Source organism: Xyrauchen texanus, chromosome 32 (genome assembly GCF_025860055.1).
Source record: "Xyrauchen texanus isolate HMW12.3.18 chromosome 32, RBS_HiC_50CHRs, whole genome shotgun sequence".
NCBI classification, from domain to species: domain Eukaryota; kingdom Metazoa; phylum Chordata; class Actinopteri; order Cypriniformes; family Catostomidae; genus Xyrauchen; species Xyrauchen texanus.
Window position 1 is genome coordinate 10,538,181 of NC_068307.1, and position 250,224 is coordinate 10,788,404.

The window sequence follows — 250,224 nt, forward strand, 5'->3', positions numbered from 1 at the left end:
GATAGCTGGGCAAATCAGTACAAGGTCCTCCCCTTCGGTCTCTCCCTGTCCCCTCGAGTCTTCACGAAAGTCGCAGAAGCAGCTCTTGCCCCATTAAGGGAAGTGGGCGTCCGCATAATCAGAGCATCTCTTTTCTCAGCATGGAGTTAGACTCGGTCTCAATGATAGCACCCTCACAAGCTAGCGAAAATAGTTGGTGCTGAACTGCCTGAAGTCATTGAACCAGGTTTTGGTACTTTTGGCAGTGTGGGCAGGTGCCAAGTCCTGCTGGAAAATGAAGTCAGCATCTCCATAAAGCTTGTCTGCTGAAGGAAGCATGAAGTGCTCTAAAATGTCCCGGTAGATGGCTGCGTTGACTCTGGACTTAATAAAGCACAGTGGACCAACACCAGCCGATGACATGGCTCCCCAAACCAACACAGACTGTGGAAACTTCACACTGGACTTCAAGCATCTTGGATTGTGTGCCTCTCCATTCTTCCTCCAGACTCTGGGGCCTTGGTTTCCAAATGAGATGCAAAATTTGCTCTCATCAGAAAAGAGGACTTTGGACCACTGAGCAACAGACCAGTTCTTTTTTTCTTTAGCCCAGGTAAGAAGTTTGACATTTGAAGCCCATGTCCTGGACCCGTCTGTGTGTGGTGGCTCTTGATGCAGTAACTGCAGCCTCAGTCCACTCCTTGTGAAGCTCCCCCACACATTTGAATGGCCTTTTCCTGACAATCCTCTCCAGGCTACGGTCATCCCTGTTGCTTGTGCACCTTTTTCTTCCACACTTTTCCCTTCCACTTAACTTTATATTAATGTGCTTTGATACAGCACTTTGAGAACATCCAACTTCTTTTGCAATTACCTTTTGAGGCTTTCCCTCCTTGTGGAGGGTGTCAATGATGGTTTTCTGCACAACTGTCAGGTCAGCAGTCTTCCCCATGATTGTGAATTCAACTGAACCAGACTGAGAGACCATTTAAAGGCTCAGGAACCCTTTGCAGGTGTTTAGCTGATTAGAGTGTGACACTTTGAGCCTACAATACTGAACCTTTTCACAATATTCTAATTTTCTGAGATTCTGAATTTGGGGTTTTCATAAGCTGTAAGCCATAATCATCCAAATTATATCAAATAAAGGCTTGAAATATCTTACTTTGCTTGTAATGAGTCTATATAATATATTAGTTTCACCTTTTAAGTTGAATTACTGAAATTAATGAACTTTTGCACGATATTCTAATTTTTCGAGTTTCACCTGTATACTCGTATGTCTGGGGGAGTGGCATGCAAATTCCACTCGCCAATTCTCATTGACCTTTTCTCAAAATAATACAGGTGTTCGGGCTCTAAAGAGTGACTCCTAGTGTCACTACATCGACACAACGTATCGTTCCCTCCATCAGGGAATGAAGGTTACAACAGTAACCAAGACATTATCACCCCAAACACACTGTTCACTGCAACAGACTAATGACAATAGGATTGGTTCTGTTCCGCAAACCTAATAGCCTGAGCATCACTAAACAATGTCTCATACTACAGTAGGATTCATTCCCAGCAATTCAAGGGGGGAAAACTTTTTGATAACTTTGGATATAATGGACTGCGATACAAGAACCAAAACACAGGCTTTTCATAGATTGTTTTCTGGAGGATCAAGAAGATGAAAAGTTTGCTTATGAAAATATAAGCAAATAATAAAGCTCAATGTGAAATTAAAAGCATCCAGAAATATAACTATATATATATTTATTTATATAAGAGCTATTTCTAGACAACCAAAGGATTTCTTTTCTTTACCTCTGAGAAGTCTGGGGACTCCTGAATTATGTAAAAGATTAGTCTACATCTAGTCTTAATTAAACACCATAATGGCTTAATACTTGCTTAATACAAGAAGATCAAATTGAAAGTCTCTCACAAGTGTATAATAATTTAAAAAGCAAGAGTGCTGATTTAGGATTAATTTTAGTCTTTCAACATTCTAGTACACAAAGCTACACTAGCACTTATACACACCTCAATAGAAACCAAAGTTTTGTATCTTAGGATAATATAAACAAAAAGGAATGAACATGAGCCACCAAATATTTTTTTTTTTCAACTTTAGGCTCCATCTGATGGACAACATATTTCCATATCAGCATGCATATTAACATGTATTCTATTCATCTAAAAACTGGCTTTCCAGTCAAACTCTTCTTGAGCATCAGCAATCTGTAATGACAACGATGTCCCATGTTGAGGTGACAGTGAATGAACTCTGGAGAAAAACACTGCTTTTCATCTTTGTGCTGCATTTCAGCCAGGCATCTGCCAAGGTTAGAGTGCCCCATCAGATAGTGATAACTTATAGCATAATGAAAACAACCAACTATCTCTCAGTTGGTCAGCGAAACATAATGCTCTCGGAATTAGTTGGCCACCAGCCACAAACAACAGGAGGGGAGCTGTCAGATAGCCATGGCCAAAGTGCAAGGTGGACTGGAGGTGCTGTAATTGAAAGTTGGCATGCTCCAGGAAGCATGACACAAAATCAAGTGGCTTGAACCTTATTTTTCCATTGGATGGATGCTGTAAAGGCAGTAACTCGAAAGATAGAGAGTAGAGAGACACAAAACCCAGGCTCCCTCCACCCTGTGGGCAGCTAGGCAGGCAGTTGAGAGCTAAGCACTAGGGGAAGAGTTGCCTCAATGTTGAGAGGTCTGGGGACCAGAGTGTTAAATCCTGCCTGACATGGCTAATGCTTAAATCTTATTCCTCTTTTCTACAACAACACAGGATCAACAAAGACTCAGCCAAAATCCTTTGAGGCAGTGACACAGAAAATTCCCATCCTGGAGCTTCCACAGGAACAACAAACAGAGGTGGTAAATACAGCTGCATATTTTGGGCCAGATAACGTGCCACAACCCATCCACCCCCTTCCTAACCCAGACCCCTTGTTGCCCCCCAACCCATCACATCCAATTCTCTACCCTAAGACTGGGATCAACACTCTCCAGCAGATCACAGCAACACTTTGACTTTCACTGTCCCGTCCCATGACCCTCCCACACCTCCTCCAATTGCAGAGCTCTCTTGCTGTTCTCCTGTGTGGCCCACGGTCATGAAGCTCTAGAAACCTGATGGAGTCTCTTGGTTTCCGGCATTGTTTTTTTCACATAAATGTGGGTGGTGCGGGGCCTGCAGTCGTGCGACCTACACACTTGGTTCACATACGTGCGGCCATTGTTGCTGGATGGAAACAAGCCTGAGAGAGTGAAACAAGGGCGTGATGTGCCTTTTTTAAGAGAAGAAGAGCATAAGAGAGAACTCTGGAAATGTTTAGGTATGCCTAGCCACCACACTGAGAAAAGAACTGAAAAGTAGGTTTAACAAAACTCATGGTTATTAAAAATATATGGGCTCTATTTTCATAAGCATGCAAAGCGCAGCACTATGTGCTATAACCGTACGCTACGTCTTATCCAGTTTTCGTGAGAGCGCTAATTCTAAGTGCAATTTTAGTGCCAACGCAAAGTGTAAGTGGGCATAGGTGGAGTGTTTGCATATTGAATGTGAAAGAAGTGGGGCAAAACGCAATTTACTATTTTGCTGAGAAATTGGTAATTGCGCTAAGATGTTTCAATACCATGTCTGTTTTCAGTGCAAAATCAAAATTAAGTTCCTACATTTGCAGTTTGGAGATTTCACCAGCAGGTGGTTAAAAGTTAATGTCAAAACTCTGAAAATATGGTTGAACATCAAATTATGTCCCTGACAATAGCCTTTATGAAACAAAAAGTAATTCGGTTTGTGTTAAACTATCTATTTGTTATGGTTTACTTTTTGAATTGTTATTATTATTGTTGTTTATATTTACAAATGTATTTTTGACCTAATTTGTGTAGGTATTTTTTCCTCCTGTTGTCGTAGTGATTTTATGTCACTGCAAAGTGGCCGATGTTTGCAGGGGGGGGGGTGTTTGAAAATGTTTATTTTGATAATATGTTCTTCTCATTTGAAGTGTAATTTAAATGTTTTTGGTTTAATTTTTTTGTTTCAATAAATGAATAAAAAAATGTTTAATCAAAATCAACTGGTAGAAGTGAAGTGCATGTCGATACAATCACTGTTAATAAAAAGTCAGTAGATGAAAGTGATTAATATGCCAAGCCCATTGACTTTGCATTTCTGACTTATGGCATACTGCTAGCGCTCTTAAAATAGGGCCCTATATCTCTTAGGTTATTGATACTTTTACATCAACATCATCACCAGATCTTCACATAATTAATTTATTAATAAAATAAAAAACAAGACATCACAATATTAATTACCCTATTTCAAAAATGAATGACCAACTGTTCACCATCCCCAACTTCAAATTCAATCTTGTTTGTAGCTGCTGCTTGCTGATGGATGAAAAGAAGAGACTAATTGAGATGAGGAAAGCTGAAATAAAGAGGCAAGATGAGAACAGACGAGATGAAGGTAGAAGAGAGAACAGACAAGACTTGTCCAGTCCAGATGAGACAAGACAAGGAACAAGATGAGATGGGACCAAACAAGAAGAGAACAGGTAAGAAGAGAAGTGAGGAGAAGAGAAAACAGAACAGACCACAAAAGTGGAGAGAAGAAGGAAAGAAAAGAGATAACAGACAAGACCAGTCCAGATTAGTAGAGCCAAGAGGAGAAGAGAAGAGAAGAGAAGAATAGAAAGGAGACCAGAAGAGACAAGATGAGAAAAGATGAGAGCAAACAAGAAGAGAACAGATGAGAAGAGAAGTGAGGAGAAGAGAAAACAGAACAGACCAGAAAAGAAGAGAAGAGACAAGAAGAGAAAGCACAGGGAGGAGTGAAATGTCTTGCCTCCACACCACTGTTCATTTAGTCCAGGAAGTTAGTTCTGTAACTTAAGCCCTCCATCTTGAAAAAGAGCACAGGAGAGAACTAATGGAGGCCCTTGTCTAGTGGGTGCAAGTTTTCCACATCTGTCTTCCGCATTTGCCTCTCTCTATAAACAGCCTCCAAACTTGTTATGACTGCATGAGGATTTTTGGGAACATTTTAACACTGATTGCACTTAAGTATTAAATCATCCATATTAAAGTTGAGTGAGAAAACAAATTACTTCACATGATTCTACTTGATTCATTGAACATTTGCCCCCGTGCAAGCAATGGGGATTTGTTTTCCCTCCATAGATTGCACTTTTTTATTCTTTACATTTTGAATGCTGTCTATCATGCTCTCTTTTTCTCCAGGACATTTGACAGGTCACTGTCTTTGTAAACAATTCCACTCGGCTAAAACTGGTACCTCATACCCCCCCCCCCACAGTTACCTGGCAACTAACTGCGAGTTTCTTGCTTTCTTGTGTGAAGTCCAAAACAAACAGGGATGAATATTACCAACAACAAAGTTCCTTTTCAATATTCGCTTGGCTGCTGTCAAAGCAACCCTCAAGCTCCTCCTCTCCCCTCTACAGGCCGACTGTAGTCCTGTCAATTCTTTTATTTGCAAACGACCAGAAGCCAACCCCAGAATGAGCTACACTGAAAAGAATGTGAAGGGGGTGATTGAAGATGGTGGAACCAGGGTTTTTGTTTTTATTGACTTAATTCAAATCATCATAAACTGATCCAATGCAACATCAGCAAAAAACTGTAAGAAAGCTACTGTTCATGTGACTAAGAGAGAAAGGCATGTGTGACTGATGGTCTGTTTGTGGAGTGGCGATGTTGCACCTGTAGTTGTGTGCCTCCAGTGGACAGAGGTGTAAACACTGCTTACAGTCCACACAACCCCTTGGCGGAAAAATGACAAGTCATTGTACACTGCAAGCCAGTGTACAAGTCTGTTGATGTCAGTGAAATGTTTTGCAGATGTCTGCAATAAATGTTGAGTTGGGGAGGCAATTTTCAAAAGTTTTGGAAATTTGATAGTCAAGTTTGAAAGCTCATTGAAAAAAAAATATCTTATTCTAGAATAATATTTAATGAGTCAGATTGGATTTCGCTGACCTGATTAAACAAGGTAAAGTAACTTACAAAAATAGTGAAACTGTCAGATTGATGGATGTGTATCTGTACAGTGCCAAACAAAAGCTGATTAACACATCTGAGCTTGACTTTCAGACAGTGTACTGTAGATTCTTGCTTAAACATAGTACAGTCAGATTATGCAGTGAACCACATTACACATGGCGAGGCCTGCACTGTTTTACTATACCATTCCATTGCATATTGAAATCTCTCATTTAATTCAATTAAAACTTTCAAACATCCTAATTAGGAACAACTGCCTGGAAAAATAGAATTACATAAACAAAGCTATTTCAACAGATTACATCTAATATTAGCCATCTGGCCCTTATTAAGGCCACAATAATAATAACAGTACAACAGGATGGGGAGAGAAAGACTGGGGAACTATTTGGGTTTAATGTCCATTCCTGTTTTAATTTAAGAAAATAAACATGCCTGTGTTTGCAAGTGCACACCTCAACTGCTCTGTGATTCTAAGCTAATATGTCTGAAAATGTTTCACTCTGAGCATTTGGATAGAGAACACATGCTGAGGGACTGTACTAAAGGTGAAGGGGTTATGGAAGCACTTGGTTTCAAGAGTTTTCAAATAGAACAAAGGTAATTCTTTCAATTTTACAACTCCATCGCCGCTGCTGCCCCTTACGAGCTGATGGCAATAGTATTAAATTATTGTAGTCAGCATGTGGAATGTTTATTTTTAGATGAATCTACCTTTGCTTAGAGTTATGAGGTACAGAGCTCATAAATACGTTGAAATGTAAACCTTTGTACTAAATTTCATGACCAAGCTCAAGAGCTCATTGTATATTGCTCAATTTTCTTTCACAGTCACAGTCAATAACTATTGTACAAAACTGCTTCTTTTAAAATTTCACTATAATTCACCCAAAAATGATCATGTCATAATTTACATAATTTTTAAAAAATAATGGATATTCCAGTCTGTCTTTTCAATACGATGGTAGTAGAGAGTGTCTCACTATAAAGCTTAAAAAAGGACTATTATGAAACTATTCCATGCGACTTGTGCATCATATTCCATACCCTCTGATGGCATATGGTTTTGGTGAGAAACAACCCAAAATGCACTTCATTTTTCAGTAAAAACCTTGATGTCTGCTGTGCATTTTATACTTTTGGATGCTTTTTTAAGATTCAAAGTGACTCACTAAACACTGCCATTTTAATGAGAAGGTGGATAGAGATATTTATTATTATTTTCCCTAATTAATTACAAAAAAAAAAAATTCACATACGAAAGAAAGTCAAACGGGTTTGGAACAACACAAGTGTGAGTGAAGTCAGAATCTGCATGAGTAATCGATTAATCAAATTCTCGTTCAGCTTTAAATATTCGACAAGTAAAAACACTTCTTGAATATTGCAATTTGTTTTTCTATTTGGGATGTGCATGAGTAATCGATTAATCAAGTTCTTGTTCAGTTTTAAATATTCGACAAGTAAAAACACTACTCGAATACTACAATTAAATGTTTCTATTCTGGATGTGCATGAGTAATCGATTAATTGAATTCTCGTTCAGCTTTAAATATTCGAGAAGTAAAAACACTACTTGAATATTGCAATTCGATTTTTCTATTCGGGATGTGCATGAGTAATCGATTAATCAAGTTCTTGTTCAGCTTTAAATATTCGACAAGTAAAACCACTACTTGAATATTGCAATTCGATATTTCTATTCGGGATGTGCATGAGTAATCAATTAATCAAGTTATTGTTCAGCTTTATATATTCAACAAATAAAAACACTACTCGAATATTGCAATTAGATTTGCTATGTGCCATTCCCTTTCATGGGCAGCAATGAAACATTTCTTTGTCATTTTATAATATAGACATTATTATGCATCAGTTGAACATAAATTCTACATTTGAAGTAATTGATTACTCATTTTCTTATGTATTAGAGTACTCGACTACAAAATTACGCTAAATGCCCATCCCTGAGTAAATTCAGATAGAATATTTAGTTTCGGGTAAACTATCCTTTTAAATAGGTTGAGAGCAAGAAATCTGAAACCTTCATGCTTCATGCTGAAACCAACATGCTAAATTGTTTAATGGCAGGCTAACTCTGAATGCTGATTGATTACAGTGTTGAATGCTGGGAAAAAGAGATATGCCCATTGCTGAAAAGCAATTAATTTCAGTGTTTGGAGGCAAGCATGTCTTCTAGCCTATTGGGCGGAACTGAAGGAAACCAATTGGAAACTTGAGTCACTCATGACTTTAAATGTCAGACTCAAGGTAGCATTGAGCTGGCTAAGAGAACTGAGAGAGAGTGTAGAGATCGCAGCTGCATGCATCATTACGGAAACACATGAGCTGATTATGAATGTAGATGATCAGTACTCGGGAACCTTCTTTCCTTTTGTAGTGTTTTAGCATCAAACACTAATCTCAGATCAGGCTACATGAGCAGGTCCCCAGTCAAAGTTGGATACTTAGTTTAGAGATACACTATACAATCAGGTCAAAGATGCTGTTTGGAGCACAAAAGTATGCACTGTAAGACTTTTACAGAAGTTAAGCTAGCGCTAACTGAAATGCATGGACATCTTAAAACTGTCAGAATCAATGGACTTGATTGTTTGCGTTTTAACTGTTAATAAAATATATTAATAGAGCAATTCCAAATTAAATACAAAACAGTACATTTAGTGGCCAAAACATTTTATACAAATGTAAAAATCACATCATGTTGTTCCAATACCATATTTCTTTTTGTCTTCTTCTGTGAAACACAAAAGGATTTGTTAAGCAGAATGTTAGCCTCAGTTACCATTCACATTCATTGTATCTTTTCTCTGTACAATGAAAGTAAACCCTGCTGGAAAATCAAGCTTAAGCTGGTTGCTGTGTATTGGAACATGGTAGCTGGTTTAGAGCTGGTCCAGGCTGCTCATTAGCTGGTCCAAGCTGGTCTTTAGCTGGTCCAAGATGAAAGAACATTTTGGACCAGCTACCAGCTGGTCATACCATCTCAAAGTGGTGAATCTGGTGTTTGGAACATGGTAGCTGCTCAACCAGCTCATGACCAACTTGGACCAGCTCAAGATCAGCTTGGACCAACTCATGAGCAGTTTGGACCGGCTCCCATGTTCCAAAATACAGCTATCAACTTAAGATGCTTCCATAGAAGAAAGTCAAATGGGTTTGGTGAGTAAATGCAATTGTATTTTTTGGGTGAAATATCCCTTTAAAATTTAGAGGCCATTTTGCCAAACTGCAGTCAGAATCAATACATAATAACAGGGCAGAGCTGCCTTGTAAAACATGACAGGGACAGACAGGACAAATCTTTCATTTTCGTCTCCTGTCTCTTCATTCAACGCTCTCTAGCCATGGTTTTTAATGCCTACAGGCAACCAAAAACATGGTGTATGAACAACCCCACCCCACTCATACCCCATGTCTGAGTCCATGTCAATCATTGCTTGATCTGAGTTAATCCACAGGTAAGACCAGGGCTTTGAAACTGACAGAACACTGGTGATGTGAATCAGCCTGTCAATTACCCACCAAGGCATCCTGATTGACTTCACTAGGAATTCCATTGCTGTATAAGTGTGCAGAGAGATGCAGGCAAGTTTCTAAATCAGGTAAATATGATACTCGCAGGTTTATCAGGTCAGATTCCTTCATTTACAGACAAAACAAATGTGATCCGCACACTAAGACAACATCCACACTCATTATTTTCGACTGAATAGTCATCATTTCCCAAAGTATGTGGTTTTGGAGAAAATTTTCTAAAGTAGTTTTTGGCTGGTTTACCATTGTGGTGAAGGGTGGTGCTTTAGCATAGCTTAAAGGGATAGCACGCTCAAAAATGAAAATTCTCTCATCATTTACTCACTCTCATGCCATCCCTGATGTGTATGACTTTCTTTCCTCAGCAGAACACAAACAAGAATTTTTAGAAGAATATCTCAGCTTTGTAGGTCCTGTCGTGGAAAATCGCGATGAATCTCTCTAAGTTGTAAGAAAACTCTCGGAGTCTTGAGTTCCAGATGCCAAGTTGTAGTTTATTGAACACCAACAAACATGAGTCCAGCCAGCTGTCTGTCCTGACTTTATCCTGCTAAGTTCTCAGTTATATACCTTTTGTTATCTTTTACCCACTATCTCTGACCAATGGGATTATTGCCCTTGTCTCTTTCCCTCGCCACCAATATGTTTTATATCCTTCATTAATTAAATATTGATGGAAAATCCCCCGCCTATCTATTTAAAAAAAAAAAAAACATACATCAGCTGGTAACTTCACATATTTTGGACATATGTCATAGTTCATGGTAAGAACACATCAACTTAGAAACATTTGTGTAAGAGATAAACAGCCTTGTCCTCACCATATACCTTTTACTTTTCACCTCCATTTCAGCAAACCCTTACAATGAGGCGGCCTTGTTTGTTTCGCGGCCTTGTTTGTTCCTTCAAATTATCATTTGATTAATGAAAGAAAATACAAGCTCCAAAGATATTTAACTCATCAAGGCAAAAAACCATGCCAGAGACATATCATATAAGATATATCTAAGAAATACATCAAGGATATATGTCAGAATACTGCTGATTAACAGAAATACATGCTGTTTTTAAAGAATTTTAAAGGAATACACCTGTTGTTCAAGGATATCAACCATAGTCCTTACAATGCAAGTGAATGGTGAATAGACCTTTGCAGCTCCAAATATCACATAAAGGAAACATAAAAGAATCCATATGACTCCATTGGTTAAATCTATATCTTCAGAAACTATATGATAGATGCGGGTGAGAAACAGATCCAAAAATCTCACATTTTTACATCCGAAAGCCACATGTGGTGCCTGTTTAGATTCACTTCCACTTCTGAAAGTGAAAGTGGAGATTCAGAGTAAAAAAAAGGACTTACATTTAATCAGTTTCTCACCCACACCTATAATATCGCTTCTGAATATATGAATTTAACCACTGGAGTTGTATGGATTACTTTTATGTTACCTTTATGTGATTTTTGATGCTACAAAGGTCTGATCACCATTCACTTGCATTGTAAGGACCTATAGAAAAGTATTATGTAACACCGAAGAAATTAATCATATTTGGGACACATATAAAATCACTTTGAGGCTACTTAATTGGGTCATTTAAAAATAACTTTATTCCATTATATTTACATTATGTGAACACATTATGCTTTCTGACAAAGAATTAATGAACCAAGGAGAAACAATATGTTGATGCAACTTAATTTATTCATCTGGAACTGATGTACATGATTAAATCATGCAAATTCAATGCATTTGTTTTCAGTGTTGTATTGAGATGTTCAGGTGGAACTGTAAATATAACACAATTCCCCTTTTCAGTTCTTCTCCAGTCTTAGTCTCACAGCTCTTCTGTGTGTGTGCACAAGTGGAGTGTAACACACTACATTTTCTCTTTACTTTTTACAGATAAAAAGAATAGCAGTTAAACTACTATTTTTAAATAGTTAAATACTTTTTTTTCTCTGATCGAGAGTACTGTTGACAATTATCAAAGAGAGCAGCAACAATGCTACAAATATATTTACAGGACATGTCCAATAGCTCATTCAACATCTAAACCAAAGCTAACACCATGGAAAAACCGAGGAGATTGCGGTCCTTTGACAACAAAGCCCTCTGCCCCGAGGCAGCCCATGTCAGATTATATAATTCCAAGGAGTGACAATGGCCATACAGTATCTATACATCAGATAGTGACAGAAAACCAGGGGTCCAGGGGGATGCGGTATACCCTTTCCCCATAGCCTCAGGGAGAACTCTGCAAGTGGGGACAAGAAGAGGGGGCTAAACGCATCTTGCAGGAAGCCGGCGGCAGATTTATACGCCGTTGATCAAGTTGCGTGTGAGTTATAGCCGGAGACCCCTCCCTGTCCGCAGGCCCGGTGCTATATCAACTCTTGCCCGACAGGCAGAGTGTCTTATTCTCAAATCAGACATCCATTACAGAATAATAGGGTTGAATAGAAGGGTTCAGTTTCCCTATGGGGGATTAGCCACCCATAATTTACTATCCATAACTTGAATGTGAAGTAATTCATACCCCTTACCCTGAGAGTGCCCTTGTCAATCAATTGCGGGAAGCGATGGGGGGAAACAAATAATGATAAATGAGGTTGTGCTATTCTTTTTGGGGGTGTTGTGGGCTTTGGTTTGGGGATAGGGGGGTGGCAAATTCATTTGCAAGCACTGTGCCTGATTATTGCGGGTCAAAGTTATACATTGACATACTTAACCATGATAATAATTCGACGTGTGCTGGAGGTGGTGGCCTAGTGGTTAAAGTTCTGGGCTTACTGTGGCAGGTTTGATCTTAGGTAAATGTTTGCACCATTTGGACCTTGTCATCATTTACTCACCCTCATGGGACTGACCTAGCAATTACGGCACTATAAAGTCGTGCATAAAAATGTCGGTGTAATGGATGTTAGTCAAAACGTCAAACATGCATTTTATCATTTTGAAGTCAAAATACATTTTACTGACTGTCAGAATGTCAGAGCATTAGACATGTGTTTGTTTAGTCTTTAAGAATGGAAAGTAGCTGCATTTTGTGCTGCTCTGCAAAATAAATACCATTAGGTAGGTTAGCTTAAGCAAAAATATAGTTTAAATGTATGATAAGTCAAACACAATAACGTGAGTCTATAGAGGGCAAAAAATGTATCTGTTAGTCACCTGTCGACAGAAAGACATTATATCATTAGCCTGGATATAAAATCTGTGCTTATTAATTCGGGGAGATTATGGCTATGTGTGTGACCAAATCAACATTAACTATATAAAGCCCAAAATCACATCATGAGGAGACACAGTGGAGAAAACTGCATTGGAGCTATGCAGCCCCTCTTTGTCTCTGGGTTTAAAACCACCCTGATTAAAATACATGAAGAATAACTAATGTTTCATGCCTCAATTGTTTCCACAGTCAAGGACAAAGAGCAGCAGCACAAGCTTAACTGCTTCATAAATCTGCTTTAGAACGGGTGACAGACGCCATTCGACATATGTTTTTGTGTTAAAATTAGGGCAAATAATTGATCAGATCAGTTAACACTTATGCCTTAGTCTATCCAACACATATATACATTCAGAATGGGTTGAAATAAAAAAATAAGTCACACATTTAGGAAGATCATCCAGTAGGTCACTCCAAGTGCAGAAGTATTCTTAGTAAGTGCTATGAGTCAAAGATTTGGGGATAACAGTGACAAAGAAATGATCAAAAACAAGTTTGTCTTGGAAAAAGCGCCTGAATCTGAAGCATCTGAAGAGTAATTTTAGCCTCATTTTTGTTTTTGCCTGTAGGTTGGTCACAAGATCCTGCTGTAGATACAATAATGGTTTTGATCCCTGTGGATATTTGGTCGCTGACAAATAAGATTGTCCGAGATAGTTAAAATATGAAATCTTTTAAATGATGTATTGTAAATCACTTATTCAAAAATAAGGCTGGGCATAGAAATGCATAAATTCTTTGACCACAAACTCTTCAGACATGTTTAGTAAGTTCTGTTCTCTGTTTTGTGTGCAGCTGTGTTGTGTTCTGTTGTCGCTATCACTGTGGCAGATCTGTTTTTAGATAATCAAATCGAGATTTCGCTTGAAATCTCCAGTGTTCTAGGGCTCTGCGTCTCGTGCCCTATCATGAACGTGCACAGATCAATGGCCTATGAAACTTTTCACAAAATAATACATTAGATTTTGGTTTCTTTCTCACCTAACCTTATCGTATGCTTTTATAAAAATCATTAGACTCATGGAATAATTGACTAGACTTCTGAATTATACTTTTGCGTTCTTTTTGAAGCTTGAAGAGGTGGTCAACGTATGACATCACTGAGTACAAAATGTTTTCACAATTTCCTCCTTTGTGTTAAAGAAAGTAATATACACAGGGTTATAACAACACAGGGTTGAGAAAACTATGACTGGTTTTTCATTTTTGGGTGATTTAATCCTTTAAAGTTTGTAGAAATGTAATTATATCGTTCATGCTGGTTTCATAACTTATGAAAAACTTTTCTACAATTGAATTGATGTAATGAATTTAAAAATGTTGATTGGTGCATACATCAAGTAAAAGGTTTTAAAATACTTTTCTTGCACTTTGAATACACATGAGTGTATAAAGCATTTATTTCAAATAACTTTTTAAACATATTAAGCATAAGGTATATGCATGTGTGTGTGTATATATATATATATATATATATATATATATATATATATATATATATATATATATATATCCTTTTATTTCATTTTTTAGGGAACTTTATTAGACCTCAACAAAATGTGACTTTTCAGAAACATTTCTTAATATCAGATTAAAAAAACAAAATTCCCACAGTGACGGTCCTGCATGTTGGTTAATACGCCTGACTTTGGTGGGAAAAAGTTTTTCAAATATTCATGATAATTTAAAACAAAATAGTGTCTCTGTTAAAAACAAACAAATTAAATAAATAATAAAAACATAATTCAAATCTTCTTATGCCAGCATTAATTTTTTCAAGAATTTCAGCTTTTAATAAGAGTTTTTTTTTTTCTACACAATTTAGACATTTTGGACTTTAAAAAAATATCAAATGGCTTTAAATTCAGAATGTATGTTCATAATAGTATAGGTGTATTCAAGTAATTATTTTGTGTGAATTGCATTTTTCGTTCATTTTGGAGGAACTTAATAGATCTGAATGATATTGACCCGTTTAAGGTTTTTTTTTTTTTTTTTTTTTTTTTGTGCACTCACTGGTTAATGGATGAAATTTGATCTATTCACACATCCTTGACTATGGTTTTTCCAGTTACTCTTTTAATGGATTGGAACAATTAAAATTTTATTACTGGGTTTCTATCAAATGCCCTGTAATGCACGTCTGTCAGTAAAACCACATGATCAAATACAAGGCTTCATCAATTCATATTATCATGCAATCAACATCTCCTGAGTTACTGTAAGGGCTTACCATTAATGACAACATGCAACATGTCAGACGATACATGAATCCCACTGTTGTTTAAATGCACGACAAAGACATGTCAAAATCCAAATTGCTCCAAACTGTAGAGCAATTAAATTGCAAATGCAGAAGATGATAGATTTTATATTCAGACATACCAGTGGCACTGTGAAAAATCTGAGGACAACCTCCAACCTTTCCACATTTTATGCTGATGTAGTGTGGGGTACTTACATTTTAAAATATACTTTTGTGTAACTATTTTATTGTAATTCACTTGAAAACAAATTGAGCTTATTTTCAAGAGCATCCAGATGTGAAGTATGATTTTCTTGTCTTTTTTTTTTTACCAAGGGAGACAACGGGCAAAATGTGGCTAAATCGGGCTGAATGTGCCTGGTTTGTGTGTTGGATAAGTGGGTTGCTGGCACTCCAGCTCAGAGGCTCTGAGGAACCTTGATGAACTAGTCTTTATTTTTAGCCCTCAGTTCTGCCAGCATTAACCTGGGGATACCCACAGTTCTTTAGATGCCCAAGAATTGTTAAAAACTGCTCACCAGGGGACAACCATACGATCCCAACTGCTGAGAAATGTTCTGATGAGATTAGAAAGTGAGGAAAATAGGCTGTACATTTATATATAAATGTATAAAGGAACAAATATGACAAAGGCAAAAAAAAGATTCAGGTATTGCACAATGAAAATAGTGGCTACTGCTGAACCCTCTTGGTCACAAGGTTATCCTCTGTTGTAAAGGACACAGAGTGTTTAACATGGCACACTCTGGAGCACTTAACAGGACAAGTAGAAAGCATGGCTCCTGTCCCCTTGCTGATTTATTGATGTGTGCTGGATTAAATGCCAACATCTCTGTTCTAATGTTTCTTAATTTGAGTAGTGTAATGGCCAAAAACAGCTTAAGAAGGAGCAGGTTGGGGTGAAAATGATTTCCAAAGGCTATATATAGGTTTTAGTGCATGGATAGGTTATCCACTTACCTGTAGGCTATTCAATTTTGCACTTAGAATGGGCAACTTGTAATCTTGCGCAACCAGATCTTTGACCAGCCTGAACTCAACAAAATTATTTGACTGTGGCAACATTTTTCTAAAATGATATTACGTGGTTCCTTACACACCGTGGCAGTTCCAAGGTGAAATGTCCACTGTGTGGCGCTAAAATCAATTTACTTTCTCCCCAAACAAATGAGCTTTATAAGGTTAAAGGTTAAAGGTTTAATTAACACAACGTATTAAAACAAAAATTAAAATTACTATATGAACTGATAATATGCTTTCTCGTGATTTGTGTGAAAGGAAATAAAAGTAATTGTTGCTGTTGTGTCTTAATTGTTCATTTCACCAGTAAACTGCCTCAATACGTAAAATGAGCTACGTAAAAATAATGTTTCAAAAATCTAGATATGTAGCATGATTCTGTGAGAACAGGTTTGCTTTGACTAAACGGCATACGTTCTGGTGCTCATTAAAGCGTCTTCTGGACAAGATTTGCCTGACATGAAAAGCGACCAAACACAGTTCAATGGAACTGCTTGATGGAACTAACCTGGCAAATTTGTGCAAATCTATTGATTAGTTCTTCCTCAAAAGTACTCATTATATCAACCAGGTATCTTGTAAACACAACTTTGTTTCCAGGTGCACTAATATCCTTACTCACAGAAGCTTTGTAAAGTAAGCCAATCAGATTAGAGCTTGCCAAATCGACAAAGTGCTTTTCAGTTTTGTGTGCAAAATGCAGCAGACAGTCAGCGAACAGACAGTAGGTGTGCAATCTGAGGTCTAGACCAGCTATTCTGTGACAATGCGAGACACCCTATCTATTGAATTAAGTTATAAAATGTAGCTGACTGTCAAAATATGTGGGTGAATTAATTATTGCAGTATAAAATCCCAAGCCGAACCACACACACTCATTGAGCTAATGGACTATTCCATAATGAGCAAATATCAAAGTGTCAATCTGGTGCCTGCCATGGAAACAAAGTTGACACGGAGAAAGTGAAGGACATTAAACGCTGGATATGTCGGCTAAAATATCATTAGCGCAAGCTGAGAGTCTCTCATTACAGAAAAGTGGTTAACAGAGAACAACAGTAAATGCCACCGCTGAGGCTGATTCTATCGTACCTGCAGGCTATAAGAGCTGAACCTGGTGCTAATCTGATAGGCCTACTCTCTCAATTTGTATGGGTAAGGCTCATATGAGAAGGGCTGTAAGGATGAGTCACTTTAAATTCTACACAACATATGCTCATCCAGCAGTCACTGTGCAAGCTGCAAGCGGGTGAAGAGGAATATCTTTAAGTTTTCCAAAGAGGCACTGTAAATGAACTGGCTTTCAAAGTTTTCTTTTGCAGGTAAATTCTATGCTAGACCAGCAGGTGATCTGACCTTGTTGACCTTCTTTCAATGTCATAGTGTCTCATTGTGAAACTGATGAAAGTGGTGAAACTGCAAACAAAACTCTCTTTCCCCATTTATTACTATACTTCACATTCATCTCTTTCAACAACTCAAAACGTATTCACAAACTTTCTTAGAAGTGGGTCTAAGAATGCAAACTTAAAGTGAGGACAGTGTGTAATATATAGCTCTTTTTTACAAACTACTAATGAACTATTTTCCATATTTATGTTATCTAGATTGTTCCCTCCTACAAATAGCGCCTTGGTCTCTTTCTAAATCCCCTCTCCACTATTCAGAGTCATCAGTGGACCGCTGGGTACCCTCCAGGCTCATTTCCCCCAGGTCTGCTGGCACGATTATCATTGTAACACATCAAAAAAACATTTGAGAAAGTGGAGCCAATCTCAATTTGGATTGAATAAAGTCACTCAGAAAAGTAACTGACAGATGGATGGAAAGACGGATGGATGGATGGATCCTATTCAGTCCTTTCCAGCTGAAACAGTTCAAGTAATAGTTGAAAAAGTAGTGTAAGTAGTAACAGAGGTGGTGTAAGCAATATCCAAAATACTAGTTGTTGCAGTAGTATAAGTATTAGTATTTCTTCTGTTGGAATTTCACTATAAAAATTGTGTTGAAATATAGGCTACTTTATTGTGCCCAAAATAAAATGAGTCTTGGAATCTATGATATCATCATAGAGCAGTGTTAGTGATTTCCCCTATAATTTTTGCAAAAATCATCAACCCTCAAACAATACATTTGAAAACAGTGTTTTAATAGAAATTCTAGAGTTAAATTTGACAAGAGTGTAAATGTATTTTGCTAACATGAGGGGTGCTTCTCATTTCTAAAATTGTGCATCCTCATTTCCTTTCCTTGTTTCCTAGCTCCAACCTCTTAGGAAATGAGGAAAGGATGGAAGGAAAGGAAACGAGGATGGAAGAATCAAATCAAGATAGATCGTAAAAGTACCTCACGCGCTTGCCGTTATGTTATTGAAACTTTATTTATTGATATATTCATAATATTCATAGTATGTATCAATTATGGTTTATCTAAGTGATACATGAATTAAAACTATTGTGTCAGATGTGAAGGGGGAGGAGAATTAATACGTGCGTCAGGTGCTTCACCCAAAAAGTCTTCCGCATAGGATGCTCCTGTGTTTCTTTGCTCAAGCATCCTCAGTAAGCTTCCTATGTCCTTGTCTCCTTGTGGTGCATTTAGAGAATTGATACATCCTCCATGATGGTGGACTTTGATCGGTTTACGAGTCACAGGCTCGAGGACAGAGGAGCGAGGAAACGAGGATGAACAATTTAGGAAATGAGAAGCACCAGAGCACTACAACAGTGAATTTCCAGTCATAATTAGGGTGAAATTGTAAGACTATTCTGTATGCCTGACTCAGTATGCCTGACCTCAACAATACGATTTATACGTTTCAATTTCATAACAATATTCCATCAAACTGAATTGTGTATTTTTTAACAAAATTGTATTAAAACTTATTTTGTTATGGATTACTCAATTCATTTTGATAGAGTGTGTATGCTTTAACTATTAGCAGGTAACAATGAGCAGAGTGTGAAAGATTCTCTTCTCTTCTGTACAGTGTTTGAAATCTCAACATGAAATGCCTGATCACTGTCATCTCTGTGCATCTATGAGCACCTCAAGAATATGCTGTGTACACACCATGCAAAACGCTATACAGAAAAAATGCTAATGTTGGCGATTTCTACCTCTGTTTGCTTTGAAGTATGCCAGTTCCCACAAAATAAACACTCCATTGTGCTGTGTTGGTCTAGTACATGAGCATTTGGGCTCAGGGATCAGTTTGTCAAAACTCCCTGTAGTAGACTGAAAATAAAGATCTCTCTTCCCCCACTTCTTTGTCTTTCTTTTTCTCTCTCACACAATCTCTTTTTCACTCTTCCTTGTGCACTCCTTGGCTCTCCTCCTGGCTTGTCAGCTGCCAGCGTCTGACGTCTCCTTTCATGTTCCATGCCCGGCGAGGGCTTTGAACATTCGTTTGATTCTTTTAAGATAATAGCTGGTTAGCTGTCAGGGAGAGGATGATCAGTTAAAACCTTAATCACTGCCTGTCGAGTTGCATGACAGTTATTTTTTTTTTCTCCTGCCCCGTCCTTCTGCCTCTAAAATTAATCCCAGTAGCAAGGCAACAGCAAACACAATCACACAGTTGTTGGTACTGTAGGAAGGGTAAGCAGGGGTAGTGAGAGCGGGTTGGGTGGGGTGGAATTTTGCTCGAGTTGATCTGAGGGCTCTGTGTTGGTTTAGTTAGTGCAAACCTCATTGACAGTAGTGGGAAAAGTAGTAGGGTCATGATGGATCTACTAGTCCCCCTCTTTTCATGTAACCTGTCACCTTCCCCTTATACCTGCCAACCTGAGAACTGAAAAACAGCCCTGATCTCCCTTACTTGTCAGCATATCATACTCATGTGACATGGTCTGCCAGATGTAGGAGATCTTCTTATAGGCCGTAGAGAGAGAAGGCCTTGATCAGACGTGTTGGAGAGGAGAGCACTGTCAACCAATGATATCCAAAGCCAAAGCAGCAACTTCATTCAGAGAGTATATGGCACAAGAAATGGAATTTAAGAAAAAGTTAAACTTTTTTATACTATGACAAAGAGGGCAAACTCTTTGCCTGTAGCCCATGCCTGTAATTGTTTTGGTGGTGTATTTAGTTTACATTAGACTTGGTACAATCATTATTGTTATTATGGCTGTAAGTACAGGTGCGTGGGGGCCCGTTTATCAGGGTGAGAATGGTGGCATTGTTTGAATGCTGTCAGTAGTAGGGTTGAGAACCGAGAACTGTTTCTTGTTCTTTTTAAAAAAAAATACCGTAATTACTGTAATGAGCTGGTTCTTTTGAATCAACAGTGTAGATTTAAAAGGCGCTAAACTGTCGCAGTGTAAATTGCCCACAAATTGTACGCACACGTACTGTAATTTCCTCCACATTCCACACTTCTTGCACAATCCCAATTTGCTACAAATCCAACATACTGTACATAGTCACATTTTCCTACATATCAATACATGTTAGTGTTAACAAAATACATACACAAACATTAATTTGTGAAAGTTGTACCCCTTCCTTGTCTTTCAGAAAGTAATATCTACATACACTCACTGAGCACTTTATTAGGAACACTATGGTTCAAATAAAGTGCCCGACATGGTCTTCTGCTGTTGTAGACCATTTGCCTAAAGGTTTGAATTGTTGTGCGTTCTGACATGCCATTCTGCTCACAATAATAGTGCATAGTGTTTATCTGAGTTACCGTAAGCCATTCTGTCAGCTCGAGCCAGTCTGGCCATTATCTGTTGACCTCTCTCAGCAACAATTTCCATCCACAGAACTGCTGCTCACTGGGAGTTTTTTTGTTTTTTACACCATTCTGAATAAACTCTAGAGACTGGTGTGCGTGAAAATTCCAGGAAATCAGCAGTTACAGAAATACTCAGACCAGCCCATCTGACACCAACAATCATGCTACGGTTGAAATCACTGAGATCAAATTTTTTTCTCCGTTCTTATGGTTGATGTGAATATTTACTGGAGCTCCTGACCCATATATGAATGATTTTATGCATAGCACTGCTGTCACTCTGTTGGCTGATTAAATAATCACATGAATAAGTAGGTGTACAGGTGTTCCTAATAAAGTGCTCAGTGAGTGTATAGTTAGCATAACATTTTGGATTGCATTTATTCCTTTAAAAACTCTTTTTATATTTGCTCTGATGAAATCTTAAATTATATCATCATTTGGCAACAGGCTGCTGAGGGCAGAGAATGTGATAATAATAATTGCATTTCTTATTTCCAAATAATTATTCCTTATGAGTACTAAAAGGAACCAGAATTGTTCAAATTCCTTATGATTCCCATCCCTGGTCAGCAGGATGTGGCATTCTTTCTCATCATCTCCACATAGAAAGTACTCTGACCTTTTGAGTCAGCATGGAAAAACTTTGCCAAGAGAATCAGAGCAAATACAGTAAAATCATTCGGCACTGGGAGGTCACCAGCAGCCACAAACATGTATAGAGCAGAAACGAGGATAAAGACCATTCTCAGGAACAGAGTATTATGGACAAAAAGTGTAAAAACATTGACAAAGGGAAGGAGTGGAGAAGACTAATGGATCCAAGGCAAGATTCTGTCTTCTGGGGCCATTCTGTATTTGTCACTTGACCATTCATGTCTTCAAAGTGACTGGTGTCTAAATAATTGCAGCTGACATGGCTCAGATTAATATGAGTTGTGTTCTCTTGAAGTCACACAGAGAGTTTCTCCTTGGCTCGTGCTGTAAAGTCACCTCAGAGACATCGGAAACGAGAGTGTGTTGTGACAGAACACTACAAAATATTTAAATACATAATTAGTGACAATGCAACAAGTCAACAGAGGGATGCAAGCATGGGCAAAGTGTCATATAAGCTGCCAGCTTCACTAAAGGCTTCATGCAAGGATCTGTGGAGGGATCTAGAAAGTTGTCAAAGGCAGGTCAGTTAGCAAACGACGGGCCCATGCTGCATGTGTCTTCTCCTTATTCCTCTCTTTCATCAAACGTAGACTTAGAACTGCCAGTGCTTTGCCCAACAAAGGGATTTGTAATATCACCGAGAGAATACGCTTCAGTCCTTATTATTTCACATTATTCTCGCTAATGAATCTTAAAACAAGATATGGTTCCTAAATTGCTAAAGTTGTACAGCGTGGAAGTTCATCCCCATAGCACACACGGAAACCGCTAGAATAGACAGGCAAACAAACACACAAAATAATTAAATAAATATATAACAAACACTGCAGAGGTTGTAAGCTTTTCGTTGTTTGCAGGTTCTGGGGTCGGAAGACTGCAAAAATAAAAAAGGAAAGAAAACAGGATAAATTGGGGTTTACGGCACAAAAGCCCACTAATCCTTGCATTTGGATATTTGAAACAGAAGCTCCGGAGAGAAAGCATCAAAGACAGCTCTAAATTAGCCTGTGAAAAAAAAAACAGAGAAGAGAAGCCAGCCGATTTCCACCAGTGTGAAAAGACAAGGGAGCTGCAATCTCCTAGGGGCCCAGATTAGAAACATATACTCATTATTCTCTCTCAGTGGGTGTCTAAACCCCAAAAATCCTGCTTCCAGGGAGAGCACTGAGACATGTTAACCCCACCGCTGCTCTCCCTTTGTAGCTGTGCATCGTTAGCCGCTCCGCAGTCGCATCTCGAAGGGAAAAACTGACGAACGCTGGCAATTAGAACTCCAAGTATGTGCTTGTTCGGATCCATGAGTGGAACAGTCTTAAATACATTATAGAGGAAACTTATACAAGAAGACACGGGTGCACGTGTCTATATGTGGTAATTGCCGTGTTTTCTTTTTTTACTTGTTCATAATTTCTTTTCCGTTAAAAGTAACATTCAGCTTTCACAGGAAGTGCTTGGCCCTGAAGCTTCCTCTCTTCTCTCCTTTTCAGAACAACACCACTCAAGATTGTAAAGATGAGTATGAATAGGCTTAATTACCATGGGTTATTGGGCACATGTTTACTTGTGACACATGAAAGCCAGGGTGAACACACAAAAAAAAAAAAAAATATATATATATATATATATATATATATATATATATATTTATTTTTTTTATTATTAATTAATTATTATTATTATTTTTTTTTATTTAATTTTTTCAATTGTAACCTGTTTCCCTGTGATGCCAGTTCTACACATGAAGTGAAGAAAAAAGAGTGAGTCATAGTGTCGAGTGCTGTATTCAGTGGAACCTGAATAGAAGTGAGGTGCTGGTACCTTGAGAAAACATAAGAGGAAAGGTGCTCAATAACCCCTCCATTATACCACAGTGACCTTTGATTGGGTTTGTGGAGAAAGGGCAGGTTGTAGTGAAAGAGCATACTGGGTGGTGGGTAAGTATTGGAGGGTCTAGTCCCTCTGTTCTTGAGGAACCATTTCTGACGCCCATTTTTGCTGGAGTGTGCTTGTTGTGTAAATTGGCACACAAATCTGACTAGTTCCTAATCAGTAGATCAAAGCATTCAAAGGAACATATCAGCATCACCTTTAATTAACGTGGAAAACATTACCATACAATATTTTAAATGCACTGCTTTTATTTTCACTCCCTAAAACTTCACTAATGTTTTTCCCCACTTCCTGTGGTAAAAATCTGCATATATACATTTCCAGGCAGTACACACTTGACTCAACTGCACATCCTAGTACAGAAGCTAATTGTTTGGAGCAGTGCATGCTTATTCATTAGACGGGACGCATGTCCTCGGCATAATAAACACAGGAGTAGATTTACTGTATGGAGAATGGAGACTTCACCCGCAAGCATTGAGCCAGGTGTGGGAGAGATAGGGGCAAGCTGCCACACTGTATCTCTTTGCATCGCATGAGTGCTCACTCACTGTCATCTGAACATGCCAACTCAGTGTCAAAAGTGAAACTGCAGGAGACACTCAACGGTAGCCAAAGAAAATAATAGTTTTGAGATTTTAAATTTCAGCAAATCAAACCTCAGCATTCAATTTGGTATATATCTGTATGTGAAATGTCTAATAATGCAGTGACAATGAACACTTAATAAAGTATAAACTGGCAATAAATCTTGATATAAATTGAATCTGCCCATTGGGGATGGTATTATCATTGAAGTCATTTAATGGCATGTATACATATACTTGTATCAAAGATTTATACCTGTAAAAATGTATCTAATTTAACTCTTTCAACAAAAATAAATAAATAAATGAACATTTTAACTAAGTAAATATATTTAGGATTTTATTGAAAGTTTTTTTTTTAATGTACCATGATTAATCATGATTAATTACACAAAACTGTGTGATTAATTAGTTAAGCGTTTTAATCAATTCACAGCCCTAGTTCAAACATACTATTAATAATTTACTTGAGTGAGAATCCAAAACAATAATGCCAGCAAATCCTTTTACCGTTGTCTCAAAGACATGCTTTCTAATATTGTTCTCAGGATTAATCATGGTTCATAGACAGGAACAGTAAATATTTAAGATTTTGCTATTTTGTTCAGATTGAATTAGTGTTTATCTCATTAAAAGCTCATCTGGAACGATGAAGCAACCATGCCATGTGATTTCAGAAGTTTAGTAAATAATCTATCCCCTTGCCTTTGAAGTCTAATGACCTAGAATGGATAATGCTGTTTAGTACACTCTGAAAGTAATGAGAGTTTGATTCAGTGATGTGTCGGTGAGCTGGGAAGACACACACTGAACAAGAGAGAGTTTATCGGATACAACAGCTACAATAATGTTTGCTATATTCCCTGCCAAAACAGGCAAAGAAGTAAGAAAGGAACCCACCATCCTAGTATTTTAGAATCTGAGCTAACATGTGTAAACGACTTCAAATACTTATCCTGTTTTTTAGATTCCCAATACATCAAGCATCGCAAAGCCACAGTTATGTCAGTGGGTCTGTGGACACTAATGACCCTTTCCTACATTTCAGCAGAGAACAAAGACCAGTGACCTTATTGTGTTTCCCCCCTCTCAGACCACAGAATTAAGGTCAACAAGTGGACAGATGTCAGAGGGTCAGTGGGGGAGGATGGAGAGCATTGTTGCCATAGAAAAAAAATGTCCGGCCAAAGAATGGCTAATGCACACATCTAAATCCTCACCCCACCCACAACACCGACACTTCTACCACCTTAGACTTCCTCCATATCTACACCTCCCCATATTTCTCACTCCTTGTTTCCCCCTCCATCTCCTGTGTTTCCCTGCATGGTCCAGGCAGCAGTGGTGCAGCATGCTGTCATGCCTGGTAACAAGCTGATCAGAGCAGGCCAGGCTACCTCGTACAGACAGTAGCAATTATCACAATCAACAGCTCGGTCCAATTATAACTTCCTGCTCATTATGCCCAAGGGGCCCTGTGGTCCAACTTACAAGAAAATTAAGCGGCCGCCTTGCTTTGCATAGCTTAATTTGAAATGACAGGGTGTGACATCAAGGGCTTCTGACCCTGCCAGCAACCGGCCCCATGTGTGGCAACAATTTACACTGCCAAATTGCTCCCAGGCAGCCCTTGGCCGAGAAAAGCAAGAATGAGCCCCCACCAACATGCTGGTACATCCCAGTGCAGGAATCTTATGGCTCTGTGATTATATCCGCTCTTCTCTAGTCTATTGAGGAGGATGCAGAACAGAAATATGGATATCCATTTGAACAAAAGCTAGACTTTTACTAACAGGTACTAAAATAACAGACCTAAATGAAGTATACAGATATGCAAATCACTATACGCGTAGACAAAGTCAGATATGATATGTAATGAAACTATTGTGGTTGGGGAGGATTTGCTCTGTAGCTGTATTCTAAAAATTTATTAAAGTGCTTACAAGGTAGCACTGTATTGAAATACCATTTGCTTACACTTATATTTCTTCTCCACAACTTTCTGCAATTAAGTCAGTTTGAAACACTTAATGCAGTGCTTCCCAACCTTTTTTCTGCGGTGGCACATTTTTTAAAACTAAAAAATTCTACGGCAAACCACTATCCCACATAGGCTAACCATCGTCAATATTTTTCCTTTTCAAGAACTTTTCCATGTTTTCTGTCCGTCTTAGTAGAGTGTTTACTTGTAATATTTGAAATTCGGCAATGCAAAAAAAACACCAAAAAAAACATGTCACATAGGTAGGCTATGCTGTGTGAGGTCACGGGTGGCAAGAACGCTAAATGGGTAATGAAAAACAACAAATTTGCTTCTATTCTAATTAGTAGATTTGTTCTTGCAATACCACAACAAATTACAGGGATGCAAACTCATGAGGGGTGAAAAAGGTAAGACAATCGCAGGTCCATGAAAATTATTTAAAAAAAATAAGTATAAGCTAAAAGAACCATTTCCAGCTATTTTGGTGATTCAAGTTTATAATTGTGCAGAATTAGCAGCAAAATAAAGAGTATTTTGGTGAGGCTTGCTTCTGTTTCACAAATTTGTTACATTTTATTAACTGATTAGTTCAGTGACCCCTTCTGGAAATTTCATTAGGTGGCAACAAATGAGCATCTTATGTGCTATGAGTGAGTCAGTGAATCATCAGTGAATCATTCATGACCGAAATCTACCAAGAGACTTTAGTGTTTAAGCATTAAAAGAACAAAGCAGATCTATAGTCTTCCTTCAGTCTGAGCATTATCTTTCATCCAAAAAGACAACAATAATAGTCTAATAATAGTGAGTTTCAATAACGTCCTTACCTTCTCCTTTATTAAAACTTGCATGACTACAAATCTACTGACTTCAGTATAAGAATTATAAACACAAAGCAATAATAATTTTGAGTTTCAATAATGTTCGTTCGTAATTGTAAAATGCATTTCACATGAGTTGAGTCGAGGCATCAACGCTCCGTTTAATGCCAGCTTCAAGCACTGATTTTCCAGCAATTAATATAATTATAATAGTTTTACCTCAGTCACTTTCACACATACAGCCTTTTCCAGAAAATGAAATGTAATATTCAGTTTAGAGGTCATGTGATAACACAGCCTATTCGAAAATATAGGTACATTTAGCACTGGCCAATGAGAAGTTGTAACATTACCGGAAAAATTAAGTTTTTATGCTATGTGTGAGTTGTAAGATTAACGGTTTGGGCATGAGCTGATGTAAGACGGAGATAATTTAACTATATGTAACTCTGGAGTCAAAAAAAAGTTATCAAATTGGACAGATAGTGAAATTATTCCATTTAGACAGAGGATTTAACAAATATGTAATATTTGGTGGACATTTTCAGGTCTCTCCAGAGATGTTCGATTGGGTTCAAGTCTGGATTCTGGCTAGGCAACTCAAGGACATTCACAGAGTTGTCCATAAGCCAGCATTGTCTTGGCTGTGTGCTTAGGGTCATTGTCCTGTTGGAAGGTGAACCTTCGGCCTTGTCCGAGGTCCTGGGCACTCTGGACAAGGTTTTCATTAAGGATCACTCTGTATTTTGCTACATTCAGCTTTCCTTCAACACTGACCAGTCCCCCAGTCCCTACCGCTGAAAAACACCACCACAGCATGATGCTATCACCACGCTTCACCGTTGGGATGGTACTGCGCTGGCGATGAGCGGTGCGTGGCTTCCTCCAGACATGACGCTAGGAATTGAGGCCAAACAGTTCAAACTTTGTTTCATCAGACTTTTTCACAGTCTCAGAGTCCTTTAGCTGCTTTTTTATGTGTCTTGCACTTTTGTCTGGCAACTCTGCTATAAAGCCCAGATCGGTAGTGTGTTGCAGTGATGGTTGTCCTTCTTCAAGTTTCTCTCATCTCCACATATGATCTCTACAGCTCAACTAGAGTGACCATCGTATTCTAGGTCACCTCTCTTACCAAGGCCCTTCTCCCCCAATTGCTCAGTTTGGCCAGTCATCCAGCTCTAGGAAGACTCCTGGTTGTTCCAAACTTCTTCCATTTAAGAATTATGCAGACAACTGTGCTCTTGAGAACCTTCAATGCATCCACACGATCCTGTCTCTGAGCTCTTCAGGCAGTTCCTTTGACCTCATGGCTTGGTTTTTGCTCTGATATGCATTTTCAGCTGTGAAGCCTTATATAGACTGGTGTGTGCCTTTCCAAATCATGTCCAATCAAAGTGAAGAAAGGTGGACAGGTGGACTCCAATCAAAGTGAAGAAACAACTAACTAAATTTCAAGTGTCATAGCAAAGGGTCTGAATACTTATGTCAATGTGATTTTTCTGTTTTTTCTTTTAAATTAATTTGTAAAGTTATCAAAACTCTAGTTTTTGCTTTGTCATTATGGGGGTATGGAGTGTATATTGCTGAGGGGGAAAAAACATTTAAAGCATTTTAACATAAGGCTGCAACAACAAAATGTGAAAAAAAATTAAGGGGTCTAAATAGTTTATGAATGCACTGTATATATGCTCATTTAGCACTTTATTTGGAACACTATGGTCTTAATAAATTGCCCAACATGGTCTTCTGCTGTTGTAGCCCATCCGCCTCAAGGTTCGACGTGTTGTGCATTCTGAGATGCTATTCTGCTCACTACAATTGTACAAAGTGGTTATCTGAGTTACCGTAGCCTTTCTGTCAGCTTGAATAAGTCTGGCCATTCTCCGTTAACCTCTCTCATCAAAAAGGCATTTCCATCCGCAGAACTGCCTTTCACTGGATGTTTTTTGTTTTTGGCACCCTTCTGAGTAAACAATAGAGACTGTTGTGCATGAAAATCTCTGGAGATCAGCAGTTACAGAAATACACAAACCAGCCAGTCTGGCACCAACAATCATGCCATGGTCTAAATCACCGAAATCAAATTTTTTTCCCCATTCTGATGTTTGAACATTAACTGCTTTAAAAGCTAAGGAAGAAATTAATTTCACATTCAGATTTCACAATATCTTCAACTAACAGGTGAAGATATAACATTATGAAACAGGTTTTTGGAAATCATTGTAAATTTTTGGTAAAAGAGTAAAGAGTCTTGTTTGCTCTTTTGTACTTGTGCTGAATAACGGAGGCACGTTGGTGACAGTAACAATATTCCCTGATTAGAACAAAGTGAAAGAGAAAAAAGTGATATCTCACAACTCCTCCTGGCTCTCTCACGAGGCTCCTTGCTGTTTGGTTTCTTAATTATTATATTTTTTCCTCTATTAGAGAAAAAAGAGGGAAATAGGACATTTTTGTAAGTTTCTTGGTGCAGCATGTTTCATTAATGTGAGGCTGATAAATTGTAGCCGTCGTAATTAAAGTTAACTGATTGAGGACATACGTAGAAATGTTTTGTTAGCAGGCTAAGAGACGGATGAAGGCAGTGAGTAATTGCTTTGGATTAATTATTTGGATTTGGGGTACTTGTGAGTACATCGCTCCTGAGGGGGTTCTGGGATAGCTGAGGGCAAGAAGGGGGGGGGGGGGGGTGTCCTGTATGAGAACATGTCCAGCACGTCTGTCTCACTGTGGGAACAGATATCAGGACAGACCCTCAGTTGTGTCTAAAACCAGGCTAATCTAGTTAAAAGTGTTGAAAAAAACCCTCATAATCACACACTAAACATTACTTGTTTAGAGAGGTTAATCCAGCTGAGGAAAATCATTTGCGATGAGAAAAACTAAATATTTAATATACTGAAGTTATTTAAAAATAAAAAAAAAAAAAAAAGACAATCCGATTGGTTTCTTGTGGTTGCAGGGGGGAACAAAACTTGATTTGTAATTCATTAAATGTAGGTCTACCTAAAATTTCAGTGCTCAATAAAGTGATCGTCACACACAGGTCAAAAGCAGATTAAATGTAACGAGGCTACAGCTTATATCTTTGCTTTAAAAATGTTTTTGTGTCATTGGCTTAGATTGTAGCAAATTGTATGTGTGCGTCTTTAAAGGGACAGTTCTATCATGGAACCTCAAAAGTAGATGTCACCATTCACTTTCTTTTTATGGAAAAAAATATGCAATGAACGTGAATGGTGACTGAGGCTAACATTCAGCCTAAAATCTTCCCTCACATGGAAGAAAGAAAGGCAGATGGGTTTGGAACAACATGAGGGTGAGTAAATGACAATTGCAAAATTTTCATTTTTGGGTGAACTATTCCTTTAACTGCTGCGGCGTACCTGTGTGTAAGCTGCAACTAAACAATAAAATACAGAAACTTCCCTGCTGGCTGAATAACTCTGCCCAAGCATTGAACCATAGCCTACCTTTCACCCACAAAAACAAAAAATAAATCAGGCAAAAAAGAAAGGACAGAGGGAAAAACAGAATGAAAAGAGACTCCAGGAGCAGGTAGAACCATCTGTGCAAAATATCCAACCCAGATGTCAGGGAATCAGCCACCAGACAGGATCACCTTACATAAGTAGTTTACCACGTGAAGAAATAATTTAGCCATATTAATTGACGGTAAACTTTCCCAAGAATCCAGAGCCCTGGTTGCTGCCTCACAGGTGGGTTCTTTCACTCACAGGAACCAAGCGGGTAAGCAGACTCTGATCAAAGGGGAGATTGACATAAATAAAGAGCCTGCAGGAATGCATTGTGCAAACAAAATATGAACAGGGCCTCCAAACATTCCCCATGAGTGTGGAGAGAGTGAGAGGGCAAAGGCTGGGAGTGGGGAGTTAAGAGAGAAGGAGGTGGTAAAAAAAATAAAAATGATATTCTTTCATTTTAGTCTCTCCTTTTACGTTGCAAATATCTTATCTGTACTTTTTTGCTCAAAGGGTGCAACTATTTGACAGTGATGAAGACAGTGAATGACAAGAGCACTTTGAAGTGAGCGGATATCTGTGCATCAGAGCATGGTGTATTGGGTTTCCCTCTTTGGTTGTGGTGTAGTTTTAATTTCTAAACACGAACATGTCATGTTTGAAAAAGAACTGACATCCAAGCCCAGTATTTGATAGGGAAGCTCTGACCCCTGTGTGCCTCCTTAGGTTTACTCAACACAATATGCAATGCTAAAGTGCCTCCCTGATACACAACACTGGTTGTAGCCACTGTTTGTCTCCATGTAAGGCATGAAGTCCATGAAAGAAAACAAAGTGCCAATGCTTGCATATACAATACCATAAGAGGATTTTATGGGTGATGGGGTGAGGTCAGTGAGCCTACTGACAAGCTACTAAAAGTCTAATTTTAGATTTTCCAAAACAGAGTAAAAATTGAAAGAAGCGCCAACACAATAAAAAAAAAAAAAAAATAGGCAAGTATATATGAATACTTGTAAATGAACACCTCTTAGCAAGTTCAAGGTACTGCTGAGAAATCGTCCCCAGGCACTTGAGAATTATTATTTATTTATTTATTTTACTATTCTTTAAAAGTTTTTGAAGATCTCTTAAGATTTTATCTACTTTTTGTGACACTTTCTTAACACTGCACAACTCAGCCCAGAAGTTGGGTGCAATAATGACAGAGTGTGGCTCTAAAAAGTCGATGAAAGGGAATATGGTGACTGCAAACATTAAAATTTCCCAAGACAATCGAGATCAGACGGTCATTGCCGAGAGACTCCAAAGCAAGTGTGGGCTCTATATTCAGGGAGTAGACAGGTTCCCCCTTATAATATATATAGCCCTAGTTTCTATGAAGAGAGGTGCATCAGATCCCCCAGGAAAGGGTGACAGCCCCCTCAGGTGAGTGGGAGAGGTGGATCTGCCTGGTGGCAACCCAGGGGATTTACTCAAGTCAAGTCATTTTTATTTGTATAGTACTTTTCACAACACACATAGTTTCAAAGCAGCTTTAAAGAAAATCATGCATTAACAGAAAATTAATCTATAATGTTTATAAGGACTTAGAGTCATCATTGTGTAGTTTGATTAAATATGATTGTAAAATGTGTATAAAAATAAATAATTAAATACAACCCCAATTCCAAAAAATGCTAATCAAAACCAAAGGAGTGATTTGTAAATTATATTCACCATTTGCTATATTGAAAGCACCATAATGAAACATTATATGATGTTTTACCATGTGAATTACATTGGGTTTATTTATTTTACATTTTTTTGTACATTAATTTTAAATCACATGATTGCAACACGCTCTAAAAAAGTTAAGACGGGGCTATTTAAGACTAATAACAATTTGTCGAGTTAAAATAACAAGGCAATGTGAAACAGGGGATGTTTAACAGGTGAGGCAATCATGTCCTATTATCTAAGGAGCCTCCAAAAACCCCAAATCAGAGGACTTAATGACTACAGACCCGTCACTCTGATGTCTGTGGTCATGAAGTCATTTGAGAGACTGGTGTTGGCCCACCTGAAGGACATCACTTGACCCTTTCTAGATCCCCTTCAATTTGCTTATCAAGCAAACAGGTATTTGGATGATGCAGTCAACATGGCATTGCATCATATCCAACATCTGGACAGACCAGGGATTTATGCAAGGATCCTTTATGTCAAGTCAAGTGATTTGGACTTCAGTTTGGCTTACAACCCCATAATTTCAACCCCATCATCCCAGCTATTCTCCGGACTAAATTACACCAACTCTCTGTTCCCACGTCCATCTATCAGTGGATCACCAGATTTTTGACGGACAAGCAGCAGCTAGTGAGACAGGGGAAATTCACTTCCAGCACAAATGATCAGCACTGGTGCCCCCCCAGGGATGTGTGCTCTCTCCACTTCTCTTCTCCCTGTATACCAATGACTGTACTGCCAATGACTCATCTGACAAGCTCCTGAAGTTTGCAGATGACACTACTGTCATATGCCTCATCCAAGATGACGTTTGAGTCTGTATACAGGAGGGAGGTTGAAGGTTTGGCTCACCGGTACAGTCAAAACAACCGGGAGCTGAACACGCTCAAAAGAGTGGAGATGATAGTGTACTTTAGGAGGAACACCCCAACATTGACCAGCTCACCATTCTAAACATCACTGTGGCATCATTCAAGTTGCTGGGCTCTACAATCTCACAGGACCTGAAGTGGGAGACCCACATTGACTCCATTTTGAAAAAGGCCCAGCAGAGGTTGTACTTCCTTCACCAGTTGAGGAAGTTTAATCTGCCACGGGCACTGCTGATACAGTTCAACTCAGCAGTCATTAACTCTATCTGCACTTCAATAACTGTCTGGTTTGGTTCAGCTACGAAATCGGACACCAGAAGACTACAAAGGACAGTACGGACTGCTGAGAGGATTATTGGATGCTCCCCACCCTCCCTTCAAGAACTGTAAACTTCAAGAGTGAGGAAAAGGGCTGGAAAAATCACTCTGGACCCCCCTCACCCAGCCAACTACCCCTCTCTCTGTCTCTCTCTCTCTCTCTCTCTCTATCTCTCTCTCTCTCTCTCTCTCTCTCTATATATATATATATATATATATATATATATATTAGGGCTGTCAATCGATTAATTAATCGCGATTAATCACATATACAAATATTTGCTGAGAAAGACCATCAATTAACAATAATTCAATATATATTGATGAAATAATTATACATAATTATCTTTAAATATTAAAAGATTATATATATATATATATATATATATATATATATATATATATATATATATATATATATATATATATATATATAAAATAAAAAAAATTCAGATAATTAAAATTCATTACATTCTTGTAGCAGAAGAGTTAATCATTGATAAGACAATACAAAAAGTGGTTTTAGAATACAATGTATTGTTTACTACCATATTATTGATCATAAGTCAATCATTGGCACACAGTTCATAGAAATCCATTTCACAAGTGAATTTGTCAATCAGTTGGAGATTTATTATGAGGGCTTGTTTAAGGACCCGTAAATGTACACCTGCATCAGACTTTTTTTTTTTTTTTAGAAACAAGCCATATGCATTGTACATAGTACACAATACTACAGATATATTTACAATAATGCCAAGACATTATATTCATTATATAGTGTAATGGTTTTCAATGCTTTGGAGTTGTTGGAGGTACAAAGAGTATTTAAATAATATTTCAAGTCTTTACAAAAAAGTGCAAATAGGGGCTTTATAGACATAAATTTACACTTATGTATAAAAACTTGGCAAGAAAAATAAACAAATCAAATTAACTTAAGTTGTCAAAACTGTGAAAACCAAATAAAACGTCTTTACAAAGCAAAGAAAAACGAGTTAAAATAGAGGTACGTACAAACAAACAAAATTTTCTCCAAAATACTACAGCGTGGACACATTCCCAAAACAGGAGAGGGGCAGATTCATCTACAGCATTACAGAAGGATCCACAAAGTGGATCTATTTCAGGGAGCATGTTTCTTAAATAAAGACTGACTGGGTAAAAACGGTGTAACAGTTTAAAGGACACCTCCTTTACCTTGTTGGTAATTAAATATTTCTGAGTTAAAGACCATACAACCTGTGTCAGACATGCTTGTGTCGCGTCTCAGGTGTGTTGCGTCATAAAAGTAAAATGTTTAGGTCACTGTGTCAAGTTAAATATAGTTTAATACTCAATCTTTAAACACATCTTAAGATCCCTTAGTTCGCATTTGCGCTCCAAGTTTTTGAACGCAAGAATGTCACGCACGTTTGTGCTGTGTGTCCACTGACGGGTTGTTGTTTTTTTCACTGTAATAAACTGTAAATATGTGTTGCTCACATAGCCGAAATTTCACTTACTGCCCTCTGGAGTAAACAGGTGGTACTACAAGCTTGAATTTCTCAGGAAAGCATTGCGATTAAATGCGTACATTTTTTTAACGCGTTATTTATTTTTTATTAATCGCAAGTTATTAACGCGTTAAATCAACAGCTCTAATATATATATATATATATATATATATATATATATATATATATATATATATATAAAAATAGAATAAAATAAAAGTGAAAAGAAAATATAAGTATCTATAGAAATACACAATAAGAATATATATATATAGGTCATTACACAATAAGAATATATATATATAGTCATTACACAATAAGAATATATATATATATATATATATATATATATATATATATATATATATATATATATATATGTATATTCTTATATGTATTTCTTTTCACTTTTTATTTTATTCTATTTTTTTTATTATTATCTCTGTATTGTTGTATTGTTTGTGCACTGGAAGCTTCTGTCACCAAGACAAATTCCTTGTATATGTAAGCATACTTGGCAATAAAGCTCATTCTAGTCCTTCAAGAGCAATGATCATTCGAGCCAACAGATGCTTCAGAAAATAATACAGCACATTGAGAACAGTGTTCCCAAAAGACAATTTGGAAGGATTTTGGACATTTCACCCTCTACAGTGCACAATATAGTTAAAAGATTCAAGGAATATGGTCAAATCTAACTTCTGATTGTGCGGGGGAACAGGGAAACAAATCGAATAATATTAGCATATATTCCATTCAATATTTTAAGGAGTTATAGGGCATGATATATGTTTCTGGTTCCGTCAGACCTAACTAAAGCTGCCTAATTGTGAGTTGATGGATACATTTGGTGTATGCCTAGCTAAATAGATGAGTCTTTAGTCTAGACTTAAACTGAGCGAGTGTTTCTGCATCCTGAACAGTGTTAGGAAGACTATTCCATAGTTTAGGAGCCAAATAGGAAAAGGATCTACATCCTGTAGTGGATTTTGATGTTCTAGGGACTATTAACAGGCCAGAATTTTGTGATCGTAATAAACGTGATGGAAAATAATGTGGTAGAGTGTCACTTAAGTACTGCAGAGCTAGACCATTCAAATCTTTGTATGTAGTTAACAATATTTTTCTAAATGTAACAGTTAGTCAATGTAATGACAAAAAAATGGGTCTAATATGATCATATTTTTAGATTCTAGTCAGCACTCTGGCTGCTGCATTTTGAACTAATTGAAGTTTATTTATTGATCTTGCTGGACATTCTCCCAGTAATGCATTGCAATAATCTAGTCTTGAGGTCATGAATCCATGAATTTCTATTTCGGCATCAGCAACAGAGAGCATGTGTCATAACTTAGCAATATTTCTGAGGTGGAAGAATGCTGCTCTACAAACATTGGAAATTAGATTTTCAAATTGACAGAATACGATGTAACAGAACATCCATCGAGAGTCAAATGATATTTTAGCAGCTTATTTTTAGAGATTTTTGTTCCAATAATTTGTAGCTCTGTTTTGTCAGAATTAAGTAGAAGGACATTTCTGGCCATCAAATCTTTGATTTAATTTACTATGGAATGCCTGCATTCTCTTGGCCATACTGGAGCAAATAAAACCACAAAGAAACACCCTATTTATAACTTGAGGATGGCAGAGTATTTTGAAAGAGTAAGTAAAGAAAATAAAAACGAATGGAGAGATGGAGAGAGCGTATCCTAGACGTTACTGAAACTTGTAACTTAAATGCATTTATCTGACTTTAGTTCATAATATTGTAAATATATTTAAAAACTACTGATCTTCTACAGTACAATAAAAGGAACTCAACCCTCAGATGTCTGTCACATTCCCATTAGAGTTCTCTCCTCAGAGATTTCATGGTAAAAACACCCCAAGGTTTACAGTGGTCCATGAAAAAACATATTTTTAAGAAAGAATAAAAAGTAAGGGAGGGGAAAAAAAGAAAAACAGGGCAGGTAAAATCTAATTAGGGAGGCGGCAATGGAACAGCAGTGTTGACGCTGAAACAATAAACAGTGTGTTGCTCAGCATCCCCAGATTAGAGAGGTGATATTGTGAGGCAGGGTAAGTTGATATTTTGTTTGTTTGTGTTGAGAGAATTCTCAGAGGCCCCTCCGAAACTGAGAAATTCCTGCGCAGATGAATGGCAGATTAGTGTATGTCTAATCTAATAATAAAACTCACCATGTCTGTCTAATCAAAGCCACGCATATACAAACAAAAAGCTGCCTGACCATCTCCAGAAAACGTCATGGTTACTGATGTAACCTCTGTTCCCTGATGGAGGGAACGAGACATTGTGTCGATGAGTTGACACTAGGGGTTCACTTTTGGGAGCCCAGACATCACTGATCTTTGATAAAAGGCATGTGGAATTTGCATGCCACTCCACCGAACATACAGGTATAAAAGGAGTGCCACTTGGAAACACACACTCAGGTTTCTCACTGAGGAGCCGAGCTAAAGACCCGCCATTTCAGTGGTTGGTTGAGTGTTATGGCAAGAGTGACACAACGTCTCGTTCCCTCCATCAGGAAAGGGAGGTTACATCAGTAACCGTGACGTTCCCTATCTGTCACACACTCAACGTTGTCTCGATGAGTTGACACTAGGGGTCCCAATGGAAATGCCACAAGAGCTGAACCGAGTTACACAGACTGACGGTGCGAGATGGGCAGAACTCTCTGTGCTTCGTAGCCAGCGCAGCAAGCCGTCACGTAACTACCCCCAACACACTAGCAGGCTCGACGCGATCCCCTACACCTTGGGGAGTGGCTAACTGCTCAGAAGTTTAAGGACTGGCTGGCCCAGCCATAGCCTGCTCTCTATTGTTCTCCCCAAAAAAGGAACCAAATCATTCAGCTGGGGGCCATATAAGGTCCATGTTGTGTGGTGTCCCTCCAATGAGGAGGAATCTGCTGAGACCATACCCAGCCCCATGAAGGTGAGGAGGACTTCTAAGTGGAATACAACACAAGGTCTTACCAGGTCAGAGCGGAAGCATGTCGTGCGGAGTGGCGCCATGGTAGGTCCTACCAAAGGAGGGGAGGAGTTACTACAAACACTGTGACCAAGGACAGAGGGCCCTCTGCCCAAGGAAGACACGTTTTACCAGCGAGGAAACCATATTGCGGAATATACATCACAAGGGGTTACCTCAGTATGGGGGCCTAAGTGACGCACGTACTGGGGCAGCGGCGAGCAACTCCGAAGACTCATCGGCCGCTGGGCTAAGGAGGAAGAATGTCCAGAGTTCACAATTTTTTGCGAACTTACCTGTTTGTGTGACCTGATAACACACGAGATGATACTGGCTCAACCCTGAGGTTATAGAACCTTGCAAAGGTGTTAGGTGTTGCCCAGCCCGCAGCTCTACGGATGTCTGCTAGAGAGCATGGGACAACGCCCAAGAAGCCTCTAAGCCCCTGGTATAATGGGCTCCCAGGCCAGCAGGGCGAAAAACATGCTGGGTTTGGTATGCCATTGTAATGGCATCCATGACCCAGTGAGCGATCCTCTGTTTGGAGCCTCTGTCCACCCAACAGACAAGAGCTGCTAGGAGCTTCTAAAGCTCTGCGTGCAATCCAAGTAGATGTGAAGACACAGCAATGCCAAGGCTGTGTCTGCCTCCTCCTGCAGGCCCCGAAGGACCACGGAGAGGTCCCATGAAGGAACGAGGCCCGGCATAGGGGGGGTTTAACCCCCTCGCGCCTCTCAGGAACCCAAGGAACCCAACCGCATCAGGAAGAAAACCACTTAGCAAACAGATGCCACTTCAGGTCAACAGGCACCTCATTCAGGGGGCCCTGGCTTGAGTGACCTTGTCTACCACTGCGGGTGGTAGGCCACTTAAGTCTTCCACGTCCTATCCAAGGGCCTGACATGGAGATTCCAGAGGTCCGGTCATGGGTGCCAGATGGTGCCAAGTCTCTGAGAAAGAAGGTCCTTCCTCAGGGGAATTCGCCAGACGGGGTCTGTCACGAGGAGCATGAGGTCCGAGAACCAAGTCTGGGGGGGCCAATAAGGGGCCACTAGGAGGATCTGCTCCTTGTCCTCCCTGACTTTGCACAATGTCTGTGCAAGTAGGCTCACTAGGGGAAAACACACACTTGCATAGCACCAGGGGCCAGCTGTTGCTAGTGCATCAGTGCCGAGGGGAGCCTCGGTCAGAGAGTACCAGAGCGGACAGTGGGAGGATTCTGGGGAAACAAACAGGTCAATCTGTGCTTGGCCGAATTGACTCCAGATCAGCTGGACTGCCTGAGGGTGGAGTCTCCACTCTCCCCTGCACGTAACCTGCCATGACAGCATGTCCATTGTGCTGTTAAGGTGGCCCGGCATGTGAGTGGCTCACAGCGACAGGCTAGTTGTGACATTCGGCGAGCGTGTAGGCCGTGTTGGCAGTTGATGTACGCAATCACTGCTGTGTTGTTCATCCGGACCAACACATGCTTGCCCCTGATCAATGGCAATAGCCTCCTAAGGGCAAGTAATACCACCAACAACTCGAGGCAGTTGATATGCCAACGCAGTCACGGGCCGGTCCAAGGGCCAGCAACTGTGTGCACATTGCACATGGCGCCCCAGTGTGCTGGGAGGCATCTGTCATAACCACAACATTCCTGGAGACCTGGTCTAGGAGAACTCCTGCCCATAGGAATGCTAGGTCTTACCAGGGGCTGAACAGACAGCAAAAAGCCTGCATGATGAGAATGCGGTGTGTGCCGTGGCACCATGTTCATCTCTCGACTTGGGTCTGAGGCCAGTGCTGAAATGGTCTCTTATGCAACCCGAGTGGCGTGACCATCACAGAGGATACCATATGCCCCAGGAGCCTCTGAAAGGATTTCAGTGGGACCGTTGTATTCTGTCCTAGTGTACGCAGACAGTTCAGCACTGACTGTGCGAGCTCGTTGGTGAGGTGCGCTGTCATTGAGACCGAGTCTAACGCCATACTGAGTAAAGAGATGCTCTGAACTGGGGAGAGCTTGCTCTTTTCCCATTTGACCCAAAGCCCCAGCCAGCTGCCATCACAGGGTGTTGGGGAGTGCGGCCTCACGACAGGGTGGAGCCTGAGGTGACACTTGTGGCTGTGCTGAGTCTAGAGACATCAAAGCACTTACCTAGCTCCCCAAATAGCCACCAGTGCTAGCCGACCCTTTCTCATACCCGCGGGTAGAAGGACCGAGTCAGGGTGCCGCTGGAGTGACTTTCCCTCTTACGAGAGAAAGCTGTGACCGCAATGTTGCCAAAATCATGCCCTCGCAGTGAGAGCATGTCCCGCCCACAAGCGCTGTCCCCACATGGGCAGTGCCCAACATGAGAGGCAGCAATAGTGGCCATGGGAAGTGGAGAGGTAATAATCGCAATCAGGAAACACACACAAACAAAAAGGCATCTTGAAAAAGACGCTTTCGTTTACGCCACACTTTTACAGGAAAATCTACTCTTTTTATTTGTGTGTGCATATATATATATAAGAAGCTTTGCTCAGCTGTCGAAGCGCCCAGGGATGTTACTCAACAAAACCATTGGGTGTGAGGGTGAGAACTGCTGTAATTCACCGTAGATCCAACAGCTTTTCATAGAGAGAGATGAATGGAACAGCAGGAGGAATTCAGCTCTGTGAATACGTCCGCTCGGCTCCGAAGAAGAAATCTGAGTGTGTTTGCAAGCAGCACTCCTTTTATACCCATATGTCCGGGGGAATGGCATGCAAATTCCACACGCCAATTCTCATTGGCCTTTTCTCAAAGATCAGAGATGTCTGTGCTCCCAAGTGTGAACCCCTAGTGCCAACTCATCGACACTACGTTGAGTGAGTGACAGATAGGGAACCCAGATTTCATTTTAATTTTACATATTAGCTACCTTTTTGATTAATAGAAATGGGACAGGTTGGTTGCTTAGTAGCTCTTGAGCTACAATTGAGCTCAGTTTGAATATATATATAATTAATATATATGTCACATCCCATAATCTTGCCATATACACTCACCTAAAGGATTATTAGGAACACCATACTAATACTGTGTTTGACCCCCTTTCGCCTTCAGAACTGCCTTAATTCTACGTGGCAATGATTCAACAAGGTGCTGAAAGCATTCTTTAGAAATGTTGGCCCATATTGATAGGATAGCATCTTGCAGTTGATGGAGATTTGTGGGATGCACATCCAAGGCACGAAGCTCCCGTTCCACCACATCCCAAAGATGCTCTATTGGGTTGAGATCTGGTGACTGTGGGGGCCATTTTAGTACAGTGAACTCATTGTCATGTTCAAGAAACCAATTTGAAATGATTCGAGCTTTGTGACATGGTGCATTATCCTGCTGGAAGTAGCCATCAGAGGATGGGTACATGGTGGCCATAAAGGGATGGACATGGTCAGAAACAATGCTCAGGTAGGCCGTGGCATTTAAACGATGCCCAATTGGCACTAAGGGGCCTAAAGTGTGCCAAGAAAACATTCCCCACACCATTACACCACCACCACCAGCATGCACAGTGGTAACAAGGCATGATGGATCCATGTTCTCATTCTGTTTACGCCAAATTCTGACTCTACCATCTGAATGTCTCAACAGAAATCGAGACTCATCAGACCAGGCAACATTTTTCCAGTCTTCAACTGTCCAATTTTGGTGAGCTCTTGCAAATTGTAGCCTCTTTTTCCTATTTGTAGTGGAGATGAGTGGTACCCGGTGGGGTCTTCTGTTGTTGTAGCCCATCCGCCTCAAGGTTGTGCGTGTTGTGGCTTCACAAATGCTTTGCTGCATACCTCGGTTGTAACGAGTGGTTATTTCAGGCAAAGTTGCTCTTCTATCAGCTTGAATCAGTCGGCCCATTCTCCTCTGACCTCTAGCATCAACAAGGCATTTTCGCCCACAGGACTGCCGCATACTGGATGTTTTCCCTTTTCACACCATTCTTTGTAAACCCTAGAAATGGTTGTGCGTGAAAATCCCAGTAACTGAGCAGATTGTGAAATACTCAGACCAGCCTGTCTGGCACCAACAACCGTGCCACGCTCAAAATTGCTTAAATCACCTTTCTTTCCCATTCTGACATTCAGTTTGGAGTTCAGGATATTGTCTTGACCAGGACCACACCCCTAAATGCATTGAAGCAACTGCCATGTGATTGGTTGATTAGATAATTGCATTAATGAGAAATTGAACAGGTGTTCCTAATAATCCTTTAGGTGAGTGTATATATATATGGCAAGCTTATATATAGATATATATATATATACAGTATATTTATATATGCTTTTAAGATTTAATATTTAGCTTGAATAAGCACACTATCTATGCTTTATTGTGAAAATACACAACAACGTGCTGCAAACAACAACGCAGAAGATCTTGATTCTGCCATAGTGATAGAATCCGCTACAGGCGGATTGAATAAACAATACCGAGACATGTTGTTGAACAGTGCCATTGACATCAGATATTGGGAGGATTTGCTTTGTTGGTGCTCTGTAAGCTGGAGCCGTTTGCAAACACGTGATGATGATGTTAATGTGGGTAAAGTATCTGCTGTGTCAGTTGAAGTGGAAATGAGTCCCCGCAATAACATAACCTCCTATAATTGTGACGAGAGAGGTCATACCTCTAGAGATTGTACCAAGCCTGTTGCCAGATGCAGAAATTGTAACAGAGAGGGCCACATTGCTAGACATTGTCATAGTGGTAAACAAAAAAATCACAGAAATGAGAAAAAGGAAGGTCCTAAAAATGATGTTTCTGTCAACAGTGATGCTCCAAAGCTTAACTCTCTGACTACAGCTGAGCTCAAAAAGCTGAGGCAGCTGATAGGGGACGAATAGGGGTCAGCGGCCTCCGGTTCATGTAATTATGCAGACACCCGCCCATTCATACGTGCGTTGTTAGGAGGCCGGCAATGCCTTATTTTGATTGACACGGGCGTGACTGTATCAATTACAGAGCTCGATCTTGAGATCACTTCTGAAACTTTGTATATAGAAGGTCTAAATGGCACAAATGTATATCATAAATCTGTTCCTATCCCTCTAACCATTTCTAACTCTGAAAAAGTCTATTGGACTGAATTTGGGGTAGGGAAAAATACTGTAGGGACTCTAATTGGTGTTGACATTCTGAAAGAACTCGAAGCTGATGTTTTGCTTTCTCAAGATAAGCTAGTGCTTGGCTGCAATGAAACAATTCGCTTATCTCAGAGTGGCCCCCACCATGAGCAGAGATGTGCAGTGGCTGAACCTGCTAGTCTAACTGAAACTCGCCCTGAGTGGAATTTTATCATTTCCAAATTTCCTGATGTATGGGCAAAAGATAAATATGATTGTGGTTTAGCCCAGATTCAGCCACTGAGCATCCCAGGTCCTTTGCATGAAGCCAGAAGACAATATCCTTTGAAAAATGAGGCTCGAGAGGGAGCTGACACAGTTGTAGATGAACTATGCAAACAGGGGATTGTGATTCCCTGCTCCTCTCCCATTAACTCTCCCATGTGGCCTGTCAAAAAGCCGGATGGGAGCTGGCGTTTGACCATTGATTACACTTCTCTGAATTCAGTGTCTGAGAAAATGCACCCTCTGGTGGCCAACCCCGCAACTATCCTACACGAGATAGGATCTGAACATTGTCTTTTTACTGCTTTAGACATTTCTAACGTTTTTTGGACTTGTCCCCTAGCCAAGGAGGACCAAGGCAGATTTGCTTTCACCAGCAGGGGTCGCCAATGGACATGGAGTCGTTTGCCACAAGGTTTCTGCAACTCACCCACACTGTTTCATCAGGTACTAGCATCCTTCATCGATCCGGTAAGAAAACAAATTGAATATGACGGATCTGTTGTCCTACAATATGTGGATGACATTTTAATTGCTAGTCCAACCAAGTTCAAACATTTGACTGCTGTACAGACTGTTTTGAATGCCCTCCAAAATGGGGGATTCAAAGTGAACTTGAAGAAAGCACAGCTAGCACTGCCTGAAGTGACTTATTTGGGGCAAATTGTGGGTGTGCATGGCAGACGCATCACTCCTGAACGAGTTAAAGCTATCATTGAACTTCCAAAACCAAACACGGTTACTGGTCTAAGGCAAGTAATGGGTCTTTTGAATTACTGCCACCAGTATGTTTCTGAATACACTGAACTTTCTAAACCACTCACAGAGGCTTGAAAGGAGGAAAACCTGGATCGGAGCTGATCGACTGGACTGAGGAGATGGAGGAGGCGTTTGTGAGTATCAAAGAAACTCTTGCTTCCTCCCCAGCATTACGTCATGCCGATGCCAGCAGGCCGTTCCATCTATGGACATGGGTGGGAACTCGATCCTATTCAGCGGTCCTGGGTCAAAGGGATCCAGGAAGAAACTCCTATGGGATGGTAGGATATTGTTCTGCTCCTATTCCTGTTTCAATGGCAGGACAGCATCCGTGCCTGTTGATATGTGACTGTGCAGGGTGGGCTGTAAAGATTACTGAGGACATTGTGACTCATCAGAAGGTGATACTGCACACTAGACACCAGATTCTGAAATTGTTAACAAACACTCGTTTAGGCTCTATCTCTAATCAAAGACGAGCTAAATGGGAGGCCACTCTCTTGAGTAAAAATGTGGATATAAATATTGACATTGAAACTGCTATCAACCCTGCCTCCTTACTTCCAGAAGAACGAACTGCACACAACTGTGCCCGACTGATCGAGATGGACAGCCAGAGCCCTCTTCAATCTGAACCACTTTCTGATGCCATGAAGTTGTTCGTGGATGGTTCCAGCTTTCATGAACAGGAAAACGCTTCACTGGCTGGGCTGTTGTAAATGAACATGGTGAAACTGTTGACTGTGGTTCTCTTTCAGGAGGAGGGGCTCAAGTGGCCGAGCTGGTCGCATTGACACGAAGCATTGCAGTATGGCCAGGGAAACGAGTCAATGTTTACACTGACAGCCGTTATGCATATGGTGCTGTTCATGACTTCGGCCCTGTGTGGAGACGCAGAGGATTTCTAACCACTGCCCGCCTGCCGATCTCTCATCAACAGCAGGTAAAAGAACTTATGAATGCCTGTGATCTTCCTGCAACAGGAGCAGTTATCAAAGTCACTGGACATGCAACGGACAATTCTCCTGAGGCCACAGGAAACCGAAGCTGCTGACACAGCTGCCAGAGAGGCTGCAACACGGACTGAGACTTGCGTGAGTGTTATGGCTCTTGCTCCTCAGGAGAGTGAGACCCCCAGAGACCTTTTTAAACTCTATGATGAGGATGACCCTGAAGAGATAGAACAATGGACAAAATTAGGAGCTCAGAAAAATGCAGAAGGACTGTGGAAATTTAATGAGCGTTTTGTTTGTCCTGTTTCTGCTAGAACTGAACTAATGTCTTTGTATCATGGTTTGGCACATGCAGGTCCTGAAAAACTACATGCAATGATTTCCAAAACCTGGTGGTGGCCCCGACTGAGGGCTTCTTGCAATGATTTTTGTAAGAGATGTCTAGTATGCCTTAAGGTTAATTCTTCTTCTAAGCTGAAAATTCCCTTAGGACATGCCCCTCGACCTCAAGGGCCGTGGACACACCTCCAAATTGATTTCATAGGTCCACTGCCCCTAGTGGAGGTTTTACATACATTCTAATGATTGTTGATCTGTTTTCCAGATGGGTTGAGGCATTTCCACTGAGAAACTGCACCGCAGATGCAACCGCCAAGATTATGTTAAATGAAGTTTTCCCAAGATGGGGTTTGCCCTTACAAATTGATTCAGATCAGGGTACACATTTTACTGGGAAGGTGATGAAAAATGTCATGAAATTGATGGGGGTGAGGCAACACTTTCACATTCCATTTAGGCCCCAATCTAGCGGATCTATTGAACGCACTAATCGTACGCTTAAAAGGTCATTGAGAAAGAGATTGTTGGAGTGGGGGAAAGGGTGGCATGCGGCTGTCCCAGCAATTTTGTTAAGCATGAGAGCCAGCCCTAACAAGACTACACAGCTCAGCCCTTTTGAGGTAATGACAGGTCGCTACATGCGGCTGCCCTTGGATGCCCCCTTGCAACAAGAGGCACCATCCGGGCCTTTGAAAGACGCTTTACAAAATTATCTGAAAGCTTTGGATGACAGTCTGCGAGACACACGGGTTAGTGTTAGCACACGACAAGCAGATCGAGATAATGTTGAGCAAAAAGACATGCCTGTTTTGCCTGAAATAGGTGACAATGTAATGTTACAGCGGGAGATAGTTTCCCCCTTAGGTCCGAAATTTGATGGGCCTTATCAGGTGGTATTGACCACTAACACCTCTGTTCTACTGGACAGGGGGGTTTTGGGTACCGTATGGAGACATTGGTCACAGGTGAAACCACTTGAAAAGTGTAACAACTTACTACCTCGGGTTCATTAAATGTCTGTCTTGTATGTTAAAATTCTAGAATTCTAGAACAAATGTTTTATCATTACAGATGGCTGAATCCGACGACATACTGAAGCTGCTAATTCTTCAAGAAGAAGTGTGTAGTGAGAGATGACTGAAAGTGAAACGAGCTTTCATCCGATTGGTACTTCCGCTCTCTTTGGTATTTTTAATTCTGATCGCTTTATCATTTTTGATGTGGATTCAAATTTCAATTTGGACAGGGAGATTCCATGCGTTTTCAACTCATTGGGATTGTGAGGAGATCGATAACCGTCCATCATTGGTACAATACCCATGTCTAAATTCAACTGAGGGTCTAAATTTAATTCCGACCATGTACCAAAAGGTAAATGATCGTTGTTATTGTCTGGACGGAAATGAGACAGTGACCTATTGGCTTGGTCACTCCCCAAATTATCCCGATACTACCCTCATTATGCAAAAAGGTCGGTGGATGAGGAGTGGAGGCGTTGACCTGTTTGAAGGAGATTTCAGTTCAATGAGCTGGATCCCTGACCACATAGCTCGTGAAAACATGAGTGCATGCTCTATACTGAATGGATATGGTTAATCGATATTTGTTAAAATCTAGAAAAGGTGAGAGTAGAGCAGAACGAAGGAGGCGTCAGGTAGCAGATGTGAATGACTCCCACATGATTTTAGGTGGAAAAGCAGTGAAACTTCCGTTATACCCAAGTGCTCCTGATCCTCGCCACATCATGTCATACTATCTTCCCAAAGCTAAGAATGAACTTGGTTACAACAAAGTTGTTAAAGATGTAGCCCAAAGCTATATATACAGCAATATTGTGATTAGAGAAGAACCGGGGTCTGATGAGTATCAAACAGCAATAAATGATAAGGATTTGATGAGATGGGGAGTGTTAGTCCCAACTAAATGCCACATGATCCGATGGGACACTAATAGGGCTTACGGTGCAGTCTGTGATAGGTTAGGACGGATAGATAAAACTGACAGGGACAAGTTCGATCTGAATGGCAGTAAAAATGGTTTGCCTGTTATTAATGCTTTGTCCCTCTCTTGGCCCAGGTACACTAGATTCGATGACCCTTGGAAGGAGACTGCACATGTTGAGCGTTGTTTAGGTAAAGAAATTCAACAGTGGTTTGTTAAGATGTTTCCTCCTGGAGATGTTGATAAATGTAGAGAAATTTCTGAGAAGCTCACTGGTGTGAAGATACCCTGGGAGGTGTGTAATGCTTCTTTTGTTAAGTCAGGTTACACTTGGGCTAGTTTTTCTGATGTGTTGCACCAGTATGAGTTTGCTAGGAACCTTGCTAACAAAACTGTTTTCAACATGGATCACTTGCATGATTACCTTGAAGATAAATGTTATAATCCTACATCAATGGCTTATAATGTGACAGCATGGATGCATTTGCAAGTGTTTAAACTGAATATTGAAATGATGTACACTCGAGCAAAGACTAGTCTGGTACCTTTAAAGTATGAGGAGCTGTTGTGGGACAATTATAAATCATTTCAGGTGAGGATGTGGCCTCAGTTGTCCGATGTAGCTATTGGAGATGAGTGGTTTGACAGGGCAAAACAATTTAGACAATTTCTGAGTCCAATTCCTTCAGTACAGGAAATCAGAGATCTAGAGTCTAAGACTCCATCAGAGGACTGTGCTAAACACAGGTTGACACACCCCATGGGTCCTGCATGGCATCCAGTTGATAAGAGTAAGAAAGCTAACGAAGCAGAGCTGTCTCTTTGTGTTGCAGAGTTGAAGCAGAAGACTGAATATTTTCCTCGATTGAAGGCGCAAACAGCTCGGCAGAAATTTATCACTGCATTTCTGGAACAGATAAAAACTAATGATCCATTTGCAGGTTATGAGTATTTGAATTCTGTATGGCTTAAATCTAAGGGCACTCCATGGCATACTGATTCGGAACCTCCGTCTGCTATAGCAGTAGCATTGGTTTTGGCTTTTTCGGTAGGAGCAATATTTACTGACATGACGGAAACAGTGGAGGAATATGTGGAGGAAGCTTGGGAGGAGTTTGTGGCTGCGTCAGAAGATTTGGTCATGGGAGCTGTTAAATATGTGTTATATGCTTTTGGAGCTCTTTTGGGAGTGGGTGTCCTCTGTCTGTGTGTGTGGATGTGTGTTCGTTTCTGTTTTTCTTATGTATGCAGGTCTCCTTGCAGTAACTTGAACCCTTCCGAGGAGGAGAACCGACTGAGAAAACTGACGACACGCTTGAAAGAGAAACTTAAGAAGGATAACATCCATGCCCTGTTGTGATTGGAAGGTGGGAGAGCCTTCGCGTGGGGACTAGGAATTTTTAGTATCCAGCATGTCCACTAATGAGGCTGAAGAGACAAGTGTGACCCATCAGGGAAGCATGCGTTACCACTCCACCTTCCATAGTGACCTCACTTGGTAGACCAGACGTGGCGTATTGGACCCCACATTGGTCTAAAACGGGGACTGAAGGGTGAGGGTCAAAATCCCTTGTCTCTTCAGATATATCAATACATATATATATATATATATATATATATATATATATATATATATATATATATATATATATATATATATATATCCTTTTATATCAATATCTATCTGTATTCTGTTGCTTAACTTCTTTAATAAAGTGATGAATTAACTATATGCATGATCACATAATCAATTCTATTTTCTTATGCATAACTGAAATATACTTTGAATCATATGTGTGTTGAATGCTAACTAGTCTCTTTTAGGAACATTCCAGAGTCTTTCTCTCTGTCCTGCACGTAGGCTGAAGGTCTTTTGGGGATAAGCTTATCTGTGATGCTCTCCAGCCTCTCAGGGGAGAATAATGCGTTAAACATAGGTTCCAGATGTATTCTGTGTTTGATTTTTACCTTTCCATGACTAATTATATGGTTTAAAGTCCTATGTAATAATACCTGAATAGTAGAAGTGTGATTTTCTCTTATTATTTCTTTAGGGAAGAAATGTATGTTATTTCTACCCCTCTCCTCTGCCCGAGGACTGAATATTTTATCTCTCTATTTTGGTTTAAATGGCCTGATAACGTTGTGCTCTGGCTCTCTTGTGCCCAGAGAAGAACTGTCGTTCGTCAGTGTTTTGTGTGTGCGTTTGACCTTCTACCCAGGTTTTGAACCCAGGGATGCACACCAGGCCGACTCAAAGACGCCCCGCGACCATCTGCGAGGTCACTTCAGATGTAAATCTCGGGCTCGGATGACAAGTGCACTGATTAATGTTGATAGGCTGCATAGCTGTCTATATGTTGTGACTTTATGGTCTTTTAGCCAATCAGGAGTAAAATAATGGAATGTACGTCCTTGCAAATGGTATAATTGATGTAAGATTTTGTGTAAGGTACGAGTTGGCTTTCGATCTCCTCGTGAGACTTTGCCGCTGGCTCTACCAATTTCACTGCAGACTATACTTCAGTAAATTTTTGATTCTTTAATTGAACTTCTCGACTCCTGGTCTTCTTTCTCCATATCTGGTCCGGGTCAAAACTGTTATACCCTAACAATATATATATATATATATATATATATATATATATATATATATATATATATATATATATACATGGTCTTCAGCGCAAGGCCAAAACAGCGTCGAGGCATGACTTCACAAGACCCCTGAAGGTGTCCTGGTATCTGGCACAAAGACATTAGTAAGTTGTGAGGTGAAGCCACCATATATCGGATTTGTAGGTTCAGCATGTGCGCAAAAGATGCTGTATAGCAACCATAGAAAAAAACTGTTTTGAGGTTTTAAATTAAGCAAATTATACTTCAACATTCAATTTGTTTTTTTAGCTGTATGCAGGGCTGGATTGGTAATCTGGGAGATCGGGCATTTTCCCGGTGGGTCGATGCACTTTGGGGCCGATCAGGAGTAGACTGGCCATCGGGAAAACAGGGACTACGCTGAAATGAGCCGTTGGGTTATGCCACAAAACAGCGCTTTGATATGCCGAAGGGGGCAGTGCTATGCAGAGGACTTTTTAGACTAGATTAGACAACTGACCGAATGGATCATTTTGAAAATACATTATTTTGCACATCCCTATTCATGACACTAATAAACAATATCAAAACTACTAAAGCATGAACTTTACAGGCTATATGCAATGTTAGAGAATACAAGCAGCTTCAGTGCTTTAAAACGCATGCAGTCCCGTACAGAGGCTGCAAAGGCCTTAAAGAACGAATGAACTATAGTCACTGAGCCAGCCAGAATGCAGCCAAGAACAAAGCCCACACCAATCATCCAGACGTGTGCTGTCCACCTTCAGAGCATCTATAATTCATGATGCCCTAGCTCCAATGACTGATTTTAATTGATGACATGCTACATAATGTGGCATTAGTGAGGTTTAATAAGGAACATGGCTTAATAAATTCCCTGTCATGCTACGTACATATTAATAACTTTGAAAAATGACATTTTCATCTTGCCTCCATTTTTGAACACTTGGACTTAACTTTAGGAATCCTTACTTCTACAAAGAAGCTGATCCACTCTCCTCTAAAAGATCCCTCTTTGGTTTTTCTGTAATGTCAAGGTCAGGATGGTAAGCTTATGGGATGTGAACAATGACATTTTGCCAAATTACAGAAAAAAGAAACACTTTTATGTAGGTTCTTTTATGTATCTTTTCAACCACTACTGATGTTATAAATTTCATTTAATCTATAGGCAAAATAAACACTCACCCATCACCAAATGTAAGCAAAAACAGCCTTTGGTGTGCAATAAACTATACAATATCAACCAAGAGTCTTACTAAGTCTTACTATCTTACTGAGCTGATGTAAGTGCTATAGTGATTTAAAATCAAACCATCTACTAATGAAGACATCCATGACTATTATGACTTGCAGGTCTTCTAACAACTTTTTCTTCAGTGGAAAATGTACCTTCATAAGTTTTATCTTTTTTCACAGAACTTCATGAGGTGAAACATATGTTAAATGTTCCTCACCAAAAATAATTAATCTAAATAAATAAATAAAAAAATAATCATAATTTACTAACCCTCATGTTGTTCCGAGCCTGTATGACTTTCTCTTTTCCATGGAATACAAAAGGAGATGTTAGGCAGAATGTTTGCCACAGTCACCATTCAATTTCATTGCATCTTTTTCCATACAATAAAACGGAATGGTGACTAAAGCTTACATTCAGTCAAAAACTTATTTTGTGTTCCATTGAAGAATAAAAATCATGTTTGTTCTTCATGCTTTTGTGACAGATTGTTTCACTGAGAGACAGAGACTAGCTTTGGACAAAATTATCTGCACTGTTAGTCACATACAGTATATGCAGTTAAATAATTCCTTTGTCAAATCGAAAAGAATAAAAAATATACACTGATCAGCCACAATATAAAAACCACATGTCTATACAGCGCCAATCTGCCACTCGGAATAGCATTCTGAGATGCTGTTCTTCTCACCGCAATTGTAAAGAGCGGTTATCTGAGTTACTGTAGACTTAAACCAGTCTGGCCATTCTCTGTTGACCTCTCTCATCAACAATTTCCATCCACAGAACTGCCACTCACTTTTTGACACCATAAAAGTGAGTAAATTCTAGACTGTTGTGTGTGAAAATCCCAGGAGATCAGCAGTTACTGATATACTCAAACCAGCCCATCTGGCACCAACAACCATCCATGAAATTATCTAATCAGCCAATCGTGTGGCAGCAATGCGTTGCATAAAATCAAGCAGATATGAGTCAGGAGCTTCAGTTAACGTTCACATTAACCATCAGAATGGGGAAAAAAAATGTATCACATTTTCTGTATTCTGTATTTCTGTAACTGCTGACATCCTGGGTTTTTCACACAGAACAGGCTCTAGAATTGACTCAAAATTGTGCCAAAAACAAAAAACATCCAGTGAGCGGCAGTTCTGTGGATGGATTTGCCATGTTGATGAGAGAGGTCAACAGAGAATGGCCAGACTGGTTCGAACTGATGAGTCTATGGTAACTCTGTACAATTGTGATGAGAAGAAAACCATCTCAGAAGCACTGTTTTGGTGGCTCGAGGGGGACCTACACAATATTATGCAGGTGGTTTTACATTATATAAATGCAAAACAATGCTCTTTTTTTTTTTATTCAAACACCATTGGTATAAGTTTATTTGAGACACTGACTGTAGGGGAATTGTGTTTAGAACACATTGCTGACAAATGTTCTTTGCATAAGACGCATGGAGTTTTTTCAGCACTTATCACATAATTGCAAAGTAAGTTAGTGGTCACATTTAGGTTACTTGCAGTGTGTCTGTATGCATGTTTGTATAAGTTAGATGCAGATAGCTCCTCTTAAACACTCCCGGACAGCATGTTGTCGGCGCGCTGCATAAGTGGACAGAGAGCCGCAGACAGCAGCACTCTAACCCAAACACTCCTGAGAGAGGCTTTTACATGTCCCAAGTAAAAACAAACCTCTGTCAGAGGCCTTTGAGGGTTTACAAAAACACACACATACTCATGTGAACACTTTAAAAGGCACTTTTACGAGAGATTACAAGTGGATGAGTCACAGGATGGTGGACTGTCCCAACACCACGGGCCTTGTTGGTACCTAATCATCATGAACAGAGCAAGAGAAAGAGGGAGAATGGCTAGCAAGATGCCGTTGCATTAGTGCATATTTGCAAAGCAATGAGAATGACCATAAAAGGATACAGTTCCCCCCAATAGCTGCTTACTATAAACACATCACTGCAAAAGTAACTGTGGACTCTTTCTAGTCCAGTCCACATACGTAGGAAGATACCCTTCGAATTGTACCTATTTGTAAGCACCAAATGCTAGGAATGTCATAAAATATTTATATATCAATTGGCAAAATATTTTCGATATATTTTTGAGGTATGGATATATTAAAATTAGTCAACATTTAAATTAGAAGCCATATTTGCATGCTTTCCAATTCACTTAGTTAGACTGTTTAACAGTCTGGTGTAATAGCATTGGGAGACCACAAGAGGGTTACATAAAATTTACTGAAGACTGTGGTGGTCACACACACACACAGGATGAGCTGATGCAGCACAGCAGATGGCAGTCCAAAGTTAAAAAGTTTTTTGTACTTCTTAAAAATGAACAAAGTGGCATTGGTGAGTTTGCAGGTTAGTGTATGAAACTGGTGTAACTGCGCAAACTGAACGCTATATGAAACATACATACATACAGTATACACAATATATTATTCAGCAATGTGTCCATCAAAAAAATGTGTCCTTTGATAATGATTTGGGTCGTATTTAATGGAAAACTATGTTTTTGAAAAAAAGTCTATTGTATAATCATCGGGAAAATCTTCAGATTATCGATGCGTGAAAAAGGCATCAATCCTAAGCCTAACAAACACGTATTTTTTCATATGAAACAACTCATTATGAAGGCCAGGCCTCGAAGCTCATTTTTTTTCCCATGTTAATTGTTTAAATTATTTTATACATTCATTTGCATTCCATGAATTTCACTTACTTGCTTAGCTGTGTTCAGAGATCAGAGAGTGTCTTCGGTCCCAGACAATTTACTCCACTCACCGTATGAGACTTCCTGACCTCCAAAATGAAATACCACCAACCTCCACGGGACGGACGAAAACAGAGAGAGAGAGAAAATAGGAAGAACATGGAAAAATAAATACTTAAAGGTCAGGGCTAAAATTGATGAATGGGCCTCAATGGGAGAAAATGCACCCAATCACAACAAACTCCCAAAACCCAAACTCCATCCAGCATAAGAGTGAGAAGGTCCAGAACAAAGAGCTTGCAAATCAGGGGCTCCAGGACCCACCTGTCTACCGGGTTGTTTTAATCACATCTGTAACTACCATAGTAGGACGTGTTAATGACAAACATGTGCTCTGTAAAATGTAGGGCAATCAAGTGTTTCTCTTTCTCTCTGGTCAGGAGGGCTATTACACCAGACCCCCAAAGGCTTAGGCATGGGCTTTGATAGTTTCCCTGACGTGGAGATATTTGCCTGACCATCATAAGGGCCAATAAAGAAAATTCCACAGAAGGATTTTTAGTTTAGGACCAAAATGGCCAAACACCATAAAAATAGCCAATAACACACTGGAAATACTTTATGCTTTTCACTGTTACAGTATACGCCGTGTTTATTGCAAAGTTGAATCAGTCAGGGCAAAATGAAATTCACCTTGGTTGAGCACATGTTATGATCCCTTGTTGTCTGTCCCATGTTTTCTGTTTCTCCCGTCTCTGTTCACATTCCATGTCACGTTTTCCTTGTTGTCCGCCCCGTGTTTCACTGTCTTCGTGTTAAAACTACATTTCCCATGATCCCCAGCACTCATCACTGCCAGCCGTATGTCATTGTGCTCACCTGATTGTAGTTTGTCATCATCTTGTATCCAGTGTATATATACCCTGTTTGTTCTCCATTCCCTTGTCTATCGTTGATGTTTGTGGACACCTGTCTTCGTGCTCTTCCCCGTGTTCATCCTGCCGGTTCTGCCTTTCATGTTTTCCGTGTTTACGTTTTGTTTCCCCATCGCGGGTATTTCCTTTGTTTGTGTTTTTCCCGTATAGTTTTCACTGTTATTAAATAAATCACTGCATTAGGATCCAACCCCTTGTCTGCCTCCTCCTGCATCGTTACAGCATATTAATGGCTGTCAGGTAATTGCTTTTAAGTTTTGATTTTCACGACATTTGGCCAGGAGAGAACAAACACAAATACCATAACCATGCAAAAAAAGAAAGAACATAAACAAGGAGCAAAGCATGAAAAGATCGTTGGCAAGGCTCTGACAAATGAATAGAGTAAACCAATATAAATTAGGGGATGCATCAAAGTGGAGGCTGATGAGACGACAAAGAATGAGGCTGATTTGCGTAACCTCCTCAATGAAATTGACTTTTAAATACAATATTCAATTTGCGAGTGTCTTGTTTTGGATAATAATAACAAAATTATTTTCACCAGACATAAAAGCAAACATCAAAATGGCAAGAGCCCAGCTTAAATAGTGAAGCTTTCCCAAGGTACAAACACTCTTTTTGACGGCCTTGACTAACAAGGGCATATTGAATTAGTTCTGCTCCGGCCTTTCAGGTTTTATAATAATAACAAGGCAAAGCTTTGAATCTCGACAAGGTAGAAGCTTTGAAACATACAAGTACATAAAATCCAAAAACAAGCAGGGGCCTTCATGAAATGTCAGTAAGTGCGCCTGTTTTGTATACCGTCTGTCACAGCTGAATGTCATTAAAGTATACAGGACACGGTCTAAATGTAATCATCCATGGCAATGAGCGAAACGGCAGCTTATTGTTTAAATAACAGTGCCTCTAAGTTTGAAAAATGTAATTACGCCTCCATTTTTCCACACAAACTATATATTTATAATACATGTGTTTATGACCCTAGCGAGCCTGACAGGACCAGGTAGTTGTCTCAAGCATTATTGTTAGGCTGAAACATTAAGCTCTCTATTGAGTGAGAGGGTAATCATTGGTGTTCATACTACAGCAGCAAAAATCAATGTGTCTCTCCGCCAGGCCTCATTAGGGCTAATAGATTGCCTCCTTTGTGATGATGGACCTGTTGCTAGGCCATCACCAATGAAACACAGGTGCGGTGTGGCCAAGCACTGCGAGAAAAGTTAGTACTGTAATCAGAGTGTTTACACCAACTTGTCGGGGAAAGAGCGGGCGCATTCTCTTAGGCACAGGCAAGAAAAACAGCCGGAGATAGAGCAGAGACCAGCACCAGACCCAAAATCACTCTTATTTCTCCCATCAAACAACGACTGAGAATTATACAAAAGTGTGAGACAGGCTAGTCAAACAAAAAGAGGACAAATGAAAGGGGAGGAAGCGCAGTCATAAAATCCAGGAAGGTAGTGACAGATATTAAAACAGCACAGTGATCATGGAAAGGTAATATGGCAAGATTAGTGTGAGAGTAAACCGAGGTTGGAGGGAGAGGTGCGGAGCCAGCAAGTTTAATTCGCCAACCTGTAAGACACTAGTGCTGGTGAGAGCCAGCTATGCAACAAAAAGTCACTGTGTTTCAACAGAAACATAACACTGCGTTTTCTTTTTCAGTGCAGACAGATAGCAATATCTCTACATCTGTCTCTACCACTGATTTATTTAAAGACACATATTAATAGGATAGTTCACCTAAAAATGAATATTATATCTTCATTTACTTACTCTCATTTTGTTCCAAACCTTTATGACTTTCTTTCCTACATGGAAAAATTCACCCAAAAATGAAAATTCTCTCATCATTTACTCACCTTCATGTAATCCCAGATATGTATAACTTCTTTCTTCTGTTGAACACAAACAAAGATTATAAGAAGAATACCTCTGTACTGTAGATGGTAATACAATGCAAGTGAATGGTGACTAGAACTCCAAAAGCTTCCAAAAGGAAATAAAGCCAGCATCCATAATATTCCAGTGTTTTAATCAATGTCTTCTGAAGCAATCCAGCTGGTTTTGGGTGAGAACACACCATAATTTAACTCCTTTTTCACTGTACATTTTTCAATGCAGTCCCTAGGCACGATCATGATTTCAAGCTAGATTATACTTTTTATGATTGCCAAGGAGACTGCTGTCAAGATGTACTGGGAGTTATATTTTGGTCTGTTCATTGGTTTTAAAACGTAAAATTGAAAAGACTTAAAAAAGACTTAAAACTTAAGTCTTATGGATTACTTTTGTGCTGATTTTATGGCCTTTTGGAGTTTTTGGAGGTCTGGTCACCATTCACTTGCATTGCGAAGACCTACAGAGCTGAGATGTTCTACTAAAAATATTTGTTTGTGTTCAGCAGAAGACAGAAAGTCATACACATCTGGGGTGAACTAACCATTTAACATTTTGCCTAACATCTCCTTGTTAGGAAGAAAGTAAATCAAATAGGTTTGGAACAACAGGAGGGTCAGTAAATGACAGAATTTTCATTATGTGTGAAATATCTGTTTAAACAAAGATATGTTATACTGCCTCACGCCAAACAAATAATAGTTAAAATGTATTGCCTCTGAGTCGGTTTCTTTTTCTTTATAGCACTCTTGGACAGATAAAACAGTGACGACTTGAACACTATTCACACAGATTGTTTAAATGTTGGATACTTATTGTTACTATCTGTTGCTCTGGAAGTGTAACTTTTCCGCCATCAGTCTTGTTCTCACTTAGACAAGAGAGGCATTTAATGTCAGACTCAAGCATGCCTCTGCACTCGAGCATTGAGGAAAAGGCTGGAGAAGTCATATTTCAGCTAAGATTTATGGAAGGAACTTCGCCAATTTACCGGTTTTAACATCCCTGAGCTATTGAAATGAACAAACTGTTCTCCGAAGATGTGCTCGTGAACGCTTAGGAGAGGAATTGCTTTATCACTTTCAGTGACAGCAACAAATCAGTTCGCTCCTCGTCGACAGTGTTTCCGCAGCACAGGAACACACACTTGCGGACAGATATGACAGCAGGCAATTTTACAATTTCTACACTTTTAAAAGTGCAATACCATCATAATATAAACAGAAAAACCTGTGTAGTCATACTGATTTGCAAATGTCTTCTGTTTGTCTGACAGAATGAAATGAAATCCCTTGCCCCTCTGAGGCTATCAACACACATATACCTTCAGAATACATTGATCAAAATCACTCATGCTTAATTTGAATATAATGGAGAGCCTCTCTTGGATGAGGGAGGCTTAATTATAGCTCTCTCCTGTGAACTGTTCGTACATTGACAGGCTTAATGTGAGGCTACTCTCACAAGCAATCTTCCCTGTCCAGGTTCTTGCCACCAATCATCCACACACTACAATTTGACTGCCTTAATATACGGCTCCTCACATCAGTGGGAATAAAAAGAACGACTCCCTCCTCAGACGCACATCCACCTTCCTTTGTTTTTTTTTTTCTAATGAAACTGAAGTTTCATCCCAATTTAATGCGACAGATCACGGTGGAGCTTCACAGACAGTTTCGCAGGGTTCAGAATTGTTTGATCACATTGGCAAATTAATTGTTTATAATGCAAGGACAATTTCTGATGTCTGTAATGAGACAAGAATAATACGAATTGATAACTGACAAGCAACCTGTGGCCCATGTTCTGAGTCACATCTGATTCTGTTCCTTTTCTCTCATCCCCTTTTTCTTGACCATAATAATATGATCTCTACACTGCAAAGGTGGCATAGATGCTGCATCTGAAATGGCATTTAGGCAGGGCCTGTTCTGAGCATATGGAGGCCCTAACCAATTCCAGGCCCACTCATGAATGACATTACAGTCAATATTGGAATATATTAATAACACAAAGCAGCAAAAATGTAACAATAAATAAAAAGCTCAAAACTTTTATTAGTAATAAAAAAAATACCTTTGCAGGGCCTCCTGGTGTCTCAGGGGCCCTAATGGGGCTTTTCCACTGCACGGTACTACTCAACTTAACTCGACTCTGATCGCTTTTTTGGGGTTTTCAACTGTAGATAGTACCTGGTACCTGATACTTTTTTTAGTACCACCTCGGTCGAGGTTCCAAGCAAGCTGAGCCTATACTAAATGTGACGTCAAAATCCTGCAGATCACTGATTGGTCAGGTAGAATCGTCACTACCAGCATCACTGGATTTTCGATTTTCAACACTTGATTTAGTTTTAAAGTTAGCAACAGCGATAACAGTATAATTTGTTCACGCGACATTCGAATTGTGCGCAAAACCACGCCGTGGTCAATAAACGAGGTGCAGACGGTCCACTCGTTAGTGATGAGCGAAACGAAAATGTGTCTCAGGAAGTGTCTCAGCTGTTGGCCGCACACGGCTACCACCGGACCTACCAACAGTGTAGGGAAAAGTAAAACATTTTTTAAAAGTGACTACAGAACCATCAAGGAAAAGAGGAAGTGGTTCGACCAAATGGACGCCATCTAAACTGGCGAGCAAAGGGAGGGAGAGTGCCCTGGACTCAGCCACGATGGAGGATGGTACGTTTTATTACATTATCTCTATGCTCTGCTTGAAAGCTTCACTTTATTTAGTTGACCAGCTACTGGAAGCTTGCTTCTAAAACAACCAGGCCAATTTAACTGTTAAACTTGTGTAAAATCAGCATGCAACAACTGTTTTATGCAGCACAATGAGCTAGTAGCTAACAGCTAGTGGATGTGTTATTGTTTGGGTCAGTTTGTGTCATGTTTAAGATGATGTCACGGCAGTAAAGGCGGCCCAACTATGACAATCAGCCTATAATCCCACCCATGCTGATGAGGCACTACACTGCAGTGGAAATAGAGTTGAGGCGAGTCGAACCGTTACGTGCAGTGGAAAAGTGCCATAAGTGGCCGCTTATACTGCTTATAGCTAGAAAGGCCCTGCATTTAGGTATATTTACACAGACTAATGCTTTAATGATGCTCAAAGCAGACATTTATACAGCGATTACAACTGCATAAATAATGTTTTGATATTAATGTTTAAATATCTAATTATGAATATAGAAATATGAAATGAATGAGAATATGAAGTTATACTTTTAAATATGAAACTAAATTATGAAATATGCATGTTAGTGGACATGCTTTATAAACATTGAGCTGTGGTGCTCATGCAAAAGATCCAGGTTTAATTCCCGCCTATGTAATGTCCTGAATTCCCAAAATCGGACCGTGTCGACACAGCTCAAATTGAATCTCAATAACATTTATGCTTTGGAGTTGAAAAATTATCTGTGAAAATACACTAGACTTCTGTCAAACATTTAGCCAAGCAAAACACAGTGTCTATTAATGTAACCTAAAATGTTATTTCACTTGTACATATTGAAAAATGAAAATCCAATGAAATAAAAACAGACATTACATGAGTGCTAGTAAAATTCCACAAATCAGAAGCAGTGTATATTTTATGGTGAAAAACGACTATGCCGGTGGGCATAATAATCTATAACAGTACTGTATGTTCATCCTTCATCATTCACCTAATCAGTATCAGTACAGATTTACACACACTTTTCTTCCTGCCAGTGAGATGATAACTGTTTGTCTTCATTCAACACACAGAGGTGTTTGCACTCATATTTTGTGAGTACAGCTTCATCACCGATTGTTCTAACTGTCACACCAACATTTTCTATTGCTGTAGTTTTCTTTTCATGTCTTTTTCTCAAGAAAGGCAAACATTCTTACAGGATTTTTTTCTGGCCATTCCGCAAAAGGTTTGAAGTGATAGCGAAGATAAAAACAAATGCATTACCGTAAATTCATTTAAGGGGCCCGGCAGTATTTATAAACATAGTGAGATGTTGTTTAAAATATCTGACTTAACAGATTACAGATATAAACTTTTTACAGGGGGAAACGAGTGGCGAAATATGCTATGTTTACACGGGTGGAGGAAAGGTACACACACGTCTCCTCGGAGCCTTGAGTGGCACGTTAAAAAATGAAATAAACATTCATTAAAATAAACAAGGGGTGCTTGTGCACAGTTGGATGACAAAGGGTCTACCTTCTGGGGAGGGAGGGGTGGGGTTGAGGAAGGTGTGCAGGACAGAGTGGAGGGACCTGGACACATAACCTGTTGTCTCCCGCCTTCAAGTGCTGTTGAAAGAACCAGTCCAGGATGAGTTTCAAAGCTGTTCGGAGTCAGGAGAGAGAGATAGGGATAGAGAAGGAGGATGGGAGAAAGAAAGGTATAACGTTACAACACTAATAAGAAATGCCTGAAGGGCACTAAAGGGCCCTGGAACTAAAGGATGCATTCAAAAGCATTTCTTCGGGGTAGGAAGAAGGGAAGAACACGAATCACGTTCAATTAAGGTGATGTTATAGTTAGGATGGTGAGAGAGGGAACAAATATTGCCTAAGCTCAGTGAGTATGTGTTTGTATTTGTCTGGCATGTTTGTTGTTTTTGTTCTCTAGAGGAGAGCGCCGTGAAGCCGTTGCTTTGGGCAAATGGACTTCCTGATCACCACTTACACGCATAATGGCTGCCTCTATACTAAAAATGACAGTCCATGCCAAAACCACATGCCGAGCAGCAGTATGCGGTCACAAATCTAATCTCAGCGAATTATAATGGCCCCTAATCAAACGCAACCAGTTGTAATCACTACAAACATAAAATGTACAGATTTCACACCAATAGTGCAGCAAGATAAGGTTTAAGTGGGTGGGCCAAGATAAATTATCGATTGCATGAGATCTGTAAACTTTTTTTATATGTTATAGCTAAATGTTTGTAGGGCGTATTTAGGACATTTAGCTACTTAAGCTATTTAGTTACTTTTTTGTTTTATTTTACATGCGTAGCATATGGAACATTACGGGGCCTTGCATATTACATGGCTGAGAACAGATATTTATTATTATATGGGGATTTTGTGGATTTAAATTAGACATTTTTTACATTTTAAAAACCGAATGGATATTTTAACAATAGAATAGACACATTTTGGTAATTTTTTGCACAGCACAATTTGCTGCCATATCTAGATAAAAATTACATTAATGGGCATTGTTGATATGTCTCTGCTAAGGTTTACAGTCAATAAAAATAACTTTTTTTTTCTCTGATCGTGTCACTGCCTCGCAACTCTACTCTCATTTATGTTGGGGAGAGATGACATTGCAATAATGTGGTAAGAGAGAAAAAGCATAAAGGAATCGGGGTCCAAATAGCATTTGGAACTGTCTACGCATGTAACTGTTTCTATGACATACAAAGTTCATTACTATACATTCATGCATATGATATTTGAAAATAACCTTTGTATTTTAGTCATACAGATGAGAAAAATACTGAGAAAATATTTTAAGAAAATCTTTTATCATCAAAAATAAATTATTTTAGAGTACATTATTTATACCTTCAGGAGCTGCTTTTATGCAATGAATAAAAAATAAAGAATAAAATAAGTTTAAAGAATAAAATTCATAATCAATTCATACATATGATATTTGTAATTAATAGTGCTGACAATCGATTAAAATATTACATGGTATGTCGATTAATTAATCGAATATTGTTAATTTAAATTATAAATAAAATATAAATAAAAAATGCATTAATACATATTATTAAAATGCATTACGTTATATTGGCACACAAGTAAAGCATTACAAAAAATACAAAAAGTGGCTTTAGACGACAATATATTGTCCATATTATTGAAAATAATCCTATCATTGACCTACAGTTCATAGCAATCCATTTTGCAACTGAATTCATCAATCAGTCCGAGATTTATTATAAGGTCTTGTTTAAGGAGGCGTCAATGCACACCTGCATCAGAGTCTCGGTTGCGTTGCATCATAAACATACCATTTTTAGGTCACTGTGTCAAGTTAAAAGAAGTTTGAAACTTAGAAAAACACGATTTGTGCTCCATCAAGCTGTGTTTGAACGCAAGAACGTGTTTTAATCTTGTGTTGTCTGCACTTGGAAAGTTTTGTTTGTTCTCTGTCTGTATAAGCTATGCGTTGCCTATACAGTGAGTTTCACTTACTGCTCCCTGTATAAAACTGGCGGTACTCCAATATTAAATTACAGTCGTGGACATAATCAGTTGCGTTAAATATTTTAACGGATTATTCATTTACCAAATTGATGTGTAAAATCAACTGCCCTAGTAGTGGATGGAGTTCCAATTTTTAGGTTTAGAAATTATGTAAATATTTAGCCTAATACAATTCATGACAATCAATTCACATATATGATACATACACATACAAATATTTTATTATTTGGGGGAAATAAAGTGGTTGGAGCTGCTGCATGATACGGGATGCCCGTCAACTGAACGTGTGTCTGATCGTTGCATTGGGTGTTCCATGTAAATAGATTCATTATAATGAAAGTTATCTAGTTTTGTTTTTTGACCTGCTGATATTTTGATAGCTTTGATCCTGACATTATCCAGCCCAACAACCTCTGCACAAGCTTTTGGCTGTTGGTGGAATAGGGGCTAAAAGACAATGATTGGGTGGGTGAATGCACCGGTCCACCCAGGCCCACCCGTGGTTACGCCAGTGTTTCACATTAACCACGAATCACAGCTGGCAAAGGCAGAGCACAAAAACTTGGTCAAAAAAGCCAAGTACATTGATTTTTTAATTTTGGCTTTATGCATCTTTATGCAAGGGTAGTTGACATGAAATACTTCAGGGAAGCTGGCCTGTTCTGCAATGTGGCATGCTATCTAGGCTTGCACAATTAATAAAAAAAAATTATAGAGATTATAGTTATGTCTGCCGCAATTAAAGTCTAGGTTACTATTGTAACCTCCGTTCCCTGATGGAGGGAACGAGACGTTGTGTCGAAGAAGTGACACTAGGAGCCCTAGTGTTGCTTTTCTTTTTCTTTTTTTTTTTCTGTGCTGATTTAGTTGGAAAATTGAACTGTAAAATGGATTTAAACATGGTAAAATGTGTTAAACTGAGGCCACGTCCACAATAATAAGTTTCATGTTTTTCTCTATGTTTTGGCCTACCATCCACACTGAAACTGCGTTTTTGACAGCGAAAACTGAGCTTTTTGAAAACGCCCTCCCAAGTGGATACATTTGAAAACACAGGCTCTCGTTGGTGTGTGGACAAGGAAAACAGAGATATCTGAAACAATGTATTTGTTGTGACGAAGTCATGTTATCCATTCAACCCGAAACAATCAAGATGGCGGCCTATGTTGTAGCGTTATTGTTGTGCCTGTTATTTACTTTGATAGCATTGTTAAAGATACATATTGCTTTGCTATAACCTTCACAATGCATTCCCTCAAAGGCGTCGGAAGTTGCTGTCCGGCGACAGAACACGAGGACAATTGCGTTTCAGACAGTACATTTTTCACATGCGCAGTAAGGTTTCTGCGCCGATTCGAGAGTTTTCATAGGATTCAGCGTGGGCAAACAACTTTTAGAAAATGCTTGAAAATAGCAGTGTGGATGGAGAGCGTTTCAAAAATGAAAACGCTGTTTTCAAATGTATCAGGAGTAATATAGATGTAGCCTGAGTTGAGTACTAGTCTTACGGCTGCTGAAATTACATTCAAATTAATATTTAAAAAATGAATCTTAAATTAAAAAAATAATAAAAGACAGAAGAGGCAGGGAATATGTTGATTTTTTAATGACACGTGTCCCTGTTTTCTGTGAAATTCTGAGCGCAGAGATTCCGTACAGCTAAGTCCCAAAGAGTGAGTTCAGTTTGATGCATATTTTATGTCCATGTGAACACAGTTCTCACTTATTTTGGATGTGAAGCCTAAATAAAGAATATGGCATGCAGTTGCCAAAATCTTTTTTATGTCAATTCTATTAATTAATAATCACAATTACCATATCAAGAGAAATAATTGACAAAATGTTTTTTTTAAATCCCGCAGTCTTAACTCCACCAATTAGTCACAACGCATGACCATTCAAAATGAATTAATATAGGCAAAAAGGTTATGAAAAATTAGTTTATTTTAGGGTTTTTCCTAGTTCAATATACATCTTACCTTCCCATAAATTAATAGAAATTTAAACATAAAATCTTGATGTTGATAATGTAGCAGAAATGGTTCTATTTACCACCTACAGTATATTCATCATTATTCAAGTAAATATATAAGTACATAGAGCAAAGTTGTTTGAAAGACTAATATTAATATTAGGCAGCATTATTTATTCATCATAGCACTCATCTTTAGCAGTCATGGAGAAGCAGCCTGGAAAATGACCAAGACATACTGAACATAGTGCGTCAGGCAGAGGGAAAGACGGAGAGATGATGAGTGAAGTTGGAAAAGAATAGGTTGGAAAACAGACAGGTGTTGCTCTGAAAGCACACCCAGCTTTTCACTGTTTAATGTCTCCCTGACATTTCTGCTGCAAGCAAACCAGGTCCCCAATCCCTTCTTTTTTTCATCCTCTCCAACCAGCCCATTGGGGACATACTGAACAGGAAAGAGAGAAAGAGACAGCAGCAGGAGAGCAAAAAAAGTCAGATGAGGTCTAGAACGAGGCATGATTCTGTTCCGTCTATAACTCAAGCAAGGTTAGATGACCCAGACAAGCCAGAGGTCAGGGTTCAGCAGGGGGGCAGGGAAACATGAAGCCGTAGCTGTGGCTGGATTAGATTTCACTGCAGCCTGGATTCTTTCTTTCATTCTTTGAAGGTTACAGTCGGCTGTTTGTAAAGTGCCTTGGAGAGCGCCTCCATCCTTGTGTTGCATGCTTGACAGATAGCCCCGAAAATACTCAACAGATACAGAATAATGGTATCAGGCATTCGAAACCTTAAAGTCCTTAAAGTGCAACAACAATAGTAGAAAAACTCAAATTCATGCACCCACACCTGTACAACTAGGCAAACTTGTTCTCATGACTCTTGTCAATGCAACAGCTTTCGAAAAGGTATTCTCCAACAACACAAACCGTAATAATGAAAAGGTTTTCATGACAACAATCAAACGCTAATTAGGAAATAAAATCACCCTCTTATAACAAGCCTCGTATTGTGTTATTCTGGTGTTCAGGTGTATAAGACAAAATTAACTTGCAGTTCAGCTGTTTTTAGGAAACAACCCAAAGCAAACAGCAGACATTTTGAATCTGGCTGCTTTACTTTATTTTCCCAGCATGTGTCTACCTTGCTCAAGCTGTTTACATATCTGTCACAAGCTGTACCTGGTGCTGCCAATGGTCCACACAGCCCTACACACACACACTTTACCCTTACTCTTTCTTTCCTGACATACATGCACACACATACGCAGCCCATCTCTCCCTCCCCTTAGACCTTTTCAGGGCTGCAAACATTTTAAATAACTCGATCAGCTCTAAAACAAATAGAGGTGGAATTGCTACCCCATGTCACATCTGTGTTCTGTTACTGGTGACAGGAAAACGAAGAGGAAAAGGCGACTGCTTTTGAAAGGCTGCCACTTTACAGAGACGTTTTCAAAAACACCATTGACCAGGCACGCAATTAGAGCCAATATGCAATGTCAGCAATGCCATTTTCCCCATAAATAAAAACATTTTGGTTAGGTCCTTCTGGCCTGGAAATGCACCAGACTGCATTGAATGTTGCCCAGGACATTTCTGTTTTCACAATTGAAGCTTTAGCATTCATAGCTTATTGAAATGAACGCACAAAACATTACATGTGGGACTTTGTTGAGGAGATAGCAGGCAATAAACTTGTTTTGCCCGAACTTATTTCATTTTTTTTCTTTCTGGAAACTAGAATGCTGGCTGTGGTTGATCAAACAACTATCATCTGACCACTAGGCAAGAGTGACAGGGTTTGTGCGTGTGAGTATAAAGCATGCCCTCTGACACTATGAATCATTGGCCAGATGTAGTGTTGGGTTACACACCCGGCTGGGACTATAAGGATGAGCGAGGCTTCACCCAGCTGACTCCTCTCTGCTGGACCACGAGTGTTACTGGACAGAAACTCTCTGAGGAGCCTAATTTTAACAAGAAGGAAAAATAAAAATGTTCCCCTTCTGCCCATGCACGCAAAAGTGTGGTGAAAAAGATAACTTTTTTTGGTACTAAAAATGCTTTTTTGGAGCATTTTTTTTTAATGCTCTAGTTGATTTTAGTTGCTTTGGCTGATATGATCAATGGGAACTGTGATGCTTTAATCTCCCAATGTCCACGTTGCATGCTGCACTGACAAGTTCTCTTGAAAACCACCCTTAAACTCAAAAACATAAAATAATAGTTCTTACACAAACATAAAACCCATCTTTGTGAATGCTTCACCTGTGCAAAGAATGACTCCGATACGGCACAGCATCTTTGTCATTGCTACGGAACTTTCATATAGCACCACCTAGTGGCACAGCTGGATTCTCTCACTGAACACATTCAAACCATATCCTGCTACATTTGTGTTTGTAACAACATTAGACATTTAATAATGTGTTTTGTTTTAATATATCTCTAAGCATCCGAAATTGAACAATGAAAGTCTGCTTCTTCCTGGCACAACTCCAGGATTTCTTGCTCCATTCGGAAGCGCTGTCAAAACAGAAGGCCACAACAACTGTTTGTCGTCGCTACAGCCCCTGGGAGCATCACTACTTTCTCCGAACAGGCATCTGGCTATTGTTAACCACATCTGCTTTGCTAACCCTAAACTGTTGACAACTTTTGTAACTCACAATTTGGAAAGATAGCAGGGATTACAGGCTGTTAGAACACAATGTACCTTTGCAACTCTGAGGCCATCTTCCAACAATGCTTTTGTCGCAGGTTGCAAGATGTTTTTTTTTTCTAGGGTTGAAAACCAGCAATCATTATTGATTTATTGGGGTAAAGTTTTATTGATTTTAAAGGTATAAGAAAGCTCTGAGGGGGGCAAAGAGCATATTTTTTTTCCTGTAACCCTTATCGTCTACGACTAGAGGTACTTGCTAGGCTATAGCCACCTGCAAATTACAACTTAGTACTTGAAGAGTTAAGAATGTGTTTCTTTCAGGCTATTGTTGAAGTACGTGGGTCAGGGGGTGGGGCGAACAGATTCTGGTAAGAGCCTTTAATCCACAGGCTGTCAGGCCCAAACCCTGCTTGACGCCCTATTGAAGTGTAACAGAACAAAACATTGGGCCCCTCGCTAAGCTCCTGCCTGGGCCCCATTCACAGTGACAGGAGAGCAAATTCTTCAGCTGCAAAGAGCCCCCTTCTTAAAGGGGAACACACAAACTTCACAACAAGGCAACACAGAAGAGGAACATATAAATGGCCAATCACTGTTGAGAGCGCATTTGGGGGGGGGTGGCTTTTCAAATCACAATTCCACTCTAAACAACATTGAAACAACTGCAATAACACATATGTTAGGATAAAAAAATATATGAAAATATACCATTGCATTTGAAGCATTTAAAAGCTCTACTATTAAAATTACTAATTATTTTAATTTAAAATAGATCTCAGAAATTACACATATTTCACATTTTATACTACTTGAAGTAATCCAAACGAAAAGGTGGAATTTAGAAAATGGACCAAACCTTTCAATATTAGTGTCTCTGTGAATAGGCAAAAAATTAAATAAAATTAAATAAAACATGCAAGCCGTATTGACCTTGTGCCATTTACAATCCTTTTTTCTTTTTTAAAGAAAATTAATACTTTTTGGTCTATATGTTTAATCACACATTTCAGTTGGTGGGCTGGAAAGTTAAATTTTTATAAGGAGACCTTGCATTGAAAATAAATATTTTTGTCCTTTAACTTAAGAGGATTGAATACAGCTGTGAAGGCAGTACATTTCTGTACACTTGCCCTGATTCAGACAATGGGGAAACAGAAATGGAAATACCAAATGTACAACAAAATATGACACGTTTTATTACATTGTGATTAGTAAGGATTATTTTACCCTCTTACGAAGAAAGCAATAATTTGAAGAAAAATTATTTAATACTCAGATTTTTGAACTAATGAAACCCCTCTGGAAATGTTACACTAAACTGTGCTATAAGTAGGCTCTTGTCCTGTTCATTTTTCCCAGTCTGCAAAAATGACTTGAAACTGTCTTAAAAAAAGAGTAATAACTAAATAAATAAAAATTAATAAATGTTATGTATGTGGAAATTATATAGTATTCTTTCCAATGATTTGCATTTAACTTAAAATCTGGTGCACTACACTAAGAACTGCAGTTGATGCAAGGTGGCCTGTAAGAATGCTTCTATGCATATTAGGCAAAACTTGCATTAATCGCATAGAGCCACTGCACAACCACATCTCCAATGCTCTAGGTTAAGAGATGCATATTCATTATACATGTATTCAAATGCACAGACATGACCGACAGACCCAACCCCCTACACAAGAAACTAAACCCCCCTACCGCCTATTACCCCTTTAATTACAACACGGTGCTCCAGTATTAAAGGTTTGTTTAGATAAAGAAGAGCATCTGGTGAGATTAGCACTACATTATTCTTATGAAGGAGAATGAAATATTACACAGAGGACCAACAGGAATATGGTGACATTTAGGTTCCTTCTACACCATAAAAATCTCAAACTAATATCGGCAAAATTTGTGTTGTGGCATGTTGAGCAATAAATCAGATCTGTTTAGCAAATTTTATACACACTTAATATATGTCTTTAACTATACTCATGGCACTTATGGATTTGTTGGGTAAGAATTATGCTGTTTACTATAGAATCAGGCAAGTACAATTACTGATTTATAATAGTACAAATTCACATATTAATACACAATATAATGAATGTATTCACAGTAGGCCTATATATACAAAATGTCTCTATACGGCACCACATTACTCAAAATAGGAGTTCAGATTCACTGAAATGAACAGGGCTATTCAAAATTAATATATTATAGCTGTATATTATTACCTGTATATATTATAAGCCTGAGTAAAATAACGATAAAGAACTTTAATCCTTAATCATATAGACGATTATTCTAAAGTTTAGAATTATTATTAAAAAAAAAAAAATTCATCAGATAAATTTCCCACGCAATCCGACTGAAAAAATAAAAACGAGTTTCCTGATATTTTTATCAGGCTTTTGTATTATGTATTTAACTTCTAATTGGATTTGAAAAGAAAAGATGGACAGCTTCTCTTCTAAACGAACAGATGTACACGTAGAATAAATTACCAGCTTCAAAAGAGCAGTCAAAGAGCATCGTCCATTGTAATGGCGTTCATTATTTTGCTGTACAAAATTACTATTTCAAGATACTTGCAATGCTGTGCGTTTTGAACGTGCATTTTGTAAACAATTAAATAAAAAAACGGAGAATATTTTTTTCTAGTTAACATACAGTCTAAAAGCCGGCAGAGCAAACGTGATTTTTAAAATGTCCTTTGTTTAGGTTTAAGCGTGAACAGTTTTCCCGAAAGCAATCAAATGTTATGTGTGCCTGAGTTTACGGTAAAAGTGGACGAGGCGATGGTTGAGTTGACTGGACCAGAAATGACTGCAAGGTTTGCCAGCATTCTTGTATTATGGCGGCCTCTAGCGGTTAGGTTTCACATCACATCAACATTGCGTTGCCAGTAGGATATTCATCCTCTTTCAATTGGTTCAAATGTTTTAAAAAAAATAAAATAAAAATCATTAAAAGTGATATAATATATATATATATATATATATATATAATGTCCAGTTAGGTCAGTTGTGGTGCTGAAATAACTTTGTGGATTGATCCATACACTTTTATTATATCTGCCCGTATTAGCAGATCCAGTTTAATACTTTTTAATACCCCATAGAAGACCTTCTCAAACAATCACATTCTCTGTTCCTCATTAATAGAAAGTGCTTCCAACAGATACACTCCAGATATCACAAACACAGTTGTTTTTTGTTCCAAACTGCAAATAGACTGTGTTTGATATGTACAGTTTTACTATTAGCTATGTAGCAGAAAGTAAAATTAATCTTTAATTATTTGCATATTGTGTAAAGCATATGAATATAATGTTAATTTCACTATATAGAAGTCTATACTAAAATAATCTGTGTAGTAAAATACTTTATTTTTACATTGTAATTTATGTTCGTATTCATTTAAAAAATTAGTTTATTAAACGTGGGACTTTTAATTTGAAATAAATAAATAAATGTCCAGAAGCACGCACGCGCGCGCACACATCAACGCAGTAAAAGCATAGGACCGCGCTGGTTACAGCTACATACAGAGGTTAAATTGGGCTGGAGCGCACCGGAGCGCAGCTCCGCCTCCTTCAGCACCAAATATTGTTATTCCACTTAAATTATTTTTCATCTCCTGACTCCTGGCAAATACATGGCATATGAGACTGAGTAATTAGCAAGACTACACAGAGACACCCAGGCTACATGGAATTATCAGACGTCATAAATGCATTAATCGCTGGTTCAGCACCCCGCCCACAGCCATCAAGGGAAAACTGTCACAATTCTAAGACAGCGACGTTACCATGGAATCCCGCTAACGGCTAGAGCGATTGAATATAAAAATAGCATGTAGCTAGAACATGTTATATAACTAAAGCATGTTAGTTTACATGTTAAATGAACTACTAAATGAAGAGTAACATCAGCTGCGTGAGCATCTAAAGTAATATATTGATTTTTAACAGTTTGCATATAATGTAGGTGCACGACAGTGACGCCAGACTGCTCCTGTTTGTACTTATATGAGCCCATTATTATCCCATTTGTTACCTAATATTTATACACATATTACACAGAAGGAAAGGCTCTTCATTACCATGGTTAGGTCAGTGTGCTAGTCTTAAATAATAGTAATAATAATAATAAATGAATTTATTTATGAAAAATAAATACTAGCTGAAACACATCTTGAAACTTTAAACTGCCACTGTTGATGTCTATTAAATTTTACCTTTAGATTATTTCATTTGAAACTTAAATATTTTGTCAAAATATAACAGTTAATTTTACTGTAAAATCCTGAAACAAATTTGTAAAAGTGATGTGTGTAATTATTAATATTTTTAACTATTTTGGTAAAGGGGCCACATCGGGTTTTAAGTAGTGCATGGGGGGGGCCACATTGTAATGCTTTTGTGATACAATGTTCTGCATTGATTTGGTTTTTGAAACTTTTAAGGCCAGAAATAGTTGTGTACTCAATTTTCTGAAGTGAATCTGTGACTAATGGGACTATTCTGCAATTGCCTAAAGTATTATATTGCTCTCAAAGATAGATACTTTTCTATCAGGCATTACAAACCTCAATAAAGGTGGAGATTATATATTTTTTTCCAACTCTACTTCCCTGTTAATTTATTATTCAGTTTTACTAATAATAATAAAAAAAAAAACTTTATAGAACGTTTAATGTTTCTCGCAAAGCGGGCGAGTTTACTCTTTTTTTTTTTGTCTTTACACGTTTACATGCTAAAAGTGTCAGGATGCGGGTCTCCTCGATGGTTTTCAACACTCAACAGAATAACACAGGCTGCATGAATATGATAAATAATTACTGCAAGAGTTACATTTACATACAGGTGCGAAGGAACTTCAACGTTTCTAAATTGTACAAATAAAAAATACATTTACATATTCGTCTCTGGCTTGCAATATTTTCAAACATGTTCCGTTGAAATCCGTTGCCTGCCTGTTAACATTCAAGATAAAAAAAATTATAATAAAATAAGTGAATTGTAAAGTATTTGTCTTTGTTTGAATAACTACTCAACCCTACCTTACACATTAATACTGGAAAAAGAGCCCCTTTGGTGTAAAAACCCTAAGTCATTTTACGGCGGGATTTTGAATGATGACCATTCACGGTAAATAAGGGCTCCCCCTCCCTCCAATTTAACCACTGGCTACATATGTACAAATTGTGGCACGATCCAACATTTGAGTCAGATGTAGGTTTTTTTGTAGTCAGCTTTCAAATTATGTCATTTTATCTCGAAATTCAAACAATAAATGCTCTTTTAGAGAGAGAGAGAGAGAGAGAGAGAGAGAGAGAGAGTGTGTGTGTGTGTGTGTGTGTGTGTGTGTGTGTGTGTGTGTGTGTGTGTGTGTGTGTGTGTGTGTGTGTGTGTGTGTGTGTGTGTGCAATTAACATTGATTAACATATTCCTAAAATGAGGTGCAGGTACTGTTCTTGTAACATAAGGAGAACATGCACAAAAAAAATAATCTGTGAGGCTATTGCGTTTTGGGGTAAGAATATGATGATATTGATATGAAAATGATCAATAAATTATTAACAGTTTACTGCTGTTTCCTTGTTAATATGTAATCATGTTATCTATACAAAAAAGTAACTGTCTGATTACGAGTATTTAAAATGTCATTTAATCCAACTACAAGAACCAGATTTTGTAATCTGAATACATAATCTAAATTACATGTAATCTGTTACTATACAGCTCTGAATATTGACAGGTACATTTTCTGAAAGTGTGAATGCATCATTTAAAAATAAATAAATGTGAAAAATCAAACCCTCAAAACCAAAATACAACATGATTATTAAATTAGTCAAATCAGCATTCAAAGATATTTGACATTTATTAAAAATTGCTTTAATATTTAAGGGGTATTATTAAATATTTCTGCTCTCTCTCTCTCTCTCTCTCTCTATATAAACGTCATGTTTAGGGAAAGGACATTAACAAACCGAAAGAACCCAACCAATGGGGTGAAAGCATATTTAACCTGCATTTTATGAATAACCAGCAGATGGAGCCATTTACCATATATACGCATAGCTAGTTAATTATTAACCACTGGTGTAAAAGAGTACAGGGTACAATTATTTGCCTGTTTTATAACAAGATGTTGTTTTACATGTCTACTGACCTATGTGAAACTTTCACCACATATTGTCTTGGACATCTTGAGTGTCTCCTGTGTGTTTGGAAAAAATAAATAATAATAATAATTCTCACATATTAGCACTTGGTGTTTAGAGTACTTTATTTAATCATTTAGCTTTAACCCTCAGAGACCGAGGGGTTAAAGATATCGAGACAGAAGTATCGATATCGGTGTTGTATTTTCTTTTTTCCTACTTGAAAGTGTTTTTAGGAGGCCACTGATTATATATATATATATATATATATATATATATATATATATATATATATATATATATATATATATATATATATATATATATATATATATATATATATATATATATATAAAATCTTGATTTTTAGCATATTTTATTTTGGGGTGAATCTTGTGAATTTAGCAAGATGTGACATTCAATATGCGGTTGTTTCCCACCAAAACTGCTGCTGTGAGACAGTTCAGATTATTGGAAGATTAAACATAAAAAAAGGGTTTACTTTACAAATGATTTTGTTTTACACCCTATAAATTGATCAAATAATGTGAAAGTATAGGCTATAATACGTGTTTAGTTTAGTGTCTGGTACCATGGGGTCATAGTGGACACAATGGCGTCGTTCCTTGTGAAATCGAATTACTCAACTGAATGTGATTTTAACTTTAATTTATTTATTTTTTTTAATTATGAAGGTCACATTAAAACTGACTTCAAAATCTTTTACCATGTCCTTATCATTTGTTATGTTACTTTTCAAATGCCTTTTATGTTGCATTGTTGTAGCCTTTCCCCACACACAGTCCTTCGATATTAAACTATAAAAATGTATTACATGTTTAAAACTGATCATATAAAACAAAGAATAAAATAAACATAGCCATTTTAAAATTACAAGTAGTGGCGTCATTTCCACAATATAACATTTTTCTTTGTTTTCTTCCAGAAATCAGGTTACTTGTTAACCAGGTCGACAAAAGATTCCGTGAAGAGTATGCTAAGGTTAAATATGAGACATTGATGTTGAAGTATGTCATTTTGACTTAAGCAGAATAATTTATTACCTGCCATTTTCAATAAAGCTGTAATTTTGCCAAATTATGCAAAAAGAAAAACATGTTTTTGGTTTATTTAGATATATTAAATGTTAGCTATGAAATAATTATTTGCAAGACAACAGAGTCAGACATTTTGTCTAAAATAATTTAAAAAAACACAAAAATGACATAAATTTCATGTTATGCATGAAAATGCTCTGTTGGATATTGTTAGTAGACACATTAAATAAACTAGTGAGAGTGTGAAAAAGTTTTAACAAGCCTTTAATTTGTAGTAGTTCAAGTACAGATAGTGTGGTACAGATGAGATGGTCTTAAATTCCTATCGGAATAATATCAGCACCCTGTTAATTCTTGTGTGGGGAAAAACACACCTGTTTTTGAGCAACCCCTTTAACACTTAATTGTAAAAACTACCAGTGTAACTGTCAGTGAGCTATACTCTGCACTATACAAAACATATTTAATCAGTTTTGACCTTTTACAGACTTTCCGGTACTCGCCGTGGACAACACTATTCAAAATCATAAATTTCACACAAACAGTGACAAATCTTTTCAGTACCTTTCCTTAAAGTGATTTTTTAACTCTTTTTACAGCTTCAAATACCAGTGAGTGACAATGTATTGAGCAGCCAAACCAACCCCCATACTGTCACACAACTTCTATGAAAGTATTCCTTTTGTAGATTTTCTGATAGTGCTCCATGTTGAGAAGAGAGGGCTACCTGAATGCCATAAGCTTAATGAATCTCTATGTGCATGTTTGGACAAATATGCATGCAAGTAAATTAAATCACTGTAACAGAAATGGGCATCAACATAGACCAAAGCTCAATTGTTCTCTATAAATTCTCTTTGACATTTCTTGATATGTTTACTTTGGCATTTTTACCATTGCTCAATACTGCTTTGATACATACATTATGCAGGTCTATACCACAAGACCAGGCAGCAATTGAACATTAAATATTGATTGTAAAAATTCCTGGTATTTGTTTATTAGTTGAGGTGTGCTTAAGATGACAAATGCTTTGAAAAATGGGCCTCAAATATTAAAAGGTGCTTCTCAAGCAAACAGATTGACATTTCTCAGGGCCCAAAATATGACTAGAGATAAACGAGTTTATTCTCGTGGAACATAACGTGGTTTTGATTTGCTGAAATAACACGCATTTAGCAATTCTAAGAATGTTCCTCATTAACACATTCCCACATCTTCCTTTTGTGGGCAAACATATTTGCTGATTTGAGATTATGGGCATGGACCTTGGACTGATATGGCAGGAATCGGTTGTAATGACATAGCAAATAAATAATTTACCAATATGAAACTTAAACTACAATGCCTTCAGAGAGTAGCCCCTACCCTCAAGCCTCTTGCTTGCTTTTTGTTTTTTTTAGAGAGAGTTATTCTTTCATAATTGATGTTCTGCTGGATACATTGTAGCAGTAATTAAATACCCACTGAAATCAGCTTTGCTGCTTTTAGTCCATATCTATTAACTTTAAGGTCATACTAGCGCACTTCTAAACGTCGACAGAATTAGTTTTCAGATGATATGATCATTTCAAATCTGCAGTCTCTCTCTTCTGCTTCAAAAGACACACGATGCATCCCAAACAGCACTTCTGCACTATTCTACACCATTTTGTAGTTCAAGTAGTGCAAGAAGTAAATTTTCACTGAAAATGCAGCAAAAAGAAGTGTACGAGTACCCGGATGATCTTCAACCATCAAAACTGTAAAAAAATGTGGAATTTTGGACACTTCATGCACTCATCACTCATGGCTTGCCATACATAGTGGAAGGGGTGGAATTTGTGAAAAAAACAACTGTTTAAATATGGTTTCTTTTGTCTTTGCAACACACCAAAGACAGCACAATTGATGGGAATGAATACTTTGCGAAGGCACTGAATATGCATTTTTCTGAACTTGCGAGACAAATCCAACAAAATGTTAAACGCATTGAAGTTTGATGACTCCAGGAAACATATACATGCATATCCACATTAAAAAGTTTAATATCAAGACATTCAGCATACAAAACAACCCAAAGTTCAAAGAATAACATTGTCAGTGCAGATCAAAAGCATACAAACCTTTTTCTCATTCTCACATGGTGCAAATTAAATCATCTCAGTATAAATACAGTATCATGTTTGTTAATAAATACATTCAAAACATAGATAACAATGCAAATAAATTCTCTGTTTATAAGTTAAAATGCAAAACATACTTCATCATCGTTTCATTTTGGTCATAAATGCATACTAAAGATCGCTTCAAGGCATAAAAGGAGCCAACCCCTAAAAAAATGCTTCACCTAAAAGCCATCACAAAAGTGGTTCCTTATTCTTTTTGCTACTGTTTTTACTGAAAATGCAAAACCACCATTACAAAACAGACATTGTTGTGGTAAAACATTTACAGTGGGGAATCATGCCTTTTTTTGTTTTTTTTTAATAATTTCAAATAAACTGGAAAACAATTACACAGTGAAATGGTAAATGGGGTTGTGGAAAAACTGCTACTGAATGACTTGCATGTCTTTATAAAAAATTAAATAAAAGATTATGAGAGATTCAAAATCAGGCAGCTTAGTTATTGTTTGTCCTTTATGTCACAGTTTCATGCAGAAATATTGTCTACAGGAATTAAGTGCAGTTGTTTTTTCTGTTGGTTATTCTCATGATTGCTTTTGTGACAGTCAAATATACTTAGCAATGTACCATAGTATGCCATCAAAAAAGGTTCAATCAACGTTGTTGAAATGTCAATTGCCATTTAGCGGAGACCTAACTACTCTACTTAAAGCTGCCATGTGATCTTCAGCCACATCAAACGTCAAAGCCATGAAAAAAAACAAAGGCTAAATATATAAAATAACTTAATGAAATTTAAGACAGGACTATGCATGGACAGGCCTTGTTTAGACTAAAGTACTTTGATGTATCAGTTTAACAATATGCAGATTGATATTATAATTAGTAACATTCAATTAAAATAGACAAATATGCCTGTAAACCATTAAAACATGGTAAATGTCAGCAATGTTCTTCCTAATCCTTTCTTTCTATCTACTGCATTTATCTATCTATAACCCCAATTCAGAAAAGTGGGGACAGTATAAAAAACGCTAATAAAAACAAAAATTAGTGATTTGTATCACCCTATTTGCTATATTGAAAGCACTACAACTACACATAATATGATGTTTTACCTTGTGAAATATATATATATATATATACACACACAGTAATTTCAAATCAGATGGATTGCAACACACTCCAAAAAAATTTGACACGGGCAATTTAAGACAAATAACAATTTGACTAGTTGAAATAAAGCAATGTGAAACAGATGTTAAACAGGAGATGTTAAACAGGTGAGGCAATATTGCCATAGTACTGTATACTGTATAAGGAGCCCTACAAGAACAAGGATCGTTCAAGACTTGTCAATTTGCAAACAGATACTTCAACAAATAATTCAGCACTTTGAGAACAATGTTCCCCAAAGACAAATTGCAAGGATTTTGGGCATTTCATCCTCTACATTGCACAATATAGTTAAAATATTCAAGGAACCTGGACAAATCTCATCATCTTAGATGGAAAGTAGAACAGTAGAACTGTGTTTTTTGGTCCGAAGAGTTCACATTTAATTCTTTTTTTTTTTAAAAACACAGCCGTCGTGTTTACCGGGCCAAAGAGGAAAAGGACCATCCAAGGCGTCATTAGTGTCAGATCCAAAAGCCAGTGTCTGTATGGGCCAGGGGTGTGTCAGTGTCTATGGCATGGGTAACTCACATGCCTGTGAGAACACCATTAATGCAGACAGATATGTACAACTTTTGGAGCAGCATATACTGCCATCCAGCACCATCTTTTCCAGGGACATCCCAGCATTTCCAGCAGGACAACTTCAAACCACATACTGGCAGAATAAACTGAGAGACTGCAGGTGCTAGATTGGTCTGCCTGCAGTCCTGACCATCTCCAATTGTGAATTTGTGGTGCATTATTAAGCACACCATCCAGTAACGAAGACCCCGTACAATTGTGCATCCACATAATGGATGAATGGGGGAAAATTCCACTTTTTAAACTTAACAAACTTGTGTTTTCAGTGCCCAAATGCTTAAAAAGTGTGTGACGAGGAGGAGGAGGGTGTGGCCGGGCTGTGATGAAGCATGCCTGGCGCCGAGTTGCCTAGTCAGCGGCAGAGAGATAAGGAGAGGCCAGGATGCCATTTGTGTTATGTTCTGTTATTAAAGTACAAGTTGTTGTTCAGCCGGTTCCCGCCGCCGCCTCCTCATGCTGTGAAACTGGTTACAAATTGTTATTAGAAGAAATGGTGATGTTTCAGATTGGTAAATACTACACTGTTCCAACTTTTTTGGATCACGTTGCAATCATCTGATTTGAAATTACTGTACATTAAAAAAAATAAACAATGAAATTCACAGGGTAAAACATCATATAATGTGTAGCTGTAGAGCTTTAAATATAGCAAACAGTGATTATAATTTACAAATCACAAATTTTTGTTTTTATTAGCATTTTTCATACAGTCCCAACTTTTTCCAGAATTGGGGTTCTATCTATCTATAGTCAGAAGTTTACCATACACCATAGCCAAATACATTTAAAATAGTTTTTTTTTTTGTTTTTTTTCAATTCCTGACATTTAATTGAAGAAAACATTCCCTGTCTTAGGTCAGTAAGTATCACTATTTTATTTGAAGAATGTGAAATGTCAGAATAATAGTAGAGAATTTTCACATTCCCAGTGGGTCAGAAGTTTACATACACTTGTTGGCACTCAGTATTTGAAAGCATTGCCTTTAAATGGTTTAACTTGGGTCAAACGTTTGGGTAGCCTTCCACAAATTTCTCACAATAAGTTGTTGGAATTTTGGCCCTTTCCACCAGACATAACTGGAGTAACTGAGTCAGGTTGGTAGGTGTCCTTGCTCGCACACACTTTTTCAGTTCTGCCCACAAACTTTCTATCGGACTGAGATCAGGGCTTTGTGATGGCCACTCCAGTACCTTGACTTTGTTGTCATTAAGCCATTTTGCCACAACATTGAAATTATGCTTGGGGTCATTGTCCATTTGGAAGACCCATTTGTGACTGAGCTTTAATTTCCTGGTTGATGACTAAAGATGTTGCTACAATATAACCACAAAAATGTCTTCCACATGATACCATCTATTTTGTGAAGTGTGCCATCCTGCAGCAAAGCACCCCACAACATGATGCTGCCACCCCCATGCTTCACGGTTGGGATGGTGTTCTTTGGCTTGCAAGTCTCACCCTTTTTCATCCATACAAAACGATGATCATTATGGCCAAACAGTTACATTTTTGTTTCATCAGACCAGAGGAAATTTCTCCAAAAAGTAAGATCTTTGTCCCCATGTGCACCTACAAATTGTATTCTGGCTTTTTATGGTGGTTTTGGAGCAGTGGCTTCTTCCTTGCTGAGCAGCTTTTCAGTTTTTGTTGATATAGCACTGTGGATATAGATACTTGTCAACCCGTTTCCTCCAGCAAAGGTCCTTTGCTGTTGTTCTGGGACTGATTTGCACTTCTGAGCGGTATGACGGCTGCATGGTCCAATGGTGTTTATCATTGCGTACTATTGTTTGTAGAGATGAACGTGGTACCCTCAGGCATTTGGAAATTGCTCTTAAGGATGAACCAGACTGGTGGAGGTCCACAAAAACAATTTTCTGAGGTCTTGGCTGATTTCTTTTGATTTTCCCATGATGTCAAGCAAAGAGGCACTGAGTTTTAAGGTAGGCCTTAAAATACATCCACAGATACACCTCCAATTCAGTACATCTCCAATCAGTAGATAATTGGCTAATTGTCTAAAGTCCTGACATAAGTCTGGAATTTTCCAAGCTGCTTAAAGTCACAGTTAACTTGTGTATGTAAACTTCTGACCCACTGGAATTGTGATATAGTCAATTAAAAGTGAAACAATCTGTCTGTAAACAATTGTTGGAAAAATTACTTGTGTCAAGCACAAGTAATATTTAGGAAAGTAGATTTCCTAAACGACTTGCCAAAACTATAGTTTGCTAATATGAAATTTGTGGAGTGGTTCAAAGTGAGTTGTAATGACTTCAACCTAAGTGTATGTAAACTTCTGACTTCAACTATATCTACATATCTAGTAGCCACTTGGTTTAATTGGAAAATGCATTTGTACCAAAGCACACCTGGATTAACAAAACTGAATTTAAATTGATATGACACGGATGCTAATCTTAATTTGCAGCCTCCAGTTAGTAAAGTTTGTAAAAGGACATCACAGGATAACATCATAAATGTTAAGGGTCCTATAGTCATGTTTTGTGCTACTGCAACCTTAAAGCAAAGACAACGGAAACTTGTTTACTTCTTTGGTAGTGGCACTCTTTCACACAAACTGATCTGTGAGGATGCTGAAATTATGGTTAACTATGAATTTTGAAGGGAAAATCATAAGACTGCAAATTAATAAAGGTGGGATGGTAAACACAGACATTTTTCTTTTGTCTTTTCCCAGTCAGCTAAAGACTAGACAATGTGCTTTAAATTGAGAATTGTGAGAGTGAGACAAGTTCACCACTGTCAAGAGTCTACTTCCTTTGGCCATCTGTTGTTCTATCTGAGGTACTCTTCCTCTGAGAAACTGTCCAGGCTCTCATCATCACTGTCTTCCAGCTCTGGTAGATCCCCCCACAGCAGCAGGTTCTGCCCTATGAAAGAGACAATCTTCTTTCACAGAATGCACCAAATATACAGTACTGTGCAAAGGTCTTAGGCACATTAGAGGTTTTAAAAAAACATTTGTCCTAAGATGGTCATTTTATATCTTGATTTTAATACCCATTTTAAATTTCCAAATATTTCCTTTTGCACATCAAATAGTATAGAAGTGGAACAAGGAGTCCTGCAATGGATGGCATGGCCCCTACAGAGCCTGAATCTCAAAATCCAGTCAGTCTGGGATTACATGAAGAGACAGAAGCAATTGCAACAGCCTAAATACATAGATCTATGGCAAGTTCTCAAAGAACATCCTGCCCACACACACACACACACACACACACACACACACACACACACACACACACACACACACACACACATACACACACCTGTACAAAACAGACATAACAGATGTAACAAACATAACATATTAAAATCAAAAGTACTAAGACCTAAAGGTTTAGTAGAATGAGAATACGTTGATTTCACAAATGTTGACCACCTAGTTGTACTGAGCAGTTATGAGTTATTGGAAATTAATTCAAATTACTAGTAATTCTCACAATAGATGGTAATATAAATTGTAAATTATGTTATACTTAGATAACTTAGATTTCACAGAAATGTTGATTAATAAAAGATGTCTTCACATGTATCACACTGGTTTTGCTGAAGTTAATGTATTTTTTGAAATGTCAAAGAATTTCTCCATTTTATTATTTCTAAAAATAATATAACTTTTATATTTTTCAGTTTATATGTCAAAAATATTCTGTTAATATTATGACTTACAATATAGTTTTTAGCTGAAAACCTTTGGGTTATGAATGATTTATGAATTCCACCAGGTCAAACTTTTACCGAGAAAAGGTGTATGCAGATTCTGAACGCAATAGGAGGGTAAAAGTCATAGGATAGTCACACCAAATATAAATAGTTTTTGTATGTTAGCTGCACTTTGTATGAAGTTAATAAATAAAAAGTATTCGTGGCTTTTTTTTTTCTTCTTTTAAATATACTCACAATACAACATTTCTCACAACTGATTAAAACTACTGCACAGTATTGTATGCTCAAATATATGCTCTTTAAGAGAAATTAAGCTTCATTCTATTTTAATTACAGATGAAAGGGAACATCATTAGAATAATTTTTTTCTACTTGTTCAATTAAATATTTTAGAGAAATCAGAGAAATGTTAATGAATTTTTCCATGATTTATAAAATATATATTAGATATTACTAAATTTCATGCCCTGTGCAGGCCTGGAAAATTACCATTTTAAAATCATTACCACTATTTATTTAAAATTCACACTTGCCTGACTTGGTAATCTAGTGAGTGCGAGTCGACACATGCATCATCACCAAGAGACATTACAAATTTATGTGAAAAGCAAAAACATAGACAGTAGTAAGTCAAATGGATTTGAAACTAAATGAAAGTGATTAAATGATGACAGAATTTTCATTTTTGGGTGAAATATCCATTTAAACAATTCTCTAAAATCATTTTGCGTATATATTTCAATCTCAGTGAATATATGAGCACCCAGTCCTCTGGGATTGCACTCGCTAGCAGACTGAAAAGCTTTTTGAACATAAGCACCTCTGCTTAAACAGAGAGTGACTTTGCAGCAAACGTGGACAGGTGTCTCAAACCTGTTGCATCCAGTCTATTGATGGTGGACACAGCCTCACTGTTGAACATCCAGAAGTGACCATTGTTGCAGGAGAGCAAGCAGGGCTTGCATGGGGCCACCACGTGATATCCCACAACATTTCCACTGAATGTACAGAAAGAGCCAGAGAGACAGACAAAAATACCTGAATCAAAATGCTTTGTGAGACACAATGAAACACAAAACAGCAAATGGCTCAGTAAAAACAATTGACTGAGCATTTAAGCTAACAAGGCAAAATAACACCAATTTGATGTCAACCTGCAAGACTAGATACACAAGTATGCTACCATATGATAACATATTGTCATCCATGTTATTAATAAATATGTATGATTAGAAAAAAAATTGTGGTCTCAAACTCTAAAGTCACATCATGAGTAACTGAGTAACATTCATAATTTCATAATTAAAAAAAATCTATAATAAATTAAACAGTGATCCGTTTACCATTTCAAACAGGCAATGTCCCTTAATTTGCATTTGCAGCTCTCAGTGGAATAGCAGCTTGCCACGAAGTCAACTGTCCTAAAGGGGGAGGGGGGTATGCATTAACCATAAACATAAAAAATATGTGATTTCTGGTGTCATTTACTGATCACGGAAGCCTCACCTGTTTGGGGGTATGTCGGTTGAGAACAACTCAGTTTCCGTATCGGCTAACAGAACAGCTTTCATCCCTCTCATACACAGCAGACTATCACAGTATATACAGTTGACTTGGGTCACACACTTATTCTTGAAGTTTGAAGTAGACATGGTGGCAAGTTGTGATCTCTTGAGTAAAAATCCTCACAAAACGCAGTGTCCTGCTTGAATGAAATACTAATTCAGCCAAAAGAAAATACTAGCTATGTGACAGTTAGATGTTTTATAAACATATGGACTTAACAGTACCTTAAAACCTGCACCTGCTTAACCAGCTATCTCTAGTCTATTATTCACCTGTACAACGTCTGCAATGTCTCCAAATCTGAGTCTTCTGATCACAAAACAAAATTAAACCCCAATTAAAATTAACTATATAAATCTAAATTCGTTTCTAAAACCACTCATGCTTCAATTAGAATACGTAATAGCCAAAGGAACTGTTGCCTTTGCTTGTAAGAAAGCTAGCCAGCTAAAACATGAAGTCTACCAAGCATAGCGTAAAATGATTCTGACCTGTTATCGGATATCAAATCGTTCGAGATCTAGGCTGCAGAAAAACACATTGTACATCTGTCGTTATACACCGGCCGTTTCCGCCGTTGCAACAATGCTTAAGCTTTATCACTACTGACAAGCTTGCTAAGCTACGTTTGTTTACGTCCGCGTCGAAGCGGATATCCACTTCCTGAAACATTTTCAAACCGCCTCGTCTCTAAGTCTGATTGGTTCAAAATTACCATAGCTCACATATGATTGGTCAGTTAAGATTTCCTGTGGTGATTGGTTACAGCGCTTTTCCGCAAACCACAAAGCCACTACAGTAACTTTGTAGCAAAACAATAATACAACTTGTGATTGTAGCAAGCTATAAATGGGGAAAAAACATCAATAAATGTCATTTCCGATTTGGTATTAGTATGCCATATGGCATAAATGATAAATTAAGTGAAATAAAGCATCGCCAAAAAGGAAGGCTGGAAAGGTGGCAGTTGGAATTAGCAGCATGTACTGATTTGAAAAGATAAAACAATGTTAAACCCATGAAAATACGTTCGTTTCGTGTTCGTGTGTTACAACCAATGACAACAGAGGGGGGTTGTTCTTTATCTTCCATGAAAAGAGGCGGGGTTTGAGTTTGGGAATCAGAGCAACAGTCTTTGGGGGAGAATTTTAGTAAATGAAACTCTATTTTAGAAATAGAAGTCACCTCTCAAGGTAAGTGGTGGGTCGATTTAACTGTATTGTATACAAAATAGGCGCATTATGAACAAGACATTTACGTTAATCATATATATATATATATATATATATATATATATATATATATATATATATATATATATATATATATATGATTAACGTAAATGTCTTATTTATATCTATTTTTAAAAGTGTGGATCTTCTCAAGGAAACCCCAGAGCTATGCAGAGTCACTAGGTTTATCCTTAAATGTCTCTGAACTCGTTCGTATGGACACACTCTTTCAGTTCAATAGGGTCTGAATGGAAAGCACTAATAATTTCTAAGTGTAATCATGTACGACTTGCTTGATTTAATCTGAAAGTAGGCTACTCTTCAAAGGCCTGCGTTTTAAAGAACTGAAACGGGGAGAGAGAGAGAGAGAAAAAAAAGCTTTGAGGAAGTTTACTGAAAGGAACTAGTCTTTAGAAACTTAATCCAGTGAACTTTCTGTCTTCCCTGTCTGTGTAGTGATGCTGGAAAGCCCGAGGGTGATGTTAAGAGCGGTTTAGTTCTAATCCATGCCTTCATCGTTGACTGATAAGACTCACACGGATGGTGTGTCGTCGTCTGACCGCTGGAGGAAAGCAGAAACTTTTGAAAGCACTGCGTCTGATAGTGCGGTCGTGTGTGAGTGAGTGAACGATGGAATGAAACTCATCTGTTTTTTTATTTCTCGCATGCTGTCGGAATATTTTGACACATCGCACCTAGGAAGACGACGACAGCAACTCCAACCAATAATGCGGCGAGACTAATCATCGACAGGAGACAATAACCGTTTCCATTCTAACATATTCATCCTTGGATATCTGTAGTGCGGAGAAGAACCTTTTGTTCTACTGTGTTTCTCGCTGTATAACGGGACTTGTTTCATTTAGATCGATATGACGTCTCCGGCTAAATTCCGAAAGGACAAGGAGATAATAGCCGAATATGAAACGCAAGTTAAAGGTAAGTGGAAAGAGGTCTTTAATTGGATGTAAATCATCTATAATGTGCATTCTTACAGTCACTATTGTGCTTCACATTGGTTACACTGTATACATGCGACATCGGTCCTTACGGGATCAACACAATCGCATTAACTTTTTTATTTTATTTATTTTTTTACTTTGTGAGAAACAATTTTAGTGCATCTCCACATGTGGCAATGTGTCTAAAGGGAATGATGGATGTGCGAACGCGCAGTGAGTCGTAGCCGTAGTGACCCAGTGTTATTTCGCCAATGTGTGAAACGGTATTGACAATAGATTAACTAACTCAAAGCTTTTGAGTGCAAAACGGCGTTAATATGTCATTAATGTGACATAAGTGCTGCTTTTGTGTATTGTTTCGGCTCAGTCAACGTGTAGGTTGTACGTATAGACGAAGCAGGGCGTTTTCTTTCCCTGCATGTCTCTATACTACCACTGGTGTGGTGCTGTTTTAAACCTATTGATTTTTGAAAACATGTCATGTTGGCTTTCTGTAACTGACATGGAGGTTTTAAAGTTGGTCGTGGATTAAACAACACGTTGAACACAGTTTAAAACAGTCGTTTCTTAATTTATTATTAATGTTGAGTTTTAACTGACAGAACTGCTTGACTGAACTAAAAGTGTGATTCCTTGTGACCATACGTGTGTGCTTATAATACTTTTAATTAATTGGCTACTATTGGTAGCACTCCTTGAATAAGGTCGATAAACTTCAAACTGTTATCAAGCATTTCATTTTTGACGGGAATGAAAACGAGGCTGTAAGGGTTGTCGAAATAACATTAAAAAACATATTTTTTTTAGGAATATGTATATATATTACATACATACATACACACACACACACACACACACACACACATAAATTAATTGTTAAAATTCGATGTTATCTGGACTCTTAAAATTTTATAGCATGCCATTGAAGAGGGTCCCTCGCAGTCTCGTTTTCATTCCTGTCAAAAATATGGCACTACTCTGAATAATGTCTAGGTCTGTGAGCCTGGATTTTATCTTTTTGGGCACAAACGTAGTATTTCATGAAGGAATTGTAACAATACATCCAGTATCTCTTTACTCAGCCATATATGGAGACCATTTTGTTTAACACGAGGAGTTCTCTTCCACATCTATCTGATGAAATGAAACAAAGTTTTTTTTAAAAAATTTTTTTATTGAAGAAACAAATACAATAATTTCTCTATCATGTTATTTACGCCTCCCCAAAAGTCACGTATGTGTCACTGAATGAGTGTTCTCTTGCGTATTAGCCTGGTCACTGGCCCTTTAAATATGCCTTTGAGTTGCACTGCCTGTTGCTGAGTGTGGGGCAAATCTTTGAGGCAGTGAGTTTATCTTTGAGAGTTTTATTCCAGTAGATCAATGGGACATACAGTATTATTGAACTGCATTTAGGGTCTCTAAATGCAAGTTTTGTAATGGAAATGGGGCCTGGCTCTTGATTTGTATTTTCCATATTGATTTATTTTTCAACATGAGTTGTAGCATTTTTATTAATCATTCTATTTCATCACTGGCCAAGTGTTTCTAATGAAGTTGTCTTCCCATTACAGCTCGAAAATAGTATGATGTAATATTTTTCGCACCATTAGCAGCATTATGGGATTAAATGAGGGATTGATAGTATGTGCTAGGGCCAGTTGCATTCCCACTGTCACTTCCATGGCTTCCTTGTGCCTCTTCAGGGCTTCCTCGGGGCCAACGGCCAAGTTCCTTTGGCCACCCGATTACCCTTTGGGCCAAAGAAGGCCAACTTGGGATTGAGTCAGGTCAGAGAGTCAGCACCAAGATACACATTTCCCAATTTTTCATCTGTAGTTACCAGCTTATCTTAACAGATCAATGGAGAATCATTAGTACTGTTCAGTAGACAAAATCAGGGCTCTAATGAATATTTGAATAAACTGCCAAAACGAAGAAGTATATTGTCACAGAACCTGCCAAGTTGTGTATCCAGTGCACAATGATACAGGTGCAGGAAAATAAAATATAAAATTGCGTGCAAAGCACAAATCAATGTTCATAATGAGGGCTAGCTTGCCTCCAAATTCTGATAGCTTGAGTTTCCCTTTTGATAGTGAAATGATTGGAGTGTGTGACGTTGGCACCAGGGTGGCATATTAAGGGCAGGTTTTAGGGCAACAAGCCCGGTATAGGCCTGATCATGGGAATAAAGATTGATTTTGGTCTCGCAGCTCAAGGTATGAGGCTTTTGGCCCCAGCAGGCCATGTGGTGGAAAAGAGGCTATTGCAATATTGTCAGTATCAATAGTAGTCATACTATTTCCTGGCAAATTTTTACAAGCATTTGTGAAGTTAATATACTTGAATCAAAATTGTTAACTCTCTTTTACAGAGGAACTGCCTTTTAAAGAGGTGTTTATGCTGAATAATAACCTCATTCACATCCTAGGGAAACTTTATGTCCAAAGCATCGTACTGCTCTCTGCCAGTAGAGATTGTGTTTCACCTTATAAAATAAATGTAAATCTATAAACCTGTTATTAATTTTGCACTATTGTTCCTCCTCCAGCTTTACTATGTCTGTGTTCATTATCATACGTTCATTTAGTAAAGTCTTTTCCTTGCCAGTTTTAACACCCAGCTTCCCCCACAATGAAATCCGTGTTACATTTCTCTTGTCTGCCCTGCCTGAGAAAGAGAGTAAAAGGTTGCATATCATTTTGCTCAACAATTTTGAGCTGACAGGCACTGTGAAGAAACCATAATATGCATGATTTCTTCTCTCTGGAATTGCAGTGGCAACACAGTGAAAAATGGCCTAGATTTTGAATGATGCCATGCCATGTGATTTGCCTAAATATTCTGTCATGAATTAGTGGCAGAAAGAGGAAACAGTAATTACAGACTGATCCCTTTCTGTGCAGAGGCAACCAGACGTGAGAGAAAATCTGAAACCCAAGAAGTTATAGAGAAACAGATCAAATATGTGTACAGTTCTTATTGGATTATCATTGATTAACAACAGCTTGATGCAAAACATACTGTTCTTTGTTGCAACTGTGTTCTGCTTTCTCAATGCCCTTCAGTTCCTGGAGTTCTCACATAAGATTGTGAGCTATGATAAAAATCAAAAGTATACATCTGTGCTTTAGGCAAACAAGAATCTCAAGACTCTGACTCAGTGCTGCATGAACCCTACAACAATGTTTTGCAAATATCTATCTGATGGACTGACTTGTAGAGTCATTCCTATTGGCTTTACAGTGGTCCTATTTGTCAAAAAAACCTAAAGTAAACTAATCCATACCAATAATGTACTTCTCCAGGTTCTGATCTAATTATTTACCCATCAAATTGCAGAATGTATTTTGGCTCTATGCTGCAATGTGGGTTCCACACTGTGCCATTTTATTCTATCTTTTATCTGCTGTATGTGATTGCCTTCTTCATGATTATAACACGGAGTCCACCCCCACTAAAAGCAGATGACTGATGAGTGTTCTTCTGAAAATATTGAAAAGTATTAGTGATTATTTTAGGATATATAAATATATGTATATTTATATTTGCTATCCAATTATGTATGATTCCTCAAAACATCTGGTTCTATATTCAGATCTTTAAAAACAGAAGCACAAATGAAACCAATTCATCAAAAACTCATCTGATAGCATAAAGCAGGAGCCTCATACCTGAAAGTGCTAAGAGGGAGATGGAAGACTGGGCTTGACGTCTTGAGGACTGGCAGCAAACACACTGCTGTGTTTTTCAGCACAAATGACTGGAAGGATTGGATAATGTAGCTAAAATCCCCAGACATGGGGAGTGAGCCTGTCAGCAATTGAAAAGTGTCCATGCATATAAGTACTTTTTAAAGCTGAAGGAAACAAAATGATTGACTGCTCTAATTGGCACCAGTAATGCAAAGAAAGGCCTGGAAGATACTTTATCCCTGTTTCATCTATGCTTGATGAGTTTTTTTAACCATAATAAAGGAAACAGAAGGTTCTGTAGAGATTGTTTCAATGAACATTTAAAGATACTATATGTAAGATTGACAACAAGCATTTGAAATGGGTACTGCAGTCCAAATTAAAAAATATTGGAGATTTGTCTGCCCTGCCCCAGACTCGAAGCTCATGTGTGCTGCTAGAATGTTGACATGCAAATTAGCCAACTCAGCATCCGTTTTAAAGGATTTCTGAGCTTTAAGCTGTCTCCATCTTCCAACGGAATCTCCAGTATTTATCCTTGTTTTGCTACGCCTCTGGTCGTGGTTGATTTTAGATGGATGGCAAGGCTTTTTAGGTCGGGTGGAATCTGTTATCTCTGATCCAGTTTGTTTGCTGGCTTCCATGACTGCAGCATGCAGTGTTGTTTGCCTGCAAACTTGTTCAAATCTGTCAACCTGGCGGTGTTGAAATACTATTGGTGATTGGGCAGTGGGTGGGAGGGATCACACAGGCCAGAACATAAACAAAAATTCCGGCCCGGAATGGAAACTTCAAAGTAGCATGCTTCCTAATTCTCTAATGACATATTATGGTAATTTTATGATTTAGTACAGTGAAAATATTACATATAACACCTTTAAAGATAAACATTCATATGACATTAGCTGCTGTAATTTATGGAGAGAATCTGGAAAATTTGGTTGATTAATTGATTTTAATAGTGATTTTGACACCAGTGTATGTAGGTCACTGTTGCATTCTGTTTGAAGTGCTAGTGCAATCGTAGGCTTTGGGGGAGGGTGTGAAAGCCAAGCTCAGATTCACACTAACATTTGCTCTCTTAACATATTTCTGCAGAGCTCCTCGCATTTCCATGTTTGAAAGTAGGTTATCACTGAATTCATCCCGTTTTATTGCACGGAAAGCTAAGCTCTACTAATTGCTTTTGATCAGGTTCTCATAATATTCTGGATGGCATCTGCTGGACTCTCATCTCAGTCATTGGCTGCACATTTCTCATTTTACAACAGCATGTGTCCATCCATCCATCCATCTTCAACCGCTTATCCGAAGTCGGGTCGCGGGGGAAGCTGCTCCAGCAGGGGGCCCCAAACTTCCCTATCCCGAGCCACATTAACCAACTCTGACTGGGGGACCCCGAGGCGTTCCCAGGCCAGTGTGGAGATGTAATCTCTCCACCTAGTCCTGGGTCTTCCCCGAGGCCTCCTCCCAGCTGGACGTGCCTGAAACACCTCCCTCGGGAGGCGGCCAGGGGGCATCCTTACCAGATGCCCAAACCACCTCAACTGACTCCTTTCAACGCAAAGGAGCAGCGGCTCAACTCCGAGCTCCTCACGGATGACTGAGCTCCTCAACCTATCTCTAAGGGAGAAGCCCGCCACCCTTCTGAGGAAGCCCATTTCGGCCGCTTGTACTCGCGACCTAGTTCTTTCGGTCATGACCCAACCTTCATGACCATAGGTGAGGGTAGGAACAAAAATTGACCGGTAGATTGAGAGCTTTGCCTTTCGGCTCAGCTCTCTTTTCGTGACAACGGTGCGATAGAGCGAGTGCAATACCGCCCCCGCTGCCCCGATTCTCCGGCCAACCTCCCGCTCCATTGTCCCCTCACTCGTGAACAAGACCCCGAGGTACTTGAACTCCTTCACTTGGGGCAAAACCTCATTCCCTACCTGGAGTACGCACTCCATCGGTTTCCTGCTGAGAAACCGATGGAGTCGGTTTCTCAGCATGTGTTTTTGCCAAAAAACATGGATGAAATGGTGGTGTCTTCAACCCCCGGACAGTTGTTTGCTTTATCTAGCAAGAAGAGACAGAATGAAAAGCATTCATTTGGTTTCATTAGTAGTGGTTTTGTGTATTCACATGCAGTTTTTTGGATTATGCTTTTAGCAGACAGACAGATTTATTGATTGGTTGAGGAGATGAAAGATGCAGAGGCTGATCTAATGAGAAACCACATGAAAGAGATGTGTGTTAACATTAGTGATAGATGATATATCTGATCGACCAATATTTGGCAATTTTTAGATAGCATTGGCTGTGCTCACCGATTAACAGAAGGGGTGCCTTGTGCAATTACAAACCCTACAGACAGGGTTACCACTTGTTAAATCAGTTTTTTACAGAAGACTTAAACAATTTATACGTACATACCTAAAGGTTCACATACTTAAACAGACTGATCTTACTGTGAATTCGGCAGCAGTAAGTTGAACGTTTTTTTAGCTGAAATCGGTCTGTGCTTTTGGAAAATCCAAACATTGGCACCAGTGGCCGAAGCTGGAAGTGTCGTTAAATATATGGGCTCATATGAGCTCCAGTTTCCAGGTGAAATGTCCACAGAGTGGTGCTTTAAGCAGTTTCTGTGAACGCTATTACTTTGTGGTTTCCACAGGACCAGAACCATTGTCTGAGGCTGCACCGCCATTTGTTTGCATTATCAATCACATCACAGGAAAAGGTAAACACATTTAAATGAGTGCAAAAATGTCCAATGGGAGAGGTCACTTTGTCAGTAACTCGGCAGAATAGAATTAATGACAGGGTACCAGAACATTCTGTGGTAACACGTCGACTTCACATGTGATCGTGTTCACTTACATATGTAAAAAGTGGACTTTAGATACCCACCCTTGTCAAAACTGTCATTTTATTTCAGCAATTTTGTGTACATTAATCAGCCATCAGCCACCCATTTCTCTAAATATTGGCATCGATCATTGAAAACACATTTCAGTTTACCACTAGTTAATTTCCCTTGATTTTGACGGATTTTCTTCTGATGCCAATGTGGTATTGTTTGTTATCAGTGACCACTCCAAGGGTCATGGCTTGGTCACTTTACAAGAAAGTGGTAAAGTGCCTTCCACGTCCCTCCTCCCCCATCCCAATATGTTCAGTTAATCTGTGAGGTTGATAATCATAAAGTAATTTAGTTTTACGGCTCTTCCGCATTAGTCTTTGTTTACCCACGCTGCAGCTGCAACAAATCGTTACACTTCCACTAATACCTTCTTGTCCTTTTTAATACCCTTCCCCATAAAGTTCATGCCTCTATTAGAACAGGCCAGCATTGATCTGTGGCTGCCTCTTTGGCCAGGATTCTCAACTTCAGCCAGGGCATAATGAGTCTGTAGAATGGATTGTGTGTCCCTTGCGGTGCTAGAATACTGTATGTAAATGTTTTTTAAGTGTAAATGCTGACTTGGTCTCAAATAATCTTCCCCAGGAAGGATGTTTGTTTAAGGGGAAGTGGAGAGGAAAACAGGGAGACAGTGCAGAGCACACATGTATTGTCGCTATTGTGTGCCTCTGAATTGAGAACTCACCCCCGATTTTTGGACTTCCTGTCAAGAGACTAGCCCAGAGGGAGTTGACCTGGATCAGGGTGAAGGTCTCTCATTTCACAATAAACAAGAGAGTTGTAATTAGGAAGACACTCTGTTTAATGTGTAGTTTTGTGCTGACTTGAAACACATGGTTTAATTTATTGATTTGGATAACTGGTGGGTTCATATTTGAGGCCTAATTGGGGCCAAAATTACATCAATATGAAAGAAAAGTGACACTCTTGTAGGAACTCTTTGCAGTTTTTCCTGTATTACTGTAGCAGTTTTCCCATTTGCAGAGGGGTGGGGGGTGATGTCTCGGCTCATTAATCAATTGAGCAACTCTGTTTCCAATAATGGTTGTAAACTAAAGGCTTGTTTCTCTTTGAACTGTTGGGGTAATTTCTAGTTCAATCCACCAATGAACAAACACAACCTAATGTTTATGGATACAACATAAAGACCATAATGGGAAACAGATGCCTGAACCCTCTACATGCACATACTCAGACACTCAAACATTTACCTGAAAAGTCTAAGAAGGAAAGAAACCATTCCAAAATCACACCCTCCAAACTCCATTATGGTGTTTTGACCGCATAAGCATAATTTACTGCAGAAAATGAAAATGACTCTATTGACTTTTTGTATCCCCTAATTAGTCTTCCACCCTGCTCCTCAATATCAATTTATTATACCATTTTAGGCAATGAATGCCAGGTGATTTCCAACCCTGAATGTGAAACGGACAGAGCGAGTTATGGAGAAGAAGAGAAAGATCAAGGTGTTTGCGCTGTTTACCCGCTGTCTCCCAGGCTGAACACCACTCTCCCTGCTTCCACTTAAAATCCGCTCAGGGACCAGCCATTTCCAAGCCATCTTCCTACAGTTAATTTTAATTTTTATTAAAGATATTCGCAAGCATCCAAATGGAACACACATGCACATTTTCATGGCTCATATCTTTGATGGGTAACTCTGGGCTGAAAAATTTGATATTGTTGTCAGTTCATGTTGAATGTCCTGCAGTTTTGCTCTCCAGCAGACCCTCAGACAGGCAAGGTAAAGTCATCAAGCACTTTTCTGGCATTCTTCCAGGGAAGGAGTGGGGGAGGTGAGTCGAAAACCTGCAGAGTGGAAACCCCTATAAAGTCTTCCATCTCCTGCTTTTCAGACTGAAATGGGCAATCTTGGTTTAACTGGACAGAGTTCAATTACAAGGCAAGAAAAGTGTGCCAGCCAGTGACATCAAAGCAGACTATGATGTAAACTCCAAGACCCAGAGTATTCGCTATGTATTTAAAATTTATGAATGGGATTGAATGAGAGGTCAGAGATTGCACCAGTGTTGGTACTAAAGTGAACAGGCAAGTCTGTTTCATGAAATGTCGCTTGAACTTCAAACAGTCAATTATCATGTCTAGCTTTACAGTTGTTATTGATAAGAGTTCCGATTGACCCTTAATTGGGCATAAATGAATCTGACTAATTAATATGGCTGTTTTTTGGCTGCAAGGCCAGAAACAGACTCTACGAAAGTACACAAATGCAAACGTGAGCACTTTGCCAAAGCATTGCAAGGGTATGGTTCCGTTGAACGTACTTAAAGGGGCATTCTTGCATTACGGTGATGGTCACAAACCTCAGTTCTCTGGGGGGATAGAGTTACTGTCAAATGTTTTTGCTATTAAACTGGAAGTGTTATTATATTAAACATAGTTGTAAGATCTAACTTGTTCAGTAAAGACCAAACTTTTCACAATAAATCTCAACATCAGCAGTTTTAAGCTTCATGGCATCATCTAGCATTCTGTGCATGTGTCAAGCACTAGGAAGTGTAATCGAGCTTGAAATCATGATCGTGCCTAGAGACTGCTAAGGAAAGATGTCAGGTATCCATCCGATCGGTACATTCCTAATTTCTACTTTATCTAAACAATATTGGTTTAGTTTTGTTAGTGTAAACTAATGTATTGAGGTTGATTGAGTGATTAATATTAAATCATATTTTTGTGTTTACCTGAATACATCTAGTTAATTTATATGTTGCCATATGAAGCAAATTTTTTTAGGTAAGCATTTTTTTCAGTGTAACAAGCTTAGTCCGCTTGAACAGTGACTTGATCTGAATGAATCTCATGGTATTTGTCTTTTATATTTGCATATCACCAACGGACACATTCCACCATTAGTTTGTCCGCTATGCAAACCCGGAATGAAAAGTCTTCACAACAAGCTTTGACAAACATCATCTCTGGCTCTGCCGAGCTTCACTGGGAAAAGAGGCTACTTTTCAAAATGAGGAAGCATTGACATTTGTCTAATCGGTCTTCCCCAAAGGCTGTTTTCAGTTCCTCCTCTCATTTAAGCCCAGCCATTGTGACAACTGAGTCCACGTCTCACACGGCAACAGACCTGAGACCTGTAGGAATGTGCAACATGAGTCAGGATCACAGTCTTTGGAGAGCGCTGGTGTCTTTTCTCTCTCCTTCTCTTTTCTTTCCAAATCTGCTGTGGTTCTGGTCAAACAATAAAAGCATTGTGTAGACCTGCAGGACCAAAGCGGCCTCTGTTCTTCTATTGTTCTCGTCTTCTTGGCCTGCTCACTCCTACTTTTCTCTCGAACCCCTGAAATTATGTAAGTCAGTCAGGATGAAATATGACACATTGGTACTTTTGAGTTTTCTTCTTCTGTTCCCCTCCAAAGGCAGGCTTTTAATAATTGTTAACACATGACATTTTAACACATAGTAGACCACACGTGCATGTTGTTTTTCGGCAAATTTCCATGTGAAATATTTCAATATAGAGACAGTTTCATTAGAGATCACAGGCTATATACACTAATTGTAATATACTTTATGTATACCCACATGTCTTGGCACTATTGCCTGTAAATACTATCAAAAATATAGACAGACTTGCACTAATAGGTTGTTTTTCCACGTTTAAAAATGCACAGGATAAGTCAGGAGCTATATAAAGCCTCATATATAAACAAAAACTTATCCATATCCTTAATTAAAAAGTCAATAAATAAAGAATAAAGGGCAGCAGTTCCTCAAAATAAAACTGGTCTAATTGAAAAACAATTGAAACTGAGGTATTGAATGTCTGAGAAGTCTCTTGGGCCAGGAGAGGAAACAGATTTCTTTGTGTTAAGGCCTTCTTTGTTTCACTGCCTCTCATAGGCACGCTCAGTTGTAGTTACTGACCATTATGTGGTTTTCTGGCCCATTTCCTACTGGTTTAATCCACCTTTGTTCAGAGTAAAAGGAATAGTTCACCCAAAAATGACAATTCTGTCATTATTTACTAGGGATGCACCGAAATGAAAATTCTGGGCCGAAACCGAAAATTCAGGATGCACTTGACCGAAAACCGAAACCGAAATTTTTACCTATTTAAAAAATATATATTTTTGGTGTATAATTGTATTAATTTTATACTTTTTCATTAATTTCATGAATTTAATTAATCTGAATTGAAAAAATACAAACCAATAAAATAAATCACACTTTTATTGAAAGTAACACCAAAATTGGACAAAAAATATATTAAAACTATATTAAATATTATTATTCTTTCAGTTCTGTAAAAATCTAATTTTACAGATTTTATTAACAATTATCCAAATAATGTAAAGTTTTAGAAAACTATTATATGAAAAACAACAGTCAAGTAATGAACTTAGCTAGCATCTTTCAAAAAGTTTAAATATGCAACAGTAATTTTAATTAAAACAAAAGGCAGAACACAGAATGGCAGAGGGCCTCTATTCCACTGATCTATATATAACTATAATATATAATTATATATATAGATCAGTGCTCTATTCTGTTTATGTAAACGTATGTACACTTTAAGTGAAAATGATTGTGCAAAACAGCAGTAATTGAACTAAATCCAACCTCAACTGTAAACGACAGATGTATCCTCAAGTGAAGAACAAGTGTAATGTAAATGCTATACACATCATATTGGACCGCTTTCTATTTAAGTACAAGCGACAGGATTCTCTTCAAGAACAAAAGTTGCAAAATTTTCTGACAGTTTCTCCTGTCAGAAAGCTCATCAAGAACATGAGATGCTGCACTGAACAGACTCTCACTCTCTGTGCTGGTGCTTGGGCAGATTAATACCTGTGCGCAATCCGCGCAAGCAAAGGAAAGTGGTCTTTGTTTATGCGCCAGTAGTCAAGGGGATTGTCGCTTCTGGCGTAGTTCAGCTAGATACGTCTGAAGTTGTGTTGTAGCAGCGCTTGTTGTGGCACTGCTGTGGATCGGGGTGCTTTCCTGTAGAATCTCTTGCTGTACTCTGTGTATATATATCTTGAAAGTTCTGCTGAACAAACACTGCAGATCGCAAATTTGATGTCCTTATCAGAAACTGTGAAGAATTTCCACGCCGCTGACATGATCGGCCTTTGTTGGGTAGCACTGTGATAAGGGCTAGATCGATCCAGATTGAAATCAGAGCACTGAGGGGCGGGGCGAGGAGGTATATATTTTCGGCTCATATTTTCGGCCTTTTTTCTCTTTTGGCCGAAAACCGAAAGTGCCATTTTCGGCGGCCAAAATTTCGGTGCATCCCTATTATTTACTTTTCCCCATGTATTTGGGATCCTGTAGGATGTTCTCTTCCGTGAAACACAAAATGATTTATTGTATTGTTATTAATTGTAGAATTTCTAAGTTGCTTTTTTTCCATTAAATGAAAGTGAATTGTGACCATGGCTGTCAAGCAAGACTTTCAAGGCAAGGTTTTCAGTGAAGAACAACATCAGAGCTTTTGAATTACTACAGAAGAATAAAGCATGAGCCATATGGAGTACTGTACTTTTATTATAATTTTCTTTGTGCTATTTTGCATTTGTCAGCTCCTGGTCCCCATTCGCTTTCATTGTGTCGAAGAGAACAGTTCAGACATCCTGCTTAACCTAACTCCTTTAGTGGTCCAAAGAAAAGAAATATGAAATAATTTTCTTTTTTTATTGAACTATTCCTTTACTGGTTTAGATGAGACCAGTGCTATGGCAAGCTTTGAATGTGAGGCAAGACACAAGTCTAACCATAAGCACTACTAATTACTATAGCTATTGTATTTTGGGCATGTGTGATGTATGATGTAATGTCTTCCATTCTAACCTTAACATTTCAAATGTCTTCTTTTATTCTTGTGCTGTAGACTGGAAAAAAGTATGGCTTCTAACAATAAGACATCTACCTTAAGTTTTCGTAAATTTATGAGAAAAGGAATTATGTTTTAGGTGTATCTCTCTTCAGGATAATTAAATGTTCCCTCCATCTCAATACCACTGAGATGTATTTCCCCAAACCCAAACTTTTATAGTCCTCTATTTTCCCATAAACTCATTTTGTAAGTCTTATAAGCAAAATAGCTTCTCTGCAATATTTTTCATTTATCTTGCCATTCACTGCTTTTTTTCCACAGCCAGGATTTTTATGCTCTTGCTAGCATCACACGGTTTTAGATTTATGTGGTTGTTTATGAACTATTGAATGACTTCTTTTAATTCATTAGAAAACACAAGAATTGAGAGCTTCCTTTTGAAGGGTCGTCAGCTTTATTGATATTACGCTGGATTAATCTCTCAGCTCTGTGAAAAGACCTTCTAAAAATTTATGAACTCACATCACAAACATCCCTTTCTCACTGCAGCTGAATACGGTTGTCACCAAGTCACTTCCGAAATATTCAGGTAGTGACAACTGCATTTTAATTAAACTCACGTAGTGTGTACACTAAACTGAACATTTAGTATTTAATAAAGTGATGCTGCTCACTTTTAGACATAAGGGTGTTTACTTGCCCACAATACGCTGACAACTACCAAAGATAAGCTAGCGGTAATTCAAAAAATCCGACAATGAATTATAACCGCATTTCCATGTTATTTAAAATGATCAAGTTATTCTCTGCTTGTGACGTCAAAACGTAAACGGGCACACGCACAACATTTGTGCACATTGGGTAAACTGGTAAGAACACTGGTAAAGGTGTTTGCATGCAGCGCAAACCTAAGTGTAAACTACATGACTCAAGCTCATCTCCTTTAATGTTTTGAGTATGAGACTGGTCTGCGACGAGAAGTCTCAGATCTTATGACCAACAGTCTTGTAGAATGTGCACTCCTGCGATATGCCCCGACAAGTTGCAGATGCTACAACAGATTTCAAACCAGCTTGATATCTAAACATCCTGATGAGCGAGAGACTGACAATAAGCCACAGCCAATGAAATACAGAAAGAGCGCAAGAGGAGAGCAATGTATTGGGAAGCAGAAGACAAAAAAATATTTGAAGATAAAATAAAACATCACCCACATCTCCCTACCCACTGTCTTTTATTATTTTCAGCTGTTTTTTCTTTGCAAAAATGGACAAGAGCCAATCTTTCAAGTTTGCTGGCATGGTATGAAGAATAAACTGCACGAGTTTGTGAATTAATGTCATTATCTAAATTTTAAGAGGCATTTTGGACCATCCATTTAAAATTGTACGACGCTAAAGTCAGCTGTATCAGCCTTTTTTTTGCCGATTATGTACGGATTTAAAAATGAATAAATTTATGATCTGAAAATTTAAAAAGCAAATGCATGAACATGTACAATAGGGACACCGATATGAGAAGCAGGCACATTAGAAGCTCAGCTAGGTACTGCACTAAAATAACTCTGCTCTAAACGTCATGTTTGTGTATGGTTTTTAGTGCTTTTTCTTCTTGTTTTTACCCTTTACCTTCGTTCAGTAAAACACACCGATGTAATGATTGTGTATGTCCTCCTGAAATCAAAGACTCTCCTCAAAATCCAAACACAAGTGGTCAAAAGAGAACACCAGGTGTGTCTAGCTTGTACACCTGTACATGGATCACCCAAAACACAGGTGTACACATGGTCTCAATCAGGGATGAATGGTCGTGTATTTGATACACCCCATCTACAGTCACCCTTACAAAAAATGTTGAGTTCTGGCAAACTAGTCACAAATTTGTCGGAAATTTTGCCACTCATTATTTTCGCATGCAAATGAGCTTGTGATTTGTTACAAATGTTTGCCAGAAGTTTGCAGCTCATCACCAGTAGTGGTGAACCTGCAACAAACCTTTGGCAACAATGGACAAATTTGCCATGAACTCACAATTTTTGCAAGGGCAGTCGTGTAGCCCTTACCCTGAAAAAGGGAAACTGTTTATGGCGTTTCATGATTTTACACATTGTCGGCTCATTACATTATTTTAGGAAGGTGATGAGATTTTTTTTTTTTTCAATATTTTAGGCAATATATGCATGAACCATGTATGGCTATTGATACATATAAAAATATATATAGCAGGAACAAGACAAAAACTGTACTACATTTTTACGTGTAATAGTTTATTGAACACTCAAATAATTTATCTTTCATTAGTTCACGCATGGGTTTATAATAAACAAATAATTTATCTTTCATTAGTTCACACATGGGTTTACATACAGCATTAAATGTCTAAAAAATATATTCGCTATATGCCTACAAAGGTCCCCAATTCTTTACAGATTCAGGCAAAAGAAGACAAATGCTTTCCACATAGTATTTCAAACTGTTAGTCAAAATCTACAACCATTTTGTTTTTAAAAATGTTCACACATTATTTATATATATATATATATATATATATATATATATATATATATATATATATATATTATTACAGTATATATTTCCTCATAATTGTGTTTATATATTGCTCCTACATATTCTCGTATAAATGTTACTATATGTACAACATATATGTTAAAATATATTTGACACACACTACCATTTGTTATCACAAGCACATCTATGTATTATTGAATATAAATATAAAATGTCATACATTACAGTATATAAGTACATATATTGTCATATATTTCTGAGCCTTGCAGCAGGGATATGGCTTATCTGACTGGGTCACACTTCTAATGCTTTTTTAATGAAGCAATTCATTATTTCTCTTTGTTTTTCCCATAATATATGGTCTAATTATGATTTTTTTTTCTTACCATGCAGGCATACACAGTTGAGTTTTTGTTCCCCTCTTCGTCAACTCTATTTTGCTTTGAACTTCAAGATAATGCTGCACTCTGTGCCAACACTGCCCACAATTACACACATAAACTCTTCAATCAGCATTTAACTTCCCAAGCTCCCAAACAAAGCCTTAGGGAAATAAAATCATTAGCTCTGGATATCTGTCTATGCACATACTGCAGACTTGAGTGTAAACATACAATGGGGTGCATTTTACGTAGCAGTTACACCACTTTTGTACATGGTAGGCTATTTAAGTGCATAAACCTGCATCCTGTTCACTATTCACAGACAATCCGGTTTAACCAGGTGCTAAATATATTAAAATAGCACTGAGCCAGTATTTAAATTAAGTAACTCTCTGTGTCCAAATATGCATACTATAAAGTATGCCAAAAGCAGTATGTGAAATTAGTATAACTAAAGTAATCATAAAACAGTAGGCGAGAAATACCCAGAAAACCTTCTCTATCCTCCGAGACTCTGAAGTGTGCATCCACTGGACACTTTACTACAACATAATGCGACAGGGGATGCAATTTCAGATTCAAAACAATGAATTTAAAAAAAACATCAAAGAATTTGAATAAAGAGATATTTTTGTACACTTGCTATCGATCAAAACAGTTTAACTCCTCAAACGAATGATGGAGAAAAGTATTATTTATAACCAGGCATATATCCAGACATGTTGTGCAGTCGAGCACATTTTCTGCATTTTAAAGAGCTGATTCAGTTGTCTGGATTGCAGTTGTAGTGTGATGCTGTACAGTACCTGTAAATTATGCCAGATTGAGGTAGTCTACTTCATCCTTCACAACCTAGTACTCAGAACTGACCTGCAAGATCAGGAATTTCGCTGTACACATTGCGTTAAATTGTTGACTGAGTTGTGCCGTTACCTGATTTGCATAATTCCTTTAACGAGTTGAGCACTGAAAACAAAGTAGACAGCGCATGCAAAGAAACCAAAACTATCATCGGGTGGATCTCATTCTGAGTGAATTCCCCCTTGTGTGTTTTGGATAACCCACCCTTGACGAGGAGCATTTGGGGGTCCTTTTAAGATGGGGACAGGCTCTCAGCCTGCTGTGGGCTTTCAAGATTCTGGTTATCTTTTACTCAAACCAGATGTCTGCTTACCCTGCACATTAATCCATAATGAGAGCCAAACCTGAGGTGCTCATTCCTTTGCTTCATGCAAGGCTTGTTTTGCACAATATTCCTCCGTACGTAATAATTTAGGGGCCCATTTTAAAGGTGGGAGGCGGTTGACCTCCCTTGAATTTCCCGTACAGTCCCACGGCATGCTTTGTGTGCTGTTACATGTTTGTGCTGTGCCCATATCCACATCAAGGCTTTGATGAATTTCCAATTCAGTTAATGTAGACACAGAGATGATTATTCATATTAGAGGTAGGCTAAATCAGGTATGTCTCTATTAAACTCCAAGGTGCACTGAAAGAAATGTGTATCATTTTGATTATGGCAGAATTGTTTCGCCCTGATCTATAGCGTTTTGCGCAATTGCTCATTCTTTGAATCTTCCTTTGAATACAGAAGTGTAGTTATGAAACACAGCCTGAATTATGATCTACTTTACATGTGGTGTCTCTAATTCCTGTGTATTTAGCACCAACATATGAATAGGCATTTTAAAGGTAAATTACAGCTCATGCAACTACACTAGTTTTTAAAAATCCTGTTTAAATTAAGCACAGAAAAATCATACAGAAAAATCAACCATTCAAATCTATGCAATTGCTAGTTTTTTGTGCTCTTCTGCTGTAGCTAAAGTGGTCTTGCATGTTTACTGAATGTGTTTAAACATGCCGAGAGGTGTAAGACTCCAAAGCTGTTGAACAATCAATAATTTATTGCAGACACCACTGCTACTGACTTTTTGTATTTAAATAAATCAGTCAGCAAAATGATTTAGCAGTAGAGCTGTAGAAATTCCTTGTGATTTCAATGCACTAATCAGCTTTATCGGCATTAAGACATGTCAATTATTTCTGCTTTTGTTTTACAAGATAGAATATTTCACAGTTAAGCAGTCCCTAAGTACAGCAGTTCCAGACTGCAGTACCACTCAGCAGTGTGGAGAGTGATCAAACGTAAATCCATTGTTCCAAGTTCGAAGCCCCTGTTTTTTCTTTGAAAGTTTAGTGAGGGAAAAATGCCTTGGCTTTCAACCTCCCTTCTTTATGTGCACTTTGGTATTTTGAGTGCCAGCTGACATCCTGCATCTACACATTTCACACCTCAACCGAGTGGCAAATGAGGAACTTAAGCCCTCTGCCATACCAGCTCTTTAACTCAGCTCATCTGATCTTCTCCAGATAAGGTGAAATAGGGGTGGCATTTGGGGCCTTGATTTATCTATGTTCATTCCTTATAAGTCCTGATCCTGGAGGTCCCCTAGAATTGCACATTTTGGAGGTAATTTTAGTAATATGAAACACCCAGTACAGTACTGAGGACCTAATGAGCTGGATTGAGAAACTGATGTACATACTCTGAAAAAAAAATAGTACTTTTCCATCATTAGGCCGAACAGTAATGGTTACTGTTACTGGTTATTATGGATAATAAACAATGCATTGACATAATATAAGACTTGTAACAATAAACAAGCACGAAACACATAACACTGTAATTCCTCAACAGTAGATCAGCGATCACGTCATACATTTCCATCAATCCACTATTATTAAAACTTATTTTAACAGGTGAAGTTAGACATGTGCCAATGGAGCACGTTTCCATTTACTTCCAACACTTGATTATCTAATCAAACGAACAAAATACGAACAAAAATTGCATGAAATTGAATATCAAAATATGAATACATATGATAAATTACAAAAGATATATATATATATAGCAAATCCCCACAATGTGTCAGTTGTTGTTTATATTTGTCCTCCAGAGGCTTTGGCCATATTTTGAACCCTCCAATTCTGCCCACGGGAAAAATTCTTTATTTGTGAACTACCGTCGATGATTTTTACCAATAACTGATACTTCCAAAAGCCACTATCACAGCCAATTAATCAGTAAAACTGATTCAAATTTGACTTTTGGACAATCAGATTTGGGCACCCGTTTTATATATTATATGTTAATCGTTATAGTTGTGCTGCCATGACATCATCTTAATTCAACACATACACACAACAAAGGAGCAATTAATGAATGGTGTTCTTGATTCTCAGCATGTGGCTGTTTTTCACAGCAAGACGACAAACTTTGTTTCAAAAGAGGCTGACGGCAGCAAGACAAAATTCAGTAAAAAAAAAACAGGAGAGTTTGGGAAATCATACACCAAAGTGCAGACAAGAACATCACTGTGTTAGCTCAAAGACGACTCATGGGGATAAGCTAACCTGCCATCTAGCTTATAGCAGTAATGCTGGTAGTGACGATTTTCTCTGAACAATCAGTGATCTGCAGTGTTTTGACGTCACATTTAGTATCGGCTCGGCTTGCTTGGAACCTCGACTGAGGTGGTACAAAAAAAAGTACCAGGTACTATCTACAGTGTAAAACCCCCAAAAAGCAAGCCGAGTTGAGTTGAGCTGTACCGTGCATTGTAAAAGCCCCATAAGGGGGTAGTGTTGTTTGACCCCACCCGAAGTTCCATACAGGAATACTTGGGAGTATATAAATCTCTCACTTTATTTCTCTGTCTCTTATATTGCTGCATGATTTAGTAACAAAATAACTGTAATGTATTTCTCAGGAGCTCACTGTACTGTATAAGTTATGGCAGGAAAATATGTCTGCCTCAAGCACAGAGAATCTGAATTCATTCAATGTCATATAATCATGGAAAGGAGCACAGAGCTCTTTTGTTTTACAGATGGATTTATAGCAATAACCATGTTTCATCAAATGCATGATAAGCATGGTTTTATTTCAGCTTTACTGTTGGTAATTCAAGGAATTTTCAGCCAAAATTTGGATTGAATAATAGTTATTAATCAATACATTTTTGATCACTGTCCTCTATATCAAGTACCATCTGATACAATCAAATGTACCCAACATATGTACACCATAGTACTTAATGATTACCTTATTCATGTAGCATGGTATTTACACGGAGCTCCACGTTTTAATTATTTATTTGATTACATCAATATGTGGTGTTATCCTCATTTTTAATCAACATTTATTTTTATGTTAGTGGTTCACATTTGTATTTCTAATTTTTCTGGAAAGACTTTGAAGGGCAGAAAACCCTGTCTGAAAATGTATAAATAATTTTTTATATATATATAGAGCATGTGCTTTGTTACTCCTTGCACTGAAATTGACAATTTATCAATTTAAACTAAAATTGACATGTCCTAGTATGATTTATTATAATGCTAAATGCTGCAATCTGCGTGTGGAAGAGAATGAATGTCTAAATACGACGGCTCATACATTGGAAACTCCACAGACATTGAGAATCATTCATGACAAGTTGTATCAGATGACAAAGCAGAGCACTAATCTACTGTTTGCACATGCAAACTATATATTTATATAATTAAATCACAGCATTTGCACTTTAATCTTTAACTCAACTTTATTTATATAGCATTTAAGTTGACCAAAGTCATTCACAGTAATACAATTTAAAACATAACATTTCAAAATTACCACATAAAAAACACCAATAAACACTCCAAAACAGTGTCCTACATTTCATTTGTCAGACTCAATGGCCAGTGTAAAGCGATGAGATTTCAGACATGACTTAAAAGTCTCCATGCCGCAAACTATTTATCCGGAATGTGAAGCTTCCGGCAAAAAAACAAACAAACAAAATAAAGCGTGTCATAATAAAAGCATGTTTAATTTGAAGAAGCCCTGAAGTTGAAGAAATTGTGACAGAAATAAATGTGTATTGCAACTCTATAGTAAAGTGTAATATTCACTGTAATAATAATTAGGCAATATATCACAAGCAAGATTGCTGTTGAATAAAAGTTAGGAAAAAAAAAGTTGAAAAGTTCTATTTTCCCTTGTTAAAAGTTTTAAGAATAAATTGATTAGACTGCCATTTTGTCTAAGTTTTATTAAATTAAACTAAAACATGGAGTTCTGGAAAATAATAATAATAACAAAAACATGATTTAGTAAAGAGTAACACAGATTTCAGGTGGGTGCTACTTAAAAACACTTAAGCAATGCATCCTTGATTGAAAAACACTTGAAGGAAACATGCATCTCTTTTAATGTATTATTTTACATTTACATTTATGCTTTTGGCATACGCTTTTATCCAAGGCGACTTACAATGCACTTATTACAGGGACAATCCCCCCAGAGCAACCTGGAGTTAAGTGCCTTGCTCAAGGACACAATGGTGGTGGCTGTGGGGATCGAACCAGCGATCTTCTGATTACCAGTTTACCAGTTATGTGGTTTAAACCACTACACCACCACATTAGTATATTTATCCGATTTTATATTTTTGTGCCATTAATAAAACTCAGGAAGGAGAGTGTGAACCATCTTGTGCTGGCTTTTGCTTCACACTTTAGATACATTTGTAGCGTTTGAGCATAGTGACATCAAACAGCTTCCTGGCTGGAAGAGATTACAGCCTCTGTTTACAATATTTTCAGTTAAAATTAAAATTTTAAGAAACAAGTTTTCTTCCTCCCCAGCCAAACATTTTGAAGCAAACCTTTTTTTGTATTTTATTTAGAGGAAACAGCAGACATGTTAAAGTTGATCTGTAGCTTGTATCTTCTGAGGGGTCAATGCGTATGAAGTCATATTACCTAGCAGGCACTGTTTGTTTTCTACATCCCATCTGAAAAAGAGATGAGGCAGCTATATCTCTGAACATTTGTTCATGTATCACACTGCTTGGGGCATCAGATATGTGATTGTGTGTGTCTGTTTTCCATATACTAGCATTTCAACTGGTGGCACAAAGCTGTCAAATGCAATCAAAGCCTTCAAATTCTCTGCAGGTAGAGTAAAACTTTGCCTTTCTTCACAGTCTGTTGTATGTCTCTCAATAAATAATAGATGATCTATCCCTGTTCACACCATGCATTGCTGTTCACACACTAGGTTGCATGTGAACAGCAGCAAGGTGGGATGTATGTGTGTTTTTGTAATTTTTGGAGACATGGTAATTTGAAATAACCATTCATGTCATTATGCAATTAGACTGATGCATCGTTTACTAATCTGTCAGTCAACATGGCTTTCTTTTCCATTGCCTCAAATATGTATAGATCGTTAAGGGTTGGGGTCCCTGGTACTATCAAGATAGAAATGTGGTTAAGCTCATGTACTTAATTAGGAGAACAAGCATGGTTGGACTCCAGTAATGAAGTGCCAATAAGTATCACTTGTGTTGTTGTTGTTATTGTTGGGCATAGTAATACCATACATTTGTCTTTTATTTTTAAAATACCATAGAGGTCCAAAAAGATATGGTACTGGCATGGTAAATATAATATTTACCATGCCAGTATCATACTTTTTTGAACCTCTATGGTAGTATCATAGTATTTTTTGAGTACAATATAAATACCATGGTACACAAGTATAGTAATCATTCAGAATCATGCTATGTTCCATAGCTCCGTAGTATTAACATTTACTATCATGTATCGCTACGATACCACCACAAGACTTCTGTAAGTAAATGGAGTTTCATATAGACGAAATTACTCTGAAATCACACACCATGCAACCACACGTCTGAGTTTTTTTTTAGCAGGAGAAATCAATGGTGGATAATATTTTGATCATAATATAATGTAATAATGTTTGTTAATGTTAATAAAAGTTATTATAAAAGGATATTTATGGTTTCGAGTGAAGAAATATATGGTTCTTTCTGAACTATTGGCAAAACAAGTTTTAACTTGGTTCAGTATGCCTGTATGATTATGTTACGTGTAACAGGTTTCTGAATGCACTTCCTCACATGTTTAACACACTTCTGAAGCCTTAGAAATGTGTCATATAAAAATGAAAACTACCAACAGACGTGCATTTGAAATAATTGGTCCACACACTGTAAATGATAATATTTGACTTCAGTATCACCATATTCAATATTCAAACTTAATAACAGCCATTCTCGATTGAGCAGATCACTTACTGCATTCAAAATGAATTCAAAGACCTAATTTTAGCAGTTTGTCATTATATGTATTAAATTATCCTTAAGGCCCAGGTATACTTTTTTGTGCATTCTAGACGCATATCCACTACAACTTCTTTGTGATAATCTTTTAGTACAGTCAGTAGCAGGCACATGCGTCAGCGACGCGCACAGCCAAGGATCACGTGCGCAGGTCAAGAAAATCTTGGGGTCATGCGGTGAAGCCGCACAGCTGTGCTGATGATGCAATTTGCATCACACATACTGTGCTCGGAGCGATCCGCAACGCAGACACACCAAAGTATGCTTTTGCCTTTACACAAACACGAGTTGCCTCTGCACTGCGATGGTGGATATGCGGTCCCGTTCTTCCCATTAGATCTTTCATAAGTCTTGTTCAAATAAGATTATCGCTAGGTCATATTTGGCTACATATCCATCATAGCGGTTGCACTTAAGAAATTGAAAAATGTTTGCAATCGGAGCTTGTGCGACTCCTTGGTGAAAAGTTCAATTCTACCAACAGCAGCTGTGGGTCAATTTTGTCTAATAGAACAGGCACAATAACAATGACCGTGATCTATGAAATTTCATACATTATATCAAATCATGAGTTTGTCCTGCTCTAACGATCCTGACTGAAATTGAACTAAGTTCAAATATCCAATAATTTGTCAGAAACTGGGTATGTTCAACCTTGGAAACAACACTTTTTGTACATTATCAACTCAATTTGATTGAAGTGGCCATTGAACACCGCTCTTTTCTTTGCTGCCAAAAGAACCTGAAGTGCTGCTGCCTAGCGTTTTTAAACAGTAACTTAATCCATAGTTTTGGTTCAGGCTAGGTATTGCCAAGCACCTCACGACTAGGCTGTGAAGAATAAACTCACAGTCTCTTCCAAATATGGGCCGATTTATTGACAATATCGCGAGAGATGGTTTTGCATTATATCGATATGATTGGATTAGTACACCCCTAGTTTTGGTGTAGTTTCCTCTTTATGAACATTTATCTGTTGTGGTCTGCAGTAATTATCCTATTTTTCGGTTTATTTAGAGGTGTTAAACTGAAATGTGTCTTTTCAATTGGTCAAGAAAGCTCAATTTTGTATGTGTGTTTGTGTTTTATCTCTCTATCTCTGTGGAAGTGCATTCTCTGTCGCCCTTTAGCAGTGTGACAAGTGCATCAATAATTAAGAAGTAGATAAAGAGAAGACAATGTAGGCTGCGAGAGGAACTGAACATCTCCTTTCACTCTCTCCTTTCTCCTCCCTTTTCTCTGGCTAGTATAGAGAAATCCAATCCCAGCGTTTATTAGGTGAGGCTTTGCCTTTAGCTTCAATAATAATAAACAGTGCTGCCTATTCCACAGAGCACTGGAGATTCATGAAAATAGGTGTGAGTGTGTGAGGAGAGAGGCGGTCTCTTAAAAGGAGGCTGGGGAGTTTTATGTTGGAGGATGGAGTGGTTGGCTTTATTTGTGTTGGCCAGCCCCTGTCCTGCACAAGGTCTCTGATAACATGGCCCCTCTACTGCTGGAATATCCGTCATGCGGTTTAATCTTATTTGTTCAGCTATAAGGAGCCCTGCGTTCCAGATCCTTCATCCTCCCCGTGGTCTTCAAGTGACAAGAAGGAAAGGGTGTGGCTGTAAACAGAGGCCAGCCATTGTATTGCAGTATCTTACAGTGGAACAGATATGTATCAGATTGGGGAGGATACTTTGAAACTGTAGCTTGTAAAGCAACAAGCTAATCATAATTTAAAGAACTTCGGCTACACTGTAAAAGGTGGAAGCCTGTAATTGTTACCTTAAAGATAAAGTATGTAATTTCTGCACCACCAAACAGAATTGCACACATAAACTTTGTTCTCTTCCAGTGGTTAAGCAAAGAGCAGGTCGCTCAAAGCAAACAGAGCTATTTATATTTCGCAACAGAAACACAGTGTTTACTGTTTTTGAAAAAATTAAAGCTGAATATGTAATTTCTGCACAACCAGACAGAATTGCAAAAATAAACTTCTGAGCGGATTACTCAAAACAAAGCAATTTTCATAGCACCACAGAAAGACCGTGCTTACAGTTTTTTAGAAAATTAACTTAAAAATTACTTAAAGTTGTCTCTGCATATTAAACTTGGATAGGGGAAAGTATTTTAACACTGAAATAGGTACATACTTTAATGAGCTTTAAGGTGCTTTCTCTACTTGATCTAACCCTTAAAATTAGTTTAAATGGTATAACCTCATAAAGTCAGATTGATTTAGACATATTAAAGTGGACATATTATGCAAAATTCACTTTTACATGGTGTTTGCACAAATGTGTGTTGGCAGTGTGTGTACACAGCCATCCTATAATGATAAAAAATCATTATCTACCCAGTCCTTTTTTTAAAATCCCATTAATCATAAGCACTGTCTCAGAACAAGCCGTTTGCAGAATCTGTACAAAGTGACACCACTTTGTGTGTGTTGTTTCGTTATAGCGCATAGCGAATGTTGTAACAGTATTTGTGTGTGTGTGTGTGTGTGTGTGTGTGTGTGTGTGTGTGTGTGTGTGTGTGTGTGTTGCTCATCCATCCTTGCAAAACTGCAAAAAAAACCTCTCAAAGTTGTTACTTATGACGGAGTCTCTCCCTCATCAGTGTCTGACTCCGGTTCAGACATATAGGACTGAACACCCCTATTTTCACTGTCAGTCATATTGCTTATGATGTCTAGTTATCCAAAACAGAGATGTCAAAACTCCGCCCTATTCTGGATACAGGGCGGGGAGCACCAGCCCATTTGCATTTAAACACAAAAACAGCTTTTATTCCCACCCAAAAATTGGTATTTTCAACATGGTATAATAAATGATCTGTAGGGTATTTTGAGCTGAAACTTCACAGACACATTCTGGGGACACCAAATATTTAAATTACATCTTGTGAAAAGGGGCATAATATGTGCCCTTTAAATAATATTTTTGACTCGAATAAAATCAATGAATTTAGATTTAACCACATGCAACACACTTTTGTGGTTAACTTTTTTTTCTTCAGTTTACAAGTCAAACCTTCCATAAAAAATTTGTTTTAGTACAAGTTAGTGACAGAAAGTTGCCACCAACAATGAAGCCATTTAAGGCTACAAAAACAAAAATAGATTGTACAACTTTATGTATCTGACACCAAAACATCTAAGTTAGAGTGACAGCATTACATTGAGCCTAACTTTACCATTAAAACAAACTGAATTATAAAATTATCTCTATTTTATATTATTTAGTTAAAAACATTATTAACAGCAGCATTTAACTAAATATTTCACTTAATAAATGACCTGGTTAAAATCATGGTTATTATTGTGTTTAATTTCAAAATGTGGCGCAAATGTTATTTCTGTTTTATTTAAAAATGTTCGTGCCAATGTTGTTGTTAGTTTTCACTCTTTGACTTTTAGTTTTAGTTAAGTTTATTTTTTTTGTGTGTTTACTAGTCTCAGTTTAGTTATAGTATTTAATGGCTGCAACAGCATTTACCAATATCATTTAAATATGTTTTACATTGTTACATTTATCAGGGCAGTCTTGTGTTATTGCCACCTATTGGCATTTTATTGTTTATTCAAGGTGGAATGTAAAACATTTAACATTTTTATATTATGCTGTTAATTTTAGGTCATTTTTATTTTATCTTTGTTCATTTTGAAGTCATGCAAAAGTATTTTAGTTTCAGTTTTTTCCAACGATGTTAGTTTATTTTTTATTAATTTAGTTAATGAAACGTTTTCATTTACTTTTCATTTTAGTTTTTGTTAACAATAATGACACTAGTAAAAATTAATCAGTGAATCCTTTATTGGATCTATGAATCCAATGGCCAATGTTTTGAAGAGCACCAATGTTTACACAAGTGAAATCAACCTACACATGTCTTCTAGTTAACACTGCTTAATAAGCTGGGATATGAAAAATTATTTAAATGAAAAAATTACCAGCTTTGCTACTTTTAATTAATTACACCTCAACACTGGTTTGTGTTAGTAACTGTTTTTATAGTAATGCTTTTTTGATTATTGCTGTAGCTGCCAGTGTCAAGAGGCTTCCTGTGCTTATGAAAGCATGGCACTGAATATATACGCAGTGCATCAATGCAGGCCTTTCTCTTGGAGACCCAGACTCATGCTGTGTCCACTTTGCATTGTTTAATGATGCCTGTTGGGGGGAGTCTGGCATCCCGCCATTGACCTCTGTTCTCAGCGGCCCCAAACTAGTCAGTGCTGTTACTATGGCAACAGAAGACACCCAAACACAATGGCTAGAAACGATTTAATGCATTATCTTGCTTTAGAAAAAGAAAGAATGGCACAACAGAGCTCTTGGTGCAGGATGCATATCATCACGCTATTGGTCCATCTAAACAATGTTTGCTTTGGGGGTTCACATGTTGCAGTAGACTGTGAACATGAATGCGATACAGAGATCATAAGGCACCCGGCAGTTCACCTCCCTCCACCAACTTCACAAGCCTGGGCTTGAGCTTTGCCTCATTTGGCAATCTGACTCCATTGCTTTGGAATGAGCTTTTTTGCATTTACTACCAACAGTAAGAAGGCAAGTTAGAAATTACCCATTGCCATATTCTTTTATAAACATATGAGCTGCATTTTTACAAGGACAAAAGTGATGACATATTTAATTAGGTTTAGTCTCAATAGTCCCTTGCATCTGAGAGAAATACTATTTTATGTCTGAAGTTTGAGAGTGTTCAAATGAGTACAAAGGAAAACAAGCTTCAGATTTTTTCCTCAACTGTCCCACCTCGGATGCTCTCGCAGGACCCCTCCTGCAGATCCAATATCCTGCATCTGCAATGCAGTGGTCCTCCATAATCCTGTTCCACCCCTCCCATCTTCCTAAACCACATTAAACCATTTTGCAATGGATGTAAATAGAGTACATTAATGCTATATGGACCTGTTTGTTCTCAGTAGTTTTTTAAGCTATATGGAGGTTAAATAGTATACAGAAACATGCTGATTCTCCAAAGCAAATCTGAGTCTCATACAGTCAATCACAGAGAAGCTCGGCTGAGCAGTTTGCCTTCTAGGCATTGTAGGTAGCAGAGTTTTCCTGAGCCCTTGCAGTGGGAGCTTTGGAAGTTTAACTCATCTCAAGGGATCTTTTAAGCAACCTTACACGCAGCTGAGTAGTTGCCTCTGGAAACATAATGCTACAAACAAATAAATTGTCATTTAGCTCAAGTCTCCAGTTGATTCTGGCTGGCTTTGGCAAAGGTTAACAATGCCAACACTTCATAATATGCCCAAAATGTACCTTCACTTATTAGCATAATGTTTATTCACAAGTAAGCACTTTAGCATTATCATAATTACTATAATCACAGCAGGCTAATCAGGTTTTGTGGTACTCTAAATTGCCTTTTGCCATCATGTGCACAATGTTGAGGAATTTATCGTCTGTAAATCTGATTATTCAAGTTGGTATTATGCAGCAACACTGAAACAGTAGGGGAACAGTCCCAAATGGCTCTTAGGAAAAACCTTGCTTATGTATAATCTGTTTTGTACAGATTCATAAAAGCCTGATAGAAGTTTCTCTGGCTAAGGGAGAGATGATCTTTGATCTGGGCTGAATTCTTACAATCAAAAATCACTAAGTTACATTAGAAAGTGGTCTATGTTTACAGACAGTGCTGCGGTTCTCATCCATTTGAGTTAAAAGGCAGATAAATTCTCGCAGATAAATGCCTTACTTGGCTCACGCTGCAGACACACGTGGCCATTTAGTTTTCTTTAGCACTTTATAGTTTTACCTATCCCTGATTAAACCCAAAAAGAAGATTCATTGCTCCTAATATGTTCCAAATTTCCACACTATTGATTGTGGTTGAACTACCGCTGACACATTAGCCATATTGCATCACTACATGTTGCCCTCCTTCTTTTGTTTCAGTGTAAATTAGATCTCTGCAGTTTGTGCCTGTGTTGTTGCAACATGAAATCTGGCATCTCCATTAAAATGCCATGGTATTAAAGAGCACCTGCAGTCACCTAATGGTGCCATCCAATTCATTAAACAAACAGGTGGTGGAAGAATGTGTCCTGATCACTCCCTCCTGCATTGCAGCTTTCTCTGCTTGAGGCTGCAGAAACTAGAGCATCTCTAGACATTCTCCAGCAAACAAGAAAAAATTAAACCTGCGATGAAATGAATTGCGGTGGATCTAAAAACTTACAAAACTAGTTGCAAAAGATTGCAGAACTTGCATTTCATGCCATAAATTAGCATACATTTTCATACATGATTTAAAAACAGGTCACGTTTTAGCTTCTGGTTTTTATTACTAAGAATTGCATGGAAAAAACATGAAACACATATTTAAATATATATATAAAATCATTTATTTATTTGTATTTTTTTTATTTCGTAAGTGTCCACATTATTGTTTTCTGCGCTAAGAAAGTGCAATGATAAAGCATCAGACACAAGCACCCTGTCTTAATCTGTTGATGCAATGCGATGCAATGGCTTGAAGCTCTCTGCACTGGACCCGTTGACACAGATGTTCTATCCATTTATACAATGTTGTGCAAAAGTCTTAGGCACATAAGGTTTTTCACAAAAACATTTGTCTTAATATGGTTATTTATATCTGCTACTTTTGTGTGTCAATATATGTTTATTATCCCAAACTAAGAATATAAGAACAGGGAGCCCTGCAACAGATGGCATGGCCCTCACAGAGCCTCACATGTTAATGTAACTCTCTCGCTCACTTGAGTACTGAGATTTGTTACTACCATTGCAACGGTAGAAAGGCTATTCATTATATGTTCAGCGGGACAGTGCACTTGCAATGTGTGCTGGCCAAGCATTTGCGTACTTGCGTGATGTAGGATTCTGGCCTAAGGATCCTGCAATCTGTGTGATTTTTATATATGTAATATACAGGACTGTGCAAAAGTTTTAGGCAGTTGTGGAAAATGTTGTACTGTGAGGATGTTTTAAAAAAATAATTCATAGTTTACTATTTATCAATTAGACTAACTTAATACAAAGTGCAGTAAACATTAGGGGTGTAATGATTCAAATTTCTCATGGTTCGGTTTGTATCATGGTTTTAGGATTATGGTTTTGGTACGGTTCAGTATTTGATATTTTCAGAAACAAAATAAAAATAAATTACTGCCAAATCCAAAGTAGAAATTCTCTATTTGGTAACGAACACTTCAACAGGTTTGCCCTTGTGACAAGGTCTCTTGCTTTGTCTTGAAGGAGGAAGCGGGGGCCAGGTAAACGATCCACGTAAATCTTTATTTTACACTCTTTTTTTTCTAACACGCAAAGTATTGCTTTTCAACACCCCAATGAACACACAAACACTTGGCTGCTGCGTGCGTCTCTCTCTCTCCCTCTCTTCCAGCGGTTTGGACTGCCCTTTTATCCCTCCCATCTCTGACTGCAAACACAAACAGCTGTTAGGGATAATTTCCCACATGTGTCAGTCATTCTTCCACTCTAGGCCTCTCTCTCCACAGACGTCGCTCTTCCACGCCCACATCACCACAGTCCTTAATATCAATCATGGTTTTACTACAGTAACCATAGTTTAATCATGGTATTTGTAGTAAAATCATAGTAACCACAAAATCAACATGGTTAATGTCATGGTTACAATACTATAGTAAAATCATGTTTAATTTTCGTTATGGAAAAAGCTTAGTTAATTTTTTTTTTTAGTAAAATCTAAATCAACATTTTAACTTAGTGCCTTCACTATTTTGCGACATGCATCAACATAAAGTGCATTTCAAACTAAACATAACACATAGCCTATTCCACAGTCGGAAGCTGTACATCACTATAAAAGGAACGTTGCTATTAAAATGGATACGAGAAGTGTCTGTGATGTCTGAAAATGAAGGGAATGTGTGCAGTTTCGGCTCACCTGCGGCTCTGTTTGCGCCACACACTTTTTCCCCAGGTGATGTCACCATAAATTATTAATCATATATCGATATATTACCAGAATACGGCACTCGTGTTGAGTGATGTCTGCAAACAGTGCCTGATTTCTAAATATTTTTTGACCATCACTGTTTTTGACTGCAAAAAGAAAATGTTCCCAGACTGGAGACTTGAATAATGCAAGGGGCTCATTGAATAATGCTAGCGGCTCATTTTCTTAAAACGTGTGCAGAACTGTGATGTCATCAAGTAGACCCATGTGAAAAACAGGCGGAGCGTATCCATTTACAGATCCATTCATACACATTAGCAGAGGTTGTTACTGTGTCTGTCTATTTGATGTTTTGTTTTGTTTTTTGCCAAACCTTGTGCTCCAGATGCGTCATTAAACTTGAGGTGAACCACGGTGCCAATGCTTACCAAACCGTGGGTGGTGAACCGTATGGTTTATTTACAGAGAACGTTTACACCCCTAGTATATATATATATATATATATATATATATATATATATATATATATATATATATATATAATATAAATAACCAGGTCTCCTAAGCAACCAAATTGGCCCGGTTGCTTGGGAGGGTAGAATTACATGGGATAACCTCCTCATAGTCGCGATTAGTGGTTCTCACTCTTAATTGGGCACATGGTAAGTGGCGCATGGACGTGGAGAAGAGCATGAGCCTCCACATGCTGTGAGTCTCTGCGGTGTCATGCACAACACGCCATGTGATAAGATGTGTGGATTACAGGTCTCAGAATCTGAGGCAACTGAGACTTGTCCTCCACCACCCAGATTGAGGTGAGTAACCATGTCACCACGGTGACCTACTAAGTAGTGGGAATTAGGCATTCCAAATTTGGAGATAAGAGGATAAAAATAAATGAATAAATATGTGTGTATATATTTGTAAATGATAATGAATTAAGTCATGTTTAGTTTTCTGATTTTTGATTCTTAATTGAATATGAAATGAGCTAATGATCCACAGAATACCACCCTATGCCTTTAAAACAGCACCAATTCTCCTAGGGACACTTGCCCAGTTTAAAAAAATAAATATGTTTTAAGGTTGTTGGCAGGTTGTTTCAAGCATCTTGGAGAACTTGTCACATTTCTATGTCTTAAGGCTGCCTCAGTTGCTTTTGTCTCTTCATGTAATCGCAGACTGACTTGATGATTTTGAGATCTGGGCTCTGTGGGGACCATTCCATCTGTTGCAGGAATATTTGTTCTTTTCTATTCGATTCACAAAAGAAACATTTGGAAATCTAAAGTTTATATTTTCTAAAGCAGAAGATATGACATAATCATCTTAAGATTTCAAGAGATTTGGAGACAAAAATAATCATTCTATTTTACTCACGTTTTCAGATTTTGTACTTTTGAGGTATTTTTCCCTCTACTCTCCACTTTTCTATTCCAAGAGATGCTTTGTTATGCAGCGGTATTATTCAGCATGCCAGAGTACATTTCTGCTAAGGTGTTTAAAGCTTTACTTCCCTGCTCCCATTCAATCTACATTGGCCTACTTTCTGTGTGTTAGTGAGGACAATGGAAGCATCGCCTTGTGCAATGTGGCATAGGCTGACAATTACAAACAAGGAAAAGGTTGTTTAAACCTTGTGGCCATTTTTCAACTCTACAAATTATTAGGACCAATACCGTGGATGCTTTTTTTATGGTTTCTTTGTTTCACTCGCTGATTCTGACAAAGTCTGCACCTATTGCAGTTGCAATGCGCTCGAGCTGTTTGCTCTCCCAGCACCCCATCTCTCCTGATGATTGCAAGCTTTCCTCCAACTCTAAATGGCTTTTGTATTTCACCTTGCATGTGGTGTCACAGCCACCACCCTGCCCTGAAAAACCTGCTGCTCTTCAAGTCATTATAGCGACATGCAGCTGTTTCCAAGTCGAGTGGCTAAATCACTCTCACACTCTGCAGGCTGCTGGAATGAGTTATACCGCCCAAGAGTGAAGGGCGGCAGAGAGAGGAGGCTGCTGGGTGATTAAGAGATTGCAGTCATTGCAACAACTAATTCTGATTCAGCGTTTTCTTTTTTGTCCTCTTCGTTCTCCTTGGGTATGAGAAGGCTGTATAAACCCTGTCGGCTCTACTCTTTTAAAGAGACTGTGGAAGATAACTTAAGTTTACCTCCCTATAAAGGCCACATTTTTTGTTCCAACACCACAAGCTCTTCACATTTGGTTTTCTATGACGATAAAAAAGTAGCACAACTCGAGAGCTTGTAGATTTGAATTTGAGAAATTGTACAATAAATATTTGTTCTTGTAAGTTGAAATTTACACTCTCAGCCCAATGTGAAAATGTAAAAATAAAAAGTTGAATGTTGTAATCAGCACTCGCAGACAATAATTAAAAACCTTTGTTCTGAATTCAAAGTTGCAGTCAAATGGTCATGAATGTGTCAAATTACATTTACATTATATCATCTTAGAAGTACAAATATTTATTTTACAATTCTCAAATTCAAGAGTTCTGGCAAACTTGCCTCAAATTCGCCACTCATTATTTTCACTTGCAAATGTGCGCATTGCCGCCAAAGATTTCCTGCAGGTTCACCACTACCGGTGAAGAGCTGCAAACTTCTGGCAAAGTTTTGCAGCGAATCGCAAGCATGTGAAAATAATGAGCGGTAAATTTGCTGGATGTTTGCAGAACTCTTGATTTTTGTTTTACAACTTGATGATGTAATGCCGTTAAATCTTATAATCTGGTAAATGTGTAATGCCAGAAAATCCCTGATTTTATCACACTAAAACCATGTTAACATGTATAATGTGTATGCCTTCTGCCTATACTTTTGAAACGGTGTGTAATCCATCCATCCATCTTTAACCGCTTATCCGAAGTCGGGTCGCAGGGGCAGCAGCTCCAGCAGGGGGCCCCAAACTTCCTTAACCCGAGCCACATTAACCAGCTCTGACTGGGGGACCCCGAGGCGTTCCCAGGCCAGTGTGGAGATGTAATCTCTCCACCGAATCCTGGGTCTTCCCCGAGGCCTCCTCCCAGCTGGACGTGCCTGAAACAGCTCCCTAGGGAGGCGGCCAGGGGGCATCCTTACCAGATGCCCAAACCACCTCACCTGACTCCTTTTCGACGCAAAGGAGCAACGGCTCTACTCCGAGCTCCTCACCTCCTCATCTCTAAGGGAGAAGCCCACCACCCTTCTGAGGAAGCCCATTTCGGCCGGTTGTACTCGCGACCTAGTTCTTTCGGTCATGACCCAGCCTTCATGACTATAGGTGAAGGTTGGAACAAAAATTGACCGGTAGATCAAGAGCATTGCCTTCCGGCTCAGCTCTCTTTTCGTGACAACGGTGCAATAGAGCGAGTGCAATACCGCCCCCGCTGCCCCGATTCTCCTGCCAACCTCCCGCTCCATTGTCCCCTCACTCATACCATACCATACCAACTTTATTTGTTAAGCACTTTACAACAACCAAAGTTGACCAAAGTGCTGTACAGAAAAATATACATAAACATATGTACAATTAATAACCATACAATAAAAACATTCAAAGTAACAAATACAATCAAGTAAATAAAGTCGACGTCTTACTAGGTGTCAAAAGCCATAGAGAAAAGATGGGTTTTAAGAAGGGTTTTAAAAACAGATAAAGAAGAGGCCTGCTTAACATGCAAAGGCAGATCATTCCATAGTCTAGGGGCAGACACAGCAAAGGCACGGTCCCCTCTGAGATTACGCTTAGTTTTAGGCACAGTCAGGAGCAGCTGATCATCTGACCTGAGAGCGCGGACGGGTTTATAAGAGTGTAGAAGCTCAGAGAGGTATGGCGGGGCAAGACCATTTAATGATTTAAAAGCAAATAACAGAATTTTGAAATGGATCCTAAATTGAATAGGCAGCCAATGTAATGAAAAAATAGGGGAAATGTGCTCATGTTTACGTGTGCCTGTTAAAAGACGTGCTGCTGCATTTTGTATCATCTGGAGACGGGTGATGGAGGACCCACTAACCCCCACATATAGCGAATTACAATAGTCCAGCCGTGTAGTTACAAAGGCGTGGATTGCAGTTTCAAAATGTTGTCTTGACAGGATTGGCTTTATTTTGGCCTGCTGCCTCAAATGAAAGAAGCTTTATTTGACAACAGCTTTGATTTGACTGTCAAATTTAAGCTCAGGGTCCACTTTAACTCCTAGGTTTGTAATGCTAGGTTTAATATAGGGTGCCAAAGAGCCCAGATCTACAGGCGGGGTCCCAGTGGTGCCTCCAAAAACCATCACTTCTGTTTTTTTATCATTCAAATTTAAAAAGTTCAGAGCCATCCAGGCCTTTATGTTGTCGAGACAATTGAGTAGTTGTCCAACAGAGTTATCATTTTTCTTTTTAAGAGGTACATAAATCTGACTGTCATCTGCATAACAGTGGATTGAAATGCCGTACTTTCTAAGTATGGAACCAAGTGGAAGCGAATACAAAGAGAAAAGTAGAGGGCCGAGGACTGAGCCCTGTGGGACCCCACACAAGAGAGGAGCAGAGGAGGATACAGATTCACCTACGCTGACACAAAGTTCGATCCGCTAAATCATGATCAAGACCCCGAGGTACTTGAACTCCTTCACTTGGGGCAATACCTCCTACCCTGCTGGAGTACGCACTCCATCGGTTTCCTGCTGAGAACCATGGCCTCACAGTTTGTAATTGAATGTTAATTCAAGTTAACTGGCCATTCACTTTGTTGAATTCACATTATTAGTGCCTGAAATTACTGAAAACTTCCCAGTTCAAAAAGGTTATTTATTAAATGTGAGTTTCAAAAACATGTTCTGAAATCATTATACATATGTGTAATAAATGGGTGGTCATCAGTGCATATTCAGTGTTCAGAAACTTGGCCTTCCCTGCCACAACCAGGTAATAAGGAGGAAATGTAAATGTAGTTCTATCAGGAAAATTTCAGGATTCATTCTATCAGGCATTTCATCCTATCACAATACAGCCTCCACTTTATCATCCCTCTGTGCTGTCTATCTTTGTTGGCATACTTCCATTGTTTTCACCCCCCCTCCACCCCATCACCACTAGTTGAGGTCCCGTCCTGGGTGGGGGAAGTTCCACTCCCCTGACGTCATCGTTTCTGGCAGGATCTGACAGTTCAAGCAAGTCTCCGTGAATGCTGAACCGTAGGACGGGGTATATGCAAAATTATGTAATTAATCTTACGTTCGTATTAATCCCAATAATCCCAAGGATTTCTGATAGAAGTAGTATAGATAGTAAACACCAAAAGAACTAATGACAATAAAAAGCCAATTTAATTCTAAGGTCAGAAAAAGAAAACCTTGACTAACATTATTAGTGGACCTCAATAAAACAAAATAATAAAAAATGTATGTATGATAAAACCCCTTTAATTAGCAGCACGAAGCAAACACCACTAAACATTTTTAAGATGAGAAATGCTTCATTGAATTAAGGATCTTGAAGTACCTGACCTAAATCTTCACAAGAGAGCACCACAGCTCTTTTATATCCTGTCTAGATTATGATTACTCCGTAGCAAATGTTTTGCTGAGGATTTTGGCAACTCAGTGACTCTAAAGTCCCTGGGTCAGGGAATAGAATTGCAGTTACTGAAAAGGCTCCACATGTTCTTGGCACTTCGGGCACTTCAGAGTGGGCGCTACACTCCAGGGCCGACCTGCTTGCACAATGCAGGTCTGTGTGTGAGGGCAGGAAGGGGTTTGAAGTTTTACAGGAGTTATAATGTCAGCCTTGTCAGAGCTGAGGAAATACAGCAGTTCTGAATGAGTTATGGCATACAGTGCCTGACCTCTAATACGATCCCCAGTCGTTCCAAAGGCAGGGTTTGTGAGCTACTGCCATTACCACTTAAAATTGTATTTGTGTCACACGTCTAAGAATGTTATTACAATTATGTAAGAAATATGAAAATGTTTTTAGCCCCTTTTTTTTTTTTTTTTTTGCATATTGATACACTGTGAGGCGTACTCTCTAAACAGTTGTAGTACTTTGGCATGCAGTATATTTCAGCCCAAAACCTGCATCATATTCACTAACCACCAACATTCCAACTTAACCAGGTGCTAAATGTGCTGATTAGAATTGAGTCATTGTTATTCTTTTCAGCATCAAGCTCTGATAAGGACATCAAAATCTCTATGAAAGCAGCATAAAGGTAGTTCATATGACTTGTGCATTATATTCCAAATCTTCGGATGACACTGGCCAACTTTCAGTGAGGAACATGCTGAAATTTAAGTAATTTAAAATTTAGAAAGCATTTTCATTTTTGGGTGAACTATTAATAATATATTAACATGAAACAATAATAATTTTTTAACTTACTGTACCATTGTTCTATAGAAACCCCACTGGAATCTTTATGCCCTCTAAATGAGACACCTGCTTAGAAATGGTTTTGATAACACAAAACTTGTTTACTGTTCATGTACCCACTGCGAGAACCTCATGCACAATCAGTTGGCTTTTAGTCGCTGCACCCCAGGCCCAGTTCATTTTCTGTTATATCAGATTTTGCCAGTGAGGTCATGGAGCTCATCCTGAAACCCGATCTCATTAATTTTTTTTACATATTTTATGAGTTGGCTATTTTCATATTTAGTTTGTATACATTTGTAGGATTTCATCATGTGCAAATGTCTGGGTAAAGATGTCTAATGTCCGGATGTCCGTGCACAAGGCGTTAAGGATATGCCTATTAATATTATGCACTTACCCAAACCCCTTATCTAAATCGAACCAATCAGTAGACTGTGTAAACATGATAGGAAGCTATTGTGTGTAACAGGAGTAAGTAATTGTTGCATACCAAATGGAAACGATGTCCAGCGACATCATTGGCTGTAGTGAAAGTTGTACAAATTCATACGAGTGCAGTTGCACAATATCATACAAATTAGCCAAATTTAGAAAAGTCCTTACGATTTTGCCGTGAGATTGTGTTGCATCCTGAGATCAAATTGTAACTTTTACAGCACCTGGTTTCAGAAATGACTTGGGACAAAAGTTTTTATTGACCAGTAGCTATCCGGTTACCATGCTCTCTGACAATCACTTAAAAACAAACAAGAAACCAAAGTGAGTCTTTATTGATTGGATACAGAGCTGGTTAATCTGTTTGTGGTTGGATTGCAGATAATAAATATATTGGAAGTCTGTTAGCTATCTTGTATGCTATACACATCCTTGTTATGAACGTGTAACTGGTTGTAGGATTAGGATCAGTCAGATAGTAAGGTAAACTTGATGTACATCCAATGGTATTACATTAGTAGACATATGAGAGGCTGCCCTATGTCACAAATAGGATATTTCTGTTTGGAATATTGGGTTCCAGTCTAGGACTTCCACGTTGTCTTGAAAACAACTGTCAACCTGAAATTCTCCACTCTTTAAACATGCTCATGTGTTGTCTTTTGCAGTCATTCTTATTTTAACAGGATGAAGTGATTCACTTACTCCCTAGTTATGTTTAGACTAACGTTATGTTTGCTCGGAAATTGTGTTTTCAGGCTAGTCTTTGTACAGTCAGGTGTTTTGTTTGGTATAATGCTGACTCTCACGCTGCTTATGGCCCTTTTATGCTGAGAGTGAGTGAACTTGCATACACAAATCACAACCTTACAGTTGTGTAACCTGAACAGGTTGTATTGATAGTCAAGTGCTCACCAAGTTTTAATGCAAAACTTGAAATCAAACCCCTTGTAACGCACTACATTTTTACGAATGGCACATTTCCGTGATCCGATGCTTGAAAGCGGTCTGCATAAGCAAGTGAAAAGTTTTTGTTTGATTGTTCGCTCTTCTCAGCAGTCATTGTAGCCTTGTGTGTTTACATGTAACTGATTTTGCAACATGTCTGATTAATTCCATTGCCTTGCTTTCCATTCTGAGATCAGCTTCTAAACTGATCTCGATCTCACGCTGTCTCTCTTCCCTGCTCTCTGTCGGCTCCTGTGTTGACACATGGTTTATGTTTGCTCAGATGTGAGTCTCGGTTAATGCACAGTGGGACTGTGTTCTAGTGCATGTAAGCAAACTTAAAGTAGATTCTCACAATATAATGTGTGCTCTTTTCGAACAGTTTTCTTTGGTAAAGACAAATGTCTCTGAGGAAATATACCATGAAGTGTTGAGCTCAGGTAAACCGCAGTGGTCCACATCAGCTCACCGACACAGTTCACCACTGTTCCCTCATACAAACACAACCTCATGCTGGAATTCAGCATACGCCACTGCTTTGCTGGGTGTGTGTGGTGTCTGCTTTGAGCACAGTAATTTAATAACCTCTTTATTTATGTAGTATTAAAAGGATGTGTGGCTTCGAAGCCTTCTCGCCCCTTTTACTAAATCATAATTACCGCTGTCTAACCAACGGCATGCTTTGAAACCTTAATGAGCTTTTCAACTATTACTGACAGGGCAAGCTAATGCTCTCCTCAACTCAGTGACACTGCAGGTTAGAGAAATAACATTCCAAACCCACACATTTTCAAATTACCCAGCCAACACCATGCAGAAATTAAGACGCTTATGCACTGCTGAGGTATGTGGCTTTTCTGAGTATAAGGACCTGTGAGTTTGAGGTGTAGAGAGCAGTGAGATATATTATCAGCTGCCATTTCGAACCAGTACGTGTTTTGCTTTTTTAGTGTCACCCTGGTTAAAAACTGCAGAGTGAGCAAAGTGCACAGATAGTTTTGTTAGAATACAAAACAGCGTCGAAATTGAAAATTGTGTTTACCCTCCATATAGTGTGTGAGGAATTTATAAAGTTTGCTCAGAATATTTATACCTTGACAGGCAGAATATTAGCTAGACTGGCAGGTAGTAGCTGTTCATGTGCTAGGACAAATCCACACCAATCCATTTTTGTTTAAAAACTCTGCATTAGTCTGTGTGTTTACACTGTGGTAATGCTCTGTTGATACAGGGTTCACATGCATCCTGGAAAACCTGTAAGTTGTGATATGTCCTGGAAAATAATTATTTGTCCTGGAAAATATTTTACTATATTAAAAACGTTTCGCTAACATGTACAAAAACATGGTAATGATCAGGATTTGGGATGGGTGTCAAATACACATTCATATTGCTTTGTCACTACTGGTGGCTGCACGTTGTGAAGCAACGTCAATAGTTGATTGTCATGAATGAAAGAAGCCCTGTTAGGTATGTTCTCTGCATGTCTGCTGTCATCTCTGCTTTGCTCTGACGAAATAGTTTAAGGATTGATAAAGTGCAAAATATAATTTTTTTGCTCCAACACTGCAGTTGTGGTAACAACAAAAACATTTGAGTTGTAAAACTTTAGACAATGATGACGGTTGAAACACTGATTTAAAAAACAATTATTAAAGTTACCACATTTCCGTGATGTGGAAAACATGGACGGAATCACTGAATACAGTTATAAAAATAGCATTAGCTATAAAATGCGGTATTTCAAGGAATTTGACATAATTGGGACAAAAATGTGTTTAAATGCATAATTAATCAAATTTAAATCGTGATATGTCCTGGTATGATTATTTAAAGTATGAGATCTAATTAAATAAATAAATGATCTGCATGTGCTGCATGCTTCAAAATTAATGTTTGAAGCCTTCCGCACAAACACTGACAACACAGAGTCATGAGCATCATGTCAGAATGTGTGTGTTGTTGATGCAGGGCTGTGCAGTGCGACACTTTGGCTTGCATTTGCAATTTTATAATATGTGACATTTTTAAGTTTTAGCTCTTGGAAAATCCACAAATAATGCCTATTAACAGCGTTGCAACAAAGAACATGTAAAATAAGTTTGATGTCTACTTTGCTATTGCGAAATGTCAAACACTTGAAACTGTATTAAGGTGTGTGAGGCCTGTGGCTCACCAATGTGCAGTGCCCTTAACAGCTTTTGATGTTATGCTTTGTCTCCGATATTATATTACCGTTTCCAGTAAACGTGTTTGCATGCGCTCCTCCTGCGAACACCGCCAGGGGAGAAATGAGTGGTGGATGGCGCCAAGGACTGGGGATCACACACTACGAAACTTTTAAGTCGATCCAATCCAGTCACAAACTATTCGGGTGTAGTCTTGAGTGGGAAGACACAGCCAGTATAGCCTCTTGAGACTGCAACATGAGATGAGTGCCATTAAAAGTTAAACGTCACTTGTGTACTTGTTGCTCACATATGACTTATATATTTCTTTTGTAGTCGTTGATAGTCGGCTCCAAAATATCAATCAATTTTGATATCCTCAGACTGGATGAATCATTGTTGGAGGGTATGAAATAAGACTAGGTACACATCATAAACTACTCTGCTGAAAAGACCAGCTGGTCACCAGCTTATGTTGTTATTTGGGTGCAGGTCCCCCAGCATGGAATACTGGTATGCTGGTGACCCCACCAGGCTTTTAAACTAGCTTAAACAGCTTCATTATAAAGTCCATCCTGATCAACCAGGATCACCAGCAATGTTTTGTTGGTCCACCAGCTAGACCAGCACCAAATCAGCACTAACCAGCATAACCAGCCTAGACCAACATGGGAATTGCATGCTGGTTAAGCTGGTCTTTTCAACATGGTAGGCATGGTTTTCCATATTTGACCTTCTTAAAATCTGGAGCCTGGACTGGAACTGACTAGCGCCATCTCGTCCCCACTGAAAATTGGTGTTAAAGTCATGTAATGTATTAAGTTATGTTACCACATGAAGCTCATTTTAATCTGACCAGAAATTTTTTGTGTACTTCGCAATACATTGGGGACAAACTATCCTCATAAATGAGCTAAATCTGACAAAATCTGTCCCTTTTGGGAGAGCTGGGGACATGTTCAAAGGTAAAAATGGTTAAGACAAGGTGTTAGTATCTAGTACCGTAATTTCCGGACTATAAGCCGCAACTTTTTTCCCACGCCTTGAACCTCGCGGCTTATACAATGACGCGGCTAATATATGGATTTTTCCCGCTTTCAAATTTTATAAAAAAAAAACAAAAAAAACAAAACATTCTGTGACGTGCTCAGTTTTTTGGCGGTGTGAAGCTTTCATTAGACCAATGAAATTGCCGAACGGGTTGAGGTCAAAACAACTTTTTTTGTTTACCGTTTAGATTAAATCGAGCGCGCTCAAACTTCCCATCATTCTGATTACGGTAGTCATTTTGTCACCCTCACCATGGCAAAGACATGGAGAAACGCTTATGATGCTGCTTTCAAGTTGAAGGCGATTGATCTGGCTGTTGAAAAGGAAATAGATCTGCTGCACGGGAGCTTGGTCTTAATGAGTCGATGATAAGACGCTGGAAACAGCAGCGTGAGGAATTGACTCAGTGCAAAAAGACAACTAAATCTGAGGCTATACTCCGACACCGAAGGAGATGACTTCAGTGGTTTCAGTGCACAGGACGAGGAAGATAGTGACCAATGACTTGGTAGGCTACTGTTTACTGCAAATGTTTTATTACAAGCCGTGTGTGGCAGCGGGCGTGGTCAAGCGCCGTCCGGGAGAGAAAAGCTGTAAGGGCGCTTACACCTGCGCTAAATTATGTCTAACACCGGTGTCTAATTTCAAGTGCCCTGCTTCACGTGTCCTTCTTGGGAAAACTGTCACACGGACACCAGTGTGACAGTTTTCAGCAGGGCACTTGACGTTCCAGGTAAGGCTTTTAATGGCCACAGCAATGTTTAATCAATTTTATAAAGTTTCTCAATTCTTCTATGCGCCAACACTAGACTGACTTGTGTCACTCTCTCAGCTCTGTGGCTGCTGCCTTTTTATGCCGCTCTCCCCATGCTTACTGAAATTAGACACAGGTGTTAGACATAATTTAGCGCAGGTGTAAGCGCCCTTACCGATTTTCTCTCCCGGATGGGCGCTTGACCACGCCCCCGCTGCCACACTGTGTTTCGTTAAAGCCTGAGTAAAGTTCATTTGTTTCAATGTACCGGTAGGCACCTGCGGCTTATAGACAGGTGCGGCTTATTTATGTTCAAAATAATATTTTATTTAAAAATCAGTGGGTGCGGCTTATATTCAGGTGCGCTCAATAGTCCGGAAATTACGGTAGTTATAATTAGCTTCACGTAAAAATAGAAGTCTGTGGTATGTCCTTATTTAAAGCAAAGTAAACGTGTGTGTTTGTTTGGCACTGTTAGCTCATAGCATGAGTGTGATGAGGATGACAGCGAGAAAAACACTCATCATCTCAGGACTCGTATCTGGCACACAAAGGCCCAGCGTTCTTCTGCAGAACAGTGGCTAACCATGGGCTTTGTCAACACCCAGAGTGGATGCGATAATTCAGGCATACAATGGGCACCAGGCCGTTCTGTGCTCCGCTAATCCTGGTTCTGCTTTCTAAGCAGCCAGTGCTATAGTCTCCACAGCAGCGGGAGGGGGTGATCCGCCTACCATCTTACCTCACACATCCATAAACATCATCCCAGAGCATGAGGAGAACAAGACAACTTCTCAGGACATTATTTTAACAGAATACAATTACACAGATCAGCATTATTTTTCACAGATATATCAATTTTCTGTATTTGTCTCTAGCATAATGTACCATTTGGAAAATGTCGAGGAGAGAGATACAAGATCATATTCCTCCACTGATGCCCCACAGTACATCAGAATAAAAACGATTAAGCTCTGTATAATTTTTTGGATCATTAATTAATGCATATAAGAGGTATTGCATGCCCTGTTCATAGAGACGGTGACTTAAAAGCATTTTAATAGAATGTTTTAAAATGCATCTGGTCTGTGAAAGCCCTGTGGTTATTATCTTTAATCAATACAGACATCAGAAGAGAGATTTGTGGAATGTTTGGAATGGAAAAAGATGCCTGTGCATGTGAAATGGTTTTCATGGCAGTGAAACTAAGACTACCTCAGCAATGCCCTGTGCTTTTGAGCCAGATGAAGGTATGTTAGATATTCCTGCTGCCTTATTTCTGTTGGATATTATGAGCTTGTCTTTAAACACTCATGCAGATGGCAGTGAATCAATGAAAACATGGCCTACTTGAAGAATATAAGGTCTTTCTCGGGGCTCCAGACTGTGACTAATACGCTCGCAATTGTGAGCAAAAATAATTGATTGCGACAATAATTTAAAATCTAGTCGCCGCTAGTGACAGTCGATTTGTCGATTGTATGTGTTCACATGCGGTTTCGTCAGATATCATATTGTTACTGAATACATCTTTAGTTCACCAGTGTGTCACACACCCCTTTTCACCCATTCTGTTTCTGATGAGCTTGCTGCACCGCACGCAACAACAAACCCAGCATAAGAGAGTCATGAACAAATTACTCTTTTGAACCAGATCATTTTCATGAATCACCTGAAAAGAACTGAGGTTTTGAACTCAGGAGCTCAGGTTATCAGTTTGAATCAGATTCACTTTCTCAGCAAATCAGCCGTCAGTGAGCTCACAACTCAGAGGTCAGACATTTCAAAATAAGAGTCCCATGTGTATTTCAGGCCTCTTAATATTTAAAAGTCCCATATGGGTAAACCAAGTTTTTTCTTCTGGTAATTATTGATTGGGATTGGAGTAGCACAATAAAAAGCATCTGGGATTTCATTCAATTTGCACTCAATTTGGCAGTCTCTGTGTCTGGTGCCATCAAACAGTAAACGGTAAAGAAAGACTAAGGCAATATTTAAAAAAAATATTTAATGTTACACACACACATATATATATTTATATATAATCAAGCTTTTGACACTTAAGACAATTGAGGGACTTGTTGACAACTATTACACAAGGAAGGTGCAAACATTAATTGATGCTCAAGAAGACAACACACTACTATATGCATACTATACTTTATGTAAATAACTTTAATGTAGATTCTGAAGAGCAGTTCTAAATAAAAAATAAAAAACCCTTATGTTTGTAGAAATTATGAAAGGGGTGTGAACATTTGAGACAAAGGGAATGCAAACGTATCTTCTCAACTATATATACGGTTTATTAAAACTTCCATGAATGTGTTATCAGCTGACTTCCTTTTCTTTGGCTTTCTATCTTGTTTCTGAACAACAATCTAAATCGAGAAAATTTGTGATTTGGCTACTATAAACAGCAATTTGGCTCCTTAATGTTTCAGTTTAGGGGCCAATGGCTGCTAAGTCATTTTTTTTTTGTCTGTAGCCCTGCTTTCTCTGGATGTATCTCTGTCTATTTGTTTGTTCTCTCGTTCTCTAATTATGTCGCTTGGTTCCAAAACTTTTTAAACCATCATAGGTGCATTCCAGAGAGAAGTCTGCTTAGTTTCGTTCATGTTGGTTTCATTTTCTTTTTCACACTTTCTTTTTTGATGATGTTGTTGTGATATTTTAGATGTATATGTTTGGAGACAGGTGATGGTATCAGTATCACACACCGCACTTCCACTACAGAGTGGCTCCAGTACCAGCCGTAATCTCCAGCTTGAGAATGAGACCGTGTGATAAGCGCCCCTATGTCCCTGCTCCCAGACTCCAAAGTAATTTATTTATCCATACGATTCAATCTATATCACACTCTTCTTTCTTTTACCACGGCGTCCTCTCCAGACTCACTGTCTGCCTGTTCTTGCTCAGTCATACGACTGGATAAGATCTGCTGCATGCAACAGTGGGATCGTAGAATGTCAAAGTTTGGACTATTTTCTTTATTTTATCTCCTTTTCTCCCAATTTGGAATGCCCAATTCCCACTACTTAGTAGGTCCTCGTGGTGGCATGGTTGCTCACATCAATCCAGGTGGTGGAGGACAAGTCTCAGTTGCCTCCACTTCTGAGACATTCAATCCTCACATCTTATCATGTGGCTTGTTGTGCATGACACTGCGGAGACTCCCAGCATGTGGAGGCTCATGCTATTTTATAGAAATGCGGGCAACCCATGCTTTCTGCTTATATTGTGGTTTTTGGGGGTCAGAGTGTTGATTTCCACAAAAAATTATTCTGACTCATCCCTCATTTATTAAAAAAGGCACTTACAATGGAAGTGAATAGGGCCAGAACATAAATATTAAAATACAAACTGTTGCAAAAATATTGCCTTGTAAACATGACAGCAAAGTTGTAATATTGGATATAACTTTGGATATAACTTTAACAAAAGTTCATGAACATGTTTTGCATCAAATATTGGTTCGATTTTCACTTTACACTGCATCTCATTCACCCATTCACACACATTCACACACTAATGACGGCAGAGCTGCCATGCAAGGCACTAGCCTGCCATTGGGAGCAACTTGGGGTTCAGTGTCTTGACCGAGGATACTTCGGCATGTGGAGTCATGTGGGCCGGGAATCAAACCGCCAACCCTGCAATTAGTGGACAACTCACTCTACCACCTGAGCAACAGCCGAGTTCATAGTTCATCTTCTCTTAGTAGAGAACCAGGTGGAGGGTTTTTTTTCACTCTTGTGCAAAGAAACAGACGTGACCACAAACTCAGAAGACAGGACTGTTCCTCAGTTCTCATGCCCTTACAAAAATTAAGAGTTCTGGCAAACTGCAAACATGCCGGAAATTTGCCACTAATTATTTTCACATGTGAAAATAATGAGTGTGAAATTTGCAGCAAGTTTACTGCAAGTTTGTCAGAACTCTATATGTTTTGTTAGAGTGAGTGAAGGGATCACAACTCAAGATGTTTTTCAGGGTGCATAATAACAATTATTATTTGTGTACTCTGAACTTGACCTCAGTGATGAGAGCGAGAGAGAGAGAGAGAGAGAGAGAGAGCGAGAGAGGGCATTCTTTTAACACATCCTTGGGTCTTTATATGTGTGTTTGTGGCACTAGCTGTTTTTATCACCAACAACTTCCTGCCAAAGCTTGTGGATTAACAAGCCCCCTCTCAAATCCCTGGACCAGTGGAAAAGCTGATTATTATACTTTGGCCATTTGTAAATACAGACTGTGACCGTGTCTAAGTTCATCTGGCTTCATGGTGGAGTCTTGAATATGAACATGTATGTGCGTATGATAAGTGTTTGTACTGGGTTGTCTGAATGTGGGAGTGAGAATTGTGTGGCTGCCCAATATTCTGAATGATTTGAGCAAAAGCCTCATGTTTTTCCTTCAACATCTGTTTGAACAGATAGCTGGATTCACTTCCTTGCATCACTTAGTCTTATTTTCTCTTGCCTTACCAGAGTACTACACTTGATAAGATGTTTTTAATTGTGAGGAATTTGGTAGGTGTCTGTCCATTAATCTTACATTTGAAGAGTTTTTCTCACAGATAATCACCAAAAGTTAAATTTTAGCTCTGCAAGCAGCTGTCATTGTAGACGAAGAGCGACTGAGGGTTTTTTTTCTGTTCCCACAGTGACAACAGCCAGTGGAGTATAAAGTTCAACTACCGGTAGATTTAAAAGTTGTTGCTTTGATTGCATGGAAGTTGGAACTTGTTAGGTTGTTTCTAAGGTTTTCTGGATGGTTGCAAAATGGTAAGTTACTGGCCAAAAGAGCCAAAACACCAAGTCTTTTTGATATTCTAGTCATTAGATATAACTGGGATCTTTCATTCGGTGTAATTCAAAAGAATTTTTTTGCCCGTTGTATCATCCACGAGGTAATAGCACACCTCTCCCCAGCAAGCCTCACAATTTGATGCTTAATACTTTGAGTAAGGGGTTTGTTTAAATTGGTAACACAAGTGTGATTAAATAGTAATAGTAAACCCTTTAATAATCCCTTCAGTGCATTTCAGTTTGTTACTTTCAAAGGCTTTTCATTAGTTTATCATCTTTACCATGCTAACCTGGCCAGAAGTGTGATTAAATAGTAATAGTAAACCCTTTAATAATCCCTTCAGTGCATTTCAGTTTGTTACTTTCAAAGGCTTTTCATTAGTTTATCATCTTTACCATGCTAACCTGGCCAGGTTATATTAGTACGAGTGAGCCTCAGTATGCGATCCTGTAATTTCTGGATTGTCTTTCCAGATGGCTGGCTAGTTTTAGGGTGTATAGAAGGATTGATGCAGTTCACAGGCACACTGGAGAGAAGAGCAGGGGACCAGACTGCAGCACAGATGGCATTGGGTTTGGGGAGGGCTGGTGAAGCTGGGTGAGGTAAGGAAGTGGCACCAGTGAAACAAGCCCTTAAGTCTCATTGAAGGTCAACTCATTATTATGGGAAAAAGAAGATAGGCCACATCATTACTGAAGATATTTTCTTTTTAAGAGCAATTCTGTGTGCGTGCATTATGAAGCAGTTTAATGAAGTACATGCAATATGTTTGAAACAGAACAGAGCACTCAAATTTAATTTGCCTGGATTTATTATTCAATATTGTAGCAGTATATTAGCTCTGGCTGGTTATGTTCAGAATAGCACACTAGCATACTACTCTGACTATTTCTGTAGTATATAATATGTATACTGTGCATAGTATGCAAATGTATGCAGCATATAGTGTATTCGGCTACAGTATATAGTAACAAGTTTTATATATTTTACATGCATACAGAAAATTGCTTACTGTGCACACTACTGTATATACGAAGGTTTAATGACGTGACACTCCTTAATTTGTCCTGATTTGTTAAATCAGTCAAAAGCACATGAACATGCTTTCAATTTCTGAGATAATTTTTTTTCTTCTGGTTCTTAACCATATAAAGCCGTGGGTATCAAAAATTATACACAGTGTTTGACGGCTCACGTTTCACTCTCTGTTCAATCTGGCAAGCCAAACAACCTATAGTATGTAACTTTCACATGTTTATGGCACCATCTAGTGGTGATTTGTGAAAAAAGTGGTTTCGATGTTTATATCGTTCTATTTAAAATGGTGGCAAACTTGCATGAAAAGTTACTCTTAGGTTGTAGAGGTCTGCAACCCAACCCGGGCCCGATGGGACCCGAGGACTTCAGGTTAAGTTCGTGTTTGTAATTAATGAATAAATAAACAGGCTTACCGAACTTGTTTTGTGCATGCGTGCTCCCTCAGACACACACGAACGGATGAGTTAGGGGCCGTTCATACCGAATGTGTTTTTGCACGCATGTGTTCTGTTTTCCTCATTGTTTAAACGCATGCTGGGCGAGTTTGAATTTTTCTTGAGCATCTCATGCAGGACTGGCATATTTTAAACACCATGTCAAGTTAAAAAGAACTTCAAATTTTCAAAAAGGCATGTTGAGACCCCTGCGCTCTGTTTAATTTTTTGTGTTGCGTCTAGACAGTTTTCACAAAGATTCAACATTCTAAACAAGTTCAGGCTGCATAGATGGGACTGTTGCAGTGTTTCATATTATTCCAGATTGTTCTGCACCAGGTGAAGTTTCAGAAATTAAATGGTAAGGCAAGGCTATTTTTCCCTTCTGCTCTAGTGTAATAAGGGGCTGCTGTGCCTTGTTAAAAGTGTGTTATTTTTCAATACTGTTACGAATGTTGCCTATATGCTTACATAAAATATAGCCTAGTGCAACAGTACTTGCTAGGAGAAGAAATTAGATAGTATACAATTTCAGGTCGGGTTCGGGCTTAAAATTTGACGATATCTATGGTAGTATGTCTCTGATCAGTGCACGCTTCCCCCAAGGCTCTACTTCTCAAATAATACATGACAATTCTGTGTTGTCATTGGTTGCCTTTGAGTGCCTGTCAGAAGTAAGGGACGGAGTCAGTAAACATGACAGGGGAAGGTGATTGATCAGGAATGTTTCCTTTAATTGATTTGATTGAAGACTGCTGGGGCACGCATGTGGGAAAGAACCACACATTAGTATAAGGCTGGAAAAAGGAAAAATACCTAGTTAACCTTATTAACAGACACTTTGATGTGAACACAAACACACATCAACTACGCCAACCACCAGCTATTTTGAAAACAAACAATCTGTGTACCTCACATTATGTTTTCTGTAAAGTAAGAAGAATGTATTCTGATAAAATTGGAGGATAGATTTTTTTCAGATGGAATTTAGAGATAAAATTACAGCAGTTTATCAAACGATGCCCATCATCATTGGCAGCCAAACACACACGCATTTCTCTGTCTAAGCAACCCATCATCTGCTGAGTTAATTGGCCCGGCTTCTCTTCTGGCAATTTCACAGAAAGAAAAATAAATTTAATGAGAACACTCGTAAGAATATCTAGTGTACAGATGCCTTTACTCATCTAACTGTGGTGTGATCTCAAAGACAGTTTGGCTGCTGTCACAATGAAAATTCAATTAAAATGTTCAAACGGACTCAAACTTGACTGAAACAAGGATTTGAAATGTTTTTGCTCACTGTCAAAATGTGTGGTGCTTCTCCTGGATCTTTTACAAAGGAAAGTTTGATATTTTGTCTCAACACTGGACATCTCAGAGCCTGTGATACCATCTTGTCATCAGGCCCTAGGCCCACTTTTTGAAGAAGCCATGTATTAAAAATGTACTTTCTAAATACACATTCTTAGTCATTTGCACAATTTATCATTGCATGTTATTCAAAATAAAAAAATGATGTCTGTAATTTCTGATCAAAATAACTTGCTTCGCTTCTGAAATAACTTTTCGGCTGAAGTCACCTAGGCCATATAGGCTACTGGTTAATTTTGATCAATACCCAAATAGATAATTAATACCCAACTAGCCATTGTCTTTCTTAAAGGAATATTTCACGTTCAATACAATTTATGCTCAATCGACAGCATTAGTGGCATAATGTTGATTTACCCTAAAAATAATTTCAACTCATCCGTCCATAAAAAAAAGAAGGTTCAAATAGGCACACGTGAGGCTAATTATTTTATTGCACTTACATACATTTTTCTGTTAAAAATCATATATTTTTTGAGCTGTAAAGCTGTGAAAATCATAATTTTTTTGATCATTTTGGATTTTTGGCTTTACAGCGTTACTGTACATCATCATTGCAAGGAAGTTGTAAAATTGGATATAGCATTACACAGAAAAGGTAAATAAGTGTATTTTTTCACACTGAAATCATGTTAACACTCTTATTGATTACATCTTTTGGCTATAGTTTTGTAACCGTGTTTATTTTCATTTACTGATTGGCCCAATTCAGATTTTTGCTTGTTTTAAAGAAAAGGAGAGGCAAGTTGAAATGTATTTTTGTGGTAATCAACATTATGCCACAGATGCTGTCGATTGAGCTTAACTTGTATTGAATCCAGAGTATTCCTTTAAATGTTGCCAATAGGTAATTTTAGTAATGTGTGTAATGTAAAAAAGGTTACAGGAATAAAATAACATTATGATGGATATACGCCTTCAATGATGAATTTGACCCTGTCAAAATGCCCTTTCAGGAGGGAAGTAGTCCTACACAATCAATATTAAATTCACATTCAGGTTCGGCTTCATTCTGGTATGGAACACCCACTTTTCAAGATCCAGTAAATTCCCGATGGGTAAAATCCAGGTTCTTTTTTGTTAAATATCCTGTTTTGCTCAGTAATATGTCACATTATACAATGGAAATAGGTTGTGAATGCCATTTCAAGTTGATTTTAACATGCTGAGCCAATCATCCACAGAAGTTGTTAAATGACCTCGGTGACTTCTCAATGATTTCCTTTTCAGCAGTTGATATTTGTTAATGGACTTGAAAGTGTTAATCGGACCATGTTCCAATCACTAATTGGAGATGTCCAGCCGCAGTCCCTGGCACTAGATTATAAAAGTCAATGCTGTATGAGAGAACAGCCGACCAAGTATTCAACCTTGAGCCGAGAGTAAATTTGTGGAAGTCATCACTGCTGGCACTATACTGGCTTGTAGAGTAGAGTAAAGTTTTACTTCTGTTTTCCTAAAAGCCAAAGAATTTCCCCTTTACTCATGCCCAGAGTGAATTGGCCCAAGGCCTTACTAAACAAGAATAGACTATGAAATGGAATCTGCTAGTGTGGATATAAACTATCTTTCTTTCCCCACTACTTTCTCTCTCTTTCTCTATTTCTTTCTTTGTCTGTTTCATTCTTTCCTGCATTCTTCATAACATGACCTCCTACCATGCAATTTGGAGGCAAGTAGGTTAGCATTCCCTTCTTCTGAGCTCCACCACAGACATAAGCAGTCTGGTCACTTGTAGAATAGTGAATGCACAAAATAATAACGCTCAATATGTCAGCTGTTGGAATTGAAGTTATGCCTTTATGTTAAAGAAATTAAAATTCTGTCATCATTTATTCAATCTCATGCTGTTCCAAACCTGTATGACTTTCTATATTTTTGCCAAACACAAAAGGTTGCAGAAATACTCTGTGTGTGCACCTTCCTTTGCTTCCACCATCTTGTTTTTATGTGTCTCTTTTGTTATCCATTATGTCTGTTCTGAAGATGTTTTTCAAGTTACAAAATCCTGTTAAAAGTCTGCACGTAAACTGTCATCACATTGTTTCGGATTAGTAGGTGACATCTGTTTTTTCACTCCATGAGCTAACATGGAGTAACCTCAGCTGTGTAGATGGACCATTTTTCCCAATAGTCTCTCCACTTTGAAAGAAAACCCACACTGTGTTTTCCAATCCACACTGAACTGGGTTAGCGGTGCAGGAGGAAATATGGGTCACCATTATAAAGCAATTATCTCAGTTAAATGTTTTAATGATTAATCAAGGGACTTCTGCGAGTGGTTATGATTTTCAATCTCGCTTCCCTCACCAGTCACGTGGAATGTGGTTGCCACAGTAACGGGTGTGATTATGGAAATTGGGGAGAATGAACGATTTTATAATGTTCTGCCAGCTTGAGTTTATTTTTGAGCCTGATGTCTCTCACACACACACACACACACACACACACACACACACACACACACACTTCCTCTTCTTTTGTTCCACCGAGATGTTTATTTTGTCCTGACAGCTGCTCTCTAATAGGAGCATGTCCCTTTTGATCTATTCATTCTGATGTTCATTGGTGTAGTTGATGCTGGCATGTCAAAGTGGTGTCATTCATTTTCCTGGATTCCCTCTTCCCCTTCCTTCATCTCTCCTCATCTCCTTACACATGCTCTGATCATTAGAGACGTGCTAAAAGATCCTTTAGATAGAGAAAATCATCATAAATGAGGCTCTGCCTCATCAGTATAATGATATTTGACATGTAATGGTGCCATAATGTTCCTTAAGTATCATTCATCACCAGTCTTGTTTAAATTTGAAGCTTTGTAACTGAAGTAATTTTCCCTTTTTCGACTTTCATCCTCTTGATATTGTTTCATCATCATCATCATCATCATCATCATCATTGTGTCTTAGGCATGCATGAATTCATTATGCCTCATTAAGTATTAAAAGACCCCAGGAAATGGCTTGACAAGAGCAGTTTTCTTTCCTGTGTTAACATATTTTTCTATTGAAATAGGAAGTTGGCCATTCAATTCTGTTGTAAGTGCCTCACTGTAACCCTGATTCTTGCTTGTTTTAAAGAAAAGGAGGGGCAAGTCGAAATGTATTTTTGTGGTAATCAACATAAAACACAAATGCTGATGATTGAGCTTAACTTGTATTGAATCCAGTCTATTCCTTTAAATGTTGCAAATACATCATTTTAATAACATATGTAAATTAAAAAAGTTACAGGAATAATATAAAATTATGATATATGCCTTCAACGATGAATTTGACCCTGTCAAAATGCTTCCAAAAATCCAGTTTCTTTCTTGTTAAATATCCTGTTTTGCTCAGTAATATGTCACATTATACAAGTGAATTAGGTTGTGAATGCCATTTCATGTTGATTTTAACATGCTGAGCCAATCATCCACAGAAGTTGTTAAATGACCAATGTGACTTCTCTATGATTTCCTTTTCAGCAGTCGATATTTGGTAATGGACTTCTGAAAGTGTTAACTGAACCATGTTCCAATCACTAATTGGAGATGTCCAGCTGCAGTCCCTGGCAATAGAATATAAGTCAATGCTGTATGATTAAGAGAGAACAACCAGGCCATAAGACAGGGAATGAGGGAATCAAGAATTCAACCTTGAGAAGAGAGTAAAGTTTGTGGAAGTCATCACTGCTGACACTATACTGGCTATACTTTCCTTTGTTGACGCATTTTTCTATTGAAATAGGAAGTGGGGCGGGACATAACAAAAGGCTTGCACCCCCCCGCCCCCACCCCTTTTTTTAAATGGCCAGTAACCTTTAGTTTATGTCATAGTTCAGCTGCGAACTATTATTGACTACTTGTTAATGCTAGTCAGAAGTATGTGGTATTAGGGGAAGGGTCTTTCTCATTTAGTGAGCATTTTATTGGACAAACAGTTGGATACACCCATAAGTGCAAGGTGTTTTTTCAGGCCATTTTCTTAGAAGAGAAAACAAATTTTGTTATTTGCTAAAATATCAGTTTGTCCACTTTTAATAGAACACTAGCATGCCCTCAAAGCTAACAGACATTCACATCATTCACATGCACATTTAAGACTGCTAAACTAAATGCTAACACACCCAGATAATGTGATACATGTTAATTGCATACACAAACACAACATTAAATGGACCACAACTGGCCTCTGCATTGTACACATGCTTCAATAGAAAGTGGTGTAGCCTATTTAAACTGGAAGTTGAATGCAGAACAAACAAGGTAGCGGTATCATAGCAAACGCTAGAAACATACATTCTTGGACAAGTACATCATGCATACAATGGACAACATATCTGATTTGCATGAAAATTAAAGTGTAAAAACCTTAAGAAATTAGATTTTTTTTTCTTTTTCCTTTTTATGGTATTGCATACTAATTTGATGCAAACGGTCATCCAGAAAATGTCTACATCACTTCATCAGATTGACGTCCTCCCTCCATCCATCCATCCATCTTCAACTGCTTATCCGAAGTCGGGTTGCGGGGGCAGCTGCTCCAGCAGGGGGCCCCAAACTTCCCTATCCCGAGCCACGTTAACCAGCTCTGACTGGGGGACCCTGAGGCGTTCCCAGGCCAGTGTGGAGATGTAATCTCTCCACCTGATCCTGAGTCTTCCCCGAGGCCGCCTCCCAGCTGGACGTACCTGAAACACCTCCCTAGGGAGGCGGCCAGGGGGCATCCTTACCAGATGCCCAAACAACCTCAACTGACTCCTTTCGACGCAAAGGAGCAGCGGCTCTACTCCGAGCTCCTCACGGATGACTGAGCTCCTCACCCTATCTCTAAGGGAGAAGCCCGCCACCCTTCTGAGGAAGCCCATTTCGGCCGCTTGTACTCGCAACCTAGTTCTTTCGGTCATGACCCATCCTTCATGACCATAGGTGAGGGTAGGAGCAAAAATTGACCGGTAGATCGAGAGCTTTGCCTTTCGGCTCAGCTCTCTTTTCGTGACAACAGTGCGATAACGTCCTCCTTCGACGTCCTCCCTTCGATTATTAAATTATGCATTGTGTCACGTATACTTGGAGAGATAGATGAAGACTTAACTATGCAAAAACTCTCTATTCTGTCAAAAACTTATCTCGGTTATAACTGCGCATGTTAATGTACTGACTGACTAAAAGTCACACAAATTTGTGGGTGTTCAAGTGTAGCGTACGAAACAAATCCTGGCTGAAATATTCTTTCAATCTATAGTTTTTACCTCAACTCTCCTGAAACTCTACTGAAACTCTCATATCCCTACTTCATGTTCCCGCTTTCCCTTGATAAAGAATGCATCTTTCATTTGAGGATTAGGTTTGGCATGTCTGGAACTTATAGAATCCAACCAGCAGCTGAAATATGTTATTAAATGATAAACAGGCCAAAATAGGGACCTGAGGCATTGTGCTGCATATGACTACAAGCCCAGTGGGAGAAACCTGGAGCTGAACACCCTTAAAACACTAAAGATGATTGTGGACTTAAGGAGAAACACCCCAGCATTTCGTTTCGTCGTTCAACCCACTCACAATTCTGAACAGCACTGTGGCAGACGTGGAGTCGTTCAGGTTCCTGGGCTGTACCATCTCAGAGGACCTGAAGTGGGAGACCCACATTGACTCCATTGTGAGAGGCCCAGCAGAGGTTGTACTTCCTTCACCAGTTGAGGAAGTTTAACCTGCCACAGGTGCTTCTAATACAGTTCTACTCCGCAGTCATTGAGTCTGTCCTCTGCACTTCAATAACTGTCTGGTTTGGTTCAGCTGCCAAATTGGACATCAGAAGACTACAAAGGACAGTTCGGACTGTTGAGCAGATTATTGGTTCTCCCCTTCCCACCTTCCAAGGACTGCACACATCCAGAGTGAGGAAAAGGGCTGGAAAAATCACCCAGCCCACTACCGCTTTGAACTGTTGTCCTCTAGCTAGTGCTACAGAGTACTGAGCACCAGAACCATGAGGCACAGGAAGTTTTTCCCTCAGGCCATCCATCTCATGAACAGTTAAATCTGCCCCATTGAGCAATAATGATGTGCAATAACAAGCTTAGTCAATTATATTTATTTAACATATCCTACCTCTTCTGCGCAGTACATTCCCTTGCACCATTCCCTTATCTGCATATAACAGATTAGATTTGTATAGACGTATATATTTTTGTGTTATTGTGTATTTTTATATAAACTTTATATTCTTTTCACTGATTTTTATTCTTGTTGTATTGTTTGTGCACTGGAAGCTTCTGTCACAAAGTCAGATTCCTTGTATGTGTAAGCATATTTGGCAGTAAAGCTCAGTCTGATTCTGGTTCTGATATTCCTTCAAATTCACTGTAGTTTTGGCCTAATTTGGCCTTAAACTGCAGCTCAGGTGCAAGACTCCATCCCAGCAAGCTACTCCGTAGAGTTTTAGACAAATTCCCCTTGTATTGTGGAGTTTGTTCCAAACTTTCTCCCTCTATAGCAAACTGCAGAAACTAACTTCCTGTCAGGTCCCTTCTGCTTCCTGTTTGCTTAGATGAATGGATGGTTTCCTTCAAGCTGACTTCAATGACGCGATGAAGTGTACGCCATCTGACCAGCCTCCTGAAAACAACTGGTCCCTTTCTTTTCTTTTTCTTTTTTTTTTATATTGTATTGTATTCCATAAAAGTTGCGAAGACAATAGCATGGCTCAGAGCTGCCCAATGCTCTTTTTCTTCCTTGCTGTCTTCTCACACTCCAGCTGTGAGACAAACACTATGCCTCAGAAATAAAGAAAGTAGTGTACAGTGGCCCCAAAAATTATTTGGACACTCAAGCCAAACTTAAAAAAAATTTAAACCAAGTGGCATTTACTTAAAAGGAAGATATCACAAACATATTTACATTTACATTTATGCATTTGGCAGATGCTTTTATCCAAAGCGACTTACAGTGCACTTATTACAGGGACAATCCCCGCAGAGCAACTTGGATTAAGTGTCTTGCTCAAGGACACAATGGTGGTGGCTGTGGGGATCGAACCAGCGACCTTCTGATTACCAGTTATGTGCTTTAGACCACTACACCACGTCGCCACCACCACTCCACAACATATGCTTATTACAATATAATGGCAATTGACTCACTTTAAAAAAGGACTCAAAAGTGTCATAAAAGTAGTCCATGCAACTCGTGCATCATATTCTAAGTTTTTGATGGCATACAATATTTTTTGGGTCAGAAACATCTCGATGAGAGAAGCTTGTTAACGTGTTCATGCGAGAACTTGCATTTCTCCAGGTTTAAGGAGAGCCATTGTGAACAGGCTTCTCTCATGCACTCTTGAACGTGCAAAAGAGGGCTACATTGCAGCATCCTTTGAACCCAGGGCCAAATATTTCCTAATCATTAGGGCTTGAAGTAAATAGTTTTCCTGGAATCAATCTTTTACAATAATTTCCTGAATGAAAAACACCAAGTGGGCTTGTTAGAGACACTAATATTACATCAAGCTCTGCACATGCAGTTTGATTTTTCTGTCTGGTAAGAGTTTTTCTGGGACAAAATCTTTCCTCAAGATTATTCCGATTATTATGTTGCTAGACGAAGCCAACATACTCTACAAATTGTGTTCACATTTGTGTTTCAAACTTCCTAAACCGAGACCAAAATTTCTAACACTTACTCCTCCTAGAGCTTTCAAGCTGCATCCACCAAACTTGGCACAGCGGATGATAAAAAGTTTAAAAATCATTGATGAAAAATTTATAGAATGTTCAAATTGGCCAAAAGAATGTTAATCCAAACTGTAACTGTCAAAAAGCTTGTCTGCTGTAATGAGAAATAAAAATGAAAAAATGCAATATGTTGGAGACGTTGTATTTACTTGTCTTGAATTTACAATTTGCAGAGTGCGTCGGGGTAGTTGTCTTCCTGTGAATACCTCAGACATCCACTTACCAACTCTGTTAACATGAGTAATGTCAAAACAACAGGCTTGCTAGGCTGTTCGTGTCTTGATTCTAAACTAACATGAGTTAAACTCCTCCTGTACTCCGAGCTCCTCACGGATGACTGAGCTCCTCACCCTATCTCTAAGGGAGAAGCCCACCACCCTTCTGAGGAAGCCCATTTCGGCCGCTTGTACTCGCAACCTAGTTCTTTCGGTCATGACCCAGAGTGTTGTCCTCAAGCCGTTTTAGATGTCGGAGTGGCCCTGTTGGCGCTAACCTCGCCTGTTTAGTAACCATGGCACTGGTGCTCCAAAACTTAGAGCCACCATTTCTTTAAGGACAGTCGTCTTGTCATCTACCTCCTGGTGATTTCCATCTCCTGCTTGATTTGAAAGCTCTGGCGACAAGCTGGGAGTGTGGAGCCTTTGGCCAGGGCCTGTAATGAGATATGACAGATTTGGAGTGGGGTTTAAAGGGGAGCAAACTGAGAAGCTCTTAGAGAAATTAACAGTGTGACAGCTGGGATGATGAGGGGAGGACAGATTTGGCCTTGAAGAGGCTGCACCAGTGAACTGTTAATGAACATGGTTACATGGGCATTAAACCTTGTTCCTTATTAATTGAGGTGATTTAAGCCAGTTGTTCTTTACTGGTTTTGTTTCAAGACTCAGATTTAACATTGGGCATCAAGAAATGACCCAACACTGTACCAGTAATGTACAAAATTTAGATTTTGTGGTTTCATGCCCTCAAAAGCCAATAATTCCCAATCATAGCTGATTGTGACAAACCTTGTGTCATAAAAGTAGTCCATGCCCCTCATGCATCATGGTCGGTACAAACCATGTTTATCCTCATTGCAAGTAAACTTGTATTTAATGTAGTCTGCCTCATATTTTCTTGAAAGTTCTGCTGTTCTGCATATATATATATATATATATATATATATATATATATATATATATTTAAAAATAAAATGAATACTGAATGAAAAATTACACTTCACTCCAGGGGGTGCTTGGCTGCTCAGAAAACCGAATCCTCCATTCATCCGCATTTAACTACCAGAAAGATTCTCATTGGAGACAATTTTACTCTAGAATATTTATTTTTAAATAAAAGCTGATGACTGAAAGGATGCATACCTATGAATGGAAAAAAGCTTCAGCAGTCTCTATAAATTTGTTTTTAAATATTCATCCAGTAATAATAAATGACTGTGATTGTTGCATCCTAGCCAGTGCTGAAAAAAGTAACAAGTATCATGTGACCGCATCGTCTACACGCTTTCGGTAGCGGTCAGGACCTCTGGACAATATTTTGCACCTGATTAATGATGCTGATAAACTTTAATAAAAACGGACCTTTCCAACATCATTCAAAATCAGTATTAATTTTTTCATCCGTGAAACACAAGATTGAAGGATGAGAGGATCGTGTTTTTGGCTGGCCAAGCTCCGAAAGCACACGTAAATGTGCCATTAAAGTCATCCATAACACCCTGTGACTTATATGAATATATATGATAGTGTTGTGTGAGGAACAGACCGAAATATAAGTGTTAATTCACCTCGTCACTCTTTTGAAACTGGCATGCATGCGAGAATGACCTTGTTTACATGAGCGCGCCTGACATCAGTGCTTTGGGCTGTCAAGAGCTGCATGTACAGGATGTGCTGCGGTGCCAGGCGAAAGTTTAAACAAGGCAAGAGAATAGACAGAGGAAAAGAAATTGCACACATCGGTTCTCACATGTGTATTTTTTACTGTTTTTGTTGTATGTGTGAAAGTGAACTAGATTTAAGGATGAGTCAGTCTCCATGTTGTGTCAGGGTTCAGCCACTTCTGTTGGTATAGTGTTTATTAACTAGTGGTCAAGCTCTGATACGTTTCGTGTCTTATTTGTTGCTGGGGGTGCATTGCATTGTTTGTTTGCATTGCAGTGGGCAATCAAGTTTTCTCTAGTCGGGTGTTTTTGTGAGAATACATGAGATTGCTTTATTGGCATTGTCATGTATTCTCTTGTCCTGTCATTTTCTGTTGACATGAGTGCATGTTACTTGTGTTGTCCTGGCGGCATGTGCTTGTGTCAATTGTCAGTGTAGGTCATGTGTTAGTACATGGCTTTGTTTGATTTCCTCATTGCCCTGTGCTTTTCTGTCATCAGTGATACCCCACCCTCTCGTTTGCCTTGTTACCTGGTTCACCTGTTCTCCATTGTTAGTCTGCTTATTTAAACTCCTCTTGTGTCTGATTAGTTTTTATTAATTCCTGTTGGTGTGTTCCCTGTTTTGCATGGTTGGTTTTTTGTTTGTTTGAGTTTTTAGTTCTTTGTTCTTGTTTGTCTCGCTTGTGAATATTGTTTATAATAAAACTTCTGGGTTTGGTTCCTTACAAACTGTCACAATAAGCCTATTTGTTTAGCTATTGTTAGGAAATATATACACAATTTTATGTTTAGTTGTTTTTCATTATTTGCATTTAGTTTTTTGTCCGTGACCCTATCAGAACAGACCTGATACCTACCAGTTGAGAACCATTGTGAGCTGAACATTCCAGCTTGCAATGTTCATCTCAGTGTAATCTTCGGTTCCTTGTTTCTCATTTGTCCAGTGCCAGTTTGTCTGTCTATTTGTTTTGCTCTCTACCGCCCCTTCCACCTCATAACTAAGAGGCAGGAGAATCAATAATGCATGGCTGTGTAATACCCTGACTGGGCAGATATCTCAGCAGGAAGCTATGATGATTGTAGTTTTGGGACCAGCATGTATTACTCAAAGATGTGCTATGTTCTGTCTCATAATAAAAGATCCAACCACTTTCCTGCAGCAAACCTCTCCACATGAAAATGCAGCATCTGTGTCGCAAAGATTGCAGTGGAATTAGCTTATTAATATAATTCTTGCTCAGCAAATACACATTGAAGGAAACAGGTCACTGTTGTCTGATTACTTTGAGATCGTTTAATCCTTTGTGTTGCTTTAGTGGTTATGGGATGCTGAACTAATGATTCTTAATCAAATATGCACTATTTGAACGAAGGTCAATTGTCATTGCTTGTTGATTCAGTGATTCAAATAAAGCACTGAAGATGCCACAATTGCAGTTAGGAGAGCCTGAGTTTGTTTGTTTGTTTGTTTGTTTAGCAATTTGCCTGTTTTAGTCATATTTTTTTCTTGTTTGTGCCGTCTCAAAGAAAATATGAATATAATTTGAATTTCTTTAAATCACTGATGTACAGTATCTGTAAAATGACAAGACTCTCAGCTGGCTAGCAAAAAAGATAATACAAAATTATTTACTGCCCTTTATTTGTCCCTCATTGTGTTTTTTCACCAGTAGAAGCTTAATACACTCTTTTCTTCAAGAACCTAATCGCTGCACTTTTCCATTCAAAAACCGTTCATATTGACCACTAATGTCAAGGTCCAAAGAAAAAATTGTTTATTCATATACCATAAAAGTAGTCCATTCAACACAAAGCTGTTGTGTGGCCCCAGAAAGCTTGGAATATAGTGCACAATGCATATGGACTACTGTTATGATGTCTTTATACTGAACTTTAATAACGATTTATAGTATTTGTCCTTTATGAAGCTTGACAGCTCCTGCTCACTACAAAAATATTTAAAAAAAAAAATATTTGCTTAAAATATCTATTTTTATGTTCCAAGAAAAAGTAACAGCATATGGGTTTTGAACAACATAAGGGTGAGTAAATTAGTGAGTAAAAGTACATTTTCCATTTTTAGGTGAACTACTCCTTTAACTGGTAGCTCATCCTCAAAAAAAATAATGGTCTTTTTTAAAAGAAGACTCTTAGGAGATTCAGAATTAAAGACAAATAAATTATTTAGAAAATCTTAAATTTATTTTTAATATTTGCATTAAAAATATATGAAAGTGTCCTTGACACAACCTAAAAACTCAATTGAAGCCACAAGTCACAGGTCTTACCATGTTCTAGTTCTAATGTAAGGGTGATAACACTCTACACTGTTATAGATCATTTTCTAAGACAATATCAAGTTATCAATATCTGGCCATATCTGATTATTACTTGTCCCCCTCATTGTATATTGTGGTTACGGCCCTGGTGTTTATGTGAATGCTTCAGTGTTATAATGCCATTAGTCTTCTTGGAAAGTTATAACAGTAAGTCTATCAGCAGACTAAACCCTACCTGTAAAAATCCAGATCGAACTCACTGATCAGTTAGTCAGCCATCCCTATTAGTTTACTACTACTGTGTATAAGATATGCTTTGGTTCACATTAGCTAAACATAATTAAGAGTTGCTCTTGTTAACTTTTTCAGATTTCTTGCAAAACTGTGTGACAACAGAGTATTTTATAATAATTAAGTTTCCTTGTGAGTGTGGTTTGATTATACTCTTTCCCTGCTGTAGATTACATTGGTAGCTTTTACTTCACTTCTCAAATCTCCATTGAAAAAAAGAAGTCTAAGCCACATTTTAACCCAAACACAGCACAAAAGCATCACAAATGGAGATGGAGCTATTGTCCTTAAGAAAAATGTATTTTATTCTAGATCTCGTAGTTGATTTGAGAGCTGCGGTGAATGGGGAATGCTTTTTAAGTGAATAATGAGTTCCTCACACAAATCTTTTTTATAGAAAGAGCTGTGTAAAGATTCTTAAAGATTCTTATCTTCCTTTTGTGATCCACAGACAAAATAACAGCTTACAGGTTTGGAAAGACAAATGACAGAATTTTCATTTTTTGCAATCTTTGCATTTAAACTTCAATTGATCTTTAACACATCTGTGGTTGTGCGTTTATTAGCTTATCATGCACAGCACATACAGTCATGATTATACTTATATATTACAGTATTACCATTTCAACAGAGTCTTAATTAGTTTGCTGAGATACTTTAGGGCTGAAATTGCTGATGCCTGAGAGGGTTTGTTTTGCGCATAGACGTACATGAACACATATACACTATTTAAAATATATTTCTCTGTTTTCTTTGATTTCTTAGTTTTATCTCCATATAAATACAAAAATTAGGTAATAATTGCTTTAATAAAACCGTGAAGACCTGACTGTTTGATTGACCATGCAGTGTCAGGGTGTCTTTGCGTGTTTTGAGATGCTTTGTCTTGAGCTAAAATTACAGAGCTCGCTTTGCAAGGAGAGGCATTATGATACACTGACTCATTTCCTATTATAATAAATTATATGGAAAGCTGACAATTACACGTGTCTACGGTATTGACTCATGATGTCAAGGCTTGCCAGAAAGAAGGCTTGACCATTTATTTTCACAGACACCTAACTTAAGAGCCATCTTACAACATAGAAGCTGCCTCTCATAATGGTGTCATATGAAGTGGGAAAAGCCCTAGTCTAGTTTTCATTGCAGTATTCTTTATTGAACCCTTGGAGCTTGTTGTGTTTAATTTAACAGAGAGACAGGGACTTTGGAAATCCCATTTTTCTGTCATGTCACAGTGAAAGTGTGCTCTCAACATTAATGCACAATAGAGCCAGGACAGCTGGGTATCATAGCCCTGGGACTGCTGGGTATTACACCACACTCCTCTCTCTTCTGTGGGCTGGGATAGGCAGATGATATGGAGGCAAAAGTCATCAGGTTTCTTTACAGCAGGGAATGCAAAGGTACTTTGAATTACAAACTGATCCTGCAACTTTGAAATAAACTAGTTTGAACCTGAAGGTGTGAGTTTGTAATCTTCCCGGTTTGAATGAAGGATTCTGAATTGCTTTGGATAGCTAAACTTTGATTGCCCTACTGTATCATATGTTTTTTTATTTAGTTGAAGCTTTAATAGGCAGGTATGACGGCTCTATCCACAAAACCCAGGAGTTCCCAGGAGCTCACATAAACATCATAATTAAATATTTCAATAGGCTGTCTGTATGGAGTGGAGTAAATCATTTGGAATGCTTTAAAGCTCACCAGATGTTGGACTGGGTGAAAGAGACAAAGAGAGAGAGATGAAACACTAATCAGAAATGAAAAGCTTGGATAAACTCTCGCTCTTTGTCATCTCTCTTTTCAGCTGAAGATGTCCTAGTTGAAACCTTGCTGACAAGAAACCTATGTTACTTGACTCACATGATACTCTGCCGTGTACCGTTGTCTTCTGCGAACACAAACTAAAGCTGCGTTCACACTGCCAGCTACTTTATCGCTGCATGTCGTCAGTGGCTGGCGGTTAGGTCGCTAGTGGTGTGTATGGAGAGTCTAAAGAGCACTGTTTCTTTACAATTAATATTATGATTAAAATATTAGGATCATGTGAGCTCTGCCATCTTCTCTTGCATTGGCTGCACTCCCAAAAGTTGCTCTTCATTTGAATAAAGTTAAACATTTCTCAACTTTTTCGCCGTCGCTGGCACGGCCACATCTGTTTCACACAAATTGAACAATTAAGGTGTAAATTAATGCATCGGTGGTACCTTCAGCGTCATATTTGGACTTTTTACGTTCAACACAATGACAGGATTATTATAGATGTGGTTTGGAAAGTGAACAATGCATATGTAAAACCTTAAAGACACTTTTGTGAAATTTAGATGACCAATTCCCTCCAATTTACATATTTCTAATTTATTGAATGACCCATTTAGATCATTCTTATACTGTTAAGTTGAAACTCCTTAACTGGTTCCCAGAGTTAAATGGAGGGAGGGCCATCTTACATTCATATACACACACTTACAATTTAAGTGATGTGAGATCAAAATTCACCACATACTTTGGTGTATTGTGTGATGTCCACTACATAATTGGGTTGCTGTGTGATTATCTCTACAATGTTTTATTTCTCTTGAGATATCATTAAATAGCAATGGTAAAAATAAAAACACATTTCTAAGCATTTGAACTTGCATACATTTGCAAGAGTGTGTTGATGGGAGCAGCTGCCCCCGCGACCCGACTTCGGATAAGCGGTTGAAGATGGATGGATGGATGGATGGTGTTGATGGTGATGATGATGATGATGATGATGATAGCAGTTATTATATTTCTTTTTATCAAATGTACAAAATTGGCAATTGATTTAAAGCACCTTGTGCATAGCCTTGCTTTTATGTAAACTGATTTGTGGACTACTGTAATAATGCTACATCCTTCTCTCATTCTCTGATTTTCAGAAATCCGAGCCCAGCTGGTAGAGCAACTCAAGTGTTTGGACCAGCAATGTGAGCTCCGTGTGCAGCTCCTGCAGGACCTGCAGGACTTTTTCCGCAAGAAGGCCGAAATTGAAATGGACTACTCCCGCAACCTAGAGAAACTGGCCGAGAGGTTCCTGGCCAAGACACGCTATACAAAGGACCCTCAATTCAAGTAAGAGAAGATTGGGAGTTTATAGTATTTCACTGTATTTCTTGCAAGCCTTTTTGTTAGTATAATGTGATTTGGTGATCCATGCCCTTAACGTTTGAAATCAATATGTTTATCCATGCTTTTTGTACCTCACACACTCTCCTAATTTCTTAAGAGCTGTTTTTCACTGAAAGTTGAGAAGCCTAAACTCTCACCAAGGTCATGTGATATCCAATAGAAACTCCCGTTGGGGTTATTTAGAGACATTAGGCCCTTTCCCACCTGCAGTCCTGTACATTTCCTTTAGTAACTTTCTAGATGAGAATTCTTAGGAGGAACGGAACACCCGAGGAGACTTTTCCCCTGTTGCATTCACATTGCCAAAAGTTACCACCGTAGGTACGTAATATAGTATTGACCATTTTTGTTCTGACAAGGTTGGAATGCGCAATTCAATATAAACAGCTACAATGAAATCAACAACACCGATTATTTATATCCATCATCCAAGGACAAATTTTGGTATATTAATCCAGAAACCACTTTATTTTATGTATAGTCACACAGTATAAACAGTACTGTAAAGAAAGCAAAAAAAACTCATGTGTCTCCCGATGAATTTTATTTTATTTCTGTCAAGGGAATTGTAAAATTAGCACAATTCTCTTGAGTGGCAGGCTAGCGGCTAGTTGTTTACAATGGCGGCTGTGGACTCCTCCTTTCTCACTGATTTGTGCATCATAGATTTTTGACCCAGCACAGGCGGCAGCACCACCCATGGTCTCCAACAGTTCTCCAACAGTAGGAGATAAAAATCCCCCCAAAACGGATCAGAGGAACTATAGTTCCTTAGGTGCAAAAGCGACGAAAGTACTAGTCCCGGGGGAAAGTACCTAAAACGGGCTTTAGTAATGCCAGTGGGAAAGGACCTATTGACAATACATACAAAACTCCAAAAAGAGTGTTTCACAAGAACCCGCTTTTGTATAAGAGGCTTTGTTTCATATCACTGATGAGATAGAAGCTGGGATTTTGATCATGGAAAAATGGCAAGTATTTTCTTTGAATAATTTGGTTTTGCTCCAGTGGCCCATATTTGATCTTGATATTGTAGCAGTTTAGAGTTATTATGCTGTATTATGATGAAATGGCTGGTTTAGCCTTATGAGAAACAAGTTTAAATGTGTAAGTGGAGCTTTTTTTCTTACCATTTGCCAGTTTTTTTTCTTTCCTATCTGATTAAAATGATTAGCTTGTAATACTGATCTTAAATGCATGTTTAGTGTGAACAAAACAGTCATTTGTGTTGTATCAAATCAGCCCTGATGTTGTTTTCATACATCGAACAGGTTTTCCAAGCATTTTAATGCTCAGTTGCTATGAAAGGCAAGGGGCAATTATGCATTCTGAAAGCCACAGTCAAGCATGACATTGAAAGAGCATAATAAACGGGCATTAACTGAACAGTGCTTTCTCAGGTTTCCTTGAAAAACTTGTTGAGAATGAAACCAGCTATGGCAAGTTTTTCTGTCTATTAATCAATGTAATATATGGACCAAGCGGATCTTTGTGGTTAAGGTACACAATTGAATCCTGTTTGTTTCTATTTAGTCTGTTTCTCTTGATCCCATTCACAAAGAATAGCAATACTTTGAAGCTGTTGGTGTTTTCTTTAAGTATGCTTCCTTACTGGCTCATATATGCATTAAGCCATTATGAGAGAAACAGGAAATAGTGCAAATGTCTTGTTAATTGAAGCAATATGTGATGATATCCTTTATGACGCTACCAAGAACACCTTTCCTTTCCTGTGTCCACAACAAAAAGTTTTTTGTAACCCCTAGTGGTCCATATTTGTTATGACACATTGTTGACCCCTCCATCATGTCACTGTGCATTCTATGTAAATATGTTAGACTGGATTTAACTGTAGAGTTGTCTTCCAGGTTCAAGTATGCATTCCAAACATTTGTCAGTTGAGACAGGTTTTATCTTTTGACAGTGGGGGATATCCAACACTCGAACTTTCCCTTTCTTTATTTCATATGCTTCTCTCATTTCCCATCTTCACATTGTCTTCTGTGCCATTTTTTTCTCTTCCACTTTTCTGTCTGTCTGTTCACTTTGTTTTGATAATTTCACTTGGCTCTACAGCTCCCGTAAGGCTGTAAGGCTCTTTGAGTTCTGGAGGGTTCAAGTCTGGGAAAGTCAACATATGGTACTCTGTCAGCTACTAGAAATGATCAATAATTGGCACCCAGAGTTTGTGAAGGGCGTAAGGTTTGTGCAAAGGTGTGCCCTTTAAACCACTTTGCACTTGTGACTCCTATATACCGCAGACCCTCGAGGATGTTCATTTTCTCTGCTCAGATAGAGACCTACATGCTGTAGTGTAGGCATGGGCTGTATAAGCAAAAAAAGATATCACCATAATCTTAATGTGTTCAGTATTGTATCATGGTATTAAAAAAATGTATGGAAAGGGGTCAGTTCCAAACTACAGAGTTTTTCCTACAAACTCTTCATCATTTTCTCTGAATATAAAAGATGCTGGCTAAATAGTAAAACTTACATGAGATTCACCTAACCCTAGCCAAACCCTAACCCTTACCACTCTTGCAAGAGTTCTGGAAAAAAGGTTTACTCCCTGGTCAGAACCAATGTAAAGAAATTGGAACGCCTATTTTTTACTATGCAGTTGTGTTTTATAGACCTCTGAGAGGAATGATATTCAGAACAGTTTACCAGTTTATTATTTCTACCAGTATATAAGCGTAGCCCCACTTTAGTGACCTGTATTACAGGTATGATTGGCACTAGTAATATATTTATGATGAAGATTGTTGTCTTTCAGTAGACAGTAGATCTTGGAGATTCCTCTCCCATTTCCTCACTGAGTTTCTGAGGACCTCCCTCATTTCTTCTGCTAGTCTCCAGAATTCCTCACAGTTGTCATTTTGTTTTCCCATAATAGGCCTGCATTACACCATCCTTGACTTTCTGTATCTTAACAACTCCTCTCTACACCAAATCTACAATAACCTGTGCTCATGGTCACCGTGATCCCAGTGACCCCCACTGAGATAAAATTTCTAAACAGCTTGTCATCCCATCCAGTCTAAATGCCATTCCCTGCCAGGAACCCCAGCAATCCATTTCCAACATCTGCATGTTTAACAGGCAAATTCAGCATCTGGTGAGATGATGCCATCATGGAATGTGAGGTATTTTCCGGCCCCCACTCCTCCTGCAGAATGTGGCTGTCAAGGAGGCCCCAAATTTGAGGTTGCCGAAGCTGAAGGGGCATCTATAGGGAACAATCCTTTGGAGGCCCCTAATATGCTGTATATGTTCCACATCCGCACTAACCCTTTTATGTAAAATAGTTCACTCAATTTCTCATTATTTACTCACCTTCATGCCATCTCCAACTCAAATTACTTTCTTTCTTCTGCAGAACACAAACAAAGATATTTTAATAGAGATATAATTTGTTTTTATTCTTACTATGCAAGATGGGGTTCAACACTTTTAACCTCTAAAAAGGACATAAAGGCAGCATAAAGGTAATTCATACAACTCGAGTGGTTAAATCCACATCTTCTTAAGCAATATGAGTGAGAAGCAGACAAAAATGTAACTCCTTTTTCACCATAAATCTTGACATCGGGATTCTCCTTGGCACATTCTTTATTTTAAGTTCGATTACACTTCCTCACACTGGCTTTTTTTTGAGACAACATAAGGGTGAGTAAATTCTAAGAGAATAAACATTTTTGGGGGAACTATTCCCTTTAAGTTTGAAAATTCAGTTTACAGTTTCCAAAGTTTATTGTAATAGAGAACATTTACAGAACACTTTCTGTGGAGAAAAACACTGTTTTAGCTAAAGTAATGCTTTTTTAAATGAAAACTTATTATTTTGGATGTGGCTTAATTCAGAAGGTTGACTTGTTATCTAGGTAGATTTATTTAGTTTAGCTAGATCTTTCCTTAATTTTGATACTTTCAGTGGTGGTGCTATAGCTAAAATGAATAATGTGCTGTGCTTTAGCTGCTAGACAGTTTGCACCTAATCATCTCTGAAAAGTGTGTCTTTACATTCATCTCCCTTAAAGCACACCCCCCTACAGCAATACACATGCAGATGAACTTCTTTGGCTATTGTGTCACATCTCGCACTCATTTTGGAGCATCCCGTCACAAATGTTATGTTTTTGAGATGACAGGTAAAGTTAAAATTAGTCCCAAACTTTTCAAAATGTTTCAAAAAGAATTTATTTGCACTCTGTCTAGCTGTGTTTGAAAGCAAGAACATGTCTTATGTAAACACCCCTGAAGAAATGCGTCCAATTGGGGTCAGGTGACCAGAAACCAGCCTAATTGTGCAGGGCGTCCTTAAGATTCATTAGATGACCAGTAATTCTGACAAGCCAATAACTAGTTGATTTTAAAAAATATGTAGTTTTGACCATCCCTAGTTCTTTGAGAGACAGCGGAGCATTCTGCCTTCTATACTACCGGTCAAGGTTGGAATGGGTTTAACTTTAATGTGTGGTATAACGGTGTGTGTCATTTGTTCGGCAAACCAGAGGGAGGCCCGATGACGAATCGCTCTTCAATTAAGGAACAGTGTGAGTAAGAACCAAGCAGTTTGGAATGATAACACTGTGGTACTGACCTCATTCCTTACATGCCTGGTTTCTCACAAATGGATTTCATACAAAGAAGCAAAAGAGACTGACCACAAGCTCTGGGCTCATGACAAGTAAGAAAGGTGGTTGTGTCTGTGTAAATAATCTGTGTAAAGGTTGGCTGTGTAAATAGCAATATCATGCAAATCTGATATGATGATAATCTTAAATTAGCCAAATATTGAGCAATTAATCAATATAGCCAAAATATAAGTCTATCAATAATGCTTTTTTTGTCTAATATTCTGATTCAATATTAGACAATGAGACAGTTCTCTACTTTTCTCTTCTTCCTAATGAGGTCAAGAGGAAGAAATAATGTATGACAGAGGTTTCGGCATTCCGAAATTTGTAAAGTTCTATCATGTGGTGCTGACATCTCATCTTCTAATGTCTTTTAATCCACTGGTGCTATCGTGCATTTCAAATCCATTTTTCCGTGTGATGATGAACTTTGACAGCAATATACATTTCGTAATGTTGCTTGTTCTGCAGTGTCCTGTCACGTTACCGGCCTTTCTATTTGTATGGAGCTCAGGCTTGACATGAGGAAGAAAGTCTTTCTGGTTTGGTGTGCATGTCTGTGTCTGTACTTGTGTGTGTTTGTGTGTGTTTGTGTGAGATCGTAAGAGAAAGCAGGCAGGACAAGATTAATTTCTCTCCATTCTGACTTGACTGATGTCTTCCCAGCGTCATGTCTGGACAGAAACCAGGACCTTGTAAAACACTTCTCACCTGAGTGAAGAATTCCCCTCAACACCTCTTCTCATGTAGATTCTAAATGCGAGACTGAGGGAATAAATCAGTGTCTGTCACTGTAAACGGCAAACAAAAATATGGCCACATGGCATGGTCAGTATTATTGTTGAGCCAATCAGAAGACTTTGAGGCACTTTTCTGTCTTTCAGTCATTTTGAGCATTCACAAGGCAGCACATATATGGGAAGCAAGAAGCTGATAGTGTAGTAGTTAAAGTGTAGTAAATCAAGTTTTATATTATATGCAGTTGTCAGTCATTTGATTGTCATGCGAGTTCACTATTTTGTTAACACTAAAATGAATACTACCTACGTGACCTTCAAAATCAATACAACTATTGTTGTGTATTTTTTTTTTTCATTTTGCTTTTCACTTTAGATATAGAACATCTCGGGTTACTTAACTGTAATCCCTGTTCCCTGATAAAAGCGGAACGAGATGCTGCACTGCCTTAGCGCATTGGGAACAACTTTAGGTGTGACCAGATGTGAATATGTGTGCAACACGTCAATGAAATTGACCAGAATTTATAGCCTCTGCTGGTGACATCATTGGATGCACCTGTAGCAGAGCTATAAATGGATGCGTCACAGGTGCATCGTCAAGTATTTTGTCTGAAGAGCAGTCCTGGGTGATCCCAGTGCACCAAATGGCAAGAATTTCTTAATACCCTTAATATTTCTGAATTCATCAAATATCACCATGTTACATCCCTGGTGTATGTCACCAAGGAAGTGGCCCTTCTTGGCTATGCTAAGCGTTCCTTTGGTGAAAGACTGGCTCTGTCAGCAATTACCTTGCTGTTAATTGGGCAATTCCTCAGCTCATGTGACCTTAGCTCACATGACCTACCACACATGACCCAGAGCTCCCTTGTCTAAATGGCCATTTAAGAAGCCTTTCCGTTAGCCAAGGAGCCAAGCTAATCTCATCAACGTCTCTTTGTTAGGTTCTCAAGAGGAATTGTGTTTCTCCTAGGACTCCATCTTATATGGTGAAGCATGTGTTTTGCTTTGCATATGAAAAAGTAAATTAGAGTGTTTGGGAGATTTAGGATGTTTCTCAGGGTTGTCTGTGCCTCATATTAGATGGTTGGTTTAAATTAATGGTTTCAATTCTGTATTTTCAGTCTTTACACATAGTTCAGTGTTGCAAAGATTTCAAGAATGCCCACTCTTGCATTTTGTTTGAATATTCTTGTTTTGTCCATTTTATCATGTGTCCGTTGACCAAACCTATATGAATTATTTTCTTCGGTGTAACAAAATATTAGCTATTCTGAAGAATCATACTGGTCTTTTCCATGCAACAACAATTCATACACTTTAGCAATGTGTGTGGTAACAATAAAAAGTAACTGCTTTCATTGAAATCGAAATTTATTTAATCTGACTAAATCTCACAAAAATAAGCAGAAAAAGATATATGAGGTAACAATGGCGGGTTACTACTTTTTCAGTGTAGTTTATAGAAACACTTTATAAATGGAAATGCCCAGTTTTGAATGAATCGTTTAGACCAATTTGTAAACAGGAACAACCAGTTCATTGAATAGAGCTCAAAGGAATGATTATTTGTTTACAGATCCGGTTATCAAGTTCATCTCACAGATTTGATGATGTTTGGGTGATCTGTTTTAACTTTATTTATTTTTTTAGCATCTCTCATCACTCTGTGGATTTCCACAAGGGACTTGCCTTACATGAACCCTTGTGCAATACTTTAATTTTTACTTTTTCTGCTACATGCTCAAACTAGTTTCATTTTTCCCTGTTTTCACATTTTTTGCTATATGCCAATGTGTTTTGCGACCTTTGGCAGGGCAGCATCAAGATCTCATTCTTCACTTTAACTCAGCTGTACCCTCCAAACATCTAAATGCAATTATTTCTAGTTACCACTGTTGTTTAGATAGGGGAAACATTTTCTAGAAAGATTTGTGGAGGATCACACTTGTTATGGGTGTTGTTGTACAGTTGGATTGTAGCGGTTTCCTTTTTCATGAGGTTGTGTTTTCAAATATGGAACTGCTGTATGTTTCTCTCTCACCCGTCAGCCTCCAACACCACCAAAACATAATCTACACATCTCTATAAATGTACGCTTGCATTAAAAAGCCTATTATAGGCTTTTAAGCAAAAAAGTATAACAATTATGGGGCACAAATCTATGGTAAATGGAAAATCTAATATACAAAAATATCAAACCTTTGTTTGGTCAACAAATATTGTAAAATATTGCAAGTTTTTTAATACATTTATGACTTTTGAATACATGCATGACAACCCTGTTTTGACATTAATGAGAAATACCCTTATACTGAGAATATAGTTAAAAATTCAGTTAAAATCTGCCTTCATCATATAGTTGTCCCTTGCCTGAATGTACTGTATTTCAGTGCTATTTTATTAGGTTTACTTGTCAACCCAACACCTATAGCAAAAATATGATGATATTGAATATATTTGTTTGGAGGATCGAATTCACAAAAATGATTCTAAACAATATATAAAAAAAATAATAATAACTGGGCTATGTAAACAAAATGATGTCTTAATGCTTATTGCTTGTATAAATACTTGGGCTGTCTGATGAGAAAAAAGACCCTTTAGAAGTATTTTTTTATTCTCTCTTTTCTTCTAATCTCATCATAAAAGAGTTGCGTGGGCAGAAATGAAGTGAGATGTGTCCTGTTCTTTTCCCCACACTGACAGATGTTGAGCAGGGGTAATGGGTTGTGATGTACCTTCACAGAGTCCCCCGCTGAGCTCTGAATTTTGGCTGATTTCCCTTCTCTTTGAAGTCTTTGGGAGGTGCGTCTCTGTTGAAGTCTTGTCGGCAGGCAAAGCCAAAGGGAATGTCCTGTACAGAACAACAGCATCCCCGCTGAGTGATATGATTAATCCAATGCACTCTTTAACATTTAAAACTGTGTCATTCAGGTGTTAATACATCTATTCTGTACATGTACATGGCTTGAGGTTTATTACCCAGACAAGACTAATGCAATGAAACATACAGGATATCAGTGGTGGTCCGTTTCACCCCAGAATGTTTAGGTTAATGCAATTTTTGTTTTTTGCAATGCTGAATCAATATTGCATGGAAATACTCTACAATAAGGTTGTGTTTGTTAACATAAGTTAACTACATTAATTAGCATGAACTAACAACTAAATAAAAACATTTAGATTTGTTAAAGTTGTATATGTTTAGTGTGGATGTGGCTGTAGTCTGAGGCTGCTAAAGTAACACTTGCTCAATAAACTGCCATCGTATTACCATGTTTTTGGATATATACCGTGGATATACCATGGTCTTCAGTGAGTAACATAGCTCTTTGTGCATGTAAAAAGTCTGCAAATTTACAAACTGCAAAGTCCACGCAAAAGGGAGTTCTTCTCTCCCACAGAAAACACTGCTCGAGAACTACATGAAACGGCTGGATTGTAGTCCAGCCATTTCTTCCATAAAGTATCTACATCACTATGTAACACATTTGCATAATGCCTGCCTAAGGGCTACTTTGGCCCACCCTCAAACAAACGTAGTTATAGCAGAGGCCAGGATGAGTTGGGTTAGTGTTGTCGCCATGTCGAGAAGGCGCTCTTTTCTTCACTGCGAAAGCAAAACCTCTTTGTTTGGACTTCCACAAGCAGACGAATTGAAGTGTCTGTTGTTAAAATTTATTTTTTCCACTATTCCTCAGCAGTACAACCACAATTGATGCCGGATCTTCAAGTCGGTTACTCCTGAAAGATTTTCATTTCCATGCATTTCCTACTTTGTTGGGACAATCTGGCACTTCAGGTTCACAACCTGTATATATGCTTGATTATTTGTGGATGTAGCTGCTACAGAGAGTTGAGATGCAAAGTTTTGTGTTGAAGCTACGGCGTACACCCATTGCACAGCTGTAGGCCTCTGCTAACCTGCTAGCTAATGTTATTGTGTTAAAATAGTATGATTTAATCAGATGCGGGCCCACTTTATGCAGATTGTTTGTCGTTCTTACTATCATGAATAGCAAAAGTGTGGAGATGGATTTATTTTTTACAAACGGTACTTTTCATCTGAAATCCACAGAGTGCTCGGCTAACTTGCTATGTAATGTTATTGTTTTGGTAAGTGTTTATTATTCAGCTGTGGGCCGGCTTTCACCTAAAACTGTGCAACAAAATGGTTGATCTCAAGAGTCTTATATAATGATCTAATTACAAGCTGTAATGTTACGGCCGCCATCAGTAGTCCAAGGCTAACTTGCTCCATAACGGGAGTAAGCCTCTGTTCTCCGTTCATATCCCGGGCGAAAAAAGTTCACATACACCCATTCCAGCAAAAGATTACTAACTTGGATGCACTATGTGTCTTTTACTTGAAGTTATGTTAGGTTCACAATAATCAAAACTTTCTTGTAAGAAAGTTACTAAATTAAAACTTACCAATGTGAAATGTTCTGCTCAAGTCTTGCTTGCGAAGGTGGTTCGGGATGATCCAAACTTCCATTATTTCAATCATTATCAGACTCGGGCGAGAGCTGGTGAGGCAAAAACTGATGCCACTGTTACCATAGTTACAGTAGTGTTTACAGCTGCTCAGGAAGACTCGGGAGCTGAAACCCGGTTATGGAAAAGGGCGTTACATTTCTGACGCGTTCTACGCAGTTGACCAATTACAACAGACTAGGCCAGCTGACCAATCAGAGCAGACTGGGCTTTTCCAAGGGGGGCTCTAAAGAGACATGAGTTAAATCAGAGCTCTTCGGCAAGAGTATGATGGGAGGGGAAATGCAATGTACAGTATGAGAAAAATAATGTGTTCTCTGAACATTAAAGCATGTAAACCTATTCTAGTAGACCCCCAAAATAAAATTATGAACCTGTAAATTAGCATAAAATGGGTGCTTTATACTTTTGAATTTCTTTGGAGTCATGTGCAAATACCATAGTATATTAATATTGTAATCATTCATTACCATCCTATATGTATTAAAACAGGTGTTTTAAAACTTTTTTGATGCCAAGAACCCCCAAATATTACATGTATAAACCTGAACTAATATTAGTCTTTAGAAAGTAGAATGAAACACTAATATTGCCATATCAAATGTCTAATGATGTACTGTAAATTAATAAAATAGTTTTCTCTAAAGTTTTCCATGGATCCCATAGCATCTCCTTACGGCACCCCTGGGGGTCCCCGGACCCCAGTTTTAAAACCCCTGTATTAAAGCACCATCGTATTACCATCAGATAGCATAATTGTACCATGGTACCACTACAGTACTTACCAGGGTTAAACTTGATTGAATGCACTCCAGTATGGTTTGCTTAGCTATAGAGCTTTACATTTCAGGATATTTTCTATCTTCGACAAACAATATTTTTAATGGATTTGAAATTGCTTTTTTACCATGACAATTTCATATAGTGGCCTGTTGCAAAATGATGTACCATGATTGCAACAGTAGGAAATTAACATTTAAAAGCGACAGCTCTAAAAAAAACATTTGAAACTACCTCTCGTATCCATTTAATCCTCTCTGGGGAAGTAAAATGAGAGAGGAAATGAATTTGCCTTTGCAGGGTGCTAGTTGTTTAGCACTTAAATCAACACGTTTGCATAATAATGATGGATAAGGGTGCTGGTTGTTTGGTTAGATGTGATAAATGGTGATTAGATATTGTTTTAGTTCTCACGGATGCTTGGTATTAGAGTTTACATCAGGAACAAGGTCATGTGTTAGCTACTTCCTTGTAAACAGTTTGCCTGTAAAACATTACCAGGGCGCTGAATGATTTCTGTGTCTTCTCTGGAGTCATTTTCAGTCATTCCTGATGGCCAGCTTAGGTCAATTTCCTTGCTGGTCCAGGCTGGTTTATGCAGACTAGTGCTGGTTTAGTACTGGCAGACCAGCATGGCCATGCTGTTCATGGTGTGTTGAAGCTTGTTAAACTAGTCACACCAGCATCTCATGTTGAGGCACAACATCCAAACACAACATATGCTGGTGACCAGCAATGCTAGTCTTTTCATCAGGGTTCCTCTTATTGGTGCCTTGAGGATCAGGAAGATCTCTACAGACATTTCAGACAGTCTTGTCTGAAGACACATCAGGATCGGCCCCACCCATTAAGAGGCATTTTGGCAGCAGGTCATAAGCCCCTCCTCAACGACTTCTACGAGACCCGCAGCATCAGCTGTCTCCTCTGGCATTCACATACCAATGGGTCCATCCCTCCAGCATATGCCTTGAGTAATGCAGGGCTTAACGGAATTCCTCTTCGGCAGGGCACCCATTGCTGTCTGAGTTACCTTCAGACAGAGGGCAAAGTGTTTATCAGGACAGATCTGTATGCATCAGTTGGGAGGCAAGGGAGGTGGAGCATCCTCCAAAAATTTATTAATTAATAAAAGTTGTATATGTTTTGTGTGGATGTGGCTGTAGTCTGTGGCTGCTAAGGTAGCACTTGCTAAAAAAACTTCCATCGTATTACCATGTTTTTGGATATATACCATGGGAAATGGACACGTTCCATGGTATTCTTTAGTATACCTTATACTTTGGAGTTCCTTGGAGTCATGTGTAAATGACTAAAAAAGTATACCGTAATATTGTAATCATTCATTAACATGCTATATATATTAAAGACAGGTGTTTTAAAAACTTTTTTCATGCCAAGAACCCCCAAATATTACATGTATAAACCTGGAAAAAAGTGGAACACTAATATTGCCAAATCAAATGTCTAATGATGTACTGTAAAATTGTAAAAAATAGTTTTCTCCGAAATTTTCCACGGACCCCATAGCATCTCCTTGTGGCCCCCTGGGGTTTTCCCTGAAAAGGGAGCGTCCTCAAAAAATTGGTATGAAAAAAATAATCAACTGTACATAGGTGAAAGAAATAAAATATGACAAAATGTGAGCTCAATTAATGTGTATATCAGTCATAGTTCTAAAATGACACCCTCCACAGCGACACCAGCAGATAAAGTTTCAGAAGGAGATATTGCCACTCTCGCCTCCCTTCAGCTCATTGCGATCTCATTGAGCTTCTAAAGAATGCGTGAATGTGAGTAGGATAACCGCGGAATATACAGTACTGTGCAAAAGTTTTAGGCACTTAAGATGTTTCTCAAAAAGATTTGTCTTAAGATGGTTATTTATATCTTCAGCTTTAGTGTGTCAATAGGAAAAATACATTTTAGACTCCCAAACATTCCTTTTGCAAATAGAAGAGATGAGGATATAAGAACAGGTTGCTCTGCAAGAGATGTCATGGCCCCCAAAGAGCCCCCCCACTGAACATTGAGTCAGTCTGGGATTACATGAAGAGACAGAAGCAATTGAGACAGCCGAAATAAATAGAAGAACTGTGGCGAATATTCCAAGAAGCTTGGAACATCCTGTATGCCAACAACCAAGAAAAACTTTTTTTAGGTGGACCTAGGAGAATTGGTGCTGTTTTAAAAGCAAAGGTGGCTACACCAAATATTGATTTAGCTTTTTTAAGTTTACTGGACTTTGTATGATGTTAATTGATAAATGAAAACTATTTATGGCATTATTTTTGAAGACATCCTCACAAGTGCCTAAAACTTACTGTAGGTGAAAATTCACATGAGAGGAGGCTCTGTCTCCACTTTGAGTTGAGGAGTCATTACCTTGTCATTCACCAGCCCACCTATCATGCACGGTGCGGATCCACAGATTGCAGTGAACGGAGCAAACTGGTGGAAGCGGGCAGACTAATTACAGAGTAAACGACTAACCGACATGGACAACACCACTTCTTGTCACATCAGAATATGAACTTGAAATGATTTGAAATAGATAACTAGCCGGTTTTAGTGAGCATTTCTGTTCATTTAAAAGCTCACCTTAATGCCATTCGTAAGACACATGTGGCTCACCGAGTTGTAAATGATCAGAAAATAAGTTGCCTATTAAAATAGCCTAACAACAATTAATAGTAATGTTGTAGATACATGAAATATGCTTGTTGAAATATAATTTTTGTAGCAATGTAAAAAAAAATATTAGAAAGCATAAACAAAGTTTTTTTTATTATTATCTGACTTGGTTTAAATAGTCTGTTTATTTAAGCATACAGAACATTACAGTATCTGATATATAGAGCCTAAATTTGTTAAACAGTGTTTATCATTGTTAAATTTCACCATTTCTTCTAATAATACTTAAAAAGTGGAATTTTCCCCCATTCATCCATTATGTAGGTCTTACGCTGCACAATTGTATGGGTCTACGTTGCCGTATTGTGCACCTCATAATGCACCACACATTCTCAATTGAAGATGGTCAGGACTGCAGGCAGGCCAATCTAGCACCCACACTCTCTGCATATTCAGCCAGTATGTGGTTTAAAGTTGTCCTTCTGAAAATTCTGGGTCGTCCCAGGAAAAGACGGTGCTGTATATGCTGCTCCAAAAGTTGTACATATCTGTCTGCATTAATGGTGCCCTCAGAGATGTATGAGTTACCCATGCCATGGCCACTGACACACCCCTAGCCCATACAGACACTATGCTTTTGGACCTGATGCTAATAACAACTTGGATGGTCCTTTTCCTCTTTGGCCTGGAGAACACAACGGCTGTGTTTCTCAAAAAATATTTGAAATGTGGACTCATCGGACCAAAAAACACGATTCCACTGATCTACCTTTCATCTAAGATGAGACCGAGCCCAGAGAAGTCAACAGCGCTTCTGGACAGTGTTGATGTAGGGCGTCTGCTTTGCATAAAGTCTTAACTTGCATTTGTGGATGCAGTAGCAAATGGTATTGACTAACAATGGTTTACTAAAATAATCCCAAGCCCATGTTTATGATATCCATTACAGATGAAAGATATTTTTTAAGACAGTGATGTCTGAGGGATCAGAGATCACGCATATTCAGAAGTTGTTTTCGTCTTGCCCTTTACACACCGAGATTTGTCCAGATTCCTTGAATCTTTTAACTATATTGTGCACTGTTGGGGGTGAAATGCCCAAAATCCTAACAATTTGTCTTTGGGGAACATTGTTCTCAAAGTGTTGGATTATTTGCTGAAGCATCTGTTGGCAAATTGACAAGTCTCGAATGATCCTTGCTCTTGAAGGACTAGGCTGTTTTTGGAGGCTCCATATATACAATGATATCAATCTCTCACCTGTTTAACATCTACTGTTTCACATTGCCTTGTTATTTTAACTCATCAAATTGTTATTAGTCTTAAATTGCCCCTGATTTGAAATTACTATACATAAAAAAAAATGTAATTCACAAGGTCATCATATTATGTGTAGTTGCAGTACTTTCAAATTAGCAACGGGTGAATATAATTTACAAATCACTTATTTTTGTTTTTAATAGCATTTTTTTATACTGTCCCAACTTTTACGGAATTAGGGTTGTACATATATTGTGATCTATCATATTTTCTATGGGTTTTGCCAGAAAATTATGTAAACATTAAAAGGAGCTGAAATATGAATTTACTGTACATTAGACCAAAAAAAAAAAGAACCCTGACCATGGCATTCCTCATTTCAGAAGTCCACCACATGCCACTGCTATGCATATATACCCTTTTTAACCATATCAGGACTGCATTGTGTTCATGCAGCCTTTAACATCAAGGGCAAATTTCAGTCAACAGAGGTTTTGAGGGGGATTTGTCTGTAGTGCTGATGTGTTTGTCACGCCTCATTTTCCTTTGCATTTGCATATGTTCATCTGTTTAAATGTTTTTTTGAGGTGAAAGAAGCATAGAAAAAGATTCAGTTACATAAAGGCTGGATTACACAACATAATTTTAAGACTGATCTTTAGACTTGATTTACAGGTTTGAAGCTAAACATGTAACTTAGTCTGACTAAATTAGATTGTACCAGCAAAAAGTTGTTTTTAAGGGTAGTATCATGTAGAAATATATCCTTAAGGTAACAGTTGCAGGTTACCACTTTTATCAGTGTATTTCACATTCGTGTCTTATGCAAAATATAATTCATGACCGATTTTCCAGCAAAGACATGTTTGATGGAGACAGAGACAGTAACACATCGCATCATTTAGTTACGAATCATAATCGAATCATTGTCAGTGCAAATATTTGCACCCTACTGCATAATACAGAACTAGAATAGTATATTATGAATAGCTGTATTCTTTTAAGATGTGTGACGTAATAACAGCCTGTTTCAGTTAGTCCTGCTGCACTCTACTGTTGATGAATGATCACAAATATGGTTGTTGTTTGTGCTTCTCCACAGGAAAGAGCAGAATGTGTTGTCTCCAGTCAACTGCTGGAACCTTCTGTTGGCTCAGGTGAAGCGAGAGAGTCGAGACCATGCCACGCTTTGTGACCTCTACCTCAACAACATCATACCACGCTTCGCTCAGGTCAGCGAGGATTCAGGACGCCTCTTCAAGAAGGTGAGAGTTGGTTTAGATCAGCCTATTCCTTTAATAATCCTTGCTTTCTTCTAAACTGAGTTCAGTGTGTCTTTCTGAATAATGATAGAGTAAAAAATGTGGGATTTTTTCTTTTAAGTGAAAGCACATAGAGTTACATATGTTATAAACAGATGTGGCTTATTTACTGTTTTTTCATGAAACATAAACATAATATGAAAACTGGTTAAACACATGATTACTTGAAGGAATTACATGGGTTCAATAAATGCTAGGCTCAGTCGAAGGCATTTGTGGCATAATGTTGAATACCACAAAAAAAAATTTTCTTTAAAAAAAGAGAAAATATGGGTTGCTGTGAGGCACTTACAATGGAAGTGAATGGGGCCAATCCGTAAATGTTAGAATAGTCACGGTTTCAACAGTATAGCTCCAAAACGGAAGCGATACGTTTGTTAACATGATTTTATTGTGATAAAATCACTTACTGACCTTTTCTGTGTAAAGTTATATTTCATTGTGCTACTTTGTTGCCATGCTTTTTATTTGATACTTAGCACCAGTTACAGCTTTATCATCCACAATGTACATATGTACATGTGTACACTGCATTTGACCCCTTACTCGTACTGTTTTCGTATTTATTTATTGTGTATTGTTTAAAGTGTTTTTTTGTTTTGTTTTGTTGTTGTTTTTGACTGTGTATTGTTTACAGTTGAGCAATAACATTGGAAAGATTTATGTATGCTTTCAGGTTCAATCCAATTTGAGGAATTATATACTATAAAGAAACTATGAATCAAAGACGAAAGAACTACATTTTTCTTTTATACTTATAAACCAAAGGGGAGAAAGAACTCGCTTCAATCTTAAATCTTTTTCATAGTTCATTGTATAACAGGCGGCAAGAGTACATCAGACCCCAATCAGCAACTCTTTCTCACTCGCTGTCTGTTCCTCACTTCCCACGAGAGAGAGATGAGCCTCCCTTTAAACATTCTCCTCAATTCTCTCCCATAGTCCCATTTACTAAGACCTCTGTGCTGCAGAAATAACAGGCCGCTAATTGCACGCTCCCGGCTGGCTGCTCTCTGGAGGCTGCCTGGGACTCACTGAAGTCTGTGCGATTCGACTTACCCCACATCCCAGAGTCATGCCGCTCCCACCTCTCTTAAAAGCTTGATGACACGCTGGTGAAATTCTGCACTCTAAATGCAAATACAGTCAAAGGAGCCGTGTCCAGAGGAGTTTTAAGACTGTTGAACAGGAGAAGAGACACAACGTATTAAACACTTTAAGAAAACAAATATTGCAGTAGCGTTCTGGATGCACTGTCACCATCAGAAGTGTAACAGTAGGGATGACTGAGGGCAAATGTAACGGGAGGTAATTGTGACGCACTAGATTTCTTTAAAAACAAACAAGCAAGAGTGATGACACCAGTGTTGGGGAGTAACTGACTAAAACTCCATTGTAACTTAACTCCATTAACTCCATAGTAACTCCATTAACTTAACTGCATTTTTCCAGTAACTTGACAATAGTGCAGCTATTTTCACAATAGTGCAGCTATTTTCACAATAGTGCAGCTTTTTCACAATAGTTCAGCTATTTTCACAATAGTGCAGATTTTCACAATAGTGCAGCTATTTTCACAATAGTGCAGCTATTTTCACAATAGTGCAGCTTTTTCACAATAGTGCAGTTTTTCACAATAGTGCTGCTATTTTCACAATAGTGCAGCTATTTTCACAATAGTTCAGCTATTTTCACAATAGTGCAGCTTCTTCACAATAGTGCAGCTTTTTTCACAATAGTGCAGCTTCTTCACACTAATGCAGCTATTTTCACAATAGTGCAGCTGTTTTCACAATAGTGCTGCTTTTTCACAATAGTGCTGCTTTTTCACAATAGTGCAGCTTTTTCACAATATTGCAGCTTTTTCATAATATTGCAGCTATTTTCACAATAGTGCAGTTGTTTCACAATAGTGCAGCTTTTTCACAATAGTGCAGCCTTTTCACAATAGTGCAGCTTCTTCACAATAATGCAGCTATTTTCACAATAGTGCTGCTTTTTCACAATAGTGCTGCTTTTTCACAATAGTGCAGCTTTTTCACAATATTGCAGCTATTTTCACAATAGTGCAGCTTTTTCACAATAGTGCTGCTTTTTCACAATATTGCAGCTTCTTCACAATAGTGCAGCTTTTTCACAATAGTGCAGCTTCTTCACAATAGTGCAGCTTTTTCACAATAGTGCAGCTTTTTCACAATATTGCAGCTTCTTCACAATAGTGCTGCTTTTTCACAATATTGCAGCTTCTTCACAATAGTGCAGCTTTTTCACAATAGTGCAGCTTCTTCACAATAGTGCAGCTTTTTCACAATAGTGCAGCTTTTTCACAATATTGCAGCTTCTTCACAATAGTGCTGCTTTTTCACAATATTGCAGCTTTTTCACAATAGTGCAGCTTTTTCACAATATTGCAGCTATTTTCACAATAGTGCAGCTTTTCCACAATAGTGCTGCTTTTTCACAATAGTGCTGCTTTTTCACAATAGTGCTGCTTTTTCACAATATTGCAGCTTCTTCACAATAGTGCAGCTTTTTCACAATAGTGCAGCTTTTTCACAATAGTGCAGCTTCTTCACAATAGTGCAGCTTTTTCACAATAGTGCAGCTTTTTCACAATATTGCAGCTATTTTCACAATAGTGCAGCTTTTTCACAATAGTGCAGCCTTTTCACAATAGTGCTGCTTTTTCACAATAGTGCAGCTATTTTCACAATAGTGCAGCCTTTTCACAATAGTGCAGCTATTTTCACAATGGTGCAGCCTTTTCACAATAGTGCAGTTTTTTCACAATAGTGCTGCTTTTTTCACAATAGTGCAGCTTTTTCACAATATTGCAGCTATTTTCACAATATTGCAGCTATTTTCACAATAGTGCAGCTTTTTCACAATAGTGCTGCTTTTTTCACAATAGTGCAGCTTTTTCACAATATTGCAGCTATTTTCACAATATTGCAGCTATTTTCACAATAGTGCAGCTTTTTCACAATAGTGCTGCTTTTTCACAATAGTGCAGCCTTTTCACAATAGTGCTGCTTTTTCACAATAGTGCAGCTATTTTCACAATAGTGCAGCTATTTTCACAATAGTGCAGCCTTTTCACAATAGTGCAGCTATTTTCACAATGGTGCAGCCTTTTCACAATAGTGCTGCTTTTTCACAATAGTGGCAGCTATTTTCACAATAGTTCAGCTATTTTCACAATAGTGCAGCTTCTTCACAATAGTGCAGCTTTTTTCACAATAGTGCAGCTTTTTCACAATAGTGCAGCTATTTTCACAATAGTGCAGCTTTTTCACAATAGTGCAGCTATTTTCACAATAGTGCTGCTTTTTCACAATAGTGCAGCTATTTTCACAATAGTGCAGCTTCTTCACAATAGTTCAGCTTTTTCACAATAGTGCTGCTATTTTCACAATAGTGCAGCTTCTTCACAATAGTTCAGCTTTTTCACAATAGTTCAGCTATTTTCACAATAGTGCTGCTATTTTCACAATAGTGCAGCTATTTTCACAATAGTGCAGTTTTTTCACAATAGTGCAGCTATTTTCACAATAGTGCAGCTTCTTCACAATAGTGCAGCTTTTTCACAATAGTGCAGCTTTTTCACAATAGTGCAGCTATTTTCACAATAGTGTTGTTTTTTCACAATAGTGCAGCTATTTTCACAATAGTGCAGCTATTTTCACAATAGTGCTGCTTCTTCACAATAGTGCTGCTTCTTCACAATAGTGCTGCTTTTTCACAATAGTTCAGCTTTTTCACAATAGTGCTGCTATTTTCACAATAGTGCAGCTATTTTCACAATAGTGCAGCTATTTTCACAATAGTGCAGCCTTTTCACAATAGTGCAGCCTTTTCACTATAGTGCAGCTATTTTCACAATAGTGCTGTTTTTTCACAATAGTGCAGCTATTTTCACAATAGTGCAGCTATTTTCACAATAGTGCAGCCTTTTCACAATAGTGCAGCTATTTTCACAATAGTGCAACTATTTTCACAATAGTGCAGCTTCTTCACAATAGTGCAGCTATTTTCACAATAGTGCTGCTTTTTCACAATAGTGCAGCCTTTTCACAATAGTGCAGCCTTTTCACAATAATGCAGCTTTTTTCACAATAGTGCAGCTTTTCACAATAGCATAGCTTTTTCAGTATGAAGCTACTGTTAACAGTGAAAAGCAGTATAGTGTCACAGAATGCTACATTTGTCACATTGTATTGTGCATGCATAAATCAAGCTGAGGTGCTCACCTAAACTGTTCTGTCTCTCATATATAGCAAATAATTTAAGTGAATCTTTTCTTTCAGACAGTTCATCTAAATGAACAGGTTACACTAAACAGTTATGTAACAGATTTATAAAAAGAGTGTTAATGTTCAGAATAAAGACAAAATAATTATGATAGGCATACAGCACTTATACACAGTCATTTTGTTCGAATGGTCCATTTAAACAAACTTATTCACATAAAAGACTCACTGATTCAGTTGAGCCCCTGCACATCCTTGAAGGGACTTTGCCTTCTTTTTTCAAGTGAAATATTTGTATAATTGCTGCTGTTTATCACTTTTTTTGTTAAACTCGCTGTTTAGTAATATAAATAATGTGTTCAAGTTTTATTTGTTTATATTTAGTACATTTAGATGTTAAGTTTAATGTTGTTACCATAATTGCTTAATGTCACCCTAATTAAATAATATAATATATTTGTTATATCATTTAAACCTATTTTCTGCTTTAAATAGTTAAATAGTTAGCTTCTTTTTGTTAGTAACTTGTAGTGTATCTAACTAGTAGATTGACTGTAGTTTAACTACTTCAAGTTGTGAGTAGCGTGTAGCTTAGTCTACATCCACACTAATATTTTTTGCTTAAAAATGCATTTTTCTCTTTACATTTTGGCCTTCTGTCCATACTGAGAGATTGTATTTGTCAGTGAAAGCTGAGCTTTTTGAAAACGTTCTCCCAAGTGGATAAATTTGAAAATGCTTTCTTCGCGTTTTGGTGTGGACAGGGAAGATGGAGATATCTGAAAACTTTGACGTATTTGTTGTCATGTGAAGCAGTCATGTGATCTACTTAACCCAAAACAATGAAAATGGCAGCCCATGTTGTAGTAGCGTTGTTGTGTCTGATATCCACTTTGATAGCATTGTTGAAGATAAATGTTACATTGCACAACGTTCACATCACATTCCTTCAAAGGCGACACAAAGTTTACTCTGAATTGCTGTCTGGAGACGAAACACGAGGACAACTGCATTTCAGACCATACATGGAACGGCGATTTTTCACATGTGCAATAAGGGGATTTAAGAGTTTTCATACATTTCGGTATGGACGAGCAACTTTTGGAAAACTCTTGAAAATGTCAGTGTTGACATAGAATGTTCCGAAAACTGATTTTTTAAATGTAAAATGTTTAAGGTAAAAATGTTGACCTTTTTAATTTGTAAAATAAATGTTAAGCATAATATCATTAAAATATCTAGTTAAAGACCTTTTTTTGTCAGCTGGTCACTTGGTCAGCTGGTTAATATACAGTTTTTATTTTTTAAATGTTTGTACAGTTTTTTTTTAACAAGATTTTTGAACTAAAAGACTCAGCACTGTATAAACAGGAAAAAGATATTCATCAAAACTTGCTAAGTATTAAAGCAGTGATTTACTTTAAGGAGCACTCTTATTTGAGATGCAGTTGGAATATTTTTTTTAAGTGTTACAATTGCCCCCAACCTACTGTTGCAATGTAAAGAGTGGCAATTGTAACTCTTACACTTGTTAAATTAAATTCAATATTATGATGTAGTCTTTCTCAATGTAAAGTAAATATTTTAATAGTACTGTTACTCTTGGCATATATATTTTTAGACCAAAAGATTCCAGGAAAATTTGTACAGTAGTAAAAAAGAAACTTTCAAATGTTTCAATCGCCCCAGGTCTCCCCGATCATCACAATCATTATTAAAGTAAATATGAAGTATATTGATCACAGAAGACCCTTGTGTATTTTGAATGGAATTATTCTGCTTTATTTAAAAAGACACTGGAGTATTAGCTGTCCTTTGAACTCCTAATAACCAAAAACATAATTCATTCTTGTCTTGTCTTTTTATTTATTTTAATTTTTTTTGCTGAGGTAGCTCCAGAGTGGAAAAATCACTATGCACCAACAGCATTCAAAAAGCCTGGCCCCACCAAGCTCATTTTGGATGCTTGCATAGTTTTTGCAGAACACTTTGTCAGACTTAAAGTCGAAACAAAGAGGGTATCTATTCAAGCATGTGCTGCTTGTGTTGTTTTGGGGAATTAAATGATTTAATGCTGTTCAGAAAAGCAGAGGCCTTACTGATAGGATCAATCCAATGACATGTGACTAACATTTAGCACTAGTAAACCAATCACCCTGCAACATGCATACACACACCCTAAAGTGTCGATCCAGTCTTTTTGCTGTCCTCTGACAGATTTGTGCCAAACCAAATCTCCAGCAGGCTCACAGACAAATCCTGTGATCGTTTTCCTTCAACTTGTGCAACTCTTCATTAAGGCTCGTAAATCCATGTCCTCCAATCCCAGTGTCTCTCCCCTGTTGCCCAACAGATTTATAGCTTTTTATGGAAAATCAATAGTTTACTCCCATTTTTTTTAGCTCTTTGTGTGTGTGTGTGTGTGTGTGTGTGTGTGTGTGTGTGTGTGTGTGTGTGTGGTGTTGTGTTTGGAGTGAATCTCAGAGCAGATGGAGAAAAGGCAGTGCTGCCTGCTCTGACTACACTCTTGAAGATCCATTTCACCACAGGAGTGTTATGCTGCTTACAGGGGAAATATTATATACTATATATATATCTATATACACTAGAATAATTAAAATTATATCTATAAATAGAGATGCAATACACCCAACAATATTAAAAGAAACCGCAGACAGCAGAATAAATCCATTGACCAAGCATATTCCTCCTTATAGCTGATCTGAAGTCAGTTTTGATGAGGACAGACTGGATCCAGCACCCCAGTGCACATGTCTCCCCCAGCAGCTCAAGCGCAAAATGAGCTTTATAGTCCTCAGCTGAGGAGACCATATGCTTATGAACTCTCTCCCACACCTTCAGTATAACATTCACACATGACAGCTAAATGTAATGAGATTACATTCTCTTAAATAAACTTTGATTTTTAATATTTGTTTGGATGTATTTTTAGAATACCCCCAAATCCTCTATCGTCTAGTATGTGTTTATTTACTCATTGGCAAATACTTTTTCCTTGTTTTAAGCATAAGTATACCTAAATAAATGCTGAAAGGTGCTGTAAATGATTTATTTTCATGGACAGGAATGCAAAAAAAAAAAAGTCCTACTGTCCGTAGTCTGCGAACAATGACGCTTTCGACCTGTCCTATTTTAGATTTTCAGGGCTGAATTACTTTTCAGGAGAAGTTCTTCTTCGTTTTTCATTCAAGGGTAAAAATAGGTTTTGAGCAGCTGAGCAATGGTATACTGTATGCAAACATTTAGACACTTGCCACATCGCTGGATGCGTTTTAGGGATGAGATGCTACATGTAAAACCTTAAAAATGGGTTATCAATTACTTTATGCCTCACTCTATGAAAATAATTCACCTAAGATTGGTAACAGATGCTGTTTTAACCACTCAATGATTATTTAAAGTAATATACATTATATGCAGTAGAACATGTTTCATTTGTCTTGTTTACATTCTGAATTCATGGAGTTTTTAAGCTAACACGCTACATGCACCATAATATGCACCAATTACACTATGTTATTGTAATTAATGATGTAACTGATACTACTGCAATGAAAAAGAGTGTTAATGTTCAGATTAAAGACAAAAGAATGATGAGTGGCATACTTTACTATGGGCAGATGGGTGAATGGCTTTCGGCTGCAGATGGTATATGAGTGAATGGCAACTTGAGAGTATTTGAGTAGGTTTGAATACTTTTTAAGACTGATTAAATAAAAAAAAAAAAGCATGACATGGTCTTGAAAAATATCTCTATGTGAATGATCATACAGATTTAGGTACAGTTGTACTTGCTCACTAATAACTATATCTCTGCATGCTGGTGTTTTCATGTTGAATACAGACTGAAAAACGTGAACAATGTAGTAGGTGGAGCTTCAGGTCACACCCTCTGATGGTGTGGACCAAAGGCAGTAAGACAGTGTTTAGCACCTGGGGTCGGTTGCATAAAACTGTTTTAGACTAGACTTACTAATTTTTAGTCTAAAATGTTGGTCTTAATTTTTTCAGTCAGTTGCATAAAAACTTAGATCGGTCTAATAAAAGACCAAAATGTAAGACAGAACACCCCCAGGCTAACTTTTGTTTGCATTCCATGTTGCCACTGAAAATAACTGTCAGCTGAGCCAGTGGGGGGATTCAGTTGAGGGCTGAAAGGGGCTTGAGTTGAAACTTTGTGGAAGACTTTGACTACAATGATGGCAACAAAATGTCATATGTTTTTTTATTATTTGGGTTAAAAACACTAAATTTGGTCATTAAAATCAATTTTGAAGCACTGTAGTCCTCTAATAAGCATATATTTTCACCGACTGAAAACCGTATCGAGCTTCCACTGTCAGCCATTTGTTTTTAAAACACAATGCAATGCAAATTAGACTGTCTTACTTAAGACAACTGTGAGCTTGTTTTATGTAACAGGCTTTCTATGTCATCTTTAGCTAGTCAAACTTATTGTTAGACGCCGTCTTAAGTTAATGGCTATGCTTATTCATCCAGCTGCTGGTTAGAAATTCGATTTCGTAGGAAGTATATTGGGGCATTTACTTATAAGTCAGTCCACTGCCTCCAGTTAAACAGGGTTGGAAGGTATACTTTTTTAAACGTAATCCTTTACAAATACTAATTACTTTGTTCAAATGTAATTGGCCAGTGGTGGCTCAGTGGTTAAGGCTCTTGGTTACTGAACAAAAGGTCGGGGGTTCAAGCCCCAGGACCGTCAAGATACCACTGTTGGGCCCTTGAGCAAGGCCCTTGACCTATCTGCTCCGGGGTGCTGTTTCATGGCTGACCTCAGCTTAGTTGGGATATGTGAAAAAACAACTGCATTTCATTGGCTCTGTACGCTGCACAATGACAATAAAGTTGAATCTTAATCTTTAATTACTTTTGGATTGCCTCAAGATCACATAGTATGCAAGTCAAGAGAATAGCAGTATGTTTTTTTTTTATGATAATTTTTTTTTTATTGATTCATCTATTAAACAAAGAAAAGAAAAACATATACAAACATAATCAATGCTTCACCCCCACTAGTTGGGTGTAAACTACTCCCAAAAACATTACAGAGCAGGTGTCACAGCTGTAAATACTTCTAGAACTGAGATCCAAAAATGCTGAACCAAATTTTCTAAGGATCTCAATACTCCACTCTCATATAGGTCACCGAGTGTAGTAACCACCCTCACAATCCACTCTGACCAGCAAAAAAGGGGACTTATTAATATGTAATTTGGGATTCAGCCATATGCTTGAGGCAACATTTAAAAAAAGTGTCCGAATTAAACACTGTTGTCCATACCGAGTGCAAATGCGAGGTAACCGGTTGTAACTTAACTTCTCCGGTTAGTTTGATAGAAAAGCTTTGCAGTGGCGAAATAGGAGTAAGACCTTCCTGTTCAATACAAAACCATGGAGGGGCTCTCTCAGGTGGAAGCGACCAATGAGCCCAAATATCTGAGACGGAATGCATAATAATAAAACAAAATCTTGTGTAGGCCTAGCCCACCGTTGTCAATCAGCTTATGTAACTTACTGAACTGCAATCTGGGACACTTACCATTCCAAATGAAGGACTTCGCTATGCTAACAAATTGCTTGAAATAAGATGGGGGGGCATCTATGTAGCAGGTAGTTAAATTTTGGAATATAATTAATTTTAATAACATTAACCTTTGATTTTGGAGACTTATAATTGTGCCTTCTGGATGCAAAATACGTTTGGATAATGATTGATGAGTGATATGCAATATCTATTATTACTGTATATACACTGCCTGGCCAAAAAACATTTGCATACTCTAATATTTAGTTGGACCGCCTTTAGCTTTGATTACACGTGCATTCATCTTGGCATTGTTTCAACAACCTTATGCAACGTCACAACATGTATTTCCATCCAGGGTTGCATACATTTTTGGATGAGATCTTGTATTGATGGTGGGAGAGTCAACCCACTCTGTAAAGTCTTCTCCAGCAGTCCTTCAATTGGGTTAAGATCAGAACTCTGTGGTGGCCAATTCATGTGTGAAAATGATTCCTCGTGCTCCCTGAACCACTCTTTCACAATTTGAGCCCAATGAATCTTGGTATTGTCATCCTGGAATATGCCTGTGCCATCAGTGAAGAAAAAACGAATTGATGGGATAACCTGGTCATTCAGTACATTCAGGTTGTCAGCTGACTTCATTTTATTGCCACATTACATTACTGCGACTAGACCTGACCAATTGAAGCAACCCCAGATTATGACACTGCCTCTAGAGGCTTGTTGAGTGGGCACTATGCATGACAGGTGCATCGCTTCATGCACTTGCCTTCTTACCCTGACATGCCCATCGCTTTGGAATAGGGTAAATTTGGACTAATCAGATCACATTACCTTTTTCCATTAGCTCCACAGTCCAATCTGTGTACTCCCTAGCAAATTTAAGTAGTTTTTTGTCTGATTAGCCTCACTAACAAATGGCTTTCTTGTGTCCACACAGCTGTTTAGTCCCAATCCTGTAAATTCTTGACACATTGTGAATTCTATTGATGGTCCATTGCACTTTTTTCTTAAGAACTTAATTTTTTTTTAATTCATATTGAATGGACAGTATGTGTACATTTTTAATAATGAAAAAAAGAGATGCTGTTCCTGTTGCTGTTGTCATTACATCATGAAAGCGTTTTAGAGAACAACTTCGGAGCTTCAACTGAAGTTATAATGGAAATGAGAAGTGAAATAGTTGAAGTTAGTCATCCCGTGTACAGGAATACTGGCTGTTTGCTAGGGGGAGTGGTCATTTCTCAACTTCAATAATTAACATGTTCCTTTCTGTAACAGAATACAGTTACTTTTTTTTGTAACCTGATTACGTAACACTGTTTCAAGTATTCTGTTACTCCCCAAGCCTTTAGATTTCCATTAAGAATGGCTCCCCAAAAGGATCCCCAACGGGACGTTTTCTCATTCATCACTGCATTCAAAGGGTTAAAAACTGAGCTCTGCTCTTTTTATACCATGGCCAACAGGAAGGAAGCTATGTGGTAACATGGTTATTGATTAAAGATTTGTTTATTATCTCTCTTACCCACATTTATTTTAAATGTCTCATTTTAAAGTAACAGTTCACCTAAAAATGGAAGCAATATGGGTTTGGATTGATATAAGGGTGTCTAAATCATGACAAAATTAAATTTTTTGGGTGAACTATCAATAAGTCGGTGGTCTTCTATGCCCGTTCACACACTTCCATCTCAGGATATATTTATCATTTCAGTCACATATTTCCATCATTTGAATCACTTTTTCTCCTCATGAATTCAAGAGCTTATTGACATTTGTCCAAAAATGTTAAGAACTTCCAAATGTAAAAAACCCCACAAAAAGGGAAAATGAAAAAATTGATGAGTGAAAGCCCTCTGGTAATGCTATAGACTTATTTTTGGCTGGCTCTCAAGCTATCTACCCACAGTGAATGAAATTGGAGAATATTCAGTGTCGGGCTTGAGACTTGCTCTTGCAAGCACTTAATTTTCATGTCATGCTGTGCTATTGTTCCAGAGCTTCCTCTTACAAGACACAGAATCCACCAGAATGGCAAACTCCATTTCACAAAGTTCACCAGGGCACTTTATTCTACAGGTTCTAAGAGGAAGTCTCATTTAATAAATGAGAAATGGTTTTCAACTTCTCTTTAGCTGCAGATTTGTTGACTTTCATCTTAAATTGGTTGACATTTCAACAGAAATTAAATAATTTTTTATTGCCTACACCAGAGTTTTTTAAACTAAGGATCGCGACCCAAATTGCGTCATATAGCCATACATGTTGAGTCATGATGTATTTTGATATGCATGTAATTATTTTCCTTAGTAAAAGTAACTGAAATTGTTAAGAGCAAATGCGCTGTGTTGAATGCACTCTTTTACACTGTTGCACTGGCCATGACTGGTTTTCGGCTGTTTTCCACAATTATTTGATAGTGTCGGTCTCTCACCACGATAAGCGAAGCAGGTGCGGAGGTGATGCTGCCAACAGGTCACTCCACTTGACATCACGACACACCGCTGTTCACTTGCACACTCGCAAATCAGAAAGATGACAAATTATCAGAAAGTATCGCTTAGTTATAAGTTAAATTAACTTAAATATAGTTACAGTATCTACTGCATTGACTTAGTTACTTAGAAGTGTAGCTAACTACTTTCAATTATGAGTAGCTTGTACCTAGGTAAGCTGCAGTTTGAAAGTGCAGCTTTCCCCAACTATGAACTCAAACATGTTAAAAGCATAATGAAATGATAAAATAACCCCTTTGCAGTGTGTTCCAGGATAATCTGATGAACTGTGCAGCAGTATAGTTTGGAGTAGATGTGTATGAAGTTAGCTGGCACTGACCTCCATTACTGAGAGGGCAGGTAGCCGTCTCATCAGTCTGTCTTAAAGTGACAGCCTCAGGGCAAGAAAACCAAATTAGCTCCTCCACTGATATTATAAAGGATAGTTGGTTTGGGCAGCTCTGGACCTGTCTGTCAAGTGATGGAATACAGGGCAATACTGTTAATCATGATATACCCTATCATCCCACTCCCTGTCTTTCTATCTGTTGCTCCATTATTTGTCTTTTACTAATGATTTTTCTCTTCTTACAGAGTAAAGAGGTGGGCCTCCAGTTACAGGAAGATATGATGAAAGTCCTCAACGAGCTGTACACGGTAAGATAACAACACACTAAAACACGTTACCCTACTGAATTAACTCTAAGGTCTTCATATTCAAGATCTTTTAAGTCTATTTTGTTTCCCAGTCTGACTAATCTTGTTTAAATTGGTTTATGCTGGTCTACCTGTTGTTTCCAGCCTGGCAAATGTGGATTAATCTGGTCTGGTCTCCCAATCTGACCAAACTGTTTTAAGATGGTTTAGCTTGTCTCCCAGCCTAGCCAATCTGGTTTAAGATGGTCTTGGTGGTCATCCATCCTGGCAGAGCTAATTTAAAACGGTCTAACTGATGTTCCCACCCTGGCCAAGCTGGTTTAAAATGGTCTCCCAGCCTGGCCAAACTTGTTTAAGATGGTCTCCAAATCTAAATAAACTGTTATAAACTCATATAGCTGGTTGGCCAGCCTGGCCAAGTAGGTTTAAGGTGGTCAAACTTATGTTCTCAGCCTGGAAAATGTTATGATAAACTGGTCTACCAGCCTGGCAAAGCTGCTTTAAACTGGTATAGGTGGCATTCCCAGCCTGGCCAAACCTTTTTAAGATGGTCTAGCTGGTCTCTAAGCCTGGCTAAGGCTATGTTTAGCTGGTCTCCCAGCCTAGTCAAGCTTGTTATAGCTGTTCTAGCTGGTCTCCCATTCTGGCCAAGCTGGTTTAAGATGGTTTAGCTTATCTTTCAGCCTAGCCAAGCTCATTTAAACTGGTCTAACTGGTGTTCCCCACCTGGCCGAGCTGGATTAAGCTGGTCTCCTGGCCTAGCCAAGCTGGTTTAAACTGGACTCCCACTCTGACCAAACTTTTTTAAACCGGTCTAACTGGTTTACTAGCCTGAAAAGGATGGTTTAAGATGTTCAAACTTGTGTTCCCAGACTGGCTAAGCTGGTTTAAGCCATTTTAACTGATGTTCCCAGCCTGGTCGAGCTGGTTTAAACTGGTCTAGATGGTCTCCCATCCTGTCCAAGGCTATGTTTAGCTGGTCTCCCCGCCTAGTCAAGCTGGTTCTAGCTGTTCTAGCTGGTCTCGCTTTTGTTCCCATACTGGCTAAGCTGGTTTAAACTGGTCTAGCTGGTCTCCCAATATGACCAAACTGTTTTAAATGGTCTAGCTGGTCTCCCACCTTGGCGAAGATTATTTAAGATTGTCAAACTTGTGTTCCCAGCCTGGCTGAGCTGATGCTAAGCTGATCTGGATGGTCTCCCAGCCTAGCCAAGTTGGTTTAAGATTGTCTCTCATCCTAGCCAAACTGGGAGACCAGCTAACCACCTTTATCTGGTTCAAGATGCTTTTTTAAAGCAGGGTTCATCCACTATTTTCAGCACTGCCGGCAGTAAATCTGAGACGATCATCTTTCTGCAGTGTCTGCAGCTTTTCCACATTTCATTATCTTTTTGTGCCACTCTCTATTGCAAACTTCAAAAGGAGAGCAGGTTCACAATGTTCTCTCTCTCCCTTTCTCTCTCACTCTCCCTTACATCACCCTGCTGCAGCTATGAAGCACTGAGATTTGAGTCTCTGCCTCAGTAGAGTTATTTTAGTCTCTTGTGGTTGTACTCCAATCAGTGTTTTTGAGGCATATAGTTGGCTATAGTTATTCCTTTTTTCTTCTTGTCGAAACATTTTGTGAGATTTTAGTCTCTGCCTTCCCTCTGTGTGTGGTTGCATTACAGGGTGTGTCTTCGCTGTCTTGCCTCAGATTTCTAGTTTGGAAATGTTCTAAAGAAACCATTAAAATGCTACTAAATATTATGTGTCTTGGAATGGATGTGTGTATTTGAACAAGTCAATATAATGCCTTCTCAGAAAATAATTCCTTAGTCGAATAAGAATCATACATAACTGATGTATTTTAGTTTATGCAAACCAGTGGTATAGAAGTGTTTGAGAACATTAAGAAAGCATAAATTCATAGTTAATAAAGATATTAAATATGCAATGAATTGAATACACATTTCTGCTTAATGTGTATATTAATGTTTTTGGACACTTACTATGAAATCAATTAATGCTTAATAAAGGTCGTATTAAAGCACTTACTAATGGCTAGCTAAGCATTTTGCGTGACCTAATCTGAAGTGGGAACTACATATGTCTTATTAAACATTTATTAACATGGTTCAAGAGCAAGTATGACCAGCTGGCCGGGACCAGTGTGAGAGTTTCGCCCTTTTGGGCCAGTACTGCGTTGTCACTAAATCTTCCATTGATCTGGTAAATATGTTGTACATGTGTCCTAGTCTGATTATCAAACCACAACAGCCTGCAATTTCATTTAAGATATATCCAGTTCTCTTGTGTCGCACGCTTCAATGTGATGTATGAAGGCGTTGACCTGCTAAAAACATTACATTATGACTTCTGTAATCTGTGTATTAGATTACAGAAAGCAAATCGCTCATTTAATGCAAAGCATGCATCACGTTCCAGACTATTTATTTAATGAAATTGCAGCCTCTTACGGTGTAACAATCAAACAATCACGTAGCGAACTGCTGCTTATCCAGAAGTGTGACAAGGAAGACATTATGACAAAAAATATATTACTACTTCATAGTAAAAATGCAATATTAATTTTAATAAATATAATAATAATAATAATTATTGTTGTTGTTGTTATTATTTTAATAATAATAATAATTATTATTACTATTATATCAAGAATAAGTTTTTAATCTATACAGTGATTCTCTGTTGTGCCAAAAAATAACTGTTTTAGATTCAGCTGTAAATATGTTATTGAAGCACTTTATTTGATAATTGAATTTGATATTTTATTAAAAAATATTATTAATGTTTTAAACTTGGAATTCAGAAAAATAAAATAGAAAGCAGAATTAGGAAAGAAAATATTTCATCTGGTCCTATTTTTTTATACCTTACAATCTTAAACATTTGCATTTTCTTTGAAGTAATAAAAGTGTTTGATGTATTGAATATCTAATTTTGCTCATTGAAATGTCATCAAAGTGGTGATTTATCTAAAAATAGTTTTCTATGTGAGACAAATGTGTCTTCCTGAAGGGGGCGCCTCCTGACCTGAATCCTGAAAGCTGAATTCTTCATTGATTGGCATTCAAATCAACATTTTTGTTATACTGCAGACATTTGTATATAAAATACTGTGCTTGTATCTTTTTTACTACAAGGATTGGTACCTGAGATACAAATCTGCATAAATTATTACATAAAATGCCTTATTCAGTAACCACCAAAGAGAGGGTAATAAACCGTGTTTTGAACACTTGTCTCTGCAAAACCTTTGCTAAACAGGTTTTATTATCCTTTAATATAAGAACTTTGACTTGTTAATGGATATTATTTAATAAAAGTACATTTTTTTCACTGACTGTAAACCTCCCTGCCCTGCGTGTAGTAACACACACCTCTCGACGAAATGGGAGTTGAAGATTTCTGCACAAGTTTCCAAGTTAGATGTCCGATATAAAGTGACATTCCATTGCACATTCCTCAGTTGAAAGGTGGAAATTCAGACTCTCCGAGTTGAATGGAGTGCTTCATGAATCACAGCAACTACAATACAGAGCATCGCGACTTTCCTAACAAGAGCAAACATTTGTGGACACACACACACACACACACACACACACACTTACACACCAGGCACGTGTGGCAGTGGGCTCAACGTACTGAAGCAACGCATATACAGCAGGCGAGTGTTTCAAACAACTAGACAGAGTGCAGCTAAATGGAACAAAATGCAGCATCTTCAAAACTGAACTTCAACTTAATATAAAAAATGCAATGATTATGGGTCTCCTGTTATTTGAAAATAGACAGTTCTGACAGTCACTAAAAAACTAGTGTGCACTTACTAAGATTACTATGGTAACCTGAAGGAAGAACAAACAGAAGTGTGTTGGGCACATTCTTTCAGAGTTGGACACTGAATCTTCACATAATGATAAAATATGATGCATTATATTTTGAATCTTTTGTACATTTTGTAACACTTTTGTATTACAGCCTATATGTACTGAATAGACGATACACTGGAACTACAAGACGGAATGCAGCAGCCATAGACGTTTGTCAGACATGTTATTATATATACAGTTATGAACATGTAATCACCCCTTGAGTACTCGACAAGTACACGAGTAATTAGTCCAAGTACTCGAGTAGACAAAATGACCAAAATTCCCATCCCTAATGTACGGCGTGACAACGCCGCTTGTACACTTCAGTAGCATAGTAAGGACATTTTCACTGATGAAGTTTAATAGGCTCTGAATTACCAAAATATAAAGTCAATAATATAACGTTACATGCTCTTCGCTATTTCTAATATATCATTTGCTACAGTAATATAAACAAATAACACACTATTTGTATGTAGCTTATTAATGTAGGAACAATAGTATATAAATGATCAATTGACTATAATCTTATGCTTTAAAAATACTTTTTACCGTGTAGTTATTATAAAGAGTTACCAGGCATTTCTGGTGGTTTCTGTTTGTGCAATGTTGTGCTGTGTAGTTCCGCTACACAGTCAAAAAGACTGAGTAAAGTATTTTCAAATCTTTAAAATTTTGATTAAAAAAATGTCTATTAATATGTTATGCATCAACTACCCATGAACAGTAATTAGGACCAAGAAACACTGGATTATAGTTAACCATTTTTACAGTGTAATTCTAGCACAAAAACCTGTATTATCATTTAACCTCAGTTTTAACCTAAATAGCAGTGTGATTACAGTTTTATAGACTAAGCATAGCAGTATCTGTACCACCGCAGTGACCCATGTTCCTTGGCATTGCTGAAATTAGCACTGTGCATGGAAAATCTAGGGATGATTCAGTGGGTCCTTATTCATGTTATTATCCTGCAGTTAAGAGCAGTGTATTAGTGCTGCTTTCTTATACATTGCGTTGAGTTACGTGGGGTTTCCTCTCGTGTATGCTTTTAATTAGCAGCTAAATAATCCTAATGACTTAAGTGTTTTATTTTTGAAACACTTTTTGTGATTCTGCACATATTTCTGTGTTCTCGTACTTATGGGGGGAAAGGAATAGTTTGGGGTTTTCGGGGTGGGGTATTCTGGGCTTTAATGTGGTCAGAGGAGGGCTGGTGATACTGGCTCGCTTTGAATGACGACTGGATTCCCCCTGTACAGATGCACACATGGCCTTCTGGGAAATGAGTGTAACCCATTTCAATAGCTCATAAATAGCAAGCAAATCCTTTAATTAGAGAGTTAAGGATTGTGAAAATAAACCTGGCATCATTTTTAGTGACATCTGTGCTTTATATAAAGAAAGGGAGGAATGAATGGAAAAGATGAGGATGATTATCTCAGCCTTTTGGATATGAGAGGAATCCGTTTGGCCCGAAAATGGTCAACGGGGTGAGTTTCCTTTTTGCAATCTCAAGCATTCTTCCTCATTAACTCAACAGTGACGTAAAGGGATGTTGACCCAAACACTTAAATTATGACATCATTTATTAGACCCTCATTCCGTTCCAAATCCGTATGACTTTCTTTCTTCCACTGAGAAATTTCGAAGAATGTTGATGCTGCGCTTTTTGACATGCACGTAAAGTGAATAGTGACTGATGCTAGTATTCTGCCTAACATCTCCTTTTGTGTCAAACATGTTTGGAACAACATGATGGTGAGTGAATTAGAATGAACAGAATTTTAATTTTTGGGTGGACTATCCCTTTAAGAATGGAAACGAGCATGACTTGGCTATGTACTTTACAAAGCAATAATGAGGGAATTGCAGGTAGCCCCCTCCTATGTTTGCCAAATTTCCCTCATAAGTGTTTCCTATTATTGATGACTTTTCAAAGAGCTTACTAAATGTATTATACCCATCATAGATGCTGACATCCTTATAAAAGCCAATGTAAATGGAGGGAAATTGAGTGCATTGACTTCCTCTTAGTCTAGCAGGAAGTGATGGCTTGGTATCATTTCTCTAGTTTGATTGCAAGCACAAAAATTGTGTCACATTCTTTTTAAAGGAGCAGGGCTTTGGAATGAGCTCCTGCCTTTAAACACAATCCCAAATGTAGCATCTGCTGAGTACTAACTATCCAGTTTGGTGGCATCTTCCATTACTTGGCAACAGTTATGGATGATAGAACAATAGCGTTCTCACTGGGTGATAGTTCACGCAAAAATAAATGAGTTCCAAACCCATATGTCTTACTTTTTTCTGTGGAACACTAAATAATTTTTTCTAAACGATTAAAGGTTAATGGTGACCATGGCCATGCCTGGTGCCTATTCATTTTCTTTTTTAGTGCGGATACACGGGAAATATTGTCCTCGTGCTGGAAACCCATGGTGAAGTAGTCATATCACTTTTTTGTCTGCATGATTGACTATGAGTTGACACTTTTTGTGCAAATGATTTCAGAGTGTAGTTTGATAGCTAAGTTTTTTGTTTTGTGAATAACTGTGTGTTGTAAAGGCTGACAGGTCAGTAGTTCTAGTGTTTTCCTGTTCCTGCCTGTTATCTTTCCCAAAGCAGTGTGAGGCATGCTAAACAATACTCATACCTCAAAATATAATCAGGATATCTAAAATAATGAAATTCTTAAAGCTTTTCATGGCTTAAATGAATAGTTCTCCCCTAAATAGAAATTATGTTGTCTATTACCCTCTTTTTCATACAGTGAAAGTGACTTCAAACCAGTGGTTTGAGCATTAGACATTGGCTAAAGTATGACTTTCACATTTAACCTCCTCTTCCTAACCCCATAGGTAATGAAGACCTACCACATGTACAACATGGACAGCATTAACGCAGAAAGCAAGCTGAAAGAGGCGGAGAAACAGGAAGAGAAGCAGATGAGCCGAAACGTGCGACACGAGGACAGGCAGACCCCACGCTCGCCCGACTCCCTCACTAACATAAAGATTGAGGAGAAACATGTACGCCGTAGCTCCGTCAAGAAGATCGAGAAGATGAAGGAGAAGGTGAGAATTAGGGAATGGCGGAAAGAGAACAGCCAATAGCATGTATGTTATACGGATAGCTCTAAAGTCTGATTGGATGAGCCTTGTTCGAAGCCATTGTAAAATGACTGTAGGCGCACACATGTGACCGCACATTCTATATTAATGTGCCAAGTTGCTACCTTACTTTTTTGGCCAATGCCAAAATCCTAAAGTTTAGGACAATGAACTATATTAACTGGCGGAACAATTATTTATTTCAATTAATATTACTGTTAAATTTGACATTGTTTCTTTTATCATATTGCTATTGCCGCTGTTTTATAAAAGCAATTTATAAACAAGCAAGTTATGATGCCAGTTGCCTTTTTGATATAGAATAAAGCAATAGGCCACTATTCTCACTATGCTACTTTAAGCAGACTATATAAAAAGGGGCACTGGAGCGCAACAGTTAGGTTCTGGAAGTAAAAATCCCATTCATTTTTCCCATTGGACAATTGTTTTTAACAATAATGGTAACATTTTCAATAAGGTTGTATTTGTTATACTAATACAATTTTACAGCACTGATTAATCTTGGTAAATTTCAATTTATACTAATACATTTTTAAATGTAAAAGTTTATGTTAACATTAGTTAATGCATTATGAACTAACATGAACTAACAATGAACAATTGTGCTTTTAAAATGAACATTAACTATGATTAATAAAGTCTGTTAAATATTGTTTGTTGTTAGTTCATGATACCGAATGCATTTATTAATGTTCATCCGTGAGCTCTATAGTTGTTAATTGATATTATATGCTTCTGATAAAGCCATCAGTCTGTGTTATTTCAGCTTTAACTTAAATAAAATTGTTGCACTTAATTGCAGAATTTGTGGTGAATAACTACACTACCCATGATCCTGCAGAGAAAAATCCACCAATCAAATATGTTTGGAAAGCAAAGCACGCCAAAAGAGCCATGCAATGAACGCCCACTTCCATAATGCACTGACATACACTCTAACTACTTCTATATTTGTATATATCTGAATATTTTGCAATACAATTTAAAATATGCTGTTTCTATACTTATAATGAACAACTTTGATGGATTATTGTTCACTCCCTAATGAAAAAAGTCCAATTCAATTCAAAGTTTTTAATGTTGTTATTCATTTCTGAGCTGGTTGGTTTGGTTCATGACTTTAAACGGTTTCATGAAGGATTTTAAGAAATCCATATGGAGAAAGTGAATGGGAAAAATACTTCCAGAACCAAGACAGATAAAAAAGTGGGGGGGAAGGCAATGTTGCGCTGTATTTGCTCCTGTAACTCAAAGGTGAGTATTTTGAGTGTTGTGATTTTTCCTATTTATTTATCTATGATCGGTTTATTTATTCCTCCTTATACTGGTTCTCGTTCAAATAAGAAAGAGTAATGAGAGCTGAACGAATGGCGTTAGTAGAGTTAATGCAATGAGGGATCAGAGAGCTGGAGAGTTTCTTAGACAGTTGAGGCAGAATATGTGGAGGAAAGGTGAACGTGGGCAGAAGAATGAACAGATGGAGAGAGATTTCAGAGAAATGAGAAAGGTGATTGAGTAGGAGCTGAGAGAGAGAGTGGCAGAAAGATAGAGAGCAGCAGAGAGCAATGAGGTGGTGAGAGGTACAGAGCATGCCGTCATGGCCAGATGGTTTTGAGGGTCCTAAACCTTAAGCTGGACAGCTTTAATGATCTGTTGATGATTCCCATAGTGACATTTTGGATATATCACTTAATAAAAAAAGAATCAGCTAAATAATCATGCTAAAAATAACCATGCTTTAATATTCTGTGATATCAGTATTCAGACCCTTTCTTTTTCATACAATGTTAGCAGTTATGTTACAGCCTTATGCTAAAATGCTTTAAATTGTTTTGTTTTTTTAAACACTAATCTATACTCCATACCCCATAATGGCAAAGCAAAAAAACTGATTTTTGATAACTTTGCACATTTATTAAAAAGAAAAACTGAAATATCGCATTGACATAAGTATTCAGACCCTTTGCTATGACACTTGAAATTGAGTTCAGGTGCATTCCATTTCTCTGGATGATCTTTGAGATGCTTCTGCACTTTGATTGTACACCTGTGACAAATTCAATTGATTGGACATGATTTGGAAAGGTACACACCAGTCTATATAAGGTTTCATAGCTGAAAATGCATATTTTAGTAAAAACCAAGCCATGAGGTCAAAGGACCTGTCTGAAGAGCTCAGAGACAGGATTGTGACGATATAATGACCACTATAATGTATAATTGACCATCCCAAGCAAGCAGTTTCTCAAATTACTTTAATTACTCTCATTGGTCTTATTTTGCTTGTATAATCTAATAATTCAGCAACTCATCAAAATGTTATGTCCATTTATTTGGTAAGTAGCTGTGGTATAATTTACAGTCAGCCAGTCATTATCACAATCTAAAGCTCTTCACGGTGATACAAAACCCTTCGCAATTTTGCGTGACCAGCTGAATGTATGCTTTCCCTTATATGGGCTACTTGTCTATCACAATGACAAATTACAGTGTGCATTCATTTTTGGGGTGCTTGTTAGTATGTGGGTGTAACGTGGTATTTCTTAGATTACAGGCATACAATTCATACAATGTCTCAGTATGGTAATGGAAATATTCTGAACAATAATCAGCAGTTTAAAAAATGTATATATCAGGTCAACATACACTGTGTTGAGAATGTCTTTAGATGATGTAATTAGATGACATAAGGCCAGAGGTCAAGGATTAACATGTCTGGTCCAGCTTCTGTTGTCAATCCTTGTCTTTGTTCTTGTGGAGATCTCTGGTTGCCATCTCTGTCCAGTACCACCATTTGACAGTATGACTGATGGAATCATCACTGGGTTGTTCCACTAGGGCCATCTCTGTTTCCACAAGCCCAACAGCAGCTCCTCTATGTGGAACCCACCGGAGAGAGGTTGAGGTCACCCGGCTGCCCATTTATAGAAGAACATTTGTAATTTTTGTGTTTGTGGTGCCAGCTATAACATTCCCTGAATAACAGGGGCTTGTGGAATCCAAACAAGGTGCCATCCACAGTGAGCTCATGAGTTTGATTTCAAAGGTTTAATTCAGAGTTCTTATTGTCTCATCCATCCTTGTTGGGTTTTTTTTTTATTCTCAGAGGCAAGCGAAATACACTGAAAACAAGCTGAAAGCTATCAAAGCCAGGAATGAGTACCTTCTGGCTCTGGAGGCCACCAACAGCTGCGTCTTCAAATACTACATCCATGATCTGTCTGACCTCATAGACGTAAGTCCACCTTTATCATATTATTATAACTGCCTGTTTGTGAATATATTTGACAATCTCTCTTTAGCTCTGGTTCCTAACCTAGTGAGCTGCCCTTTCAGAATCTGAATCAGAATTAGCTTTATTGCCAAGACAGAGATAATAATTAAAAAAAGTGAAAAGATAATATAAGTATATATAGAAATGCACAATTTGTCTACATAGGCAGTTTCTTAATAGGCATGGAACCTCTTAAGTAACTGATTTGGTAAGCTGTGGATAGGCAGAAATAAGGCTTCGCACATGAGACTCGGCTCGCTATTGTTTTCAATAGAGTAAGATGTTAGCATGCTGCTAAGCTAACAATGTGCGCATACAAATACAACATTTAGTACAAAACTACACAGCACATACAAATAATGGGTGAATAATACATTTTTAATTCCATTACCGCATACTTTGGAAATCAAAGGAAACTAAGAACAGAGTTTTCAAATGAAAACAGCTTAGTGTGTTTGGGGCTCTAGGAGTCGTTCAGACCGAATGTGTCCTTGCATTAAAATGTGAGACGTATTGCAACTAATAGAACAGAAGCAGTTTTTTTAACAGTTAGTTAAAGTTCTTAAATCTTGAAATATCACCTAAAAACGTGGCAGACAAATGCAAAAACATGAGGAATGTAATTTTCCTTGATTTTTTTGACATTTACATTTACATTTATGCATTTGGCAGATGCTTTTATCCAAAGCGACTTACAGTGCACTTATTACAGGGACAATCCCCCCCGGAGCAACCTGGAGTTAAGTGCCTTGCTCAAGGGCCCAACAGTGGCATCTTGGTGGTGCTGGGGCTTGAACCCCTGACCTTCTGGTCAGTAACCCTGAGCCTCAACCACTGAGCCACCACATACAAGAGGTATTAAGTAGCGTAACGGTCAAAGACGTCCATCTAGTGCATGTTTAGGCTAAAAAAACAGCACAGACAATGCAAAATAACATTCTGTTTGAATAGCTTTTTAGAATGTCATGAGGAATGTAATTTTCCTTTATTTTGTGACATACAAGAGGTCATTGTCCAAAAAAAACCTTGCTGTAAGTTTCAGAACTCAAAACTTCCTCTCTAGTCCGAATTTATTGTTTCCACTCTGCAAAAACTACGAATTCGTACAGTCAGCCGTTTTTGTCAGAAAATAAACCATGATCAGGACTCCAACAGAGAGAGGATTACACAGTTTTACACAGTTACCAAAGAAATACAAAATTGCACACGAAATATTAATGTGCGATCGAAATAATTGTATTATGTAAGAAGAAAGAATAGCGCGGATTACAACGAAATACAGTGGTGTAGTTCATGCTAGTGGCTGCCGTCTCATCTGTCTTGCATTAGCCGGAACATCCTGGTATTTCTGCCGGGGGAACGGGACAGCCATTATCCTGTATTTAATTCAACTACAGATGCGAGCACCCGGGTTGACTGTCCATCACTGCTGGATACAGATTTATTAACCCTTGACATTCGCAGCTGGTTTTAGTCTAGACCATTTTCACTGTTCTCAGCTATACAGTATATAGAGTTATTTTGTCACCAAATCTTGTATGCCTGAAAATATAAGTATTCCAACTTTGTTTCGTTTTTGATTGTTATTTCAGTCAGGACAACTATAGTAGTTAGATTTCATGCTTCACATAAATTGGAACATATAGATATTAATGATTGCTTTCAGGGGATTTTGTAAATCACTTGTATTTTGTACTTTTTTCATTCATTCAAAAAAAGTTCCATGAGTGTTGGTGGGGGGAATTTGCACTTCAAAGATGTTAGTCAATCATAACTAAGTGGGCATGGATCTTCAAGTCTTAATTGGGATAGCATAGAAAACTGTCGGAGTGTTTCAGACAGAGGGCCGGAGACAGGTGTAAAATTGTCATTTAATACTATATTCTGACTGTTTTTTTGTGTGCACAAACCTGTACTAACATTTATAAGAGAGCCTCAAGGAAAATTAATGGTAAAAAAAAAATTGTCCTGAATGTTTCTGCATAGAAAGTGTGAGTTATCTCACTTTGTAGTAATACCCTGTGACAGTTTGACAGCGTACTGCCTCATCAGGCTTATTCAAGTCTGACCCAGCAGGTAGACCTGCAGCAAGTCCCCTGGGTGAGCTCCGCAAGAGGGCCCACTTGTCCCATTCTATCAGAATCACACTTTTTGTAGCAGGGCAGCCACAAAGTGGTCAAATCTCCTCTTCATATTACCCTCATTTTCTGCACACTGGGGTCCACATACTTCTTGAACAGAGACCTTTTCTGAGTAAGGAGATGTGAATAAGAGTGATGGATTTACTCTGGGCAGTCTTTTATTTTATGCTATCAGAGTGTGGAAATGAAACTGTCAAACTATAATAAGGGTTAATAGAAAAAAAATGGTGAGTTGGTTTCTCAGTGTGCAGGGGGAATAAAGGGCCTGGCCAAGTTACCTCCCTGTGGAAATTCAGAGATGGTCTGTGTTTTGATTGGACAGCACTGTTTTCACAAATAATATGTTGGTTTCAGCTTGAGTTCTACAAAAACAATACATAATCAGGTACGGTGGGATTTAAAACTTGAAATGCTCCTATTTTGCATTTTTCAAATTACATGTTTAGCATTTTATTTCTTGGCATTTAGTATGTCCCTCTTGGCATGAACTGGCATGGACTTCTGGCATAGCATGGTTTTTACAAAACCTGATGATCCGTGTTATTCTAGCATAATTTGAGAATGTTCCAAAGAGCATCTTTTGGGCTTCAAATGAAGCAAGGAAATCTGACCTTTTTAAATGATTATTGTCAATGTCACAAATTTGTTTATTAGTCTTAGTCACCAAGAAATAGTGCAAAATATCTTTATCTTATGTCATAGAATTTCTTTGTTTTACAACATTTAATTTATTCCCAGATTTAAATTATATTTTAAATCCCAGATGTTCAATGTGTTCCCAAACTTTTGGACCCCATTGTATGTTGTGTGTGCAAAACATTTTTTATGTTGTCTCCTGATTGGAGATTTAAAGATCGTCATACCTTCAGTAAAAACTCTACATATAGCATAACATCTTGCATTTATTTGGAACGCATTTCAATTCTTGACTCAACAACCAAAAATACCAAACAAATTCTCTTTTTATTCCCCTCTCTTAGTGCTGTGACCTGGGCTACCATGCCAGCCTGAACCGTGCACTGCGTACCTACCTCTCGGCCGAGTTTAACGTTGAGACTTCCAAGCACAGTGGTCTGGAGACCATCGAGAATGCTGCAGAGAACCTGGAGGCCAACGCAGACAAACAAAGGCTCATGGAGACCTATAACAATGTCTTCTGCCCTCCGATGCGATTCGACTTTCAGTCTCACATGGGTGATATGGTCAGTATATGATTGTTATGATTGCTTATGACATAGCATTAGCATAATGGATATGCTAGGATGTGGTAATTATTTTTTAAGCCTTAAGCAATATACTGTACCAACAGCCAAGTCAAAATACTGGTAAACATTTGTCAGGTTTCATCCAAGTTGCGAATTGTAGTTAGGCAAAAAATCTGAATATCAGCAAAACAATTTGCGAGAATGAAATTCCGAAATTCCGGGGAAATTACCACCAGAAATGGAAATCAAAAGCTGCGGCTGCTGGGGTAGCCTCTGTGGCTCTTTTATTAAATGTAATAAAACGTAATGTTTGGTAGCAGTTGGCAGCAGATGCCTTATGTTCTTGGAGGAAATATTAGCCAGTCATTTTGATGACAGGCTTATGAATAGTTTAGTTAAAGTCACATGAATATTGATGTGCATCAAGGAATTTATTTGGTAGGCCTAAATGTGTTTTAATCGTAGTTTATGCACATCTCTTCGTAAATTGTATTTGCATAACCCAACAACTGACATACAGACATTCTTAAGCAAGCCAGTGATGCTGTACTGTTTCCAAAAATTTAAATACTTTTGAATGCAGTACATCAAGCATTTTAATAACATCAAGAATTCATCCTAACTAAATGGCAGTTATTACTGTTACACAATGATCTGCATTGTCTCTCTGGTATTATATGGGAGTCTTGCATGTCCTAACAAACCCAGGCACCTCAAGAGGAATGAAGCGATTCTCAATCAGATTGTTACACAGGCATGCCTGTTGAGAGACATCTGTTACCTAAATCCTGTAAATTGAAGTTGTCATGAGATTATCCAGTCATTGTAAAACTGATTATCCATCTTTTTCTTGCATAAGTGTTCCATCATTTATTCTGTCAGACCAACCAAACTCAGGCCACGGGTTGAGCCAATGTTGCTGTGTTGGGGAGTTTGGGATGCTCAGACAAACAGCAATTTGTCTATAGCACCACAGTGTTTCATTTTCCATCAGAATTAACCTAGAATTGGCCTATTTATTGTTGTCTCTGCATATTAAACTGAGATAAGAGAACATATTTTAACAGAGGAAAAATAATAATAATTATATATATATATATATATATATATATATATATATATATATATATATATATATATATATATATATATATTATATTATATTATATATTAATAAATATTATTGGAGTGAAAAGTGGTGATAAAAATAAAAAATATTGTGTGCTGCAGTTTTGCTTTTGTGCTGCAATTTTAGTGCTGTAGGTTTGTTTGTTGTGCTGTAGTTTACTTTGTTTTGTTATTTATTTATTTATTTTCTGTTTTTTTTTTTTTTTGCTACAGCTTTCATATAGTTTTTTGTTATGTGGTGCAAAAGTTTTTTTTTTTTGCAATTTGTTTTTTCCTTTGGGTGCTTCAGAAGTGTGCGTGTGCGTGCGTGCGTGTGCGTGTGCGTGTGTGTGTGCGTGTGTGTGTGTGTGTGTGTGTGTGTGTGTTTGATTAACAGAGCAGCTGGTTTTCTCCTTTGCATATGTGCCCTGCTGTGTGTTCAGCCCTCAGGGAAAGGGTGGACCACAGCGGCCAGATGTTCCTCAGCTGTTAGGGGCAAGACAGAGAGTGAGTGAGTGTGTGAAAGAGAGAGAGCGAGAGAGACAGATAGGGCAGATAGAGGCTAGTTTGGGTTACTCTTTGCTTCCCCTCTGTGTATCTCAGTTTTATCATTTAGCTGGAGCACATGGATCAGGTTTGTGATCACTGCTTGAGATGGTTTTGCTTCAGTTCTCCTTCATTCCTTTTGAATTGTTGAAAATCTCAAGCGCTTTTCTATCTTTGTTTTTCTCAGTTTGGAAACATGTGTGCCCAGCAGCCTTTGCAGATAGAGATGATCCAGAGATGCCAGCAGTTACAGTCCCGCTTGTCCACACTGAAGATAGAGAATGAAGAGGTGATGATCACACATACAATAGCAAACCTACTTGACTAAATGCTGTTACAAAACTAGAGGCACTATTAAACAAACACATACTGTACATAGCTGCATACAAATACACATACCCATGTATACTCTACACCTCTCACACTCACATTGGGATTCATAAGCAAAAATCTCTTCTACAATTGTTTACACATTCTGTCTCTGTGTATATATACTGTAATTGTCTCATATTAAAACTCATCTGTCAAAATTCACTTTTTCCTAATTAACATTAGTGTTATGTCTGCACACACACATTGTTTCAAATCAATACAAAGACAAGCTACACAGATTTCTGCAGAATTGAATCACAGGTCCTTAGTAAAATTATACACAGGATTTTGCAGATTTTGCCCAGAATCAGTATTGAAAATATGAAAACAAGTCAGCAGATTTCACCTGTGCTTGCACATGAATTTTTTAAGTGATTAAGTAGCTTATCTCTCTGGTATCCAAATTATACACTTTTCTAGTATTTATCATAACCATTCTGATGGTTGATGTGAACATTAACTGAAGCTCCTGACATGTATCTGCATGATTTTATTCATTGCAGTGCTGCCACATGATTGGCTGATTAGATAATGTAATTGCATGAATAAGTAGGTGTACAGGTGTTCCTTAAAAAGTGCTTAGTGATAGTTAAGATTATGCAAACATAGTAAATAGATCTCTTTTAATAGAAAAAGAGGTAAATCCTTTTTTCCATTATATATCCCATTTAAACCATCACCATCCAACAAGTGTATTTGTTCCAATATTGCCAGTATGTTGGGACCGTAATTAGTCATGCTCTGTCCATCTGTTGCCTTCCTCCAGGTGAAGAAGACTATGGAGGCCACTCTACAGACCATCCAGGATATGGTGACCATTGAGGACTTTGATGTGACAGATTGCTTCCACCACAGTAACTCAATGGAGTCGGTTAAGTCCACTATTTCTGAATCTTACATGAGCAAACCCAGTCTGGCCAAGAGACGAGCCAACCAGCAGGAGACTGAACAGTTCTACTTCACGGTAATTGAGATGAAGATACATCAGTTAAAGGGATAGTTCACCTAAACAATGATGGCACATATTTATTTTTGTTTGAAATATCCCTTTAACATGGGTCAGAGAGTTGGAAAAGTATATGGTTGATTCACTATCAAAGCCTTTTAAGAAACATTAGCTTGAGAAGATGGAAGTTAGAGGAGATTGCAGGACTGCCACAAATGACTGCTGTTCATTGATCTGTCCTTGTTTGTTGTCGACTGAATCAGTGTAACATATTGTAATTCTCAACACAACAATACAGAGAAATTTGTACTCCAATCAGATGTCTAAAACCTTTTACTATATATTCTCTGCTTGTAGTGATGTTTGTCAAGGAAAGCATCACTATTAAACACAAAGTATAGTTCGGTTAGATGTGATCGATGAGTGTCCGAATACAGTTCAGCAAATTTCGTCATGAGCAGAGGGCACGAGCACTGAGCACGTGCAGCCCGATTTTTCTAACCGTGCGTCTTTTAATGCTTGGAATTATTTGCACTAATTAGTGAGTCCACAAGTTGGCAACATTCACATTTGAACCAGTGCTGTCATAAAGAAGCGCTAGAAGATTTAATCATCGCTAAACAACAGGAGACGAAGGTAAAGACAACAACAGAGAATGTGCACATCAAGAGCATGTGTGTGAGGAGGTCAGGAGATACCTGCATTTGTATAACTTGAGTCTGAAGGAAATTAAAGACATTTCTATGGGTCTAAACTCCTGAAGAGAAATAGTCCAATATCTCATTTTGGTCGTAGCATGCATGTACTTACTAGTATACTTTGACAGGCTCATGTTCAGCTGTACGCATATGCTGAGCATTCACGTCAAAATGGAAGTATACCTAGAGACTATAGAGCGCAACAGTTTGGTTCCGTAAGTGAAAATCCCATAAATTTTTTACATAGGGGAATTGATTATCAAAAAAACCGTATAAACCTTTAAGGCAGGCCTACTATGAGCTACAAGGTTGTTTATCGATGGTACAGTTAAAGTCAGTTAAAGAAGTTTACATACACTTAGTTTGAAGTCATAAAAACTCATTTTTTAACCACTCCACAGATTTAATATCAGCAAACAATAGTTTTGGCAAGTGTGTGACACAAGTAATTTTTCCAACAATTGTTTATTGACAGATTGTTTCACTTTTAATTGACTATGTCACCATTCCAGTGGATCAGAAGTTTACACATACTAAGTTAAATTTGCCTTTAAGCAACTTGGAAAATTCCAGAAAAGTATATCAAGCCTTTAGACAATTAGCTTCTTATAGGAGATGTACTGAATTGGAGGTGTGCCTGTGGATGTATTTTAAGGCCTACCTTCAAACTCAGTGCCTTTTTGCTTGACATCATGGGAAAATCAAATAAAATCTGCCAAGACATCAGAAACAAAATTGTGGACCTCCACAAGTCTGTTTCATCCTTGGGAGCAAATTACAAACAATAGCACGCTAGTATAAACACCATGGGACCACGCAGCCATCATACCGCTCATGAAGGAGACGCATTCTGTCTCCTAGAGATGAACGTAGTTTGGTTCAAAAAGTGCAAATCAATCCCAGAACAACAGCAAAGGACCTTGTGAAGATGCTGGAGGAAACAGGTAGACAAGTATCTATATCCACAGAAAAATTAGTCCTATATCGACATATCCTGAAAGGCTGCTCAGTGAGGATGAAGCTAATGCTCCAAAAGACTACAGTTGGCAAGTGCACATGGGGACAAAGATGTAAAAACTTTTTTTGCCATAATAACCATTGTTATGTTTGGAGGAAAAAGAGTGAGGCTTGCAAGCTGAAGAACACCATCCCAAACATGAAGCAAGGGGGTGGCAGCTTCATGTTGTGGGTGTGTTTTGCTGCAAGAGTGACTGGTGCACTTCACAAAATAGATGGTATTTTGGGGAAGGAAAATTTTGTGGATATATTGAAGCAACATCTCAAGACATCAGCCATGAAGTTTAAGCTCATTGACAAATAGGTCTTCCAAATAGCGAATGACCCCAAGCATATCTCCAAAGTTGTGGCAAAATGGCTTAAGGACAACAAAGTCAAGGTATTGGAGTGGCCATCACAATGTCCTGACCTCAGTCCGATAGAACATTTGTGGCTAGAACTGAAAAAGCGTGTGCGAGCAAGGAGGCCTACAAACCTGACTCTGTTACACCAGTGCTGTCTGTAGGAATGGGCCAAAATTCCAGCAACTTATTGTGAGAAATTTGTGGAAGGCTACCCAAATGTTTGACCCAAGTTAAAAATGTAAAGGCAATGCTACCAAATACTTAAAGTGTATGTACATTTCTGACCCACTGGGAATGTGATGAAAGAAATAAAAGCTGAAATAAAAAGTTATCTCTACAATTATTCTGACTTAAAATAAATTAGTAATCCTAATTGACCTAAGACAGGGATTTTTTTCTATGATTAAATGTCAGGAATTGTGAAAAACTGAGTTTAAATGGATTTGGCTATGGTGTATTTAAACTTCTGACTTCAACTGTATATGCTTCTGCTGAATTAGTCAATCTGTATAATTTCAACTTCATAAAAAATAAATAAACAAGTTTTATAGAGGAAATTTTAGAGATGAACTACACTGCCGATGATCCTGAAGGCAAAAAAAAATCAATCATTGAAAGAGCCCAGCATACAGAACGCAATATGAATGGTGCAGTCGTTCCGAGTCTCCCTACAATTTCAAACTACTTTGAGATTAATATATATATACATGTATGTATGTATACAGTATATCTAAATATTTTGCAATAAACATACAGTATAGTATATTGATTTTATACTTATAATCAACAACTTTAAATCAATAGTTTAATATTTTTCCATTGTTTTTAATTTGATTACTTAATTTGCAATGCTTCATGGGATTGTAGTTCATTCCCTAATTGAAGACATTATGTACGCAGTCTTGTACCTTTGTCTTTTGGTCTCAATTTCAAATACTTTTCTGCTTCAAATCATAGTTTGTAACGTTATGATTAACTTCTGAACTGGCTGGTTTGGTCCATGGCTTAAAATTCTTTTGAAGGAAATCCATTTTGAAAATATACTTCAGAAACCAAGATGGTTGAAAAAGTGGGCAGGCACTGATGCACTGATGATTGCTTATGCTTTGGGTTGAGTTGATGTATTATACTGCAGGCATGAATGATACCTCAGATCATGTTGTGTATTGAATAGAGTTCTATTCTTTTCTTAAGCTATTGATCTTACAATTTTTGTCAGCCGCATGTAAAGTAAGTGTGGAAAAAATCCCATACATTTGTGCATGAGGGCTGTGCTTTAAAGATATCGGTTAATCCATCATAATTTAAAACACTGTCCGTCATTTTGACAGATACAAACAAGCAAGAAATGGCTATGTTGCTTCACTCTCCCTCGATTCTGCATTTGCGTATATGTGCGTGCGAGAGATTTTGCGGCCATGTGAGAGTGAGAAATCTCCACTTTAGTTGCAAAAAAAATGTTTCACTCACAAATGCAAGCCCTGAAGGAGGGACACAAGCCATGTATAGGGAATAAATTATCATAGAGACTTGGGGGTGGGCTCTTCTGACTTTGGACAGTAAACAACCAGCTAACAACTAGCCTAGCAACCACATAGCAATGCTGTAAGAACCACCCAGAAACCACTTCATCATGGCGTCAAGTTTTGTATTGGCTAATACTAGTCACGTTTTCTTTCGAAAATATCTAAATCTAGTTACGTATTTGTAATAAAAAATAATAATAATTAAATAAAATTGTTTATTTTGTGTTTTAAACACACTAGGGTTAGATAACAGTTCTTATATGCTGTAGGATTGCATGAAGATGAATTTTCATTTACTCTGGCCACAGGCGATCAATGAAAGCACAGGACTCCATCGATTAGCTGTAGGAGGTTTTGTTTTTATCATTTGACGTTGTGCAGGCTGTTTTAGCACATCTCCTATACATCAGATAATCAAACCTTCTGCATTCCTCCACCATCCCATTTCTCTTTTTTGTTTAGCTCTCAATGTGCTTTTACTTTTTGGTAGTCTCTTTCTGTGCCAAAAGCACTAGTGCATGGCTCTGTGTCTTGGTCCTCCTTCTAGAGTCTCCATTACTGTTATGCCGTTATAGCTGTGATATATGATAGATATTGTTGTAAGCATCTGTCAGACCTGTTCCTCTGCGGTTCAGGTTTTTCTCCATCCATCTCCCTGTCCCTCTATCTGTCTCTCTGCTTTCAGGTTTCCATCAGGTCAGGGTTCTTGTCCCTAAAGTGCTAGAAGCTATTAGAGCACATAGATCCAGGGCTGCCCTGTGCTCCAGTGGATCAGAAATGTATGTTTACGCCAACAAGATATATAGTCTCAAGACTACACAGCAAATTGGAAGGGGTGGAGAAATGATTTTTTGCCAGGGTGGAGAACAGGAACAAAGATTGATTGTTGGGTTCACTTAATAGTCACCTAAGTGAAATGCTTTGCCGTGTTTATTCATACGTTTGTGAGATGATCTAGCAGTTATACTTTAGTGTTAACTCGTGTTATATTCTCTGTTTCAGAAACTGAAGGAGTTTCTTGAAGGCAGGAACCTCATCACTAAACTACAGGCTAAACATGACCTGATTCAGAAGACTCTGGGAGAAAGTGAGTTATCTTATTCTGGTGTGACTCTTGCATGTGCGTTCCTTTAGCTGTAGTTTGAGGACTGAATTGTCACAAACCATTCATTTAATTTGACAAAATATTCCTTTGAGGATATCCAAAGAAATCCTCAATTGGAAGAAAGTATTCACCAAAAAAATGTTTTTGTTATTATAAAATACCAAAAGTATCTTAGCTGTACTTTGGGTACAACATTTTCCCAAGAAGTTAGCTAAATCTGATGAAGCCAAAAAGGTATAAATGATTAATAAAGAAAGTAACAAAGTTAAATTAATTCTAAAAATACAGTATTTTGTTCTATTTCAGGTTAAAGTGTGGTTAATGTTTGTATGTATGTATGTGTGCGTATGAGGGCAGTGTCAGGCAGAGAAGGGACTGAATAGACTGTGTGTATGTGTGTGTGTGTATGCACGCCCGTGGGGGTGTGTGTTTGTGGATGGTACTGATGTCATCAGTCTTTGGTCATCAGAACAAAGATTTAATAGCAAAGGGTAGTCTTGTGCTGCTGTCTTCTATGCCCTACCACAATCTTATCCACTCACTTATTGGCAGGCCTGGATGGTGGAGGTCAAAGTTCATATGCTTTGCACGGACTACTACAGGACAGAATGTAATCAGGAGATATATATGTGTGTGTGCGTGTGTGCATGCGTGTGTGTGTTTAACAGAGATTTCCTGGACTGTGTGTGTCACACTCATCCCTCCAGAATAAACTAAACAACCAGATTGGACCTTCAGTCAGTTTGGACTCTAACCATTAGTGAACAGGAAGTGAATTTGAGAGAATCTGACTGATATCACAGATGATTATGAAGGCAATAATTATGAGTGAGCTGGATCCGATGACAGAGTAATGGTTTTGATTACTTCATCAGGGGATAACGAAAGTCTAGGAAGATGAGCACATATCCATAGTGACACGTTTCATTTGTAGTACAGTACGGTGCCTTAAGTTAAAATTTTGTGTACATTATTTTTCTTGTCCAACTTGAATGGATTATGGGCTGTTCAGACTGAACATTCTTGCATCTATTTAAGTCTCAGAACCAACAGAGTACATTTGATAAAAAGCCAAATTTCTCCACTTGTTTTTCTGAATCTTAACATGTGAAATGCTAAAAAATGTGATGGCAATTAGACAGTAGATTCAGAGTTTATATACAGTAAATGCATTACCCTAATGCCGGTAGTTTTGGTTTCTATGTAAGCTCAGGTTGAGTGAAAATGTTTTTTACTGCTTTTTTACGTTTTATTATTAAATTTTTATTCATAAGTATTGTTCATTTAATGTTTCCCACCCTAAAGAAAAGCATAATTTGGTAAAGTTATCTTATTTTGAAACCGTTCTTGGTAATGTTTGTGAATAAAACAAAATATACATTTTACGTTTGTGTCTTTGTGTTACATTTTAATTTACAAGAAATCGATTACTCGTTTTTTGTGGTTTAGAGGACTCTACTAAAAATTATTAGAAAATGTTTCAAATTGCATCTAGTTGTTTGCTCATCTGAAATATATCTCTAAAACATATTAGAATAGCAATCCGCTATCACTTAAGAAAACCGCTTATTCCAGTGTATTTGCAGAAAGCGATGGCGCCCAACAACAAGTCAACGCAGCAGATTTTTTTTTTTAACAATTCTGGGAGCGCAGTGCGAAAAGCACACGCACTATAAACTATTCCCATTTATAGACACACCAATGTAAAATATCGACTGTCCCTCACTTTAGCGTATATATGCAAACGTGCGTTGGAGGAATCCCAGAGTTTTACATAAGAGGGAAACCCCACAATTGCAGCATAATTCTGCTGCAGGTCACGATAGAAAGTTATGGAAACGAATGCTGCAACAACTCTGGAATATCTGGAAAGTAAAGCAACACAATTGTCGTGGGGAAATTACGTTGGTGTGGAGAAAGCTGCTAACTGACAGAGCCGCAAATATACGGGAGTAAAGAGTACACCGCTTATACAGTGCATGTAAACTGGAATGCCACTTTCAAGCAATGAGAAGCTTTCTGATGTAAACATAGTGAATTATTTAGATTGTATGCAAATCCACCTATTTGGATTTGAAAAACACTTAAAGAGCAACATGCAGGTTGAATTTATAACTGAATTAATACTTTATATTGTCTGCAGAGGTCTTTTAAAAACACATATGTAGAAATTACTAATGAAATCTCATTTGATGTAGAGATTTTGATGAAAATGTGCTAGGCTCTGGAATACGCCTTTCCCGCTATCAACGCGTCATATGACGTAGGGCGAGGCAAACAAAAGAGCTCGCGGTCAGCTCTCATTGTGGGTGTTGATGTAGTTAGAGCAGTACAGAAAGTTTTAGAGAAGCCATAATGGTAAATTATTGTGTTTGTGCTGGTTGCACGAATTCCAGCCTGTCAGGACATCGTGTCCATCATTTTCCTTCTAGAAAAAACAAGGCTTTTCGGTCTTGAGTGCGTTTTGTGCAGGTGAAGAGAGCAGACTTCACTGCCGCGTCTGTTACCACACACTCGGTCGTTTGTGGCGCACATTTCACTGCGGAGAATTATCGACTTGGAGATTTGTTGGAGTCTCGGATGGGATTTCGGAGTAAGTACCACGTGAGGCTGATTACTGATGCTGTTCCCTCAGTGCACTCGATGGAATCAAGTCCACCGTCAAAGTGTACACCGGATTTTGGCGCGGGCTGGAGGACAAAGTGCTAACGTTAGCAGACATTCTGTGCAACGAAAACGAGGACTTAGCAGAGTAAGTCTTACTTTTAATTATTTTAACTCTTAATTTGCTCATAATTATAGGCCTGTGGGCCATCATAGGCATGTTCGTCCACACCGGAGAACTCCGGTTTCTTCATTCGCATCCATTGTACCTGAGCTTGAACTTGACCAGACTCCCTCGCCCATCGTCACTTCCGGTTAGTGCTTTATAGACGCGGAAGTTATTTTATCACAATTTATCTCAAAATATCGTTAATGGCTAAATATATATTACTCCAGTTCAGAAAATCTAGTTGTTTTATAATCAACATACACTATGCTATATAGGGGTGTCCAACCTGCATGTTGCTCTTTAAGATGTGTATCTGATGTTCGGACACAAATAATACACTTACAACACAATTCTTCCAGATGATGAATTCTTTTACAGACATTTTAACGACATACTGTTCGTTTGACTACTACGGATGATTCAGTTGCATCCATTTTCTTATTAATTTTGTCCAATGAAAACTGATTTTAATGTCAAAACGCCTTCGCAAATCAGGCCTGCAGTGTGAAATGGTGCTGGATGCAGTGTGTTCAGGGCCCAGCTTCTGTTATTGAATAAGCTGACTGAATATTCCTGCTCAAACAGAAGGCAGAGGAAGATTGAGAGAAATAAAGTGGTTTTCATGATTAGCTCTTTGATGTCTGTTGCATGTTTGGCTTGCGCTGCAGTTAGTTGTGTGTGTGTGAGCTGCGGGGTTATTACAGTTTTAAAATATTAATTTAGTATCAGTTTTATTTTCACATTTCCCATTTAATTAAGTTACATTCTCATTTGTTTTCACTCCGTGACTGCTAGTTTTGTTTTTGTTGTCACAGTGTTGTCTGGTTTCATTTCAGAATTATATTTTTCAGGATATTTAGTTATCATTTTAGTTAGTGTTTAAGGGCCATTTTCATGTTTAATGAAGGCAGCTTGTAAAGGTTTCAAAATCCTCTGTAACATTAAAGACAAGGATAGGAAAGGGGGTTTTACTCCCAGAGGAAACCACGCTGCTTTACTCTCCAGCTGTGGCCGCTTTGTCAAACATCCAGCCTTCCTTTTACGTTATCTCTCTTCAAAAGCATCATCCCCATCCAAATCCCTTCGGATTTTTAAGCCAATTAAGTTTTGAACTTCTAAAAAGAAAAATAAATTGTTTCCTAGACAGCACATGTGCATCTCTGAGATGGCAGGTTAAGAGTCAGTAATTAAATTGCTAGACGATAACTTGACCACTAGACTATCCTGTCTTATAATCTTAAAAAGAATGTTTTTTTTTTTTTTTTTGCCCCCAATAATCAAGTCGTATCTTGCCTAGGGCACCATGTGAGCCAGAACTGCCACAGGTGCACCCTCAAAAACATAATAACAAATGAATAAAAAAGTGCCCTTCTCTCTTTTCTGATTTTTTTTTCCTCCCCTTCTATCTCTCTAACATTTCTGCATCTCTCCCTCTCCAGGTCAAAAGACTGACTACTGCCTTGCCAGGTAGGTGCCCTGGGAAACAGTCTCCACTAACACAAATATGGCGCAAACCATTTACTCACAAGGCCTTAATATAACATACATATACATGTTTGAGGGCAGTTTATAGATAAACATCTGGTCTAGACATATTAATTTTTTATTCGCATCTGCTGATTTATTTATTGAGGCTGGGGGTAGTTATTCTAAGATGTTATTCAGAATGGAAATGGGAACAGACCTCCAAATAAGAGTTCATAGAATGTCACAAAACCACCACTCTCAAAACAAATGCACGTGTGGGTGTGCGTGTGCGTGTGTGTGTTTAACGCCAGTGTCTTAAAATAGGACCCTTCTCTGGAGGGTAATTTCAACTGGTCTAATGGCCACAGGCAATTTGTGGATTGAATGCGGGGGAAAATTAGAGCAGTTTGTGGGAAAATGATTAATTGTAATGACAGAGCTTTCTCTCTCTTTCTCTCTCCCAATCTCTTTCCCTATTTGTCATGGCCATCAGCGGACGGAGGAACTCCACTGTGCGGAAACAGGTAATTACACCACTCTCTGGGACACCTGTGTGTTTGTATGGTGGGTTTATATTTGGATGTGATCTCTTTCTGTGAACATGTACGTGTGTTTGTTTCTATGCATGGCTATCAAAGATATTTGTGCATGAGGCACAACAAGTGTTGATGATTTGTCGCATCATTTATCACAGCTCTTTTAGGGAATATTTACAGTTGCATGTAGTCAGTTTCCTGGCAGTGCCACCCTGCAATTATTTAGCACATTGCATTGGGTTAAAATTGCAAACTGGCCAGTGAGATAAATTCAGTGTACCCATTCTACCACCTAAACCTTTAAAGGGGTCATGAGAAATTTAATTTTCCTTGATATTTTGACATATAAGAGGTCTTTTTACTATAAAACATACTGTTTATTTCAGAATTCAAAACTTAATCCACAATACAATAAAAGCATATATTGAAACCAAGCCTGCAAAAACGCCTCTTTCTGTACTTCAGCGACTACCCGACGTCACTAGGGATACATTCATTCATGACCGTCGATAATTCAAAATGTCAATGCTTCACATCATCACACTCTGGCCCCACCACACCGCGCATTGGGCTATGTATGTGCATCATATGGATGTGTCTTCAACGTATTTTTAGGAGTGGTGTTGGTGTGGTGGTCTAAAACACATAACTTGTAACTGGTAATCAGAAGGTCGCTGGTTCGATCCCCACAGCCACCACCTTTGTGTCCTTGAGCAAGACACTTAACTCCAGGTTGCTCTGGGGGGATTGTCCCTGTAATAAGGGCTCTGTAAGTTGCTTTGGATAAAAGCGTCTGCCAAATACATAAAATGTAATGTAAAAATGTATTTCAGCGTGGATTGCATGTTTGTTTCGGCGATCACCGTGGATTGCTTGTGAAAAAGTCATAAAACGATTCAAGCTTTGCAAAAGAACTGTTATTGCAGGATGGGGCAGTTCTAAACACTTGGTCCCGATGCAAAACAGTAATAAACAGTTCCATTCTTGAATATTTAAAATGTCATGACTGTTTGATATTTTCTGGTGCTGACACCCTGTTTACACTGGGCGTGTTGACACAACATTCTAAACCGTTTATTTGTGTACTTGGCTGTAGTAGTGCAATCGTGTGCAGCGCAAAAGGGAACAGGACATCTGTTTACTGTTGCTGCAATGGACACTTCTATGGTAGACCGCATTATTGATTACAGTATAATGGGTTCTATTGCTTTTGACGCAACGCGACTCTCGCGTCCGGTGTAGACAGGGTTGTGAGTGTTAAAAGCCGTGCTTGAGATGAACAGTTTAATATGTTCAGATGCAATGTGTTGGATGCATGTTATGAGTAAACCCTGAAATTTAGTTATATAATGTTTTGGAGCTTGTTAATTCTCTTCTGATTGAGTTTCAAATATGGTGGAATTTGAGAGGCTGCATGATGTTAGCCAATCAGAACAGTGGGTGTTTACTTTGAAGTTTATGGCAAAACCGAGCATTTCAGACAGAGGGCCAGAAACAGGGTGCAAAATGTCATGTAAACGAGAATAGAGAAAGATGTGTTTTGCACATCTGGGTTTCTCCCGGAGAACGCGACTTATGTGGCCATGTACTTTTGTACATGACACAAGCACTTTTTCCAACAATTGTTTACAGACAGATTGTTTAACTTTTAACTGACTATATCACAACTCTAGTGGGACAGAAGTTAACTGTGCCTTTAAGCAGCTTGGTAAATTCCAGAAAATTATGTCAATTATTTTTTATTTCTTTATTAAATTAGAAAAATGCTAAATAGAAACAATAGGTAATGCAGTTTTTGGCATTGTTTGTTCAGTGACATTTTAATAATAATGTGAGTGTATGTATTATTCTCTGGAACACACATCTTAACCAGTGTTTGTGAGCGTGATCTCCACATAGTTAGGTTCAGGCCATATGTTTACCAAATTCTGCTTCACTTGGCCATTTCGTGTTCACCTAAATAAACAAAAGGGATCTATGGAAAGACGCTGTTACCTAGCAACCGTTGCCTCATTCCCCCATGGCTCAAATTGGGCTGCATTTTCATCCCTCCTATATTCCAATCCTGGCTTCCCTTTACAAATATATTATTATTTTGTGAATCCTGTACAGAGAAACAGAGAGCCTTTTCAAAAATGTTTGCTGCAAAATTGCCAGGGAGTACCACCCTCCACATCTACTACCACCTGACCAGACCATAATATTTTCTTCTTAATTTAATGCTTTCTATTTTCTCCTCTCTCCCTCTCTTAGGAGTCCAGCCAAATCATTCCCCTGATGGTGGAGAGTTGTATTCGCTTCATCAGTCGGCATGGTGAGCTCCTTCCTTCTCTTTGTCTGCTTGTTTCTAATTCTCTTCCTTTACTTTCCATGCCTAAGGCTCTATTTTGTGCTGCTCTCTAGTTTCTGACTAGCCAAATGAACAAAATATTCAATATAGCTTTCTTTTTATATTTTTCTACCATCTCTATTCTCTACCTATTCCATTATCACTCTCATTAACCTCTGGGCATGGTACAGAAAAATATTTGGCTTCAATGTTCAAACTACACCAATAGCTTACGTTTAAAAACATAGTGAGCTGCCTATTATATCTATATAGCGCATATACTTTAGAAACCAAAGAGAATCTTTCTTTATTCAGACTTTCTGTCTGTACACTATGTTCACAATGTCATGTGTGTGCCTGTACAGGTCTCCATCACGAGGGCATATTCAGAGTCTCTGGCTCCCAGGTGGAAGTCAATGACATTAAGAACGCCTTTGAGAGAGGTGAGTCTGTCTGGACTGTCATCTGATTTACAAATCAAGACAGCACCCTGCATTATTAAAGGGCTCAGTAACTGTCTTCTCCATTTATGCTGAGAATTATGATCTCTCTGTTTGTGTCTCAGGTGAGGACCCCTTGGCTGGGGACCAGAACGACCATGAAATGGACTCAATCGCTGGAGTCTTAAAGCTCTATTTCAGAGGCCTGGAGAATGCCCTCTTTCCAAAGGAAGTTTTCCATGACCTCATGGCCTGTGTCTGTGAGTGTCCGCTTTATTTCCTACACCCACGGTTCACGTGCATACTTCAAACCAGGCTTACCATATGAGACAATGGAGGAGTTTTTGTCCTAAATGAACTCATTTCTTGGTAATGTTGTTTTTATTTCCAGCCATGGAAAACCTCCAAGACAGAGCTGTCCACATCCGTAAAGTCCTGCTGTCTCTACCCAGCAACACCCTGGTTATCATGAGATACCTGTTTGCTTTTCTCAACCAGTGAGTGTTGTCACTTAGCAAAGCGTTGTCTGGAAAGTTCATTGTTTTGGGCAATGCTGCATTGTTTCAACTGAAGTCATTCAGTTCTTTTTTTATCTGTGGTTTATCACTGATATATCGAGACCATATCTCACCTCTCCTCAAGGGCCATTAAAGGGATGGTTCACCCAAAAATAGAAATGATCTCATTTACTCAACCTCATGCCATCCTATATGTGTATTACTTTCTTCTGCTGAACACACGTACTGTACTACAATCTAAGATTTTAAAAATAATTTTTCAGCTCTTTAGGTCCTCACAATTCAAGTTTATGGGTACCAAGATATGTAAGCTCCAAAAGGACATAAAGGCAGAATAAAAGTAATCCATCTTTTTTACTATAACTCCTCTTTCACTTTCACATGTTTCTTCTTTTGTTTTTGGTGATTTGCATTCTTGGTGTAAATCTGGGAAGGGAGGAGAACTTATGGTAAAAACTGACTTAAATATTTATCTGTTTCTCACCCACACCTATCATATCACTTCTGAATATATAGATTAAACCACTGGAGTTATATGGATTACTTTTATGCTGTGTTTATGTGTTTAGGAGAATTTTTGATACCTATTCACTTGCATTTTGAGGACCTATAGAGCTGAAATACTATTTTAAAAATCTTTGTGTTCACCAGAACAAAGAAAGTCATACACATTTAGGATGGCATGAGGTTTAGTAAATTATAAGAGAATAAAAAAAAAATTTGGGTGAACTATCCCTTTAAATTTTAAGTTCACACAAAAATTGATATTCTGTCATTTATTCTCTATCATGTCATTCAAAAACCACTATGAATTTCTTTCTTACGTGGAATGCCTAGGTAACTCTTTTTCATACCATAAAATGAATGGGGGCAGAACGTGAAAAAGGCTAAAGTGTTCTGAAACCATTTGATAGCTTTGTGTGAGGAACGCACTACAATTTCTATAATTATTCTCTGAAAATCTTGCCACACATGATACCAAATGCTACTGTTTGTCCTAAACAAGCATGTCAAGCCAGGTTTAAATATGCAGGATTGTGAATAAGATATGAGAGTTATGACTGAAGGAGAGTCATACTGGTTTGGAATAACATGAGGGTGAGTAAATGATTGAATTTTTATTTAAGGTGAACTATTCCTTTAAAGTAATATTCAGAGTTCAGTACAACAGCATTTGTGGCATAATGTTGATTTATTGCTAAATATTATTTCAACTCATCCCTCAACGAGGTTACAGTGAGGCACTTACAATAGAAGTTAATGAGGCCAATTTTTGAAAGGGTTTAAAGGCAGAAATGTGAAACTTATTATTTTATACAAGCACTTGCGTTAAATCTTCTGTTGAAACTTGCATATTATTTGAGCTGTAAAGTTATTTATATCATTGTTTACTAGCGCTAACCTTACCCCAACTTACAAAGAGTGTATACTTTCTAAAATTACCATTTTACAAGGCCTTTTAACTAGAAAATTAAATAATTAATATTAAGACCAACCTTAGCTGGGGGCTACAGCACTTTTGGAAAACTTCCCTCTGTATCTCTACCTTCCCTTCACTTCTTTCCAATCTGTGGTCTTTTTTTAAAGACCCTCCAGACCACAACATGATCTTAGCTTATACTCCAGTCTGCTGGTGTGCATGCAGGCATGTCTGCTGTTCCCAAGCCGACTGAACCCTTTCCAGCTTGTGTATCCCAGCCAAAATGGGAAGTGAGAGAGAGAGAGAGAGAGAGAGAGAGAGAGAGAGAGAGCGAGCATGTTAAGGTATGGTGTTGCCATCAAGCCCCCATTAGGGCTCCCACGCCGGACGTCTAGCCCTCAGCAAATAGCCTCTCTGTTTGCTCTATGGCCGATAGATCTTTCCTCCACTATAAAAGTCAACTGAGGTGCCAGAATGGGTCTCTAAAGAACTGCTGCTCTCCTAATTCTCTCTGGCATGCGTAACTGCCAAACACATGCACAGTCCATAGTTATACATGAATACACACATGTATACACATATACAGATGAGTCAAGAGAAGTCACTCGGATGTTGCAGGCTAAAGGGAGAAAGACTGAAAAGCGAGAAGAGTGGGTAATTGGAGACCCTTGTGCAGTTGTAACTTGTCTAGGAAGGACATCTCCCATAAATTTGGGTTGGAGTCTCTCCATGTGGGCATTTATGTGACCAGACTGCTTTTGCCCCAACCCCCTCTCTTTGAACCTACGTTCACTTATGGAGACATACCATAGACATTAGTTGCTGATATATAAAGATAATTATAATGATTTTAGACTTGCCCTACCCCTAAAAGAAAACATTTTATTTTTGGAATTCAAGAAGCATTATTTATGTTATATTTGATTTTTTTCCAAATGAGGTTGTCCCTGAGTGTCCAAAAGAAATGTTTGATCAGATTTAGTTAACCTTTGGGGACAGATTTGTCCCCAAAATATAGCCAAGCAAACTGAAACAAACACAAATAAGAATATGTTTTGTTTATGGTCACATCAGAGTTCTCATTCGTTTGAGTGAGAAGGTGATGACTTAAAAGTGTGTAACTGTCACAGGGTAGTTAAACAGACACATGTACAAACACATATGTATGAGAGAAAGCTGGCTCGGGCTCATGAGAAATGAGCTGTTGCAAGGAAGTTTAGTTAGATTCTGAGTCTGGAACTCAATCTGTTTTTCGCATTAGTCCAGCAGGAGTCGGTCTCTGCATGAGAATATTAATATGAGCAGCGCTCATTTTAAAATGTTTATGGATAGTAAACTATTTTGATTTTCACATTTGGTGTACTTCACATCATGAATCAGCTCTTTGTTTATTTTATATTATATTTATTTTTTATCTATTTTTTTATTATATTTTTTTACATTTCAAAATATTTCATAGCCATGATATTATGTGTACAATGTTGCCAAAGAATAAAAAACAGTGACAAAATGATAAAAAAAAAATTATATTAAAAATAGAACATTTTCAAATTAGTAAAAGTTAAAAATAAGAAAATAAGGTGTCGGTAGTCTAATAATGCCAACAATATTTAAAATTAAATAAAATAAAATATGAATGGACCTTAATAGACATTAAACGCTCCCTACTAATTAGACACATAATTAAAAAAAAAATACGGTGCCAGTAGTTTTAATAAAAATTCTAACTATATATAAAATAAAATAGATTATTAATAGACATTAATAGGCAAATCTCAAATATATCTCCAATGTTTATCAATCTCTCTCTGTCTTTCTCTCTTTTACTAGTCTCTCCCAGTATAGTGACGACAACATGATGGACCCCTACAACCTGGCAATCTGCTTCGGCCCCACTCTCATGTCTGTGCCTGAGGGCCATGACCAAGTCTCCTGCCAGGCACATGTAAACGAGTTCATAAAAACCATCATCATCCACCATGAGAGCATCTTCCCTGGGCCCCGTGAGCTGGAGGGGCCCATTTATGAGCGTGGAGGAGCAACTGAAGAATACTGGTGAGTCTAGAACCCGAGTCTTGATTTTTTTGGTGAAATTAAGCTTTTAATCTTGGCACTGTGCAATTTTGGTCCAATGTTTTATTGAAGCAGCTTCTCAAGTGAACCGCAAAACCAGAAATGAATGAGTTGGATCAGATGAGTACTGTATGATTTACAGTAGTACGGAACAGGTCAGACATGATGAATAAATTATTAGAAAGATAAAGAGACATTATAAAGAGAACAAGAGAAACAAATTACATTCTACACTTACAGGATCATGCTCATTAAAACTGTAGGTTTAGTGGTTGAAGACCAGATACATTGGTTACCCCCAGCATGTGTCAACTCAGCACACGAGCTAGACTCCAGAGGGATGTCACAAAGAAAGAAACCAGAATCACGACAGACAGCCAACCCCATAATACTTCATTATGAAAAGTCTCTTCTTTCATTTTAAAACAAGGTTATCCTATCTGCTAAAGGCCAAGTGCTAATGGAATGCCATCCTACAGCATTTTAATAACTGTTTAAGAGATAATGGAGGAAATAGCTTCAGATTGTGGTGTCACTGAGAGAAGAAAGCTACGGGTCTAGATCAGGTTTGTTTGTGAGTTAGAGGTGAAAAGACGTGAATTGTTTTATTTGGTTTCCGTGGTTGGGATTGTTTGGATTGCATTGGCACTGTGTTGTTAGCCCAGTGTGTATTTAGTCTGTGTTAATTCATGTGAAGTTGAGACATGTTAACCACTGTAAAAAAGCAACAACAACAACTAAATAAATCTTGCTATTTCATCTTAAAGTATGATTCCTTGCTGCCTTAAAATTCTAAGTGTCAACTTCAAAGGGCAAGTTGTTAAACAGGACATAAAGTTGACTTAAATCAATAACAGTTGTTAAATGAGCTTGATATCTTTTTAAGAAAACTTGAACGTTCCTTAGTTCAATCAACTTCATTCTAATTCAATTGAAACTGAATATAGAAGTGCAATAACATTTATTATCATTTTATTTGATTGATAACCATAGAAGTAGTTAGGGCTATCAAATTTTCAGAGATAAATTAACTGCCATTTCATGGAAAATGGCCAGTTGATGATCAGAAACATCTTGGGGGCCTGGTAGCTCAGTGAGTATTGATGCTGACATCCAGGGCATGCTGAGTGACTCCAGCCCAGTTCTCCTAAGCAACCAAATTGGCTGCCCCGGGAGGAGGCAGACCCAGCCCCTTCGTTGCTGTGTCCGGTACGTGCTTTGCGTACCTACCTGGACCGCACACAGAGCTTTAGATGTTCTGAGTAGCTCTTTGTCTGCTTTGGGGGACAGCAGAAAGGAAACGCTGTCTCCAAACAGAGGCTTTCCCACTGGGTAGTGGACGCCATTTCATTGGCTTATCACACCCAGGCCGTGACCCCCCCTTTGCGGGTCCGAGCTCACTCAACAAGAAGTGTTGCGTCCTCATGGGCAATGGCCAGGGGAACCATGGGGTAACCTCCTTGTGGTCGCGATTAGTGGTTCTCGCTCTCAATGGGGCATGTGGTAAGTTGTACATGGATCACGGAGAGTTGTCATGCTGTGAGTCTCCACGGTGTCATGCACAGTGAGCCACGTGATAAGATACGCGGATTGACGTTCTCAGAAGCTGAGGCAATTTGAAGTGAGTAACTGCACCACTGCAAGGACCTACTAAGTAGTGGGAATTGGGCATTCCAAATTGGGGAGAAATGGGGATTCAAAATAAAGAAATAAAACAATAGACCAACATCTGATCCATTTATCATTCTAATACTTAAGCTTGTAAAGGAGAGAGGCATCAGCCTCAACACTTTACACACAAATCATGATGGTGACAATCATCAAACACATCATTGTGTAAAATGATGAGCTTTCAATTATTGCAACAACGTACAATATAAATTAAAGAGGCAAACAGTAAAAGATAAAAACAGTAACACTGCAATTATTCATGCCACCGTGCATGCTGGGAATCCAAATATGTGAGCATGATGTTAGCTTGACTTATGTTTTTGATTTCAGCTAACTAGTTTTTCTAATTTCAATAACTTATCACAAGTTCAGCCAACAACAACTTGAATAATTGAGATATCTCAACAAAATCAATCCAGGGCAGTTATTCTAAATCAACATTTCAAGTTATGATAACTTAAAGTTAACATGCTGCAAACTCCTGCCATGATATAGGTTGTTGTTCATTCTATACACCATTAAAAAAGTTTTGTCTGACAACCTAAAATGCTTGAATGCTTCATTCTCAGCTACTCAGCTATATGCACACCTATCATATCTCTTCTGAAGATATGGATTAAACCACCAGAGTCTTATGGATTACATTTAGGTGTCCTTTTTGTGATATTTGGAGCTTCAAAGTTCTGGTTTCTGAACTTGCATTGTAAGCACCAAGAGCTTAGATATTCTTCTAAACATCTTCATTTGTGTTCAGCAGAAGAAGGAATGTCATACACATCTGGGATGGCAAGAGGGTATGTAAATAAGAGAATTTTCATTTTTGGGTGAACTGTCCCTTTAAGCTCAAATGCAAACACACACATTCGTCCACACATCAGTGGCGTTTGTTTCCTGTGAGCAGTAGAATATCACTCCATTGACAGAGTCCCAATGCATTTGTGCTTTACATATGTCTCATTAGACAAGCCAGACAGAGATTAGCACATCACATATTCATATTCCAGAGTTCCCTTCTGCCTCAAACTGCTCTACAATGAAACAGCCTTGGCTTTATGAGTGCCTACTGTCTTCTTAATGGACCAGGATGGCCTTAGTGAGATATATTCCAGCTGAGTAGGGAGTCCTGCACATTTACCCCATTGAGCTTCAATTTCCTGCAGCGCATGTTACGAAACAACAGATTTTATTAGAATATTGATGACAGTAAATTAAGCAGAGTTTTTGGTTGAGTGCTCATTGGGAGATCGTGTTGTACAATTCAGTTTTATAGTAAATTAATTTCAGGATATTAGAAGGTTTCTTGGCCTGTGAATTTCATAACAGAGCTGTTATCGGCACTGATGCTTGTATGACTTTGGTAAAGAGCCATTTTCCTGTGCATTAGTACAGTGGAATTGGCCGCATTGGATTCCCCAGTGGAGTTGTGAGAGCAAGTTCATTTTGGTGTCAGAGGCCACGGGAACGTCCAGCTTTGATCCTCCTATCTGTGTTCTGCTTCCTGTTTTGCTTCAAAGAAAAATGAACACACTGTTACAGGCCTAAAGAGATAGAGAGACTTGAGAGTGTGACTTAAAGAGCTTATTTTACTTGACCTCTTCTGCTTTTTCCCCTCAGAGACTAAGATAATTATTATATTTACATAATATTTAGTCAATTAGCAGACACTTTTATCTAAAGCCACTTACAAATGAGGAAAAACACAATATTAGCAGTGACCATACAGAATTTCAAGAATAAACCAGAGTATGGAGTACAAACGCTAGAGCAGAAGTGTGATTGCGGAAAGGTTCAAGAGAGAGTTCACCCAAAAATGATAATTCTCTAATCATTTACTCACCCTTATGCCATCTCAAACTTGTATGACTGCGGAACATAAAGATATTTTGAAGGGTGCATGATGTGTTTTGTACATATAATGTACAATGTCAATGGGGTCCAAATCTTTCAAGCTCCATAAAGGACATAAAGCAGCATAGGGTAATCCATGCAATTTAATCCATGTCTTCTGAAGCTAAATTATTGCTTTAGGTGAGAATCAGGCCAAAATTTGATTCCTTATTAACTATAAATCTTGACATCTCTTTGGCATGTTCATGAGAGTAGCTTTTGACAAAGCACATGTAAATTTTGGTCTGTTGAGTTAGGTACTCAAGGAAGAGGTTTGTCAGTCATTTGGAAATGTGGACTGATTTTTAGATATAAGTAGGTATGCGTGTTGGATAAAATTCTTCTTTTAGTATGTTTGTTGCCATTTCTAATTTATGGCAGTCTTTTGTGAAGGTTTCCACCAGTAATGGGAGAAAACAACGGCCAAGTTGGGAATGGCATACTACCATACTACTCTTACTATTTCTGCCATAGGTATATATGGCTGAAGTAGTAAGACTAGTATGTCATTCTGAACTCGGCCAACCTCTCGGAAACCTCAAATCAATTGCTTCGCAAAACGAATAACTGTTTTGAACTGCTGAAAAATGCACACTGAGGACATCTGCTGGAAATCTAAAACCATGTTTGAATCAGTGCGATTTTAAAACTGACTCAAGATCAGTTGTAGACATACATTTAGCACTAGTTCACAGGTTCACTCTGAGATCACCCCCCCCCCACTCCCCCAAGAATTTTAAAACAGTATGTTGCAACAAACCATCATTAACAGAAATCGTATGGTTTAGCCAGTTTGATCCGCATTCCCAAGCATTGGTTGTTAAAAAAAGAAAAGAAAAAAAGATTCATATGGAATTCAAGGTTTTTAAGGCTTTTCAAAATGCTTCTTCAAGCCAACCCATCACTATTTTTCACTAATCTACTGTATGTTTCTTACTTTCATTTCTATAGTGATAGTCCACACATTGAGCCCCCCCTAGTGGATGAGCCTGCACCTGACACCACCTCTGGAATCCACAACAGTGATGATGGTGAGTCAAGATTGATCAGCATTTAGAGTGGTGGTGGCGTAGTGGGCTAAAGCACAGAACTGTTAATCAGAGGGTCGCTGGTTTGATCCCCACAGCCACCACCATTGTGTCCTTGAGCAAGGCACTTAACTCCAGGTTGCTCCAGGGGGATTGTCCCTGTAATATGTGCACTGTAAGTCGCTTTGGATAAAAGCGTCTGCCAAATGCATAAATGTAAAATGTAAATCCTACTAACACATGTGCACACAAATCTGAGCGCTCTGTTGCCGCATGGCATCGGAAGTCTTGTATTATTCAAATAGATATACTGAGATTTACATGTCAAGCCAAATGCAATCTGCAAGCTTAAACTCCTATCTCATGCCCTTGTGTGTCCACGCACCCGTTGCAGCTCCAGCCCTGTTTCAACAAATGTGCTCTAACCTGCCTGGCTTCCCACGCAATGACCCTTCCTCTTTCCCTCTCGCTCCTTTGCTCTCTGTCTTTCCCTATCTTCTCTTGTCTCTGAATAGTAAAGTCTGGGTCCTTGAACGTTTCAGAGTCTGACCCCATCGAGGCCATTGCACGTTTTGACTACTCTGGACGCACCAATCGTGAGCTTTCCTTTAAGAAGGGGGTGTCTCTGCTGCTGTACCACCGTGCATCTGAGGACTGGTGGGAGGGTCGCCATAATGGCACAGATGGACTAGTGCCACACCAGTACATTGTAGTGCAGGACATGTAAGCTGTCTAGTTTATTGACTTTAACCAGTCATATCGGTACATACATTATAAAAGCAATAGTTCACCCAAAAATGGAAATGCTGTCATTATTTAAGCACTTTCATGTTGTTCCATACTCGTTCGACTTTCTTTATTCTTTGGAACAAAAAAGGAAAGCATCAGTCGCCATTCAAGTGAATGGTGACTGAGGCTGAGCAGTCTGCCTAACATCTCTTTTTGTGTTTTATGGAAGAAAGGCAAACGGGATTGTAACAACATGAGAGTGAGTAAATGATGACACCACTTTTCATTTTAAGGGTTGACTGTTCGTTTTACTGATCTTCTGAAGACCTATTCAGTATCTTTGTAGTAGCTAAACTGGCTTTCATAAGGGAAATGTTTATTTATGATTATGTAAATATGACCATTTTAGGTTTTAATTTGTTGTTTGTTAGAATTTTTGCTTTAGTAGTGTACATTTTTTTTTAATTCTAGAAGCATCTGTGAGTTATACCTGTGTTTACTGTGTATTTCCCACGGTAGGCCGGATGGATATGCAGGCAGAGGGAGTCCCAAAGCTGACCTAGAGGCATCCAATGATGCTGTGGAAGAGAAGGTATCCACCAGAGCCAGTGCCGGCTCACCCATTGGAGGCCATGTGGCTGATATCTATCTAGCCAACCTCAACAAGTATGCCAATTCCCCCTACACAATTTTTCCCGTTATCACCCCTTTCCATATATCCATACACCTGATATATCTACATGCATTAACATATTATCTTACTGCTATGGTTAATATCATAGTATGTTTTTTTTATTAAAGGGATCGTTCACCCAAAAATGAACAATGTCATCATTTACTCACCCTCATGTTCTTCCAAACAAATATGACTTTCTTTCGTCTGTGGAACACAAAAGGAGAGGTTAAGCAGAATATTAGCCTCAGTCACAATGCACTTTCAATGCACTGGTTTTGAACAGCATGAGGGCGAGTAAATTAAGACAGAATTTTCACATCTGAGTGAGTTTTTCATTGAAACTTTTGTTGTATTGATTGGAGAAAATAAAAAGTAAGCCAATTTAGCATGACCATCAAACAGTATAAATAAAAATGTGACCTAAAATTGTCATTTTATAAAGTCTTGTGAATAAAATGCTTGTGCAGTAATGAGTACTTTCTCTTAAACAATTGCCTCTTCAAATCATTTTGCCTATACTTTCTCCATTTCAGGTTGAGGAAACGTCCAGAAGCGACCAGTATCCGTAGAACATTCCGGCCAGTGGATGGGATGGGCGAGGGCTCTTCCGGTGCAGCAGCGGGATCAAAGACCGCCTCGATGCCAGCAGGAGGACTGCCCAAAGAGGGGACAGACAAGCGTCCAGTCAGCGCTCACAGCATCCTAAACTCCATCACCCGCCACTCTTCTCTAAAGACTAAGGTCGAAGGTCCTCCGCTCCGTAAGAGCACGCCTGCAGGACGATCAAAGAGTTTCAGCAACCACAGACCACTGGACCCAGAAGTCATCGCTCAGGTGGAGCACAGCTCACAGGTACAAGAATCCTTGAATATGAAACTTAACATAGTCCATAATAATACGTTTTCAGTTGAAAATGCTTTGGTTTTGCTACATTTACACCTTTCATCCACACTGGAACAGCGTTTCACTAGAACCAAAATAAAAGGTTCTCCATTACCGCACACTTTGGAAAATCGATGACGTTAGGAATCTGAAAACTAAGTTTTAAAACAAAAATAAAATAGTGTGGACGTGGCCAGAAAAGTGAATGGTGTAATTGCTGCTCCACAAGCATTAACAAGCGGAATTGCAAAAATTATGGCTTTTTTCAAACAGGTTTCCTGAACCCATGTGCCGGTCAGATAGCCCACCCCAAACTTATGCCATTGGTTGAGCCACTGTTTCTGTTTTATTATTATTATCATAACCTTTATTTAACCAGAATAACATCTCTGAGATTAGAAATCTCTTTTACAGGAGTGTAAAAGATGGACAGCAAATAAGTAAAAAAAGAAATACACAGCCTAATTTAAATTAAAAAAACTACAAACAGAAAACAGACATTTACAATACTAAAAACACATACAAATCCTTGATTCATCTTAAAGTTGATGAAAGATAAATTGAAAATATTCAATAGACACCAAGATTCACTTGAAGAGAATTCCAATCAAACGGAGCTGCAAATCTAAAAGCCTTTTTACCTAATTCGATTCGAACATGGGGAACAAAGAATATAACAATTCTGAGTGGGAAGGGAATATTTCCCAACACTGTTCTGTTGGATCAAACAACAGAGATACGAAGGCAAGAACCCCAAGATAGCCTTGTAAATAGTTGTATATCAATGCATTTCTCTTCTAGTAGACAAAGAAGGCCAAGCTACAGTATTATACAATGTACAATGATGTGTTGATTGTTTGCAATGCGGTATAAATCTTAAAGCACCATGATACACAGCATCCAAAGAAGAAAGATCACATGGAGCAAATTGATACACAACATCCCCATAATCAAGTACCGGTAAGAATGTAGCAGAGATGAGTTTCATTCTTACATTAAACAAAACAGAGCTTGTTTCTTAAATAAAACCCTAGCTTTGTTTTCATTTTTTTCTTTAGCTGAGTAATATAATAATAATAATGTATAATTGATAATAATACTAAGGTATTTATGCTCTTTCATTAAATCAATCACATTTCCTTTCAAAGACTGAAGAAAAATACGATTATTTACTATTTTCTTTGTACTTGAAAATAATTGAAATGTTTAGTTTTATCAGCGTTTAAAATGAATTGTAAATTGTAAAGCCATAACTGAATGATATCAAAAGCTAATTGTAGGTTATGCTAGGCTTGCTGCTTAGAGGAAGCACTACAATATATAACAGTGTCATCAGCATAAAAATGGAATCACCCATTTTGAATGTCATGATCAAGACTATTTATATAAATAGTAAATAAAAAGGGCCCCAAAACAGATCCTTGGGGGACACCCTTAGCAAACACTAATGACTCCGATTGTTTACCTTCTATCTGTACATATTGTATTCTACCGCTTAAATCATTTTTAAACCAAAATATAGCATGATTTGATAAACCAACACCTTTAAGTCTATACAACAGTATTTCATGATCCACTGTGTCGAAAGCCTTTGATAGGTCAATAAAAAGATATGCACCGTATCCTCCCTTATCTAAAGATTCCGCAATATCTTTTAGAACTTCCAAAACAGCAGATGTGGTACTATGTTTTTTTGTGAAATCCTGATGGATTATTAGATAAAACTTTTTATTAAGGTATTATGATAACATGTCAGCTGTTAACTAATAAGGCTTTCTAAAATTTTTGATAGAACATAAAGCTTTGAAATTACTATATAATTATCAAAGACAGTAGGATCTCCCCCTTTCAATAAAGGAACTACAAAAGCTGATTTCCAAATTGGGTTGGATGGGATGATCAAACGAACAAAAGAGTGATTTGATAGGACCACAGTGTCACATTGTTTATACTTTTTAGGGAAACCTATTTTAGGCTGGGATTAAAGAAAGTATTTTAACATAGAATTGTTTGATTCATAAGTGTTATATCAAACAGCTGCACTGTAATGTTGTCATTGCTGGAAAAATCAAGTTCTCCTAATTAAACATTTCCAATTTTGGGCTCATTACTCAAAAATAGTTTTTTTTTTTTTTAGACTGAAGATGTTTATTTTTAATAGTTTAAACATTAAGTGCAATATTGAGGCTATGGGGAATACCCATAATGCCTTTATTTTTAATTATTTAATTATGTTTCCTTGGTCAAAGAGAACATATGTGGGCATTTACATTTGAACTCATAGCTGTATTAGCACCTTTTGAATTCATATTTATTTTGTTTTGTTGCAAATAGTTGTTTCCTGTGATGTCACAATTAGGGTGATCTGTGTCCCATTTGGACAAGTTGGACCCTGTTAACACTATCTCAGTTGTCATTGTGCATGTACAGTACAGGTGTCTATGCATTTCCACGAACAAATACATGTATTTAATCTTCTTTATTTAATCTGTCCATTACAAAACATCTAGAGTTCTGGCAAACTTGCCACAAATGTGCAGCAAATTTGCCACTCATTGTTTTCACATGCAAATGAGCTTGTGATTTGCCGCAAATGTTTGACAGAAGTTTGCAGCTCATCGCCGGTAGTGGTGAACCTCATTTGCATGTGAAAATAATCAAAGGCAAAATTGCAGAAGGTTTGCAGGAAATTTGCTACGAGCTCTCGATTTTTGTAAGGGTCAGTTCAATTTTTAATTATTAAGTAGAAACAACAGCAATTAAAATATCAAATCTGAGTTAAGTTACATTAACTTAAATATTTAAGTTAATTCTGTATGATCACCAAGTTAATTAAACTTAATCAAACAAGTCATCAATCAATTAAATTGATGGCAACACGTTTACTCAATCAATTAAGTAAAGTCAACTTATTAGGGTTTGCAGTGTGTGCTGTTCTGCCAAAACAAAAGTATGAACATTGTCAAAAATATATACCAGATATACAGTATATTTATTACTCCTTTTAAATAGATATTAATTAGAAGGTCTTCTTACAAACACTGTGACCACCATAAGATTAAATGGAATAATTTTTAATGCACATCTTTTGTCAGTTTATCAGCAATTCAATCATGAAAAAAATCTTTATCACCTACAGTCTTTAAAAAAACTGCAGTCTCTGTTTTCATTAATCACCTTTGGGTCTGTATGCAGAGACAAGTCAACTACAGTTATTAGTAATATAGCTACTTGTATTTGTTTAAAAAGAAACCGGCTGAAGTGTAAACAAAGTTTAATAAGAAACTCAACATAAAACAAACATAAACAAACACCGATACACATGCAACACGGCCACCTGCGTCTCTCTCTCTCTCTCTCTCTCTCTCTCTCTCTCGAACTGGCACCTCCGGCTCCCCTTTATCTCGCTCTCACCCTGATCAGCTGATTCAATGCATTGCATCATCACACCCTTCTCCACATCACAGAGGGGTTGTCATAGTATCATTTATATTAACAAACATTTAAACCCTGCCAAAGTTTTTTCTGATTACTCTGACCAGCAGTTGACTATTTTTGTTTTAGCTAATGTTGTTATTTCCGCTAGCAGGATGTTTCTGGTGAAGTTTTTGCATGCAAACTTGCACTGAATTAAAATGACACACAGGTAAATAGAGAAAATCAATCTCCCTTTTACAGTTTGTTAACATGCTCCTGTGGAAAAAGTGCTGATGTCTCTAGAAGAGCCTCTTGTGTTTTAGAGTGTCCTATTTGTCTTTCTTTGAACTGTAATTTCACGGTTGGGTTGAGGTCCAGGATCTATCCATGATGTGGTTGTAATTGAGTTGGAGTGCTTTGCATTCCAGGGATCCTGAGTGTGGACATCTCACAGCACACTGAGCTCTCTTGTACTGGCTGTACAAGGCCACTATTGGAAGAGACTGACCTTAGCTGGAATGTTACCAGTTACCATCTGAAGCATGCTCTTCATTGACACTACAGTAATGACATGGCATGTTCTAAAATTAGAAACAATTGTTTTCTATGAATGTACGCTCACCGCCGCCAACAGACACCCACCTACGACTCAGGAGTAGGGTTGCAGCAGTATAACGGTATTGAGAAAATAAGTGCAACTGGACGGAGAATCTCACATGCGCGTGCGCATCTCCTTTATTCCTTGTCTGCCTGTCAGACTCGTCAACTTGCGACACACGCACGCACGCAGCGGAGAAAATGTCTGAGGGAAGCGAGGCGAGGGGGTCTGACATGAGTGTGTGTGAGTTAAAGCAGTGTTTCTCAACTGGTCTATTCGGACTGAGTCGCGGACAGCAGGGAAATAGCAATGCCATGGTTCTCCCATTGAAGATATTTCCGTGGCCGCTCAAGTTGGGCTGGATCAGGCCCTCCACATGGTTAGCACATAACTGGTAATCAGAAGGACGCTGGTTCGAGCGCCACAGCCACCACCATTGTGTCCTTGAGCAAGGCACTTAACTCCAGGTTGCTCTGGGGGGATTGTCCCTGTAATAAGGGCTCTGTAAGTCACTTTGGATAAAAGCGTCTGCCAAATGCATAAATATGTAAATATGTAATGTGGCCCGCGGCTCATTCATCGTAAAAGCGTTTTTATTTTTCATTGGATATTTCAGTTAACTTGCATTGGGCCCTAACGCGTCTCCACAAGCGTTTAACATGCTCGGGGTTGCCAGATAAGAGACAAAACACCCCCAGTTTAAGATTTATATTTGCGCAAATTGGAAATATTCCACCTAATATTGTACTTATTTTGTGCAATCTGACGGGTAAAGGGGTAAAGTTTTAGAAAAAAAAAAACAAGTAAACTCTCCTGCTTTGCAATAAACATTAAAAGTTCTATAATAATTTATTTTTATTATTATTATTATTATTATTATTATTATTATTATTATTATTATTAAAACGGAATAATAAATTAACAGGGAAGTAGAGATGGCAAAATACATTTATTATCTCTGCATTTATTCAGTTTTTTAATGCCTGATAGAAAAGTATCTATCTTTGTAGAGCAATATAATACTTTAGGCAATTGCAGAATATTCTCAACTATTTCTGGGCTTAAAATATACAGAAACCAAATCAATGCGGAACATTGTATCTCAAAAGTAATACAATGTGGCCCCCTATGCACTACTTACAGCCCCTTAAACAAAATAGTTAAAAATATTAATAATTACACACATCACCTTTACAAATTTGTTTCAGGATTTTACATGAGTAAAAGTAACTGTTATATTCTGACAAAATGTTATAGTTTCATATGAAATAATTTAAAGATAGAATCTTTAGGCCTCATTTTATATCAACATAAATGTATTATTATTATTACTATTATTTAAGACTAGCACACTGACCTAACCATGGTAATGTTTCCTTCTGTGTTATATGTGTATACATATGTAATATTATGTAACAAACGGGATAATAATGGGCTCATATAAGTAAATATGCTCTTCAATTTTCAAAAGGGGGAGAGAAACTTCCTGTAGATTTTGTTGTTGACATCAAAATCTCCGTGAAAATCTCATACCGTTGCAACCTTAATCCGGCGGCTGCTCAAATTTGTGTTAATTAGAGTTTTCCATTAAATTCAACACAAATCACATTATTATCATAATGATTATATGAGGACAAAGATTATTTACTCTAGCCATTACTGGATGATATATTGTGTATATGTTTCTTTCATACAGTATAACCTACACAATATGTTTTCAGCTACAAGTATGTATTTTTGTGGTTTGACCATTTGAATGAAGCCCATTCAATGCTACAGATAGAGAACTGGCATAATTAACATCACCATTTCTAATCGTTCTGTTTGCGCAGTTACACTAACCTGCAAACTCATCAACATCACTTTGTTCATACTTTGAAGAAGGTAAAAACCTTGGTAACTTCTCGTCCGGTGTACGACCGCCTTCAGTACACTAACTTTTGGAAGAAAAAAAAGTTGATTAGGGACAAAATTGTGTTGTGGAAATAATTTTTGAAACATTTAAAGAAATAATTTTTACATCATAAATATTGAAATGGTTTATTTTATTCTTTGTTTAAATTATCATCGTTTTTTAACATGTACATTTACATTTACATTTATTCATTTGGCAGACGCTTTTATCCAAAGCGTACTTACAAAAGAGGAAGAACATCAGCTGAATCATCTTAGGGAGACAGTGGTACAAAAAAGTGCCATATTACAAAGTTTCACTATCATCATAATAGTATACAAAACAGATTTAAGTGCAACAAGAAATGTAAATAAAATATATATATATATATATATATATATATATATATATATATATATATATATATATATATATATATATATATATATATATATTTTTTTTTTTTTGTATTGACTGGTTAAGTGCTTTAACATGTAAACATTTGTATTTTTATAATGGATTTTTAAAGTTTAATAAGGCTTATACCAGGGTTTGTTCAAGGTGCTTCAAGTACTTGAATTTGGCTTTTTCAAATGTATGTCCTAGAAAAACCTTGAAAGTAGCCATTTTTACTAAGAGGTTTTAAAAAGTGCTTGAAATATAGAAAATAGTTAAATACTTTGCTTAAATCGTTTAATAAATTACATTTATTTAAGTCCTAATTTATAAAAAAAATTACTCGTCCAGAGTGAAAACATTAGATGAGATGTCAAATTTGAATGCAGCGCCTCCTTGTGTAAAGAAAGCTTTGTGCCTCACAAAATAGGATATTTCTGACAACATTTGGGTCAACATCAAAGTATGTTGACAAACATGTCTCCTCACTTTTTTAGTCATGAAAAATCTTTCAAATTGCCAAATAAATAAATATATTTTTAAAGGTATCATTCTATAACCTAACCTTTAATATGTAATGGCCTAACTCTTTTTTTTTTATTTGAGAAAATATATTGGAAATGGTCAATTGCCTGAAAAAAATCCTTGTCCCCTTCATCTGGTACACTACTTCTCTGACATGTAAAGTTATTTATGTGTTTATTTAGCACTTCTTTTTAATACAAGCATTAGTGCAAGGCCGGACATGTGCCAAAAAGCTAAACAAAATTATTATTAATCGTTTAAATAATTTAAAAATAATATTTGTCCTTTTGATTTCATGGCATTGGTGTTATCAATGTTAAAACCTTTTTTGTTTAAAAAAAAATTTATGACAAAAAGTTGTGGACAACAAATTTTAAGGTCAAAGTTCAGAGGTTGCTTAAATATGCATAAAGTGATTTTTCCAAGCATGTTAAAATGTTATTAATTCACATTTTAACTAATATTTTCACGCACATTAAAAACCAATTAACCACTGACCTATATATATATATATATATATATATCAAAATGTGGTGTTGAAAGCCATTTAACCCTCAAAATTTGGTGTTGAAACCCATTTAACCCTCAATGTGGTGTTATAACCCATTTAACCCTCAATTTTGTTTTGGTAACCCATGTTGAAACCCATTTAACCCTCAATGTGGTGTTATAACCCATTTACCCCTCAAAATTTGGTGTGGTAACCCATCTTGAAAGCCATTTAATCCTCATAATGTGGTGTTGAATGCCATTTAACCCTCAACATTTGTGTTGAAACCCATTTAACCCTCAATGTGGTGTGGTAACCCATGTTGAAACCCATTTAACCCTCAAAATGTGGTGTTATAACCCATTTACCCCTCAAAATTTGGTGTGGTAACCCATCTTGAAAGCCATTTAATCCTCATAATGTGGTGTTGAAAGCCATTTAATCCTCATAATGTGGTGTTGAAAGCCATTTAACCCTCAACATTTGGTGTTATAACCCATTTAACCCTCAATTTGGTGTGGTGACCCATGTTGAAACCCATTTAACCCTCAAAATGTGGTGTTATAATCCATTTAACCCTCAAAATTTGGTGTTGTAACCCATTTAACCCTCAAAATGTGGTGTTGTAACCCATGTTGAAACCAATTTCACCATCAAAGTTTGGTGTTGTAACCCACGTTGAAAGCCATTAAACCCACACAATCTTATGTTGAAACCCATTTAACCCTCAAAATTCTGTTTTAACCCATTTAACCCTCATTAGTGTTAACTTTTAATATATAATAAAAGAAAGAACAGCAATCAAGTTGTCCTTTATGAATAAAAATATTGTCAACATGTTACAAAATGTTTACCCTCAGCGTTTATGGGCAAAAATGTAACTGAATGGAAAATTTCTATATTTTGCAAGTTGGAAAGTCAGCATTTTCTGAGAATGACCCATTTGTTGCCTTTAGAAAACATAGCACACGAGTCATACGGATTACTATTTACAGACCCAGTTATTCACTTTTGTTGGAAAGCAAAGTGCGAAGGGAGCACACTACAACGGCACATCAGTTTCATCATGAATGAACCAAGAATTGTTATTGTGATAATGTGTAGTTAAAGATGCACATTGAGATATGTTGTACTTGTAATAAGTGGTGTTTTATACAAATTAAGTTACTGAATGAATAAAATATTTTTATTTTAAATGAACAAATAAGGAATTTGTTTTAATGACATCTCGAGCATAGTCCTTGAAAACAAATAAAAATGTGAAAAGGCCTTAAAATCCTTGAATTTATCTTTGAAGCATCTGTATGAACCCTGGGCTAAAACAAAAAATAAAATTGTAAAAAGTTTCAAAGTCAGTTTTAATGTGACCGTCATATAAAGAATACAAAAACTAACTCTCTGTATTTCTCCCCTTCACTTTTTATCTTTTTCTTTCACTCATTCAGGACATTGAGGCAACAATGAACACGGCTCTAAGTGAGCTGCGAGAGCTGGAGAGGCAAAGTAACGTCAAACACACTCCTGACGTTGTACTTGACACTCTAGAGCAGCTTAAAAGTGGCGGGGCATCTGAGCCCTCCAGCCCCCTCCATTCCCGCCTGCTCCACGAGGCCGAATCCTCTCAGTATCCTCTGCAGCGCAGCGCCAGCTCGGTCAGTGACATGCCCTCCTCCTTCCGGCCCATCAAGAGCACCGGACCCAAGTCCCCTCTGTCATCCATGTCAGCCACAGGTCTCTCTGCTTCTGGCTCAACCTTCAGAGATAGCAAGCCCCCAGCCACCAAGCCCAAGCCTGTGGTTTTCCCAAAGAGCGGTTCTGCTGGTGGCAGTCCTGCGATGGGATCCCCGACCACCACCATACCCCCAACACCTCCACCCCCTCCTCCACCCAATGACAAGTCCTGCCCTGTCTGAGGGTATACATCCTCTGTTTCTTAGTAACTCCAAGAACATCCTCAGTGAACTGATATTGACATTGTTTTTATCTTGATGGACAACTGCAGACTCAAACTGAGATCGGAATGCTTGCGTGAGTGAGCATGATAGAGAGTGTGTGTGGAACTGATATACACCTGTGAAAATACTGGAGTGATTTTCCAGCACTGTTTAAATTTGGAGATCACCAGTCCCTATTTTCTAATCCTGAAGTAGTGTTCTGGATTTGTTTTACCCTTCTGTGTAGACTGAATTTGTTTATGGGCAAGGGCTGAAACCATAAGAACAAAAGAGCATTGGATAGTTTTTTCCAAAAATTCCCCAAATACTCTCTCTTCCCCTCAGACTCAAAGTGGAGCTGGTTTTGGTGAGACCACAGAAGAAGCAAACTTGAAGCAGGTTAAAGACTATTTTTCTATCCCCTGTTCGGGGAAACTGGTTGCTGTCTCCTTCTGGAAATAGCTGCGACATGTAAACCGCTCCTCACTGCTTGTCAAGTAAAAACCTCTCTCTCTCTCTCTCTCTCTCTATTGATGCCAGTATAACAACTTAACAAGTTTTAAAATCTTTGTATTCTTTATCCATGATGTTGTTCAATGACTCTCTTTTTCAATAATCAATCAGTAGTTACAGATAATTAATCAAGATATTGCACTGTAATCCACATCGGCACAAAGAATCTAGTTTGAAATGCAAGTTATACATACTACAGTAGATAGCAATGAACATACAGTAAGATTGACATCGCCTATCATTGCTGCTTCTCTGTTTGCAAATCTTGACATTCGGCACAACATGTCAAATTAACACATCAAATAAAATTGTATTAATAACTTTGCATTAGACCAGCTAACCAGTACTGACAAACCTGTAAACTAGTCTAACAGGGTGTTTGCATGGTGAATGCACTCATGCTTCCCTGGCAAACTGATTTATTCATCTTTGTATTGGAGTATTTTGTCACATAACAGTGCAAAAAATATGAGCAAAGAAGTCTGTGAAAATATGTCTATCGATTATCCTTTTGATTTTTTTATTCAAAATAATCACAAAAATCAAACCTTTAAATTAAGTAAACTAATTGAAGGGGGGATCTCATAATTAAATATGTTTCGTAAAACACGTTTGCTACAATAATTGGCAACCCTAGAAATTCTTATGAGTAAAATATATCTGAAGTATATTCCCATTCATATTTAACATTTTTAGTACACCTGGATGACTAGGAACATGAAATTGTTCAGCCATGACTTGAGTCATGAGTAAAATTATGAGGGTAACACACAGGCCAAATTCCCTTAGTCATCCATCACAATGGGTTACACCAAAGAATATAGTTATGATCCATCCATCTTCAACCGCTTATCCGAAGTCGGGTCGCAGGGGCAGCTGCTCCAGCAGGGGGCTCCAAACTTCCCTATCCCGAGCCACATTAACCAGCTCTGACTGGGGGACCCCAAGGTGTTCCCAGGCCAGTGTGGAGATGTAATCTCTCCATCTAATCCTGGGTCTTCCCCGAGGCCTCCTCCCAGCTATGAGTGGAATACCGCCCCCACTGCCCCGATTCTCCGGCCAACCTCCCGCTCCATTGTCCGGATGAATCAGGGGCAGCGGGGGCGGTATTCCACTCGTCAAAAAGACCCAGAGGTACTTGAACTATTTCACTTGGGGCAATACCTCCTTCTCTACCTGGAGTAACGCAGTATTCTAAGATGTGTATAGTTATGATATGCTGCAAAATGTTGTTGAGCTTCACAAAATGGGAAGTGGCTATAAGATAATAGCTAAAGCATTAAAAATATGTATTTCCACCATCAGGACAATAATTGAAGTTCCAATTAACTGGAGATGTTAAGAATCGGCCTGGAAGAGGATGTGTGTCTATATTGTCTCCATGCATGGTTACGAGGATAGTTTGAGTGGCCAACAATTCTCCAAGGATCACAGCTGGAGAATTACAGAAATTATTTGGGTCTTGGGGTCAGAAAGTCTCCAGAACTACAATCAGAATTCACCTACATCACCACAAGTTGTTAGGGAGGGTTTCAAGAAAAAAAGCCTCTGTTCTCATCCAATGGTTAAAGTACCTCATGCCAGTTAAGCATGATAAAAATAAGATTTTTAACGTTGTGGGCCTGTTTTTATGCCAGAGGTCCTGGACATCTTGTTCGGAGACATGGCATCATGGACTCTATCAAATACCAACAGATAAAAAAATAAAAACCTAACTGCCTCTGCCAGAAAGCTTCAAATGGGCCGTGGTTGGATCTTCAAGCAAGACAATGATCCAAAGATTGTATCCAAGGATAGATTTTTGTGAATATTTTGAATGAAAGATCAAAAGGATAAAAAATAAAGACATATTTTTCACAGCCTTCTTTGCTCATATTTACCAAGGGTGCCTATATTTTTGGCCACAACTGTACATTTCAAAAACATGATTATAACTGGAAAAAAAGACCTAAAATGAGTAATTTCTTTACCTACCATATATAAAAATAAAAATTGATAAATGAAAAACAATTTTATTACATCTTCCTTAGGTCATTATTCACAACTTGGTCTGTATTATGGTAATTATGTATTAGTATGTGTGTTGTACGTATGTATATTATGAATTTTAGCAGCCTAACAGCAGCTTTTAGAGATTTCCAGCTTTATAATGCAAAAAAGGGAAATACTTTACCCACCTCAGAGGATACACACAGACTAAAGGGAGACACTTGCTAAATTTTTTTTTACATCTCTCTATCTAATGGCTTTACATGACCTGAAAGATATCAGGCTCCTGGTAGAAAGCAGCTGAAGCACGTGCAACAGAGAATCTTGTGGCGAGAAAGTACAACTTTTACAGTTTAGTGCTCTGTTTTCTATGGCAAAATCTTTTTGAGTAGCTTTCTGAAGCCACTCTGTTCATTTGACAATCTAAGTCTTTCAATTGATACCTGTCCAAAGTCCATCATAGAACTAAATTACTGCCTGCTTATGCCTTGAAAAGATTGCACAAGCATGTGTTTTCCTAAGTGAGGCCTTGTTATCAAAGAAAATGAGCTAAGATGGTTTGTGAAAGTATCCAAGTTCTGTAGCCAGCTTCACTTTGAAGAATTTTTTCACTTTATTAGCCCTGTTACGCGTAGTCTTACATGCATGACTGACTGTGACTATATCCTGGAAAATATCTACGGAGAGACCAAGCTGCAATTTTTGTCAACCTTTTTTTTAAGACAAGCCTTTTCCTAACGTGTTATTTTCTGAACTGTTCAATGTGTTGTTGTGTTGCGTTCTGAAAAAGTCTTAACAGGTGGTAACATTTGTTTATGTGTTAAATGATTGGAAGAATTCTGTAAATGTTGTTCCTGATACCTCATAAAGGCAACTGGAAACTGTCTTATTGGAGTTTGGAATTTGTGGGCAGGACTTTGACATGCAAACTGCAGCAGGTAACTCATAGAAACTGCTTTATGATGTTTATTGTGTATTGTCAGTAGTATGCTGTTGGCTGAGGCCTTCGTTTACATACTTTTATTTCTTTCTCTAATTTGGTAAATTGAAAATCAATCAATATACACTTGAAAATGCATTGTATGTTTGTAAACAAATTAAGTGAGGGTGGTGATTTTATTTCTTTTTTGTAATCATAATATTGTTAAAATTGAATTTCTTTCCATTTTAAACAAGACTGTAAAATGAATTGTCTTGTCAAATATATTTATAGTTGTCAATTCAGATATCTGTTAACAGAGAAACATGTGTTCAGATGTACTTTGTATATACAATAGTGTACATTACAGAGGTACATTCTTTTTTTCTTTTGTCTTTTTATTTGGGGGGGTACAATATTGTACAGTTAAATAGACATGATATAATTCCTTGTGTAGTTGTAGTAAACATTTTAAAATAAAAGTTGCTTGCTATTCATGTCTTTGATTTGTTCCGAGAGAGAGAGAGCGTGTATGTGTGTGTGTGTATATATATATATATATATATATATATATATAGGCTATATCATTGCAAAAAAAAAAAAGTTTTTGACATGGATTACTTAGACCGAATAATAAAGAAAAGCAGCCAATAAGTGCCCAGCATAGATGGGAACTCCATCGATACATCCCGGGGTGATGATGCCTCAAGAAGCTGGTTGAGAAAATACCAAGAGTGAATATTGTGGTCGAAATATATTTAGCGTATAAAATTATATAAGAATGATCGAAATGACAATATTTTAACGTTATGTTTTCAACTTACTAAATGCATTTAAAATACAAAGACAAAAATACACCAGTACATTTTAAAACTTTTCTATGATGATTCATCGAGGAAGTTCCTGACAGAAATGAAAGTTGCTGGTGAATTTCCGTTGCCATCATAGCTTCTGCTAAAGTTGTGCTGTTGTGTTTACTCAGTCTGAGTAAAGAAACCCGCTTGAGTCGTTAACGTCGAATTGAAGAGGAGATGTGTCGGCTTCTAGTGCACAAAATTGTTTTTTGTGTAGTTTTCATGTGTTGTGAGTCAGTCAGAGTGATGATGTACAGAGGAAATCATTGCAGATGGATAGTCATTTGTCAGACTGTCGGCAGGTTATCCACATCATAACGTGTTTCCTTTCCAGACCAGAAAAGACCAGCTAAAAATTGCCTCAAACCCCTCAAAAACCAGCCAACTGAGCAGGGCTGGCTGACCAGTCAAGATTAGCCAAACAGCCAAGGCTGGTTTTGTCATCAAGGTTTGTAAATGTTAGTAACAAATTTAACACCATGTGTTTGTGGCGGTAACAAGAGTTTAACTGTTGCTGTTATTGGGCAATAAGGGGTGATATGAAAGCTACATTTCCCATATTTGGAAACTTGAACTACACTCTGAAGAATGTAATTTCTTCGCCACTAGTGCAAATGGAATAGAGTGCAACAGTGCACCAACCATCTTGGTTCTGGAAGTATTTTTACCATAGACTTTTTATAAAATTCTTCATAGAAGAGTTGAAAGCCATAAACCAAACTAACCATCTCCAAGGTAAATCATAACATCAGGAACTTTGTTTTGAGGCAAAAAAAAACTAAGTGAAAATCAGACAAAGGTACAAGACTGTGCACTTACAGTCTTTTATTAGGGCACGAACTACAAGCCCGCAAGGCATTGCAAATTATGTCACTGAATAAAAAATATGGGAATACATAAAACTATTGACTTTAGGTTTTTGATTATAAGCATAGAAACAACATATTTTATTGCAAAATATTTGGATATGTACAAATAGATAAGTAGTTTAAGGGTGAAGAGACATGACTCGATTACACAGTGCATCATGGGAGTGGGCGGTCGCTCTGAGGCTCATTTTACGGGTTTGGTTGGCTGCTGTTCTCTGATATGTGGAGCTTTCTCTGTTGAACCATGGGTAATGTAGTTGTTTACCATGAATTCTGCTATCAAGCATTTATTTTTTTTAACAATGAAGTTGAAATAATGCAGACGGATGTCTTCAACAGAAGCATATACCATCAATGAACAACTTTGAAGGTCACGGTAGGTCTGTCTTTAAAGGTTTATAATTTATCTTTGAATACAAATTTATCAATTCATCTATGGAAAAAAATGTTATGGTATTTTTGCTTCCGTAACCAGAATTTTGCACTCTATTGCAAAAGTAAGCATTATTTTTACATGTATGCATTTGGCAGACGCTTTTATCCAAAGCGACTTACAGAGCCCTTATTACAGGGACAATCCCCCCAGAGCAACCTGGAGTTAAGTGCCTTGCTCAAGCACACAATGGTGGTGGCTGTGGGGCTCGAACCAACGTCCTTCTGATTACCAGATTACCAGTTATGTGCTTACCACTACACCCCCTTTTGACCCCATCTGCCATTGGTCAAACAAAAAGATAGTCCCGCCCCCCAGCTCATGCCATTGGTTTAGAAATGTTGTTTGGGTGGGTCTAAGCAGGTCACTCAAAACGATAAGGAATTTTCAAAGAGCCACAGAAACAGTACTTACAGTTTTTAAGAAAATTAACCTATGAATGGCTTACTTATAGTTCTCTTTGCATATTAAGCTAGGATAGAAGAAATTATTTTAACATAGATATCATACTTCAGCTTTAAAATTGTCTTTGTGTTAGATAACAAAATATCAAACTGAGCAGCATCTATTTTAAAGACTGATATCACATGCACACTTTTCAAGTTAAACCTTTCACAAGAAGACATTTGTTAGTTTTTAAATAATAAAAACAACAAAATAGATATGATAATGTGGTTACGTGGGACACCTGTGGAAACTTGAGATTAATTGATTTTAAATGATTCTGCATCCAAGCCACTAGATGTCCAAGATGTCACAAAGACAAAAATTACTTGAGTGCACCTTTAATCTCTTGTCTTGTTATTATCTGTTCATTCTTTTAGAGACTCTTAAGTTAGGTGTTTTCACTTGTATACAGATTCACTCATGTCATCCCCCTGTTCTATCACTATGAAGGCAAGTACAGCAAACTTCCTTTGGTCCCTGGATGATGTTCTTGGTCAGGAAGCAACAGCAACTGTCTACAAAGCATGAAATAAGGTACTTGAACATTATCACTGTTTAGACATTACCATTGTCATCAGTGAAATTTGTCTGAGATTGTGCGTACTAATGCCACATAGACTTGCCATTTTATATTAAATTACTATAATTGTTTGCTTGTTTGTTCTTGTAGAAAACAGGTGAGCTGTTCGCTGTGAATACTTTTAACTTGGTAAGCTACAACAGGCCTTATAAAGTTCAGATGAGGGAGTTTGAGGTATTGCAGAGGCTCAATTACGTCAACATTGTTAAACTCTTTGCTGTAGAGTAGGTATGTGTTTGATGTGGTTTGTGTTGATGCTCAAGATTTTCCACCTACGGCACTTCTGACCTTTCTTGCATCGCTTTGATGTTTCCAAAACATGTGTCTTGCCCTGTGATTAATTGTCGTTGGGGTCATTTATTTCCGACTTTGTGTTAAATCAGAGAAATACTAATTGAATTATACAACTGTGATAGTTAAAATTAATTCAGGTTTGAAGCTGAAATGTGCAACTTTTATTATTTCTCTTATCCCACCTCAATAAGCAACTATTAGTAAGCCAATTGTAGGTTGAATTCACCTAAAAGTGAGACTATCAAAACATTGCTCTGTTTGTTCGAGCATCTCAACCAGCACTATGTACTCAACCATGGCTTGTTTGTCTGACCCATCACAGGGGGAGCGTTAGTGGAAACATGTTTGACAAAAAACATTATGTTTCATTATAGTGACAGAAATTACACACTTCAGCTTTAAATTTATTCAGTATTTGGAAAATCAGATTCTAAAACCATCTGTTTTGGTTCTCCTCGTGCATGTCAGTTGCATATGAACCCAAAGCAAAAGGTTCTGGTAATGGATTTCTGCTCAGGTGGCAGCCTGATGAACCAACTGGAGGAGCCTGAGAATGCTTTGTGTGAGTACCTCATCATGTTACATTGTGTAACACGTATCTTGTTACATTGTGTAAGAACTGACGTATTAGAATTCAGTTTTGGTTTGCTTTTGAAATTACATTGTTTTTGGGTATGTAATTTGATAGTCAGATCAGTAATTTGCCATTACACATGCCCTAATCAGAGATCTCGGCATTTGCAGTTTTTTATGCACATATACATTCCAAGGAATGAACCATTTGTGGGAGAATGGGGTTGTCCACACAGGGATATCAAACCTGGCAATATCATGAGACAAGTGGGTGAGGATGGACACTCAGCGTACAAGCTTACAGACTTTGGTGCTGCCTGTGAATTGGAGGACAATCAGAATTTTGTATGGAACAGAGGTATACCTGGTACAGCAGAAATAATGTGATTTGTAGAATATGTTAAGTGGCATTATGTGCTGTCAAAAATGCCCATGCACAGTAATATTGGTAATTTTTGAAAGGCTTTAAAGGCAGACATGTTTACATTATAATCTTATAAAATCACTTGCATTAATTCTTCTGGTGTTGCTTATATGTTTTCGCTTATAACTTCACGAAATTAAACGGAACATAAAATATCGTATACCATTGCTTAGAGGAGACGATTGTGTGTGGACTCGTTTGAAAGACAAAGTAATCAGATGCATACATAGATCATTAGGTAATCCACACAAAGCACAATGTTGCATATGGCCACAAGATGGCGCCAAGTGTGGAGGTGGGGGCGTGGAGACCGGGATATGAGAGTGGGAAGAAGTTACACCTGTGGGCAATTTTACCAACAGCTGTTCTGTGGTGACGTGAGATGTGACGGAGAGATAAAGGGGAGTTAATAGCCACAGAGGAGAGGCATGCGTTGGCTGTGTGTGTTTTTTTGTTTATGTGGACAGTTTGTTGTTTCACTGATAAGTGCTTTGATTAAAAATAAAAAAAGAGAGAAGGTGGAAATTCGTTGGCTCCTGCTTCCACATTTCTGGAGCGTCAAGTACTTGTTACAAACACAAATCTAATAATGCAGATTCATTGAGTCAAGAGGCACTCATTCTGTAATTTCTCATTATTAAAATCATGTATAGAATACCTTTAGTCATTGTTGTACAATTATTATGTTTTATTTGTTTGGAGAGTCTTTCGGACACATGGAAATGTTTTTGGACACTATGATAAATGAGCTATGATAATATTATTGTCATATCAACAACAAAAAAATTCTCGGATACAGTTTACATGATGGGGAACAAAACAAAAGCAGTTTTTCAGAGCCACCTTATTTACACCTAGAGATATTTAATGTCAAATAAGAAAAAAAGTACATTTTTGGCTACATAATTTTTTTCCTGAATGTATCATAATCTGTATCATAAACTTGAAAATTTGTCTTTACAATGATAACAAACACGCTGAATTTTGGGTATGCCAATGAAACCAGGAATCTTTAAAAACACCTTCAGAGCTTGAAGGGTTAAACCCACCAAAAATGGGCACCATTCACTTCCATTGTAAGTGCATGACAGTAACCTCGATTATTGCTTCTTTTTTTTTTTTATGAAAAGGATGGATGATTCAGAATAATTTTTTGTGGTAATCAATAATGTCACAAATGCTGTCGATTGAGCTTAACTTTATTGAACCCAAAATATTCCTTTAATGTGCTGTTAGCCTTCATCTTTTAAATGAGAAATCCGTTATGGTAATCATAGTTTTCTAACAACATTATAATGTTTAGTAGCAGATCACTAATGGCTCTGTATCTTTTACAGGGGTTTGAAGACCCAGCTGATCCCAGTGTTGGCCAGTATACATCCACTTTCACAACATGTATGTTGTCTTCCATTCTTTTGCACACATCTAAAATGTTTTATATATTTTTGTCTACGTTTACACGGACTGTAACATTTGCAGTCCAACTTAAATGAGACTAATTCATATTGACCAATAAATTAATTGTCAAGAAACATGATTGTCGCAAGCATCATGAAATGCTGAAAAAATTCATAATCCAATTTAGGCATTTAAATGTGTTTAATATTGCAACTAAAAAAGTACTTTGTAGAGCTATTAGGATCACTGTGACAACCGCTCCACTGCGGTTGTGAATGACAGTGATATGTACATAAAAAGATCAACTTATAAGACCTTGTGAAAACCTGAAATAAATGTATGAAAGAGTAGCATATCATCAGTGTCATTTCCAGATTCTTTGTAACTGTATTGTTGATTCTTCATGCTAAAGACCTTTTTTAGAGATTTTAAGATTTTGCGCAACATAGTGCATTGTTACGGTACCGGCCTATACACAATTCAAGTTATGCAAGGGCCGCAACTTTTCAAAGTTCAGCTGTGCATTCACTTTATTGTCTGTGCAGATGTAACTGGTAATATTTTATTTATGTTGTTGATATAGCTGAATTAAGTCATATAAGATGCATGTGAAAAAAGGTGAGCTCTTTCAGCTCCCACAGCTTAGACGGGTAATCCTTAAAATGCTATGATTGGATCATTTGTTTTATTTAAACAAGATTTTTCTTCTTATAAAATACTGTTAGTACTTTGGTGGTGTTATACATTTCTCATAATATCTACTTCAACAACATGTTTAATTATCCTCATGATGTGTATTTTTACATCTCATCTTTGTTAACAGAATAAAAAACACCTCTTTTTTTTGTCAGTAATTTCATTTACAATAATACTGTTTCTGAACCTGTATTCGGTGTGGCTGGAAATGTCATAACCCCAGAGAAATCCTCTGAGAAGCTTTAAGCCAACAGATATATAATTGTGATGAGTATTCGAGTTTTGTTATATAAACAGATTTTGACATTCTGGAATATTTTTAGCTGTCGATGTATACATGTTAATGGAAAACAATGTTTTGGGTATTTTGTGATATTTTACAAAGAATTTCTCTTCCATGTTCAATGACACACTTTTGATCCACAATAAACACATATTTCCATGCACCATCAACCCGGCCCCTAACACTCAGCTCAACTTTATTTATATAGCACCTTTAAAACAACATATTTGACCAAAGTGCTTCACAATTATAGAGTGTGTGTATATATATAAAACACAACATTGTAAAAGTAGTACATACACAAACACTAGCAATCCATTACACAAAATACAAACACTCCTAAAAAAAACTCTCCTACAGTTAATTTCCCAGGTTTGAAAGGCCAATGTACAACACCGGTTGTTGGCTCTTAACCACCGCTGTGGTAAAAAGATGGCACCGCAATACCCTAATACTTTGTATGTCTTAAAGGAATATTCTGGGTTCAATAAGGTCATTAGACTGTGTTTATGGCATAATATTGATTACCACAAAAATAATTTTGACTTGCCCCTCCTTTTCTTTAAAGCAAAAATCTTGGTTCCAGTGAGGCACTTACAATGGAAGTGAATGGGGCCAATCCATAAACATATTTTATTCGTGTTAACACGATTTTAGTGTGATAAAATCGCTAACCTTTTCTGTTTTAAGTTATAGCCAATTTTACAACTTTGTTGGCATTATGATGTAATGTCAACAAACCCTAAAATGACTGTAAAAATTACAATTTAAACAACTTAACAGCTCAAAAAATACACAAGTTTTAACAGAAGAATTAATATATGTCCTTTTATAAAATTATAAGATTCACATTTCTGGCTTTAAACCCTCCATAAATTGGCCCCACTCACTTCCATTGTAAGTGCCTCACTGTAACTTTGATTTATTAAATTTTTTTTAAGAAAAGGGCAGACAGGGGGCCTAACATCTAACCTCCTGGTTGTCGCTATAATGTGGTTCGCGCTCAGTGGAGCGCATGGTAAGTTGAGCGTCGATGTCTTGATGGATAGCGTGAAGCCTCCATACACGGTATGTCTCCGTGGCAACGCTCTCAACAAGCAACATGATAAGATGCGTGGGTTGACGGTCTCAGACGCGGAGGCAGCTGGAATCTTCTTCCGCCACCCGGAATGAGGCGAGTCACCTCGCGACTACAAGGACATAAAAGCGCACTGGGAATTGGGCATTCTAAATTGGGTGAAAGGGGGGGGAGTCTAAATAATATTTTTGTGATAATCAGCATTATGCTACAAATGCTGTCGATAGAGCTTAACTTGTATTGAACATGGAAAATGTATTTAATTCAATTATCCATATTCCAAATGTGACCGCATTTAGGGGAACTGCACATTTTCTTTACATGGCAATTACTTTTTTTTTACTATATGTTAAATATTCAGATTGAGGTCTTGGGTATAGTAAGTACCCAAACTATATAAATTATATATATAAAATATATAGGGTCTCAATCTTTTTTGAGGACGTTCAGGTACAGACTGGTATTGAACCCACAGCTCTCATATTAGAGCCAAGCATGAAAGTTGTCAACCTTCCCCCCACCGGTGTAGAACGCCCTATCATTCTGATCAGCCAATGGCCAGAGAAACCTGAGGGACTTCCATACAGGGAGTGTAAGGACCAAATAAATGTGTTTTATCAGTCTGCTGTCTCAAGACAAAATTTTCCAGGGCCTATATAAAATACTCCCACACACAAACACTCCCTGTATCCTTTAGCTGAGTTCTCTTCCATGCCCACAAAGTTTGACGTCATGGCAGATTACACTTTTTCCAAGGTCCAAGTCTAAGTGTCTTTTGTGGATGTATCTCTTTTCCAAATAATAAAAAATACTATGCACCACCATATTTCTATTTCCACAAGAAAACAAAACCTCGGGGGGCCTGGGTAGCTCAGCAAGTATTAACGCTGACTATCACCACTTGAGTCACGAGTTTGAATGCGGGGTGACTCCAGCCAGGTCTCCTAAGCAACCAAATTGGCCCAGTTGCTAGGGCGGATAGTCACATGGGGCAATTTCCTCGTGATCATGATTAGGGGTTCTCACTCTTAATGGGGCACGTGGTAAGTTGTGCATGGTTCGCAGAGAGTAGCATGAACCTCCACATGCTGTGAGTCTCTGCGGTGTCATGCACAATGACCCACATGATAAGATGCATGGATTGACTGTCTCAGAAGCGGAGGCAACTGAAACTTGTATGTAACATTCCGAGACTGAAGCTTTTTAGTTTATTAAATGAAATCATGTAATTAACTATTAGTCATGTAGTAAGATATTTTGTGATTAAATGTCTCTTCATTCCTCCAAACCAGCACACGCATGTTTGCACATGAGTCTCCATACTTCATAGACAATAAAAAGAAACTTGCTAATGGTAAGAATATATTTTGAATAAAGCAATTTGCAGTACTGTGCAATAAGGTTTACTTTTTTGTATAGGCTGAAGAGGATTTGCAGCAAATGTACGGCAATGGAATCAGAGAATTCCAGAATCAACTGCAGCACCTGCATGTAATGCTGTGTAAACACTCGGAGACATTGGCTCAGGATCAGAGGTGATACAACCTGTTAGAGTAGTTTATAAATTACACAGTATTATAATAGTATATGAGGTTATTTATTTATTATTAATATTATTAACAGACAAATCAGCTGAACGGCTGATGTTTGCTTGAGCAAACTGACATAACAATTATGCAGAAAGCATTTTAAAATCAGTAATCATACAGTCAATGATTGAAAATATGGCTTGTTTTTTTAAAACATAAAAAAACAATTGATTGTGTTGAAATTGAATTGTTATATTTTTTCTTAATAATTGTATATGATCAAAAACTATATTGTATTATATTCTATAATATATTATATAGCTACTGTATATCTGTTCTATTATTTTGATAAAATTGCATGGATTAAAGGGATAGTTCACCCACAAATGAAAACTCACCCTCATGCCATCTAAGATGTGTATAACGTTCTTCTGCTGAAAACAAACAAAGATTTTTAGAAGAATATCTCAGCTCTGTAGGGTCCACACAATGCAAATGAATGGTGCAAAAAGCAGATAAAGTACGTTTAGAAGTAATAAATCTATACGACTCCAGTGGTTTAAGCACTGCACATCTTGACTGCAGTCTCCTTAGCCATCATGATTTCAAGCCTGATCGCACTTTCTATAGTTCCATCTAGCACTCTGCGCATGTGTCAAGCTCTAGGAAGTGTAATCGAGCTTGAAATCATGATTGTGCCTAGAGACTGCAATGGCAAGATGTACAGTGTAAATTGAGTTTTATTTTGGTCTGTTCTCACCAAAAAAAATGATAAATAGATCACTTCAGAAGATATTGATTAAAACACTGGAGCCGTATGGGATTACTTTTATGCTGACTTTATCTCTTTTTTGGAACTTCAAAGGCCTGATCCTCATTCTTATTTCTCTCATTCATACATCACAACACAAATACATACATATTGTTGGTATTTACTCTTGATTACTACTTTTGTTCAACCAAACGGATAGCTATGAAAAGACCTTAGGTGTGGTTTAAGATACATATAAGACCAGACTCAGCCAAGTGTAAATGTATAGTTGACTTAAAACATGTCCATGGACTTCTTTTTAAATGAATATCAAAATTCCAAGTTCAATTTTACATGAATATATAAAGTAAAGTGTATGTTTAAGTACCTTTAATTGGTCACCATTTCATTACAAATTTTAAGCACCTTTTTGTTTGTTTATTTTCGATGTTTAATGTGACAGATGAATTTATAAAAAAGATAAACATATGTAGTCTCTTAATTGAGGTCAGAAAATCTGCAGTGCATACTAATAGAATAACAGAATTAGCAATGTGCTGTTTTAAATAGTTTTAGATGCAGTATAGCATGCCATACAGCATGGCTTGTCAACTTCGCAAAGGTATGTCAACTACCCAAATGTATTTGGTTGTTCAGGCAACATACGTAAACGTTACATCTCCCAAATGGAACTATCGTGTCAGAATACTAAACTTAAGAGAGCCCCGCAATTTTAGCCACCTCCTGTTTTTAGTTTTATTGAGCAAGTGCACCAAAATGTCCCTTCCCGGCATTAGCATCATGACATTGATATGAAATGTAAATTGGCCTAAAGATATTCTAGATGATTGCATTTGCAAATCTATGCCACCTGTCAACGTGCTTCTTTGCAAGATTCAAAAGGACCATTTAATCTTTCTTAACTTCTGAAAAATATGTATGTAAATTGGTAAACCCTTGATAGAAGTTCTTCTCATCCAGTTTTGTGGTTTCTGGATGCTTGAACACTTAGCAAAAATGCACTGTATTCTGTGAGAGTCTATGGATGGGAGTGAGTGACCCATTTCTGTCACTCCCACTTCTGGAAGCTGGAAGTGGAACTTGATAAGTGGAGCCAGTACCGAAATTAGTAGATTAGTACTCAGAAATGTGCTGATGGCTCCCAGAACAAGGAGGGAAAGCACTGTTGTGCTGCCTTATCTGTCAGTACGGACCATTCCAGACAGGAGACAGAAAAGTCTAACCTCCCTTTCTGCCTGGCTGCATTGATAATGTTAGATATGGCTCTGAGAGACCAAAAAGCCAAAATTGACCCTATTCGCATTTCCTGGTTTGGAATTCAGAATTAAACTATTGCAGGGTACACTTCTATTGCGTTAAATGGGAGACCACAGCAAATATTATTTTTGCTTACCTGTTTACACCAACAGCAAAAGAAAAAAATCCATTGTTGCTTTGCCACTATCCACACAAGAACAAATATACAGAGCGCTGGATTATTACAGTAAGAAGAGAGATGCCCAATTTACTGTCACTCCCTCAGCAGCTGCATTAGAAACACTATCGCAGCTATGGTAGCTAGTATTTTTAAACTAATTCGAGGGTAATATAACACAAAGCATAATGTTATAAATTTACACTTAACTCCAAAATTGTACAGAACACGTCATCACAGTCTGTTAAAAGAGTCCACAGAGCTTATCTGCAGTCATACAGAAAATAACTAATGAGTAGCAGGCAGGGCGGGTTGGTAATCTGGCATACCGGGCATTTTTCTGGTGGACAGATGCACTTTGGGGCTGATCAGGGGCGGACTGGCCATCGGGAGAACCGAGCGGGCCGGTGGGTCTGCCAAGAAACAGGGCCGAATGGGTACGCTAAAATGAGTATTAAACATTAGCAGTATCTTGGATTAGTGTATGTTCTTACTGGTAATTAAACCTAGAAATGGCTGTATTCACTCCAGATTGGCTTGAGAGTCTGGCTTCATACACAAAGAAGGTGAAGACTGTTCAAGCATGACTGTTTGCAGAAATATCAGGATGTTCTGATGGCTGTAGGGAGTTGGAGCAGGTGAGACAGAGGTACAATGGACTACACCATCCATTGCTAATGATCATAGCAGCATGAAGAATAAATCAGGACTTTTAAACATGTGGTTAGTTGGCATGGATATTTTCATTCAAAGTGACTTTAAATGCCGGTTTATTTCCTCTGAAGCAGAACTGGTCTAGTGCACAATGATAAAATCACACGATTGTAATTTCAGTAACTCTCCAGTTCTTGGGTTGCTTCCCAACTGTATGTTGGGAAGCCATCATACAGTTGGACTGAACCTGAGCCTAAAAACTGAGCCTTTGTGTTAGCAGCACCGATCCTTAACCATTAAACTAACATTCCGCTTATAATGTAACATATTTGATACACAGTTTATTTCTGTCAAGAGGTGCTTTTGTGTCATAATGCAGCAAAGAAAGAAACATATGTAGCCTACCATGCACGGTACATGTTTGATGTTTCTACAGAATTCTATATGAGATGCAGATGAGTCTAGAACACTTCAGTGGGATCCTGCGACAAAGGATGGGAGATCTGCATGTGTGTGAGGCTCATAAGACCAAGGACAGCTGTATGCTTTCCACAAAAGACACACAGTCTTCTCACATTCTATTCCTTTCTCCTTCTCTATCTTTATTCTCTTACTGTTGTATGATAGCACAAGCTATGATATAATTTACTGTATGAACTCATTATGAACAACCTTTACTGCCATACTTAATTTGGCATAAGATCACAACACTACCAACTGCGATAAGCCCTCCAGGGTTAGGGAAGGCAGACAATTTGTACAGATTTCAATTTTCATTTTAATGTATCAATAAGAATATTGATGAATCACTACTCAAATGTATAGGTACAGCCCACTTGATTTCATATCCCCAAAAATATTTGCTAAAAGATTAAGTCATAATTTATGTTCTGACAAATACAGAATTGTCATCATGTTTTTCCTGCATAAAGAGTTGCAACATCCCAAATTGTGATAATGTAGATTTATATGTGAGTTTACGTGGCAGTGCACAGTCCAACTGTTTTACTCTTTACAGTCCCATTAGAAAATCTGATTTCAAATTGAATTGTCTAATTTCCCTTAGTATTGTACAGACTGTACACTCTAAAGGGTACCACTGATTTAAGGCCTAATCTATACTCACCTAGCACTTTATTAGGAACACTTGTATACCTACGTATTCATGCGATTATCTAATCAACCAATTGTGTGGCAGCAGGGCTGCATTGCTTATCTATCTGTTTTCAGCTTTTAATCCTTAAGATCTGCCATTATTCTCTTATCGCGATTCAACTGCTTGCATTTTCCGCGTGCATCTGCTTTCTATTTTTAGCACATTTAAACTGTGCATTTTACAGTGGGCACCTGTTTTAATCCTCTGTGTTACGCGGATTGCAGCGATCTCAAAGCACCGCATATCAAGAACAACCATAACAACAAACAATTGCGTGAGGGATTCACATCGATCTCAAACCCTCACTGCTCAGGAACAACCAACAACAACAAATAATTGCGGTAAGTCATGGCATCCACTCATGTTGTTTCTTCTTGCATAGCATGTCACATGTTTATGCTAGCTTCTTCCATCAGCAGAGAGGGATTCAAATGTGATAAATGTAAGGAACTAGTCAGGCTTACAGAGAAGATTAATGAGTTAGCGACACGCATACGAACACTAGTGGAGGTCAGTGAGAAAGAGAAGCGGGAAGATACTGTTTCGGATGTGGGTTGTACAAAGAGCAACACACACACTTTGGTTCCGGCTCTAGAGCCCCTGCAGCAGGGCATTGGGTAACGTCTCTGTGGCATTCTCAGCAAAGCGACACCACTCTCCCATTCCTGTTAGGGTTTCCAATCAATTCTCCCCACTCAGTGATGCACCCACTGAGAATCATGTTAAAAACACCCTAATAATTGGTTATTCTGTTGTAAGGAACATGGAAATAGAGACTCCAGCCCCTATTGTTAAATGCATATCCAGGGCTCGAGCATCTGACATCAGACCCTTAACACTTACTTAGTTTAATAATTTTAAACTATAACCTGCACTACACATAATTAAGTAATATTGGCATTATATTCATGATGTTATCCAGAGGGGGAACTGGCCCCCACAGTGAGCCTGGTTTCTCCTAAGGTTATTTTTCTCCATTAACCAACATCTTATTGATTTAAACACAATTAACAATCATATTTTATCAAACTACACAATGATAACTAAGACATTATAGATATTTCAGTTTAATTTTCTGATAATGCATGATTTTCTGTAAAGCTTCTTTTACAACAATGTGTGTTGTGAAAGGTGCTATACAAATAAAATGACTTGACAGGGCAACACATAAAATCATTCAGATGCAGGTCAGAAGCTTCAGTTAATGCTCACATAAACCATCTGAATGGGGAAAAAATTTGATCTCAGTGGTTTCGACCATGGTATGATTGTTGGTGCCAGATGGGCTGGTTTGAGTATTTCTGTAACTGCTGATCTCATGGTATTTTCATGCACAACAGTCTCTATTGTTTACTCAGAAGGGTGCCAAACAAAAAACATCCAGTGAGCAGCAGTTCTGCGGACGGAAAAGCCTCGTTGAAGAGAGAGGTCAACGGAGAATGGCCAGCCTGGTTCAAACTGACAGAAAGGCTACGGTAACTCAGATAACCACTTTGTACAATTTTAGTGAGCAGAACAGCATCTCAGAATGCACGACGAAGTCGAATATTGAGGCGGACAACAACTGCAGAAGACCACATCGTGTTCCACTTTTGTCTGCCAAGAATAGAAAGCTGAGGCCGCAGTGGGCACAAGCTCACCAAAACTGGACAGTTGAAGACTGGAAAAACGTAGCCTGGTCTGATGAATCTCGATTTCTGCTGAGGCACATGGATGATAGGGTTAGAATTTAACACAAACAGCATGAATCCATGGACCAAACCTGCCTTGTGCCAACAGTCGAGGCTGGGTGCAGTGGTGTAATGGTGTGGGGAAGGTTTTCTTGGCACACCTTGGGACCATTAATACCAATCAATCATTGCTTTAATTTAAGAATTGTTGCAGCCATGTGCATCCCTTCATAAACACAATTTATCCATCTTCAAATAGCTACTTCCAGCATGATAATGCAAAATCACAAAGCAAAAGTCTCAAACTGGTTTCATAAACATGACAATGAGTTCACTGTTCGTCAGTGGCTTTCCCAGTCACCAGATCTGAATCCAATAGAACACTTTGGGATGTGGTAGAACGGGAGATTCGCAGCATGAATGTGCAGCTGACAAATCTGCAGAAATTGTGATACAATCATGTCAACATGGACCTCAAATCTCAAATGAATCTCAAAGGAATGTTTCCAAACGTTTGTGAAATCCATGCCATAAAGAATTGAGGCTGATTTGAGAGCAAGCGAGACCTTACCAAGCATTAGTTTAGTGTTCCTAATAAAGTGCTATGTGAATATTTATGTCAAGAAATTGCTTTCAGATTTGCAGTAACAATGTTTTCTGTCTTAGTTTAGCCTTGGAGCAGTTACCTCTATGCTGCCAATGGAGAAAACAATACCTCAACCCAACAAACCATGACATTCTGTAAATGAAGCAGATCAAGAATACGGAATGCACCACAAAAGAGAAAGCAATACAAAACAATGAGAATCCAAAAGACATTCTCGAAAGAATATTCTGCATTTCCCCTAACTCACAGACACTTTACAGTTTTGGACAAAAACCTTTTGGACACATCAAGTCATGGTTATAATAGCATACATTAGATTACAAAATATTAAACTTAGCGGCATGTGTTTGTAAAAGAAAGACCACACAATCACACTTTTCAAGTAAAACATTTCACAAAAAGAAGTGTGTTGTTATTTAACATTATAAAACAGTTTTTCAAAGTATATGTACACTTTCTGGTTGTCAAACTTAGTGTGAAGACTAACATGTGGTTACTTCTTATGTACCTGTGTGAAATTGACAAAAAAAAAAACGACTTTGGTAGTGAAGTGATGTTAGTTCTGAGAAAAGGTTTGTTGTTGGTTGTTTGTTTGCAGATGCCACTTGGTTTTATGTTTGTTTTGTCTATATCAGTGCATTCAGACATTTTGAAGGACGGCTTAAGTGCCCCAATTTTTGGGGCCACAGTATTGTACATTTCTTAGCCAGGGTTAGGGAGTAGTGGAAAGCATGTTTGGTCCGATTCTAGGTGATTACGTATTTAAAATACAAAATATTCCACTAGAGTTACATTCAAGAAGTATTTTGATTTCTTAAGAGATACTTTGCATTTTATTGTCATTTGTTTAATTTAATATTTAGTCTTTTCAGCTGGAAAACATTTATACATTTATAAGTGATGCGATCTGAGGAGTGTTTAAACAGCCAAGAAACCCTTTCTTATGCGTTACATTCATACTATCAGACAAAGGGTGCTTTCTCACATTACCGTTGATAAGAAAAAGATGTTGTTGGTCGAGTTTGGAATGCCATAAAAGATATAGATAGGGCAGAAGTAGTACAAGCAGTATTTTTAGTATGCCATTCCCTCTGTGGGGTTTTGACGTTATAGTTTGGAGCAGCAGAAATTGTTTACCTTGTGTAAATTGTCATGTAAACGTGTAGCTTTATGCTAAGCTTAAATGCTATTTCTAACCCTTTACGTGTACCTGTTACCAGACACAGTTTTATATATACAGTGTGTGTGTGTGTGTGTATATATATATATATATATATATATATATATATATATATATATATATATATATATATAAATCTGCCAGTGCTGAAGAAGTAATCCAAAGTATTTAAATTACGTTACTGTCCTTGAGTAATCTAATGGAATACGTTACAAATTACATTTCACAGTATGTATTCTGTAATCTGTAGTGGAATACATTTGAAAAGTAACCCTCCCAACCCGGTTTGTAGCTTAAAATTCTTACCATAAAGAAAACGTTTTGCACACTTACATCACGTTAATGGCTATTACAGGACAGGCAGATAAAAGCAAAATGCATAGGTTTCTTGGTCAAGCCAAGAAGTTGAAATGACTCACAACAACTCCAAAAAGTTACCACAGATCTATATTTTTCCAACTGCAATTGTACTAAGCAATCTAGAGACCCCTTTGTTTAAATATTGATGGAACTTTTCATACAGCCGACAATAACGTAATTATTGCACAGCCATGGAACAAAGATAGATGTGTTAAATCTGCCCTGTGTGTAATTGATTCTGCTTTTTCTCTATTGATCATAGCAGAGTTATCTCACAGTGTGGAATTCTGAAGGAGATTTGGTGTAATGACCACATCAGATTATGCTGTGGTTGTCTGCTTTTTCTGTTTGTTTCTTGTTTTTGACTGCCTTAACTGGGCTCCTGTAATATGTGAACAAAGATTATCATCATACAAATAATGATAGGAGTCAAAAGACTCATCATGTTGTATACTGAATATTGTAAGTATAATTTGGAAAGTGAAAGATGTTAAAAGATGTTAGGTGGGTTCTGATGTCACATTACATAGTGATATCAGTAACAGGGGAATTCCTTGCACTCAGTGTGAACTAATTTGACCTTATAGGGAACATTGAGTGGTTAAGTTTGTATGTTGTTTTCAAATAGACATTTTATCAACTTTCCTCTGCCATTTTAATGTGATGCCCTAAGG

At 38.0% G+C, this 250,224-nt stretch overlaps 2 protein-coding genes and 1 pseudogene across 6 annotated transcripts; 2 read left to right on the forward strand and 1 right to left on the reverse strand.

Annotated features, from left to right (window-relative positions):
• Positions 1-74,805: 74,805 nt before the first annotated feature.
• LOC127626326 (protein FAM72A-like) lies at positions 74,806-84,305 on the reverse strand. 4 transcript variants are annotated; one of them, XM_052102049.1, is made up of 6 exons: positions 84,160-84,305; positions 83,941-83,977; positions 83,609-83,807; positions 83,446-83,523; positions 82,976-83,100; positions 74,806-81,300 (listed from the first exon to the last, which is right to left on the reverse strand). In XM_052102049.1, the coding sequence occupies exons 3-6, from the start codon at positions 83,752-83,754 to the stop codon at positions 81,206-81,208; spliced, it is 444 nt and encodes a 147-aa protein (XP_051958009.1). In that variant the 5' UTR covers positions 83,755-83,807; positions 83,941-83,977; positions 84,160-84,305; the 3' UTR covers positions 74,806-81,205. The 4 variants fall into 4 exon arrangements, with proteins under 4 accessions (XP_051958009.1, XP_051958008.1, XP_051958006.1 ...); XM_052102048.1 differs by having other exon boundaries at positions 83,893-83,977; XM_052102046.1 differs by lacking the exon at positions 83,941-83,977 and having other exon boundaries at positions 83,609-83,804.
• A 468-nt stretch (positions 84,306-84,773) lies between these two features.
• On the forward strand, positions 84,774-232,764 carry LOC127625927 (SLIT-ROBO Rho GTPase-activating protein 2). 2 transcript variants are annotated; one of them, XM_052101403.1, is made up of 23 exons: positions 84,774-84,861; positions 85,357-85,839; positions 150,786-150,978; positions 166,689-166,851; positions 179,820-179,882; positions 186,622-186,837; positions 190,001-190,129; positions 193,290-193,511; positions 195,355-195,456; positions 196,306-196,503; positions 201,073-201,157; positions 205,388-205,415; positions 205,909-205,939; positions 208,205-208,265; positions 208,646-208,723; positions 208,846-208,980; positions 209,112-209,217; positions 212,489-212,713; positions 217,241-217,320; positions 217,833-218,040; positions 218,566-218,712; positions 219,256-219,574; positions 228,370-232,764. In XM_052101403.1, exons 2-23 carry the CDS (start codon positions 85,773-85,775, stop codon positions 228,835-228,837), a joined length of 3,324 nt encoding a protein of 1,107 aa, XP_051957363.1. In that variant the 5' UTR covers positions 84,774-84,861; positions 85,357-85,772; the 3' UTR covers positions 228,838-232,764. The 2 variants fall into 2 exon arrangements, with proteins under 2 accessions (XP_051957363.1, XP_051957364.1); XM_052101404.1 differs by having other exon boundaries at positions 217,860-218,040.
• A 2,562-nt stretch (positions 232,765-235,326) lies between these two features.
• LOC127625763 (inhibitor of nuclear factor kappa-B kinase subunit epsilon-like) lies at positions 235,327-241,747 on the forward strand (annotated as a pseudogene).
• The last annotated feature ends 8,477 nt before the right edge of the window (positions 241,748-250,224 follow it).

What these genes read in the sequence shown, in the direction of transcription:
- LOC127626326 (XM_052102046.1), bottom strand. Translation starts at nt 83,754, where the DNA reads ATGTCTACTTCAAACTTCAAGAATAAGTGTGTGACCCAAGTCAACTGT. An exon ending in GACATTGCCTGTTTGAAATG is followed by an intron (nt 83,101 to 83,445) that starts GTAAACGGATCA and finishes CTGTACATTCAG; the next exon opens with TGGAAATGTTGTGGGATATC. An exon ending in CAATAGACTGGATGCAACAG is followed by an intron (nt 81,301 to 82,975) that starts GTTTGAGACACC and finishes TCTCTTTCATAG; the next exon opens with GGCAGAACCTGCTGCTGTGG.
- LOC127625927 (XM_052101403.1), top strand. Translation starts at nt 85,773, where the DNA reads ATGACGTCTCCGGCTAAATTCCGAAAGGACAAGGAGATAATAGCCGAA. An exon ending in TGAAGATAGAGAATGAAGAG is followed by an intron (nt 195,457 to 196,305) that starts GTGATGATCACA and finishes GCCTTCCTCCAG; the next exon opens with GTGAAGAAGACTATGGAGGC. An exon ending in ACTGACTACTGCCTTGCCAG is followed by an intron (nt 205,416 to 205,908) that starts GTAGGTGCCCTG and finishes CATGGCCATCAG; the next exon opens with CGGACGGAGGAACTCCACTG.